Genomic DNA, 283,359 nt, shown 5'->3' with positions numbered 1-283,359 from the left:
ATGAAAATCATCCAAAATATGAGTATGATTATCCATTTGAAAGATGTTTTTCCCCACCCCGGTATTTTAGAATAGAAGAGTGACGGATTCTCAGAAGATACTGCCCAGGATTTCACTTTTATGTAATTATACTACATGCATAATTCTGGACACTGTATCAAATTGAGGATTTAAAAAAAAAAAAAATCTCTCTTTACCTGCATAAAAAAAGTTTGGCAAGCCTTATTGTGTTTTGTGCTGGTTTGATGCCAAGGGCTTGCAGTTTTACATTGCTGGCTGGTTATTGAGGTAATGGAGAGACTCTTCTGCTTGTGGTGGCAGCTGCATTGCCTGGAATCTAAGAAATGTTAGGATAAAGGCTCTGTTTGCCAACTTCCATGTACTCATTCTTTCTCCTCCTTTATGCTTTGCAGATGACAGAAGGAAGAACCCTCTTTATCAATTCCTACTTGTGTTTTGTATAGTGTGGTGGGTTAGGAAGTTCCCGCCCTCATCCAACTCCACTATTGAAATTTACCAGACTAGGTCAGATGACTTGGAAGTAAGATAAAGCTGTATTTACAGCAATCCAAATTTTACAAGCCTATATACATAATATATTTACAAGTATTTACAATTATATACGAAGTAGAAATAATACAGAAATCCAAACTCCCTCTCAAAGAAAACTACCCAGAAGGGGCGCAAATCCTCTCTCTGTCCATCTTCATAGGCAGAAACTAAAACAACCAGCAAAGCTTATGTTGTTATTTGTTGGTAGGGAGATTAGAGCGGAGTGAAGGAGAAGTGAATAGGGAAACATCCCAGGACAGAGTGGGACAGATTGTTTACTTTTTGGCTTTTTATTCCTTTTAGCAAACCAATGATTGAATCTGTAAATAAACTAAACTAATTTTTGTGCATAGTTTGGGGGTGAGGTTCCAGAAAAATAAAATCATTCTATTTTTATAATTCCTGACTCAGCCATGTTAATTCCCTGACTCCACAACAAGACTTCATCATTCTTTTTTTCACAACCAATGATCTAATTTCTCTCATTTAAAATATTCCAGTTAGCCTGAAACCATCACAATCCACCCCTCTATGTCATTCATTGTTTTGCATAAAATTATCTGTCTAATCTAAAGCAATATTTGCAATGATGAATAGTAAAGTCTGTATTTTCAGTTAATTCTTCATTCCAGCTGTCTCAGATGTAGATTATTCAAAAGCTCAGAAAACAGAAAACAGTTTGTCTCTTCACAGATGAGGCAAAACCAGGGACTCCCAGGTGACTTGGGGTTCGTGCTTGTGTTCTGAAGATTCTTCATAGATTTCTTCATTTGGATGCCACATTGTATTTGAAACAGAAACTTCTAACAGTTTGTATTGTACACACTGAATTTAAACTCTGTCAGATAAAGTTAGATTTCTCCGTGGAATACACTGGGTTTCATGATTCTCTTGCATTACCCAGCGTGTATGACCAGGACCTTCGGCAGACACCACCCCTCGGGCAGGTTTCCCTTTGTCCAAAGGAGAAAATACCCAAACAGTTTTCTCTAACAGATTCTTTACATGTACAACAGGAACTTTATCATCGTCTACTGTTTGTACCAAATCTGATTGTGCAGGTCCTGCTCTGTTTGCAGAACCTCTACTGTTCACTAACCAGGTTTATTGTGCTAAAATTTTGTCTCATTTTTTTCAAAGTTCTAACCCTCATGGCTTTTATGGTGGTATTCAGAAAACTGTTGCAGCGTTCAATCTTCCCTGAAGCTGGAGCATAGTTGGGTATGTGGTAGATCCACTCAATACCATGCTCTTTGGCCCAGTTTTTCACAAGGTTGTTCTTGAAGTTCTTGAAATGACTTACATTGTCTGATTCAATTATCTCTGGAGTTCTGTCTCTGCATGATTTGTCTCTATAAACCAAGAATGGTGTTATGTGCGGTAGCATGTAGTACTTGACAGGTTTCTAACCATCTGTTGCTTGCCTCTACCATAGTTAAAACATATTGTTTGCCAGGACGAGAATGAGGTAGACTGATGTAATCAATCTGCCACACTTCACCATACTTGTACTTCAACCATCACTCACCATTCCAGCAAGGGTTTGATTCACTTAGCTGGCTTAATAGCAGCAAAAATGTCACAGGCATGTATGACTAGTCTGATAGCATCCATGGACAAGTCAAGTGACCTATCATGTGCCCATCGGTATGTTGCATCTCTGCCTTGATGTCCAGATGAATCATGGGCACACCGAGCTAAGAACAGTTCACCTCGATGTTTCCAATCAAGGTCAAGATCAGAGTTGGTATCAACATGAGGAATTTCAGCAGCTAGATATGCTGAATGGTTGTGTTAGTGTTTCTCAGTAGCTTTGCTCTTAGGCATGTGTGCACCTACATGTCACACTTTCACTGCAATTTTCTCAAGAGGAGCATGAATGTCTTGCCACAAATCAGTGCACCAAATAGGCTTTCCTTTCCTCTGTCAGCTGTTCTTTTCCCAGTCCTTTAGCCAACCCTACAAAGCATTGGCTACCATCCATGAATTGGTGTAGCGGTAAAGAATAGGCCAATTTTCACATTCAGCTAGGTCAGGAGCAAGTTGGACAGCTTTTACCTCAGCGAATTGACTGGATTCACCTTCTCCATCTCTCATTTCAGTAACTCTTCTGATAGGACTCCGGACTGCTGACTTCCATCTTCACTTGTTCCCAACAAGATGTCAGGAACTGTCTGTGAACAAAGTATAGTTCTTTTGAGGATCAGAGAGATTACCATAAGGAGGAACTTTCTCAGCACAGGTTACTTTCTCCTCTGGAGGTTTTGTACAGGTTGTGCCTTCTGTGCCAATTGGTGATACCTCCACTAGACCATATTGCTCAAGATTTCCCATTCATGCTTGTTGGGTTATTAAGGCCATCCACTTAGTCGAGGTTGTGACCATCTGCCCATTGCACTCCCAGAAATTGGATTTCTCTGGCAAGTGCATTTTCTATGTCTCTCTTTGTGGCAAAAAACTGCCTTCAGCAGAATGGCAATTATTTTGTTACCTTTCTTGAAGACTTTGTCAGCAGTTTTGCCCCATACAATGATGTCATTGATGAATTGCAGATGTTCTGGAGCTTTACGTTTTTCCAATGCATTGTGGATCACTGAGTGACCTCAAACTAGCACAGATGGTAATGAAATAAATAGTTTTGTAAGCTCCGAGAAATTATCAAATACTATTATGAACTCTGAAGAGAAAGGGTTTAGGGAGACATATTCACCAACAGCAACGCATCTGAAAATGTATTCCAAATGCAAAAGAAAAAGTGAAGCATCTTAAGTTTTAATGAATTTTACTTACAGTGATAAAAGGACACAGCATGTGGGAGGAGGATCTGCAGAGATTGGAAAGACACAGCACAGCCTTGTCTTGAATTACATTTAAAAAATCCTGTGTGAGGCTGTTGTGCTGCCAGTAAAAGAGCTAAAGATTTGAGAAGGTGTGACTGGTTTTGTAAAAATATAAGGCTGAATTATTGTGTAGTGGTAAAGAAATAAGTGCTTGGTTTCAATGTTTTTCCATGGATTTGCACTTTTTCCCTTGCCCTTTATTTTTTTTTCTGTTCTCTTTAACTTAGCCCTATTCTTTCTTTGCTTGAGTTTCATCATGATTTAGGTTTTATTTTTTCAATTGTCCTGTTTTCATCTTTTATGTGTTCTTCTAGTCTCATATTATCCTTCTACTCTATGTTTTGTCCTTGTTTTTCCCATTTTATTTTTAATTTGTTTCTTTGTTGTTCACATTCCCATCTGTTTCTTTCTGTGTGATCAAAGAACAGTTTTGTGATTCAAAACTTACTCTGTATATGGTAAACTCACGATGAGAGAGGAAGATTTATTGTACAAATGAACTTTAAGTATACATAAAAATTCATACATAGGAACATGGTAAACTTACAGGGCCAGATCCTAGTCCTGCCTTTGTTTGGTATGAGTAAACAGAGAAGACTGGAGGAATGCTGTGGACTATATTCTGCACCTATATAGACTATATATATCCTATGGATTAAAATCTGCCTTTATAGTATTTTTTCCTGTTCTCCTAGGAGAATAGCTCCCAAATCTGTGTGAGGGCAAAACAGTTTGAACAGCTCAAGATATAATCAGCAGACTACCCTTAGTATGTGGTTAAAATGAATGGGGTTCAGCAGATGCCTGCTGTGAGTCCACCTCTGCTCACTGTTCCTCATATGCCCCAGATGACAGTATTTGGAATATGATTGTTAAATTAAATTAGATGAATGTGAAAGGGGTATCTGCTGACATTTGTTGTGATCCTGATAAACTGGGGAACTATTCTTAAAGTTGTGAAATCTTGTGGGGAGGATGTATAAGATTGTATAGGTAAAACTCATATATGTAAGAGAATCTGGGCATTTTACAGTGTTCATGTGAAAAAACTCTATCATAGCAGGATGAAGAATTAACATTGTAACATAATAATTCTGCTGCATATTTATCAAAGAATCAGAATTGTCAGGGCTAGATGAGACCTCAAGGATCATTTTGTTCCAACCCTCCTGCCATGTGGGCAAGGACACCTCACACATCCAGTCTGGCCTTAAAGACCTCAAAGTAGATGACTAAGGGGAAACAGCAGTTCTCTAGTACACAAACTGCTACAGCATAAGGAAAGGAATATTTTTTTAATTTTCCTGCCATCTTAGCACTTCTAATGTTAAGGACACTGAAGGGGTGGGCTAGTTTTCCACAGGAGACTTTAACTGAAGATCTTTAAGAAAAACACATAAAATCTTCTGCTAGAAATTATGCACATGTTGTTAATCACCCCTTGGGAGGGAAGTTGACTTATAGACTCTTTGAGTTCCTTTCCAATTCTATTCTTCAGTGACTTTTTGGAATTACAAAAATACCATGTCAGCTCAATAAGAAATACTAACCTGTAAATATTCCTGCAGGACACAAAACCTCCTGGTTTCACAGCCTTTGCCAGTCTTATTAAAGGTTTTGTCATTTCATGGAATTTAATTTGTCAGTTCATAAGACAGGTACTTCCACTGTATTTGCTGCTACTTCACCATCTTTTTCACTTTTCCAGTTCAGTACAGCTGGAAGCCTGGTGGCCAAGAGAGCCTGCCCTGTATCAGGAACAGTGTGGCCGGCAGGACAAGGGAGGTTATTCTTCCACTGTTCTCAACACTGCTCAGGCCACACCTTGAGTACTGTGTCCAGTTCTGGGCTCCTCAATTCAAGAGAGATGTTGAGATGCTGGAACGTGTCCAGAGAAGGGCAACAAAGCTGATGAGTGGCCTGGAACACAAACCCTATGAGGAGAGGCTGAGGGAGCTGGGGTTGTTTAGCCTGGAGAAGAGGAGGCTCAAGGGGGACCTCATTGCTGTCTACAACTGCCTGAAGGGAGCTTGTAGCCAGGTGGGGGTTAGTCTATTCTCCAGGCAACCAGCAATAGAACAAGGGGACATAGTCTCAAGTAGTGCCAGGGTGGGTATAGGCTGGATGTTAGGAGGAAGTTCTTGCCAGAGAGAGTGATTGGCATTGGAATGGGCTGCCCAGGGAGGTAGTAGAGTCACTGTCCCTGGAGGTGTTCAAGAAGAGACTGGATGAGGCACTTAGTGCCATGGTCTAGTTGACTGGATAGGGCTGGGTGATAGGTTGGCCTGGATGATCTTGGAAGTGTCTTCCAACCTGGTTGATTCTATGATTCTGTTACTGTAAATGTTCTCCCCAACAGAGCACTAAGAAGTGATTTAATGACAGAGGTATCAGTACTATTAGATGTTCCAGAAACCTGTGCAGCTTTTAAAGATAAGGCTAATGAAAAAGTGGAGAAATGAAGGATGAGTAAAGGAGAAACATATACTAACATAAAGAAATACAGTGAAAAAAGCTTAACAGCAACAGAATGCTTATTGGTGATGAGAAATAGAAACTAGCAAGAGAAATTACTTCAGAGTGGGTTTTTTTTCTTCATTGTAGACTTGTAATTGATATAAAAAATTTGACTCTCTGATTCTGGTTATTGTTTTTAGTGGAGACTGCTTAAATCCATCATCTCTACCTCTATCAAGAAAGGGAATCCACACTATATTAAATGTGCTGTTCATTTGCAGTCTTTGCTAAGTAAATCTTAGATAAGCTGAATTTTACACCTGTGGTTTGCTGGTTTCTTCTCAGTTGTGGTTGGTCATCTGCAGCTTTTTGGTTATAAGTTCCTTGAAGCAGAACCTTGTGTTCCTACCTTTAATGCTGCCCTGTGGAAGAATTTCTCACCAGTCGAGGACATAAAGTCATAAACATGGGTAACTGGCGCTGAGAACGTCCTTGGTTCCCAGCGGGGCCAGGAAACCGAGATGTAAACAACTGAGCACCCCACACACAGCTGCAGTGGGCAGAGACTAGATAACCTAGGGGGCTGGAGTGGGTGGTCTGGAGGGTTGACCCTTGGAATGTTGTGATAAGTTAACCTATGTGCACATTACATGTAACCTTTCAATTATCACCTGTAACCAATCTTAAGCTGAGCACGCCTCTCGCTAGAATGCATATAAGTCACTGTATCACGGAAATAAAGTGGATTTGACCATCTAACCATATTGGTGAACAAAGAGTCATCTTCCCATAGCGCTCCACCGAACGTGATTCCCAACATTTGGCGCCCGAACAGAGGAGTCAGGACACAAGCCGGCCGCAGGTGAGACTGCGTTGGGGGCCGGAGGGTTGGCCCAGAGAAGAGGGGGCCGATTATCTTGTGGGACGTTCTCCGTATCGGAGGAAGTCAGCGTCATTCGGTGCCGCTGGGCCGGGTAGCGCTGCCCCGAGGTGGCAGTAGTCTGGACGTTCATTTCCGGAGTGAACAGCCCGTGTGTATATAGGCCGTCATGGAAACTGAGGCGGCGTTAAGCGTTCTGGCGTGTATTCTTTCTAAGAGAGGGCTTCCGTCAGATATAAAGAAGCTCCGTGAGCTGTTGGCCTGGGCGCAGTCGCGGGGCTTTGTGAGTGACCCTACCCTGGTTTTTAGACCGGACGCGTGGCAGGAGGTTGGAGACGCGTTGTGGGAAGCAGTTATTAATGATGGGAAAGATTCTAAGGCGGCCCGCCAGCTAGGTTCCATCTGGCGCGATGTGCTCCGCACGTTGCTGGAGATGAAGGCCGAAAGGACCGCGGCGCAGGCAGTTTCTCAGCTTCTAGCCGCGCCGGCAGTGACAGACGGTTCTGATGCATGCGCAACGTCGGCTTCCCCCTCCGCCCCCGCCCCGAATGCCCCGTCGCCGTCGGCGGCCGAGAAAGAGAGCTCCGTGGCCCGGTTCTTCGGTCTTAGCAGGGCGGCTCCGGTTAAGGGCATGACTGGGAAGGTTGCCAGCTCTGTGGCGGAGTTGAAGAAGAGTGTTCAGGACAGTTCGGGAAGTCAGCCATGTCCCCCGCCCCGCGAACCGCCTCCGCCCCCGCCCCCCCGCCCCGCTCCGGCCGCGCCCACTACACCGGCCGCGCCCACTACACCGGCCGCGCTGGATGCACAGGCGGTTGGCACCTCCGAGCCTGCTGGTGGCGCTGCGGCCGCAGGGCCGTGTTCCCGCGGTTCGGCGTGCGTCAGCGGCCATCAGTCCCCCGCTGCTTCCGCTGATGACACCGAGCGGACGCTGGATCAGGTGGTTAAGTTCTTGGAAAAGTGGACCCCGGATCGCGCTAAACAACTGGCAGGGCCGATACGTCCGGCGACTTTACCTGCCCCGTCATCCGGCCGTTCGTTAGCTGAGCACCTCCGAGAGATGCCAGAGCCAGATGAGGAGACCCGGAAGACGGCATCTCAGCATAATATGAAATGGTCCGGTGTAATTAAGAACGCTATTCTTGAGGGGGAGTGGCACCCGGCACAGTCCACCGCCTTTCCCGTAATAACTGGGGCGGATGGTAACGCGCACTGGGATGCCTGGGAGTGGAAGCCCCTGGAGCGCGTGCAGAGGGCTGTTAAGGAATATGGGGTGCGATCGGAACCCGCTAGGCAGATGCTGGATTGGTTGTTTTCCGCTGACCGTTGCATGCCTGTGGACTGCCGCAATCTCGCCAGTCTTATTCTGACACCCTCCCAGTTTCTCCTATGGGAGAGGGAGTGGTCCCGGCAGGCGACCAGGGAGGCCGCTCGACATCAGAAGGCCGGTGATCCCTTGAACGGGATTACACCCGACATCTTGACCGGTCAGGGCAGTTATCAAGCCACAGAGGTGCAGCTTCGTTTTCCGCAAGCGCTTCACGATCTGTCTGCCCGGCTCGCGTTGCAGGCCTTTTATTCTGCCCCTGGGTTAACACCTGGTCCCTCCTATGCGGGAATCCGACAGGGGACGAATGAAGAATATAGCCACTTTGTCGATCGGCTGTGGGCTGCACTGACACATGAGGGCGAGCTGGATGATAGTACTAAGGCAGGGCTGATGAGGTGCATGGCGTTTGAAAATGCCAACCCTAAGACCCGAGGTATTTTAGCCACCTTGCCTGCAGGGGCGGCTGTGGAAGACATGCTGGAACGGGTGGCCCGTGCGCAGAGCCGAGAGCAATACGCGCTCGTTGCGGACGCCGTGCAGGCATCTAATCAGGCTACGGCGGGAGAATTGGCTCATGCGGTGGGGCAGGCAGTGGAGACTGCGCTTGATAAGAGAGTTTTTCTTCTTTCCACCAAGCAACGGAAGCGCGGCGCGACCGCGGTCGGCTGCTACCGCTGCGGCCAGCCGGGTCACGTCCGGCGGCGCTGTTCCGTCTCGGTGTGGTGTGATCACTGCCAGTCCCCTGGCCATGCCACGGCGGTCTGCCATTCGGGAAACTCCAAGGCCAACGCGAACGGCCGCGTGAAGACACAAGTAGCCGTGGCGCAGGACGGGGCGCTGGGTATCTCGACACCCATTACCCAGCCACCAGCGGCAGCCTTGGGGTCGACCTGGCAACAGCAGTAAGCGTCACCTTGCAGGATACACGAGTCACGAAAATCCCTACCACGGCTTCGGGTCCCCTTTCTACCTTGCAGGGTTCTTTGGGTGGGCTTCTCCTCGGGCGGTCATCGGCTGGTCTCAAAGGTCTTCTCGTGATACCGGGACTCATCGATGCCGACTATACGGGGCCGATAGCTATCATGGCGTACACGATTGCCCCGCCCTTGTTTGTCCCGGCTGGCAGTAAAATCGCGCAGCTTGCTGCATTCCCTCTGCCGCAGCCGCCGGCCCCCCCTCCCCGGACGCCGAGGGTGGGAGGGTTTGGCTCTACCGGACCGGCGATTTGTTTCACTAGGATTCTGACACAGAGGCCCATGATCACTCTGGAAGTATCCGCCCACGGGGAGACGGTGACCCTCCCAGCTATGGTCGACACGGGTGCCGATGTTACCATCGTTAATCGGGCCCGGTGGCCTCCGGCCTGGCCGCTCACCGATCCGCTGTCCGGCGTGGTCGGTGTGGGCGGTAGCACGACTGCTCAGCAGAGTAGGGACCCTGTGTGTCTGCGCTGGGAAGACTGCACCGTACACCAGCGAGTGTATGTCATGCCCTTGCCTGACAGCTTGCAAGCGCTTCTTGGCCGTGATGTTCTGGGCCAGGTTGGTGCTGTGATTACCACCTCCACTCATGACGAGCATTTTCGTTGTGGGCCGCTGCCTGCAAGCCGCCACCCATACCCCTCAGATGGCTCTCAGACACACCTGTATGGATAGAGCAGTGGCCTATGACTGCGGAGCGGCTTGAACATGCTAGAGCACTTGTTCAGGAACAGTTGGAGGCAGGACATATTCGACCTTCTGTTAGCCCTTGGAACACTCCTATTTTTGTCATCCCGAAGAAGTCTGGGAAATGGAGACTGCTCCAGGATCTTCGAGCAGTGAATGACCAGATGCAACCTATGGGGGCGCTTCAGCCAGGCCTACCATCGCCTAGTATGCTCCCGAGGGACTGGCATCTGTTGATAATTGATTTGAAGGACTGTTTTTTCACCATTCCCCTTGCTGAACAAGATTGCCAGCGATTTGCCTTTACGATACCATCTGTGAACAAGGCTGAACCTGCGAGCCGTTATGAGTGGACAGTTCTGCCGCAGGGCATGAAGAATTCACCTACTCTTTGCCAACTGTTCGTTGCGAGGGCTTTGCAACCCCTCCGAAAGCATTGGGCATGTACAATTATCTATCGTTACATGGACGACATTCTTTTTTGTCGTTCACGGCCGTTTGGGCCTGCAGATTTGGCACTGATTGAGTCAGTCTGCAAGAGGAATGGTCTGATTGTCGCCCCAGAAAAGGTTCAGCAGCAGAGCCCTTGGCATTACTTAGGTTGGCAGATTACTGAGGCCACAATCAGACCTCAAAAGATTGCCTTACATACGGATTTCAAGACACTGACAGATATTCAGAAGTTCATGGGTGATATCCAGTGGGTTCGAAGGGTAGTGGGGATAACTAATGAGGACTTAGAACCGCTGTTGCCCCTGTTGCAGGGTACGGATGCGCACAAGCGCGTCTCCTTAACAGCCCAACAGCAGCTGGCGGTCCAGTCTATTGTCAATAAATTTCTGACTGGCGTATCCACCCGTCGCCTTGCGGACCAGCCGCTAATGCTTCTCTGCGTTAATAGACAGCAGTATCCTTTTGCACTCATTGCTCAGTGGCAAAAAGAAAAGAGGGAAATAGCTAGAGATAGTGAGAATACCAGTGCCACTGACAATGAGTGGAAAATCATAGAATGGGTATTCTTGCCCACTCATCCAAGGAACACCATACAGACCCGCTCAGAGATACTTGCCGAACTAATCAGAAGAGGTAGGCTTAGAATCATTGAAATCGATGGGAAGGAACCAGCTACAATCTACGTACCATTTACCGGTGATCATTTAGATTGGTGCCTTCACAACTCTGCACCATTGCAAGATGCTTTGTTGGGGTTTACAGGGAAGGTAAGCAATGTTTATCCAGCCGGAAAGACCTGGCAGGTAGTTAGAGATCTACAGTGGTATAGAATCCCAAAAGTAAGCCCCATACCTGTACCCGGACAGACTGTATATACAGATGCAGGAAGGAAAAGGAAGAGAGCAGTATGCACATGGTATCATAATGGTCGATGGCATCACCATCTTATGCTAGGAACTAAAGACGACTCTTTGCAGACCCTAGAATTAACAGCAGTAGTGTGGGCCTTTAAGAACTGGGCCCAGGAGCCTTTGAATGTGGTTACTGACTCTCTCTATGTTGCAGGTGTCGTCGCCAGAATTGAAGATTCATTGCTAAAGAGACCGAAAAGAGAAAGACTAGCACTATTGTTCCTAGAACTCAGACATCGCCTCTCTCAGCGAGAGCATGAGTATTGTGTAATTCATATTAGGAGCCACCAATTAGATTCCGGATTGGGTGAGGGGAATGATAGAGCTGACAAACTTGTAAGCACCAGTCAGCTAGTTCCCCCAGTGAATACATTCGAACAGGCACGTCTTTCGCATGAAATGTTTCATCAAAATGCCAGAGCACTAGCTAGGCAATTCAAACTTTCAGTGGCAGAAGCTAAAGGTATAGTTAGGCTCTGCCCGCAATGTAGCCATCACGGGCCGGGTCTTGGCCTTGGGGTTAACCCAAGAGGCTTAAAGGCATTGGAGATTTGGCAGATGGATGTCACACAGGTAGCACAGTTTGGGAGACTAAAGTACGTTCATGTTAGTATTGATACCTTTTCAAAGGTGATATGGGCTACTGCCCTGACAGGAGAGACAGCAAGACACGTTTGCAAACACCTCACTGCTGCCTTTGCAGTTTTAGGAGTCCCAGAGCAGATAAAGACAGATAACGGGCCGGCCTATACCAGCGACAGGTTCCGGCACTTCCTCCAGCAATGGGGAGTAAAGCATACCACAGGGATTCCAAATTCTCCTACGGGCCAAGCTATAATAGAAAGAGCACATCATACATTGAAGGATTATTTAGCCAAACATGCAGACATCACTGACCCCCAAGAGAGATTGAGTAAAGTGTTGTTTGTATTAAATTTTCTGTGTCTGACAGGTGATCGTCAGGAGCCTCCCATTGTGTTACATCACGCTACCCTAAAGAATCGTGCCATCACGTCAATACCTGGCCTCTTGGTGAAATATCGTAACCCGAAAACAGGGAACTGGGAAGGACCCTCTCCGGTCTTGTTTAACGGTAGAGGTTATCTTTGTGTTTCCACAGAGAAGGGGCCACTTTGGGTGCCAAGTCGTCTCACAAGAGCAGCTGTCGAGGGCCAGCAAAATGAAGCTGAAGCTGATCCCGCTGATCCTGACGTACCTGCTCCTGAAGACAACGAGGACAGGGACAGCCATCCCCGAGATTGATCCAAGAAAGAACTTGTGGGTCACATGGGCTAATGAGACAGGCACCAAAGAATTCTGTGTAGCTATGGCCTCAGCAACAGATCCTTTTAGAACTTGCTTAATAGGTTTGCCAGGGTTTAGTGAGAATGCTTTTAAAAATTATAGTACTAACAATTGCGCTGGAATTACTAATGCTTCTGAGTGTGCTGCAAAGCTAATTGAGGGTTTAAATGTACTTTTGCCTTGGGATCCCCAAGAATTAGAGTTATTAGGATCACAGAGTATAGGGAAAACCTCCCAGGGGTGGAACCAGACATGTTTTGTGTTTGCAGACACATACCAGGATCTCGACCGTTCTACACATCCAACTAAGGCCATGAGGCGGCCTGAAATGAAATTCGGAGGTAAGGGTGAATGGACAGATGTATCACCAGGGAAGCCCTATGGTAGCTTCCTTAGCAATGAGGGTGGACACTGCGGTTCAAATGACACTGACAAGGCCCATGTTAGACCCTTAGGTGCTTTTGGAGTAAACAATTGGCGTTATGGTGTTAAGGCATCAAGAAAGGGCCAAGGTCATCTGTTGTGGAACAACAAAACCGCTAAGGCACTTCCCACTGGTGTGTTCCTTATTTGTGGTGATAGAGCCTGGCAAGGCATACCAAAGAACGTTTATGGAGGTCCATGTTATCTGGGTAAACTGACGATGTTTGCCCCTCATCTTAGTCAGCTCAGGGACCTAGCCAGACACCGGTCTAAGCGATCTTTAAAATTGAGTCCTAATTGCAATGACAACGTTCAATTGTTATCTACAGCTGCTCGGGTTGCCTTAGCTGTGTTTCTACCAGGAGGAGCAGCTGGAAAAGCATTAGTACAACTAGAGAGACTCGCATGTTGGTCAGCAAAACAAGCCAATGTCACCACAAAGGTTTTAGGACAACTATTGGTTGATCAAAATAGCCTTCGTCATGCCCTATTGCAAAATCGAGCAGCCGTTGATTTTCTTTTGTTAGCCCAAGGACATGGCTGCCAGGACTTCGAAGGGATGTGTTGTCTGAATTTATCAGATCATGGTGAGTCCATTCACAAGAGTATAACCTGGTTGAAAGGCCATATTGATAAGATCAAAAAGGAAACATCGATTTTTGATGACTGGTTGCAGAACCTGTTTGGGGAAATCCCTGGATGGCTAAGTAGTTTATTAGGAGAAGGCTTACGACTATTTGTTATTCTCATAATAGTTTTGCTATGCGCTTGTATTGTCTTTGCTTGCGTTAAGAAGAGCTTAACTAAGGTAGTTAGCCAGGTGTGGGTTGCTCAAGAAGAAAAAGAGGGAATTGTGGAAGAATTTCTCACCAGTCGAGGACATAAAGTCATAAACATGGGTAACTGGCGCTGAGAACGTCCTTGGTTCCCAGCGGGGCCAGGAAACCGAGATGTAAACAACTGAGCACCCCACACACAGCTGCAGTGGGCAGAGACTAGATAACCTAGGGGGCTGGAGTGGGTGGTCTGGAGGGTTGACCCTTGGAATGTTGTGATAAGTTAACCTATGTGCACATTACATGTAACCTTTCAATTATCACCTGTAACCAATCTTAAGCTGAGCACGCCTCTCGCTAGAATGCATATAAGTCACTGTATCACGGAAATAAAGTGGATTTGACCATCTAACCATATTGGTGAACAAAGAGTCATCTTCCCATAGCGCTCCACCGAACGTGATTCCCAACACTGCCCGTGGTCTTTCTACAATCCACACAGCCTATGTTCTTGATGTGATGAGAAGTAAGTAGTTGTTTTTATCCAGTGGTTGAAGCAGTGCTCTGCAAGCCTCAGCGTAGCCCTTGTTACAGCAGGACAAGCACATGATGTATATAGTGGCAGTATCTATGTCAGAAGAATACTACAGCATGTCTGTGTGTAATGTAGAATCACTACTCCACAGAAGCTTCTTTAAAAATCAGCTCATATCTAATCTGAGTATCATAAGTGATTGTACCCATAAAAATCTGCCTTGTAGATATATACTAACATTTCATGTTCAATGCAGAAAATGATATTGTACTAAAATGAGAGAGATTTTTTTTTACTTCACCTATCAGGATGGATGTTAAACTTTTTTCCTTGAGTCTTCATAAAACAATGCTTCCATAAGGATAGTCTATGATTGTTTTAACTTAGATAACTTGTGAATTGAAAGTAGTAGATGCACGAAAGTGTCCTTTACAATTATGTGTATCTAGAGTAGCTGTGTAAGATCAGATCTGTATTGTATCCGGTTTTGGACTCCCCACTCCAATAAAGACAGGGAACTATGGGCGAGGGTCCAATGGAGGGCTGAAAAGATGATGAGGGGGGGCTGGAGCCTCTCCTGTATGAGGGAAGGCTAAAAGACCTGGATCTGTTTAGGCTGGAGAAGACTGAGAGGGGGTTGTACTGATCCTTAAAAATATTGAAAAGATGAGGGTCAAGAGTATGCAACAGACTCTTTTCAGTGCTTCCCAGGAACATAACGATGGGCACAAACTAGAACACAGGAAGTTCCACCTAAACATAAGGAAAAACCTCTTTACATTTAGAGTGAAAGAACACTGAAACAGGCTGCCCAGAGAGGTGTGTAGTTTCCTTCCCTGAAAACTTTCAAAACCCCATAAGACACGTTCCTAAGCAAACCTGATTGATGAGGTGGGTTAGAGTAGATGATCCTCAAAGGTCCCTTCCAACCCCTGCTATTCTGTGATCCTGTTTTTTTTCTATGAAGGATAGATGCACTAAGTCACTCCCCACCTCCCACTTGTTATTTTAAGAAAAAGGTGAAGTGCACATTCCCTCAATCTGTAACTTGTGGTAAATGATACATAAAAACATAACTATAGAAAATTTAGCTATTTGTATTAACTTAAAAAAATAACTATTTGAACTTCCATTTACAAAACCACAAGTTTGATTTTGGTGCTGGATATTCTGGAAGAATATGACAGGAAGCTTTTAGGTTTCCTCAGCAATACATATGAGAGATTTGCTTTGGAACCACCAGGTCACATCACAGTCAAGAAAGTAGTTAAATGGAATATTATAAAAAAATTGGTTAATAGACTTTATTTCTTCATTACTATAAATAAATTAACCAAAATTTTATATGTTCAATCTATGCAGCTAATGAAATACCTGCAAAACTTTCCACAGTGTCTTGGTTCTAGTTTAAATTTCCCAGAGACTCAAAATACAACTAACAGAACCAATACAATTATAGGACACCTTCCCCTCCCCCAGCTTTTGGAAAGAAAGGAATTAGATGTAGAGAGGAAAAGGTAAAACACACCCAAATAAATAGTCTGACTTACATTTGGAAGTTAAAAGAAAAGAAACCACTTTAACAATAAAGAGAATGTATGCAAGGTAGGGGAGTTACAAAGAGGTATAGGGAAGGGAAAGAACAAGATAATATATATAAATATATATATACATAGGCAACCAGCAACGGAACAAGGGGACACAGTCTCAATTGTGCCAGGGAAGGTCTAGGCTGGATGTTAGGAAGTTCTTCCCAGAGAGAGTGATTTCCCATTGGAATGGGCTGCCCCGGGAGGTGGTGGAGTCACCATCCCTGGAGGTGTTCAAGAGAAGTCTGGTTGAGGCATTTAGTGCCATGGCCTAGTTGACTGGATAGAGCTGGGTGATAGGTTGGACTGGATGGTCTTGGAGGTCTCTTCCAACCTGGTTGATTCTATGATTCTATGATACATACAACCATATTGATGGCAATGAATGGAGGCAGAATCAGGATTTGTTTTGCCCACCATGTGGAAGGATGGCCACATGGTAAAAAAAATCCAAACATGGGAGCAGCAGCAATGACGTGATGGTAACAGGCAAGCAGATGAAAGAAAGAAACAGGAAGTTCCTCTGTTTTTATAGGGGGGCTAGAAAGGAAGTGGGAGTGAGCTAACTATTGCACCTGGGTCCAGGTTCAGACTCACCCATGGGGAGGTGTCAGGAGGACCTAGGGTCAGATTCAAGACCACCTTCCCCCCGCTTCCCCCCCCAGGAGGGTTAACCCTATACACAGAGTCTATGGCAGAAATGAAGTGTTAGAGCAGCACAGCATGTCCATGAAGTCGATCTGATTTGCCATGACCTTTTGGAACATACATTCCAATAAAGGTATCAGATTAAAAAAAACCCAACAAACCAACCAACTTTGGTTCATCTTTTCAGTGTAATTTTCAAACAGGAAATTCAGAAAAAAGATTTATGTATAAAATCAGTGATCAATGAGCACTCTCAGAACCTTCAAGTGTTTGTGATTTTCTCAATGATTTATTCTAAAAATCAACAGCTGATAAGAATTAGATTCAAATTTATTAAAAAACAACAGTTTTCAGTGACTGTATCAGTTGGGCCAGGAAGGATCTCCATTTTCCTGGATGTACAGCTTTACCATAGCTGCATCCTAATTCTGAATGTGAATTTAGCAGGATGGGGGTGTTAAATGCTCTGTGTCCTATGGCCTGTATTATTCTATATGCAACTAACTATAATGTGTTTACATTATGGCCAGAGGATTCTCAAGCTTTTGTAAATACAGTTCAGATTTATTTTTAACAGGAATTTGTAAACTGATTTGCCTTTAAGTCTTGAAATGAGATCCGTATTTCCTCCTAATGCAGCTTAACTGGCTACAGTAAACACAGATGAATGCAGCCTATTTTTTTTTTCCTCACAGAATCATAGAGTGATAGGGGCTGGAAGGGACCTCAGAAGATCATCTAGTCAAACCCCCTCTTCCAGAGCAGGACCACCTAGAGTAGGCCACTAAGGTGAATTTTGCATGTTTCCAGAGAACAGTCCACAACCTCTTTGGGCAGTCTGTTCCAGTGCTTTGTTGCCCTCACAGTGATTTTTTTTTTTCTTTATGCTCATATGGAGCCTCCTATGCTCTGCCTTGAACCTGTTATCTCTTGTTTCATAACTAGGCATCACTGAGATGAGCCTGACTCCATCCTGACACTCACCCTTTATATATTTGTAGACATTAACGATGTCACCTCTCAGTTTCCTCTATGTTCCATTACTGTTGCTGAATATATTGAATAGTACTGGTCCCAGTACTCACATTTGAGAAACTCTACTAGATACATGCCACCAACTAGGCTCTGTTTCAGACTTCTGGATTTAGTTTAATTGAAGGCCACTGTTGCTCATCCATAAGCTGATTATTGTTAATAGACATAATTTTATAAAACTTAGTTTTAACCTCGTATCTGAAAAAAGACATTAGAAAATTAAAATATTCATAGAATCATAGAATCAACCAGGTTGGAAGAGACCTCCAAGGTCATCCAATCCAACCTAGCACCCAGCCCTAGCCAATCAACTAGACCATGGCACTAAGTGCCTCAGCCAGTCTTCTCTTGAACACTTCCAGGGATGGTGACTCCACCACCTCCCTGGGCAGCCCATTCCAATGCCAATCTCTCTCTGCCAAGAACTTCCTCCTAACATCCAGCCTATACCTTCCCCCGGCACAACTTGAGACTGTGTCCCCTTGTTCTACTTGCTGGTTGTCTGGAGAATAGACTAACCCCCACCTGGCTACAGTCTCCCTTCAGGTAGTTGTAGATAGCAGTGAGGTCTCCCCTGAGCCTCCTCTTCTCCAGGCAAAACAACCCCAGCTCCCTCAGCATCTTCTCATAGGGTTTGTGTTCCAGGCCCCTCACCAGCTTTGTTGCCCTTCTCTGGACATGTTCCAGCATCTCAACATCTCTCTTGAATTAAGGAGCACAGAACTGGACACAGTGCTCAAGGTGTGGCCTGACCAGTGTTGAGTACAGGGGCAGAATAACCTCCCTTGTCCTACTGGCCACACTGTTCCTGATGCAGGCCAGGATGCCATTGGCTCTCTTGGCCACCTGGGCACACTGCTGGATCATCTTCAGCCTTCTATCTGCCTGTACCCTCCAGGTCCCTTTCTGCCTGCCTGCTCTCCAGCCACTCTGTCCCCAGCCTGTGGTGCTGGTTGGGGTTGTGGTCAAAGTGCAGAACCCTGCACTTGGCCTTGTTAAATCTCATCCCATTGGCCTCTGCCCATCCATCCAGCTTGTCTAGGTCCCTCTGCAGGGCTCTCCTACCTTCCAACAGATCAACACCTGCTCCTAGCTTGGTGTCATCTGCAAACCTACTGATGCTGGACTCAATCCCCTCATCCAGATCATCAATAAAGACATTGAACAGGACTGGGCCCAGCACTGATCCTTGAGGCACACCACTAGTGACAGCTGCCAACTGGATGTGGCTCCATTCACCACCGCTCTCTGGGCCCAGCCTTACAGCCAGTTCTTGACCCATATCAGAGTGAGTCTGTCAAAGCTACAAGCTGCCAGCTTGGTCAGGAGCTTCTTGTGGCAGACAGTGTCAAAGGCTTTGCTGAAGTCCAGGTAGACTACATCCACAGCCTGCCCCACATTCACCAGGCAGGTAACCTGATCATGAAAGGAGATCAGGTTGGTGAGGCAGGACCTGCCCTTCCTAAACCCATGCTGGCTGGGCCTGATCCCTTGGCCATCCTGTAGGTTCAATCCTGAGTTCAAACCTGAAATATTACTGTGTCTGCAGAATGTAGGAAAGCTCATAGTGAAAAACAGTAGCATCTCACTGTATGCTACTTTCTGAATTCTTGAGACAATTATGTGGTTAATAGTATACAAATTATGTGGCACATCAATTATATAAATGGTATATGTATTAGTATGAATTAATTTATCCTTGAAATAGCTACTTACTAAACAGTTATGGCTAATATGAAGAAAACTACATTCAGTAACATTCTGTTTTGTGGATGCTGGGACATTCAAATTGAAGAATCACCACCATGAAGATTTTTTTTTCCTTTACTATGGTTATTAACACTACTGTAACACTCCAATCCTCATACTTAAAGCCATTCTGTGGTTATCACCGTGAAGATGCATAGCTATTCCTCCTGTGAGTAAAATATATTGGTCAACATATTAAGTTTCAATAAGCTATTTTCTCTGAGGAGCAGCAGAGTCAACCACAGGTACATGGCTATGGAGTTGTCTTTGCTATGCTGTAGTAAGATGGTATCTGCTGTATTCTCTGCTCCTGAGGGGACTCTGGGGATCATAAGACAATTTTAATTAGATTGTTGCTATACACAAGAGATGTTAAAAACTGGAATGTTACAGTAAAATGTTAAGGTTGTTAAAGTTACATTTACTGTGAAGCTGACTGCAATCCCTGATCTTAAATTTTAAAGAAAGTTGTCTTTAAACTGCATAAAAGTTTCTGTTGCTGACCACAGGTGAATTTGGTTTAAACATGTAACTGGAAGAAGAGATAACAAAACTGCTCAGGAAATGCATCTGGCTGATGATGGAGTTAAGAAACAAGCTATAACCTGTTTATTTGATGTACACAGTTATATCATCTATTCTCAAGTTCTGTCTAAATTCTTCTCCATCTTCATACAGAATTTAGTACAAACATCTGAATCCTTTTACATTGTGGCAATATGGAACAAACCCAAAAAGGTAATTTTGAATTTTCAAAGCTCACATGTAAAATCTTAGATATCCTTTACATTTGAGAACTGATTCCCTTCATGAGAACAAACTCCTCTAGTTCATTCCCCTGCAGACTCACCTCTTGTAGTCCAGCCAAGCTTTCTTCCCTAAGGACATCAGTAAGTAGAACTGTATTCACTGCTCTTGAAGGAATGTCTCAAGTTTATGATCTTATGGCAGGTCTTGTTCACTTCTGCTGTCACTATCTGCAAGTCACTTATATTTGATATAGTAAGAGGAAATACTGGCCTGGAATCCCCCCTGAAGGGTGTGCATTTTGGATTTGTTGGCATTGTAAACTTCTCATATACATGGATGTAGAGTGGGAGCTAGGTGGCTTTAGGTGCTTTGTGATGGCACCCAAAATGACCTGTTCCATGACCTTGCCTGGCACTGAGGTCAGGCTGACAGGTCTGTAGTTTTCTGGCTCCTCCTTACAACCCGTCTTGTGAATGGGTATCACACTGGCAGCTTCCAGTCTTTGGGGACCTCTCCAGTGAGCCAGGACTGTTGATAAATGATGGAGAGTGGCTTGGCCAGCTCATCTGCCAGCTCTCTCAGCTCCCTAGGATGGATCCCATCTGGTCCCATGGACTTGTGAGGATCCAAGTGGCTCAGCAGGTCTCTTACTTCTTCCTCATGGATTAGAGGGGGACTATCGTGGCCCGTGGCTCCATCTGCCACTTCAGGAGTCCATCTGTCCTGGAGAAAACCTGTCCCACTATTGAAGATTGAGGCAAAGAAGGTGTTAAGCACCTCTGTCTTTTCCTTATCTTTTGTCACTATATTCCCTTCTCTATCTAATAAGGACTGGAGGTTGTCCTTTGTGGGAGAATTCTCCCACTAGCAGGACGTGAGCTGGTAAACATGAGAACCTGTGCTGGGAAATGTCCTTGGGCCTGTCTCTGGCTCAGGAAACCAAGCTGTAAACAATGAGCACCCCACACACAGCTGCAGGGAGCTGAGCCTGCCAGCCCCCAGGCATGGACACCACAGATTGTTTTGATACTGGGCAACCTATCTGTACCTTACACATAACTCTGAGCCAATCTGGACCGTCCACTTGTGCCAACCCCAACTAATCATGCATGCCTCTCCTAAGTAGTATATCAGCAATTGTACTGCCTTAATAAAGTGTACTGCACTGCTAGCAGCTGAGTCGACTCATCAGTACCCCGATATACCTCCACCAGCTTCCTGTGACCGCAGTCCTTGCCCCTTCCCTTGCCATTAATATATTTATAGAAACAATTTTTATTTTCCTTACCAGCCGTGGCCATCTTAAGTTCTAAATGGGCTTTTGCCTCTCTAGTTTTTTTCCTACAAGACCTAGCAACATCCTTGAACTTTTCCTGGGAAACCTCCCCATTTTTCCAAAGGCGATATACTCTTTTTTTAATCTTTAATTCCTTTAGCAGCTCCTTGCTCCTTACCTCAAATCTTTCAACAAGAATGAGTGTTATTTAGCCAAATGTTTACAGAAGAAAATGCTCAAAGGAAATTCCATTATTTTCTGTTATGATTTTATGTATAACCTTTGAGTAAGCTGAGTATACGCAGCAGAGAATTTTAATGTGGTCAGTTTTTTTGCTGTCTTTCTTGTGTATCCACTGGTACTGCTCAGAATCCCAGAGGGAACAACTACTGGAATCATTTTAAATGGAGTTTCACGGGGTCCATCTCTCAATGGAAAGTCTATTGTGTGACTATCCAGTTCTACTTCTGTATGAAAATGCTGGTTACCTTAGACATGTATGATGTTTTACACAGCCTCTGGTGTTATAAATCTTGTGTCATGTGAAGTACAATGCTTGCTTCTCAGCAAGAAACATTTTTAATATTATTACAATTTTCTGCAAATATAAAAACTAGGAGAAAAAGGTAGGGTCTTAACATAGATGATCGGTTTTGGATTGTGGACAAGAAAAGTAAAAGCTGCTGCCACAAATAAATTTATAATTGTAGAATATTTGTTGCAATTACAATCTTATTAATCTTGTTATTCTAAAAGCAATGTCTCTTCGGCTGTGAGTCTGGCTCTTACTGCATTGTTCTGAATCATTCAGTAATTAGATTTATTTCTTTTCCCTATCCAGTATTTGTCTCTTAACTTCCAGATATCCTCAGGTAGCGGGAATATAATTTGGACTTCATCTAAATGCAGAACCAGGGCACAGTACAGTAGGAGATTCAATAAAAAACCCAAAGACTGAACAAAAACAAAGTCTACCAACTTGACATTAAATAAATATTTTCCTAATATAAGTTATGCTAAGTGGTGTTGTGTTTACTGTTATTATTGATGATTTTGAAGCTTTATTTCCATGAAATACAGTCTGATTGACTGCTGAATTATGAGAGTACTCTGGATTACAATTTGATGTTTTCTCCTTTTTCCCTCCCTCAGTTTTCAAATTTGCTCGTTTCCTGATATCCCTATGTGTCTGCAGTTTGATAACTACTCTTGCCATCCTGCAAAAAAATAGAAATCACAGACATTGAGCCTGTTTTTTAAAACTCTCTTACTTGTCTTCTACTAAAGTTTGCACATGCAAATACTATTTTTGCATATTCAAATTAAGTTTAGCTATTTGTAGCCACAATCTCTCAGTCTTATTTGCATGCAAAATGTACATGTTCAATCTGGAAGATATTTGAAAAGATAGCTCCAAGCAATTTCAACTCTCTTTTCCAGTGAATAAAAATTTAATCCTAAATCAAAAATTGGTATCTTATTGCTCATGCATTTGCAACCTTACAATTCCATTTGGGAATGGAGAGAGGTTAATAGAGAGCGTTGGTCAATTGTCTAGTGGTGGGCCAAGATCTAACCCTTGACAGTACATTTAAGAGAACTCTCGCATGTGAGAATGTGACCATTCATTCCTCTCAGACATTTCTTTCATTCATGGCAATCTTTCAATAAGGCAGTTTAGTGGAAATTTGAATAACGCAAATAAAGCTGTACAATACACAAACTCAAAATATCAGGACATTAGTCTGTGGGAACTTTACTACAAGTACAGCTGCGAAAAGGCAGGAAAGATGTGTGACAGATTCCAAGTACCCAAACCTGTAAGTCCACAGATTTGCTACTTTGTGAATATAGTAATATTCCTCAAAGACAAGCTGCTTCACAGATCATTCTCAGTTGATCATTTTGGGCTGATTGTTCCTGCAGGCATGTAGAGATAGATTTCTGAAAGGACATGAAAATAGAGGAGACAGAAAAAACTCTTAAGGAGGCCAAACCCTGTTTTGACATTCTAGTCTCCATGTATTGATAAACTCCCCCTTTTACCCCCACAAAGAGTCTGTGACAAAATTATTTTTGCAGAATAAGTCTACTAATACATATACATGTAATCACTGTCACCACAGAATCACAGAGAATCACAGAACCACTATGATTGGAAAGACCTTCAAGACCGTCAAGTCCAATCGTTACCTAAATCTACCAGGGCTGTTACATCATATCCTTAAGCACCACGTCTAGACAGCTTTTAAATACACTCAGGGATGGTGATTCAACCACCCTCCCATGCAGCCTGTTCTATTCTTAGATAACAGTTTCGTTAGAGAAGTTTTTCCCAATGTCTAGTATAAACTTTCCCTGGCATAACTTCATGCCATTTCTTCTTGTCCTGTCAGTTGTGACTTGTGAGAAGCGACTGACATTCACCTCGCTATAACCTCTCTTCAGGTAGTTGTAAAAAGGAAGAAGTCTCCCCTCAGCCTCCTTTTCTTTAGAGTAAACAACTCCAGTTCTCTCAGCTGCTCCTCATAAGACTTGTTCTCAAGACTCTTCACCAGCTTTGCTCCCTTCTCTGGACATGCTCCAGCATGTTGATGTTTTTCCTATGCTGTGGCACCCAAAAATGAATACAGCACTCAAGCTGCATTTTCACAGGTGCTGAATACAGTGCGACAATCACTCTCTACGTCCTGCTTGCATATATTCCTGATGCAGACCATAATGTCATGTGCAGTCTTGGCCACCCGAGCACACTCACGTCCATCTGTCTACAACCTGCACTCTGAGGTCTTTTTCTACAGGGCAGATTTCTAGCCATTCAGTTCCAGGCCTGTAGAATTGCATGAGGTTGTTGTGATCCAAGTGCAGGACCTAGCAATTGGCCTTGGTGAAGCTTATGTGATAGGCCTCAGCTCATAGATCCAGTCTGTCCAGGTCTCTCTGAAGAGCCTTCCTACTCTACAGCAGATTAACACTCCCACCTAGTTTGGTGTCTGCAAATTTACTGGGGGTGCTCTCAATCTCTTCATCAGGATCATTGGTAAAGACATTTAACAGGAGTGGCCCTATCTCTGGGTCCTGGGGAACACTGCTTGTGACCAGCTGTAACTGTCTATCTCTTTTTCATTCTTAGTGTCTCATAAATATTTCCCAAATACCTGGAAAGAGCAAAGATTATATCGCTCCATCTCCCTCAAGCATTGGTGGCCTACTGTTTGTTGTATTGGGTTTTCCAGGGTTACAAAAGTTGAAATTATTTTAAAATTACTCCAATACCAAAAAGTAGGCTGCAAAAGCATGTTGACATTTGAAGAGCCCCTCTAACTTCAATATACCTAAGACTTAAATGCGAGATATGTATTTTAAATCCTGATATACTCAGGTGGATCTGCAAAACCCCACCTAAAATTTTGTGGTTTACAGCCCTTTAGGGTTTTTTAGGTTCTTCTTAGTGATGCTGATATAAAGGTGTTTCTTTAAGAATGCTATTTACTTACAAGAAAGGATGGATGATAATCTAAACCATTTTTAAATTACTGCAAGACTATCTCAGAGTCTTCTCCGTAAGACACTTTTGCCATCTATTCATGAACCTTGATGGCTGAAATATATTCTTCTTCTTATCATACTGACAAACTGTGCCCCTGTCCCAAGTTTGAAATGAAGAACAAAAAGCTAAAAAAAAAAATGTATTTTGCTTACAGACAGTTTAAGACAGTGAGTAAACTCCTTTTAATAGTTCACAAATAATCTCTTCTGTCAGATACAAAATCCTCAGAAAGTGAGGCATTATTCTTTATCCTCTACATCTTTGCACGTAAATAAGCAGCTTATTACATGTTCTAATACTGCCTATCTTGCATTTTGTTCAAATTTTCCTACACTCAAAAGACTGTGAGTAAATTGCTGTATTTTATTCATAATATGTGTCTCACCTTGTGAACTTGCAGTGATGGCTTTTATTCAGAATACTTATTGCTTCATAAACAGGAAATGAAGAATATGGTGTATAATTTTTAAACCAACTGTACAAAGGCACAGAGAAGCCACTCAGTAGTAGATGCAGTAGCAAGTTTTAATGTCTCACAGAAAAGGATAGGGAAGTGCACCTGTTATATACACCGTTTTGATCCTATGAATGGTATGAAAAGTGAAGATAATTGAAACCATTTTCATGGCTCTAAATTACATAAGCCAGAAAAAGAGTCATATGCTCCTGAGAATGGTGCTGAAAGGCACAAAAAGGTCTCTCTCAAAGCATTCACATTAGCTTACAGCATTCTGTTTGTAATTTTGCCAAAGGAATTTATGTCTGTAAATGTTTGAGAAATTCTATTGGGAGCAGATGGCTTTGTTTTGGGAAAGGATGAGGGAAATGAGGTCAAAGCCACAGAACAAAACCTAGAAACACTATTAGCCTTTCCTAATGGACAGATGAAGATAATGCAACAATGATGTAATTTCTGATGAAAGTAGATGTGTCAAAGTTCAGTGAGGAAAAAAGTTCCTAATTTTCCTTTTAGTCTTTTCCTTTACTAAAAGGTGATGCCTTTTTATCTGTGTAGAGCTGTGTGATTTGTCTTATTTTTTCTCTCTTTGAGAAGATAATGAAAATATGTAATCTTTATTCTATTGGATGTACTCCTAGCACAGGCATTTTTAGATGGATAATAAAAGTAGTTGAATGGATGTCTTCCTCGCCATTTTTTATTGATCCTTCTGAAGCAGGCATATTGGATGCAGGAAACAGTTACCCTATTCACAGCCTGTCCAAAGCAAATATGGCATTGCATACCACTTTACATGGCTCATGAGAACAGTGGGCTGAAGCTCTCTAATGGACTCCCTGATACATGCATACAGTGCAAGCCAAGCTATTCTCCCTCTTTGAATCCCTTCTCACCACATGGTATTTAACCTCCTTTTCCACAGACTGAAAATTAAAAACCAATTACTCTTTTATCATTGTCATGCTATTCAACTCACTAATGACTTTCTCATGTTAGAATAATAGATCATCACAATCAGTTTGAACAAAATGTGTGCTATTCCCAGTCTGTGGTTTAGCAGGAGCTTTTAAACTTTGAAAAGCTTCTTGGCACCACATGCTCGCGTGCACCATATGCCTTAGACTTGGCATGTACGTAGATCCCTGCTGCAATCACTGTGCAGTGTGTGAATGGTATATCTGAAGGAACAGATAGGAGGTGTAGGATGATAAGATGTGGATTAGAGGGCCAAGGTCTTAAAAATGTGTGCAATTGACATGTAAGAATCTCTAGCAGAAAGCAGTAGCAGTTCAGATGAAGATAACTTCTGGCCTCAACTCATCCACCTGAAAAAAACCGACATAATTCCACAATCATAGTCTTTGCCATCCATGTAGTCTGGATTATTTATCAAAATTATAGGATATAATTTTAAAAAAGGATTTTAAAATGTTTATTAAATATACCAAAGTTACCCTATAATTGATTGTTTAAATGATCAGTAATTTAAATGATTATTTTTATTCCATTTTAAAACATTTTACTTTAAGAAGTTTTTAATGTGGCAGAAGCCGTTGAAGAAAGCACAGTTAAAAATACATCAATAAATGCGGTGCCTACTATGGAAGAAAGGACTTGTCACATTTCCCAGAAAATAAATGCTCATGACAACCCAGAATGGTGAGAAAGGAGGTTTTGCACATGTTCCCCATGGCTCTCAGCAAGGACTGCATCAACTCTGACCCTGATTGAATTTGGTAAACAGCTTCAAGGCTAATAGAGTACTTAAAAACTGCACCTCCGATAAACTGGTAATGCCAAACACCAATTTCTTAATGAATGCTCAGCATATTTAGATCGAGTCATTTTGCCTTTGCTTCTATTGTTATGGGCATTTATTTGAAACAACTACTGCACTTTATTTTGTGTTCAGCCACTGAAAAGAAAAATGTATTTATTTTCTTGCTTTTTAAAAAGGTTTCTAAAAACTTGAGAAATAAACCCTCAGATATTCTGTAACTGCCTTTTGTTGGTGGCTTTATTAAACCATTTTTCCTTATTTTCGCTTAAGTATTATTGAAGAATATTTTAATTCATTAAATGAGTACCATGTACAAGTTTGTTTAAAAAACAAAATTAGAAATACATTTACCAAATTAGAAATGCAAACCAAACTGCTGTTTTCCAGTACAAAAATAATTTCTACTGACATAGTAATGGTTATTTAGATTACCTCAGTGATTGTTAGAGGATACTTAGCTGATGTTAATTGTCATAGCAGATCTTCATGGGACTGCTTTTGATCAGCTCTTAACTCCAATGTTTTCCTTAAGACTATCTAAAAGAGAAGTATCTCCAGAGTTTTCATGAGGTATTTACTTTGATATACTGTGGTTTTAAAATGCTCAATACTATAATTATACCCTCTCCCTATATATAGCAACGTAACAAAAAAACTATTAAGCACATGGATATATACTACTGCATTAATTAAATATTAAGAGTGATTTTGGCTGTGTTTAGTTCTATGTTGTTCCTACAATAACTTACAGAATGTAGGGAAAATAGCCTCATCAAGTTGTTGTTGCTTTTAGAAAGCTGTAATTATATTTTTTTCCCTGAAGAATAAAGAATATATATTTTCCAGATGGATTCATGAAGAATCATGATTGAAAAGGGTTCAAGGTATCAACATGCTCAGATGGTCAAGTTAGGCATTTAGTAAGGCAGCTGAAATTCAAAATCAAATTCCTTCTATCCAGAAGAAAATGATATGCAGGAGAATGGGATTCACACTAGTCACATGGTAACTGGGGGAAGCAGCCGCTAAGGGCTGTGAAAGGCATACGCAAGACTAACATTTGCCTCTTTTTCACCTTCCATGGCAGTTTGTGGGATCCCAGGTCTCCCTTAACAAAACCATAGGGACTGTTGTCCCAGAATATCGTAATCTTTTCATTCTATTCCATCTTCTGGTACCATAGCTTAAAAGGCAGCACTTGACTGATTCCCTTCCCTTCTCCTCCCTGCCTTTCCCCCCTTTCACTCTTCTCCAGGGACAGCACACATTCCTTATCTCATGGTTTGTGGGGGAGATGGCTATAAGCTGGCAGGGAATTGATCTGCAACATGTGGCCTACTGAGGCCTTGTAAGCCCCAGCTGGGGAGAGCAGTTTTGGCCTACCCTCAGGCCGCCTGCGGGTAAGAGGGGTGGAGGATTCTAGAAGGCCAGTTTGGGCTTAATGAGTTTTGTACTTATTCTACATGATTTCCTTTTGTGTATATGCTCTTGTAAATAGAATTTATCTTTAAACTTCCAATCAGGGAGCAGTATTCTCATTCTTACCCTTCTGCCCTCCAGTCTGGGGAGCTCGTGGCCTCAAACTGGGACACCTTCTCACATACACTCCCAACTAAAGAGCCTAACTTGCAGAATAGACGTCTGTGAAGTGGGAAATTAGAGGCTCCGTCTTCTACACTTCATAATGGATTTAAATTCCAATGGAATCACAGAATCACTTAGGTTGGAAAAGACTTTAAGATCATAGATTCCAACCATAATATGTTATCTTTCTTTCATGTGACAGTAAAGAGTTGCTGCCCACTCTTGTGCCTGCATAAGGACATAGTACTTTGGGCATTTGCTGTGGACAAGGGAAGCTTTGGTTCTAGGAAGGTATGCTGGAAATGTTTTACAGGAAGCAGTGTGGCCATGACATGTAGAAAATGATTACCATGGTCACTGATAAGTGCATGTATCAGTACACATAAAAGATGCTGCTTTTCTAAGGGGATTTAGATGTCCAGGACCTTTGGAGAGTATAGACCTAATTCATTCTATGTCTCTACAGGGTTAATCCTCCAGGGGGAGTGACCTTGAACCTGACCCTATGTGGCCTTGACACCTCCCCAGGGGTGGCTCTGACACTGCCAGGTGATGGTTAGCCCACCCACCCTTCCTGCCTAAAGATCCATAAAAGCAGAGGGACTTCTTGTTTCTCTCTCTCTCTGCGCTCCCTGCCTCCCTGCTTACCAGCATCACCATCACGCTCCTGGTTCTCATTGTTTTACCACATGACCATCACCATCAAAATCAGGTTGTATTTACACATTCTGTATTTGCTTTCCCTTCCCTATACCTTTGTAACTTCTCTACCTCAGATACCTTTTTAATTTATTGTTAGACTTTTCTTTTTAACTTCCAAATCAGAGTGAGATTATTAATTTGGGTGTGCTTACCTTTTCCTCTCTACATCTAATTCCTTTCTTTTGGGAAAGAAGGGGGAAGAGGGAAGGGCACTCTATCAATTGTTATTTGGTTCTATCAAATATATTTGAGTCTCTGAGAATTTAAATTGGAACCGAGACAATGTCACAGTTCCTTCCTGGGAATAAAGGAGAAATATTTGTAAGGCTCCAGCTAACCAGTTTCCAATTCTTCAGCAGTTACTTAGAGCCTCTTCTGGCAGGGCATGAACAGTTCACAGTGTCATCTGACAGTGCTCCTTGCCATATGTATGATTTCCTATTGCCAAGTAGTACTGCGGGGTTGCTGGCTTCAGACCATGCGAGGATTCCTGCACTGAAAGAGGAGTAGAACACAGTGGTTTCAGGTCCAGTATGGCTGTTGCAATAGTACAGAAAAAAGGGCAAGTGAGAGACTGGATATGCTAGTAATGGTAGATTAAAAGCAAAGGGCAGGTGAACAACTTTCATAGCTGAATCATGACTCCTTAAGTGTTTGAAAGACTTTATTTTCTAGGATTTGACATTTTATCCTTCAAGTTAGTTCCTGTGTAGTGGTTGGACTCACTGCTTTGGATTTCAAGAAGAAGCAGAAATTAATCACAGTTGTTGTTTCATTTGAAGATTTTCTTAAAGACACAACAATATTCCCTGTGTTTGAAATGATCTGTTACACTGCTTTTGAAGTCTGCCTGTTGTTAATATATAAAAAGCGATGAAATAAGTTTTTAAAGTTTATTTACCATGTATGATAATTGCACTATTTTTTTCTAATATAATGATGAATTATGCTTACAGTCTATGAGTGAGTCATCTCAAAAATCTCTACCAACACTTTTTAGTAGAAAATACTTGTATGATTTCTATGATCACATCACCGATCAATGATGGTGCTGACAATGGAAAGGTATCTTGACTCCAATTTGAGCAGTTACTACTGGATTACTTTACCTGCAGTTGTTCAAAATCTGAGATGTGAAATAACTGATCTTTCTTGTCAGTCAAAAACCAGAAAACTGTTTAATGAATCACAGTGTGGTCTGTATTTTGCTGCCTGAAGCAACTTGCTATCTGCACTACTTTAAGATTTAGACATTCTCTCCTTTTTCCTTCTGAGGGTACTTTGCTATGTATTATGTGCAGACTAGTGGGGATCTTCCAGAAATCTTAAAAGTGGATCACAGACAAATAATGAAAAACCTTTAAATTTCCTGTAAAGCAGTATGCATGCTAAACCATATATATATATATATTTGTACAGTCAACAACAAATTGAGTTAGTATCTAGACAACTCACATATATATAATTTGCCTGTGCCTTGATTTAAATTATGACAGTGGTTGTTTAGTTGTTGTTACCCAAATACACATTAACCTCTTGGATTAACACTGTGCAATACTTCGATTTAGATATCATCTTGTGCTTATAAAAGTGCTTTTCAGCTGAGAAACTCTAAGTGCTTTGCTGCCACTATACGCTGCTTGAAGTGAAAGTTCTGCAGAACTTGTTTTTAAAGATTAAAAATAATGAGGATTCGACCTGTAAATTGCTCTTTAAAATAAGCACTTTAGGAGTAATAGAAAAGGAAAGAGAAGAGTATCTCAATTCCTGCTATTGTTGTCATTACACTATATTCCTATCTCAAGAAGAATCAATGAAAAATAGCACTACAGCCTGGTAATTTAATGGCATTATGTACTTTTTTGTACTTTAGGATTTTAGTCACAGTCTAATGGACAAACAAGTTTGGGAGTATTAGCTCCTAGTGAATATAGTACAAAAGTATCAGACGATTTTGTAGGTCATGCTATTTCTGCACTATATACATTGTAAAAATCTGTCACCACACAGGCAGTTATTAACTTTAGTGCTCATTTAACTCACAAGTATTAAAATGATAAAAAAACCCAGGATCGATCTCAGTTAGATGGAGCCAGATAGGACTAAAACCTGCCAGTATCATTAATTTACCACAAACGTTTTCTGCTTCATAAAATACATAAGGAAGTGAACTTATTCTTTCTCCCCTGAAGTCTAATTCAAATTGGTTTAGAAGGAGCTTAAGTTCTGACAGCTGAAATGAATACATTAGCTAGCTAGAGCCATCTGCAAGGCAAACACATTCTTATCTCATGCTTTAATTGGATGGTGTCTTTCAGGCACAATTGGATGATATGCTGTGTCTGGTAGTGAATTCTAGAATCTTGTACATCCCCAAGGATTTATAATCTGCATGGATTAAGGATAGGCATTTGTGAATTTTAGTTATTCAAGATTCATTTTGATTGTGAGTCTAAATAATATTTCTTGGGTATGAACTTAATGATATGAAAAGGTAATAACCCCCAAACCAGAGATTATTTTAGGGAGTTTAGGATTGCATAGGATTGTTAAAAGTATTTTATTTCACTTTTCATTGAATGGGATGGTCATGTAAATTTTTATGTTGATACCTAAATTCTTTATTTAATACAGGTAATAAAATATAATGAGGCTACATGAGACTTCCCTTATACTCAGACTGGATTTTATTATCCAGTTCAGAAATTGGAGGACATTGCATGATTAGGGGTTTAAATAATTAATTCTTAATTCAAGTATCAAATATCAAATGACTTAACATGATTTTTCATTGGCAGCATTTACCTTTTCTGCTTCATCATCTTTTTTGAGCATAAAAGATCACATGTGATGCGTATCTTAAATCATTGCCTGATTACATTTGAATGCCTTACCAGAAACACAGAAATGTTTCAACTGAATGTAAAGATGTTTGATGAAAAATGAAATATATTAGTATTAAGTTAAAATTAAATCTAGTGAAAAGCAGTACATGATTATGGCAGTTTTATCACCCTAAAACCAAATTGCAAATTTAAATAAGCTGTCACTAATACTGTATACAGTGGTCTGTGTCCCTTGTATAACATCAATCTAGAAATCGCAGGAACAGTTTTGTTTTGCTTGCAAATTGTCTTGGGTTCAAATGCAGGTTCCCAGAGACTCTTATAAATTTGGTAGACCCAATGACAATTTATAGAATTTATAGAGTTTATAGAGTGCCCTCCCCTCCTCCCCCTCCTTTCCCCAAAAGACAGGGAGAGAGATAAGAGGTAGGGACACCCCCAATAAAATCAATCTCGACTCGATTTGGAAGTAAAAAAGGAAAAGTTTAACAATAACTTAGAAAAAAGGGATTGGAGGTAGGGGAGTTTACAAAGGATAAGGAAGGGAAAACAGCAAAATACAAAACAGGGATGGATACAACCCGAGTAGTGTGATGGTGTCTCTGCCTCGTGGCTGGTATGCAGTATCAGTGTGTGTGTGCGGTCATGAACGCAGGTAGGGAGAAAGAGGGCGAAAAGAGGAAGAGACAGGAGAACTCCTGTCTTTTATACCACAGGAAGTGGGGGGAGTGGGCTAACCATCACCTGGAGTGTAGCCCACCCCTGAGGAGGGGCCAAGACCCCTAGGGTCAGGTTCAGGGTCACTCCCCCAGGAGTGTTAACCCTATACATTCCACCCCTTGGTTAGACCACTTCCACCTTCTTAAGAACAGTCTTCTTCTCCAAAGATGGGAAAAAGTGTCCACGCGTTAAGAGTTCGTGAAGTCCTTCTTGGTCCCCGGCTGTATCTCAAGGCGATGTGCTCCTCTGGCCCGGTGCAGGTTGGTGAGGTGTGAGCAGGACAGGAACGGAAGAAAAAAAGTCAGTGAAGCAGGAACAGTTCTTGTTGGAACTCAGGAAAGTCTTTTCCCTCTGTGAAGAAAACATCAGGAACAGTCTCTTCATGTCTGGCATCAGGGGAACAGGTGTGGATGAGATGGCTGTAGACATCCTCTGGAGGGAAATCAGGAACAGTCTCTCACTGCAGGGCATCAGTGACGAATCAGATGCAGGGTTCTGGTTGGACGCCGTGGTGTGATGCGATGCTGTAGGACTCTGGATAGCTGCTGCTGTCATGTAGGTTCTGTTGGACGCCGTGTAGTGGTGAGGGTATAACTACAAAAACAACTTGTAACCCCTTATGAACTATGATACAAGTATTGCACAACTATGATACAACTATTATACAACTATAATACAAGATAACCTGAAAGTATCTGGAACACATGGAATCAACTCTGAGATTTCAAAACCTTTTCAGCTAAAGAGAGGTTTCTCTGAGGGACACACTCGATAACACCAGTTTCCATCATCACCCAGTATGTGTGACCAGGACCCTCTGCAGATACCACCCCTTTGATAGGTTTTCCCCCACCAGAGGCAGGAGCCACCCACACGGTCTTTCCCAGTAGATTCCTTTCACAGACTACAGGAACTCCATCTCCCTCAACTATGGGCAGTAGGGCAGACTGAGCAGGACCAGCTCTGTTAACTGATCCCCTGCTGTTCACCAGCCAAGTGGCTTCTGCAAGGTGCTTCTCCCAGTTTCTGAGAGTTCCACCTCCCATAGCCTTCAGGGTGGTTTTCAGCAGGCCATTGTGTCGCTCAATCTTTCCTGCAGCCTGTGGGTAGTATGGGATGTGATAAACCCATTCTATCCCATGCTCTTTTGCCCAGTTGCTTACAAGGTGGTTCTTGAAATGGGTCCCATTGTCTGACTCAATTCTCTCTGGGGTACCGTGTCTCCACAGGATGTGGCTCTGCAGGCCCAGAATGGTGTTACGGGCAGTAGCATGAGGTACTGGGTAGGTTTCCAGCCACCCCGTGCTTCCCTCCACCATGGTTAACACATACTGCTTGCCACTGCGAGACCGAGGCAGAGTGATGTAATCAATCTGCCAGGCCTCCCCATATCTGTACTTTGACCACCTTCCCCCGTACCACAAAGGCTTCATGCGCTTGGCTTGCTTTATGGTGGCACAGATGTCACATTCATGGATAACCTGAGTTATGGCCTCCATGGATATGTCCACGGATCTGTCTCGGGCCCATTGGTATGTGGCATCTCTTCCTTGGTGACCAGAAGAGTCATGTGCCCACCGAGCTAAGAACAGTTCACCTTTGTGCTTCCAGTCCAGGTCAATCTGGCAGATGTGGGCAGCCAGGTCAGCTTGGTGGTTATGCTGCTATTCTTCAGTGGCTCTGCTCTTTGGGATGTGAGCACTGATGTGGCGGATTTTAACTGGCAGTTTGTCCAGGCGTGCAGAAATGTCTTGCCAGAGATCAGCAGCCCAAATAGGCTTCCCTTTTCTCTGCCAATCATTTCTCTTCCACTCCTTCAGCCACCCCCATAAGGCATTTGCTACCATCCATGAGTCGGTGTAGATGTATAGCATTGGCCACTGCTCTCGTTCTGCAATGTCCAGGGCCAGCTGGATGGCTTTCACCTCAGCATACTGGCTGGATTCACCCTCTCCATCTCTTGCCTCTGCAACCCTGCGTGTGGGGTTCCAGACGGCAGCCTTCCATCTTCGCTTGCTGCCTACCAGACGGCAGGATCCATCTGTGAAGAGAGCATATGCCTTTTCCTCCTCAGGGAGGTCACTGTATGGGGGGGCTTCCTCGGCACGGGTCACTGCCTTCTCTTCTGCTGGCTTTCCAAAGTCAGTGCCCTCTGGCCAGTTGGTGATGACCTCTACAATGCCTGGACGCTCGAGAGTCCCCATCCTAGCCCTCTGAGTTATCAGAGCCATCCACTTACTCCAAGTGGCATCTGTGGCATGGTGCGGAGTTGAACCCTTCCCTTTAAACATCCAAGTCAGGACCGGAAGCCTTGGAGCTAAAAGGAGTGGTGACTCCGTCCCAATCACCTCAGAGGCAGCTCTGACTCCCTCATAGGCAGCTAGGATTTCTTTCTCTGTGGGGGTATACTTGGTCTCTGAGCCTTTGTACGCCTTGCTCCAGAACCCGAGTGGGCGGCCTCTTGTCTCATCAGGAGCTTTCTGCCATAGGCTCCAGCTAGGACCATTCTCACCGGCTGCTGTGTAGAGAATGTTCTTAATCTCTGGGCCGGTTCGAACTGGTCCCAAGGCCATGGCATGGACCACCTCTCGTTTGATCTGGTCAAATGCCACCTGCTGCTCAGGTCCCCACCCAAAGTTATTCCTCTTTCTTGTAACGTCAAAGAGGGGTTTCACAATTTGACTGTACCCGGGAATGTGCATCTTCCAAAAGCCCACAAACCCCAGGAAGGATTGTGTCTCCTTCCGGTTAGTGGGTTCCACCATAGTGGCCACTTTATTCACCACATCCATAGGGATGTGGCGTCGGCCATCCTGCCATCGAACTCCCAGGAACTGGATCTCTCTGGCAGGCCCTTTCACTTTGCTTCTCTTAATGGCAAAACCTGCATCCAACAGGATATTAATGATCTTCTCACCCTTCTGGAAGACCTCCTCTGCTGTCTCACCCCATACAATGATGTCATCGATGTACTGCAGATGTTCCGGAGCTCCACCCTTCTCCAGTGCAGTCTGGATGATGCTGTGGCAGATTGTAGGGCTGTGCTTCCACCCTTGAGGCAGTCTGTTCCAGTGGTACTGGACTCCTCTCCAGGTGAAGGCAAACTGCGGCCTACATTCTTCTGCAATGGGGATGGAGAAGAAAGCATTAGCAATGTCAATTGTGGCATACCATTTGGCCTCCTTCGTTTCCAGTTCATACTGCAGCTCCAACATATCAGGCACGGCTGCGCTGATTGGAGGAGTCACTTCGTTCAGGCCTCGGAAATCCACCGTGAGTCTCCACTCCCCTGTCTCCTTTCGCACTGGCCATATCGGGCTGTTGAAGGGCGAGTGGCTCTTGCTGATGACAAGCTGCTGCTCCAGGCGGCGAATCAGCTGCTGTATGGGTAGCAGGGAGTCTCTGTTGGTGCGGTATTGCCTGCGATGAACTACACGAGAAGCAATAGGTAACTTGACATCTTCCACCTTGTGGGTACCAACCACGGAAGGGTCATCTGACAAGCCAGGCATGATAGACAGCTGCTCTTTGTCTGCAGTCTCTACAGCTGCTATGCCAAAAGCCCACTTGTTCCCCTTCGGATCTTTAAAGTATCCTTCCCGGAGAAAGTCGATCCCCAGGATGCAAGGTGCATCAGGGCCAGTTACTATGGAGTGCTTCTCCCACACATTCCCGGTGAGGCTTATCTCAGCCTGCAGCACAGTCAACTCCCGAGACCCCCCTGTGACTCCTGCAATTGTAACAGTTTCTGTCCCCCTGTGGCTGGAGGGGATCAGAGTGCATTGGGCACCGGTGTCTACCAACGCTCTGTACTTCTCGGCTTCAGAAGTGCCAGGCCATTTCACAAACACGTCCCAATATACTCTGTTATCCCTGGCCTCCGCCTGGCTGGAGACAGGGCACCTCTAATTCTGAGCAGTGTGACTGCATGAGGCACATGGACCTGAGTTACTGGCTTCACCACCCCTTGAGCGAGAGCGCTGCCTGCAGGACACTGGGGCAACCCCTCTTCTGGAGGAGTTATTCCCTGTGTTTGTCCCCTGCAGTTCCCTTACCCTGGCCCATAGAGCTGAGGTGGGCTGGCCATGCCATCTATCCATGTTTTCCCCATGGTCACACAGTGTTCTCCAGAGTGACCCCCTGTGTGTACCCTGTCTGCTCTGGGCTGGTCTCCTGCGGGGAGGAGGAGGAGCACGGCGGCGTGTGTTCCTTATAGCTGAGACTTGCACCCATTCTGAAGGTGAAGAGCAGTCATCCTCTGCCTTCTGCATTTCAGAGAAAGAGGCTTTCAGCTCGTTCATTTCTTGGGTGAGGGTCTCTACAGTGGCAATTAAGGTTTTCCTCGACAAACTGTCTTCAAACTGTCTTAGGTCATTCACAAACTCCCTGATTGTGGGAAGGTTGTTGGGGTCTCTGCCCAGCAGCAGTGCTCCCAATGTGGGGGCATATGTAGAGGGGGCACACTGGGTCAGTTTCTTTAAGAGGGCTGGCTTCATGCGGACATCATCAGGGTCCGAGGGCCTCTGGTCGGCTCCATAAATTATCTCTTGAACCGCCATTTGCCTCAGGTATGAGATCCCCTGTTCCATATCTGTCCATCTAAGGGGATGGAAAATCATGTCATCCTTAGTCGGGTACCTGTACCTCACAGCTATCAGAAGCCTGGCCCAAAGTGAGTGGGTACCATCGAGCCTTCCCAGTTCCTTATCCACACCTCCATCCCTCGACAAGGATCCCAGTTGCTTTGCCTCCCTGTGATCTAGGTCCACTGTTTCTGCTCCTGCATCCCAGCATTTCAAAAGCCAGGCTAAAAGGGACTGTCCGTTTGCCCTTGCATACTCCTGCCTTATGTGCCTGATTTCCTTTCTGGGCGTGGAGCTGATAAGGATCACTCCATTATCAGGTCCATTTCCAGCTGGTTGCTGTTGCTGGGGGGTGCTGGTTCCCGAAGAGGTCCCTTGCCCCGGATCGGTATCTGCGGGAGGATTTGGGTTTGATCTGGCTGGCCGCGTGGTGATGGGGGCAAGATGGATGGGGCTGGGCTGAGGGGGCAGGGTCCGGGGGGCTGCCCTGGGCGGGACCGGAGGCGGAGTTTGGGGCGGAGCCGCACTAGGGGCGGTCTGCCCGGTCTGCCCTGTCGCCCATCCCCCGCAGCTGCAGCTGGGGCAGTGAGGACTACCCCTCCCCCTAAGCACCCTAATGGCGGCGCCCACTCGATATTTCCACGTGTCCCAGTTCACCGCTATCTTATTAATTCCCAAACCCACATTTACACACAGTGAAATAACAGCTATCCAGTACCATTTTTCCCCCAAAATATCTGGAGCTTCTGTGCTCCAATGCATATACTCAGATTGATTCCATGTTCCAGAAACATTTCTAAACACAGTGATATTACTAACAGAATTCAGGAAATAGGCATAGACTCGGGCAGGCAAATGCTTAGAATATTCCCAGAGCATATCAGTGACAATCCAGAAGACATGGTAACTTATAAACTTTAACAGCCAGCCCCACAACAGCCATGCAAAAGCGTTAATGATTAAGACTTTCAGAATATCCATTTTTTAACTTCCAAATCTTCTCTGAAAGAATTCTTTCTACCTAGCCCCACGTTGAGACGCCAAATAAATTGTCTTGGGTTCAAATGCAGGTTCCCAGAGACTCTTATAAATTTGGTAGACCCAATGACAATTTATAGAATTTATAGAGTTTATAGAGTGCCCTCCCCTCCTCCCCCTCCTTTCCCCAAAAGACAGGGAGAGAGATAAGAGGTAGGGACACCCCAATAAATCAATCTCACTCGATTTGGAAGTTAAAAAGGAAAAGTTTAACAATAACTTAGAAAAAGGGATTGGAGGTAGGGGAGTTTACAAAGGATAAGGAAGGGAAAACAGCAAAATACAAAACAGGGGTGGATACAACCCGAGTAGTGTGATGGTGTCTCTGCCTCGTGGCTGGTATGCAGTATCAGTGTGTGTGTGCGGTCATGAACGCAGGTAGGGAGAAAGAGGGCGAAAAGAGGAAGAGACAGGAGAACTCCTGTCTTTTATACCACAGGAAGTGGGGGGAGTGGGCTAACCATCACCTGGAGTGTGGCCCACCCCTGAGGAGGGGCCAAGACCCCTAGGGTCAGGTTCAGGGTCACTCCCCCAGGAGTGTTAACCCTATACACAAATTAGTATTGAGATGTTGAGGCCACGAAGATGAAGTAGTGTTTCCAAATTTCATGAAGTAAAACAGGAGTAAAAAGTGTGCCTAAGGGTCAGCATTGTTGCTGATTGCTAGTGCAAGAGAAGAATCCAGTTAAAAGATGCTCTATTACTGAGGTATAGAATGTTTTTCAAACTAGAAACTGCTTAGTTAAGTACACACAGGATACAGACTGGTGCTACAATATTAAAGGAAGTGCTAACATATATTAGAAATTTCAAACAATCCTGTGGGGCTGTAGTAACATTTTTCACATAACATGAGCAATCCTGAATGAAGGAGCACGCTTTCCCACCCAAGGATTAATGTGTAGGGGCATTATGCCCTTGAGAGCCCTTAGGAAACCAACACAGGCAGGCTGAGCCAGGATCTTGTGGGCTTTGATCTTCACAGACACGCTGAGTAAATAGGTGCATAACCCAGTCTCTGTTCCTGTTCTTGTTTCCTGTCAGCCTCGAACAAAGCTGAAGGTAAAATCAGCTGTTTCCTAGGCAGCGGTCAGTAAAGTAGCTTTGTGCTATTAACGCAGACCCTCCTCTTTCTAGGCCAGGCTGAAAGCTAAGGTGTACCTGCCACTGCCACGCATAACCACCATCCAGTAGCTCTCTGGCAGTTGCTGCTTTGCTATCCTTTGATTCTCTGCTACTTTATACCTCCATAGTTGGTTTCTTGCAAAAAACAATCGTGCTCTGGCTTACAGAATTCTTTATAGATGACTTCTATACACAGGTCACTTTGAAAAGATCTTGGGCTTTTGTTTATGTGTAGTGCAATGAAGTATATTTGTGCACTTCTTTGGCAGGGTAAATGTTCCCCATCTGTTTAGGTCTGGGACAATTTTAATTAAAAACTGCAAAATAAATTAGGTCACAGATTATTACTTGGGTATAAGTTTAGAGTTTCAGGGTAATATGTCATGCCTTAGCATATCAACTGATTGAAACAGAAAAGCATACCAAAAAATAACAGCATATCATCTTGTCTCCTTTGGGCAGAGTTCAGCGGTCACAGGCCAAGTAAGTGACTTAAAAATATTAACCTGGAAATGTTCAGGAATGTTCTAATGAAAGAGCAAAGGGAAAACCAGTGACCTCAAAGTGCCAGTCAAGGCTCCGGACATGAACATATATTGTCCTGTGCAGCATTCAAAGGGCAAGGAAAGCCATTTGATCTCCTATACAACCTTGTCCCATTGAGATTCTTTCACTGGGAAGTGTGCCCTGACCTTTTGTACTGGAGTGTTAAACTGCTGACTTTTCCAGAAGCATTCCTCAGATCAAATTTGTCAGTTTGCACAGCACATTTTCTCCAGTGTCTCGGAGATGAAGATTGTTATGTAATGCACAATTACACATGCCTTCAGTCTTCTTTAAGGAACACTTTTTCTCTTCTCTTCTCTTCTCTTCTCTTCTCTTCTCTTCTCTTCTCTTCTCTTCTCTTCTCTTCTCTTCTCTTCTCTTCTCTTCTCTTCTCTTCTCTTCTCTTCTCTTCTCTTCTCTTCTCTTCTCTTCTCTTCTCTTCTCTTCTCTTCTCTTCTCTCTTCTCTTCTCTTCTCTTCTCTTCTCTTCTCTTCTCTTCTCTTCTCTTCTCTTCTCTTCTCTTCTCTTCTCTTCTCTTCTCTTCTCTTCTCTTCTCTTCTCTTCTCTTCTCTTCTCTTCTCTTCTCTTCTCTTCTCTAGAAAACACTTTGTAAGAATATAATCAAACAAGAAGTGAAAGGAAATGAAAGTTACATTTTACTGTTACTTTTCCACACTAGAAACTACTTTCAAAGAGGACTACATTTTAATGCCTTTCCTGAAATGTAGTAATATTTCAGCCAAAGAGAATATTTTATGTTAAATCTATTATTATTATTATTGTTAACTAGTATGTATTTTCCAGGATTACATCATAGCCGCAAAGGAATCCAGGAAATATGTCTAATACACTGGAGATTAAGTTTACTTTTAGTCATAGGGTAATACAATGTAAGGAAATTAAAAAAAAAATGAATTTGCTTGTGACACAAATTCTGAAAACTCATTTAAGAAATTCCATCAGAATATCTTTAGAGCAATGGAAATCATTTGTGAAAAAAAAAAGTTATATATATATGAGAAAATAGATTCTTAAAATGATGGCTGCCATTGATTCTGCTGAGATCTGTATCATTGCTGAAGTCTCCTATAAATAAGTGTTTTGAAGGTTTATCAGGCTTTGGCTCCCAACATAAGAAATCTTAATGAACCTGTTGTGGAGAAAAGTGATCTTCAGTTCCTTCCTTTGGAAGGAAGACCTCTTGTTGAGAATGATAAACTGAGCCATCTGAAATGAAGGGGTGCTTTTGAAAAAGTGGATAGAAAACTTTACCTATAAAAAAATCGGATTTCAGAAATGCTATTATTTACATTAAAAGATAAATACTTTGTAAAAGTTTAAATAATAAGTTCTGAATGGCTGTTTCTGATAGTAAAACAACTCACACTACAATATTATAACTGGATTTCTTGTGATTCTTTCTTGTGTAAAATTCCTCTCTGAATTTTACCATTAGAGGATTGCAACAACCACAGACGTCAATAAGTAGGAGGAAAACTAACTTACCCTATGATTCTATGATTCTACCCCTTAAAAGTTTGATTTGGTACCCAAAGAGAGATTTGGTTTATTGACTCAAGTCACTAGTGAAGGAAAAAATCCTAATGAATTGTTCCAGCCAGAGAATTACAAATGTGTATAGCAGATAACATAAAGAGACATAATTGTGGGACCAAATTCAGTCTACAAAGCACTGGCTTGTGTTATTAAAAGAAACCATTATGTTCTTCTCAGAACTTTCTGGTTCATTTGCCAATTACTGAAAGATACACTTTTTCTAATCCTCAACCCTGTGAGCCTTGTGTGATGACTTCACAAAATCACTCACTTGAGAGATGCTTCAGTCCCTTACTCATCTTAGTGGGCCTTTACTGGGCTTGCTATAGAAGTACCTCTGCTGTACAGGGCAGAGTGTAACTGGGCACAATGCTCCAGGTGTGGCATCACCAGTGCTGAGTGAGGCGATGGATCATCTCTCTTGATGCACTGGTTACAAGTCACGCAGCCCAGGATACCGTTAACTTTCCTGATGCCAAGACTGCATTGTTGGCTTATGTTCAAGTTGGTGTACAGCAGGAGTTCCATTTTCTTTTACGCAGAGCTGCTTTCCAGCTGTGTGACTGTCAGCATGTATTTTGGCATAAATCTGTTCCCAGGGTCAAGAGTTTGCACTTCTTGTTGAACCACATGGTGTCTCTTTCGGTCCATTTCTCTGGCCTCTCAAGGTCCCACTGGATGACCACACAACCCTCTTGTGTAACAGCCACTCCTAGTTTTGTGTCATCAGTAAACTTGCTGAGGCTACACTCTGCCCCATCAAGGTCATTAATGATGGAGATATGAAGAGGATAGAAATCCTGAGGTACATCACTAGTTACCTGCCTCCAGGTGTACTGAGCCGCAGATAAGAACTCTCTAAGCCTGGATGATTAGCCAGTTTTAAATCCACCCCACAGTCTGCTATTGCTGTCTTTGCATTTCCTGCTAAATAAAGGATATTTCTAAGGTGGGAATGTGGTCTTGCTCATCATTTGGCTTTGAGCAATTCACAGCATATCTTGTCTCCTTTCTCTCAGCGTTTGCCTGGCTGCGGGTATGAACACTGGCAGGATGCTGTCAATGTCCTGCCTCTGTATTTTCAGTCTGTATTGTACAGATCAAGGATTTCCCAGGGAAGCCTGCACATCCTATAGTTATGAAGTGCTCATGACTGCCATGGACACAAAGATACTGAAAACACATCCACAAAACCATCAAGATAGTTACTTGTCACAGAATAGCTGCAATAGCTACTTTTCCTCTGGGAGGTTCATGATATTAGCATTATTTTTCTCTAAAAATGACAAAATAAACATATGCTCTGCTTCTTCATCAACCTTTTCCATCTCAGTAATTGTGGTAGTGCTGTAGCTGACATGCAGTAAATATTTCAGGTGCATGCTAGTACTAATAAAGGCTTAGGCCTTGCCTTCTGTGGGCAGAGACATCTGTGAAACAATCTATTGTGCATCACAGCAGCTGCTCTCTGTGTAGCAGTTGCTTAGCCACTTTTAAAACATTTTGTGAGAGAAGCAAGATGACCTCCAGTCCTTATTAGATAGAGAGGGGAATATAGTGACAAAGGATGAGGAAAAGACAGAGGTGCTTAACACCATCTTTGCCTCAGTCTTCAATAGTGGAACAGGTTGTCTCCAGGACAGCTGGACTCCTGAAGTGGTGGATGGAGTCAGGGACCAGTACAGTCCCCCTCTAATCCATGAGGAAGCAGTAAGGCACCTGCTGCGTCATCTGGATCCTCACAAGTCCATGGGACCGGATGGGATCCATCCTAGGGCTCTGAGAGAGCTGGCAGATGAGCTGGCCAAGCCACATCCAGCAATAGAACAAGGGGACACAGTCTCATGTTGTGCCGGGGTAAGTATAAGCTGGATGTTAGAAGTTCTTCACAGAGAGAGTGATTGGCATTGGAATGGGCTGCCCAGGGAGGTGGTGGAGGCACCGTCCCTGGAGGTCTTCAAGAAAAGACTGGATGAGGCACTTAGTGCCATGGTCTAGTTGATTGGACAGGGCTGGCTGCTAGGTTGGACTGGATGACCTTGGAGGTCTCTTCCAACCTGACTGATTCTATGATTCTATGATTCTATGGGTGTAAGAGCTACTCACTACAAGGGAAGAAACACAAACAATTTTGAGTGTGTATTAAGTCCCTTTTCCTGTCAGAGCCAAGACTAGTCACAGAATCATAGACCATGGCACTAAGTGCCTCATCCAGGCTTTTCTTGAACACCTCCAGGGACAGCGACTCCACCACCTCCCTGGGCAGCCCATTCCAATGCCAATCACTCTCTCTGGCAAGAACTTCCTCCTAACATCCAGCCTAGACCTCCCTTGGCACAACTTGAGATTGTGTCCCCTTGTTCTGTTGCTGGTTGCCTGGGAGAAGAGACCAACCCCCACCTGGCTACAACCTCCCTTCAGGTAGTTGTAGACAGTAATAAGATCACCCCTGAGCCTCCTCTTCTCCAGGCTAAACAGACCCAGCTCCCTCAGCCTCTCCTCATAGGGTTTGTGTTCCAGGCCCCTCACCAGCTTTGTTGCCCTTCTCTGGACATGTTCCAGCACCTCAACATCTCTCTTGAATTGAGGGGTCCAGAACTGGACACAGGACTCAAGGTGTGGCCTGACCAGTGCTGAGTACAGGGGCAGAATAACCTCCCTTGTCCTACTGGCCACACTGTTCCTGATGCAGGCCAGGATGCCATTGGCTCTCTTAGCCACCTGGGCACACTGCTGGCTCATCTTCAGCCTTCTATCTGCCTGTACCCTCCAGGTCCCTTTCCTCCTGGCTGCTCTCCAGCCACTCAGTCCCCAGCCTGTAGTGCTGCTTGGGGTTGCTGTGGCCAAAGTGCAGAACCCTGCACTTGGCCTTGTTAAATCTCATCCCATTGGCCTCTGCCCACCCATGCAGCCTGTCAAATCCCTCAGCAAGGCTCTCCTACCCTCGAGCAGATCAACACCTGCTTGGTGTCACCTGCAAACTTACTGATAATGCACTCAATCCCCTCATCCAGATCATCAATATCTGTGTCCTGGATTTCTTCTGCCTTGAACAGTTAATTGGTTTGGACCAATAGCACCAATACTGAGTATGTCTCATTATCAGGATGTATTAAGATCTGCACCTTGCCCCAAGATGATTTCTGACGAAAGCTGACCATTTTCAAATTAAAGGCTGCTAATATTGAAGAAGTTAATTGAAGCAGTAAATAAATTCAACAAACCCAAGATACACCCCAAGCAGAAACAGAATACACAGAGTAAAAGACAACATATTGATTGAGAAAAATACTAAAATTTAATTCCAGCAAGCAAAATCTATTGAAATGACTGCAAAATATTACAAACAACTCAAATTTTATTGCAAACATTTTAAGACATTTGTAGATAAGAAAGACAAGCTTGCAGGCCAGGATCAGTTAAACCAGAAAACTCATCTAAAAAGATCTGCTTTTGCTGTCACGGTTTTTGAAATAATTTTAAAGGCAGACTTCAGAGAAAACCAAATTTGTGCCTTTGAGTTCTTGTTGTATTTTTACAGGAGTATGTATGTTCAAAAGGCAATAAAGCACCACAGAAAAGTACCTCCCCTCTATTCCTTTTACGTGTTTTCCCATGGAGGATGTATCTTGAAGTTGCAATTGTCTTCGTTACTTACATGTCTAATCTTTTCAAAATAACTGTCCCTTAAAATGAATAACAACCAGTGTGAGTCAAAATAACAGCCCAAGAAACAGTTTATTGTTTAGGTCTCAAAGACAGTTGGAATTACAGAGTCAGCAATGCCATACAGAATTGTTACTCCTGCCAAACTCAGGAAAATAGTCACCCTCTGTCAGCAGTTCTTGCTGTAAACATACCAAAGGGGCCAGTATTACATTGGATTTCTTACACTCCTTTGTTGCCATTTTCAGAACAAAACCATGGTAACATGCTATTAAAAATGACATAATTTCTTATATTATTAGTTAGTTACTTATGTTTCTTATGCCTTAACATATTTTGGAATATTTACTAAGGATATTACATTATCAGATATCCTATTTGAATTATTTTAATTTACATTATTGCTGGAATTCCAGACTATGCCAGCCAGATTAATGTAATTTTTCAAGGCATCTTTTTATTGTATTATTTTTTGAGAGCAAAAGGTGTATGCAATTTTGGCTTAATACGTGAATCAGTCCCTCTCTTTACTAAAAGCAGTGAATTAATAAGATTACAGAGACAAACAAAAATTGCATCTAGAATCCCAGTCCGGGAATGGACGAGAAAAATGTTTTAGAATATTGATATTTGAGCATACAGACTTACACATCTGCCTGTAGCAGAATGTGAGCCTATGACCTAACCCTCCTAGCTTTTAAAACACTTCCATCAATATAAAGAAGAAAATTCACCAACTAATTTACTACAGCCTTGCAGCTTTTAAAATGTTATGCCTAGTGCCACTAGTAATAGAGCCAATCACCTTAGGGTACAGACAAAGTAACTAGATATACTGGAATTACAGAAAATACATTTGTCTCATAACCATGACTATGTGGTGATAGTGAATTTCAATAACTGTATCTACTTACATTTTTATATATTAGAAAAAGGAGACAAGAGTAATTAATTTCTATCAATATACAGAATCATGGAATTGTTTTGGTTGGAAAAGACTTCTAAGATTGAGTCCAGCTGCTGACCTAACACCACCATGGACATTAAACCATGTCCCAGAGGGCCATGTTGCCATGTTTTTTTAATTCCTCCAGAGCTGGTTACTCTACCACCTCCCTGGGCAGCCTGTTGCAGTGCCTGACCACTCTTTCAGTGTAGATTTTTTTCCTAATATCCAGTCTAAACATCCACTGGTGCAACTTTAAGCTATTTCCACTTGTCTGTGGAAGTGACATGATCTGTTACTTGATACAAACAAGAAACACCCACCTTACAATAATGTCCTTCAAGGACAGCAATAAGGTCTCCTCTCAGCCTCCTCCAGACCACACAACCCCAGTTCAGCCACTTGTTCTCCAGAACCTTCACCAGCTTTATTACCCTTCTCCAGAAATGCTCCAGCAACCCTATGCATTTGTTGTAGTGAGTTGCCCAAAACTGAATGCAGTTATTTGAGTTGCAGCCTCACCAGTGCCAGGTACAGGAGCATAATCACTTCCCTGCTCCTGATGGCCCCTCTATTCCTGATACAGGCCAGAATGCAACTGGCCTTCTTGGTCTGCCTGAGCACCCTACTGGGTCATGTTCAGATGACTGTCAATCTGCACTTCCAGGTCCTTTTCTGATGGCAGCTTTCCAACTACTCTTCCCCAAGCCTAAGTATTGCATAGGGTTAGTTTGACCCAAGTGCAGGACCCAGCACTTGGCCCTGTTAAACCTCATACAACTGATGTCAGCCCATGAATTCAGCCTGTCCAGATCCCTCTTTAGATCCTTTCTACCCTTGAACAGATCAACACTCCTGCCCAGGTTGGTGTCATCTGCAAACTTACTTTGGGAACACTCAATCCCCTCATGCAATCATTGACAAAGGTATTAACCAGGACTAGCCCCAGTACTGAGCCCTGGGCAGCCCATTTGTGACTTGCTGATGGATTTAACTCCTTTCATCACCTCTTTTGGCTCAGTCATCTAGACATTTTTTATGCAGCAAAGCATTCACCTGTACAAGCTGTGTGGCCAGTTACTTCAGGAAGATGCTGTGGGAGACACTGTCAAAGGTTTTACTACAGTCCAGGTACACAACAATCACAGCCTTTCCTCTACCCACTAAGTGGGTCATTTGGTCTTAGGAGATCAGGTTCATCAAGCAGGATGTGCCCTTCAGGAACCCATCTTGGCTGGGCTTGATCATCTGATGCCATGCACACACTGCATAACAGCACTCAGGATGATCTCTTCCATGGCCTTCTCTGGCACAGAGGTTAGACTGACTGAGGACTGCTTTCTGGCCCTTCTTTTAGATGAATGTCATGTTTGCCAATCTCTGGTCTGCTGAGACCTCCCTGGTTAGCCAGGACTGATGGTAGATGATGGAAAGTGGTGTGGTGAGCACCATCAGTTCTCTCAGTGCCCTTGGGTGTATGCCATCCATCCTCATAGTATGTCTAAGTGGTGCACAGGACAGTAATCATCTCCTTTTGGATTATGAGACTTTCACTCTGCTCCCCATCTCTATTTTCTATCTCAGGAGAATGAGTATCCCATGAACAACTGGTCTTACTACTAAAGACTGAAGCAAAGAAGACATTGAGCACTTCAGCATCTTCCTTATCCTTTACCACTGTGTTCCCTCCCTTATCCTGCAAAGGACAGAGATTCTTCTCATCCTGCATTTGCAGAAGTATTCCCAGTTCTACTTAAGAGCTGAAACCAGTTAATTTACATTTGGGCTTTGGTCCTTCTAATTTTCTGCCTGCATAGCCTGCTGACAGCTTTGTAGTCCTCCTGAGTGACCTGCCCCTTCTTCCAATAACCATAAGCTCTCGTTTTCTCTCTAAGCTGCCACCAAAGCTCTGCATAGGCTTCCTGGGCAATGTGGTCTCCCAAGGGACTCCATCCATCAGTCTCTGAAGCAAGCTAAAGTCCACCCACTGGGTGTCCAAGCAGTTCTGCTGACACACCTCTTTATTTCAGCAACTGAGAACTCTATCATTTTGTGATTGCTGTGCCCAAGACAGCCCTGAGCTGCTACATTACTCACAAGTCCTCTGTTCACAAACTGCAGTTCTAGCAGGGTGTCTTCCCTACTTGGCTCCTGCACCAGTTATGTCAGGAAGTTTTCTTCCACACACTAGGGAGCTCTGGGACTGCTCCCTCTCTGATGTGTTATATTCCAGCAGACTTGTAATTTTACGAGTATATTTTCAAAGAGATTCTTTTATGCAGACTGCAAGGAAACTAAATACAAGTAGATGATTTACTCCTGGTTTCAGATCAGGTGGAAGTTTTTGGCCTCGTAACTTTATAGCGTATTGAAGAATGATCATGCTGGTCCTGCTCAGTAAAGAAGCGTAAGTGCACACTTAATAAAATCCCCAATTCACTCCATTCAATCATGTTTGGCAGATGGCACCTTCCACAACACATTTCTCCTTGTTCTCTGCTAGAACAGGGGAGTACACCACCTACTGAAAAAGCACAGGTCTCCCACACAAATCCTGGTATTGGAGGAACTACATACATAAACTCACATGCTTTCCTAGATGAAACCGCAGTGTACTTTGCAGGGTCATGCCCTTAGAAGAAGCAAACACTTCTTTGTACCTTCCTGATAAGTAAACTCCTGAACTACCTTCTACCACTCATTCTTCAGTTCTGCAAGAGTTTCTTATATCCCCTTTATAATGTAAAGGATGCTCTTCCATTTGAAAATACTGTGTAAAGCAGCAAATGTGGAATGATTGATGATCTGCCTGCAGTCTGAGAACACAACTCAGCCATCTTCATATGAAATAACTATAAAGTGCTTTAGAATTGTTCCACATGCAAGGTGCAAATAAATACTGTATCCTTTCATATAATCTCCCTGGATACATAGTCCTGACGAGCCCACACTTGAGGGTATTCTCAAATTGCTACAGCAATGGAAGAGTGATACTGATTTCTTAGATTGGAGAATGTTTCTCTATTATTTATTTGGGTTACTGCCTCATGGCATCACAGCCAGCAGGCGTGCTGCTTGTCCTCTATTAGCTGTCTTTCTGGATCCAAACACTTGTCTGTCTGGATGGGTGAAAACAGAGCTAATCTGAAAATCTGCATACCAATGGGTTCCTTTGATGTGCAAAACCTGGAGTCGTTAGTTTCCGATTGCCATTTACTGAAAAGATGAACTGTTAGCAAGCTGTTCAGTATCATTTCTCCTTTTGCTTAAACAGGCTCAAAATTTCAGGCACTGAATAGAGCATATCTCCCCAGCAGAATGTTCCCAGGTCTATCAATTGTCAACATCTTCCAAATATTTGGATTACACTATTGAATTAGCTCTGATGAGTGTCTATATAATACATCATGCAGCACTGCAGTGCTAATAATGTCCCGTTCCCAAAAGAGCTGACCATAAATGGGAAGTACTAATAAGTAAGCAAAGTGTGTCAACAGTCAACCCCCAGTATTACTCTATGGATCATATTCTGTTGTAGTACACAGAATTCCCCTAAAAACAAGCAGTAATCTTCATTTCTACAGAATAATTATTTTATACACTAGGGTAAATCCTATTCCCATCAAAATCAAGGCAAAACTCCCACTGGAAGAAAATATAATCTGAATTTCACATTGTATTTGGAAGCAAACTCAAGTTCTTCATTACATAGAGTAGAAGTATCAAACAGCCTCACAGCCTACTCAATTACCACAGTCTATTACCATTCCAAATTGCAGAAACAGACATTTTGTCTTCTTCAAGTTGTTTCTATTCACATTATTGTGGATCACATGAGTGCTGTTCTCTGTAACTCTGAGTATAGACTAAAAAGGAAAAAAGAAATAACAAAGAAAACAGAATACAATAAATCCTATTACCCAGTTGACTGAATAAATGTAGATTATCACCATGTCCATATCAAAAAGCCATCCACGGCTGTCATCCTCAAAGTCTATATAGTCCATCCTGTGAGCAGCATGTGGGAAATGCCTTCGTGTTACAGTATTTGAGCGTCTTTGAAAATCTGCTGAAAAACAGACCAGACAGAAGACCAACCAGACAGTTAAAAAACCTCAGAGATAACGCTTCTCCCCCACCCCGTAATTTACAGGACAAATGGAAGCAGGAAATCTCACACCTCACTGTTAGATTTCCTCATGTTGTTAGACAAGAACTCTCTGTGGACTTGACCTGAAAGATGAAAAAAGTAACTGTCTTCTATGCCTGGGAAATAATAAGTTTGTTTGTTTGGACTTGACACTCTCTACTAGTCAATTAGCAACCTGCTTATGTTATCCAGACTTGCAAACAACTGTCTTGTGGTGCCTTTTTCCACTGAATTTTATTCAGATATGTAAAAGGGGAAGGCTCTATATACTGTAATTAACCTCTTGAATAATTAAAATCTGACTTCCCTAAGTCTATCCATCTGAATTTTTCTGTACCTGAGACATACCTGTATGTAGGCACATAGCTCACCAGAAGAAATACACGTGAATTCCTTTTCTCGTAATTAATACTTCTTTTCAAAACAGGATGTTAGGGGCTGGAAGGGACCTCTGGAGATCTTCAGGTCTGACTCCCTGCCAGAGCAGGAACATATAATCTAGCACAGGTCACACGGGGATGCATCCAGATGGCTCTTCAAAGTCTCCAGAGAAGGAGACTCCACAATCTCTCTGTGGAGCCTGTTCCAGTGCTCTGTGATCCTCACAGTAGAGAAGTTCTTCCTCATGTTGAGGTGTAACTTCCTGTGCTGTAGTTCATATCCATTGCCCCTTGTCCAATCACAGGGCACAAGTGAACAGAAGCTGTGCCTTCCTTTTTGACACCCAGCCCTCATATATTTATATACATTTATTAGATCCCCTCTCAGTGTTCTCTCCAGACTAAAAAGCCCCAGGTCTCTCAGCCTTTCCTCACAAAGCAGTGCTCCAATCCCTTAATCATACTTGTAGCTCTCCACTGGACTCTCTCAAGCAGGTCCCTGTCCTGCTTGAACTGAGGAGCCCAGAACTGGATGCAATATTCCAGGTCTCACCAGGGAAGAGTAGAAGGGAAGGAGAATCTCCCTCAATCTTCTGGACACACTTTATGCACCCCAGGATCATAATGGTCTTCTTGCCCCCAAGGGCACATTGCTGTCCCATGAAGAACTTGTTGTCCACCAGGACTCCCAGGTCTTTCTCCACAGGGCTTCGGTCTAGCAGATCACCTCCTAGCCAGTACTGGTGCAGTTTATTATTCCTTGACAGGTGTAGGACTCTGCGCTTATCCTTGTTGAACCTCCTCAGGTTCCTTCAATCTGTCCAAATCTTGCTGAATGGCCACACAGCCTTCAGGTGTGTCAGCCAAGCCTCTCATTAGCAAACTTGCTGAGCAGACACTCTGTGCCCTCATCAATATCACTGATGAAGATATTGAACTGGACTGCACCCAGCACTGATCCCTGGTGGATTCCACTGGTTACAGCTCTCCAGCTGGACTTGACACCATTGATCACCACTCTTTGCACTTATCATGTAACCAGTTCCTAATCCATCTCACTGTATGTTCTTCTGTCCTACACGTCCTGAGCTTGCTCACAAGGATGTTATGTGTAATAATGTCAAAAGCCTTGCTAAGGTCAAGGTAGACTACATCCACTGGTCTCCCTACATCTACCAATTCAGCACTACAGAATGCTATCAGATTACTCAAGCATGATTTCCCCTTGGTAAACCCAAGCTGACTACTCCTGGTAAGCTGCTTCTCCTCCAAGTGCCTGGAGATGACATCCACAATGAGCTGCTCCATTGTTTTTCCAGGGATGGAGGTGAGGCTGACTGGTCTATAGTTTCCTGGAACCTCTTTCTTGCCCCTTTGTCCTCCACAACACCCTTTAGAAAGACCAGAGTGACACCGTCTTTCCTCCAGTCCTCAGGCACCTCTCCTGTTTGTCACAATTTGGCAAAAATGATGGATAGTGGCAGAATGACAACATCAGCTACTTCTCTCAATATTGTTGAGTGCATCTCATCAGGGCCCATGGACGTTATGGGTGAGAATCAGGATTAAGGACAGCAAGGGCGAGATTGTGATGGGAGTATGCTATAGACCAGTGAATCAGGCTGAAGAGGTAGATACAGTTTTTTATAAGCAGTTGAGTGAGGTCTCACAATTGCTACCCTTTGTTCTTGTGGAAGACTTCAACTTCCCAGATATCTGCTGGAAATACAATACAGCAGTGAGAGAACAGTCCTGGAGATTCCTGGAGTGTGTGGAAGATAACTTCCTGACACAATTGGTGAGAGAGCCAACCAGGGAAAGTGCCCCCCTAGATCTGCTTCTTTTGAACAGAATTCAGACAATGTCTGGGGCTCAGTAATCATGAGGTGATTCAGTTCCCTATCCTTGGGGAACCAAGGAGAGAGGTTAGTGAAACTGTCACATTGGACTTCTGGAGGGCAAACTTTGGCCTGTTTAGGAGGCTGATGGACAAAGTCCCTTGGAAAGCTGTTTTGAAGAATTTAGGAGTTCATGAGGGTTGGACTTACTTCAAGAGGGAAGTCTTAAAGGCACAGGAGCAGGCTGTGCCTGTGTGTCAAAAGACAAATCAGCAGGGAAGGGCTCCAGCCTCGCTAAATAGGGACCTTTGGCTGGACCTCAAGAACGAAAGGAGAGTCTACAGCTTTTGGAAGATGGGGCATGTCTCTCATGAGCATTAAAATGATGTAACAAAACTACGTATGGAGAAAGTTAGGAGGGCTGAAGCGCAAATAGAGCTTAACCTAGATACAGCTGTTAAAGATAATTTAAAAAGTTTCTATAAATTCATTAACAGCAAAAGAAGGAACTAGAAAAAAGTCTTCATCCCAAACTGAATGCAGAGGGAAACCTAGTTACTAAGTATTATACATCCAGGTGCAATGCTGCTTAGAAATGTGCACAACAGAAATGCCTAAGTACATATGTCTGCTAGGATCACTGCAAGGTACCGAACTGCACAAATACACAGATGCTGATTTAAAAACAGAACAGACTTTTAGGGCATGCATGAGTATTCATGAAAGACAAAGCATCACATTTTAAAATTATATAAATGGGTACCCACAGGTGTTTATGCACTTGTTAGTGTCTTGCCCAAATAAGGGAAAACAAGCCCTGGTTTCACCTAATGTGGTCAGTTTTGGTGAAGCGCCATTCTGATTGGTGAATCTTTGTGGCTAAAGGAGCCATTACACTCAGGCAAATAACATAAATGGAGCTAAGTTAAAAGCAGTGTGCTCTGCTCTGCCAGCATGCTCTGTTGTGCTCTACCTGCTACATAACAGCAAGCCCTGATATTTTGGGCTTGCACCACCTGGAAACTTGCTGTGCCTCAAGTTTACCAGGTGAAGGCATTAAGTGCCTCACAATGTGGTGAGATGTTCCACCAACATCATGCTTTCTGCCCATCTGCAAGGCATCCTGCCTGCACCTGTGCAAACCTCTGTGCCAATCCTGGAGTCCAAGAGAAATCAGGATCAGGTCAGAGATTGTCTGCCTCCTTCCCCTCATCCTGGTAGAGCCTGGCTATTAAGGCACCAACAGAACTACTTTCAAGTGTTTGGGTACTGTCTGGAAACCATAATTCAGTCCTGGGGACCTGGAGATAGTATTTTGTGAGTAAATATTCAAAAGTCTCTCAAGTCTCTTTGGTGGACAAGCAGTATATTGACCACAAGATTCTCTTTTCCAATTTCTAGTAGTTGAATCAATGTTCATATATTATTGCTAGTTATTTCATAAGTGTTCTAGATTCCCTGCTTTCACTCTCTGTAATACTTTTCATGACCATGCAAAGAGCCAATTATTAAAAATTATGGCTTGTGGTGAGATTCCTGAATATCAAAATTAATAAACTATATATTAGTTTTGGAATAAATCCCACTCATACAATTACATATTGCTAATCAGAAACACTTTGACTTCAAATCACATAGGTAAACAAGTCCTCCTGTACTTGTTTGATGACTGCTTTATTCAGAAGTTTGACTAGATTCTTGAGACAGAAAAACTCTTCCTTTGGAAAAATCACTTATTGTTAGATGTCACTGCATTTCTTTTCAATGTTCATGACAACTTGGATCAGTTTGACACATACAAATACTAAGTTTCTAGAGCTGTATATATCAAAATATCTCTAGAATTATGTATCTTATTTTGGAAACTCTACAGAAATCTTCATGCTAGTCAAGTGAGTGATGACATTTTATGATGGTTTTCAGTGTATCATTTTCCAAATGATACAAGATTTGTCCCACAGCTAAATATGCTGTATTAGCTCTAAGGTAAAAAAATGTCAGGAATTTACTTTTAAAGACTTTTATATTATAATGCCACAAAATTTTATCTAAATTAATGAACTATGCATCTACTTAAAGATGCTGAAAATCTGTTTAAAGTATGATATGGACTTCCTTGATCTTTGTCATTCTTTAGATCATGTTAATTTAAAATGATGTGTGTTAGTTAGCGCCTAGCTGGGATACTTCAGTGAGAGGAATTTTATTATAAGCTGTGGAAAGGAAACAATGGCAATGTCAACTTCACACATAGGCTTGCTGAAATGCATAAAAACAAGAACACAAGCATAGATAACAGAGCTGCTCTCTGACTCTGGCTGCCTCCCTTCCCTCCCTAACTTGCTGTCTGTCTGACTAATCCTTCTGCTTCCTAACCCACCTGGTTGATCCTCCAAACTCACCTTGAATGTAAGGGAAAGTCTGGGATAAGGTAAAGGGGTGGGAAAGGGGTGGAAGGGTGGTTGGGAGCTCCTCCTGGGGGCTCTGGTTTTTGGGAGGGATGTTGTGCTTCTGTGTTGCCTTTTTAACTTGTGTATTTCTGTATATTTACATATATATATATATATATATATACATAGTAAATACCTGCTTGTATATTGTGCTAAGCTGTAAATATAAAGCTTCATTCTTTAATTTCCAGCTCAGCTGAGTCTAGTCTGGATGCTTTTCTTAAGTGTGGGGGGGTGGGTAACACCCAAACCACCTCATTATGTTAATATAAACCACTATCTAATTCCTGGAAGAAAAACATCAGTAACTCAGTAACAGAAATCTGAAAAATGTTAGCTGACTTTAGAAATCTTTCTGCTAAAATGCAATTTGCCTGTAAAATCCTCATTAAAACTTGTATTTTTCTTAATTTCTTTTCCTTAAAATGTTATTGTTCAATAGGCACCTACATTTATATTGTTATGTTCTACTTTTTTAATTTAATTTCCAAATGGCATTAAATTTATCACTAAAGCTGTACCATTCACTTTGCTTTTTACACATGAATTTTCATAGAATCACAGAATGGTCCAGGCTGGAAGGGACCTCCTTAAGTCATCTAGTCCAACATCCCTGCAGCAAGCAGGGGCATCCTCAACTAGATCAGGTTGCTCAGAGCCCTGTTGAGCCTCAACTCGAGTATCTTCAGGGATGGGGCCCCAACCACATCCCTGGGTAACCCGTTCCAGTGTTCCATCACCCTCATAGTAAAGAACTTGTTCCTAACATCCAATCTAAATCTGCTCTTCTCTGGTTTGAAGCCTCATCCTATCACCACAGGCCTTTAACAGTCTCTCTCCAGCCTTCTTGTAGGCCCTCTTCCGGTACTGGAAGGCTGCTATTAGGTCTCCCCGGAGCCTCCTCTTCTCCAGGCTGAACAACCCCAGCTCTGTCAGCCTGTCTTTGTGGCAGAGGTGCTCCAACTCCTGATCACCTTTGTGGCCCTCCTCTGGACTCACTCACTCCATCAGGTCCATGTCCTTCCTATTTTGAGGGCTCCAGACCTGGATGCATTTAGGTGATAGCTCACCAGAGCAGAGCAGTGTCAGAATCACCTCTCTGGATCTGCTGGCCACTCATCTTCTGATGCAGCCCAGGATGCAATTGGCCTTCCAGGCTGCAAGCACACACTCTCTACTCATGTCCAACTTCTTGTCCTTCAGCATCCCTAGCTCTTTCCCACAGGGTTGCTTTCTATCGTCTCATCCCCCTGTCTGTATTGGTAGTGAGGATTGTTCTGGCCCATATGCAGAACCTGGCACTTGCTCTTGTGAACTTTGTGAGATTTACCTGGGCCCACCTGTCCAGCTTGACCAGGTCCCTCTAGATGACAGGTCCTGGAGTACCAACCAAACCTGCTGATGGTGCTCTTGATCTCATTGTCTAAATCACTGATAAAAATACTAAACAGCACAGGTCCCAGTACAGACCCCTGAGGGACACCACTTGTCACTGCTCTCCATTTCAACTTTGAGCCATTGAGCATCACCCTCTGGATATCACCATCCAACCAACCTAAGTGTATATCCATCTGACCTAATATACTTTCTGGAGAGTCTTAGTTAAGAGTGCTACTTATACATCATTTCCATTTATTTCTGTATTGAAACTAAATACACACAAAGTGTTATATGCTGGTCGTGCATTAACAGGATAATCAGGGAATTATACAGTTGTAGCTACATCAGTTTTGACCCTGTAGCCCTCGCCTTCAAGAGGATCTGGATGAATATTACCCTTGATTTGTATGCCTGCGCAACTCATCTTAAGCAAACCTGCACTAGGTTTATCACAGATGGCACTTTCAGTATAAGAAAATGTCTATTTTCTAACTGCTTTTCCTTTAGAAAACCACAGAAAGATTGTTGCTAAAAGTATTTGTGTTGCTAAAGGGGTGTGTGTGTGTGTGTATATATACAAAAGAAACTGCTTAGAATACACCACATTTATAGTAAGTATATGTAAAGTATATGTAATCTGTAGCTTCCCTGAGTGTGAGCAAATCTATCAAAAATTGACAGCCAGCTCTGTGGAATAGATTCCATTTCCATTGCTGAAATAGTATCTTTTTTTTTGTTTGTTTGTTTGTTTAACCATTTGTAAATTGGTTAAGATTCAGCTGAAAATCTCCAAAAAAGTACAACACTTATGTAAACTGAATTCTAAGGTTTAAGAAAGGCTAACTGTGCTAGTTTGAAGCAAGCTAGAATGTTTTGGTAAAAGAACTAGATAACAGGCAGTGAAATGAAAACAATTGATGTCAACTTCTCTCACAGTCTCGCTGAGAACTCAGGGAAGAAGAAAGACTTTTTCTCCATTTTGTTTCTCACTCTGGCTTTTGCCTTAGACCTGGTCACATCTCATTAACCCTGCTCCTACTAACCTTGCTCCCTAACCTCTTAGCTGCACCTCTCTTCTTCCTGAGAACTGGGGTAAGGTTAAGAGGGCCGGGGGGAGGTGTTGGGGTGGTTTGAGAGCCCCTCCTGGGGACTCAGGTTTCTGGGAGGGGAGCTGTGCTTTTGTATTGTTTATCCTTTGTATATTTCTGTATATAATTGTATATAACTGTATATATTGTAAATAGCTGCTTGTAAATTCTGCTAGCTGTAAATAAATTGCTTCATCTATATTCCCAGGGTCCGTCTGAGTTAGCTGGGGCAAATACAAAGTGTGGGGGGGCGGGGTAACCCCCAAACCATCACATTTTTTTAATTGGCACCCAACGTGGGGCTAGATATTTTGGAGTGATTGGAAAATTAGCTCTGGGAATTAAGATGAAGCTAATAAAGCAGCTATTGTACTTGGTGGGGATTGCTGTGTGGCCTGTTTTCTGGTTTTTTGTGTACAATTGGATCAAAGATCAAATTGGTTATTTCTTGCTTCATGTAGTTTTTAAGAAGGCTAAAGTTAAGCTTTCAAACATGTTCTGGAGCTGGGGTGATTTGATTCTTGGTTATGCTGGTTTTAATATCTCTGAGAATATTACCAAGGACATTACAGGAGCTCTGGTCAATAATGTGACAATCAATGGAAATTCTGCTTTAAATATGGCTCTAATGAGAGTTATTCAGCCTAAGACAGGAATTCCAACTGTTTGCTTAGGGACATGCTCGTGTAAAACTGTTTTTCTTCTCACAGTTTTTAATATTTGCCTCATGATTTTAATATTCATATTAATTTTGGCATTATTGGTGAAAAATTCAAAACCAGTTTCTGTAAGAACTAGGAAAAATTCTGTGTCTCAGAAGCAGTCTCTTTCACAGCAAAACAAGGGAACGCAGTTATCGGCTTCCCCCTTGCCAGCCTCTGCCCCTCCTTCTCCAAGTGCTGGGAACACGGCCAGCGTTCCCGCCGGTAACATAAACAATAATGATAACGGGCAGAGTTCGGCAGGAGCCCCAGGAGCACAGGCAGGTACCCAAAATCAGAATGTTCCTAGCAACAATCAAAACACGTCAGGGTTGGCAGGCATCCCAGGAGGACAGGCAAATAATCCCACTAATAATAATACTACCAATGCTAGTAACGCTAGCCCAGTCAGTCCAAATCCTAATGACACCAGCTCAGCCAATTCAAACCCCCAGCCAGCAGACCAGAACCAAAATCCTCCTGTTAAAAGCAAGGCAGATTTGAACTCACAAGCTCCAAGTCAGACTCCTAATGATTCAAACCCTCCAGGTCAGACCCCTAATGATTCAAATCCTCCAGCAGACACATCCAAGTCTGTTGCTGTTCAGGCCTTTCTGGCACCTGCTAAGGCAAAAGCTAAGACAAAGAGTGGTTCGCAGGAGGATGTAAGAGAGGGGACCTCTGGTGATCAGCAAGGAGAGGAGGAGGAGGAGGTAGTTAGTCTGCGAGACCTTGTAGATGTGCTGAGACAACAATACTCAAGTGAGAAGAGTGCTGTGAAGTTAGCTGCCAGGAGAGAGGATGGTTCCAATGAGTTTAGGAGTGCTATGAGGAAGGTTCTGTTAGGCCCAGTACCACCAGATCAACAACAGGAAGAGGAGGTGGAAGATGACATCCAAGGCTCCAAGGATCCACTCAGAGAGGTCAGGGAAGTTAGAAAGGAATACACAAGGGAATCAGGTGAGCCAATCTTAAGCTGGCTAGTGAGATGCCGTGGCATTGGTGCTAATGCTCTGCAGGTAGGAGACAAGTCTGCCAAGCAGCTGGGACCACTCACTAAGGAGAGTGGAGTGGACAAACACCTAGCAAGTCCTCTTGGTAGGGTTAGCTTGTGGACACACCTTTTGTTGGCTGTGGCTGTGAGATATCCTTCCCGAGATGATTTGCCATGGGCTGCCAAGAAGTGGAACACCATTGAGCAGGGAATTAAGCTTCTGAAGGAGTTTGCTGTGAAGGAAGTGCTTTATGGAGATCATGGCACTCATGAGCCTGATGATATTCCTTTGGGAACAGGTCTCATGAAGAAGCTGATTAAGCTTGCTCCTTCATCCTATGCTAACATCTTGGCCAGTAAATTCCTAGCAAGGAGTGATAATGGAAGGTCTTTCACTGTTGGTGAATTCACTGACCAGCTCAGGCAAATAGAGGACAGCTTGTCACACTCTGGCCTAGTCTCTGCCATAAAAACTCTAGGTACAGAGATTAGAGATGGCATCAAAGAGAGCATGAAAGAACTGAAGGAGGATCTTAAAACCTCAATTTCCAATCTGGTAAAGGATACCATTCCTGCATCATTTGAATGGGTGCATGTTTCTGCAATCAGGAACAGACGCCCACCTCCTGCAAGGCAATTCCAGCCTAGGAGGAGACAAATTCCACCCAGACAACAGCAATCACGTGCGTCACTGTGGATACTTCTGCGTGACACATACGGGGAGAACATGAACAAATGGGATGGTAAACCTACTTCAGCTCTTTCAAAGAGGGTCAGGGATCTGCAGAGTGGCAGAAACAGAGGCAATAATGCCAGAAAAGTAGCTGTCACTTCTTCAGCTCCCGAGAGCAACTGCAATTGTTCCAACAGTTGCAATTCCTCTCACAACAACACCAATCATTGTGTACACCCTACATGCCATGTTCAGCATTAGGGGTGCCCTGCCTCCAGCCAGGAGGAGGAAAGGGATAGTGGAGAGTTACCGAAACGAAAGATGGCGAAGGAGAATCCAGTCAGTTTGCTGAGGTAAAAGCTGTTCAACTTGCTCTTGATGTGGCTGAACGTGAGAATTGGCCTATCCTTTACCTCTACACCAACTCGTGGATGGTAGCCAATGCTCTATGGGGTTGGCTAAAGGACTGGAAGAAGAATGGTTGGCAGAGGAAAGGAAAGCCTATTTGGTGTGCTGATCTATGGCAGGACATTGATGCACAGCTGGAGAAAACTCCAGTGAAGGTGCGGCACGTAGATGCACACATGCCTAAGAGCAGAGCCACTGAGGAACATCAACATAACCAGAAGGCAGACCAAGCTGCTAAGATTGCTCAAGTTGATACCAACTCTGAACTTGACATTGACCTTGATTGGAAACACCGAGGTGAGCTGTTCTTAGCTCGGTGGGCCCATGACTCATCTGGACATCAAGGCAGAGATGGAACATATCGATGGGCTCGCGATAGGTCAATTGACTTGTCCATGGACGCTATCACCCAAGTCATCTATGACTGTGACATTTGTGCTGCTATTAAGCAGGCTAAGCGAATCAAACCCTTATGGTATGGTGAGAGATGGTCAAAGTACAAGTATGGTGAAGCCTGGCAGATTGACTACATCACTCTACCTCGATCTCGTTCTGGCAAGCAGTATGTGCTGACGATGGTAGAAGCCAGCACTGGATGGTTGGAAACCTATCCAGTTCCACATGCTACTGCACGTAACACCATTCTTGGTTTGGAGAGACAGATCTTGTGGAGACATGGAACTCCAGAGAGAATTGAGTCAGACAATGGTACTCATTTCAAGAACAATCTTGTGAAAAATTGGGCCAAAGAGCATGGTATTGAATGGATCTATCACATACCCTACTATGCACCAGCTTCAGGGAAGATTGAACGCTACAATGGTTTGCTGAAAACCACCCTAAAAGCCATGGGGGGTGGAACTCTAAAAAACTGGGACAAACATTTAGCACAAGCTACTTGGTTGGTAAATAGTAGACTTTCAGTAAACAGAGCAGGACCTGCACAATCAGATTTGGTCCAAACAGTAGATGGTGATAAAGTTCCTGTTGTACGTGAGAAGAATCTGTTAGGGAAAACTGTTTGGGTATTTTCTCCTTCGGGCGAAGGGAAACCTGTCCGAGGGGTGGTTTCTGCTGAAGGTCCTGGTCATACATACTGGGTAATGCAGGAGAATGGTGAAATTCAGTGTATTCCACAGAGAAATCTAACCTTAGCTGAGAGAGTTTAAATTCAAGCTGTTAGGAGTTTTCTGTTGTAGGTAACATCGGCGCCCAACACTGAGAGAATCTACGATAGAATCTACAGTACGTGAGCACGAACCCAATATCATCTGGGAGTCCCTGTTCTGAGCTTTTGAATCACCTACATCTGGTTGAAGTGTGAACTGAACTTGCATATATTGTTTTAGTGTAAATATTGGTTTAGATTAGATTGGATAATTCTCAGCGATACTCTGAGCGAAGTAGACAGGGGTGGATTGTGCTAGTTTGAAGCAAGCTAGAATGTTTTGGTAAAAGAACTAGATAACAGGCAGTGAAATGAAAACAATTGATGTCAACTTCTCTCACAGTCTCGCTGAGAACTCTGGGAAGAAGAAAGACTTTTTCTCCATTTTGTTTCTCACTCTTGCTTTTGCCTTAGACCTGGTCACATCTCATTAACCCTGCTCCTACTAACCTTGCTCCCTAACCTCTTGGCTGCACCTCTCTTCTTCCTGAGAACTGGGGTAAGGTTAAGAGGGCCGGGGGGAGGTGTTGGGGTGGTTTGAGAGCCCCTCCTGGGGACTCAGGTTTCAGGGAGGGGAGCTGTGCTTTTGTATTGTTTATCCTTTGTATATTTCTGTATATAATTGTATATAACTGTATATATTGTAAATAGCTGCTTGTAAATTCTGCTAGCTGTAAATAAATTGCTTCATCTATATTCCCAGGGTCCGTCTGAGTTAGCTGGGGCAAATACAAAGTGTGGGGGGGCGGGGTAACCCCCAAACCATCACACTAACAAAAACAAGAGCTGTTTCTTTCCTGAAGTATATTACAAAATAAACTTGCATACAGCTCTGAAATGAAGGACCAGATTTAGAAACTCTGCATGATCATACACAAAGGTAACTGCAGACTCTATGATCCATACTGTGAGTATTGCCTTTAATAAATTCCAACATAAAAATACCTTCAAATGTCTGCCTCTCCAGCAAGAGTGGAAATAAGCCAAGTCTCTGCATCTGATTCCAGCCATCTGCAGATAAAAACTGAGAGCTGTCGAGTTCCTCAAAAACTGTATGGCAACATGGAGTAGGGGTATAAATTATGGAACAGGAGAGTGGAGAGAGCTTTAAATAACTTCTAACGTATTCGCTCATTTTTAAAAAGGAACTCTATCTTTCTGATGAATACAGTCCTTAAATAATTTCTACACAGGCATGTATTTGTTAAAACATGTATTTTACTTAACTTTTTTTTTTGTGTGTGTGCATGCCTGTGTTGCTGCACTCTGAACAAGAACCTTCACTTGAATGGCATGAATATGCATGCATAGTGCCAGTGTGTTCTAGCAGACTGTTAGTGGAAACTTGCTACTAGATAACAGGAACAATGTTGTGTGTGAATCACACTTTTATATCCACCAAAGTGTGCAAATTGAAAAGGATTTTCACTAGAGCATGAACAGGCACATCTGTTGCATGTGTCCCTGCCAAAGATTTGCAGCCTCCTGTTGAGGTACTAGCAATACTCAAAGTAAGACTTAGAGCAGTTAAAAACATTATTCCAATTATATAAACTTCCAGATCTCGTTTTACTATTGTTAAAGAATATAACACATGCAATGTGAAATAATACTCTAAAAACGTGCCCAAATGAATAATATGCAAACCATAATAACCATTTACAAGTGCTCATGTAAAATCAATTTACCTAAGATATTTACTGAGGTAGTTTTAATGCAGTTTCTTCTGTTTATGAGCTGCAGCAGATAGAGCTATTGAAACATTGTATAAAAAAAGGCAAGTACAGACTAACAGATTCCCTTGTGTGCCCTTGTGGTAACCACCAGCTTAGGAACCCAGTCCCTCAGAACCTGTGCTCAGAACAATGTGTTAAAATGGCATTGACCATATTTCCTTTCCTTGTGTGTGTCTGTGTACACTTGTGAACCAGATTCATATTGCCTCCACTTAGTGTGCTTTGTATTCCTTTGTGGTGTAGCCTTAGAGCAGATAAATTTATTTCCTTTCAGGTCAAACTAAAGAAGATGAGCACTGGGAGCTCTGATGTGTAATATGCAGTAACATACTTCGATCATTACTGGGCATTCAATCCTTGGGAATGGCAGTAAGTTGTCCCTGTTCCCTGAAAAGTAATTGTGGATATCTGGCCCTTAGTGCCAATTGTTTTGTCCTACCAACTATAACCAAAATAATAGTTAATGCAAGAATACCTCTGAGAGACAGCAAACAATCTTTCCCAAAATACAGTGATGTCATTCATAATTTTACAGACCTCTTATATCTATCCTCTGTGATACTGTCTACAAACAAGAAAGTTGTAAACTTCCTGTACATGGAAAAGCTTCCACACTTCACATCATGTTGTCTGCACTATGCTTCACTTAGTTTGATCCTTCTTTGAGATGAATTAATCTGAAATTACATGTGAAATTGGTGATTGGCATATCAGCACAACTCTGGAAAATGACATAACGTTTTCCATTTGTTACAATCTTAGCAATTCCTACTTATTCACTGACTGTGGCTGTGCAGTGAATGTTTTCAGAATGCTAATCACAGTATTAACAAGATCTCTTTTCTTAAGTGGCAATAGCTCATTTACGGCTTGTCACAGTGAATCTTACTTATTTTGGAGACTGCATAGCTTATACGGGCAATTGCTCCAAGTCCTCACAGTGAAAGCTTTTCTTGTTCTTGCAGTCTGAGCCTCTCATATCCATTATTGCTAACCCTCATGTCATTCACCACTGTGAACATCTGGTCTGTCCTGGTGGTGTCCTTATAGATATGGTAAGACTGCCTGAAGATTTTCCCCAAAGCCTACCCTTGTCCAGACTCAATACATCAGCTCCTTCAGTCCCTCCTCACAGGTCAGGTGCTCCAAGACTCTAAGCATCCTGATGTTGCTCTGCTAAACATGTTCCAATTTGCTGCTGTCTTTACTGTACAGGCTGGGAGTGAAGTTGCAGTATTTTAGATGTGGTTTTCTGAATATCAGGGTATAAAATTTTCCCTTAAATACTGCTGTTTATATGTCATGCCCCTGTTCATAATGCTCAGGGTGTTGTTGGCATTTTTTGCTGCCAGGGCACAATGCCAGCTCATGCACAGCTTGCTTTCCATCAAGATGCCCAGGTCGTTTCCACAGAGCTGCTCCCCAGGCTGCCAGTACTCAACCTGTCTCATTGCCAGGGGCTCTTTCTTCCCAGGTGCAAGACTCAGCATTTGTCCTTGTTTAATTCCACAAGGTTCCTTTCAGCACATTTCTCCTGCCTGCTTAGGTGTCTCTGAACGGCAGCCCTGTTGCTGAGTCTATCAGCCTGGCCTCCGATTTGTTGTCCTCCGCACACCTGACGAGAATGCATTCTGCTGCCCCCTTCAGACTTTTGATCAACACAACTGTCATTTGTCAGGGTCGTATTTACTATCGACAGGGAACTGAATAGTTTAATTTTATTAATAATTTTTAAAGGCAGATAATCTCAGTACAAAATGCATAATTACCTTAGGCTATTTGTAGAAAAAGCACAGAGCAAAATGGCAGCAAGCAGAAGGAACCCAAAAGCCTAAGCCAGAAAACTATTCCCCCATCTCTCCTTGTCCTGCCACCATCACAGCGGAAGAGCCCACACTCCAAAATCTGGAACACAAAAGCAGCAGCCAGAACAGGAAGGTTCCCCTCTTATAATCTGAATTTCAAGCCCCACAGCACTTTGTTCCAGCCAGCACTTTCATTTTGAAACTGATGTGAGACAAGATGGCATGAATAACCTTTGACACTCAGGTATTTCAGCTCCACAGATCTATTGCCTCAAAAGCATAACCCCCCCTTTTTTTTTCTAGCAAGCCCTCAAATTCCAAAGTACTGTTGCCTTAAGATGTATAACTAAACCTTCCATCTTTCCTGTGTTTAGAACTTCTACCACCACCTTTCAATGCCTTTCTCTCTGCAAAGTCCAATCATCTTCCCAAGTCTCTATTGCTATCTTTCTAGCTTCTTCTCACTTACTTTTGACTCCCTTTGCATATTCCTCTGCTCTTAGCCTTCTGATTTCACTCATGGGCTCTCACAGCAATTTATATCCATGTGTGACTAAACTTACATGAAGACCTAAATATCTCTCCTTTGCTTTTCCAACCCCAAAGTCCAAGTCCTGATTCCTGCTAGCAGATGGGCTTTAGAAACTGTGGTGGAGGGGCAGTAGCCACAAAACTGAGGCCACTCTATGCCTTTACATGCCTGGACATGTTTTTCTGCCAGGATCCATGGCAGTAAACAAGTTGTGTAACACACACACACCCAGTCCGTGTACCCCTGGGGTCCGCCCAGGTAATCCCCTAATTGGGAGGGCTCCAGGCAAACAGCTACTGCCTATTAAGGTAAGGTTTGGCTTACTGCCAACCTGATTGGTCACTTTAGATGGCCAAATGAGCCACAAATCTCGGCTCAGAGTCTATAAAGAGAGGTGCAAAGGAGCACCACATGTTCAGACAGTTCAGAAGTTCAGAGCATTCAGAGCGTTCAGAGGCTCAAGCTCAGCTCTCTGATCCATATAGCAGTACCTTGTTGCCCTGACCTGCTTGCATGGCCTAGACACAGGATCAGGCCTTACTCTCTTGCAAACATTACTGAGGCTCAGCCCTCTTGCATTGATCTCAAGGTGCAGTTAAGCTGTCTGCGAACCCTCTGAGAAGCAGAGAGCATGCACGCCTGCATTTCATACATATATGGGGAGCCAAGAGCCCCCTGCCTAAGCCTAGAGCAGCCATACATACTGGCTTGCTGTCCTGCATTTATCTATGGAGCTCAAGTCTCCCTGCAGCCCAGCACACTGCTTGCCAGCTGTCCTGTAAGCCTGGAAAATTCTAGGCCCAGCAGACCTTTCAGACTGCTAACCTACAAACACAGCCTGCTAGCTGTGAGACAACTGTGCTAGAAGCTGAATGGATGACAAATCCTTCTCCTGCATCTGGAAACCCTGCCAGCTGACCATCCTGGACACCGGCATCCAGAAGAAGCAGCAGCACCAAGGCAGAGATCACATCAGGAGAGAAGGTCAGAGAAATCCTGTTTACCCCAGAGACTGGGAACACCTTATCATTCTCCTGCAAGCCGGGACAGATTCCAGCCTCACCAAGACCCGAATCCTGGGCACACACTGTGACACAATCCCGGGAGGGTGATTAATGATTAATACTTAAGAACAACACATTGAAGCAAGCTTTAATTCCTTTGTAATATAAGTTACCTCTGTCTGAAGAGCACACACAGTTTCAGCCCTTGCTGGGCAGACAGTATAGTTGTTAAGAGGCACTAAGCCTAAGGGAATCTTTCTCTCTGTCTATAGTTGTTGATAATTTGATATTTCCATTTAATAATCAAATCCCTGTAAATATATCCCACTGTTTTCATAATCTTGCACACACGAACTTGATTACATAGTGGTTGGGGGTGGAACAAATTTGTAAATATTAATTTTAATAAAAAATTTATAAAAAATTAATACCACCTCAAATTAACAGCGGAGGAATAGAGAAATCACCTCCACCACAGAAACCTTGATGTAAAAGGTATTTAAAATGAACATAATCCTTATCTGAAACCTCTTTCACATTCACTGTGATTTCTGTTTTACTCCTTATAGGACTTTTGTAAGGCTTTTGGTTTAAATGTCAAAATCTGTGGCAGTCTCAAGAGAAGTAAACTTTGTGTAAGCAGCTATTTGTATATGCATAAAAAGTGATTTACTGAATTCACTGTTCATACAATACAGAGTTTTATTTGTGAACAAATCAGCAGCATGCAGACACATGCAGACAATTTAGCAGGGAATACACAGTAACTGCTCTTCAGGATGTCAGAGAATGTTGTCTACAAAGGGACTACAAAAGCAATGGATTACTGTGAAAATCTGAAAAGGCCATGTCCTTAAGCCTTTCATGAGGGAAATAAGATTTGATTTCATAAAAGGCACTCCATTTTACAAAGCAGAATGGTTATGAATCACTGTTCTCCATGGTTACAACCAGTGCTTTGTTTTGGGACCTTCATGGGCATTTGATGTAAGAAAAAGAATACCATGCCGCAGACAAAACTATGCAGAGATTCCAAATGTGGTAGTGCCACATATACACTTCATCTGTTGAAGTGAAAAAGAATGTAAAACCCACAGTCCTACAGAATCAGCAGCCAGGCAAAGAATGCTTCTTGCATTGGCACTTGCTTCTAAGAATCACCTCTGTCCTCTCAAAGCTTTATAAATCCTACATGGAACTGAGAAAAGAATATGCACAAACGAACCAGAAATCACTTAGCAATTAAAAGAAGATAAAAAACCCCAGCACCCAAAATAATTCATATAAATTCTTGGAGCAGTTAACAGTTCTTACAAACATGGTTGATTCTATGATTCTTGTCCTATCACAGGGAGCAAGTGAGCAGAGCCTGTGCCCCAGCTCCTGGCCAGCCTTCAGGTACTTATAAACATTTATCAAGTCCCCTCTCAGTCTTCTCTTCTCCAGACTAAAAAGCCCCAGGTCCCTCAGCCTCTCCTCATGGGGCATGTGCTCCAGTCCCCTAATCATCCTCAAAAAAAAAAAAAAAAAAGGCACTTAGTGCCATGGTCTAGTTGATTGGTTAGGGCTGGGTGATAGGTTGGACTGGATGATCTTGGAGGTCTCTTCCAACCTGGTTGATTCTATGATTCTATGATACTGCTCTAATTATTATCTTCAAGATTATAAATATGATTGCTTCTTTTTTACCCCCTTTTGTAGATATTTTCTGACTTTTTCTATTAAGATCTGTAATCAAAATAAGCCCAGGATTTAAGGTTAAACACTACACATCCATACAAAAAAGCCATATTTGAATTCAGTATTTCTTTGGACAGGCGATTATTCACTGCAATTAACCTGTCTCTAGCCTTCAGGACAGTGGAGAGGCAGTTTCTCATTTCACATTATTTCCCTCTGTGAAATATGGTAAATTTAACTCAATCAAAATTACAACAACAATAAAAAAACATTTGACAAATAGATCTGTGTGGTAGAGGGCCTGTAGGCCTGAACAGAGGCTTCTTTATGCCCATGCATGCCTGGACATGTTTTTCTGCCAGGACCCCTGGTTTCAAACAAGTTGTGTAAGCCACACACACCCAGCTCGTGTCTCCCTGGGGCAATTCCATGTGATCCCCATATTTGGAAGAGTCCAGGCAAGTAGCCTTCTGCCTATTATGGTAAGGTTTGGCTGACTGCCAACCTGATTGGTCACTCTGGTGGCCAAAGAGGCCATTAATCTCGGCCCACAGTCCACAAAGAGGGGTGCACAGGAGAACCATGTGCTCAGCTCTCTGACCCTGCCTGCAGCGCAGCTCAGCTCTCTGACCCACCTGCAAGGATCAGACACAGCTCTGACCTTCACCTGAAGCGCTCAGCCGCTCATACCCACACGCTCAGATGCCATTGCATAGCTCCGACGCTCTCTGAGGCTCAGACCTCAAGCTGATATTATTTGCAGCTAATCTGCCTGTGTACCTTAGATGCAGAGCTCATTTAAGCCTGCACATACATATACAAGGAGCTGATAGCCTCCCAAACCAGCTGTGCATATCTGCAAGCTGTCTTGCTTTATCTACGGAGCTCAGACTCCCAGCAGCCGAGCACACTTTGCATGCCCACTGCTTATTGCCTGGAGAGAACCAGGAGGCAGATTTCTGGATTGTCTGCACCCACACACACACCGCCTGAACCCGTGAAGGAATTGTGTCAGAGCCAGCACGGACATTCTTCTCCTGTTCCTGTAACCCTGCCAAGCTGTTAATCCCTGGACACGGCATCCAGAAGAAGACAGCAGCATTGAGGCAGAGATCATCCCTCGCCAGAGAACAAAGGTTAGAGAAAACCTATTGCCCCAGAGACCGGGAAGATTCACCTATCTCCCCTCAAGCCGGGAAGATTCCAGTGTCCAAGTCCACAGGCAGAGCCCCTGAAGTCTGGACATTGGGCACAAGCTGTGACACAGCCCCGGGCGGGTGATTAATAATTAATAACAACACTTATAAGTAAAGCTTTAATACCTCTGTAATATAAGTTACCTCTGCCTTAGAGCAGAAGGAGTTTCAGCCCCTCTGCTGGGCTAAGAGCATAAGGTCCCAAGTGGCATTAAGCCAAAGGGGAAATTCCTCTCTCTGTGTATAGTTTGAAATGTTTTGCTAGTTAAATAACCAAATACCTGTATGTATTCTGTCCTAAATTGTTTTCATAACTTTGCACAGAACCAAATTTTAATATACAGTGGTTGGGGGTGGCAAGAGTTCATAAATATTAATTTTAATAAATTACATTTTTATATCAAAATTATATCGCCTCAAATTAATTTCTCACCTCCGCCACGTAGGCGTAGGTACAGAAATCCCTCGCCGCAACAATCTGACAGTTTTAATCTGGATAGGAAATGAAGACGAATGGTTTTTCTTTCTATTCAAATACAGCTCATTAGATTTCAGCAAAGATTATTTATAACTGAAGTTTTTGTGCATGTTCCTATTATCAACTTGAATTGTAAAGAATAAATATAGCACCTCTGCCACAAATTAACAATGACTTATTGAATATTAAGTAAATAACTAAAGAAAAAATATGTGAAGGCAGCTGCCTCTTGCTATGGACTATTAGTCCAGCTTTTATTGATTTAAACACAAACCATAAAGCTAGCCAGTATACCTTATCAAATAATCAGACTGTGGGAAAAGAAAACAAGATACAGCTTTAGAAATGAATGACCAAATCCATGTAGCCACATTAAATGCATACACACCAATTTACATTACTTTGCATAATGTTTTTACTACCTTAATAAATATGAAATTGTACAGGGTTAACCCTCCAGGGGGAGTAACCTTGAACCTGACCCTATGTGGCCTTGACACTTCCCCAGGGGTGGGTCTGAGCACTACCAGATGATGGTTAGCCCACTCCCCCTTCCTGTCTAATGGTCTATAAAAGCAGACGGGACTGCCTGTTCCCTCTCTCTGCGCTCCCTGCCTCCCTGCTTACCAGCATCACCATCACGCTCCTGGTTGTCTTTGTTTTACCACGTGGCCATCGCCCACAAGGTGGACAAAGCCATCGCCACCAAAATCTGGTTGTACTTACACATTTTGTATTTATTTTCCCTTCCCTACAGCTTTGTAACTTCCCTACCTTAGATACCTTTTTAAGTTATTGTTAAACTTTTCTCCTTTTTAACATCCAAATCAGAGTGAGACTATTTATTTGGGCGTGCTTACCTTTTCCTCTCTCTACATCTAATTCCTTTCTTTTGGGAAAGAAGGGAGAAGAGGGAAGGGCACTCTATCAATTGTTACTTGGTTCTATCAAATTTATTTGAGTCACTGGGAATTTAAATTAGAACTGAGACAGAAATCTATTTGCCAATTTTATGAGAAATATTAATTGACCAATGTGCCCAGTCCGTCTCATAAAATCAAAGTACAAACAGAACAATTTTGTGTTTTCTGTCTTGGGCTGTTTATATCCCTGGAAGTAAAAGAACTGTGGTGGTGAATGGTGCCACATCCAGTTGGCAGCCAGTCACTAGTGGTGTTCCCCAGGGATCAGTGCTGGGCCCAGTCCTGTTCAATATCTTTATTGATGATCTGGACGAGGGGATTGAGTCCAGCATCAGTGAGTTTGCAGATGACACCAAGCTAGGAGCAGGTGTTGATCTGTTGGAAGGTAGGAGAGCCCTGCAGAGGGACCTGGACAGGATGGATGGGTGGGAAGAGGCCAATGGGATGAGATTTAACAAGGCCAAGTGCAGGGTTCTGCACTTTGGCCACAGCAACCCCAAGCAGTGCTATAGGCTGGGGACTGAGTGGCTGGAGAGCAGCCAGGAGGAAAGGGACCTGGGGGTACTGATAGACAGTAAGCTGAAGATGAGCCAGCAGTGTGCCCAGGTGGCCAAGAGAGCCAATGGCATCCTGGCCTGCATCAGGAACAGTGCGGCCAGTAGGACAAGGGAGGTTATTCTTGCCCTGTACTCAGCACTGGTCAGGCCACACCTTGAGTACTGTGTCCAGTTCTGGGCCACTCAATTCAAGAGAGATGTTGAGGTGCTGGAACATGTCCAGAGAAGGGCAACAAAGCTGGTGAGGGGCCTGGAGCACAAATCCTATGAGGAGAGGTTGAGGGAGCTGGGGTTGTTTAGCCTGGAGTAGAGGAGGCTCAGGGGTGATCTTATTACTGTCTACAACTACCTGAAGGGGCATTGTAGCCAGGTGGGGGGTGGTCTCTTCTCCCAGGCAACCAGCAATAGAACAAGGGGACACAGTCTCAAGTTGTGCCAAGGTAGGTATAGGCTGGATGTTAGGAGGAAGTTCTTCACTGAGAGAGTGATTTGCCATTGGAATGGGCTGCCCAGGGAGGTGGTGGAGTCACTGTCCCTGGGGGTCTTCAAGAAAAGACTGGCTGAGGCACTTAGTGCCATGGTCTAGTTGACTGGATAGGGCAGGGTGCTAGGTTGGACTGGATGATCTTGGAGGTCTCTTCCAACCTGGTTGATTCTATGATTCTGTGAAAGCAGAATGATCTCAGAAAAATATACCCTGTCCAAACATCTGTAATTATTCTACAATTATCAATACTCATAAATACAGGCTAATTGGTTAGTGCTAGGATGCATACGAAACCTCAAGTTTCATTCTTCCCTAGAACACTGTCCTAAGTAGTTACCTCCTTTCAGGCTACATTTGTTGAGAGTCCTACCACACAAAATAGATAGAGGCCAAAGCTAATGATATTTTCATGTAGGCTTACTATTATAACTCAGTGTGTCTAAGTATAAAATAGCATGGAAAAGGACCTCATAATGATAGAATCACAGAATGGTTTAGGTTGGAAGTGACCTCAAAGATTATCCAGTTCCAATCCCTGCCTATGGCAGGGACATCCTCAGTAAAACAGGTTGCTCAAGGCCTCATCCAGCCTGGCCTTGAACACCTCCAGGGAGGCAGCATCCACAAGCTCCCTGGACAACCTGTTCCAGTGTCTCCCCACCCTCACTGTAAAGAATCCTTTCCTAACATCTAGTTTGAATCTCCTTTCTTTTTTCTCCCTCATTAGTTTAAACCCATTACCCCTCGTCCTGTCATTACAAGACCTTGTAAATAGTCCCTCCCCATCCTTCCTGTGGGCCCCCTTCAAATGCCACTTGTCCTGGTCTCCAGGTGGACATTGTGCCTTGATCATCACTCTGCATGCAACCACCCAGCCAATTCCTTATCCAGCAGTGCTCCAACCATGAAGTCTGTGTTTTTCCAGTTTGGTGACCAGGATGTCATGTGGAAGAGAGTCAAATGCCTTACTCAAGTCCAGGTAGATGATGTCAGTTGCCCTTCCCTTGTCTACTGTTGCTGTGACTTCATCATAAAAAGCCACTAAATTTGTCAGGCATGATTTGCCCTTGGTGAAGCCATTGCTGGTTACCACCAATCACCTCTGCTTTGTTTTCCATTTGCCTCAGCAGAGCTTTCAGCAGGACTATGGATGAAAAAGACCTCTAAGATCATCAAGTCCAGCCATTATGTAACTCTACCACACCATATACTTGAGCACTATATCTAGATGTCTTTTAATCTAGATATCTTTACAGGGACATTGATTCAACCACCTCCCTGTGCAGCCTGTTTCAGCTTTTGATAAGCTTTTCAGTACAGAAGTTTTTCCTAGAGCCTGATATAAACTTCCTTTGGTATAACATGATGATTTGTGAGAAGAGACCAACACCCACCTCTCTATAATCTCCCTTCAAGTAGTTGTAGACAGGCAGACAGTCTTCCTCTCAGGCCCCCATTTCTTCAGACTAAACAACCCTAGTTCCCTCATCTGCTCCTCATAACTTATTCTCAAGACCCTTCACCAGCTTTGCTGCCCTTCTCTGGACATACTTCAGCATTTCACAGTATCACAGTATCACCAAGGTTGGAAGAGACCTCACAGAACATCAAGTCCAACCCTCTACCGCAATTCTCAAGGCTAGACCATGGCACCAAGTGCCACGTCCAATCCTGCCTTGAACAGCTCCAGGGACAGCGACTCCACCACCTCCCCGGGCAGCCCATTCCAGTGTCCAATGACTCTCTCAGTGAAGAACTTTCTCCTCACCTCCAGCCTAAATCTCCCCTGGCGCAGCCTGAGGCTGTATCCTCTCGTTCTGGTGCTGGCCACCTGAGAGAAGAGAGCAACCTCCTCCTGGCCACAACCACCCCTCAGGTAGTTGTAGACAGCAATAAGATCACCCCTGAGCCTTCTCTTCTCCAGGCTAAACAATCCCAGCTCCCTCAGCCTCTCCTCGTAGGGCTGTGCTCAAGGCCTCTCACCAGCCTCGTCGCCCTTCTCTGGACATGCTCAGGCATCAAAATGTCCCTCCTAAACTGGGGGGCCCAGAACTGAACACAGTACTCAAGGCGTGGTCTAACCAGTGCAGAGTACAGGGGCAGAATGACCTCCCTGCTCCTGCTGGCCACACCATTCCTGATGCAGGCCAGGATGCCACTGGCTCTCTTGGCCACCTGGGCACACTGCTGGCTCATGTTCAGGCGGGTATCGATCAGCACCTCCAGATCCCTCTCTGTTTGGCTGCTCTCCAGCCACTCTGACCCCAGCTTGTATCTCTGCATGGGGTTGTTGTGGCCAAGGTGCAGCACCCTGCACTTGGAGCTATTTCCATGTGTCTCTTGTCCTGCAGTGCCCAAAACTTAACACAGTACTCAAGGTGTGGCCTCACCAGTGCTGAATACATTTGGACAACCACCTCTCTCTAATCCTGCTGGACACACTATTCCTGATGCAAGTCAGGGTGTTGTTGGCTTTCTTGGCCACCTGGGCACACCACTGGTTCATGTTCATCTATCTGGCAACCTCCACACCCAGGCCCCTTTCTGCTGAGCAGCTTTCCAGCCACTCAGCCTCAAGCGTAGAGTTGCAGGGGGCTGTTGCGGACCAACTGCAAAACCTGCAGTTGGCTTTGGTGAAGTTCATGTGATTAATCCAGCCTGTCTCTAGGTCCCCCTGAAGAGGCTTCCTACCTTCTTACTTTCCAACAGATGAACACTCCCACCTAAGTTGGGGTCATCTGCAAACTTACTGAGGAGGCTCTGAACCTCCTCATCACTATCATTAATAAAGATATTAAACTGGAGGGACTCCAGCACTGATCCTTGGGGAGCACCACTTGTGACTGGCTCCCAACTGGATTTACTCCATTCTCCAGCAGACTGTACACCTGTCCAGGCCTAGAAAAGTCCATTTTGTCATTAGGATGTTGAAGGAAACAGTATCAAAGGCTTTACTGAAGTCCAGGTAAATAACCTTAGCCTTTCCCTGATCTACCAAGCTGGTCACCTTATCATAGCATGAACTGGGCCTGGTTGTCTGATCATACTGTAAATGTGGCACTCAAGGTGATTTGTTCCATGACCCCTGAGGCTCCTCTTCTCCATGCTACACATGCTAAACTGTTGGCCTTCAGGCCAGGGTAGAAATACAAACCAATTAGGCTGTAAAAGACACAGAGTGTTACACTGAATAGATCTCCCAGCATGTCTATGTTCAGTTTTGGGCTCCCCAGTTGAAGAGGGACAGGGATCTGCTGGAGAGGGTCCAGCAGAGGGCTGCAAGGATGATGAGGGGACTGGAGGGTATGGCTGATGAGGAGAGGCTGAGGGACCTGGGGCTGCTTAGTCTGGAGAAGAGAAGACTGAGAGGGGATTTGATAAATGTTTATAAGTATCTGAAGGCTGCCAGGAGGGGGGGACAGGCTCTGCTCACTGCTCCCTGGGATCGGACAAGGACAAGGTGTAAGCTGCAGCAAAAGAGGTTCTGCCTCAATACAAGGGGGAACTTGACTGTAAGTGTCACAGAGCACTGGAATAGGTTTCCCAGAGAGGTTGTGGAGTCTCCTTCTCTGGAGCATTTCAAGGCCTGTCTGGGTGTGTTTCTCTGTGATCTGTGTTAGACAGCATTGTCCTGCTCTGGCAGGGGAGTTGGACTCGATGATCTCCTTGGGTCCCTTTCAATCCCTAATATCCTGTGATTCTGTGATTCTGTGATTCTTCCCTGACACCAAGGTCAGACTGATGTGTCTGTAGTTCTCTGGATCCTCCTTCCATCCCTTCTTGTTGATGGTCATCACATGTGCAAATCTCCAGTCTGTGGGGCATCCCAGTTATCCAGGCCTGCTGATAAATCATGAAGAGTGGCTTGGTAAGCCCATCTGCCAACTCCTTCAGCACTCTTGGGTATAATCCATCTGGGCCTATGGACTTGTGTATGTCTAGGTGGTCACTCACCATTTTCTCCTGGGTTATGCAGGCTGTCCTCTGTTCTCCAACCCTGTTCCAGCTCAGAGGGCTGGCTACCCTGCAAACAACTAGTTCTGCTATTAAAGACTGAGGCAAAGAATGCATTAATCTCCCCAGCCTTTTCCTCATCCATAGTTACTGTTTTCCCCCCTTGATCCAATAAAGGATGAAGATTCTCCCTAGTCCTCCTTCTGTTCTAAATGTATTTATAAAAGTATAGCTTGATCAAGTTCTAGTTCAGCATGGTCCTTCTAATTTTCTCTCTTCATAGCTTTGACATGTTTTTGGAGTCCTCCTGAGATGTCCATCCTCAGCTATCTGTCCCCTGTTCCAAAGGCCATAAACTCTCCCTTTGCTCCAGCCAAAGTTCTCCATTCAGCCAGGCATCCACAGCTCTATCTACAAAAACCACTGGCTTACTTGCAAATCTACCTGTTTGGCAACAAGCCACCTTTAATTCTGTCAGGGGAACTAGCCATCATCTTTGAACAAACTCATATTCAACTTTAGATAATCTTGACCCCCCAGAATTCCTACCTCTCATCTGAGCAAATAAAAGAAATATCAATTCCCCCCAAAGAATGAAAAATGCAAAGCACAAGACTGCATCTTGATAAATCTGGCAAAGTTTTTCTGAACTGAAGGTTTTCTGACACTGATGGTACTTAACCACTTATTAAGAAGCTGATCAAGGTTTTATGTGAAGAGATGTCTGAAAGTCTTCAAACACCCTCAACAGACAATTAAAAATATTTTTTCACATAGAGAATTTGCTCAAAACACTATCAAAATTTAAGCTATTTTTTAAACACAGAAAATGTTAAAAAAATTCTTGATTTCATACTTTACAAAAATGTTGGTGTAATGATAGTTCCTTTTCTGACACCTTTTCAGACAACCATCTTTATCCACTCAGATAAGATATGCACCAAAAGTCTCCTGGCTTTGCTTCTTGCTCATTTCTTCTTTCTTCTACCAGACAACCAGCAATAGAACAAGGGGACACAGTCTCAAGTTGTGCCAGGGGAGGTATAGGCTGGATGTTAGGAGGAAGTTCTACACAGAGAGAGTGATTGGCATTGGAATGGGCTGCCCAGGGAGGTGGTGGAGGCACCGTCCCTGGAGGTGTTCAAGAAAAGCCTGGATGAGGCACTTAGTGCCATGGTCTAGTTGACTGGCTGGGGCTGGATGATAGAGTGGACTGGATGATCTTGGAGGTCTCTTCCAACCTGGTTGATTCTATGATTCTATGAGAAGGTATGCTTAACCTGGTTCTGACCTAATAAAAGTATGATCACCTTTTCCTACTTATTATTGTTACCCATCACCTTGCTTGTTCATAAAACTTCTGCTTACGTCTTTGCTTTTAGGGGCCTCTGAAACTCTATGTTGCCCCCAAAAGTTGTCTCAACTTCCTATAATTATGCTATGCAAGTACAATATTCCTCCAGAAATTGTAGCGGTTTTCTACCTAGTAAGTGCTTTAGGATGAAACTGAACTCATGTTTGGTTTTTGAAACATGAGTTGGAATGGCATAGATCTATCTGTGTCACTGGTATAGATGTATGAAACAGAGATCAGAGGCATGTTAGGCATCAGAAACAATGTCCATGCTCATCCTAATTGTTCTCTACTAACTCACTGATAGTAATGAAGCTATCTGATTTTTCTACAACCTATTATTCTAAGCAAAAATGTCTTTGTTATTCTTGCAGTAAATTTCTACAGTAGGTTTCTATATGGCATCAAGTCAAAGGACTGAACACCAGCCACACTTAACTTTCAAGGTTAGATGTGTTTACATCATCAGAGTTGAGGCTCTTCAGGGGCTACCTCAACACAAACTGCTCTCCTACGCAGTGCCTTTCAGTACTAAACAGATTAGGGGCATATGCTCAGGAAGTATGTCTGACATAACCTTTACTAAATGTAATCAGTTCACAGCTAATTAGAATATAACCAGTTTTACTGGTCATTGCTTAGTGACTATTATCTATCCTTTTGCCGTTTTTGGCATAGCTGGCAAGAATCATTCTCCATTGCCACTTAAATGCACAGAAAGGTGTCTGCTAATTCCTCTCAATGATAAAGACAGAGGCATTTGTGCTTCCTCTTGTTCACAGAGACATATTGTAACTTGACCTAGTCTCCAGCAGAATCTTACACCAAATATAACAAAGAGAGACCAAGAGATATTTTGTGCTCTAAATAGATTCTGTGGTGAAAGAGTTCAGCACTGTGCTCAGGTGGCCAAGAAGGCCAATGGCATCCTGGGCCAGGAATGGTGTGGGTAGCACAACCAGGGAGGTCATTCTGCCCCTGTACTCAGCACTGGTTAGGCCACACCTTGAGTACTGTGTCCAGATCTGGCCCCCTCAAGTTAAGAAAGATGTGGAGGTGCTTGAATATGTCCAGAGAAGAGCAACAAGGCTGGTGAGGGGCTGGAGCACAGCCCTCTGAGGAGTGCCTGAGGGAGCTGGTTGTGTTCAGCCTGGAGTAGAGGAGCTCAGGGGAGACCTCATTGCTGTCTACAACTACCTGAAAGGAGGTTGTAGCCAGGTGGGGGTTGGTCTCTTCTTCCAGTCAACCAGTGACAGAACAAGAGGACACAGTCTCAAACTGTGCCAGGGCAGGTTTAGGCTGGATGTCAGGAAGAAGTTGTTCACAAAAGAGTGATTTGCCATTTGAATGGGCTGTCCAGGGAGGCTGTGGACTCACCTTCCGAGAAGGTGTTTAAAAGGAGACTGGATAAAGCATTTAGTGCCATGGTTTAGTTAATTAGAAGTTGTTAGGTGATAGGTTGGACTTGATGACCTCAGAGGTCTTTACCAACCTGGCTAATTCTGTGATTCTGTGAAGACTACCATTTCAAAAAGCTAATAACTCAAAGTTTGTATAGGATGGTTGAACTAGTATTATGTATTGTTCTCAACTGTCTTTAGAGGGCAAATAACAAATATTTATGTAATATTTTTCAATAAGTACATTAAACCCTTTTATGATGCCCTTTAATGAAGTTAAAATTGTAATGTAAGAAACCACTGTCATCAAATCTCCTAAGAACAGACATACTAAATGTCAACTAAAGGTTGTCCTATTCTATCATATTTCTCTGACAAGACCAAACAATGATGGGTTTGTGAATGCCAAAGAAAGAACGGGCAAGCATACTGCAGTATGTTCTTGGTATTCTCCCTTAGCTCCCAGGGACCTGTAGTTTGGGGATCTCCATAGAAACCTACAGTGGCCAGTATGAACACTTGGTTCCCTAAGCAGAACTAAAGATGTCAATATGGCATCTGTTTAGGGACACATCAAGAAATAGATGAAGAAAGGCTTCTGTCTGGTTTTCTTCTGTCATGGCCATTCTATCATAAGCCTTGGTGTTGCTTAAGTATAGCTATCCATACTTCTAGTACAGTTGTCCTATAGTATCATGGTTAAATGGAAACAAGCAATCCTGTTGACACATGCACATTAGCTAGAACCTCATTTCCTTTGATGCATTCATGAACCAACAGAGATGATGGAGCAGCCAGTTACACTGAGAGGTACCTCACTTTTGTACGCAGGCCCACTCTGGATGTGGTCTTCAGGACTGCAAAAAGGCTACAAAATATCTTTCCCAATAATACTCTAACTGTGCAGGAGTCTCTGAAAAACAGCCTCTGCAAAACAGCTTAACAAGGCACACTGGCACTTATACAATGCTTTGTACTAACAAATATTGGCATAACAGCAGGGACAGAAATTGGTGGAACTAACAGGGCTGAAACTTAGGACATGCCTGTAGCACTGACTTTGTACTTCAAGTTCTCCTTTGATTTTATTTTGCTTTTCTTTCAGATTCACTTCTGCTTGGTGAGGTGCAGACAGCTAGTCAGAAAGCTGCAGGCAACCAGACTTTCAAGCAGCAGTGCTTGGATTCTGTTTTCTCTCTTAGTGTACTACAGGCAAAACAGATGCTCAAAGACAACACTTCCCAGTAATGTATGCCTCCTTGAGGCAGAAAACTCACTTATTGTGAACACCATAGATTGTAAATGAATCTTCTGAAAAATGCATGTATGCAAATTATTTTTCCCCCCACAAGCTGTAATGGAGAATCTGATAGATCTTGGCTAAAAACCAAAAGCCATCTGCTGTAGAAGTGCTGCATGGCTCCACAACTTCAGTACTGAGTATGACAAAGGAACAAACTTAAAACAAAGAAATGAGGAAGTAAGGAAAAGAACCGAAGGAGAAAGTGCAATAAGGAAGGATGGAATAGTAGCACTCAGGAAAAATAGCTCCATATAAGGATTATTCTGAGAGAGTTCTTATATTTCACCATCATTCCCTACAGCTAAAACCAGTGCTGCACCTATTTTCAGTAACATCTCCCTTGTTTCTTTTTTATTAGACCATGACACCAAAAACTCAAAAACCAGTATCTGTTTTAAACAGAGAAGTATGAGCTTAAAACCCAGTCGAGGTAATTTTATAGCAGTAATTTTTCATAGCTGCTAACATTCTTCCTTTGTTGCCTATGTAACTGAAATAATGATAAAAAGAATCCTCAATCAATGAAGTACATTTATTTAAAAGAGTTGTAGCACCTCATTTTTAAATACAGATAATTATTACTTTTTAATATGTGGGAAATTGAGCACCCTTTTCCCTAGAGAATGATTACATAAAAGGACATGGCAGATGTGACCTCCTGAGGCAGTGGGAATTTCCACTAGTATTACCAGGCAGTGAAAACACTTTATCTTGCAATCATTGCTAGTGAAGAAGTCAATAGTTTTTTATTAAGTCACCAAAGACATTAGGTCAGTAAAGAACCATTACAGATTCCATTATATGCCACATTGGGATAATGTTTTCTAGATTAAGTATAAAAAAAAAAAAAAAAAATTAAAAAAATCAACAAAAAAAAACAAAACCAAAACAAACAAAAAAAAAAAACCAAACCAATAACTCAAAACTGGAATGAATTAATGTTTCAAATTAGGCTTTTCCACTTTCAATATAATAATTATGTTTTAAATAAAAACATTAGCATAAAAACAGTTGGAGAGAATTTCCTATTTTTCTAGGGATAATTATATCCTAAAATACTCACCAAGGGCTGCACTTCAGAGGTTTCATAACCTCCCACTCTCATTCTGTACCACCTAGCTATGTACTTCTTCAAGTACACTTACAACATTCTCCATATGCAGCCAGCCAGCACCCTTTCACAAGGACACCACCATTACCTTGTGTGGTGGAGGGGCCGCAGGCCTGAAAATAGAGGTCTCTCTATGCCTCTACATGCCTGGACATGTTTTTCTGCCAGGGATCCTGGTAGTAAACAGGTTGTGTAACACACACAGTCAGTCCATGTATCCCTGGGGTCCGTCCAGGTGATCCCCATATTTGGGAGGGTCCAGGTAAACTGCTCCTGCCTATTAAGGTAAAGTTTGGGCTTACTGCCAACCTGATTGGTCACTTTGGATGGCCAAAGGGCCACGAATCTCAGCCCACAGTCTATAAAGAGGGGTGCAAAGGAGCACCACGTGTTCAGAGTGTTCAGACTTAGCTGTTCAGATTCAGCTCTCTGACCCTGCCTGCAGCGCAGCTCAGCTCTCTGATCCACATAGCAGCATCCTGCTGCCCTGACTTGCTTGCAAAAGCCCAGACATGGAGTCTGGCCCTCACTTGCATGCTTTCTGAAGCTCAGACCTCATGTATTGATTTCAGTCCACAGTTAACCTGTCTGCGTACCTTTAGAAGCAGAGCATATTCAAGCTTGCACCTGATACATATATGGGGAGCCGATAGCCCCCTAAGCCTAGAGCCAGCCGTGCATACCGGCCAACTATCTAGCATTTATCTATGGAGCACAGGCTCCTAGCTTCAGCCTGCTAAGAAGGACCAGGATGGCAGACCTTCTAGATTGTCTGCAAACCCACAAACACAGCCTGCTAGCTGTGAAAGGGCCGTGCCAGTAGCTGCATGGACAACATTCTTCTCCCATTCCTGGAATCCTGCCAGCTGATCATCCCTGGACATGCAGCATCCAGAAAACCAGCAGTGTCAAGGCAGAGACCACCTCACACCAGGAGAACAAAAGGTTAGAGAAAACCTGTTTACCCCAGAGACTGGGAACATTTATCATTTCCTCGCAAGCTGGGAAGATTCCAGCCCCACAGAGGTCCGGACACTGGGCATAGGCTGTGACACGACCCTGGGAGGGTGATTATTAATAAGAGCAACACTTCTAAGTAAAGCTTTGATTCCTCCATAATATAAGTTGCCTCTGCCTTAGAGTAGACACAGTTTCAGCCCCTGCTGGGCAAACAGCATAGTTCTTAAGCGGCATTAAACCTGAGGGAAATCTCTGTCTATAGTTGATAATTTGACAGTTAATAATCAGATCCCTGTACATATATCATATCCTAATTGTTTTAATAACCTTGCACAAAAGAACTAATCAGTGGTTGGGAGTAGCAAGAGTTTGTAAATATTAATTTTAATAAATATATTTTTATAAAAAATTAATACCACCTCAAGTTAATTTCTCACCTCCCCCTAATAAGGGAGGCATAGAGAAATCCCCTCTGTAACACCTTGACTACTCTTTAACAATCCAGGGGGAGTAACCCTGAACCTGACCCTAGGTGGTCTTGATTCCGCCCCAGAGGTGGGTCTGAACACCACCAGGTGATGGTTAGCTCACTCCCCTTCCTGCCTAAAGATCCATAAAAGCAGGGGGACTTTCTGTTTCTCTCTCTCTCTGTGCTCCCTGCCTCAGTCCTAGCACCATTACCATCCCATTCCTGTTTTCTCCTTGTTTTACCATGTTTTACCAGTCAGACGAAGCCATCACCATCAAAATCAGGTTGTAATTACAAATTTTGTATTTGCTTTCCCTTCTCTATACCCTTTGTAACTTCCCTACCTCAGATACCTTTTAAAGTTTTTGTTGAACTTTTCTTTTTAACTTCCAAATTGAGTGAGATTTATTTATTTGGGTGTGCTTACCTTTTCTCTCCCTACATCTAATTCCTTTCTTTTGGAGAAGAAAGGGGAAGAGGGAAGGGCACTTTACAAAAATTGTTATTGGTTCTATCAAATCTATTTGAGTCGCTGGAAAATTAAATTAGAACTTAGTCATCTGACCTCTTCAACATATTTCTATCTGGCATTTATGCAAAAAAACTTTAGAAACGACCCTTTTAGGCTCAGTGCTGTCTCAATCTGTTTTTCTGTTTGTTTGTTCATTTTGTTTTAATTTCTGCACTTGTCTACACCAAAGTAGTGGTATGTAAAGGCTACACTTGAGATGCTATTAAACTATAAATACATGATAACAGGATCCAGTTAAGCACACTAACTATTTAATTATCCTACGCAAACTGCATTGATTACATATTTTAAAATCTGTTTAAGGAAATCATTGTCTGAGATGTTACTTCTCTTCACAGTACCACAGTATCATCAGGGTTGGAAGAGACCTCACAGATCATCAAGTCCAACTCTTTACCACAGAGCTCAAGGCTAGACCATGGCACCAAGTGCCATGTCCAATCTTGCCTTGAGCAGCCCCAGGGACGGCGACTCCACCACCTCCCCGGGCAGCCCATTCCAGTATCCAATGACTCTCTCAGTGAAGAACTTTCTCCTCACCTCCAGCCTAAATTTCCCCTGGTGCAGCCTGAGGCTGTGTCCTCTCGTTCTGGTGCTGGCCACCTGAGAGAAGAGAGCAACCTCCTCCTGGCCACAACCACCCCTCAGGTAGTTGTAGACAGCAATAAGGTCACCCCTGAGCCTCCTCTTCTCCAGGCTAAACAATCCCAGCTCCCTCAGCCTCTCCTCATAGGGCTGTGCTCAAGGCCTCTCACCAGCCTCGTCGCCCTTCTCTGGACACACCCAAGCATCTCAATGTCCCTTCTAAACTGGGGGGCCCAGAACTGGACACAGTACTCAAGGTGTGGTCTAACCAGTGCAGAGTACAGGGGCAGAATGACCTCCCTGCTCCTGCTGGCCACACCATTCCTGATGCAGGCCAGGATGCCACTGGCTCTCTTGGCCACCTGGGCACACTGCTGGCTCATGTTCAGGTGGGTATCAATCAGCACCCCCAGATCCCTCTCTGTCTAGCTGCTCTCCAGTCACTCTGACCCCAGCCTGTATCTCTGCATGGAGTTGTTGTGGCCAAAGTGCAGCACCCTGCACTTGGAGCTATTGAACGCCATCCCATTGGACTCTGCCCATCTGTCCATGTGGTCAAGGTCCCGCTGCAGAGCCCTTCTGCCCTCCAACTCAGTCACATCTGCCCTCAGCTTAGTGTCATCTGCAAACTTGCTGATGACTGACTCCATGCCCTCATCCAGATCATCTATGAAGATGTTAAAGAGGATGGGGCCCAGCACTGATCCCTGAGGGACACCACTAGTGACAGCTGCCAGCTGGATGTGGCACCATTCACCACCACTCTCTGGGTCCGGCCCTCCAGCCAGTTCCTAACCCAGCACAGAGTGTTGCCATCCAAGCCATGGGCTGACAGCTTAGCCAGCAGTTTGCTGTGGGGGACAGTGTCAAAGGCCTTGCTGAAGTCCAGATAGACCACATCCACAGGCCTCCCCACATCCACCAAGCGGGTCACCTGATCATAGAAGGAGATCAGGTTAGAAAGGCAGGATCTGCCTTTCCTAAACCCATGCTGGCTGGACCTGAGCCCTTTGCCATCCCTCAGGTGCACTCTTATCACCCCCAAGATAACCTGCTCCATCAGTTTCCCTGGCACTGAGGTCAGGCTGACAGGTCTGTAGTTCCCAGGTTCCTCCATCCGACCCTTCTTGTGGATGGGGACCACGTTGGCCATTTTCCAGTCTCCTGGGACCTCTTTGGTGAGCCAGGACTGCTGGAAAATGCGTTTTTAAAGTTACCAATACTCAATACAATAACTAATATAACAACCCATACAGATTGTCTTGAGAGCAGCCCTGATGAGAAGGACTTGGGGGTGCTGGTGGATGAGAAGTTCAACATGCGCTGCCAGTGTACACTTGCAGCCCAGAAAGCCAACAGATTCCGTGGTGCATCAGAAGTGTGGCCAGCACGTTGAGAGAAGTGATTCTCTTTCTCTACATGACTCTCCTGAGACCTGATGTGGAGTATTGTGCCCAGTTCTGGAGCCCCTATTACAGGAAAGACATGCTGGAATGTGTCCAGAGAAGGACCATGAGGATGATCAGAGAGCTGGAGCTCCTCTCCTGTGGGGACAGGCTGAGAGTGCTGTAGTTGTTCAGTTTGGAGAAGTCTCCAAGGAGACCTTATTGTGGCTTTCCAGTATCTGAAGGGGTCCTAAAAGAAAGCTAGTGAGGGACTTCTTAGGAGGGTCAGTAGTGATAGGGCATGGGGAAATGGATCCAAGCTAGAGGAGAGTAGATTTAGATTGGACATTAGGAAGAAGTTGTTCACCGTAAGGGTGGTGAGACATTGGAACAGGTCAAAGAGGTGGTGGAAGCTCCATCCCTGGAGGTTTTTAAGGCCAGGCTGGATGTGGCTCTGGGCAACCTGATCTAGTAGAAAATGCCCCTGTCCATAGCAGGGAGCTTGGAAGTAGATGATCCCTGAGGTCCTTTCCAACCCTGACAATTCTGTGATTCTGTATCCTTGACTAAGTAGAGGATATCATGTACAGAACAGGCCATATGCAATATTTACGAGTCAAATGGGAATTCTGTCTAAGGACAAAATACTGCAGAGTATCATTTTTTTTATCAGCTTGAAAGCATAGAAGTGCTACAGTGCTGAGATTTCTCACTTTTTGTGTAAAACCTCTGAAGCTATGGATGTTTGGGGTTTAGGTAGAAGATAATTTTACATTCCTTGTGGGAATTTTCATATGAAAGAAGACTTATATATTGATTATAAAATCTGTTTGGCTCAATGCATCAGCTCAGGGAAAAGATGGTAAGGAAAAAGAAGAGACACTTGATTTTATCTAGCAGTGATGCAATGTTCAGAAAGTCTAAATTAGTTCAAACTGCTAAATCTCCTATATAATCTAGGCCTCTCTATGACCATCTTTAGCTCTCTGTATTGCAGTCTTCTAGTATTAGAAGAAGTGTGGTTAGTAGGTCAACAGAAGTTGTCCTCCCCCTCTGCTCTGCCCTAGTGAGAGCTTCTTTGAAGTACTGTGCCCAGGTTGGGCCCCTCAGTTCAAGAAGGACAGAACTGTTTGAAAGAGCTCATCACAGAGACATGAAGATGATTAAGGGAGTGGAACACCTCCCTTATGAGAAGTGCTGAGGGAGCTGGGGCTTTTTAGTTTGGAGGAGGCTGAGGAGTGACCTCAGTGTTTATAAACACATGAAGGTCAGAATCAGGCTCTTCTCAGTAATGTCCAGTGATAGGACAAGGGGCAGTGGATGATGGCTGGAGCATAGCAGGTTCCATGTGAACACAAGGAAAAACTTTTTCACTGTGAGGGTGACAGAACACTGGAACTAGCCACCCAGAGAGTTTGTGGAGTCTCCTTCTCTGGAGACATTTAAAATCTGCCTGCATGTGGTACTGTGTGAACTATTCTAGGTGATTTGGCTCTGGTATGGCGGTTGGTCTAGATGATGTCGTAGAAGGCCAAAATAAGCCAAAAACAGGCCTAAACATGTCCTGGGTAGCCCATAGATGTTTTGTGCTCTCCCTCTCTTCTGCTGTAAGGGGAGGCAACCACAGGAAAGGAAGACAAATGGGCCTGGTGCCTCCATGTCTCTCCAAACTTGTTTACAGGGTACCCACACGTGTTCATACACTTGTGTTCTGCCCTAAAGAGGTAAAAATAAGCCCTGACTTCACCTAGTATGGCTAACTGCCATTCTGATTCGCTGCTCTGTGACCAAAGAGCCATTAGACTTGGGCTGTATTGATAAAAAGAGATAGCAGTAAAGACAATGTACTTCTACCTAATGTGCTCTCTGCTTCTGGCAGTGCTACTGCCTTACTGCATGCTGCCATGCTTTGCTAAGCTATAAGCTAGCTCTACTGCATCATAACAAGCCCTGATGCTTTGGGTTTGTTTACCTGGAAACCTGCTGTGTTTTAAATTTACCAGGGAATAGGCTTTAAATGCCTTCACATGATAGGCTCACTTAGCCAGTGTGACATTGTGCCTGACTGCACATCTGCAAGACATCCTGCCTACACCTGCAATCCTCCATGCCAAGTCTAGAGACAACAGGAACCAGGATCGGGTCAGAGATTGTCCGCCTCTCCCAGCGCCCCTATCAAGAGCCTGGGAAGATAAGAAGCCTCTCAATGGCTGACAAGACAGTGACAAAACTCCCTGCAAGTGTTTGGGTACTGTCTGGGAACTGTAGTTAGTCCCAGGAATTCAGAGATTAATATTTTGTGAGCAAATACTCGAAAGCCTCTTTAACAAAGCTCTGTAAATTCTCTAATTCCAAGTGCCTTCTGCCATAAGCAGAAGGGAGCTTCTTGAGTCCATCTGGTGGACAGGTGGTATAATTGACTGCAAGAACCTCCTTCCAGTTCAACTGAGTTTAAGGCTTGTTGTAGTATTGCTAGTTATTTCTCAAATAATCTAGACTCTGTTCTCATATGTATAATGTTTTCATGACTGTGTGTGCTAGTTTGAGCCTGGCTGGGATATTTTGGTGAGAGGAATTGGATTATAGGCTGTGGAAAGGAAACCATGCTGACATCTACTTCACTCATAGGCTTGCTGAGATGTATAAAACAAGAACACAAACATAAATAACAGAGTTTGCTCTCTGGGTTGGGGCTGCCTCCCTTCTCTCTCTAACCTGCTGTCTGTGTGACTAATCCTTCTGCTTCCTAACCCACCTGGCTGATCCTCCAAACTCAACTTGAATGTAAGGGAAAATCTGGGATAAGGTAGAGTGGTGAGAATAAGGTGGAAAGGTGGTTGGGAGCCACTCCTCAGGACTCTGGTTTCTGGGAGAGCTGTTGTGTTTCTGTATTGCCCTTTTAACTTGTATATTTCTGTATATAGCTGTATATTTTGTAAATATTTGCTTGTATATTGTGCTAGCTGTAAATATAAAGCTTCATTATTTAATCTCCACCTTGGATGAGTCTAATCTGTGTGATTTTTCTTAAGTGTGTGTGTGGGACAGGTAACACCCAAAGCATCACTCTGTTGCACAGAAAATTACTGGGCGGGTGGTGAGAGTCCTGAATATCAAAATTAATGAACAATATTAATTTTGGAAAAAACCCATCTCTCATCATTAATACCCTCCAGCACAGATGATCTTTTGAGGTCTCTTCTGACTCCCAACATACTGTGATTCTGGGTAATTATGAGGTCTGATTTTATCAGATCTAGCAGCTCTAGTGAGGAGTTTACCATGCAAAAGTTGCCATTTTATGTCTGGGGTATAAAGATAATATTGTGGAAAATGTTTTGTCTAATGGAAAACTGGAATCACAAAGTTTGGACAGCTTCTAGATTTCCAGTGATCACTTAACTCACTGCATATGAACTACCCAAAGGAGCATATCTATTTCTGACAGGGCCATGAAATTTCTTCTTTGACAATTCTGTATTTTCTTATTAAAAAAGGTAATAATTCTTACTTTCAAATTTGCACATTTTTGTCACCTTCTAAGCACTATAATCATATCCCTTTTCACTCCAGTCACTCCATTCATGCATCAACTTTGCTCTTTCCATTCTTTATATTTTGCCTTCTGCAAGTCTAACATCTCATTATGTTGTTACCTTCCTAATGAAACAAAAATTGATCCAAGTAGCCTCTTTCCCTCTACTGCTCTCAGTGACACCAGCATTTGTTTTCGTGAGGGCATTTATTATGGTGTCAGAATCCATTTGCTGAAAGTACGATCGTCCTTCTACACCTATAAAGTCCTTGGGAGACTCCTGAGGAAGGGAATATAAGGAAAATTAAGAAAACCGAATAAGAAGCTTGAGATGCTGCCAAGCACAATTTATATTTAAACCCCCAAAAGCAGCCCAAGAGAAAAATATGATTATAATAGTATAATAACTTCTGTTTTGGCAAATCCTACCATAGTTTTTATTCAAGTAAAAAGTCAGAAGAGAGACACATGGCAATAACATTTGTGTTTTAGAAGGCAACAACAAAGTGCCAGACAGTTATGTGGTTTGGGTTTCCTATTAACTAGATATAACTGTGTTCCCATTTGGTGTGGAACTTTAAGGCTATGTTTTGGAGGCATGTAAATCCAGCATTCTGAACTACCTTTGTGAAATGACATGCCTGATTTTCCAGGTGTTTTCCAGGCATGTCTCTCCTGATATTCCTTTTATTGGGTTCCTTAAAAAAATAATACTATTATTATTATTAATAATTCTGTTTTATACAAAGCTCAGCATGGCAGGCTTTTCTTATTTATGACTCATGACACTATGTAACATACATGAACTATGTCACATACATAAAGTAATGCATTGCAATAAACCAATAAACTCAGCATCAACACCCACACTACATTAACTGCTGTTAGAGGAAAGAAGCACTCATATTTGTTTCTTCTGCTAAGAGCTTGCTTTCTCAGTCATATAAAAGATGATCTACCAGTCTTCAGACTTCTCCAGCCTGATCTTTTTTGATAGCTGGAGTGTTTCCTGTTATTCAAACTATAAAATCATGACCTTGTGTGACACAGGTTTACAAGTGGATGACCAAAATTTATCAGATTTGACCTGCAGAAAGGTCTAGTTAGAGTCACAGAATGAATATAAGAATGACACCCTACTTTATTTTATTCCATACTTTTAGAACACTCTATACTATTCTTTCAAACAGGAAAAACCTCATCTGCTAGGAAGACTCAGAACTGCGGAAAGTAGTTATGTTAAGTAAAAGTAGATGAAGCCCAGTGAAAAAGAGGCCATTAGACTGAAAACAAGGAAATGTGGGTAAAGACTGAATCCTACCTTTCAGAGTTTTAACTTAAATGCTTTTCAGTTAAGAACCATTTGATAACCATGAAAATGAGTGTTACGGCAGCAAGAAAGAATAACCACAAAATAAAGACACTCCCCCCCATTTCTTATTCCATTTCTGAGGTACAAAACAAGCAGTAAAGAATAATGTATATAATATTATTCCAATTCTTTTATTTGACTTCTTTCACAGTAGACTGATTATGATTTTTTTTGAGAGGTCCTTATTGACCAAACTCAGAACAAGTGTCTTTTTCCCAGAGTAATGCTCCTTATTCCACCATACAGACACTTTTTTTTTTTCCAAACAAGACACTGCACAGAATTATCCAGATAATGTGTACAAATTTAAAGGTGGTGATGGTTTGGGTGTTCCCCACCCCCTCACACTTTGGAAATCACCCAGACTAGACTCATTCGGCTCTGGAAATTTTAATGAAGCTATTTATTTACAGCTAGCACAATATATAAGCAGATATTTACAGAATATACATTTATATACAGAAATATACAAGGTAAAAGGTAATACAGAAACACAACTCCCCTCCCAGAAACCTGAGTCCTCAGGAGGGGCTCACAACTGCCTTTCCACTTTCTCCCACCCCTCTCAACCTTACCCCAGTCCCAAGGAAGAATGGAGGCTTGGCCAGGGGGTTGGAAACAAAGCAGATTAATCAGAGAGACAGCAGCGAGGCTAGAGAGAGAATCATAGAATCATAGAATCAACCAGGTTGGAAGAGACCTCCAAGATCATCCAGTCCAACCTAGCACCCTGCCCTATCCAGTCAACTAGACCATGGCACTAAGTGCCTCATCCAGTCTTTGCTTGAAGACCCCCAGGGACGGTGCCTCCACCACCTCCCTGGGCAGCCCATTCCAATGCCAATCACTCTCTCTGGCAAGAACTTCCTGCTAACATCCAGCCTAGACCTACCTTGGCACAACTTGAGACTGTGTCCCCTTGTTCTATTGCTGGTTGCCTGGGAGAAGAGACCACCTCCCACCTGGCTACAATGTCCTTTCAGGTAGTTGTAGACAGCAATGAGGTCAGCCCTGAGCCTCCTCTTCTCCAGGCTAAACAACCCCAGCTCCCTCAGCCTCTCCTCATAGGGTTTGTGTTCCAGGCCCCTCACCAGCTTTGTCACCCTTCTCTGGACACGTTCCAGCACCTCAACATCTCTCTTGAATTGAGTGGCCCAGAACTGGACACAGTACTCAAGGTGTGGCCTGACCAGTGCTGAATACAGGGGAAGAATAACCTCCCTTGTCCCACTGGCCACACTGTTCCTGATGCAGGCCAGGATGCCATTGGCTCTCTTGGCCACCTGGGTACACTGCTGGCTCATCTTCAGCTTACTGTCTATCAGTACCCCTAGGTCTCTTTCTTCCTGGCTGCTTTGCAGCCACTCTGTCCCCAGCTTGTAACACTGCTTGGGGTTGTTGTGGCCAAAGTGTAGAACCCTGCACTTGGCCTTGTTAAATCTCATCCCATTGGCCTCTGCCCACCTATCCAGTCTGGCTATGTCCCTCTGCAGGGCTCTCCTACCCTCCACCAGCGCCACATCTGCTCCTAGCTTGGTGTCATCTGCAAACTTACTGATGCTGGACTCAATCCCTTCATCCAGATCATCAATAAAGATGTTGAACAGGACTGGGCCCAGCACTGATTCCTGGGGCACACCACTAGTGACTGGCTGCCAACTGGATGTGGCACCATTCACCACCACACTCTGGGCTCTGCTCCCAAGTAAAACTACCTGAAGAGTGGTTGTGGCCAGGAGGAGGTTGCTCTCTTCTCTCAGGTGGCCAGCACCAGAACAAGAGGACACAGCCTCAGGCTGTGCCAGGGAAAATTTAGGCTGGAGGTGAGGAGAAAGTTCTTCACTGAGAGAGTCATTGGACACTGGAATGGGCTGCCCGGGGAGGTGGTGGAGTCGCCATCCTTGGGGCTGTTCAAGGCAAATTGGACGTGGCACTTGGTGCCATGGTCTAGCCTTGAGCTCTGTGGTAAAGGGTTGGACTTGATGATCTGTGAGGTCTCTTCCAACCCTGATGATACTGTGATACTGTGATCTATGTTTGGATTCTCACTCTTATACACCTCAGCAAGCCTATGAGTGAAGTAGACATCAGCACTGTTTCTCTTTCACAGCCTGTGATCTAATCCTTCTCACCAGCACATTCTAGCTAGCTTCAAATTAGGACAAAGGTTTAAATAAAATGACAAAGACATAGATAATCTTTTAACAACTTGCAGTTTATCTTTAGATTCAGAGTGGTGTGTTTGAGTGCCTCAAGAGAATTTAACTCAGCTCTACTTTAATAATCCTCTGTCTCTGATTTTCTATGGCATGTATCAGCTAGAGACACGCTCAAATACTAGATGCAGGACTGAGTAAAGCTTAGGGAAAAATTAAAATAACTTACCTTCAAACACTCTGAAGGATTTCTTGCAGCTTGGTAGAGGCCATTTTGCAGAATTTGATTTTTGAAAATTTTCTTTTAACTTCAAATATTCCATAGGGAAAATAGATTTGGTAGAGTTGTTCAGTTCTAAAATAATTAATGGGAAAGAATATGCACATCAGTGTTGTCAATAGAGCAGTAATTTGAATACATTTATACTACAAACTCAAAGCTCCTTAATTGCTGCATGTCTTTTTATAACAACTCTTAAATTGTTCAAAATCATATAAACCCCAGGATTTCAAGATATAAAAAGGACAAGTGTTAAACACAATGTTTTGATTCTGTTTTCCGGGGGGGGGGGGGGGGGGGGGGGGGGGAGGGAACACACATCTAAGAAAGTCTGGTAATATAAGAAATTCTGGGAATATAAAGTACATAGTAGACATGATATTTGACTTAAAAAAAACATGATGACCTCTATGAATGAAACTGACATCCATCAAACTGACTGTAGTCTTAATTTTTAGTTGACACTGCTTTTGTTTAACACTATTACTCAGTAGTAAGTAAAGCAAGAAGAGGGAAAGAGACTAATTTTTTTTGGAGTTTCTTTTAAATGTTGTGATTAACAGGAATTAAGAACACTTTTTCGTAATGATTACTAGCAAATTCCAAGACCTGACATACACTGATCTCAATAAATGACCAGTCTCTTGGGACATAACTTAGGTAAATAGGGTAAGTAAGGTAAGAAGCAGTAGTTAACAGGGAAAAAATTCAACCCTTTGCATCCCCTTTTGGCCTTTCAAACCACCATGGTTCAAAAAAACCCACCAATAATAGCAGCTGCTGCCATAACTCCTTCTGTAGAATAAAAGCCCCATCACAGTTCTTTAAAAAGGCTTATGCATTGTTACTTTACCTGGTTTATTGTACATACTTTTCCAATAATATTTTATGAAAGGATCTTTTTCTCTGTCAAATGTGAGAAAGCTAAGGTTTTTGGAAACAGATTCCAGAAAGAAGGAAAAAAAAAACCAACAAACCAAGATGTCCTTTGCAGCAGATTTTTCTGTATTAAGAGGAAGGTATGAGTAAATCTGAACAAAACCTACCAAACAAAAAAGTATGATGGTCTTACTCCCAAAAGTATCCTGTAATTTACCATGTCCAAACACAGGTGGAATAAGGCTGCACAACACATACAGAGTACAGAAATTTCCAGATCCTTTTATCTCATTATGTGAGAACAGTGCTACTGCACTCATAAACCTGTGTCACTGAAGGGAAAGAGGCCATTTTCTTTCTTAAATGTAAAAGGTAAAAGCTGTGCATTTTCCACCACACTATTTGGATTTTTATGTAAGAGCTCTATGTGCTACTGAGTGTATTTGGACTAAATACTACTTGGATTTATAAAAATATTCTCTGATGAGATGACTCTTGCCTCTCACAACATCAACAGGTATTTTAGTTTCTTTCTATAAGTTGTAAAATTCAGCTCAGTTCTTTGTACTTTACTGTCCATATCTAAATGCTGAAACCTCTGGTGAGGGATCTAATTCCTCCTAAAAAGGCAGTGGTTAAAACTCTTACTGGCTTTTAGAAGATTGATTGGCTTCTAATGAAAGGTTTTTTTTCTGGTTGGGCAGGTTACTTGTCTTTTTGTATGTGACTCTTTCCCTGCCATGAACCTACACCTCCCATGCGTGACCACTCCAATGCATTTGGGTTCCTTTAAAGCACTGGATTTATTGTACATGAGTGCCCGATCTCTCCCTCCTTGGAATGACTTAACATAAGTGGAACTTCATAAGAACGGAAGTGTAGAACTCAATCTCTCTTCTCCCTGTGTCTCTGTGCACCCTATTATCTGACCAAATGTCTGTTTATCCTGATGGGAGACAGGCTTCTAAAAAAGCCTTTAAGAAAACAGAAATGCACAACAAAATCCATTAGAGTAAGCCAGTTAGACTGGAACTTGCTACAAGTGAATTAATGGAAAAGGGTCGCTTGATCAAGCCAACTGGCCAATGAAAGTATCCTTATGGGTCACATCCAGCTTTGTGTCTGGATTTTTTTTTTTTTTTACTTTACTTGGTGGATAACTGACCCATTAGGTTTCTTTTTTTTTTTTTTTTTTTTTTTTTGACATGTTATATGCATCCCTCTGTTGCAGCTATGTTCACTTTAAAACACTGTACAAGCTAAAATGTTAATTTCTGAATATATCCTTAAATGTTTTCTTCCTTGCAGAACAAAATGTAGTGATCCAAAAGGAAAACCAGAGAAACTGCCAGTGAAGGAAATCAGATATCTCAGCTGTAGTATGAGAGAAATATGTAAAGAAGCTAATAACTTACTTTTCTACCTGCACAAACATGTATCAGCAATGATCTTAGCATAGTTTTCAAAAGACTTAAAAGATTTCTGGAGTAAGAGAATAGCTAATACCACTTACGGTGGTTTGGCACCACCCATCTTCTTTATCGTGTTGATTTTACTAATTTCTCTAAGTCTACCATATCATCATCAATACTTCTTGGCTGATTTAAAAGCTGTGTAATATGTTATGTACTGGGAAATGACAAAGTATTGTTCTTAATATACATATAGTTAAACTAAGTAGAATCATAGATTGCATTAAGTTGAAAAGGACTCTTGAGAGTCATCTTGTCCAATGCAGTGAGAAGGGACATCTCCAATTAGATCAGGTTGTTCAGTGTCCCATCGAGTTTGACTTGAAATATCTCCAGAGATGGGGCCTCCACCACATCTCTGGGCAACCTTCCTCCTGTATTTCACTACCCTCATGTGCTAGTTTGAAGCAAGCTAGAATGTTTTGGTAAAAGAACTAGATAATGGGCAGTGAAATGAAAACAATTGTGTCTCTTCGCTCACAGTCACGCTGAGAGTTCTGGGAAGAAGAAGTAAACATTCTCCATTTTTGAATTTGAAGCCTTTGCCTTCAGACCTAGTCACATCTCATTAACCCTGCTCCCACTAACCGTGCTCCCTAACCTCTTGGCTGCACCTCTCTTCTTCCTGAGAACTGGGGTAAGGTTGAGAGGGGCCAGGGGAGGTGTTGGGGTGGTTTGAGAGCCCCTCCTGGGGACTCAGGTTTCTGGGAGGGGAGTTGTGCTTTTGTATTGTTTATCCTTTGTATATTTCTGTATATAACTGTATATATTGGGAATAGCTGCTTGTATATTTGCTGCTGTAAAATAAATAGCTTCATTTATATTCCCAGAAGCCGTCTCAGTTAGCTGGGGCAAATTCAAAAGTGTGGGGGGGGGCAGGTAAGAGCCCAAACCATCACACCTCATTGTTAAGAACTTCCTCTTAAATGGCCCACTTTCTATTGCTATGTGACCTTACAGTCCACTCTCCAGCCTTCCTGTATGCTCCTTCACTTGCCACTACAAGGTCTCCCCAGAGCCTTATTTTTTCCCAGTTGAAATTTAGTGTTATCTATTTTCACATGTATTCCAAAGTTAAGCATATATTGATATGCACCAAAGAGCGACAGGCAGCTGCTAGAAGACTATATGGAATTCTCTCATCTAAAGTTAGTTACATTAGATGTATCTTGTATACTGCTGTGGCTATGTACAGTAGACACTCTATTTACACATTTAAGACACTGTACTTACGCTTTGGCAAACAATTTGTTTTCCTCAAAAAACTACATACCTTTTTAGCATTTTCACAGAATAGGTTAGGTTGAAAGGCTTGTTGAGGTCAACCTGTCCAATGCACTCCATTCAAACAGGGTCAACTACAGCACATTGGCCAGGAGCACATCTGATCTGGAGACTCCACTGCCTTTCTTGAAGCCTGTTTGACCAACCTTGCAAGAAGCCAGTGTTTTCTTGTCTTCGGATGGCATTTCATGCGTTTCAATTTGTGTCCACTGCCTCTTGTCCCGTCCATGGAAACCAGGAACGGGGGACGAGCTCCCTCCTTCACTCCCAGGAGTCTTTTTACATTGGTGCCCAGTGCCAGGACAATAAGTAATGGGCACAAATTTGAACATAAGAATTTCCATCTAAACATGACAAGGAACTTCTTTACTCTGAAGGTGGCAGAGCACTGGAACAGGCTGCTCAGACAGAAGGTGAAGTCTCCATCTCTGGAGTCATTCAAAACCTGCCTGGACACCTTCCTGTGCAACCTGCTCTAGCAGAGGAGTTTGACTAGATGCTCTCCGGAGGTCTCTTTAAACCTCTATCATTCTGTGATTCTGTGATTCCCTCCCATCAGGCATTTTTACATGTTGTATATTAAGTACTCAAAGGCTACCAATAATTCTGATAATATTTCACTTAAATGACAGTATTTTAAACATGTTGAAAATTTTTGTAAATAGATTTTATCTCTTATTTTTAATCTCTAAAATAGCTTTAAAAATAGTCCTAAATCAAACAAAAAATATTCTCCATTGGTAAAATGCACTTCCTCTGGACATTAAAACCAAAGGAGCAAAAAACATTAAGCAAATTAAATGAGAACAGCTTGAAACTTCTGTACACCGGCTTCACAGGGAGCCAACAGTGCTTAGGCTGTAGCTTTCCATCCATTTCCCCTGTCGCAATGCTGACATGGTCAATACCCATCCCTTGCCACCAGCAGCTCCCCAGTGAACCATCCTGGGGCCATTAGCTTGAGAAATACATCCTTCACACCCAAATGACTTCTTATTCTGCCTAGCCAGTTCCTCAAACTGGTCTGCCATCAAATTAGACAAAGTTGTGCCTGTGTAGAGGAAAAGTTTGTGCTGGAAATAGAAGCCGGGCAGCTCTGCTTATCAACATGAAATCATATTTTAATCCACAACCATAACCTATTGTTGTGACAGCACTCTCACAGTTTAAAGAGGAGTGTTGCAAGATCTCTGGAGGATGCAAAAACAAGCAAAGACTCCTGCACAGCTGAGTCACTTTGTTTACTTTGTGGCCTATGTGTGAACAGTTTTAAGAGCTGTCTACAGATGCCACAGTGTAATTTTATTTATGGTGCTTGAATTTATCTGTTTAAGATCCAGGCATAAGAGACTGACTCATGCTTTTCCAGGTATCATATCTACAGCACTACTCATCCTCTTCTATCTCAGTAACCACTTGACATCAAACACTGCTTACCCACCATGTTTTCCAATTGCTGAAAGTCAGAAACACTAGAGACCGGGGTGCAAAAGACCAGGAGGGGGAATTTAAAAAGAAGTTTAGGGGAAGCCGATATTATGTCTGGAGATTTTGGTTATTCAGGGAGAGGAAAAGAAAGAAATGCAAAATATCAACAACTTTCCAAACCTGCATTCTTGCCACTAAAACAAGCCTGCAGCCACTGTATTTTTTTTCTTCTTCTCTTTCCTTTCTTTTCTTCTCCTCTCTTTATCTTCCTTACTCTCTTTCTCACGCTCTTCCTCTTTTTCTCTCTTTCCCAGCTAAATATCTATTCAGGCCATACATACAGGAAGGAATGTACATTTTTCTGGTGAAAAAAATCATTTTTATACCTGTTTGGAAAAAGACTCTAGCAATTGTAGTGCGACACAGTGGACATGGAGTGCTGGCTGGATTGTCTTTGGCGAGCATCCTTAGGCAAGGTTCACAAAAGATGTGATGGCATGGATAGCACATGTAAGGATTGAAATAAAGATCCAGGCACACTGCACAGAGGTAGCTCTCTTTATCTCCTCTGAGTTCATGCTCATCATCTGTATGCAGGTTATCATTTGCAGTCTGCAAAGAGAAAAGGAAAACATCTTTTCACAGCTCAGCTGATAACTATTTTGGATAAACCAACCAGCAGAAAGGTGACTTTAAATAATGCGTAAGAAATTGGTACACAGTGGTGTATATTCTGAATTTTTAATACAGCTTATTTTAGAAGAGATGATGAAACTCATTTATATGACAAGCACTCTGTGGGAAAGGAGAACAAAATGCATGAGAGACAGTAAAAAGAAAGAAGAAAGAAAATAAAAAATACTGAGTAAAACTGTACTACGATCATATTTCTTTTTAAAAAATGAATTGTAACAGTTTACTTGCAACTTTATTACCAAAATGCCTGGTTACCTTTCCAAGGAAGTCAAAACAAAAATAATTAAAAATAACCTGTGGATTGTTTTTCCTTTTGAAACGTAATTTGTGATGGGAATGTTTCAGCAAGAATAATGAGACACAGTTTGAAACAACTTTATTATTATTATTGTAATGCAGAGTCTAAATCTTAGGCTAGTCAGTCTAATGTCTTTGACAACCACATGTGTTTTTGCCAGCGCACATACTTTGAGCTTCTTTGCACTGATACATTTCCAGAGGGACTCAGACGTACTTCCTAAAGAGTATACATGCCATAAGTGTGACAACCTGGATCTATTGCCAGATTCCTGCTTTGCTCTTGTGAGATGACTCCAATTGTTCCTATAATCTGAAAACAATTTTTTTTCTTAAAGAAAAAAAAAATGTTTTTCCTCTACCCATACTCTCTTTTCACATATATCAGAATACAAAATAGTCCAATATTCAACAGACCTACCAGGAAATAATCAAGACAGAGGAGAGTGTTAGACACTTCACAAGTGTCAAAACTCTTCTCTGATGCCCCTTATGTTAGACTCCAAATCCTTGCTTATGATCGCAGCTTAAGAGCATTAATTCTAAGTGACCTTGCAGTGATTTCCTGAAGCTTTCATTAGTTGTACATGCTCAGGTCATATTTGTACTTGCTTAGCTGTGTCTCTGTAACTATGTTTTTGATAGTCCTGCAACATCTAATCCTGCAATGAGAACTACTCCAACCTAGCCATGCAGACTTGGTGGATTTAAACTAATGGTTGGACTCAATGACCTTAAAGCTCTTTTCCAACATAAACATTTCTGTAACTCTATGTAAGGATGAAGTCATAATTAAAACCTAGCACAAACCCAAAAGATGTGGGAGAAGTAAGCTCTTGCTGATTTGTTTTGATAAACACTGATCAGAAAGGAAATACTAAGTGTATAGAGGAACTGCCCATGTTATTGGCTGCAACTTAAACATCTTGCATGAGCCAATAAACCAGATGACAGAGCTAGAGCAAAAATGGCTGAGGACCCAAAAGTAATGATTATTCTGAGATTGGTTTGTAATCATGGTAAGATACACATTGAGGAGAATGTGAGAGCCAGTTGCAATTAGAAAGGAAATCAAAATTACTCTAATGTTCAAATTAGACTCTAGGTTAAGAGGGTTTTTTCCTAGTGCATCAGAGGAAGAGTTGGTTTTTTTTTCAACAGCTTTGTGCCCCTTCTCAAAAGAGCTATCTAGAGACACCGCATCATTTAGTACTACTGAAAACTAAAATCAGAGAAACTTCCTTACGCAAGAAGCAAAAGCATTATGTTTCATTTGTAACTAAGTAGTGCCTCTCTGCTCTAACTTGAGCCACAGCTTTGGCATTTGAGAGCATTACAAGCATAAACCAGAATGTTGTTCTTACTGAACTATACTACACAGAAAATTGAGGAAGGCCACTTAGACATTAGAAGAGGAGGCTCAGGGGTGACCTTATTGCTGTCTACAACTACCTGAGGGGTAGTTGTGGCCAGGAGGAGGTTGCTCTCTTCTCTCAGGTGGCCAGCGCCAGAACGAGAGGACACAGCCTCAGGCTGCACCAGGGGAAATTTAGGCTGGAGGTGAGGAGAAAGTTCTTCACTGAGTCATTGGACACTGGAATGGGCTGCCCGGGGAGGTGGTGGAGTCGCCGTCCCTGGGGCACTTCAAGGCAAGGTTGGACGTGGCACTTGGTGCCATGGTCTAGCCTTGAGCTCTGTGGTAAAGGGTTGGACTTGATGATCTGTGAGGTCTCTTCCAACCCTGATGATACTGTGATACTGTGATAATAACTGGAGTAGATTGCCAAATAATAACAGAAAAACCTTGCAAGCAAAACTATTATTCCTAGAAAATGAACAAAAGTTAAAAGCCTTCAAAAGTTTCCATTTTCCAAAGTCACTTGGGAACTGCTAGTCCTGACTGTATCACCAGATGGTTACCTCCAGTATTTTACAGTTTTGATAGAAGAAGGATGTTAAAACAAGATACAAAAAGAGAAGAGTCTATATATATGCTACCAGTAAAAGGAAAATCAGAGTGAAATCAATGTGTGTGACCAGAAGAGTGGTAACACTAAATAAAGAGCATATATAACCTTTGACCAAGACGCCATCCACCTGGACGTGTTCCTGCGCAGGCTACCCTAGAGGATCCTGCCTTGGCAGGGAGGTTGGACTAAATGATCTCTGGAGGCCCCTTCCAACCCCTGAAGTTCTGTGATTCTGTGACTTGGTGAGTGTCTTTGCACAAATCACTGGTGATCTGATAGCCAGAAGTCAAAATGGATGCAGAATTAGTTTAGAGGAAAGATACCAGAGATTAAACCAGTGAGCAAGTAACCTGAGGATGAGATGCTCACAGAATGCTAATGATGTCTGTTAGTTATGAACCCTAATATGTGAGCTGGACACATACTGTTTCCTTTTGTTCAGATGCTGGAAGTTCAGAGTAAGGACCAAAGGTTCTGACAAGCTTGTGCATAGCCAATAAATCTTTGAGAACTGCACTGAGTTCTCTACTCTTCTCCAAGGTTAAAAGAGATGCTGTTGTGCACCCTGAAACATGTCTTTTCCTATAGTGGCCTGGAAAAGTCAGTTTGAAGATACTGTTCAAGTACAAAGGAGATAGGAAAGGAGACTTTTTTTTGGTTCCAGATGGAAACATTTGGGATAACTGGGAACTAGAACCTGAGCAACGGATATGCATGGACACGGGGTCCTGCTTACAAACACTGTCTGGAGCAGCTGCACTGGAAACTACTCTTTATGACTAGTAAGCAAGAAGACAAGTGTTCAGAACCAAAGAAATTTCACATTTAATTTAACCCATGTGATGCTGTCATAGAATCATAGAATCAACCAGGTTGGAAGAGACCTCCAAGATCATCCAGTCCAACCTAGCACCCAGCCCTATCCAGTCAACTAGACCATGGCACTAAGTGCCTCAGCCAGTCTTTTCTTGAACACCTCCAGGGACGGTGACTCCACTACCTCCCTGGGCAGCCCATTCCAATGCCAATCACTCTCTCTGTGAAGAACTTCCTCCTAACATCCAGCCTATACTTACCCCGGCACAACTTGAGACTGTGTCCCCTTGTTCTGTTGCTGGTTGCCTGGGAGAAGAGGCCACCCCCCACCTGTCTGCAACCTCCCTTCAGGTAGTTCTTGACAGCAATGAGGTCACCCCTGAGCTTCCTCTTCTCCAGGTTAAACAACCCCAGCTCCCTCAGCCTCTCCTCATAGGGTTTGTGTTCCAGGCCCCTCACCAGCTTTGTTGCCCTTCTCTGGACATGCTCCAGCACCTCAACATCTCTCTTGAATTGAGGGGCCCAGAACTAGACACAGTACTCAAGGTGTGGTCTGACCAGTGCTGAGTACAGGGGCAGAATAACCTCCCTTGTCCTACTGGCCACACTGTTCCTGATGCAGGCCAGGATGCCACTGGCTCTCTTAGCCACCTGGGCACACTGCTGGCTCATCTTCAGCCTACTATCCACCAGTACTCCCAGGTTCCTTTCCTCCTGGCTGCTCTCCAGCCACTCTGTCCCCAGCCTGTAGTGCTGCTTGGGGTTGTTGTGGCCAAAGTGTAGAACCCTGCACTTGGCCTTGTTAAATCTCATCCCATTGGCCTCTGCCCACCCATCCAGCCTGTCCAGGTCCCTCTGCAGGGCTCTCCTACCTTCCAACAGATCCACACCTGCTCCTAGCTTGGTGTCATCTGCAAACTTACTGATGCTGGACTCAATCCCCTCATCCAGGTCATCAATAAAGATATTGAACAGGGCTGGGCCCAGCACTGATCCCTGGGGACCACTAGTGACAGCTGCCAACTGGATGTGGCACCATTCACCACCACTCTCTGGGCTCTGCCATCCAGCCAGTTCTTGATTCTGTCCCCTTGATGAGGCCACTCATATCATCATTGGAGCAGAGCCCTCGCCAATGAAATTCATCAGGACATGAGAAACCAGCCAGAGGTTTGTAAGGCTAAAAAAATCTTCAGGTATTGAATACCAGGACTTCATCACAACCACAGGTTAAATATGCATACAGAAAATATCTGGGAGGGTGTAGCTTGTGCTAGCTCAAAAGGAATTTCTGGTCTTGATTCTCACACAGACTGGTCTGAAAGGCTCTCCTGGAGTTTTTTCTGTATAAGTTGTTAATATGATCATCTCTAGAATAACATACCTAAATTTGAACACCTGCAGTTTAAAACTGACACCAAAACCCAGAAAGGGTACAACAACAACAAAAATACATACAAAAGATGAAAATATGTCCTACAAGAAAAGGTAAAGAAATCAAATGGATTTGATATTTTAAAATCTATCATACAAGGTTACACTATTGTGACACATCTTAAAGATGCAATCAATATTTCAAGAATAAGCCACAAATTTTAAGTGAGAACAGTAATAATTTGAATGCATTGTCCACTTGATAAACTGTTCACCACTGGTAAACTATACATGAAGTTCTTTTTTTTTTAATATCTAATCCAAATGGCCTTTAATTAACACTTGAGTGCAAAGCCTACGGGAGGCTGTTTATCAGTGTATAATCATTACAGCACAGCTGCAGACAGAAGCTAACTAAGAGACCCTACTGGCACTGAAATGGCCAGATTAATTCAGCACTCTATGATGCAAACAGATCATACTCATACATGGGCACTTTGGTGGAGTCAGCCTGCATTCTTCTTCTCTAGAGAAGCAGTTATCTTCACAAAATACCAAGGGTGATCTGACAGCATCTGACTTCATAGACATAAAACTATTACAAAGAAATAATAAAATCCTTTACTTACTCAGAATGATGTACATACACCATGTGTATACTTATTCAAGATGTGTATACATTTACTCTGACAGTTTGAGGAACAATATTGTTTTTACACACTCTGTTAACTACCAAATAAACTGATGAGTGTTTTTAAATGTCTGGTTAGAGTTGCATTGAGAATTACAGAGCTGTAATTACCACAGTATCCTGTTAATAACAAACATTATCTACTATCAGTTAAACACATTGTTAATATGATTTAACAATTTGAGGACACAACTGAAGTACCTTAAGAAAAATGAACTATAAAATTTCTTGATATATGGCAAGTTAATCAATTTGTCTCAATGAAGTATTTGTGTTTCAGTAGATCTTTAATCTTATTTATGTCAGGACATAAAGGCTTATTGGAAAAAGAAAACTCAGAAAAACAGATAAAGGAGAAAATAACCATCTGTTTTCTTTTAATTCCTGCAGACACTTCACAGAACTAGAATAATGATTATTTTACTGTACTACTGATTCATAATGTTTAAATCAGGTTGAAGCGGGCCACACAGAATAACCTCTGTGTTGAAGCTGTACATGGATATTATGCACAATGCCCCTTTCTTTTTAAGCATCTTATATATTATTTGGTTTATTGCTGGGATGGATTTGAAATTATGTAAGCATTCTTTTAAATGTAATTTGGTTAATCTACACAGTTCCTTCTGGAGTAGCTGACCCTCTAACCTTTTGCAATACACATCTCAACTGGCAGCTCTAGGTATTAGTAGCCTCTCAGAAATTTTGCTCACGAGAATCAAATTTATTATTTAAGGAAGATCTGTAGACTCAGCTTTTATGGAGATCTTTTAAAGATCATGGTAATTATTTCATTATCAAAAGGTATTAATCCTACTAAAATAATTTAACTATGAAAATGAATTTAGAAACAGTCCACTGGCATAACTATTACTCAAATCACTTGAACCACAATCACCTTAATGCACAACTATTTATAGCAGCTCCTAAACTAGTACAAGAAATTAGTGCCATGTTACCAGCCTGTCTTAATTTTAATTTTTGCATTTAATAAAACACACATATTATTTACTAAGGCTTTTAAGAGAATGATGTGAGAATTGTAGGTAAGTTAGCAAATGCAGCTTCATGCCACAGATAAATATACAGAGTAGAACATCCAGGCACAGCTATCAGTGTCTCTACACCTAAAACTAAAGCAAATATTGATAATGATTCATCTTTACTGTAACCAGCATTTCAAACAAAGAGGGTGGAAATTAATTTCATTTCTGCAGAGGCCTGCAGAATCACAAAATGATCTGGGTTGGAAGTGACCTCCAAAAGCTTTCCTTCTAACACCTCATCCCCAAGTCTACATTGATAGTAAGCTTTGTTCTGGGCCAGGAACTTCTATGAATCTCCCAGAGACTTGATGCAACGCCTAAATAACAGATAAAAAGTTGTGTTGGCCTATCTGATGTGAATTTCATGCTGAGTAAATGTTTCTTCTTTCCCAGCAGAAGATGTAGAGGAAAGAGAGCATTGTTCTTCCTTTTGGTATGACATGTCTCTTTCACATTTTGGAAACTGAAATGATGTAGAATTGGCAGTAATAATTGCTAAGCATAGTGCTGATCTTTACATACATACTTGGACTGGAAGGTTAAATTACAGTCCTGAAGAAGTAAACAAGCTGCAAGCACAAAGACTGCCTTTTTGCAGTTAGATCAAAGCAGTTGCTGTCTACATGTGAAGAGTCCTCTCTAATGACAATACAACTGGTCTCTAACACAACCTAGTAGTTCTTCTGGTACATGGCAAAAAGACAAAGAGTCCTGTCAATTTACATGCCTAATGAGCTAGAGAATGAATAAAATATTTCTGCTGAGATATTGATATAACATCTGTAGATATAGTGTAATTAAAAGATCTTGACAAAGAGATATGCAGCACTGAAATAAGATAATTATATGCATTTGGTTTTCCATTCTAGTTCTCAGCTTCATGTGAATGTATACACAATTACTCTGTTAGGGAAAATACTCATTACAAAAGAATGTGAGAAGAATGGCTGGAACAGTGCTGCTATATTTCACTGTATTTGCATAAATACAGCCATAGCATACCAATGTGTCCAAAATTCTTGTTGCTCAGCATAAACCTAAGGCAAATTACAGTGATATGTAACACAATCTCTGAGTTAACAGAGAGTAAACGAAAGACTCATTTTGTGCAGAACACCTCCGCTCATCATTAAAACAGGTCTCCTCCCCAGCATCATATAGCAGAAAGTGGAGTAGATGACATGGAAAGAGTGCTGCTCAGAGGTGGAGTCAGTCCTGTTCTGAAAGGCATCTACAAACTCTTTACAACTCAGAGTATCTCCAATTCATGAACACAGCTTTAGAAAGATTTTGTTTCCTATCAAAGCCTCCCTGATCCTGGGATTTATCAGCACTAAATTACAGTTCTCTCTGTTCAGGCTACAGGAACTGCTTAGACTTGTCTGCCAAGAGTTATCAAAAGATGAAGACAGTGAGAGTTACACAATGTTTCTGACTGCTAGATACAGTTTTAAAATAACTTAATATCACATTGGACAGAAGATGAGTTTGCTAAACTTTAATCACAGGCTTCTTCAGAAATGCCTTCAAATAAAGTTTACATAAATTCGTTAGTAGCGTTATATAAACATGTCCTTCCTTTCACTTAGTTCTGGAGGGTGCATGGTCACTCAAAGTTTATTAATGCAATAATAGCACAGATTTCCAAGATGGGGTAGGGCAGAATTGAGAAAGATCTTGCTTTTTATTCATCAAATAGGTAAGAGCAATCACAATTATGACACAACAGAGGTATTTAATACAGCTAAATTAACTGCACCTCTATCTATAGTCACCCAGATGCACATTACAGTATGCCAAACTTCGACTCTTCAGATGGGTACTGCTGAACGTGACATTCTTTCATCTGGGCTGAGAGGCCACAGTGTCTTTGTCCCCAGCATGGGACATGCCTACCTCTTACCCCAGAATCAAAACACAAACAGGCCATCCTAGTTTTATGAATCTGATGTATGCTGTTTCTATGCAACTGAGGCAAAGTGTGTGACATATTGCAGTACAAAAAGGATTCACCTAGTGAGATAGAATTGCTGTAAAATGTTACACTGAAATCAGTAACCTAAAACTAAATTTATACAATTAAGTAATTGTCCTAGTTTTCAAAAGTTTGCTGTTCTGGATGGAGCAACTGGACAAGTACTGTGCTCAGAACAATCAGGCCACCTATTTAAAGTATCTTGGATGAGTTTCTTAAACTCAGTTTAATTACTGATTACGCAAATAGATTTCATCTCTAAGCAGTGTTTAAGGTACAACATTCACTTGTAATGAAGGAAAATAAAGAAAGGGTTTCAAAAAGGAAACTTATGAGAAAGGTAATCAGATTTCATTACTGTCATTAAATGTTTCTTATAGCTCTCAAAATGACTACTGAATAATTCTAACTTCACCAGAAACAAATCTTTGAATTCACTTCTTAAACAGTTCCAGAATGACTTGAAAAAATCATATACAAATTTCCTTAAAATGCAAACAAGTAAATCACTTAGGTACAAAATCCCTATGGTTTTACTTAAAAAACCAAACCAAACAAAACAAGAAAATTATGGCAGATTTTGCACTACTATAAATCTGTTAGACTTCCCATTCTGTCTGATTTCCTACAGAACTTCTATTGCCTTTCTGGAGATTTTCTCTGTTGTAAATGACACTCTGAAAATTAAAAAAAAAAATATTTAAGATTAGGAGCCTAGGACTCTTTAAAAAGCAAGATCCTTTTCTCCATTTTGATTACATCGTTACTTTGGCTCAGTAAAACTTGCAGTTTGCATTCCATCCACAGCAGACATCGTAAGGCAAAAATAAAACAATAAACCAAAGCCTTAAAGTACTAATAGGAAAAAAAAACACAAACCCGAATCTCTTTTCATTCTTCTTTTCATGCAGCTTTAGGAGACTGACAGTAAAATTGGATGCTGCATCAATTAAGAAAAAAAATCTAGGCGGATCTGGATGTGTCCAACTGTTCCATGTACTGCTTTTCTAACAAATAAAATCTAGATGCCCAATGTGATTAACCAACTTCTTTTCAACTCTTAGTCTTGAGGATATTTTGAGAAAAATTATCAGAAAGCTTATTCATTAATTATGGTTGTGTGGTGGCAGCTGTCAGCACTACATTCCTTCCTTGGTACTTTATTCAGTCATATCCAAAGTCACCCAAATGGTGCAGAAGCTTGTTTTCCCCAACTTAACTGTAAGATGCTGCAGTCTGAAAGTGCTGAACATGGATGGCTTCAAGGTGTCAGCTTTCAGCATATTGATACTTAAGCTGCTACTACCCAAACTTTTTCTGCCTGATAAACAGAGTAAAAATTCCTGTTTTTTTTTTCTCAATACAAGCAGAAAATCTTCAATGCCTGTTACTGTATTTCATACAATACCATATATATTTCCTTTCATATTGAGCAAACTGCATTCCCTGAGTAAGTATTGCAACATTTGGACTACCTTATGCCAGATGCGAATATTCTGTGTTGAATAAGCAGCATACCGCTTCCCACTTAATTTTATTCAAAAGTTATATATGAAGGTGGCAAAGCCATTTTCAGTTCCCTGATGGCAACAATTCTCATGAGCCTTCCTACAAAAGCCTGCAGAGGTCTAAATAATGACCTCTGAGAATTTAGATCTTTTCTCTCTCCTTTAGTTTAATACCTCAGTTTTTACTTCCAGTGAAGGTCTCTCACAAATTTTCTCAGAAGCCATTAAAATCCAACTCCCCCCCTCCCTCCCCGAATGAGATTAAATCACTTCCTTTGCAATTTCTTGTTTAACATATAAACCTCAGGAAGGGCCTAGATGGTCCACAAATTGAAGTGTTCTGAATTTTTAAGCCACAGACTTGACGACAAGATCTTTTGACAAATCCTGTCCCCTTCTCTTGTACAAGAATCTGTTTGCCTGTTGTAACGGGCTAGGTATGACACATGGCATCTTTTAAACTTGTATAAAGTCGATATGGTTTCTTTATGCCACACATTACTCTGACAGTTATGTCCTAAGTTTACGTTTAAAGAACGTGTTGCTATGAGACTGAACTTTAGAATTAAAAAATTCAGAAGAATAGCAATGCTAGAACATTTTCTGTTCTACTTGTACTACTGATGAATTTTTTACGCCCAAGGAAACAAGCACTCGGGGACGTTTCCACAGGAATTTAATTCATAGTTTCCTTTGCTTTTTGTGTAAAGGCAATATAGCTCTGCAGATGACAGAGACTGGCAGAAAATGTTTTGCAAAGAATGAGCTGGATGAGGAAATATCAAAACCTGTCTTCAGCTCAGCATTTTAGGGTACTCTGACACAGGTGATGTTGAGGAGGTAAAATTAGATTTTTTTTTCTTGCAATATCTTGGGCAACAGTCTTCCATGGGAAGGTTCACTGCCTGCTACTAAGATGTGGTCCACTGCTTGTATTATTAGTGTCACTCTTGACAAGATCCACTGCTACAAACTGATGTTGACTGAACTTAATCAGTGCTCCATGATACAGTGGGCATTGGACAAGTGGGACCTTCCTCAGAACAGGATGCTGCATTTCTCTTTTGAGGGGATGTGAGATGTAAAGAAAAGTCAGTGGAAGGAGCACCTTGGAGCACTGCTGATGCAAGGCTCAGGAAAGGAAAAAAAGAAGACTTTTTTGGGGGTGCAAGGGTGAGACTGGTCTTCTTGCTCTAATGAAACTAATCCACACTCTGACTAGCTGTGTAGAATGGTGGAAACAAATAATTCTTTATTTCTGAGAAAATGTGCCTAGCAGTAAGTTATGAATTTGCTGCTGTTAGTGTTCTCCCATTCAGGTGTATTGTGTGTCTTACAGTATTTACATTCATACTGCACACTTTACAGGGATAACCCTCCAGGGAGAGTGACCTTGAACCTGATCCTAGGTGGTCTTGACCCCTCCCCAGGGGTGGGTCTGAACACTACCAAGTGATGGTTAGCCCACTCCCCTTTCTGTCTAAAGCTTGTGGCCTCAAACTGGGACACCTTCTCACATACACTCCCAACTAAAGAGCCTAACTTGCAGATTAGACGTCTGTGAAGTGGGAAATTAGAGGCTCCGTCTTCTACACTTCATAATGGATTTAAATTCCAATGGAATCACAGAATCACTTAGGTTGGAAAAGACTTTAAGATCATAGATTCCAACCATAATATGTTATCTTTCTTTCATGTGACAGTAAAGAGTTGCTGCCCACTCTTGTGCCTGCATAAGGACATAGTACTTTGGGCATTTGCTGTGGACAAGGGAAGCTTTGGTTCTAGGAAGGTATGCTGGAAATGTTTTACAGGAAGCAGTGTGGCCATGACATGTAGAAAATGATTACCATGGTCACTGATAAGTGCATGTATCAGTACACATAAAAGATGCTGCTTTTCTAAGGGGATTTAGATGTCCAGGACCTTTGGAGAGTATAGGCCTAATTCATTCTATGTCTCTACAGGGTTAATCCTCCAGGGGGAGTGACCTTGAACCTGACCCTATGTGGCCTTGACACCTCCCCAGGGGTGGCTCTGAACACTGCCAGGTGATGGTTAGCCCACCCACCCTTCCTGCCTAAAGATCCATAAAAGCAGAGGGACTTCTTGTTTCTCTCTCTCTCTGCGCTCCCTGCCTCCCTGCTTACCAGCATCACCATCACGCTCCTGGTTCTCGTTGTTTTACCACATGATCATCACCCACGAGGCAGACAAAGCCATCACCATCAAAATCAGGTTGTAATTACACATTTTGTATTTGTTTTCCCTTCCCTATACCTTTGTAACTTCCCTACCTCAGATACCTTTTTCATTTATTGTAAAACTTTTCTCCTTTTTAACTTCCAAATCAGAGTGAGATTATTAATTTGGGTGTGCTTACCTTTTCCTCTCTCTACATCTAATTCCTTTCTTTTGGGAAAGAAGGGGGAAGAGGGAAGGGCAATCTAAAAAACTGTTATTGGTTCTATCAAATATATTTGAATCTCTGGGAATTTAAATTAGAACCAAGACACACACTAACCTGGACTTTTCATTATTAGCAAAACATAAAATAGTAATGTATTTATTAATGATGGGATCTAAACAGAAAGATTCCTTTGTTCTTATTTTCAACTACAAATTAGTCTTTTGATAAAACAATGTATCTGTAAGAAGAAAATGTGTTTCAAACCTTGTGAATTGATTACACTCTAACAGAAACTTTATTGCAGTTTTTTAATCCTGTAATCTCCAGAAACTGAAGCTACTACAATACATTCTGTTGTAAGTGAAAAATTCCAAATTTGTGGTAATTCTATGTGGCAAATATATTTTGTCTATGTTTATCTCCAAATAGATTTTTTTTCCTGTCCATTTTGTTTACATGTACAAATAATTAAAATAATAAAGCTTCCTTAGAAAAAGAACAAAAATACTTCAGTACACATCAGTGAGTAATAAAAGATTACCTGTGAAAGCTTTAGAAAAACCTCAACGGGCACATCCAGTCCCAAAATTCTGACAATCTCTATAGCTAATTAAATGGACACAGAGGTCCACATCATCCTTTATTGGAGCTATAATTCAGCACAGTTAGGTCAGTCTTCTCAAAGGTCCTCTAAGAGGCTGTCCAGGGGATCCCGTTCACATAGTGACCTTCCTCATAGTTACAGAACATTATGGTCAACTACAACATACACATAACACAATTTTATAATTAAGAATAAAGAAAACAACAGATTGTCAAACACAGCTGTAGTGTCTGGATATCTGAAACACCTAAAAAAGATTAAGAAGGAAAAGCTCAAACACAGTTTCACCACTTCAAGAAAATACAGCTTATACAGAATGATAATAAATAGGATTTGAGAACAACCCTCATACTTCTGGCTGCAACACTGACCACAGAAAGGCAGAGAATTAAAGCATAGAATTTTGAAGTTCAATTTAACAAGTTAGCTAATATCTGGAGAATTCAGTAGTCACACAGATCAGCAGCCTCATAAAGATTAATTTAAAAAAATACATACTTGGACTAATGGAATAAGCTTTACATTGTTATGGGGGTTTTTTTGGTTATTGTATTTTCTGGGAATAGACTGCTTCAACAAACAGTACTTCTTAAGAGTCAATTTAAAAACTCATATACAGATGTTAGGACAACAATTTATAGGAAGAATTAACTTCAAAGCATTGTTACACAGAAACATTGAGTACTGTGTCCAGTTCTGGGCTCCTCAATTCAAATGAGATGTGGAGATACTGGAATGCATCCAGAGAAGGGCAACGAAGCTGGTGAGAGGCCTGGAACACAAACCCTAGGAGAGGCTGAGGGAGCTAGGATTGTTCAGCCTGGAGAAGAGAAGGCTCAGGGCTGACCTCATTGCTGTCTGCAACTACCTGAAGGGAGGTTGTAGCCAGGTGGGGGTTGGTCTCCTCTGCCAGACAACCAGCAACAGAACAAGGGGAAACAGCCTCAAGTTGTGCCAGGGGAAGTACAGGCTGGATGTCAGGAGGAAGTTGTTGGCAGAGTGAGTGATTAGCATTGGAATGGGTTGCCCAGGGAGGTGGTGGAGTCACCATCCCTGGAGGTGTTCAAGAAAAGACTGGACGAGGCACTTAGTGCCATGGTCTAGTTGACTGGATAGGGCTGGGTGCTAGGTTGGACTGGATGATCTTGGAGGTCTCTTCCAATCTGGTTGATTCTATGATTCTATGATTTTCACAGTTTAGAAGCAGAGGTAATGCCCACTGGGATTCTTCATTAATTCCAGAAGCTTGATAGGCCCTGTCTTTCAAGACTCAAAAGCACGTGAAAGAAGTAAGTTAATAGGGCAGTTAATAGCCATTTATCATCCACAGACAAAGCACCTCAAAAATTTCAGTTCTGACAGTCTAGAACTCTTGGCAAAACTGACACTAACAAGGTAGAAGAGTCTGGAAATTTGTAGAAATGTAAACACACCTGGAACATACAGCTTACCATGTTTCCAAGTGAAGAACAGTTCAAAATATAGTCAAGGAATGTAACACTGGATTCTTTCACACGCATTGCTCTAAATGATGAAAAATTTAAGTGCTAATTATTTTCATGGCAGTGTACTATATTCTAGTTTGATATCAGAATCTATATTTCCTTTTTGAAAGATTCAGTGGATTTCTAACACTGACCACTACTATTAACATGTTGAATAGGGTTGTTTTTTTTTTTGCTTTCACTATCCATGCTGACAGTAAGAAAACATTAAATCCTACTTTGCATTTATTTAAACTGTGGGAGGAAACAAGAAATCAACATAGAATTACTAAACATCGGCAGGGGACATGTTTCACAGAAGAGCATCCTATAAAATCTAGGGCACCCAACTGAGGTCTTAGAAACTTGCCAATGTAAGCTATTAATTTTAATTTCTGTAATATGGCCAGCATCCTATGTCCTAGTTTAGTCTTTCCTAATGAGGAAACTCAACAGCAAAGACAAAAGACCTAATACAGCGAGACACACAAAGTGAACTAATGCCATTAGTTTGATTGTGATGGGTTGGTTGCTTCCTTAATTTAAGTTTGTAGCTGATAAACTCTGATCATTTTTAGATGCATTATTTGTGTCAGTTCTTCAGGCAAAAGCAGGGCATGTTTAGAGCAACAAAGCTCACTTCTATATTGTTCAAAGACCTGCCTATTCACAAAGAATAAAACATGTTAGGCTACATACTTTTAATTATATAGCTTTCACAGGGCATCCAGTGCGAGGGTTAGAGTTTATTTTGGGTGTTAAAGGAGGTAAGAAGCCCTCGAGATTTGACATAAAGCCTTTGTGAAGGGTATAGCCAGTACAAATAGTTTGCATGCACATGGCAAATTCAAAACCTCCAGCACCCAAGGTTTTGTTACTAAAGAGAAGTTCTTAGTCCTTATCCTGCAGATAAACCTTCAAAAGTAATAAAATGTAACTGGTGGAGACAACCTGAAAGGAAAAGTCAGTGATGCGAGCTCTGCCCTTTTTAAGCCTGAGTGCAGTCTTAGCTCTGAAGTCCATCACTGTCAGCTTTAGTAATTTATCCAGGGATCATTAGTGGTTACATAGGATAGGAAACAGCAATGACACAGACTCAGTTGGGAACTGGAGATGCTGCTGGGAAGAAAACACAGAGAAAAGCATGAGGGTGTGCCAAGAAACAACTACTAAGGAGACAAACAAGAAAAATTCTTCATAGCAGCCTATATGTGGCTGTGTTCTTGATCTGTGGCCAAAACAGTGCTGGTAACATGCTGGTGTTTTAGCTGAACAGTTCTTATGTAGCACCAATACTTCCACTGTGAGCAGACTGGAATGGGGTTGAAGTTGTGAGGGCACATAGTCAAGACAGATGACCTACACCACAATACATCTTCAGAGCCGTGAGGAGGAAGGTAGGATGTTTGTGATGATGACATTTCTCTGTGCAAGCAACTAGTACATGTGCTGAGGTCCAGCTTCTCAAGAAGCTGCTGGACATCTGCCTGTTGAGAGGTAGGACAGGATACATTCCTTTTTTCACCTTGCTTTCACACACAGATTTTACTTTCCCTGTTAAACTGTCACTATCTCAATCTTTGAGCCTCCTTGCTTTCCTTCTATTTTCCCCTTGCCCAAAGGAGAGAAGAATGAGTTAGAGGCTGGATGTGTGCCTAGCTGCTGGCCAGTGTGAGCCCAACACAGCCTGAAAGGTACAGAGCAGATACTACTAAATAAGCATTTAATTATTCTTTCAAATACTGTTATCTTCTCAGGAATAAAAAGGCATAGAGATCACAAAATATTTTTCTTTAACAAAAAATATATATATATATCAAACAAAACCCAAGTCACCTGTTGCATAACTGTGGAGAATAACTATATAAAGTTAAAGAATACAAAAAAGCATTATAAATTGTCCTTTGTGTACTAAAGTATCTATACAAGTTTTAGTAGTTCTTCAGGCTGCAATCACAGCACATTCACACTGTTCCTTACATTACTGTATGTGAACTTTAAGTTTCAACAGCTATTTCTTAAATGCCAGAAAAGACTGTTCCATATTAAGCACTTTAAAAAAGACATTGTAAGAAGGTCAAACCAATATTAAGGTGTAATAAAATTCAGTTAGATCTTACCCTCCTAATTTTTATACAGACATCATTATAAGTCTCTTTAAACAATGTTCTTAACTCAGCATCTCAAGCATAATCATTCACTTTAAAAAAAAAAAAAAAAGAGAAGAAAATGTGAAAAAAAATGCACAATATTCACACAGTTGCAGCAGAGAAATACAGAGTTAAACTGCACTTCCATGTCCAGGGAAACACAGGCTGACATTACACACTAGACATACTAGACTACTGACATAATGTAAGTGGCAAAAAGCAGCATCATTAACTCCCAAGTATAAAGAATACCTCATTCTTTCCAAGTGGAAATATGATCTGCCATGACTAAAATGTCCCAGAATTATACAAAACAGGGCCAAAAGGCACTCTGGAACACTGAGCCCAGTGTTCTAAAATCATAAGTAAAGGCTCCCTTCTCCACAGCCACAGATCCTAAACTCCAATCCAACATCCAGTCACAAGTTTTAGACTTCTACCAAAAGGCAAACACAAAGCCAACAACCTAGCAAACAAAGAGACAGGAAATTAATGATAGATAATATTGGGAAGGGAATTATGAATTTGTCCAGAGGTCTGTACTACAGTCTTGATTTCTCCAGTTAAATCTGTGAAAAATTCCTTCCTAGGGCTAAATCTAGTCATTAGGTTACTCCTGTGAATGTAAAGCTGACTCATCTACCTGGAATATGAGAAATTATTCTGCCCATCTCATCTCTAGCAGTAGTAGATTTCCAATGCTTGGTGGCTTGCTTTCTAAGTGCCTATGCTTAGCACAGAAACTCAAATCCAATAGTAATAATAACAATAAAATCCTGTGTCTGCCATGCCAGCAGTAATAACTTTTCTTTGAAAAGGAAGGACCTTAGACTTTGCCCTCAATACAGGGATTCTTCAGAATATGACCTTGATCTTATTTCTCACAAAAAGTGACATTTTATTTTTTGTATTTGTCATGGAGGGGTATTCTGCCTCCTATGCTGGATTTGGCGGAGGGGAGAAACTAACTGGGGTGAGATAATTATATATATATATATATATTTATATTTATATTTATATTTATTAAACTCAACATTATGGACTTCCGCCACCCCCAACCACTGTATATTAATATGTCCTACATGGTTATGAAAACATTCTAGGATAAAATATGTACAGAGACTTATTAATTAACTAGCAAACATTCAAACTATAAACGAAGAGGAGTTTTCCCCCGTGGCAAATACCGTTTGGGGTCTATATGCTATTTGCCCAGGAGAGCGGGCTGAAACTGATTCTGCTCTATGGCAGAGGCAACTTATATTACAGAGGTATTAAAGCATTTACTCACAATTCTTATTAATCAATAATCACCCTCCGGAGCTATGCCACAGCCTATGCCAGTGTCCAAACTTCTGGGGAACTCTGCCTGTGGACTTTGAGGCTGGAATCCTCCCAGCTTGAGGGGAAAGGATGAATCTTACCAGCTTCTGGGGAAAGGGTGGTCTCTGACCTTGTTCTCCTGGCGAAGATGCAATCTCTGCCTTTGTGCTGCTGGCTCCTTCTGGATGCTTCTGTCCAGGGACTCTAGCTGGCAGGATCTCAGGTATAGGAAGAGACTATTGTGCTGTCTCTGGCATGGTTCTTCACGGCTAGCAGGCCATGTGTGCAGACAATTCAGAGTCTGCTTCCTGGTTATCTCAGCGGCAGTGGCGCTTACCAGGCAATGATAGGCAGCGGGCATGCAGGTTGTGCATGGCTGCTGGGAGTCTGAGCTCCATAGGTAAATGCAGGCAATACAGGATCTTCTCCTGATAACACAGTGGCGTGCAGATGTGCACAGCTGGCTGGAGACTATAGGCTCCTTATATATATATATATTATAGGCAGGCTTAAATGGGCTTCTGCATCTAAGGTATGCAGGCAGATGAGCCATGAGTGAGGCTCAGAGCATGAGGGTCTGAGCCTCTGAGCATTGGAGCTATGCAATGGAGTCCGAGCGTGGGAGTCTGAGTGGCTGAGCTATCAAGGTAGCATCTGAGCGGCTAAGCACCTGAGCTGCAAGTGAGGGTCCAAGCACGTTGTTTACCTGTGCACCCTTATTTATTGAATGTGGGCCGAGATTAATGGCCTCTTGGCCACTAGAATGACCAATCAGGTTGGCAGTCAGCCAAACCTTACCATAACAGGCAAAAGCTACCTGCCTGGACTTACCCAAATATGGGGATCACATGGGCTTACCCCAGGGAGACACGAGCTGGGTGTGTGGGGGCTTACACAACCTGTTTACAACCAGGGGTCCTGGCAGAAAAACATGCCCAGGCAGGGCAAGGTGTAAATAAGCCTCTTGCTGGGCCTACGGGCCATCCACAACAGTATTTACAAGAAAAGCATATACTCTGACAATGTGAATGATACATTTTTCCAAGTGTGTTTTTCAAAAGGACAATCATCCATGAGTTTAAAAGGTACACACACTAACCTGAAACACACGCTAGTGTCTCCTTTACAGAACAAGAACCACCATTCAGATCTTCACTTTCATTAAATGAGGCTACAGGTCAAGATTCTAAGCTTTGTAATCCCTCAAATATTGATTTCACAAAATGTCTATCTGTGCACATTATAACTGCCACATGGCAATCTAATATAGTTCCTTGCAATAAAGCTAGAGCTCTTTCCAGAATCCAGTGTCTAACATGACTGCTAAAACAATTATAATCAAACTTACTCAATTTAAAAATTGGATCAATTTTAACAAGGCATCAAGATATTCTGGCCCAAAGTCCAGGGGAAGTCTTCAGAGAACACAATCATTACCTCTACCTCCACTAAAAGTGTTTGACTGTACCTATTTTCACCTCAGTTTTCAATACAGCAAGACAAATGTATTAATCCAACAGAAATCATGTTTTTAGACAGCTACTGTAAAGTGTGAATCCATTTTACTCACCTTGACCATGTTTATTTGCCAATTAGTTAAAAGTTCAAACAAAAATACTTATTCCAAAGTGATTTGCAACAGTTAGGCACAAATAAATCAAGTCCTAAAATTTGAAAGCTATTTTTTGGGCTACAGCCTCTTACTAGTTGAGGGCTGGAGGATGATCTTGGATGCCTCTTCCAACCTGGTTGATTCTATGATAAGTACTTCTTGTTTTTACAAAAGACTGTTTTCACAGGACTGTCCTTTTGTCAAATATGTATTTTTAAGTTCAATGTGATGCTTTGGTTTTAAGCATACTAATTTATGCACATTCTACATCAAATATTCATTAATATATTAAAAATGCAGATAAGAGCTCTGTGAAAGCATACATCACCTTTCATAAGAGAATCAATTAGAAACCATTTTACCTGCCAAACGTAACTATATTAGTAGTTCAGACTGCTCTGTCACAATCAATGCAGCAGCTTTTAACCCACCTGAGAAAGATACTTCAAAAGATTATCTTTCAACTCAGAGATGAGTTGTGGTTTGCACCAGGAACTTCTGCATTTATGTATAAAATAAAATCCTTTAATTAAGTCATGTAAGACAAGAAGTCAGGTCAAACATATCATTGCTTCATTAAATTTAAGCTTTTGGGTTTTTTTAACATTGGGAATATCACATGAAAAATCACTGCCTGATGCCATTCTGATACAGAATAATCTTGGATGCTCTGTGGGCAGCTATCTGGGACATTTCTGGGATGTCTCTTTGGGTTTTGCTTAACTGCCATCAATGAAAAGACAACTGGATCTTTGTAGAGTCATTTGTATCTAGCAGATGTCATTGGACAGATCCAGAATCACATGAAACCTGATCTTGAAACTCACAGTGCTCTAGTTAGACAAATAAGCAGTCTAGACACTTTCATACTGTGTGAAGAAATAAGCATAGGACATCAGAGACACTTCTGTGCAACGTTAGCTCAAATTTTTTTTTCACGATGAACTCAAAAAAGGGAATGCATGGTGAAAAATCACCTTTGTGACCCTGAGTAGAATCAGGTTTATTTATACAGAAGGCCTTGGATGGCCCCACATCATACTCTTTTTTGACAGTGAAAACCATGGAACCAAGTTGTATGTAACCCCCTCTGTGGACTCATACTAATCATACTCTGATACTTGAAAACGCAACAAAGGAAGTTGAGAACACCTGCAGTATTTAACTTGGTCCATAAGGCAGGCTTATAGAACAGAAGTTCAACACTAGCCTGGCCAGATCCACAATGATTATATGCGCAACAATCTAAGTGCCTTTTCAGCATGGCTGGAGAATTCATTTTACTTGGGATTTCTAACATTCCCATTCGTTGAAGTGAAACTCTGCCTGGACAATGTGACATGCTTAGTTTTGCAACCGACCAAATTTAAATTTGAAATAGCCTTCCTGACCTGTTTTATCCTGCAGCTCTTTAACTATCAGTGACTCCAGTCTCACCACTACACGCAGTGTCACCATAACATGTCAGCATTAAGTTATTCTGATTCTTTTCTTCACCTGACCTTCACCGTTCTAGTTGGCTGCTTTCTTCCACTAAATTATTACTGAGAGTAAACTACATGTTCTCCGGGCTGCGATTATTAAGTTCACCTACAGTGAAAACCATGTGAAAACCATCTAACACTTTTAAAGTTCTCTGAAACAAACAAAGATCCTAGGATGCTCTGACACTTGAAGCTTTTGTTGAAAATGCTACAAATCACTTCCACAAAAAAGTGACACACTAAGCATAATGCTGCTTATAAACCAAATGGTTTAGCATGAATTCAGCAGTATTTAAAGCAAAAGGTATAGCAATTTTTGTGGGAAACATCTACAGTTCTTAAGCTCTCAGACACTATCATCATGTATCTAGTGCTACCACACACTGATACATTCTACATCTAACTTCATTTTTGTCCTTCCAGAATGTGATGTATTTTTTCCAATCTGTGACTAGCCTAAGCAAGTTCATGTAACTCAATAAGTAACATAACTTGTGGGCTAGAAATCATCTGTGATGATGGCTATTGTTTAGATACAGAACAGCTTTTTCCAAAATAGTACTACCAGAAAAAAGAACACAAAGTATTTTTTTGCAGGTTTGGAAGGAATGCCTAATGCAACATGATGAAGCTAAGCTACATCAAGTTCCTCTTATGGAGAAAATGAAATCAAGTAAAAGAATTATCTTAATACACTGGCAAGCCTTTTACTTCCAATCATGTCGCTGTCAGTATCTACGTCTTTGGCATTACTGTAATTTGGCATTTCTGCTAGATCAATATTCTACAGCAACTCTGTAGTGCTAAAAGAGATTTGCTTATACCTTTTGCTAATTTATTAATGGGCTTGCTGCAGTGGATCATGTTTTGGAAACCTTTTATTCTTAATAAAACAAACAACTCTCATTATTTGATAGAATACAAGAGCACAACATGCCACGATTGTTATAATTGTTATTAATGAAACAAAGCAATAGCTAAAGCTATGCTATTATTTCCAGAACATATTCTCTTTTTCAAAGTCTATTTTTTTCTTTTTCAGAATTTGTAACAGAGCATCTCTTATGGAGATCAAACTGAAAATGCCACCAACTTAAGTTCTCTAAAAATGGATGGACATTTCTTCTGCTATCAAATGATAAAAATATAATAACTTCTGTAATTTCAGATTAGCTTTAAAAGTATTTGGGGAGAGCATTTAACTCTAAATATGTCTATGATGTACCATGGCCACTCAGACTATACATTTAGCACAAAAGTAAGGAGACAAACAAACACTGAGTGAAAAAATCTATCTTTTCTAGAATCAACTGAGGACTAAGTTCAACCTCAGGGTTGAACATCTTCAGACTTCAGTTATCCAATGTTATCAGCACATACATCACATAAGCACTATTACTAAGTAGGCCCCTACTCAGTGTTCTTGCAATATTGGGTGGGAATGAAAATGTGTCCCATCACCAGATATGTAGTTTGCACTGTAATTTCACTATTTTTTACCAAGCCCATTTTAAACCAAAGATTATGCTCAATGCCTAAGAAGCACTCTGTAAAATGATCGCCCTCAATTATATTTCATTGCAGAAGTGGAATAGACAGCTACAACTAGACTCTCAAATTATATCATTCAGAATTAAACAAATAAATATTTGTATTACTAGCTTTTACAAACACCCTCACATAAATGGTTCTGCATTGTTACTGAAGCTGACCTTACCTAAATAAGAATCAGTACATATTTCTTTCCATGGTTGTGGTTCTCTCCATCTCAGCTCCTGAAAATACTTTGATGATTCATCTATCACCTAGGAGAACATTTATTTTGAGAGTTCTTAAATTTTTTTAACAGCATTTCAGATCTCAAAAAAGTAATTATCAAAAAAACCCCACCCTAAATCCAGTTACTTCTTTAGCAGTGTAAAAATGCTAAAGATCCAAATTACAAAATCTCTGTCTATGCTATAACTGAGGTATGAGTGGTCCTATTAAATTAGCGTGGCTCATGATTTATGCATGGATAATTAATATATTAAATATGTACAGCTACAAAAGTTCCATAGTGGATACAAAAGTCCAACTTAAAAAATTATTAAGACAAAAGATGGATCAGTTTTTATATTTACATGACAGAGTCAGGGTGTCAACACACTGTGGTTATGCATTAACCCTCAGTTTAATTCCATCTGCAGCATCAGTTCTGGGTACAGTCCAATGCACTTCCACTGAAAATATACAGTTACAGCCATCATAAAAAAAAATTAATCAGATGAAGATTTACTGATAGAAGAAGTATGATTGCAAACAAACAAAACTCTAATACTGGCATACCTCCTTGCAGGATTGTTAGAACATGAAACTAATGAACAGCTAGCAAAAACAGTAAGTATAAAGCCATGCTTTCATGTTATAGCTCAGCTAACCTACCAGCTAACATTTCTTTACTACCACCAGCAGAGTTTCCATCTATATTCACAGTATCACAGTATCATCAGGGTTGGAAGAGATCTCACAGATCATCAAGTCCAACCCTTTACCGCAGAGCTCAAGGCTAGACCATGGCACCAAGTGCCACGTCCAATCCTGCCTTGAACAGCCCCAGGGACAGCGACTCCACCACCTCCCCGGGCAGCCCATTCCAGCGTCCAATGACTCTCTCAGTGAAGAACTTTCTCCTCACCTCCAGCCTAAGTTTCCCCTGGCGCAGCCTGAGGCTGTGTCCTCTCGTTCTGGCGCTGGCCACCTGAGAGAAGAGAGCAACCTCCTCCTGGCCACAACCACCCCTCAGGTAGTTGTAGACAGCAATAAGATCTACAACCTTATTGCTGGGTACAGCAACTTACCGAAAACAGCATGAGCTGATGTAGCAGAGCAACAGAAAACTATTTAGATTTCCTCTCTGAGTCAGCATACCGTACAGTGATAGTTGGGGCCAGAAAGGGGATTTCTTTTCACCCACTGTAACATGAAACCACTACCTACATTGCCTAGACACACGATCATTTAAACCAAAAAGACAGACACTGCTATATTTTGTCACTGCCATGTCGCTATGACTATGTTGGCATTTTGAGTAAGAATTGTGCAAATTGCATGGAAAGTCATTCATGTAACATTGTTGCAGCAGCATACCACTGACACACCTCCCTTGCTGCTCATGCTTTATAAAAGCAAAATGTTTCTAATTTAGTGACAAATTCCCTATTTCAATCAACCACTCTGATAGGCCAGCATTCTTCAGACAGCCTATACAAAGTTGTAAGGATCCTGCAGAGAGGCACAAGATTTGGAATTGTATCACGCTTCTTGTTCCGTCCGTGTGCTAGTTTGAAGCAGGGTAGAATGTTTTGGTGAGAAGAACTAGATCATAGGCTGTGAAAAGAAAACAATGGCAATGTCTACTTCCCTCAGAGTCTAGCAAAGGCGTTTGGGAAGGAGAAAGGAAAACATTAGATAACACTCTCGCCATTTTCACACACTCTGCCTTGGGCTGCTGACTGAGCAGCACCTAACACACCTTCCACTCACCTTTGCTTCTTAACCTTTTGGTCGAACCTCTGTTCTTCCTTAAGACTGGGGTAAGGTAGAGAGGGGCAGGGGGAAGGTGAGGGGTGATTGAGAGCCCCTCCTGGGGACTCAGGTTTCTGGGAGGGGAGTTGTGTTTCTGTATTACCTTTTACCTTGTATATTTCTGTATATAACTGTATATACTGTAAATATCTGCTTGTATATTGTGCTAGCTGTAAATAAATAGCTTCATTTATATTCCCAGAGCCGACTGAGACTAGTCTGGTGTGGTGGAGGGGCAGCAGCCCCAAAGCAGAGGCCTCTGTATGCCTCTACATGCCTGGACATGTTTTTCTGCCAGGATCCATGGCAGTAAACAGGTTGTGTAACACACACACGCCCAGTCCATGTACCCCTGGGGTCCGCCCAGGTAATCCCCTATTGGGAGGGTCCAGGCAAACAGCTACTGCCTATTACGGTAAGGTTTGGGCTTACTGCCAGCCTGATTAGTCACTTTAGATGGCCAAATGAGCCATAAATCTAGGCTCACCAAGACCCGAATACTGGGCACACGCTGTGGCACAATTCCGGGAGGGTGATTAATGATTATTAATACTTGAGAGCAACACATTTCAGCAAGCTTTAATTCCTTTGTAAAATAAGTTACCTCTGTCTTAAGAGCAGACACAGTTTCAGCCCTTGCTGGGCAAACAGTATAGTTGTTAAGAGGCATTAAGCCTAAGGGAATCTTTCTCTCTGTCTATAGTTGTTGATAATTTGATATTTCCATTTAACAATCCAATCCCTGTAAATATATCCCAAGCTGTTTTCATAAACTTGCACAAAGAACTTGATTACTTAGTGGTTGGGGATGGAACAAATTTGTAAATATTAATTTTAATAAATAATTTTATAAAAAATTAACACTGCCTCAAATTAATTTCTCACCTCCCCCTAATAGGGAAGGAATAGAGAAAACCCCTCCACAATATCTGGGTAATTTCTAAAGTGTGGGGGGCGGGGAACACCCAAACCATCACATATTTTTATTTGGCTCCCCCAACGTGGGGCAAATTCATTTGAGTGACTGTTAATTAACGCTGGGAATCAGAATGAAGCTAATGAAGCAGCTATTTTACTTGGTGGGGGCTATTGTGTGGCCTGTTTTCTGTTTTCTTGTGTACAATTGGATCAAAGCCCAAATTGTTTCTTTCTTAATGTAGCTTTTAAAGAGGTGAAAGCTAAACTCACAAGCATTTTCTGGGCCTGGGGCAATCTCATTCTTGGGTATGCTGATTTTAATGTCACTGAAAATTGTACCAGTAACATTACAGGGGTATTTACTAATAATATTTCAAGGCAATCAAAATACTGCTTTATCTACTGCCCTGATGAGAGTTATCTTACCCAGAACTGAGATGCCAGAGTCTTGTTCAGAATTTTATTCATGTCAAACTGTGGCATTCCTGGTGGGTGTGATTTTAGCTCTTGTAATTTTGATTTTCATATTAATTCTGGCATTTTGTGTGAAAAATTCGAGTGCAATGCCTGTAAGAACTAGGAAGGTCTCTGTGTCCAAAACAAAAGGGACAGTGTCACAAAAACAAAGTGATCCAAACCAAAACTAAGATAACTCAGGGGGACAACAAAGAACACCTAAACCATCACAGTCTGGTAGCAAAAGTCTAAGCCTGGTTAGTAATCCTGTAAAACAGCAGGTACCCGAACACCTTCCAGAATAACATCCCACAAAAAAACAGATTTTGCACCAGTAGGCTCTAAAAGCTGGCACTGCTAAGAAGTTTGCACTTTAATACAAACATTTTCATGAAACAGAATCTGAATAAAGTACTAGCTTTTTCTGACTAAATGTGATACTCAACACAAAAATTTCATGAACACACACACACACACACAAAATCGAAGTTATTGCTCTACACTAAATCAGGGGGCATTTCCTCAGAGCAATTCCTGAGATCATAAGAATATACAGAGGATACTCTTGGATAAACCATGGAAATTGATGTAATTTATGTTTTACTACTATGTTGTAACTTACCTCTTCCTTAAAAGCAGGAACACAGTCAAGCAAATAAAAGGCACTTTCCATTCTGTGTTCCATATTCACTTATAAGTTTCTAGATTCTTTCTCCAGCATTCTAATGTAAATGCAAGTTGACTCTTTGTCCCTATTTCTTGCTGCTCTTGTCCCTCTTGCTGCAGAGGTTTCAATACCTATAGCACTAAAATGGTACACATTCTGTACAGCATCCACATGGCTGGGAAACTACTGACAAAGATTTTTCACATGATTGTTTTCTTTCAGTGTGTCAAAAATCTCATTTTCTGCCTCTTTTAATGAAGAATTACTTGAACTCCACCTGCAACAAATTATGATAAACATCATGCAAAAATACAGCCCAAACACATGTAGCCACATATATGAAAAATGACAGAAGACTGATGGAAGGCAAGTAGGAAAAACTTGTCTTAAAGTACAAATAAGAAATTGAAAAGCAGATGATGAGAAAATGCACATCTAAGACTTAAATAAAGCAACTGGAGTGGACAAAAGCCTTTTGATATGGTACTATGTGTAGCGCATGAAAGGCAAAAGAGGCAAATAGTTTCCAAGAGCAGAGAGAAAACAAGGTAGAGAAATTTAAGACAGATAAACACTTACTTCACATCTCATCTAACCAGATCACTTATTTGTTGAGATTCAAATTGCTGAACAAAATCTGTGCTAGAAACAAGAAAAAAGAAATTTCTCTTTGTACTCAAAGGTGATGAAATAGTGTTACAGATAAATGGAAACAAGTAATTGATGTAACATGCTTCTAGAGATGAAGTTCAATAAGAATCTTCTACAACTAGGACTAAAGACAGGTTTAACAGAAGTTCAATCTAAAGAATGCACAGAACTGAGAGAATGGCTCAGCACTCTGGCTGAGTAACAACTTCATAGTGTGGCTGTCCATTAAAATGTGAGATTATATTTTATTAATAGTGGATCAAGTCAATCCCAGGAGATCCTCATCAGATTCTGTCTCCACTGCAGTGGGTCACATACCACTTTTCAAGACAAGTCTCCAAAATTCAGTACTGCTCACACACTTTTAAAAAAATAGGTTCAGCACACCAGTCAATGCCACATTTAGAACAATGTCACTTTTAGAACAGAAGAAAACCAAAAGACAGACATCCACACAGTGGTTAATACAGTTCTAAATATGGATATATTCCACAGATTATGCAATTTCAATCCAGAAAAAATAATCTAGTAGTAATTCTAATGCATTATTTATATCCTCCTGTAAGAGCTTACTTTTAAAAACCAGATTGGCATATAGTGCTTTCCTGCAGAGAGAAACAACATATTGCCACAGCAACTCCAAAAAATGCTGCTCTCCTTCTCAGTTTAGTAGTTCCCTGTAGAAAATATTTGATCATCCAAAAGAAATCTGTTTCTGTTCAGCTTTTTCCCTAACAATGCATAAAACCAAAAATCCGTTTGCTAGTATATAAAAATCACTATTCCTTTTTACTGCAACACAATTAACATTCACATTTCAGTCTGGATTTTGGACTCATCCCAAGGGCAGTATTGTTTAACAACTCAAGCTACACAACAGTCATTATGCAGCCAAGAGGAAATACCAGGTCTCCCTTTATCTAATCTTCAAATAAGCTCTTTATGGATCTTTTCATCCAATCTTGCCTGTTTTTATATCAAGAGAGATTGAGCACTGAACCCACTTATCAGGTTGCAACATGCAAATAATAAAACTATATAAAATTGCCAATATACAATACTATAGTTTTCTCTTTGCTGTTCTAGAATTCTACTTTTCCAGTGTTGTCAATGAAACAAACAAGCTGTTCTTGTAATCACAGGAAGTCTGTCAACTCTGCTGCTAATGGGCAAGAATATTCTTAATTGTACCTGCTTCTGTAAGATGCAACATTAAGTCTCTGTGACCTTAAAACATATGACAAATTAAGTGTATTTCACATGTATCACATTTGAGGAATATAGGCAAATCAATATGATTGAAGAACAGCACGTCCTATGTAGCTCCTGGATGTGCCAGCGCTGGCAAGTCTGCTGCAATGGGGTTTCATGTCTACAGATTTTTGGTTTATGACTGGAATTTCTTACTTTTGCTAAGTTAATATGCAGCCTTTCCCGCGTTAGAGCCCTTAAGAGTTTTCTACGTTTACATACTTCCCTCAAATTATATAATGTCCTAGGTTAACACAGCCTACTCTCACAAGCAAGCCCCATCACACACAGATGGGAAGTAACAAAAAAAACTTTCGGTTGAGATAAGGAGTTTAATGAGGTCATATGTTGTACAGTTACCTCAGGACAAGCAGAAGCAGCAGCAGAAGCCAGCAATAAAACACTGCCCACACCCAAGCGCACAGCAATCAGCACAGTGGAAAAAACCAAAACTTCAAACCTGGAAACTAGAAACAGCAAAAAGCAACTGAATAGAAAGCTCTCATGTTACAATCTGAACTTCAAGCCCCATAATACTTTGCTCCAAGCAGCACTTTCATTTTGCAGCTGGCACAACATCAGTATGATATTGAATAGATATCAGCAGATTTGACTCAGCCCATGGCACTAAATATGAGCAGTTATCCAAACACCATAAACTGTGGCTTAAAAAAATGGAGTGTAAAAAATACTGAGAAAACGCATAAAGGAAAAATATAAGTTTGCATCCATATGAATGACACCTATTTTTTACCTTTTTTCCAGAATCTCAGGTGTAATGTTTGATTCTAATTATGTACACTGTTTTTTTTCTCTCCCACAACAAATCATCTGCTATACCTAGTTGGAAAATGGTCAGAATACTCCATCTACTCTGCCCTGCTCAGAGACCCTACTGAATTTAACACCCCACAGTTTCTTTCACTATTTAATACTTTTGCATCTTTCACCATGTCTGCAGTTAATCCCTTTGTCATGTTTTCCTGAATATTCTTTGCTCTGTTTTTTATGAATTAAATGGCTTTCTATGACCTAATCTGTAGATCACTGTCGTGGAGGGCCTGTAGGCCCAAAAATAGGCTTGCCCTGCCTGGACACATTTTTCTGCCCAAACCAGGGGTAAACATATTAAATGGACAAAAGGGGCACAACAGACCTGGTGCCACAAAGTCTGGCCTGCCAGGACCCCTGGTCGTAAACATGTTGTGTAAGCCCCCCCACACCCAGCTCGTGCTTCCCTGGTGTAGGCCCATGTGATTCCCACATCTGGGGTAAGTCCAGACAAGTGGCTTTTGCCTATTATGGTAAGGTTTGGCTGACTGCCAACCTGATTGGTCATTCTAGTGGCCAAGAGGGCCATTAATCTTGGGCCACATTCAATAAATAGGGTTACACAGGTAAACAATGTGCTCAGACCCTCATGCTCTGACCCACTTGCAGCGCAGACTCCCCCTGCATAGCCCAGACTCCGTACATCGATTGCCTTCCTGCGTACCTTACTTACAGAGCTCACTTAAGCCTGCCTATATATATATGTGGAGCCTATAGTGTCCTAGCCAGCTGTGCACATTTGCATGCCACTGTGTTACCAGGACTAGACCCTGCATTGCCTGCCTTTACCTATGGAGCACAGACTCCCGAGCAGCCGTGCACACCTTGCATGCCCGCTGCCTTATTACTGCCTGGTAAGCGCCACTGCTGCTGAGTTAGCCAGGAGCAGACTCTGAATTGTCTGCACACGATTGGCCTGTCTGGCCAGCGTTACATCACGCTGAGACAGCACGACATCCTTCTCCTGCACCTGAGACCCTGCCTAAGAATCTCTGGATAGAGCATCCAGAAGAAGCCAGCAGCACAAAGGCAGAGATTGCATCCTTCGCCAGGAGAATCAGGTCAGAGACAGTCATTTCCCCAGAAACTTGGAAGATTCATCCTTTCCCCTGAAGCCAGAGGATTCCAGCCTCAAAGTCCATGGGCAAGCTCCCCTGAAGTTGGGACACTAGGCATAGGCTGTTATGTAGCCCCAGAGGGTGATGGATAATTAATAAGAATTGGGAGTAAATGCTTTAATACCTCTGTAATATCTTTTGTCTCTGCCATAGAGCAAAATTAGTTTTCAGCCCATTCTGCTGGGCAAATAGCATATAGACCCCAAATGGCATTAAGCCGTGGGGAAAAATACTCTCTGTTTATAGTTTGAATGTTTGCTAGTTGATTAATAAGTTACTGTAGATATTTTATCCTAGAATGTTTTCATAACCGTGTAGGACATTTTAATATTAAATATACACTGGCTGGGGGTAGCAAGAGTTCAGAATATTGAGTTTAATAAATACATATTTTTATAGAATATTATCTCGCCCCAATTAATTTCTCCCCTACGCCAAAATCGGCGTAGGTGGCAGAATACCCCTCTGCAACAATTACTTTACACTAAAATGAGTAACTACACAGCTGGAGTTTTGTTTTTCCAGTCAAGTGCATTGCAGAATTGCAGTGTGGTTCTACTCTACTCTTCTTGAAACATACTAACTTCACTCTGCAAATTGAACCTGGGATATTCTAAATCCATTTATTTGGATCTTGTAATTTTACTTTAAAAAAAAGGTTCATGGAGCTGGGTTTTCCCTATTTTTTTTTTGACCAGACATTATTTCTTCATTCTCTCTACAGCTTTTACCAAATCATTAGTTCCTTTAGCTAAGATCACATTTTAGTTCTCAAGCTGCCAGCTAATTATTTGCAGTTGCTTCAGAATATGTACTAGCAGTACACTTCAGCGAAACAGCCTAAATCACAATTGAAACTCAAAATGGCTTTTAAATGCTGTTGAACAAAGTATATGTGAAATGGATAATGGTATTAGAAGTTATGAGAAGCATAAAATTATTTGTTTCTTTAAGTAGGCACTCATAATGTCAGATATTTATTTGACTCTACATAGCTCTACAAAATTATTTAATAAAAGTCCAAGGTGTCTTTGTGCATAGAGGGAATGAGATACAAAATATGAAAATAAGATCACTTAAAATTTTTCAACTTCCTAAGTTACAGAAGATTAAATTAACCTTTTGCCTTTTGTCACACCATTGGACTGCTTTTGTAAAGATTATGGGAAGGAAGTCTTACTTGGTGAAGACAAATGATTGATGGCATTCTCAAAACTCTGAGGTCATTACTGAATCAGAATGTTTCTTTCTTAATGTTCACTATATCCAAATGTTTTCTTGCTGATCCTCTAAATGCCAGTCTTAAGAAACGACCTAACAAATCTCCTAATGCTCAAAAAAAAAAAAAAAAAAAAAAAAATTTTAGTCAGAAACTTGATTGCAGATTACTTATAACTGGAATTGATAGATTTCTACTATCTTCACAAAAAGCAGATACAAATTCAGAGCAAATTTTACAAAAGCAAACAAAACAGCCCCACATCTCCCACAACTCTGAACTCCATTAAACATGAAGAATATTTTTAGCTATGTCATCTATAAAGGAAACCTTTCCCCTCTGATATGTAATCATTTTAATTTAAATGTTGGTATTATGCTTTAGGGATATACATAATATCAGTGAAAGCACTGTACCAAATAAAATCTTGTCAATAGCTAACTTTAAAAATTATATACACTGTCACAGCTTTACAGCTGTGTGTTAGATCATAACACAGGAAACTTTCATTTTGTTTAACTTACTGGTGTGAGTTTGCATTTAGGATGTGAAAAAGACATTCATAAGCCTAAAAGATTGACAGCTTCTTCACCTCTAAGGGTTGACATGATCCCTCTGTACATTTGATTCTGAAATGCAGCCACCACACAACATCTCTCCAGTATTTTGCAGTACTACGTACATAATAATTAATTTTGTTACTTTGCTATTTATTTTTTTCTATTTCATACTAGAATCATTAATTGCTTATCAACTTCTGAAACAGTTTATTTGTATGAAATCTAGTCTGTTCTATTCTAGTTTTGTGGTGTCTTTTTGATATGTAGAGTAACTTCTTCTCAGTGACTGCCTGTAGTTTCACCAGAAAGAGATAAAAAATAGTAAAAAAAGAAAAATGTTGGGTTATTTTTTTCCAGATAGAATGATTTTCTCCCAAGTGCAGACATGTGTGAAAAATGCTTAGAAGTTGTATACTACAGAATTTAAAGAGAGGTGAAAAAGAGTGGAGAGAATGAAAAACATTCACGGATATGTAAACCACTATGATGCATGAGTAAACAGTTCTATTAAAAAAGGTGAGGAGTTTTAATTCTCCCAGATGTTAGGAAATTCTTTTTTCCTGAAGAAAAAAATATTTAATTTGAAGAACAAAGCTCTATACTCTACTTACATGTCCACACAAGCAGCAATTGACATACTTTAGCTTGTAAGTATTCAGAAAGTTTAGTACCATGAAAAGCAATTAGAAATATAAAACTTTCTCAAATTCTTAGTCACTGAGTCTGTAACAATTTGTGTAAGTGGAGGATTACAAGCCTAGGGCACAAAATTCTACAATGTTTATAACAAGATATTCTTTTATTAAGTAAAATCTCATCTGCAGCTCTCTTCCCTAATGTGTATTTGATGTGCTCCTTCTCGTAGTACACAGTAAATCTCATAAATATGCAAGTACTGTTGTATTCTTGTTCATACCACTGTTGAACTTTATCTACCACAAGTATCATATATAACCGCAATTTAGTCTGCTCTTCACTCTATTTATGTAAACAGAATCCATGCTGAAATTAAGAGTTGCACCTAACTGCACACCATTTCAATCTACCTCCACAAAGAGGTCATTGTCTTTCTTAGCTACAGGACAGCAAGTCTCATAAATTTTTATGATCTAAGCTGTCCCAGGGCTTCTAGAAAACTTAAAATGTTTCTAATACTTACAATTAACTAAAAAATACAAACATCCCACTACTATACGGTATTTCCACAGCTAGAGGCTGTTCTTAATTTTTTTCTTTGAATAGCAATCAATATAACCTTGGAACTGCAGCCATAAGTAGGCATATATACAGAATATAAAACAGAATGATGAAACAAGTAGAGCTTAGCATGGAGTTATGCCTGTCAACTCTTATTCTGAGGTAATACAGATGCAGCTGAAGAGCACTGTCCTTGTGACACAGAAATGCAGGCCTAAGATAAAGTAGTAATATATAGTAGAAGGAAGGTGATAAATTGTGAAGATGTGCCCTTGAAGATAAAGAACAGGAAGTTTCAAGCAACTAAGAGTTTCATGTTATGAGCTCTTACACCTTGTTGAGCATGTGTGTATGCTGTGTTCAAGTAGCAAAAACTGAGAAGATCATGACAAGACCATCAAATGACCACGAGAAGACCACTAAAAGCCCCGGAGGATAGAAAAGCACCTGTGAAGAAGACATTTGTATATATTAATAGGAAGTCTAAAAGACTGATGAATATGTTAGTGACTTCTTGGAAAGACAAAGAACATGTATTAATGTATGTTTCATAATGCTGTAACCAGACCCTCCTTGGCACACACATGCTTTGTGAAGAGATTCACATATGCGCCCAGTGCTGAATAAAGAATGCCTTGTTCCCTAAAACCATCAAGCTGGTCTTGGGGAGATTAATATTTTAGGTAACACATCAATGCTCCATATATTATTTTCTAACCCCCCCCACTCTTTCTGGCGGATAATCTGTGCTGGTTTGAGGCTAATTGGAATATTATAAGGAGAGAAATTAGATCATTTGTTATAAAATAATAATAATGTTAAAGTCTATATAATTTATTGATTTGCTAAGAGGGATTAAAAAAAAAAAAAGCCAAAGTGTAAGTCATTTGTCCCTCTTTTGCCTTCTTTGCTCCTAAGCGTTGAATCTATTTGCTTCTCCTTTGCTCCACTGTACTCTTCCACTAATAGATAAGAAGTAAGCTTTGCTCTTTTGTTTGTCTGTCTGGGAGAGAGGGTGGCTTTGAGCCTCTTCTGGGCAATTTCTTTATCTGTGAGGGAATCTGGATTTCTGTATCATTTCTAAAGTGTATATAATTGTAAATATTTGTATATATATGCTTGTAAATTTTGTTTTGCTGTAAATACAGCTTTATCTTACTTCTAAGCCATCTGAGCTGGTCTGGTAAATTTCACTAGTAGGGAGGGAGCTTCTTAACTCATCAGACAGTCAACAATAAAATATATAACTCACACAATTTGGCTCAATTTTGATTAGTTTCTTTCCTGTGTTACTTTTATCCAGAATGATAACAATGTCTGCTAGGATGGATCAGTGATGGATCAGTGATGGATCTGTGACACAGCACATAGCCCAGATGTTGACTCTTAGGGTTGCAGTACAACAGTGCTATTTGACAGAATAATAGAATCATTAAAGTTGGAAAACACCATTAAGATCATCAAGTCCAGTTGCAACCCAACTACCATGACCACTAAACTATATCCTGAAGTGCCACATCTACACACTGCTTGAGTAACTCTGGGGATGGTGACTCCACCATCTTCCTGAGTAGCCTTTTCCAATGCTTCACCACTCATTCAGTATTTTTCCTAACAGTCAATCTAAACCTCCCATAGAACAACTTAAGCTCTCTTGCCCTATCACTAGTTACTTCTAAGAGACTAACGCTGACCTCACTAAAACCTCCTTTCATGTAGTTCCAGAGAGCACTGAGGTCTCCCGCTAGCCTTCTCTTCTCCAGACTAAACAAACTCAGTTCCCTCAGCTGCTCCTTGTGTGACCTGCCCTCCAAACTTCTTATTGGTCTCATTGCTATTCCTTGGACATCCTCCAGAACCTCAATGTCTTTTTTATACTGTGGTGCCCAAAACCAAACACAGTACTCATGCTGTGGCCTCACCAGGGCTCAGTCATTTCCCTATGCCTGCTGGATATGGTATTTTTGATACTGGTCAGGATGCTGTTGGCCTTTTTGGCCACTTGAGCACACTGTTGGCTCCTGTCCAGCAGCAACCCCAGATTCTTTTCCACTCTGCTGCTTTCCAGCCACTCCTCCCCAGGCACTGCTTGAGGTTGTTGTGACTAAAGTGCAGGATCTGGCACTTGATCTTGTTGAACCCCATTCCCATGGCCTTGGCCCATTGATTCAGCTTGTCCAGATCTCACAGCAGTGCCTTCCTACCCTTAAGCAGGTCAACACTCCTACTCAACTCAAAGTTGATGAGGGTGCACTCGATCCCCTTATCCCAGTCACTGATAAAGATATTAAACAGATATTATTTCAAGTAGAGGTGGCTGCATTTGGAGATGTTGTGTGTCTCTCTTCAGAAAAAAAAATGTATATTACCAAGGATGCTGGAAAGGCACAAAAAGTAGGTGAAAAATATTCTTACTTATTAGCATTTTAACCACTAAAGGTGGCCTAACACATGAAGTAGTAGATGATTCCACCTTTTGCAAGGTGGGTACTTAACGCACAACAGCTCACAGCCTTCTACTATGCTAAAATTATTCTAGAGTATCTGAGTTTTCTGGAAGTATTTGGTAGACAAGCAGCTTGTTCATATGTATTTCATTTAAATGAAGGAATATATTCACACCACAGTCAGATATTCTGGCCTCCAATAATCTACAGTGTGACAATGTATCTACACTATTCTCATCTGTATATTCTATCTCATACTATATACAGACACACTGAGACAATATTGATCATATTTTATTTATCCAAGATTTCCCTGAGTAACTTTGCTTGCAAGTCTGTTTATTCCACTGGTTATTATTAACTTTGAATTGTATAAAAACACATCAAGCAGTAGAGAGGTCAGGTCAGACAACACACAATGAATCTCTAATCACAAATAACAGCATGAAAAGACTGCAGCTAACAGTAACAAATCTCTAGCATTGGGCTTTAAAGGCTTACAATAGGAGCTCCAAAGGCAGCTCAGAAACCAGTGGGTTTCGTGTGCTATTTCTCTCAGACAGAACTTGGACAGAAAGTATAAGTGCAATTTAGCAGAAGTGAGTTATGAAGTTTGTTGTGAATCCATCATTCTTAATACTTTCTTTTTAATTCATATTATAATCAGTGACAGAACAGATCTCCTAATTACATAAGTCACCAAGTAGTAACAAGTTACAAAAAACCCAGAAGTGAAGCTAAAAGCAACTTTGGCTCAGAAGCTCCTCATGCCCAAAACATCTCCCTTCCTTGTATCAGCTAGCTAAAAAAAGACACTGCTTCTCAACTGAAACCATGTGGTCCTGTCATACCATACTGCCACTACTACAACAGCCACAACTTTGTAGGGAACTTGTGAGGTTTCAAGGCCGAGGCTGGCTATGCCTGCTCTGGCTGAACTTCCCTTGCCATTTCTGCTGCTTGGTTTTATTTGGTCTTAGGTCTAATAGCAGTTTCTTTAACAGACCAGATGTCTGTGGTTGATTTGTTTTATTTCCATGGTGTTTGTATGGTACAACCACAGACAGCAGTTATTTCATGTAGAATGGTGTAGGTACAACTGTTAAGATAATGATGTACCATGAAGCATTAAAGGTCTGATAGAGGGAGCAGAGGCCTTGAGAAATGGACACCCAGATGCAACACAGGCATGGGATCACACAACATGGAACAATGAGATGGCACTGGAGACCACAACAGCTACAAGCAACTTCACAGAGATCCACTGAAATGCAGACATGGTCCTGGACAGAACTGGTTTTATGGGTATACAGAGTAAAAAAACTGTCTCTTACATATATAAAAGGCACCATGTAAGTTACATACTTGGGGGTACGTGGTTGGAAGGCTGCTGCTTGGAGAGGGACCTGGGCATACTGGCTGACAGTTGAATGACTATGAGCCAGCTCGTGAGCCTGAGTGGCCAAGAAGGGCAATGGCATCCTGACTTCTATTTGGAACATTGTGGCCAGCAGGAATGGGGAGGTGATTATCCCCCTGCATTCAGCAGTGGTTAGGCCACAATTGAAGTACTGCATTTAGTTCTGAACAGAGAATGGTTATAAGCTGTGTCAGGGGAGGCTTAAACTGGCTATAAGGAAATTTCTTCACCAAAAGGATTCTCAAAGAGTGAAATGGTCTGCCCAGGCCAGTAGTGTTGTCACCATCCCTGGGGGAGTTCAAGCGCCATGTGGACCTGGTGTTCAGGGACATAGAATCATAGAATCAACCAGGTTGGAAGAGACCTCCAAGATCATCCAGTCCAACCTAGCACCCAGCCCTATACAGTCAACTAGACCACGGCACTAAGTGCCTCATCCAGGCTTTTCTTAAACACCTCCAGGGACGGTGCCTCCACCACCTCCCTGGGCAGCCCATTCCAATGGCAAATTATTCTCTTTGGCAAGAACTTCCTCCTAACATCCAGCCTATACTTCCCCTGGCCCAACTTCAGACTGTGTCCCCTTGTCCTGTTGCTGGTTGTCTGGGAGAAGAGACCTGCCCCCACCTGCCTACAACCTCCCTCCAGATAGTTGCAGACAGCAATGTGGTCCCCTCCAAGCCTCCTCTTCTCCATGCTAAACAACCCCAGCTCCCTCAGCCTCTCCTCATAGGGTTTGTGCTGGGTCAAGGATTGCACTGGATGATATTTGAGGTCTCTTCCAAACAGATACTTTGTGAAGGTAAACTGGATGTAGCTGAAACTACACATTAGTGACGAAAGAGCAAATGTATAAAAAGCGTGTTACCAAACATCAAGTGTGAACTTTGTAATTGCATATTAACACCGAATTACTTCAGTCTTCTTTATCTCTGAGGTTATTGTGCTGTAAATGTAGTTCATTCAGTTAAGTACAGAACTTAAAAATTGCTATGTTAAGAATTATGCAGAGCAGAAATAGTTTTGAACACTGAAATCAGTGTTTCCACCTATCCCAAGTTGGAGAGGTTTATATTAATATTTTATTTTAAATTCTCTCACAGTCATTCAACAAAGTAAAGGAGTTGATGTGGTGTTGTGGAGGAACTGCAGGCCCAAAAGCAGGCTTACTTATGCCTTGACTTGCCTGGACATGTTTTTCTGCCAGGACCCCTGGTTGTAAACATGTTGCGTAAGCCCCCATACGCCCAGCTCGTGACTCCCTGGGGTAAACCCATGTGATCCCCATATTTGGGAAAGTCCAGGCAAGAGTCTTCTGCCCATCATGGTAAGATTTGGCTGACTGCCAACCTGATTGGTCATTCTAGTGGCCAAAGAGGCCATTAATCTCAGACCACATTCAATAAACAGGGGTGCACAGGTAAACAATGTGCTTGGACCCCATTGCAGCGCTCAGTTCAGCTCTGACTCACCTGCATGGCTCAGACACATGCTCTGACCCTCACTTGCAGCGCTCACCGCTCAGACCCCCACGCTCGGATGCCATTGCATAGCTCCAATGCTCAGAGGCTCAGACCTCATGCTCTGACCCTCATTTGCAGCTTACCTGCTTGCGTACCTATAGCCACCTAAGACAGCTGTGCACATCTGCACGCTATTGCTATCAGGACCAGATCCTGTATTGCATTTACCTACAGAGCTCAGACTCCCAGCAGCCACACACACTTTGCATGCCTGCTGCCTATCATTGCCTGGTAAAAGCCACTGCCGCTGAGATAACCAGGAAGCAGTCCCTGGGTTGTCTGCACACACACACAGCCTGCTAGCCGTGAATAACTGTGTCAGAGACAGCAAGATATTCTCCTGCTCCTCAAATCACACACAGTATCACACACAGTATCACACAGTATCACCAAGGTTGGAAGAGACCTCACAGATCATCAAGTCCAACCCTTTACCACAGTGCCCAAGGCTAGACCATGGCACCAAGTGCCACATCCAACCTTGCCTTGAACTGCCCCAGGGACGACGACTCCACCACCTCCCCAGGCAGCCCATTCCAGTGCCTAATGACTCTCTCAGTGAAGAACTTTCTCCTCACCTCGAGCCGAAATTTCCCCTGGCGCAGCCTGAGGCTGTGTCCTCTTGTTCTGGAGCTGGCCACCTGAGAGAAGAGAGCAACCTCCTCCTGGCCACAACCACCCCTCAGGTAGTTGTAGACAGCAATAAGGTCACCCCTGAGCCTCCTCTTCTCCAGGCTAAACAACCCCAGCTCCCTAAGCCTCTCCTCGTAGGGCTTGTGCTCAAGGCCTCTCACCAGCCTCGTCGCCCTTCTCTGGACACGCTCAAGCATCTCAGTGTCCTTCCTAAACTGGGGGGCCCAGAACTGAACGCAGTACTCGAGGTGTGGTCTGACCAGTGCAGAGTACAGGGGCAGAATGACCTCCCTGCTCCTGCTGACCACACCACTCCCGATACAAGCCAGGATGCCACTGGCTCTCTTGGCCACCTGGGCACACTGCTGGCTCATGTTCAGGCGGGTATCAATCAGTACCCCCAGATCCCTCTCTGTCTGGCTGCTCTCCAGCCACTCCGACCCCAGCCTGTATCTCTGCATGGGGTTGTTGTGGCCAAAGTGCAGCACCCTGCACTTTGAGCTATTGAACCCCATCCCATTGGCCTCTGCCCATCTGTGCAGCTGAGTATTCCTGGACACAGCATCCAGAAGAAGCCAGCAGCACCGCAGGCAGAGATTGCCTCTTCGCCACGAGAAAAGGTTAGAGAAAACCTATTTCCCCAGAAGCTGGGAAAATTTATCCTATCCCCACAAACTGGGAAGATTCCAGCCTCAGAGTCCACAGGCAGAGACCCTGGAGAATTGGACAGTAGACACAGGCTGTGATGCAGCCCCAGAAGGTGATTAATAATTAATAAGAATTGTGAGTAAAAGCTTTAAAACCTCTGTAATATAAGTTGCCTCTGCCATAGAGAAGAGTTCCAGCCCACTCTGCTGGGCAAATAACATAAAGATCCCAAACGGCATTAAGCTACGGAGAAAACTCCTCTCTCTATTTATGGTTTGAATGTTTGCTTGTTAATTAACAAATTTCCTGTACCTATATTATCCTAAATTGTTTTCATAACCATGCACCAAACTTTAATATTAATATGCAGTGGTTGGGGGTGGCGAGATTTTAGAATATTGAATTTAATAAATATATATTTTTATATAAAATTATCTCACCCCAATTAATTTCTCTCCTCCGCCAAATAGGCGTAGGTACTGAGAATCCCCCTCTGCAATATGTGGATGTGTACTGCACAAAGTAAAAATGGTCTTCGACTATTGCAACTCTCAATCTCAACTGTAGTAACTCACTGGTGTGTCATGGAGGGTCTGCAGGCCTGAAAGCAGGCTTATTTATGCCTGCGCTGCCTGGACATGTCTCTCTGCCTGTACCAGGGGTAAACGACAACAAAGGCACACCTGATTGTGTAAGTCCCCACATGCCCAGCTTGGGCCTGCCTGGTGCTGGGCCCACGTGATTCCCGTACCTGGAGTCCAGGCCTGTGGGTTTTACCTAGTGTGGTAGGGTTGGGTTGACTGCCAACCTGATTGGTTTATTTGAGTGGCCAATGAGACCATCAACTCTTGGCCCACATTTGATAAATAGGGGTGCACAGGCTCACGTGCAAGGCTTTCCCCACATTACTTGCATCTCCACCACGTGCTTGCTTGCCTGCCTGCGTGCCTACTTCCTTGCAGCATTATGCCTGCCTTTGTATGAGTGCCTGGTGTGCACACTGCCGTGGGTTGCCAGGAGCAGACCCACTTATTTGTGTTTGATTGGCCTGAGGAGCAAGCATTGGACCCATGCTCAGACTGAACAGAATCCTGCCTCTGCAGCTGGAGATCCTGCCTGTGTATCCCTGGAGAGAACAGCCAGCAGAATCCAGCAGCAGTAAGGCCAGAGTCTGCCATTCCCCTGACACCGGAGGATTCCAGCCTAAAGGTCCACAGGCAGAGACCCTGAAGAATTGGACACTTGCAATAGGCTGACGCAGCCCCGGAGGGTGATTAATAATTGATAAGAATTGTGAGTAGATGCCTCTGTAATTTCTATTGCCTCTGCCATAAAGCAGAGAGCAGTTTTCAGCTCAGCTTTGCTGGGCAAGCAGTACAAGACCTCAGGCAGCATTGAGCCACTGGGAAACTCTCTCTCTCTCTGTTAATAGTTGTTTGAATGTTTGCTAGTTATTAATAAGTTCTGTAGATATATATCATTTATATCCTAGAATGTCTCCATAACGGTGTAAAGAACCCTGTAATATTAAAGTTCAGTGGTTGGGTGTGGCAAGAGTTGAAATATTGGAAGTTAATAAATATATATATTTTTATAAATATCCTCTCGCATTAATTTCTTCCCTCTGCCAAACAGGCATAGGTACTGGGAATCCACATCCATGACATGGTGTCAACTATTATTTCATACTAAATCCACTGTTTTTTTCATACAGATGTCAGAGCATGTGATTAAAACTGTCCCTTTCCCCCTGTGTTTCCTTTCTCCTTTAAGCAGCTTCTCCAGGGCTTCATATTTCCCTAAGAGGTCATATTTGAGACCTTGTAGTTACTGCTTGCCTCCTCTATCTGTTATTTAATTTGAATTCCTTCTCTTCTCGATTTACATTGGTACCAATGCTAAACAATACTTTTAATCCTCCAACAGCCAGTTGAGGAACTGATAAGCAGTCTGAGTTTGATAAGCCTTGTTAAAAGTATCATCACAGAAAGAGTAACTGGAACACAGGTATACAAACACATGATTAAAGGCCTGAAGGACTACAGCTTGAATATAAACATGATGGTGCAAGAAAAATAATTACAACCAGAGTACACACAAAGAAGAGGCATGCATAAATTAAGTGAACTAAGGTCACAATTCAGATCTTCGAAGCCTAGTGCTTTCACTGCAAGACTGTCAGTTGCTAGAGAACAGTAGTACAGACTTGAAAGCTCAAAGCTGCAGGGCAAGGAAACTGCACCTGACAGTGTTGCAGGTTAAGAGAAATCAGGAGCTAAATGGTGTAACTATAAAGAAAGTCCTCCAGAGACTGGAGAGTCCCAGGAGAATAGGCAGCCTGCCCCAGGGGGAGGCTCAGGATACTGTAATCTGTTATTCTATTCTATTTTCCTGTATCTCCTTATATAAGGGAGTTCACAGCAAATTTTCTCTCTCCAAGAGCGTGTGATGGGCTCTTATCTCTTGGTCTGTGGGAGAAAGCGGCACTGTCCAGGCCTTGCCTGGCAAACTAATTTCTAGGTGCGCCACTGGGTCCATTAAGGCCTGTGGGGGAGCATCTGGTGCTTGGTAGGCCTGTCTTGAGCCAGGGGTCAGTTTGGCCTGCTCCTGGGACTGCTGAGTAGGGGGAGGTTTTGGAAGGCTCTGGAAGGTTTTTGCCTGGTAGGCCCAGGTGGAGAACTGGGCCCAGGTTTTGTATATATTCCTTCTCCCTGAATATCTTTTGTACCTCTGCATATATTTTAAATGGCATATTCATATTTAGCCTCTAACTCTGTGCAAGTGGTTTATCTTCCTTTCTTGGGGGTGAAGTGCTTTCCTGTCCTTTTCTCCTGGGCAGCTTGCGGCTCAAAACTAGGACAGACAGTGTGGATAAACAATGCAGTATCTCAATTGCCTGTATCCTGAGTTTAGGTTAACACTAAGAGCAGGAAAACAAATGCACTTAATGGAAACTGACCATTGCCCTTTGTCAAATAAAACACATTTTAAAAAAGATACCAAAGCACTGATGATGTGTCAAATTATAAAATGAAGCAACAAGGTCAGTAATATTTTTTTTTCCAAAGGATCAGGATCATTTCCAAGAGGATACTGGAGTTTTGAAACCAGATACACAGCCTTCTCCTGTGTAAAATGATTGTAAGAAATGAAATAAAACTGTAGGAGAGACAAATGGTATTTCTGCACAAGATCTTTGAGAAAGTTACTACAACAATGGTTGTAGTTAGCAAACAACCCAAAAACATAGTAAGATATACACAAATGGAATTTATAACAGAAAAATCTTCATCTTAGCCACAGCAATAATTTTAAGAACTATTATTGTCAATTCCTAGACTTAAGTAATTATTATTATTATATCCTAATAATACATCAGAAACCTAAAAATCCCCCATGAACATAAATGTGCATGCATTTTGTGCACACAGACACACTATGCCAGTATCCTCCTCACAGGTATGAAGAGCTTTGCCTTGTGGAGCAAAGAGAGGAAGTTTGGGTCCCTCTGCTGTTAGCAGGCAGCACCTGTGCCAGAGTGTGCAACAAACTGCAGACCTCTGGCGCTAAGTGCAAGTGAACAGTTCACAAAAGAGCTCCTATTTGCAACCCAAGGTTTATATATTTCAGTTTAACAGTACAGCACATTCTGCCACAGCACAACCTTGATGGGCACATGTGGCCTTGCTGTAGGACAGAAAAACTGTGTAAAAAAGTTATCATGTGACCAAAAAAAAAAAAAAAATTAAAGAGCCTATGCATTTACAAAGGCATTCCAAAGTGTTAAGACTCTCATAGACTACTCTTCAGAGAACGTTTAATTAAAGGTAAAAATGAGATGCACAGTATCTTCAGCAGAGAGAACTTACGGGAGACTGACCTCACATTAGGGTTCTGTTGCACTTAGGAAAGCACTTCAATATTTCTCCTTGTCATTTACTAAACATCTTTCACTTCATCCATGCAAGGGGTCTACACTTCTTTTCTCTTGAAGTTTTATTATCTGATTGTTTAAGCATACGCAGTAAGTGCACCAGAAAACATGGTTTAAAAGTACCACAGATTCGCTTCTTCAGTGATCAGTTCCACTGTAACAAAATGTACATTTCTACAAGGTAAGGTGTGGGAACACTGAATAAAAAGAACAGCAAGTGGAGTTTGCAAGAAAAGAGTGGATGCCTAGACTGACATGCAACAGTAGTGCAGCCATGAAAAGAAGGATATGTAAGAAGAACAGCCCTTTTTGTGAGATGTCAGACTGTACAGAAAGTATGATTTTCAAGATCCACATTTTCCTGGGAATATACCATGGTGATGGAAAACACAACCACAATAGCCTCATGTACTGCTTGACAGAACTTGAGAAGTAGGCCTGTTAAAATATCTCATGTCACAATCACAGACTTGCACCGTGGTTAAAGAAATCATTACGCAATCAAAATATCTGGAAAGGATAGGTGCCTGGAGACTGTAGGAGGGCAAATGTCACTCCAATCTTCAAAAAGAGTAAGAAAGAGGACCCAGGTAACTATAGACTGGACAGCCTCACTCTACCTCCAGAAAGGCAGTAGAGCATCTTCTTGGCTGCAGCTGTCCTTAGGCATATCAAGGATAAGAAGATCATTCATTAGCAGCAGTCAACATAGTTTTACCAAGGGGAAGTTATGTTTGACCAGCCTGACAGCCTTTTATCATCTCAAGATCTATTCCTGGTCTTCTCCCCTGCTCCTCACCAAAACTGCATGACCATCTACGGTCCTGTGCAAGTTTGAAACTAGTGTGTTTTGGTGAAAAGAACTAGATTACAGGCTGTGAAAGAGAAACAATGGTGATGTCTACTTCACTCATAGGCTTACTGAGATGTTTAAGAACAAGAATCCAAACATAGATAAGGGAGACGCTCTCTGTCTGGGCTGTATTACCTTTTAACTTGCATATTTCTGCATATAACTGTATATAATGTAAATATCTGCTAAGCTGATATTGTGCTAAACTGTAAATACGAAGCTTCATTTAATTTCCAGAGCCAGCTGAGTCTAGTCTGGGTGATTTCCAAAGTGTACAGGGGTGGGTAACACCCAAACCATTACATCTTTTTTTTGGCACTCCAAATTGGGGCAAATTAAATTTGATTGATTGTTAATTAACTCTGGAAATCAGAATAAAGATAATTAAGCTATTTTACTCAGTGATGGCTGTTGTGTGGCCCATTTTCTATTTCTTCGTCTACCACTGGGTAAGAGTTAAAATTGGTTACCTTTTGTTTAATCTAATTTGGAAAAAAATTGAGGCAATGTTTTTTGATTCTGGAGACTACATTCTTGGATTTAACATTACAGGGCTTTTTACCAGCAACAATTCAGGAAATGATACATCTACGGCTTTATCAACAGCTTTAATGAGAGTAATTTTACCTAAGACCCAGTTACCTAAGCCTTGCTCTGAATTTTATTCGCGTGAGACTGTGGCATTTCTGTTGTATGTAATTTTAGGTTTTATATTTTTGAATTTTATAACAATTTTGACATTATGTAAGAGAAATTTGCATGTGGTGTCTTTAAGAAGCCAAAAGAAAAGGCCAGTGTCCCAGATAAGCAGCAGTCCAAATGTAAGCAATCCTAGCTCAGAGGGAGAGCAAGGGGGGGGGGGGGTGTGTGTGTACCACTGCACCTCCTCCTATAGATTCTAAGCATACTGCTAAAGTCTCAGTTGCTGACAAAAACATGGCAGGTGGCCAAGGATCAGAGACAACTGCTCAGGTCCCAGATGTTCCTCTGGCTAATTTGACTCCTTAGGCAGCAGAAACCACAAACTCTAAGCCAGATTCAAACTCACAGGCCACAGGTCAGACCACCAATGATTCAGACCCACTAGAGAGCTTGTCAAAGTTCATTTCAGCTGAAATTATTTTGGCCCCAGCCAAAGCCTGGGAGAAGATGAAACATTTGATAAGGGGTGATCCAAATGAGGACTTAGGGGAGGGTAACTCTGGTGCACAAGAGGAGGAAGAGGAGAAGTACAGTCTTTGAGATTTGGCCAACAAACTTAGATCTCATTACTCTGACGAGAGGAGCATTGTGAAACTGGCTACCAAGAAAGGAGATGGTTCTGAGGAGTTTAAGAGTGCTCTTAGGAAAGTTCTGTTTCTAGGCCAGGGACATCCAGAACAACAAGAGGAAGAGAAGGATGACATCCAGGATTCCAATGATCCCCTCAAAGAGGTCAGAAAAGTTAGAAAGGAATACTCAAGGGAATCAGGAGAGCCAATCCTAAGCTGGCTGGTGACATGCCGTACCATTGGTGCCAATGCCCTGCAGGTAGGAAACAAGTCTGCCAAGCAGCTACGGCTACTCACAAAGAGGAGTTGTCAAATACCTTGTATATTTCTGTATATAACTATGTATACTGTAAATATCTGCTTGTATATTGTGCTAGCTGCAAATAAATAACTTCATTCATATTTCCAGAGCTGGCTGAGTTTAGTCTGGGTTATTTCTAAAGTGTGTGTGGGGGGTGGGGAACACCCAAACCATCACATAAACGAAGTCTCCACCATGGCAGTTCCCAAAATAAGAAGGACACTCTATCTTTCTTGGGTGTAGTGGGATTTTGGAGACTACTCATTCCTGGATTCAGTCAAATTGTCAAACCTCTGCAAGATATGACTTGAAGAGAAATAATTTTGAGTGGAGACCTGAACAACAAGCAGCTTTTGATCAGATTAATGAGAATTAGTTCATGAAGTGGGCTTGAGACCTGCGCAATCTGGTCTGGACATTAAAAACATTCTGTACACGGCTGTGAGTGACAATGGTCCAATTGGAGTCTTTGGCAGAGAGCTCCAAATGAGACATGTGGTCGTCCACTTGGTTTCTGGGGTCATACTTACAGAGGTTCAAAGGCAAATTATACCCCAACAGAGAAAGATACTAGCAGCCTATGAAGGAGTGAAAGCAGCTTCTGAAGTGATTGGAACTGAGTCACAGTTGCTTTTAGCTCCCAGATTGCCAGTTCTAAACTGGATGTTCAAGGGCAAAGGTTCATCACCACGTCATACCACAGATGCAACCTAATCTAAGTGGATGACTTTGATAATCCAATGAGCACAAACGGGTAATCTTGATTGCCCTGGTCTGGTGGAGGTGATCACCAACTGGCTGGAAGACACAGACTGTACCAAACCTCCAGAGGAGAAAATAACTCGTGCTGAGGAAGCTCCTCCCTATGGTGATCTCTCTGATCAGGAAAAGAACTATGCTTTGTTCACAGATGGTTCCTGTCGTCTTGTTGGGAATAAGCGAATATGGAAGTCGGGAGTCTGGAGTCCTACCAGGAGAGTTACCAAAGCAAAAGATGGTCAAGGAGAATCCAGTCAGTTCGCTGAGGTAAAAGCCGTCCAACTTGCTCTTGATGTGGCTTCTAAGATTTCTCAAGTTGATACCAACTCTGATCTTGACCTTGATTGGAATCACCGAGGTGAACTGCTCTTTGCTCGGTGGGCACATGACTCATCTGGACATCAAGGCAGAGATGCAACATACCAATGGGCATGCGATAGGTCAAATGACTTGTCCATGGATGCTATCACCCAAGTCATGCCTGACTACGACATTTGTGCAGCTATTAAGCAAGCTAAGCGGATCAAGCCCAGTGAATCAAGCCCTTATGGTATGGTGAGAGATAGTCAAAGTACAAGTATGGTGAAGCCTGGCAGATTGACTACATCACTTTACCTCAATCTCGTTCTGGCAAGCAGTATGTGCTAATGATGGTAGAGGCCAGCGCTGGATGGCTGGAAACCTATCCAGTTCCACATGCAACTGCACGTAACACCATTCTTGGCTTGGAAAGACAAATCATGTGGAGACATGGAACTCCAGAGAGAATCAAGTCAGACAATAGAACTCATTTCAAGAACTATCTTGTGAAAAACTGGGACAAAGAGCATGGAACTGAATGGATCTACCACATACCCTACTATGTGCCAGCTTCAGGGAAGATTGAGCGCTACAACGGTTTGCTGAAAACCACCCTAAAAGCCATGGGGGGTGGAACTCTGAAAAACTGGGACAAGCATTTAGCACAAGCTACCTGGTTGGTAGACTTTCAGTAAATAGAGCAGGACCTGCACAATCAGACTTGGTCCAAACAATTGACGGTGATAAAGTTCCTGTTGTATGTGAGAAGAATCTGTTATGGAAAACTGGTTGGGTATTTGCACCTTCGGGCAAAAGGAAACCTGTCCAAGGGGTGGTGTCTGTTGAAGGTCCTGGTCATACCTACTGGGTAATGCAGGAGAATGGTGAAATCCAGTGTATTCCACAGAGAAATCTAACTTTAGCTGAGAGAGTTTAAATTCCCAGTGTATAATACAAGCTGTTAGGAATTTTCTGTTCTAGGTACCATCGGTGTCCAACAATGAAAGAATCTATGTGAGAATCTACAGTACAAGAGCATGATTCAGCAATACTCTGAGTGAAATAGACAGGGGTGGATTGTGCTACTTTGAAGCTACCTAGAGTGTTTTGGTGAGAAGAATTAGATTATAGGCTGTGAAAGAGAAACAATGGTGACGTCTACTTCACCCATAGGCTTGCTGAGATGTGTAAACACAAGAATCCAAACATAGATAAGGGAGATTCCCTCTGTCTTGTCTGTGGGCTGCATTTTTCCTCTCTTTAAACTAACCTGCCATCTCTCCAATTAATCCACCTGCTTTCTAATCCCCCTGTCTGACCCTCCATTCTTCCTCGGGCACAAGGCAACGTCTGGGGTTAAGGTAGTGAGGCGTGGGAGAAGGTGAAAGGCTGGATGAGAGCCCCTCCTGGGGACTAATGTTTCTGGGAGGGGTGCTGTGTTTCTGTATTACCTTTCAACTTGTATATTTCTGTATATAATTGTATATATTTTGTAAATATCTGCTCATATATTGTGCTAAGCTGTAAATATAAAGCTTCATTCAATTTCCAGACCCAGCTGAGTCTAGTCTGGATGATTTCCAAAATGTGGGGGGCGGGTAACACCCAAACCACCACAGGTGTTTAACTGTGTTCTGCTTTCAATGGTTTGAAGAAGGAAATCATGGTTAATTGATAAGAATATGGAAAACTTACACTAGATTTACAGACAAAATATCTACCTACTAAAGACTAACATAACAACAATAAATTCCTTACTCCAACATTTTTTTATTATGCATAATAAATGCAAACATATTGTAAAAAAACAAAATAATTAATTACAAATTAACACAAAATATCATTGCTTGAAAGTCAGGAAATCCTAAAATGCTGATTTCTCATTCAGAAGTCGTAAATGTTTTGTTTCCCCTTACCACACTGATTATTGTATTTTGCAAACCGATTATTGTATCACAAAACAACAACAAGGCCAACAGCAACTAGTTTTATATATATATATATATTCAGCAAGGTTTGACTGTACACAGAAAAAAGTAATTAGTCTCAATTTGAAAACTTAATGTAAGAGAAAGTCATAAATCCTTGTTTGCAGGATGTCTGACTCTAGACAGTTCCACATTAAATTAGTATTAAAATACAGCATTAAAAATCCAGTCAGAATGACTTATAAAAGCAACCAAACGTTAAGAAATGCAAAATTTGTTTTAAACACCTACTTGCTTCTGTAGCCACCGTTCTCCCCTTCTTTGTTTTCTCCTCAAGCTTTTCAACTTGTTTCTTTCTCTCTTATTCAGTTTTTGGTTGAAGGAAACACTTGTAGGATGCACAAGACCAAGGGGTGTGATATATTGTTCCTCTTCTACAGCACTTTTAGGTGAAGAAGGGTTCATCACAAAAGGTCGCCCACCATTAATGGCATTTTCAGAAGACTGTCCAGTATCTTCAAAATCACACTCATTTTCTGTTTCTTTATGTAGTAATGTTGTAAAGGAAGTAACTTGAAACCTTTTTTGTAGTTTGTCAGCACTGGAAGTATATAGGTCCTGAAAAGAACTACCATCTGTCTGACTGAACACTAACTGCAAGCTACCTTGTGTGTGAACAGGTGAATTTTCATTTTTACCATAGTAGATCGTTCCCACACTGCAAGTTTCATATAACACAGGTGATAAAACTAGTCTCTCCCTTATAGTTAAATCCAAACTACGCGCTCTTCTGTGAAAAGTTTTTACCGTGCATGCATCATTCACTGGGTAAGAAGCAGAACTATTTCTTTTTTGATTTAATACCTTTGAGGGAAGTGTTTTACTTTTCATCTCAAATCTGGGATCTCTTACTTCTAGACACAGTGCTTCTGTTAATCTTCTAGCACCATTATTACTTCTGGCCATGTACAAAAGCCCTTGATTTTTGATTTTCAAACTTGAAGTTATGACTTCTTGGCAGGTATCTTTGCTAAAACCAGACTGACTTTTAAGAAGAGATTGTTTTCCTTTGCCAGTTTAATGGAGAAAGCTGGCTGACAGTCAGTCTGACTTCTGCAGAAATGTATACTTACTAACTGTCCACAGGAACATTTTCTGTTGCAAAGTTAAAGCTCCCTTAGCAGGCCTCACAGAATGAACAGTGAAGTTTTCCAATTGTCCACCGTGCCTATTACCAAGAAAAAAAAAAAGAATCAACATCTAAAAACAAACAAGCAAAAGATTAAGAAATCATTGCTAGAGTTACTTTTCATCTTTAATAAGATTATTTACTTTTTCTTTTTTAAACACAAAGTGACTTCACAGCAAAAGTAAATCCCTCATAAATAATGTTCTAGTCAAAATTCTGCTTGGTGCAGTCATAACTAATTCTAAGAAATCCAGGACATGCATTTCAAAACGTAGGGGCTCTGAAGTATGTTTCAATTTTGTCCACAAAATAATGCTGCAGTACCAATGAAAACATTAGATTCTTTAAAGCAGTGAAAACAATTTACCATGTTAATCTGGAATTGGCAAGCATGGTTTCTTAGCTGAGCCTTCTGAGTGAGGATACATTTCTTGCATACTAAGTGGATTGGAGGGAGATTTCTTACAAAGAGAAAACAGCTTTTTACTTTGCTTACCTCATGAAAACTTGAAATGGTACCTGTATTGTAGTGTATGTAGTATTACAACGTAATCCGTGTGCAGATACCACAACAAAGCCTTAATAAGCTAAGAAGGCAATTATTTTCACTGTTGTCATTCTGTGAATTCAGTTTCAATCCTAAAACACTTTCTAAAGAATACAGGTATCAAAAAACCTGTAAACTCCCTACATATTTGCCCAGCTACTGCTGTTTTCAGTAAATATCTCAATCTGTCAGCAGAAACATTTTTGAAGATTAGAGATATGCAAGTGTTCACAGAACAAAGTCCAGATGAGAAACAACATTATGAACTCCAGTCACACATCACTCATTAAGGGTGCCTAAAGCAGGATTAAGCCATGAATACAGAAGCTGTCCAAGATTTCTAGTAAAAAACACTACTTTCATCTGCAAATGTAGTTTGGGCAGATGGTTCCATCAGTTGTGCTTGTCTCTTGGAAATCATTAGATAGTTTCAGTAAAAACTATCCTGTAGTTTCAGTAAATAAACTTGTCCAGAAAATAAAAGCATTGTTTTTCTTACACAGTGCTACACAAAGTTCTGGAAACATCCTGCTCTGTGACTTAAAACCTCGACATTACACAAAGTAACAAAGATGTGCCTTTCATTGCACCTATGAAATTCCATGTAAATCTAGAAATGTTTTCCACTTAGAGAAAAAAGAGTCTCAGTTCACACATGCTCAAAGGTTTTCAATCACTGAAAGTTCCTTAAACACTCAGTCTCAGTTTATATGGCTGACCAATATGTGCATATGCCACTCCCAAATAAGAATTACACTTGGTTCAGTTTCCCACGCTCTGTTTTCTTCCCACTACTTCTTGCATAGGCTAAGCACTAAAATTCATGGAAAAGCACTTTCTAGTGCGTCTTTCTGGCACTCAGACACTATGGAATAATAACTTGTATCTCTAAATATTAGAGAGGAGGACTGACGCAGAAAGGTTACAGAAGAAGGCTAGCAGCCTGGCAAAAATGGGAGTGCAAGATATGGTAGTGAAGAAAAAAGACATCTCTATATCCTATGTGCACAGGAGATGAGGTACAGTACAAGGGCGCCCAGGACTGATTTAGCATGAGTTTGGCAACAGGCTGTGGAAGCACTGACTCAGTAAAAAAAGTAACAGCCTACTAGTGGAGGAGGTGGTAGGGGGAAAATCAGCAAAATCTGTAAAGAAGCTTAGGGTACATAGATTTAATAATGGATTGCATTAAGAGGGAAAACCAGGAAGGGTTAGTTAAAGAAGCTAAAACAAGTGATGAGTGATAAGGAAAATAAAATGCAGGTCAAGAAAGTCCACTAGCAGCACTAGCTAGGTATTTGTAATTATTGAAGTTTATCTATAGTCTAATGTATGCATGATACCCAATGAGATTGGTTAAGAACAGGGACAGATGGCAAAAAAGAACTGTCTGGGAAGCAGTGGGCTTTTACAGTCTGCAAATAGACTTCGTGCTTATGTAAAACGATTTAGCCTTTGAATTAGGAGTCATACGGGAGAAAATAACACATGATCACAAAATTATTCAGTCCAGGAGGATCTGAGGATATGTCTCAGCTGTTTAAAAACGCTATACATTTATCCATAAACACACAGGATCTTTCTGGACAAGTCAGAAGTGCATGATGCAAGAGTTCCCAGGACATTAAAAGACAAAATAACCACTAAGATATCAAAGGTGTTCACAGATAATTGCATCTTTTGCTTCTGCCACCAGAGGAGCACTGCTCCTCTGCAATGTTCAGCAAATATATTAAGCCTTTTCTTAATAGTCGATGAGGTTTGCATTTCTCAGGTCCTGACCATCTGGCCTGAGATTTCAAATGCAGAAGGCTGGCCATCTATAGTTAAAGGTGAAAAGAATAACATTACTAGAAATATTGAATCAAATTTTACTGAAATAATAGAATACACAAAGTACTCTATAAAAAAATGCATTGTTATGATAAAGCATTTAAAATTAGGCAGTTCTGCCATTGAGAAATATCTCATAAATTCTAAATTTCATGTCACTCCCCCTCCCAAGATAATGCTTCTGAAAGAGATACACTATTCTAGCACACAGTAATTTCAGAAAGAGTTTAACTAATGTTTAAAAAAATAAAGCAAAAAACAATGAAAGAAAATTATATAAATATTCTTAATTTTAGAGTGTTTAGTTTTACAGTCATGAAAGTTTATTTGTGTATCATTTTCAGGGTAAATTTGCTTAGATCAGAAGCTGCCTGTGACTGTAAAACTTAGACACTGAAGCCTAAGTTGAAAGGAAGGCAGATAGCATTTGCCTCTCAAAATCAAAGGCTCATCAGAAAAAACCAAAAGCAAAAGAAAAGGACTGTTTCTGTTAATTTTATCTATGCAAAAACAGTAACTCCTAGAGCTAAAATAACTCAAAGGAAGTACTCCACTGAAGCAAACAGTACAACAGAAAAGTCATGACATGGTTTGTAATGTCGGAACGGGCAGCTGAAACTCAAAAGCAGTGATGCTGGCTTGTCATCAGATTTGCAGCCTACCTATTCATATGACGTAAGAGCACATTAAATATGAAAGCCACTGTGTTAAAAATCCAAAACCTCTATTATAACTTTAAGCATTGACAGAATATGCTGAGCTGCCCATGTCAGTTACTTGTACAAACATAAATACATCCATCTATAAATGGATAGGAAGAGAAGTTATCTCTTGTAGGCTTTGTGTATACATGAAAAAAATACTTAAGGAAAAAAAAACAAAACACTGTAAAAAGTAATCACAGAAGTTACTGAAGGAAATCACTCAGGCAGAAAGTCTGAAGAAAAACAGCCTTGAAACTTGTTCCATTTACTTATTTCACATGTTGGATTGTAGAGATGCAAGCAAGAAAAGGTCTACCTTTTCAATGACACTTTTTAACCCACTCTGGAATGGCTTTTAAGTTCACATGTCATATGTTTCAAGACTCCAGACGTTCAACCAAAGGTTGTGATTCTGTTAAAAGAAGAATTACTACATTGATATTTAACACCCATATGATGGTGGTTTTTTTTTAATATAGTCAGAAGTAATCTTCCAAAATGCAATAAATATTTTATTAAGAAAAGATAAACTTCAAACATGTTGGTCCATTATTCAAGCTGAAAATCAGGTAGATATTATGAATAATACTCCATTTCCAAATCCAAGGACATTGGACATTCTACCGTTGAGATGAAATCCTTTGGAGGTGGTTTTGTTTAGAAGAACAGAAATTATGCAATTTGTGATCTTCCATGTGTATTTGGAAATGGATTTCAGAAACTTTGTTAAGTAGCAGAATTTTCCAGTAAATACAGGAAAATTTAACTTCAAGTTTATATGGAGACTGTGGCCAGAACTGCACAACTACACCACAAATAGTTTTAAATTAATTTTCGAGTGCTTGTTAGGAAAATTAGCAGAGAAATCAGGGACTCTCAGCAATTTCTGTGTTTTTAATGCAGTGATGTGTGCTAGTTCGACCAACGGAAAACAAAATCTAAAAAACTAGCACTTCACTAACAGATACAACAAGTAAATAAAATTATCTTTCAGCACAGAAATTCCATAAATCTAATTAAATATTTTAATGTTTTATAATGTCAGTAATTAAAAAAAATCTAAAAATACAATTAAATTCTGACAAGTGTTAAAGTCTTAAAATCAGTTGTTAAAATTTATAACTATGGAAAATCACAGACTTCTATATTACAAAACACAGGAGAATAAATGTTTTATTATGCTAAAAATTTGAAGTAGGACTATACTCAGAAGATAGAAACTTTTAGAAGTCCTCCAAGTAGTAACAGCAGACAGATCCATCTGCCATGTCTATGCTATCATCTTGCTTCTTTCTGTGGATAGCACCTGTACTTGGATATGCTGTCTCTGTAACTTCACCATTTGGTTTTAAGATTTGTTCTAAGAATTTCCTCCTTTACTAGTATTTCTGGTATGTCTTTGACTGAAGGTCCAAAACTCACCAGGGAAAGACAACCAACTGAAGTAAAAATCAGTCATCTCATCTCTGTCTCCCTATGATTAGGGAAGCAGTACTGCACTGCAGGATTTCATCGGCTACCTAGTTATAGAGTCTTGTGCACAATGGTGATTGGTCTCACCTAGCAATTAAAATTTCTACCGTAGGGTGCAAAGACACCTTCTTTCCACTACCTTTTTTTTCCCCATATGCATACATGTGATGCCATTAACAAAAAGGATCCTGACATAAAGTCAGAGAAGATTCTTTTTTCAGTATGCCTCTGGAGGCTTGCTTCCTTGAATTATTTTTTTGGTGAGAGAACCAGTACTACTGGTGCAAAAGAGCTTTCCACAAAACTGAATCTTCCTTATAAAACAGAGACCTAAATTAAGACTACCACAATGACAATTTTTTTTTTCTCTTCGTGTCTTGACATGTTTCTGATGTCTCTCTGGTTTTCTCTGAACTGTTTCCAAAGCTTTCCCTTTTCGCCATGCCTTCTCCAAGACTCCTCCAACTCTTCGTTCTACCTCTTTCTATCTTTACCCTTGTGTGTCAGCTATGAAAAAACAACCAAACAAAAAAAAGTGTACATCTATACACTCAACTCAAGCATTATGCAAGGGTATGCTTACTTGTAGTGAAGTGCACAGCATGCCCTGACAAGGAAGCCAGTACATAAAACTTAAACCCAGTAATAAAAGAATCTCTTCTTCCACAATCGAGCCGTATGATTGTGCAATTATTTCAACAACTTAAGTTTTATGTATCTTTCCCTAATTAATGGAACTCTGAGACTCTCAGTATAGTTTATCTGAAGAGTTTAGCTTATTGAGCCACAAAGACTTTTACACTTTCCACATTTTCCCTGTTTCTATCCTTTCCTGCCTTATTTTCTGAATTAAAGGCTATGACACTGTCCTGGAAGGCTAACAGGCCTATTAGATGTCCTGGCTTGCCCCACCCTTCTGCTGATGAGGGAAGCAAGGGCAGGAGGAAAACAAAGGCTTGGGCCATTATGTCCCCTCCCAAAATGATAAATAGGTATCCACAGGTGTTTAAGCACTTGATGGTGTCTTGCCCAAATAAAGGTGAGCAAGCCCTGGTTTCATCTAATATGGTCAGTTTTGCAAATGCCATTTGATTGGTGAATCTCTGTGGCCAAAGGTGTCTTACACTCAGGCAAATAATATAAATTGAGCTGATCTGCAAGCAGTTTGCTGCCTCTGGCCTGCTGCCTCCACCTAACTGCTCTTAGGTTGGTTCTGCTCTACCTTGTGCTTCAGATCAGCTTAGCCCTGACATTTTGGACTTGAATTACCTGGAGGCTTAAGTGCCTCAAGTATCCCAAGAGAAGGCATTTAAGTGCCTCATGACATGGCAAGAAGCACCACCAACATTGTGCTCTCTACACATCTGCAAGAGATCCTGCCTGCACCTCTGCAAACCTCCATGCCAAGAGGAACCAAGACCAGGTCAGAGATCGTCTGCCTCTTTCCCAGTGTCTTGGGAAGATCTAGAAGCCTTTCAACGTCTGAGAAGTTCCAACACTGCCACAAAGGAGCCAGGAACTATCTTGAAATTTCTGCTCCACTGCAGTGAGTGGAACAGACTTTACCTAGGGCTCCAGGCTTCCTATTCATAAGTGAGGTAAAGATATTTTGTGGCTAAACTTTTCAAAGTTTTTTGATTCTCCTACATGAATGAATAGCCCAAAAGCATCCTTGTGAAGATTTTCCCAACTGAATTAGAACCGAAATTGAACTAATTTGTATATAGTTGTGGGTGGGGCTTTCGGGAAATAAAAATAACTACGTACTTTTTAATTCCTGCCTCAATAATTGCCCCAATTAAATCAGACACATACACACACACACACAGGTTATTCATAAAATCACAGAATCAACCAGCCTGGAAGAGACTTCCAAGATCATCCAGTCCTACCTGTCCCACAGCCCTATCCAATCAACTAGATATCATCCGATTCACTATTTTACATTTATATTGGTGGTCTTCTTTCAGTAGATTTACTAGTCTTTCTATATATGTAAAGAGCCTGAAATACAGTTTGACAAGGAAGAACAGAAATAGCTGTTGCATAGGTTAGACTCTCAGCTCAACTGTACATTCAGCTTTTAATAAACAGATCACAGAATCATAGAATCATAGAATCAACCAGGTTGGAAGAGACCTCCAAGATCATCCAGTCCAACCTATCACCCAGCCCTATCCAGTCAACTAGACCATGACACTAAGTGCCTCATCCAGTCTTTTCTTGAAGACCCCCAGGGATGGTGCCTCCACCACCTCCCTGGGCAGCCCATTCCAATGGGAAATCACTCTCTCTGGGAAGATCCATTCCAAGCTTAGAAACTGAAATTAAAACAAACGCGATATAGTTTCTGGCAATGCCACAATAAATTAATTTTTTTTTTTGCGAAGATTACATGAACTTATTTTAATGTAAACTATGATGGCCAAGCAAAAGATCAGGGAAGAGACACTTTCAGAAAAGGCAGAATTTACCCTGGAAATCTATCTTGTTCATGACAAAAATGTAATCATTCAAATGCCCTAACTTAAGTCTCTCAAATGTCTCTTAACATCACTGTATCAATGCCGCTACTTTCTGTACCACTTGTATTTCAAAAGTCTAAAAATGCTGGACCTCTCTATGAAAGATTTCTTTTATTAAAGAAAAAAAAGCAAAATCAGGCTCTGAAAGTAGTGTGTATCACTTTGCAATGACAAACACAACATAGATTTCACAGGACATGGAAAGAATGATTACCAGTTATGAAGTTGTTTGCATCACTTAAATGCTCTAAAGCAGTTCTAATTGTTCTTCATAACTTTATAACACATCTACAGAATTAATTTAATTTTACAACAGCTCAGTGAGAATCTCAAATTTAAGACCAACAAGGAAAGCCTGTGACTTTATGCACAAGGCCAACTCAGTCGTGCTTTGCAGGTACAGCTATAACCCCATCCTAAAACACCATCCCTAAATCCCACCCCTAAAACACCATCTTGAAAAGTACTACAGTAACACACAACTAACACACTTTATATGGTGTATATGTGTATTAAAATGGTACATACTCAGGTCTTTGTAAACATTCTGTGACACTTCTGTTAGCTATCTGTTGAACAGCTACTTCATTTGAAGCTGGTGATACAGGGTATAAAACAAATGATAATTAATAAATGCATCAGCTATATTTAAAAAGGCTCAAGTCATGCAAACAAAGGCTGTCTAACGATGCTGGTCACAAGCAGTGTTCTGAAAGACTCTGTGCTGGGGCCATTTCTGTTCAGTGTATTTATTAATGACTTTAATAAGGAGATGGAGAGCACTCTCACCAAGTTGGCAGACAACTACAAGTTAGGCTGGAATGCTGATCTGCTGGAGGGTAGAAACTCTTCACAGGGACCTGCACGTGCTGGATCAGTGGGCTGAGGCCAATCATATGAGCTTCAACAAGGCCAGGTCTATCACTTGAGTCCCAACAATCCCATGCAATGCTACAGGTATGGGGCTGAGTGGCTGGAAAGCTGCTTGGCAGAAAGGGATAAAGGGATCCAGGGATGCTGATCAACAGCTGGCTGAACACGAGCCACCAGTGTGCCTGGATGTCCAAGAAGGCCAGCTGCATCTTGGGTCGTACCAGAACAGTGTGGCCTGTAGGACTAAAGAGGTGATTGTCCCACAGTACTTAGCACTGGCGAGGCTGCAGATTGAGCACTGTGATCAGTTTTGGGCACCACAGTATGAGAGGCATGTTGGAGCTGGAGCATATCCTGAGAAAGGCAACAAAGCTGGTGTGAGGTCCTGTGAAAAAGTCTTATGAGAAGCAGATGAGAAATGGGGTTGTTTAATCTGGAGAAGAGGAGACTGAGGGGAGACCTACAGTTACCTGAAAGGAGATAAACAGTAAGACCGGTTGCCTTCAGGACAACTGGACTCCTGAGCGGGTAGATGGGGTCTGTAACAGTATGGGCGGGGTTTAATTCAAAATTAGTATTGTTTACTATTTTTGATATCCAGGATTTTGCCACAGTACTTAAATTTTAATAGTAGGTTCTTTGCACGGTCACGAAAAACATTACACAGATGAAAAATAAAGAGGCTATCCAGAACATGTAAGATATAACTAGCAATATAAAAACATGAACTAATTAAAACTGGGATCAGAATCTTGCAGTTGATATATCACTTGCCCACTAGAGGGACTTGAGGGACTAGAGGGAGTTTTCTGCTTAAGGCAGAATGCACTTGGATTCAGTTAGAGGATTTAAGTATTTACTCACAAAATACCATCTCTGGATTCCGAAGGGTGAACTATAGTTTCCAGACAGTATCCAAACACTTGAAGGGAGTTCTATTGGTGTCTTGTTGGCTGTTTCCAAGCTCTAACAGGATGCTGGGAAGGAGGCAGACGATCTCTGACTTGATCCTGGTTCCTCTTGGATTAATCTGTATCCTTTCCAGGGTTCCCAGTCCCAGCAGAAGACTCAGAGATGTGCAGACAGACACAACATCACACTGGCTAATTCCTGCCTATTGCATGAAAGCACTTAACGCTTATTCCTGACAAACTAAAGTAATTCCCCATATGCAAGCCCAAGGCATCAAGGCTTCTTATTATGTAACAGGCAGAACATGGCAGGTACAATGGCAGATAGCAGTGAGGCAGATGTATATTGTATTTACCTGCTCATCTCTTTTTATCAATTTGGCCCAATGCTACTGGCTCTTTGGCCACAGATTAGCCAATTAGAATGTCTATTTGCCAAATCTCACCATGTTAGAACCATAGATTCAGAGAATCAACCAGGTTGGAAGAGACCTCCAAGATCACCCAGTCCAACCTAGCACCCAACCCTATCTGATTCCACTTGGCACCATAACGTACATATATATATTCCACATTGCTACTGGTAAATTAAGGAGAAAGATGAACCAGTGCAATGAAATAAGCATTAACACAGTGACAACAGCATGGCCAATCACCTCAGGGACCACCCATTTATTGAGTTTTGAGCAGCAGGATCGAGCATTAATGTAGTCACATTCCAAATCTGAGAGAGTAATTATAAAGTAGACGGAGAGGAAGATGAGGGCGCAGCAGTCGATCAGCGAGAAGATGAAGACCACCGACTCCATCCCACCGCGGCCGCTGCCTGCTCTCCTGGCTGCCGTATGCGGTGGCCAAGAGAGCCAGTGTCATCCTGGCCTGCACCAGGAATGGTGTGGCCAGCAGAAGCAAGGAGGTCATTCTGCCCCTGTATTCTGCACTGGTTAGACCACACCTTGAGTACTGTGTTCAGTTCTGGGCCCCCCAGTTTAGGAGGGACATTGAGATGCTTGAGCATGTCCAGAGAAGGGCAACAAGGCTGGTGAGAGGCCTTGAGCACAGGCCCTACAAGGAGAGGTTGAGGGAGCTGGGATTGTTTAGCCTGGAGAAGAGGAGGCTCAGGGGTGACCTTATTGCTGTCTACAACTACCTGAGGGGTGGTTGTGGCCAGGAGGAGGTTGCTCTCTTCTCTCAGGTGGCCAGCACCGGAATGAGAGGACACAGCCTCAAGCTGTGCCAGGGGAAATTTAGGCTTGAGGTGAGGAGAAAGTTCTTCACTGAGAGAGTCATTGGACACTGGAATGGGCTGCCTGGGGAGGTGGTGGAGTCGCCGTCCCTGGGGTTGTTCAAGGCAATATTGGACATGGTACTTGGTGCCATGGTCTAGCCTTGAGAATTGTGGTAAAGGGTTGGACTTGATGATCTATGAGGTCTCTTCCAACCTTGTTGATACTGTGATACTGTGGGATTAACTAGACCATGGCACTAAGTGCCTCATCCAGGCTTTTGCCGTACACCTCCAGGGATGGTGACTCCACCACCTCCCTGGGCAGCTCATTCCAATGGCAAATCACTCTCTCTGTGAAGAACTTCCTCCTAACATCCTATACCTCCCCTGGCACAATCTGAGACTGTCCCCTTGTTCTGTTGCTGGTTGCCTGGGAGAAGTGACCAACCCCCACCTGGCCACAGCCTCCCTTCAGGTAGACAGCAATGATGTCTGTCCTGAGCCTCCTCTTCTCCAGGCTAAACAAGCCCAGCTCCCTCAACCTCTCCTCATAGGGCCTGTGCTGCAGGACCCTCACCAGCTTTATTGCCCTTCTCTGGACTGTTCCAGTACCTCAACATCTCTCTTGAATTGAAGGGCCCAGAACTGGACATGGTACTCAGAGTGTGGCCTGACCGGTGCTGAGTAGAGGGGACAAATAACCTCCCTTGTCGTACTGGCCACACTATTCCTGATACAGGCCAGGATGCCATTGGCTCTCCTAGCCAGATGGACACACTGCCGGCTCATGTTCAGCCTACTGTCTACCAATACCCTGAGGTCCCTTTCTGTCTGGCTGCTCTCCAGCCACTCTGTCCTCAGACTGTAGCACCGCTTGTGGTTGTTGTGGCCTGTGATGTTTTGAGAGTTACCTGTCCCCCTGCTCTTATGAAATCACACAGACTACACTCAGCTGGCAGGAAGTTAAGGAATGAAGCTTTATATTTACAGCTTAGCACAATATACAAGCAGATATTTACAATATTTACAGCTATATACAGAAATATGCAAGTTAAAAGTAATACCGAAACACAACATCCCTCCCAGAAATCAGAGTCCCCAGGAGGGGCTCCCAATCACCCTTCATCCTTCTTTCCACTCCTCTACCTTATCCCAGAATATGCCTTATGTGCAAGGTGAGCTGCAAGGATCAGCAAGGGAGGTTAGAAAACAGAAGTAGCCCAGGGAGAAGGGCACAGGCACCCACTGCGACAGAGACACACACCCCAACTCCCTTATCTATGTTTTGTGTTCTTGTTTTCATACATCTCAGCAAACCTATGAGTGAAGTAAACATCACCACTGTTTCCTTTTTACAGCCCATAATTTTTCTCATTAAAATAATCCAATTAGCCTCAAACTAGCACACGGTCAAAGTATAGAACCCTGCACTTAGCCTTGTTGAATCTCATCCCATTGGCCTCTGCCCACCCATCCAGCCTCTGCAGGGCCCTCCTACCTTCCAACAGATTGACTCCTGCTCCTAACTTGGTATCATCTGCAAACATATTGATGACAGACTCATTTCCCTCGTCCGCATCATCAATGAAGATACTGAACAGGTGAGCTAGGGCTTACTTCTACCCTTTTAGGGCAGAACACAAACAAGTGTATAAAACATGTCAGGTGTCCTGAGTTAGGGTGGATCACTCCCCCACTAAACTCAGTACAACACTTTTTTTTTTTTTTTGAAAGTCAGGAAACATGAAATTGTATTTCTTACAGATTAAACTAAATATAACAGTCCAAGGAGAACAAACTACTACAGAAATATAATAACCTTAAGGAAGATGGCAAAAGCAGCAGCAGCCAAAACAGCAGTGGGGGAAGATAGCACCAGGTGCAGCAGAAGCAGCAGAAGCAGCAAGAGAAAAGTACAAGCTATGCTTCTAGACGTAAAGCTCTTGATACTCCAATGAGTAAACTTATCCAGTGTTGCCATTACATGGCCTATCCCTACAATGTTCAACTCTCAACTCAGAGCTTCCACTTTTAAGTTTCTCTGTTCCAATTTTTCTTTGTCTGAGCTAAAGATCTAGCTCAAACAGCCACATAAGGTCACCCTGTTAAAAACTTGGAAGGAGAGAAGGAGACTTTATGGCACCAAGCCTTTATTTTCCTTTCCCATGGTTGCTTCCCCCCATCAGCAGGAGAGAAGTGGAACAGGGGAACATGTCTATATAAGCCAGGACACATTTAGGCCTATTCTGGCCTTTCGCAACAGGTCAGGGAGCAGTGTAGCTCCCCTGTAATTCAGAGGGAAGCAGTGAGAGACCTGCTGAGTCTCCTCAATCCTCACAAGTCAATGGGACCAGACGGGATCCATCCTAGGGTAATGACACGGCTGGCTGATCAGCTCGACAAGCCACTCTCTATCATTTATCAACAGCCCTGGCTCACTGCAGAGATCCCAGATGACTGGAAGCTGGCCAACTTTTCCCATCAACAAGAAGGGCCAGAAAAAGGAAATGGGAAATTACAAGACTGTCAGCCTGACCTCAGTGCCAGGCAAGATTACAGAACAGATCAACTTGTGTGCGATCACACAGCACCTACAGGATGACCAATCTAATCTCCTTTTATGACCAGGTGACCCACCTGGTGGATGTGGGGAAGGCCATGGAAGTAGCCTACCTGGACTTCAGCAAAGCCTCTGACACTGCCTTCGCTAGCAAACTGCTGGCAAAGCTGGTAGCACACAGCTTAGATGGAGGCATTATGTGCTGGGTCAAGAACTGGCTGGATGGCCAGGCCCAGAGAGTGGTGGTGAATGGTGCCACATCCAGTTGGCAGCTGTCACTAGTGGTGTGCCCCAGGGATCAGTGCTGGGCCCAGTCCTGTGTAGCATCTTTACTGATGATCCGGAAAAGGGGATTAAGTCCACCATTAGATTACAACAAGCTGGGTGCAAGTTTCGACCCAGTGGAGGGTAGGAGGGCTATGCAGAGGGACCTTGCCAGGCTGGATAGATGGGCAGAGTCTAATGGCATGAGTTTTAACAAGTCTAAGTGCCAGGTTCTACAGTGGTGTCAACAACCCCATGCATTACAGGCTGGGGACAGAGTGGCTGGAGAGTGGCCAGGCAGGGGTATTAGTCAACACCCAGATGAACATGAGCAAGCAGTATGCCCAGGTAGCCAAGAAAGCAAATGGCTTCCTGGCCTGTATCAGGAATAGTGTGGCCAGCAGGACCAGGGAAGTCACTCTGCCCCTGTTCTCAGCAGTGGTTAGGCCATACCTTGACTACTGGAGTCACTGGTGGAGTCTCTGGAAGTTTTTTTAAAAAGCTGGATGTGGCACTTAGTGCCATGGTTTAGATCATTCGATCTTGAAGGTCTTTCCCAACCTTGTTAATCCTGTGATTCTGTGGGTGCTGGTCTCCTCTTACAAGTCACAACTCATAGAACAAGAAATGGCATCAAGTTATACTTGGGAGGTTAAGGCTACACACTGGGAAAAAAAAATCTATACTGTAAGTACTCTCTAAGGCTGGAACAGCTTGCCCAGGGAAGTGGTTGAATTGCCATCCGTCGATGTATTTAAAAGCTGTCTGGATATGGTCCTCAAGGATATGGTGTAGTAGTGGCCCTGGTATTGTCAGATAATGGTTGGATTTGATGATCTTAGAGGTCTTTTCTATCCATAGTGACTCTGTGATCACTAGCATTTGAAGTAATGTAAATATTCCTTCCACCTGAGAAAGATCTAGCAAGCAAGCAGTATTTTACTCTTAAATAAATCCTTTTAGTATTTGTACACTTGAAAAAGTTTTTTTTTCCTATTTCTGCATTTACCTTTTAACTTAATAATGTACTTTCATAAGAGAAATCATACAACCAGAGAATCAGATTTGTGTTGGGAAGGGCCTTAAAGATCATCTAGTTCCAGCCTCACTACAATGGACAGGAAGCCCTCCACAAAACCAGGCTACTCAAAGCCCCATCCAGTTGAGCCTTGAACGACTCCACAAAGAGGCTTCTCGAACTTCTTGGGCAACCTGCTCCAGTGTCTCACCACCCTCACAGGGAAGGATTTCTTCCTAATATCTAACCTAAATCTATCCTCTCTGAGTTTAAAACCATTACTCCTTGTCCTGTCACTGCAATCTCTGATAAAGAATCGCTTCATACTGTTCTTTTAAAGGCCACTTTAAAGTACTGGAAGACTGCTGTAAGGTGTTCCTGGAGCCTCCTCTTCTCTAGGCTAACAACCCCAACTCTCTCAGCTCATCCTCACAGTAGAGATGCTCCAGATCATTCTTGTGGCAGTGTTCTCGACCCTCTCCAAAACATCCATGTCCTTCTTATCCTAGGAGCCCAGAGCTTGGACACAGTTCTCCAGGTGGGATCTCAAGACAGCATATTAGGAGAGAATCACCTCCCTTAACCTGCTGGTCATGCTTGTTTTGATGTAGCCTAGGATGTGATTGGCTTTATAGGCTGCAAGTGGACATTGCTGCTCAGTTTTTCATCCACCAATACTCCCAAGTCCTTCTCCTCAGAGCTGCTCGCAATCACTTCATCCCCCAGCTTGTCATTGTGTTAGAGATTACCTCAAGCCAGGTGCAGGATCCTGAATTTAGCCTTGCTGTATTTCAAGAAGTTCAAACCTCTGTAGCCTGTCAAGATCCTTCTGGATGGCATTCCTTTCCTCTAGCATATTAAGTGCATCACACAGCTTGGTGTTGTCAGCAAACTTGCATAGTGGGCACTCGATCTCAGTGTCCCTATCCCTGACAAAGATGCTAAACTGCACTAGTCACAGTACCAACCTCTGAAGAAGGTCATTGTTCACTGGTCTCCACCTGGATGTTGAGCAACTGACTGCAACATTTAGAGTGTGATCATCCAATCAATTTCTTATTTGCTGAGTGGTCCAGCCATGAAATCCACATCTCTCCAATTCAGAGAGAAGAATGCCATCTGAGAAAGTGTCAAATGACTTGAACGAGTCTGGGGAGGTGACAACATTTACTCTTCCCTTATCCACTGATGCTGTAAATCCTTTGTACATGGTCACCAAATTTGTCAGTGCAATTTGTCCTTAGTGAAGCCATGCTGGCTGTCAACAATCACTTGTGTATTTTCCATGTGTTCTAGCACAGTTGCCAGGAAGATCTGCTCCATGATCTTTCTGGGGCCAGAGCTGACATTGACCAGCCTGTAGTTTCCTGAGTCTTCCTTTTCCCGTTTTTAAAACTGGAGGTTACATTTACCCTTTTCCAGTCAGTGTGAATTTCACCAGACTTCTGAAATATGACGAGAGTGGCTTAGCAACTTTATCTGCTAGTTCACTCAGAAGCCTGACACACCTTATCAGGTCACATAGACTTGTGCACCTTTAGGTTCCTTAGCTGCTCTTAAACCTGATCTTCTTCTACACTAGACAATTCTTCATTCTCCCGCTCCTTGCCTTTGTCAACTATGACTTAGGTGGTGTAGCTGGAGAACTTGATAGCAAAGACTGAAGCAAGAAAAGCTGTTGAATACATGCCTTCTCCATGAATATCTAATATATATACAATAATCCATGAGTACAGCTTGCATTCTGTGTGATTAACAGTGCTGACAGTGAACCACACAACAAAAAAACACCAACAAAACACTAACAAACCAAACACGTCAAAAGGACAAATGCTTTTTATAAAATTTTATTACAGTGAGCTGAAAAGTTCTTATGGTCTAGGAGAATTTTAAAAGGAGATTCCTGTAGGTATACTAAAAGTCTTCATGTTTGAGCCTTTTACAGTTCTTACAGAGGTCAGAAGAAATGCTACGAATGTACACCAAGACATTGAAACTCTTTCTATACTTGTCATGCTAGAAAACAGCAAATGAGACATTTCTGATTTGTTAAACAAGCATTTGTTTTCAATTTAACATGCCATAATTTCATCTGAAACTCAAAAGCAAGCATAAAAACATAGGATTTTGAAGGGGTTTTATAATTGAATGAAGTTTAATCATAAGGTTCTGAATATATTTAAATAAGTTTTTGTCTTGGTTTGCATATGAAGCTATTAAATGGCATCCTGTTCTCACCTTGCCTTGTCTTTTAGCACAAAACACCAATAGAAAAAGATTTTAATTTGGCACTCATATAGTAGATTCTGTAATTCTTTAGTGGGTCTTTTCAGCTTTGCACTGGGCCAGGTTTGCTGTGGCTGTACTGCTTTCAGATCAGGTGCTTCACATGAGCTCATGTTTGTCTCTGGAATACTATGTAGACATATCAGTCTTAAAAATCCTATACTTCTTCATGGCTCTTTGTTTTACGTTCTTCAAGTGTTTTACTGTGTCTGGAGGACAGAGACTGAAAATACACATCCCTGAGCATTTAGGCAAACCACCCAGGACTGCTTGCACAACACCTCCTGAGCAGCTGTTGTCTCGGGGAAGAAAAGGTGATTTTATCTTTATTGATTTGCATGTACAAGAGAGACAAGATTTAGGCTCTCACATACTGTGATTCAGTCACAGAAAAGCCAGGAGCAGAAGCTGCTAAGCCTTCCATCCAGTGTCCTTTCTTGGAAACCATCTGTCTAACTTTTTCTTACAGACCTTTGATGGGTATTTCACAGCATTCTGAAACTAAATTTTCTTATCTTCTATTATCTTAACTTTCGCTTTAACACCTCACCCGAATTTCTTGCAGTTTTGCTTATTCACTTAAAATATAGAGAACAAAACTGCTCCTTGTCATCTACACGAGAATATTTCACAACTTTAAATATTTATAATTTATTAGCTGCCTTTCAAATTTGCCTTGGGGCTAAATCAGTTCTTTCCCTCTTCCCTTGCATATCATCTTTTCTTGATCTCCAACTGTCACTGCTATTTGTGAACTCTTCTAAACAGGGGCTTTTGAACTCGTGCACAGTAGTGTTCAACTGTATGCAGAACTCAAAATAAAGTTTGGCCAGCACTTAGTAAACTTCTTAGGTTATATAAATGGGGAGTATCTTAGTGGCATGGAAACTAACACAAAATTCACTAGATCCACCTGAAAATGTTGTTTCTTACACTTACAAAGGCAGGAAACACTGGAAGAATAACTAACAACTCTCATTCAGCAAGATTTTTTTTTGCATAAATTCAGGATAAGTTATTTAAGATTCCTACTCATCTGTAAGTTAAGAGGAAACAGGAAGTGTAGTGTATTTCTCCCCTACCACCCTTCTGTCTGGAACACCTATGAGCAGCAACACAAAAAGCTAGTGGAACTATTCACAAGGAAAACAATAAAAAAAGGAAGAATTAAGCAGCCCACAGAATAGCCAGAAAAACGGTACACAGCCCATCAGCTTGTGTTTTTTAAACAGGACATTTTGCCTTCTGGCATCCCCACACTAGTAGGAATTCCCCTTTGGATATTCATATCTAAGTTTCTTACACAATTCAAACTGTATAACGTACAATGGCCATTTCCTCCTCAAAAAAATGTTATAAATCATTAAGTAATCCCCCCTATTTTTTTTTTCAAATATTCCAAGTAAAGAACTAAACACAGAGCCTTATATTCCTTAAATTTCTGAAATGCTGTTTTAGAATTTGTTTTCAACTGGTCTGCCCCTCACCCTGAAATGCATAAAAATGAGTAAGTACAGCAGGACAAGTGGTTCTCAGTGCCTTTTTTTGTTCAAAAGTTGTCTGCGATCTCTTTGGAACACTGCAGCCATGAAAATTACAATAATTAGTTTGCAGTGAGAAACTAGGTCACAGAAACTTCAACATTAGTTACAGGGAGTCTTGAAAAAAATAATAGACGAGTGGCAACTTTGAAGAAAGATGACACAGATGAGCTCTCCTAGCCAACAAATGCCTATACCAGAAAATCCAGCTCCCATAAAGGGAGAAACAGACACTTGGCCAAAGAAACAACCACGGAAGGAATTCAGGTACACATAAAAAATTACTGATAGCTTCCAACCTCCTAATATTTCCACCTAGAGACACACTTTAAAAGCATACTTAACCAGCATTTCTCAATAAACTAGCATTTAGATGGGAAGACAACAAAGAAAGTTTAAATAACTGCCTCCAGGTTTGACAGAGAAGCATGAAGAGAGATGACATCTGTTATGGTACCAGCTCCTGACTGACAAGGAACTGTTTCACCAGTCCAGCTGTTGTGTGATAAGCGTGTACATCATGGATCACTGGCTGATGAGAAAGGATGCCTAAGAGATACTTTTGCCCTCATAGCAAGAGTAGCCCATATAATTAAAAGGCAGTTAACATAAAAACGGGAAGGAATGTCACTTGCAACGCATTACTTGCTAAAAAAACCTAATGCATGCTGCTAAAGTCACCAGGTCTACCGCGCATAGCAATGTGGAGTGTAAATCGCTTTGACAGGGAACGGACCAAACAGATGAACGGCAAACTGCAGACGGACGCACAGCCTGCCGCAGCCCTGTCTGCTTACGCTCACGCACCTACAAACTGCCGTGCAAAGCAAAGGACTAAACAAGCAGGAACACGGTGCCCATGTCCCAGCGTGAGCTGAGCTCCGGACCGCAAGTCGCCGGGAAGCACAGTGGTAGTAGCCACAGCCGCTGCCCTCGGCTGTCCCTACTAGTACCCGTAAATGTCCTGCACCCGCCCAGGTCCTGCTGCTTTGGCAGGCGGGCACTGACCGCACCTCCGGCTGGATGGAGGGGTGGCGGTGGCGGCGGCCTGGCAGCCCCGCCCTGCCTCTCATGTCGGAAGGCTCCCGATGCCTTACGGGCGCGGACAGCCGGCAGTGGCACCTCAAGAAGTCGGGGTTGTCAACACAGGGCTTCGGCACGCCCTGAGGCAAGCTCCAGGCTCGCCCCGGGACGGGCAGCTCTGCCGCGCCCCCAGCTCCAGACAGGTGTCTGCTAACAGCTCGCCCCCAAAGCCCCGCTGCCCGGCGCCTTCCCAGATGGAGTCAACGGGTGGCAGCGGCGCTGTCCTCCGCCCGCCCTCCTGCATCCCGACTACGTTCAGCTTACCGGGCCGCACTGTGCGAGGCTGAGAAGGAGGCGACGCCAGTGGGGCGGGCGGAGAAGGGGTTGCGCAGCAGCAGCTGCTCTCGAGAACGGGAAGAGGCAGGAGACAAACGGCGGCGTAAATCGCTCTGCTAGCGCAGTGGCTGCCCGGTCGTGCAAGTCACCGTGGGGCAATCCAGTCTTTTCACCCAGCTACTATGGCCCTCGTTCCCGCGGCAAGTCTGGCTCATAGTCCTCTGTGAGGCCACTTCTGATGCGGCCAGGCAAGGGGCTAGTAGCCGCGCCAGACTGGGCCGTGCCGAAGCCTGGGTTGGAACGTCCTCTCGCCTCCTGACTGGCAGAGATGGAGCCGGGGTGGGGTCAGCCGCGGCGGCAAGATGTGTCGACGGTGAGGAGTTGTATTACAGCCAACAAAGTCAAAACTTTGATAAACAAAAACAATTGGGGACAAAAATACATCTTCCTGCACTCCGAGGAACGAGCCCAGCCCCAGAGTTTGCAGTCGAAGAGCAGTGCTATGGACATCAGAGAAACCGATAAGTACTAGTAAACATACTGGGCAGGGTGCTGTTAGTATTCCCTGGCTCTTTTCACAGGCAGCGAGAACGAAGAGGGAGCTTTAAATAAAATACGCGGGGGAATATGAAGCAGAGTTATGAACCATTGCGAGGAACCGATGCAAATCATGCTGCATGGGACAAAAGGCAGACGCTGCTCTGAACACTGTGGGCAACAGAAAGCTTGATCAGGGAGCTTATGTGCTTGTAGCTGCCAGTCTGATAGGAGTAGTTTATCTTCTTCAGACACTTGGAAAGGATGAGTTAGAGCGATGTGAATGTAAGAACGGCAGCAAGATTGCCAATAAATAAAAATTCAGTCTGCCAAACTTTTGTCCTGTGGAGGTGACATGAGACACTGAAACCTCCACTTCACTGTTTCTTCTACAATTACGGTGTGTAATTTCTGTATTTTTCCCTACATTTCAAAGAACCCCGACAAGGTTTTGCTATCAGGGAGCTAGTCGGGGTGATGTAGGACTCACTATAAGATATTGGTTCTCATGCATGCAAAAATGCATTAGTATATTTTTTTTTTTAAAGGCTCATGTATCTGAAACTTTGGGTAATTTGTGCTCTTCACTATGAAGGGAGGTTGGAGTGAGTGCTAGTTTGAAGCTAGCTAGAATGTTTTGGTGAGAAGAACTAGATTACAGGCTGTGAAAGGAAAACAATGGTGATGTCCACTTCCCTCACAGTCTTGCTGAACAAGAAATGAGAACATTAGATAACACTCTCGCCATTTTCACTCTCACTTGGGCTGCTGGCTGAGCAACATCTTACTCCCTAACCTCACCTTCCATTTGGCCTAACCCACTTTGCTTCTTAACCTCTTGGCCGAACCTCTATTCCTCTTTAGGACTGGGGTGTGGTGGAGGGGCTGCAGCCCAAAATAGAGGCCTCCCTATGCCTCTACATGCCTGGACATGTTTTTCTGCCAGGACCCATGGTAGTAGACAGGTTGTGTAACACACACACACCCAGTCCGTGTATCCCTGGGGTCCGCCCAGGTGATCCCCATATTTGGGAGGGTCCAGGCAAACAGCTCCTGTCTATTAACATAAGGTTTGGCTTACTGCCAACCTGATTGGTCACTTTGGATGGCCAAAAGGGCACGAATCTCGGCTCACAGTCTATAAAGAGGGGTGCAAAGGAGCGCCACGTGTTCAGAATGTTCAGAGGTTCAGAGTATTCAGACTTAGCTGTTCAGACTCAGCTCTCTGATCCACATTGCAGCTCTGACCTGCACCTGAAGCGCTCAGTCGCTCACACCCACATGCTCGGAAGCCAGAGCAGTGCTCCGATGGTCACTGAGGCTTTAGACCTCTTACTTTGATCTCAAGGCGCAGTTAACCTGTCTGCGTACCTTTAGAAGCAGAGCACGTTCCAGCCTGCACCTGATACATACAGGGAGCCGATAGCCCCCTAAGCCTAGAGCTAGTTGTGCATACTGGCCAACTATCTCGATCTATCTACGGAGCTCAGTGTCCCAGAAGTCTGGCACACACTGCATGCCCGCTGCTATAGCCTGGAGAACCAGGAGACCAGACCTCTGAATTGTCTGCAAACCCACAAACATAGCCTGCTAGCTGTGAAAGAGCCAGAAGCTGCACGGACTAATCCTTCTTCTGTTCCTGGAATCCTGCCAGCTGACCATCTCTGGACACGCAGCATCCAGAAAACCAGCAGCATCGAGGCAGAGACCACACCAGGAGAAAAGGTTAGAAAAAACCTGTTTTACCCAGAGACTGGAAACACTTATCATTTCCTCACAAGCCGGGAAGATTCCAGCCTCACAGAGATCCGGACACTGAGCACAGGCTGTGATACAGCCCCGGGAGGGTGACTAATAATCAAGGGCAACACATCTAAGTAAGCTTTGATTCCTTTGTAATATAAGTGCCTCTGCCTTAGAGCAGACACATTTTCAACCCCTGCTGGGCAGACATCATAGTTCTTAAACAGGCATTAAGCCTGAGGGAAATCTCTGTCTATAGTTGATGATATTTAACAACTGTTAGCCAAATCCCTGTACATATATATATCATATCCTAACTGTTTTCATAACTTTGCACTATAACTTATTACACAGTGGTTGGGGGTAGCAAGAGTTTGTAAATATTAATTTAAAGAAATATTTTAAATAAAAATTAATACTGCCTCACATTAATTTCTCACCTCCCCCTAATAAGGGAGGAATAGAGAAACTCCCTCCGCCACATGGGGTAAGGTTAAGAGGGGCAGGGGGAAGGTGTAGGGGTGGTTGAGGGCCCCTCCTGGGGACTCAGGTTTCTGGGAGGGAAGATGTGTTTCTCTATTACCTTTTACCTTGTGTATTTCTGTATATAACTGTATATACTGTAAATATCTGCTTGTATATTGTGCTGCTGTAAATAAATGGCTTCATTCATATTTCCAGAGCCGACTGAGTCTAGTCTGGGTGATTTCTAAAGTGTGGGGGGGACAGGGAACACCCAAACCATCACAGTGAGACTGGTGTTGCCCCTTCTCCTTGGTAACTAACAACAGGACAAGAGGAAATGGCCTCAAGCTGCAAGAGGAGGTTTGCATTGCGTGTTTGGGTGTTAGGAAGACTTTCTTTTCGGCAGGAATGGTCAGACAGTGGCACAAGCTGCCCAGGGAGGTGCTGGAGTTACCATCCCAGGAGCTGGTCAAGAAACAAGTAAATGTGGCAGTGTGAGACATGTTCTAGTGATCACAGAGGTGTTGGGTGGAAGGTTGGACTTGATGATCTTGGAGGTCCTTTTCAGCCTTAACAATTCCATGGTTCTTCTTTATTTCCAACGGCTGCCTTGCAATAGTACGATTATTTATCTGTTGGGGTTGTTTTTTTGTGTGGAAGAGAGTATAGTTTTAATCAGCTCTTGCTATTTAGAGTCCTATGTATGTGAAAAGTTTTCACACAGTATGATACAAATAATTTAATGACAATATAACTTAGAAAGCCTTGTGCTTTTCAGTAATGACAGCTAACTAGATTACTTTATACTCATCATGTGTGTTTAAAGCCTGTAACCAGATGGTGACATTGAAAAAAAAAGAGAGGAAAGAAACAAACCAACAAATTACCCTATGCCGTGATGAATCATTTTACTATCTTAGCATTTCCCACTCCATGGTTAGAAAAACTATTGTTTTTATTTTAAGGAGAAATCTTTTTAGTGGTTATTGCATTTTGTAAGATGTTTTGCTAATAGCTACTTCTGCTTGCCTAATGCAGACCCAGTAAAGAAAGTCTACAAAGAGAAGTTCGCAAGTAGGATGCTCATTACATTACATTCTGTTTGCTCTGCCATGATTGTACAGCGATTTTATGTAGGAGAGACAGAATTTAAAATAATTTCTAGTGTGGTACACTATACTCAGATTTAAACTGAAAGGAATTATTTAGAAAAAGCACTATTTGTTACTCATAGAGTTGCAGGTTATAAGACATTTTCTAGCAAATTTCATTGGTAAAGGCCTGCAGAAACCAGTGAAATAAAAAAATGAGTGGAGGAAATAAAATACAGGTTAAAATGACTCTGTGCCAATTTAAGGCTTTACTTTCTGGTGTTAACAAATTTTTAAACTTTTAAAATTTTGTCATCCTATTTAGTTCTGCTTAAGTAAGATGAAAGGCTGGACTATTTGAATTTAATGGTATCCCACGCTAAAGGAGAAAGAGCAGTGAAGGTTGCACTGTGGGAAAGCAACAAAAAGTATGTTATAGCTCATGTTACAGCAACAGCACATAGAATGAGGAAAAATAAAACCTTGGTACTGGTTGTGAGATTTATTTTGAGAAATTTGTTCAGCATATTTGATGTAATGAATGAAGTGGAGCTATGCCCTTATCCATTTTTATTGTCTTATAGGAAATGTTTTGTCTGTCAAAGGATAAGAACAGGGCAGCTGGCCTAAGAAAGATTAAGAGTGAGTTAAAGTGATTACTAAGAAGGTTACTAGTTATAATTATGCTGTGGCTTTGGGATATACGACAACTTCCTGCAGAAGTTAATTCCAGGGAAGAATATGTATGAAATGCTTTTTTACTACACTTGAGGCTATGGTGAGCAGTCCAAGGGTCAGTGCTATTTATTACTCACTGTCCTGAAAGAAGGCTACCAAAGACTGTATCCAGTGCATCAGTAAACACTGAAATCATAGTGCAGCAATGTAGTGATGTGTGTATAAACAGTACCACACGCTGTTTTCATGTCCATGGCATATGTGCCTAGGCATATCAAGGACAGTGGGGTCATTAGGAGTGGCCAACGTGGTTTTACCAAGGGAAGGTCATGTTTGACCAACCTAATAGCCTTTTAGGAGGAAATAACCAGGTGGATTGATGATGGTAGAGCAGTGGATGTGGTTTATGTTGGTTTCAGTAAAGCATTTGACACTGTCTCCCACAGCACCCTTCTGGCTAAGCTGAGGCAGTGTGGTTTGGATGATCAGGTTGTGAGGTGGATTTGGAACTAGTTGAAGGAAAGAAGTCAAGAGTTGTGGTCAATGGGATGGAGTCTAGCTGGAGGTCTGTAACTAGTGGAGTCCCACAAGGGTCAGTACTGGGACCAGTTCTGTTCAATATATTCATCAATGACCTGGATGAGGGCACAGAGTGCACTGTCAGCAAGTTTGTGGATGACACCAAGCTGGATGGAGTGGCTGACACATCAGAGAATTGTGCTGCCATTCAGTGAGGCTTGGACAGGCCAGAGGGGTAGGCAGGAAGTAATGAAATTCAACAGGGGCAAGTGTAGAGTCTTGCACCTGAGAAAGAACAACTCCATGGATCAGTATAGGTTGGGGAATGACCTGTTGGAAGACAGCAACGAGGAAAAGGACCTGAGAGGCCTGGTTGATGGGAGGTTGACCGTGAGCCAGCAGTGTGCTCTTGTGGCAAGGAAGGCCAATGCCATTCTGGGGTGTATTAGAAGGGGTGTGGTTAGTAGGTCGAGGGAGGTTCTCCTTCCCCTCTGCTTTTCTCTGGTGAGGCCTCATCTGGAGTATTGTGTCCAGTTCTGCCCCCGCCCAGTTCAAGAAGGACAGGTCACTGCTTGAGAGTCCAGTGCAGAGCTACAAAAATTATTAAGAAAGTTGAACATCTCCTTACAAGGAGAGACTGAGGGAGCACGGTTGTAGTCCGATAGCCACAGCAGAGATGCATTGTTTTTCTTGCCAGTAGTGCTGATGAAGCTGGAAAAAGTAACTCTTAGCTGCCTAGAAAAATGGGTGACCTGACTTTAACTCCTGCAGAGGAGTGAAATAAAAGAAATTATGTTTTCTCCAATAGCACTAGTTGTTCCCATCTGCTGAGAACATCTCCAAGACCTGCTTATTTATTATTTCATTATCTGTACCAGAGGAAAGTGTCATAGAAAATGGCCAGATAGGGAACATTAGGTGAAATTAATGAAGAGATGGAAGCTGTTGGCTAGAATTTTCAGGACTTGATGCTAAGCACAGGAGGAAATTTATGATGCCACTACCTGTTTTTCTTCTAAGCAGTGTGCATACTTGAGCATCATTGTAGTAGAAGAAGATCAATGGGCAGCACTGACCTCATTCACCTTTCACTGTAGTTTTCCTTCCTGAAAAAGCTTCAGTAACACAAGATGTTACAATAACCCCAGAATGTGACACTTCCTCTGCATAGAAACTATAATATTTTGAACTTTAAGTCCTTTCAAAAACACACACTGATTTTCAATTTCAAACTGAAAAGCTTTTCCTGTTATGAAATAAATTTTAAGAAAATTGCATTTCTTCCCCCATTCTTGTGAAGATAATGATTTGTCTTTGCAGTTACATTTCCAAATCTGATTTGCAATGCTCATCATACTCCTATAATAAATCTAAAGCCTGTAGAGAATGTCCATCATTTAACAAAATGCTTGCTTTCCTTTTTTCTTCCTTTTGAAAAACAATCAAATCAGCCTAAAATTTCAGTGTATGGTCATATGCTGTATTACAGCTAGGGAATACATTTTTGAAGTTACTTAGAACTAGATCTAATGAAGTAATTTGTAATACAGTTTTCCTAGCTTGTGGTCACTTGTTCTGTGAAATGGAATCCAGAATTATGTTAAATGCAGGGATCCTCTGTGCTTCAGAATCCTGCTGACAAGGAATCCTGCTATCCAAGGTAGGAGAACAGAAAATGTAAAGAAGGCACATTCTGCAAATGGGTTAAGGTCAGTGAAGTTTATTAGATGTATTCTGTTTAACACCTAAGGTCACTTCTCCCCAGAGCTTGCTTATTCATCATACATTTCCTGTAACTTGGGAGTATGTATTTGTCTCATGGCTAAAGATAAAAATATGTTTTCTTTTTCTCCATGGTGGCACACCTTCAAAGAATTTGTGGTCTGTGGGACTGTAAAGGATGGAAGAGAACATGCCTGTGTCCAAAGTGTTGTAGAACTCATACGGGAAAGAATTTCAGGGATCTTCAAGGACCAACTGAAGCAGTTTATACCAAACAGACATTTAAAAATAACAACCCTTTGAAGAGGGTTTTGTACTGGTGTACTGTTTGGGCAAATAATGATGTTACAGATAAGTCAGTCATTGTAAATTTTCATCAGGGCTTTTGATTATGTTGATTCAGTGTAGATTAAATAGAAAAACAAACAATAGCATGTCTTCAGGTAAAGTGCTTGACTTGAAGAGTATGAGCTTAGATAAGTTAAATAACTCAGACAATCTTAACTGCTCAGGAATTTGAATAGAGAGGATATCTGAAATTGAATAATTTATTTCAAATATCAAGAATTTGTAACAGAGCAAGGAGAAGACATTTGGAAATAATGCCAGACCTAAAAGGAACATTAATTTAAAGAAGGATTTTAGAAATACATGAACACCTACAAGGAACAGAAAAGAACAGAAAGGAGTGAAAAGAACCCTGATCATAAATAAAGCTATTTCTTAGAATGTAGAGCAGGAATAAAATCTGCTTAAACCAAACTGCATTAGAACTAGCAGAGAATACTAAGAAAAAACTTTACAACCTTGGCTATTACAGAAGCGGAAAATGAATGAGATGCAAGTGCATAATATGTAAGGTTATGCACCTGGAGATGACTCCTTACCTCTCAGCTGAGGAATCATCAAATGATGACAATAAAGATGAGCAGTATTGAAGTATACTAATTGATCACAGAGTGTCTGTGCTATAGCTCTGAAACTTTCAGACAAATTGTGAACGGTGGGTGTATTTCCTGTACATACAGGGGAAAAGCAGTATCAGCACTCTGGTAGTTATTTGTCTGAAATAATGCAGTGTTGTAATAATTCATTTTTCAATAAATAAAAGAGGTCTAGACTAGACAAAAAGAAGCAATACTAGGATGATCAAAATTGATAGAGCCTGCCATATTAGAAGACAGGAAGAGCTTTGCTTACTCAGTTCACCAGGAAGCACTGTAATTGTTTTTTCTACATTGGTCATCACTGAGAAAAAAAAGATGATAGTCCTATGTAGTCTGGGAGGTGTATTAAAAAAGACTATAGGTAAGAATTCACCAGCAATAAATTTAGGAAGGAAGTTGAAAAGTTGTAGGTGTTACACCAGGGAGATTACTGGAAGAGCTTACTAGGACAAGTGTAGGAAGAAGAAAGTATAGCAGAGAACACCAGGTAACTGGGAAGTACAGCTGTAAGACAGGAAGCTTACAGCAGCTGTTAGTGGGACTTGGTGGTCTGAAGTCCTGTCTTACTACACTCTTGGGTAGTTTTGGTGGTTTTGGTTGTTTTTTTTTGTTGCCTTTTGTGGTGGTTTAGGCTGTAACCCGTCCCCCCATACTTTTGGAAATGCCCCAACTAACTCAGACGGACTCTGGGAATATAAGTGAAGCTATTTATATACAGCTAGCAGAATATACAAGCAGATATCTACAATATATACAGTTATATACAGAAATATACAAAGGATAAGTAATACAGAAGCACAACTCCCCTCCCAGAAACCTGAGTCCCCAGGAGGGGCTCTCAAACCACCCCAACACCTCCCCCTGCCACTCTCAACCTTACCCCAAATCCTGAGAAAGAATAGAGGTGCAGCCAAGAGGTTAAGAAGGAAGGTTAGTGGCAGCAAGGTTAATGAGATGTTGCTCAGTGTGAAGGCAAAAGCAAAGTGAGACAAAATGGGAGAATGTTATCTAATGTTTACTTCTTGTTCCCATAGTTCTCAGTGGGACTGTGAGAGAAGAGACACAACCATGTTTTCCTGTCATAGCCAATTATCTACTTTCTCTCACCAAAACATTCTAGCCTGCTTCAAACTAGTACACCTTTGCTTTGCTGTTTGAATTGGGTTTTGTTTTGTTTGTGTTTTTGGTTTGTTTTTTTTTTTTTGTTTGGTTGGAGTTTTTTGTTTGCATGGGTTGGTTTGTTTTTTTTTTTTTTTAGTTTGGTTGATAGTTTTGCTTTGCTTTTTAATCTTGCATTTTCTGGGAGAAGGAGCCTATTCTTGGTAATTTTCTACCTGCTGACTCTGTCTCTTTTTGCTTATTTCTGATTTTCCTATCACATGAGAGGCACTGCCTTGTCAGTGCTTCCTATATATATAAATAAATAAACTTTCCTAAGAAGTGTAAAAATATGTTTTATGTTCTTAACAAAGCATATAAAGGGCTTTGGTTGGTTGGTTTTGTGGGGTTTATTTTCATTGCTGCTTTTTCATTCTGAGTAACTGCATAGTAATTTTTGTTTGGTGAAACTTTAGATTTCATAAGACTCCAGCATCATCTGCTGTTTTAACATTGTATAAGTATTTTTTTATTCCAATGTTACATAGTGTATGAGAGTAGCCTGAAATAAATTCAATTTCTAGAATTATCAGTTTCAGTTGTTCAGTAGGTTTTGGTAGAAAGCAGTGAAATTTCTTTCACACAGGCTAAGATAAAAATAAATTAATTATGATGTTAAACTGAAAATTATTTTTAGTGCATAGGATCATTAAAGCAGTTTATTTTTAAAAATGCTTTTCTTTTTTTTTTATATAGATATTTATGTATGCCTGATAACCGTGTCTTTTACAAATAGTGAATAGAGAGGAATTAGAATAAGCAGTTCTGTTGAAGAAAATGTAATGTTTTTCTTTTTAGAAGACACTTCCATTCTTCTTGAGTGCAGATCAAAATACTAATTTCATGAGAGTTACATGGACATACACTGTGAACAAGATATTTTCCCATAAGTAATGGTTCACACAGATTTTTGCAGTTGTATTGTTTTTTAATTTTATTAATGACATTCCAAACTCTTCTTTTAGCTGTCAAATTTCTGGAATTTGTCAATTAAAAAATAGTATATAATAATTCAACGGACAATAAATTAAGATCTAGATTGTTTAAGAGTTATCTTGCTTACATACAAGTTCTAGATTAAGTTATATAATTGAAATGTTGAATCATGGAAAACTTAATTGTCTTACACTCAGAGGACAATATTCTTATTCAGATATCGGTTTCATCTGGGGACATAAATAATTTTGAGGTAATTTCTAGCTTTGCTTTTTGAAAAATTAAGTTAATTATTTATATTTCACAGTTTCTGTCTTGAGAATTGTGGTGTGACTAATGCTGTTGTGGTATTTGCAGCTTGATGGCATAACAAAAGTCAAGCAGAGGTCTTTGAAGCTTTGATTTTCCTAACATGATACTGTGTTCAAATACTCTTTTGCTGCAGTCAAAAAAGAACTTCCTATACTCATATTCTGTTATGCATAATATTTTTACTATTACTAAACTATGATGCCCATGAATTTTCCTGCCAGACATCACAGAGGTCCACAATTCTTTTCTTATCATGCAGTCATCTAAAATGTCTAACTGTAGCATAATAAGATGCTGCAGTAAACAATGTTATCATTTTTTTGTCTGTTACTGAATTTGTACAAATTGAGTGTTACCTCACTGCTTCTGCCCCAGAAGCCTTTCTGTAATGCTTACAGGTGAACTATGCTAGCAAAGGAACCTTTTAAAGTGACCATTTCAGTTGCTGAAACTAAATACTGATGGGCTGAAAAGAAACTTCCTGCTTTGGCAAAGTGATTCAGGGTAGCTGTGTACTTTGCAGAGTCATTGAAGAGTGAGATTCCTTAAAGAGTGTTTCACTGTTCCAGCACTCAGAAGGATTAGAGCTACATGGGTGAGAACACACATCCATACAATCATGACACTAAACTCTCTGTAGGGAGAAGCACTGACAGAGTGCAGCTGTGAGGCAGCTACAGACTGACAGAGTAGTTGCTTTTATGGGTCTTGATGTGATGTACTCATTTTCACTTTAGGCTTAAGCCACAGTAGACTTAAAGACAAAGCTATGTGCCCACAGTTTCTGAGCAAGACACTAAGCTTAAACATTTAGCAAATTTTGTAGTGTGAACATTGCAAACTGCAGACACTGTTAAGGGCCACTTTGCTGTGGGAGGTTGGCATTCTGAGTCTTTTAATGATTTTGGTATAAGATTTGGTTGAGATACTTGTAATGGAGAGGTAATTAATGTGAGAAGATATTTTCCAAAATCAATATTGTTGATTAATTTTGATATTAAAAATTTTCACCATCCCCAACAACTAATTTTTAATAATAATTTGGTCTTTGCATGGTCATGGAAACTTACAGAGGAATAACTACATCTAGAAAGAACTTGCAAAAATATGACCATTAATTGAACTGGAAGAGAAGGTTCTTGTTGTCAAATACTGCTTGCCCACTAGATGGACTCAGGGAGCTCCTTTCTACTTATGACATGTGCTAGTTTGAGGCAGACTAGAATGTTTTGGTGAGAGAAAGCAGATAATTGGCTGTGAAAGGAAAACATTGGTGATGTCTCCTTCCCTCACAGTCTCACTGAGAGGTATGGGAACAAGAAAGTAAACATTAGATAACACTTTTTGCCATCTTCTCACTCTGCTTCTGGCTTCAAACTGAGCCACAGCTCCCTAACCTCACTGCCACTAACCTTGCTTCTTAACCTCTTGGCTGAACCTCTCTTCTTTCTTTGGACTGGGGTAAGGTTGAGAGGGGCAGGGGAAAAGTGCAGGGGTGGTTGAGAGCCCCTCCTGGGGACTCAGGTTTCTGGGAGGGGAGTTGTGCTTCTGTATTACTTATCCTTTATATGTTTTTGTATATAACTTTATATATTGTAAATAGCTGCTTGTATATTGAGCTAGTTGTAAATAAATAGCTTCACTTATATTCCCAGAGTCCGTCTGAGTTAGCTGGGGCATTTCCAAAAGTGTGGCGGGGTGGGTAACAGCCAAACCACCACATGGCAGAAGGCTATAGTGAATTACAAGAAGCTTTAAGTATTTACTCACAAATATCAATCCCCTGACTCACGCGGCTAGCTACAGCTTCAAACAGTACTCACATACTTTCAGGGAATTCTGCTACTGTCTTGTCAACCACTGAGACTTCTGAGTCTTCCCAGGCTTCACAGAGTGCTGAGAAAGGAGGCAGACAATCTCTGACCTCTCTTGGCTTCTTTGGATGATCTGTATATCTCCAGGACTTTTAGTCTTAGCAGGAGAATTTCAGGTGTAGGCAGGATGGTTTGCAGTGTGCAGTCTCAGCACATCATCACACAGGCTATGCAGGCTGATCACGTGAAGGCATTTAGAGCCTGTTCCTGGTAAACTTGAGGCAGTGTAGTTTCCAGGTAAACAAACTCAAAGCACCAGAATTTGTTACTTTGTGGCAGAGATAGCTTATAACTTAGCATAATGGTGCAGAAGACAATTACAGAATCACTGCCCTAAACAGAGAGCAATAGGAAGAGGCAACAGCAGGCACGAATACAACAGCAGAGCACATTGTGTTACCAGCTCAACTCTTTTATCAATACAGCCTGAGACTAGTGGACCTTTTGACACAGAATGGCAGTTAGCCAAGCTTGATCATACTGCTTTACCCAAATTTGGGGAAAACACAGGCCTCACACAACGCAGGCACAAGCTAAGTGTGTGTACCTTGTTTACCACAGGAGCAACACAAGTCTGGACAAGACACAGTCTTTAGATCAGTGGCTCCAAGTTCTTTGTCCTCTTTCCTGTGATTGCTTGTCCCCAGAATAGAAGGAGGGATAGCAGAAGAACACGTCTGGGCAAGCCAGTACATGTATAAACTTATTTTGGCCTATAATGCCTGACATGAGAAAACTACACATATGTGTTCAGTGTCACTTAAAATGCTTGTGTACTTACAATCCTGGCAGATAAGACATGGCCCTCTGGAGTTTAGTACCTGAGGGTGTCTCAAGTGGCTGTAGGAGCTTATTTACTAGCAGCCAAATGGAGTCCTAATGTGCCATTGCAGTGCATCTGAAATGCCTATAGAGTAGGTGTACTTAACTCCATAAGTATTTCAGGATTTAAGGATGATGTGTAGGAAAAGAAAGTTGGAGAAACCATTTAAGACCATCCATTTCCTGTAGTGAACAACTCTCTGCAAGTCTTTGAAAGTGAAATCTGTGCTTCTGCCATATCCAGGGCAATTTTTGTGCAAATTGCACCTTTGCTTTTGAGCTTCCTGACAAGGCTTCTTAGGCAGCAAAGGTAACTGATGGTCTCTTCTTATCTGTCATGCTTCAGCTATGTCATGTCTAGACAACTTCCACTTGCGGTTAAGCATTCAAGCCATAGAAGAATGGGTAGTTTATAAGTTCAAGGAATATGGAACTTGGTGTATTTTTCATCTTCTCCATGTATTTTATGGTGTTTGTTGCCTAGCCTTAAGCATGAAATGAAAAATATGGTAACATCATGTAGTGCACTGCACTCTGACAGCCATTTATCAGTAGTTCTAGTCAGCCACTAGGTAAGTAGTGCAGGAGCTGGAAATAGAGCCAGTATTTTAGATTTTCCTTAGTACAAAGAGTATGCCTTCAAGAAAGCCCACTTTATGCCTCACTTTTTGAAAATGGAAAAAATTCTGAAATAGTTATTTTGAGATTTCCTATACTAGTTGCTGAGACTTGGCTTATCCTTACACATTTCAAGGAAATACTTCATGGCTATTGCAGTACCTCAGAATTCTCTGCCTCTCTTTCACTGGTGTGAAAAAAAAAAAAAAAGTTGTGATGATTTTGACCATCATGGTGAGAATGTTCCATATTCCTGCAGAGTATAGCTGCAGGCAGGGCCTGCAGTCTTAAGAAAAAAAATAGAAATTTAACTATCTCCATTCCTATAGTGTGCTTCATCAAAATTTCTGTGAGGGATTGGCTTGAGGCTTATCCTGAAGGTCTAGGGATTTTTTTGGAGATGGTTGTTCAACACCCTTCAGATCTGCTGGCTGCTGGCTGCCAGGATGAGCAGGTGGTTGTGGAGCCAGCGTCCAGGACTTACATGGCTGGCTTCCAGCCTTAGGTCTAGGCAGGACTTTTCTGGGAGGGGTCAAGAGATCCTTGAGCCCCTGCTGCTCTACCTGAACTGGGTGCTGTAGATGACCTGCTGGTGAGAGGGGAATTAGCTGTGGCCCAGAGCATTGTTATAGTTAGTCTGTGCTGCTAGATGTGGTCTAGATGAGGGGACCTTGGTCCAGGACCTATAGACCTTTCTGAAAAATTCATGGTGATATTTGTATGCCAGCTCATCAACAGCACTGGAGACCAGTGCAGACAGACCTTTCACAAGCTGGACCTCCAGGACTCCTGTGCTGCTGAGGAGGAGAGCTGTATGGCTACTGCTGGCCCTGCTCTCTCCTTGTCAAGAAATCTTACCTTGAGAGAGCATAAGGACCCACATGAGGAGATGGGGAAGGCCGTGGCAGATCCCACTATTGCTGGCTAGGGAAGGGATGGGTTACCTGGGTGGCCTCAGTGTCATCCGGAGAGGAGGGGGTAGTAGCTCTTGGGCCTCTTCAGCCCACAAGAGACTATGCCTGTGGCCACACCAGGGTCCCCAGGAAGCCAGTGAAACCAAGGCTAGGCTAGCAGCTGGGGCATGTGCCAGCCCCACACAGATGTGGAGGCACTTGTTAGAAATCTAATTTTAAAAGAACATAATACTACGAAAACTGTAGGAGAAGTCTTAGTCTTGCAATACAAGCAGCACAGCCAGTATTGCTCTGCATACCACCCATGATGCTTTCTCCTCCTTCTCCTGCTAGCCTGCATACCTTACCCTCACATATCTGCTACAAGAGCTCAGTGAGGCCTGTCTGGAGGAAGGGATACATCCTTGCAGCCCTTTGCCAAGGTTGGGAGGTCTCCAGGTCCATCCCGTATGCTGCTGCTCATTAGCCCAAGTCTGACCTCCTCCCCGTGTTACTCTCTGCTCTGATGTCTTAAGTCTCTGTGTTCCTGCCAGTCTTTGCTGCTTGCTTCTTAGAGTTGTACCCACTGCACAGAAACACATCTTTGTGCTGGTCTCTGTGTAAAACCATTGTTGTTCCTTACTAGGGTGAGTAGGACCAGGAAAGGCACTATGGCTATCTGGCCAGCAGAGAAAGTCCTGTGGCAGCTCAGCTCTGTGAAGGCCCAGTGCCAAGCTGGCCAGGGCACATCCTGGGAGGCCTTGTGCACTCCACTGCAGAGCCTGTGGCCTGCTGCTGGTACTGGCTGTGTGCTGTTCTTGGGTTATTGGGCTGAAGAGTTGAGCATGTGGGCATGTGAATGGTCAGCAGGGTAGTGCTCAAGTCCTGAGAGAAGCCATGACACAATTCCAGAAGGCAGGATTGCCTTGAACCAGACCCTTCCTCAGAGATACTTTGGCTTTAACAGAGGTATTCTTTACTGGAAACATCTTCCTGTTTTGATCCAGGTGTGTTACAAGAAGTCTGTGGAATTCAATCTTAGGGCAGGCTAAAGACAACAGAAAGGGCTTCTTCAAATATCTTGCAGGCAGAACCAACACTAGAGGCAATATAGGCCCACTGCTGAATGGGATGGGTGCCTTGGTGATGGAGGATGCAGATAAGGCAGAGGTGCTGAATGCTGTCTTTGTCTCCATCTATACTCAGGAGCCCACGCACCTGAGGCCACAGAGGAAGATAAGGTTAAGGAAGAGGCTTCCTTGTTTGATGTGGACTGGGTTGGTGAGGACTGGGTTAGGGAACAGTTAAGTAAACCAAACATCCATAAGTCCATGGATCCTAATGGCATGGACCCACGAGTGCTGAAGGACCTGGTGGAGGACATTGCCAGGCCACTCTCCATCTTTTTGGTAAGTCTGTGGTGGACAGGAGAGGTGCCTGGGGATTGGAGGAGGACAAACATCTCTCCAATATTCAAAGAGGGTGAGAAAGAGGACCCAGGTAACTATAAACCAGTCAGCCTCACCACCATCCCCAGAAAGACAATGGAGCAGCTTATGCTCAGCGCTGTGCTTCACCGTATCAAGGACAAGAAGGTCACTGGGAGCAGTCAGCATGGTTTTACCAAGGGGAAGTCATGTTTGTCCAACCTGATAGCCTTCTATAAAGAGGTAACCAGGTGGATAGATGATGGGAGAGCAGTGGATGTGCATTACCTTAATTTCAGTACAGCATTTGACACTGTCTCCCACAGCATCCTCACAGCTAAACAGAGGAGGTGTGGTCTGGGTGATCAAGTAGTGAGGTGGCTTGGGAACTGGTTAAAGGAATGAAGTCAGAGAGTCGTGGTCAATGGGACAGAGTCTAACTAGAGGCCTGTAATTAGTGAAGTCCCTCAGGGGTCAGTACTGTGAACAGTATTATTCAATGTATGCATTAATCAGCTGGATGAGGGCATAGAGTGCACTGTCAGCGAGTTTGCTGACACACCTGAGAGTTGTGTTGCCATTCAGAGAGACTTAGGCTGGAGAGTTGTGCAGGGAGAAATTTAATGAGGTTCAACAGGGGCAAGTGTAGAGTCATACACCTGGGAAAGAACAACTCTATGTATCAGCATAGGTTGGGGACTGACCTGCTGGAGAGCAGTGAAGGGGAGAAGGACTTGGGAGTCCTGCTGGATGGAAGGATGGACATGAGCCTGCAGTGTGCTCTTGTGGCAAGGAAGGCCAAAGCCATTCTGGGGTGAATTAGAAAGGGTGTAGTTAGTAGGTCGATGGAGGTTCTCCTTCCCCTCTACTCTGCCCTGGTGAGGCCTCATCTGCAGTATTGTGTCCAGTTCTGGGCTTCCCCAGCTCAAGAAGGACAGGTCACTGCTTGAGAGAGTCCAGTGTAGAGCCACAAAAATGATTAAGGGAGTTGAACATCTTCCTTATGAGGAGAGACTGAGGGAGCTGGGGCTCTGTAGCTTGGAGAGAGAGGAGGAGGCTAAGGGGTGACCTCGTTATTGTTTATACATATGTTAAGGGGTGAGTGCCAGGAGGATGGAGCCAGCCTCTTCTCGGCAATGCCCAGTGACAGGACAAGGGGCAGTGGGTGAAAGATACAGAAGAAAAATGAGAGGGGAAATAAAAAAAGGAGGAGGAGGGGCAGGAAAAAGACACAAGAAAAGAATCCCTGCAACTTCTGTGTGTGGTAGGAAGGGATATTTTCATATCCTTAGGAGGGAAAAAAGTTCTTATATGTTTTGTAGGCAGAAAAGGAACAGTATTTTGAAGTTCAAAATATGAAAACTGCTGCAGAGAGATGAGGTTTGGTACAGAGCTAACATTTGAACACTCTTAACTACCCTAAAATTACTCTATTTCTCAAGCCTTGTTAACAGAGAGATGCTCATTATTTAAAGAAAAGTAGCCTAAGCTTTTACTTTTTTTTTTTTTTTCATTTGTCTCTGATGAAAAAATAAAAGGATTTAAACTCAGAGTCTTGATTACAACAATTCTGTATTAGGAGTGTGTCCAATAGATTAAGGGAGGTTCTTCTCCCCCTCTACTCTGCCCTGGTGAGACCTCATCTTGAATGCTGTGTTCAGTTTTGGGCTCCCTAGTTGAAGAGGGACAGTGATCTGCTGGAAAGGGTCCAGTGGAGGGCTACAAGGATGATTAGGGGACAGGAGGGCATGGCTTATCAGGAGAGGCTGAGGGACCTGGGGCTTTTTGGTCTGGAGAAAAGAAAGAGGGGATTTGATAAATGTTTATAAGTATCTGAAGGCTGGCCAGGATGGGGGGACAGGCTCTGCTCATTTGCTCCCTGTGATGTGAAAAGGAGCAATGGGTGTAAGTTGCAGAAAAAGAGGTTCTGCCTCAACACAAGGGGGAACTTCTTTACTCTAAGAGTCACAGAGCACTGGAACAGGCTCTCCAGGGAGGTCATGGAGTCTCCTTCTCTGGAGACTTTCAAGGCCTGTCTGGATGTGTTCCTCTGTGATCTGTGTTAGTATTGTCCTGCTCCAGCAGGGGGGTTGGACTCGATGATCTCTTTGGGTCCCTTCCAACCCCTAACGTCCTATGATCCTGTGATGATCCTATGTATTTCTAAAAGATAGTTTTCTCTTCACAGTAATCACCGAAAGACCATACTGAATTCTACCACGGGAGAAAAATCCATCAGGTAGACAGAGGGGAAGGGTGAGGTGCTCAACAACTTCTCTGCCTCAGTCTTCACTGGCAGCCTCTGTTCTTACAGCTTTTGAGTGAGTGAACCACAAGTCAGGGACCAGAGGAGTAAACTCCTTCCCATTGTAAGAGAAGAGCAGGTAGATTCCTGATCACCTGAGGGATCTGAACATATGTAAGTCTGTGGGACCTGACAAAGTATATCCCAGAATCTTGAGGGAATGTGCTAATTCAGTTGCTGAGTCATTGTCTATGATATATGAAAAGTCATAGTAGTAGATGAATTCCCTCGTGACTGAAAAAACAGCAACATTTCACTCATTTTTAAAGAGTAGAAAGGAGGACCCTAGAAACTATCAACCTGTCAGTCTCACCTCTGTGCCTGGCAAGATCATACAACAAATCCTCCTAGAAGCTATGTGGAAGACAGGAAGGTGATTCCACACAGGATGGCTTCATCAAGGGTATGTACTGCATGACCAATCTAGAAGTCTTCTGTGATAGAGTGACTACATTAATGGACAAGGGAATTGCTATGGATGTCATTTCTCTGTGTTGCGGAGGGCAGTAATAATTCGTGGCCGAGAAGAAAATTTATCAAAAATAGATATTTTTTATTTTTACAAAACCCGCCCCCACAACTATATATACAAAGATTAATTTCGTTTGATAAACAGGTTAAGTTGCATGAGAACTCTACGAGGATACCATTAATAATCTGACTATATATATTTGGAAGTCAGTTTTTGGAAAAGGAATCTGCTATTAATTAATAGCGGTTTCTTACTAAATTAAGCTAAGCCAAATAACTCACTCAGGCTGGCTCGTGCAGTCGGTCTTCCTCCTCCAGCGGCTACAGGAGTCGTTAAGGGTCGTTAAGGGTCGTTAGGCAGACAAAGGTGTGCCTAACACCAAGGCAAGTCCTTTGGTCTCTCTGCAGTCCAGGCACAGGAGAGTGAGCGAACTCGTCCAGGCACAGGCAAAATCCAAAAGCGGGAACCCCAAAGGCGGGAAGACCCCCAATATTTATACCCTTCGCTAGACAAAGGGCAGAGTTACCACACTTTAGGCGCGAAAGCGCACGGCCAATCCCAGCCTGGCTCCAGCGCGGGAACTCACGGGGCAGTCGCCGCCCCCTTCTCGGCTGCAGGGCAGGCGAGGGGGGGGGGAAACCAGGCGGCTTTTCCCCTTTCCCCCCGAAGTCCGGGCAGGAGAGGAAATTAGGGGTACAGGACTCCAGGACATCCCACCCCGGTGGTAATGAGCATCTTTGTCTAGAACTTGAGTGAGAAGTGATCCCCCTTCAATTTAGGAACCTATTAATATATATATATGGCTTAGCCTTTTCCAACATTAACAATAGGTAATATATTAATCGCCCCAACAATATTTAACAATACTTAACAAGGCTTAACAATAGCCCAAACAGTATTAAATAAAGCTACACAGTCAGTTTGAAGATTGCTCTGTTCCTGGTAGAGCAACCAAGTTCATGGCAGAGCCTTAGATGCTCTGAGTCCATGGCTGGAGGTCACAGTCCGTGGGTCCTGATGCCATCATCCACTGGCCACCCCGGTGATATGACTCCGTCTCTCGTGTAGCTGGTTCTCCTTTTCCCAGGTGCTGGTCAGGTGGTCAGGAACTGGTCCTCTGCCTCGACCTTAACCTGTAAGGAGACAAAATCTGCCTCGGCCTATAAAGGCCAGGCTTGACAATTAATAATTGGGGACGATCCACCGTGCACTGATCCGGTGGCCTTTTCCATTTGCATCTAGGGCTTCCCAGGCATATAAGCCTCTGGGTTTACCCAGTGTCATTGGCACCACCCCTATAGAGGGTAGCCTGACAAGCACAGGTTGGCCCACTTGCATCTGGGACAAGGATTTATCCTTAATTCCCCCTGGCACAAGGTCACTGTCCACTACAGGCTCAGCTGGGCAGAAGGCCTTAACCTTGGGGCTTCCATAGCTTCCCCAACGATTATTGACTGTAAAGACTGCTTGGGCCAAACGCGAGTCCCAGCCACCCTTAGACACATTTGCATGTCTTTTTATCAGGCCATTTGCCCTCTCGACAATGCCATTTGCCTGGGGGTAATATGGGGTATGAAACACCCATTTCACCCCTTCACTACGTGCCCAGTCTTGCACTGAGGTTGCAGTGAAGTGCGATCCATTGTCGCTCTGGATGCACTCAGGCATTGGCAAGATGCCGAACCAGTGTTTGAGAGTCTCAACGGTTTGAGCTCCCGAGGCTGCACTGGTGGCAGTGGCCATGGTTAGACCAGAGACCACTTCTACGCCAACCAGTATGTATTTTTTTCCATGCGATGGTTTGAGGGGTCCCACATAATCCACCTGCCAGGTGTTCCAGAGACTTTTGTCCTGGCGGATATGCTGGGCTGGTGCAAGGTTTGGGTGGTTGGCCTTCAGCCTTATCTGGCATTGTGGACAGGCTGAAACAATGGTCTCACATGTTGAGAGTGAGACTGGCCATCCCCGAGACCTGCACTCATAGTAGAGATCAGCTTTGCCTGAATGTCCCCTTTTAAGGTGCAACCATTCAGCTAATCTCTCCCAATCCTTTTCCCCACTGCCCACTACATGGATACGTGCCAGGTAGTCAGCCTGCTGATTCCATTTTGCAGCAGGGGTTTCCTTCTTAGAGTGCCCTTTGACCCACCCCACCTTGATGGGTCTCGACCGGCCTATCTCCAGCAGTCTCTGCCAATCTCCAGCTCTCCAGACCTTGGTGCTGCCAATCTCCCATTGATTTGCCTCCCATTGGCAAATCCACTCCGTAGCTCCCTTAAAGGTGGCATAGGAGTCTGTGTAGATGGCTTTGGCACCATTTTCTACAGCTAACATGAGGGCCCGCAGTTCACCCACTTGAGCACTGCCTTCACCCTCCTCAGTAACAGTCCTGCCTGTACTGATTTCTAAAGCTGCTGCTTTGTAGTGCCACTGTGAGCCCACTCTCTGGGAAGAGGCATCGGTGAACCACACTCCCTCAGTGTCAGAGTCTGTGGTTATCTCTGGAGCTACATCTATTGGAGATGGCTTATAGGGCTGTCCCAGTAAAGTTGTATCTGGATTTACTGGTTGTTGGAGTTTGGACACCTTGGCCGGGCCCTCTCTTAGAGGCATGAGCTGGGCAATTCCCTCTAAGTAGGCATACCACTTCCTTACAGTGGATTTTTGGGCTATCCCCTCTGGTGGAGGGGATCCCTTGAGAATTGGTTTAAGCAGGAGGAAAGGTCCTTGCACCACAATATCCTGTGTGGTGCGAAGCTTCTCTGCCTCCTTAACAGCCCTTGTAAGGGAAAGGAACTCCTTTTCCCATTCAGAATACCTCCTCTCAGTGTCCTTGAACGCTGTAGAGGAAAACAACAGGGCTCTAGTGGGGCCTTTAGGTCCCTTCTGATAGATTCCACAATAGGAAGCGTGTTCAGAGAAGCCCCATTCTGCCCTTAAGGGATCCTGTGGGTGTAGTGGGCCCAGTTTCTGGTAGGCCTTTAACTCGTCCTTAAGGGTTTTAAGGCTCTCACCGTGTTTTGCTGTCCAATCCCAGGCCTTGTGCTTTTTCAGCAGATCATACAGTGGCCTGGCAATCACCGAGAAGCCGGGAATATGCTTCCTCCAATATCCAAGGGTTCCCAATAACTTCTGCAGTTCCTTTTTGTTCCCGGGGATTTGGCCCTTTTCAATTTCCTCCAGGGTGTCAGCAGGCACTGCCACTGCTCCTGCTATCCACCAGGCCCCAAGGAATTTGATTTCCTGTCCTGGGCCTTGGCACTTGGCAGAGGGGATGTCTAACCCATTCTGGGTCAGCAGTTCCCAGATGGCTTTTGCTACGGAGCCCACCTGGTCTTTGTTGTCCCCACCCACTAATATGTCATCTATATATTGATAAATGACAACGCCTTCTGGGACCTTGATAGTGTCCAGAAGCACTGCCAGTGCATTGTGGGCAATGGTAGGAGAGTGCTTGTACCCCTGGGGTAAACGGTTAAAGGTGTACTGAATCCCCTGCCAGGTAAAAGCAAACTGAGGCTTATCCTCCTCTCTCAGGGGAATCATGAAAAACATATCCCGGATGTCCAGGGCAGCCATCCACGAGTGGGATGCAGCCTGAATGGCTGTGACCACTGAGGTTAGGCTAGGCACTGCTGCTGCGAGGGGAGGAGTATTAGCATTCAGCTTCCTATAATCTATTGTTAGTCTCCAGCGCCCATCCGGTTTTTTTAACGGGCCAGACCGGGGAATTATATGGAGAGTGAGTCCTACAGATTATCTGTCTCCTCTCCAAGTCGGCAATCACCTCAGAGATGCCTTGCCTGGCTGTTGCAGGTAAGGGATATTGAGATGCATAGGTGATGCCAGCTTGAGGTAACGCTGGAGCCAACTGCAAGGTGTTTACATGGGCTGTTCTCACCTTCCTTGACTCCACCCCGTAGGCACCGAAGCTCCAAAGAGAGCCGTTTGGAAGATGCCACCTCTTGCCAGCCAGCACATCAAAACCCAATATATTCCCCGGGTAGGGGCTTAAGGCAACTTCCACCAAGGTGCTGCGTTTGTCCCCTGGGAGCCACACCCTTGTTTTAGCTAGGTAGCAGCTATCAGGTGCCCCTGTAACACCTTGTATTCTTATCCTTTTACGGGATGGATATATCCCCAGGCTCTTTGCCAATTCTAAGTTTAAAACACTAATTTGAGCACCTGTGTCAATTAGGAATTTTACGGCCGTTCTACCGGGTCCAGTCGGGATTAGGATAAAGGGCTCATCGTTGTCAGACCATTGACAGATGTTTACAAAGCGGTGACAGAGGCCTGACGCAGTCACCGCCTCATTTAGTTTTTTGACTCCTGCCGGGAAGGCAAGGAAGAGTTAACCTTCCTACCCGGAGAAGCAGCTGAAACAGTCGCGGGGGGGCTGCCGCGTCTGGGCGTGCCGCTCCCGGAGCCACCGCTGGGCGAGCCGCTGTCGCTGGCCCTGGGTTTCTCACGGCTGCCTCTGGATTTTGCAGCCGATTTCTGAAGGCACCGCACTAGATCCTTCAGCTGCCAGTCTGCCAGCTGCCTTAAAACAGTCTTTGGTACCCCTAAAGTCAGGGCTTGTCTATACCAGCTGTTCTTTTCTCTGGGTCTCCAGTCACTCTGTTGGTCTCTGCCCCTTCCCCTCGGGGAGAAGCCTGCAAGACCCGTCCCCCTGGGGGGGCAGTCCTGCACTGGCCGGACCTGCCTGCGCAGAGTCCTGGGATTTTCTGGGGGAGAAGCACGAGACTGTCTCTCCCCAGCCCCTTTTCCTTCAGGAGACCCAAACCCAAACTGCAGCCCGTGGGCATTCAAGTCAGTTAACAGTTCAGCCCAAGTCATTACGTGCTCTTTAGCACCATCGTTCTCTGCATTTTCTCCAAGCACACGTTCAATTTTCTCAACATTCTTCATTAGTTGGATTTGCAGAGTTGCTGGCAAACCCTTCATAATAGGGTGCAGTCTCTCCGGGTCCACAGGGGCATAAAACGGGCAATCGTAATGTCCCTTATCATAGATAGCCTGGACACAGGCAAGTCTGCGGAGAGCAGTGATGAGCTCAGAGGAGCTGGTGACCTTTAGTTCCGTCGGCTCCCCCCGGTAGGCTGGACGGACACTGCTTGCCCAGTATGCTATCCGAGCGGTGAGGCTGTGTGTCCCCTCGGGTTCACGTGTCAGGAACACATCGTCCCCCCAGTCTCCAGCAGCTTCCTGCGAGTCTAGAAGGACCCGGTCCCCACCGGCTCGGGACACTCGATACACATAGTCAGCGACTGAGTCCCCAGGATCTCTCGCATATTTGACTTGTAAGTCACTGAGCTGTGCATCTGTGAACTGTTTTTTGATCACGGTGGTCCCTGCAGCGCCTTTCCTGCCCTTCACGGACTCAATTCTTATCACAGGCAGCACGTGCCTCTGCACCGCGGCGCCCTCCTCACCGGAGCTCTCTTCTCCGCTAGCTACGGGAGAGTCCGGTCGGGACCTGCGCTTTCTGCGTGGCTTTGAGGCTTTCTGCCGCGCAGAGGCATGTGCAGAGGAATTCTCTGAGTCTCTGGCAGAGTCTTTTGTGCCTGGTTTCGGGGAACTTCTCTCCCCCGAAGAGCCCCTCGGGGCATTCTCTGCCTTTCTCCCCGATTCCCGCGAATCACTCCATTCAAATTCAGACACGGAGACCGAAGAGGTGGTGTCTGCAGGCGTTACAAGCCTTTCTTTCATCCGGGCAGTCAGTGCCGCGGTCAGGCTCTTTGTCTGCGCCAGCATGCTTTCCCAGATACTTTGGCATTTAGCTTTTTCGGCTAATAAATCCTTTTCCAAGGCCTGAATTCTTTTTTCATAATTTTCAAATTCGGCCAGAGTCTGGGTCACGACTGACCCCAGAACAACAGAGAAATGCTCCGTTGGAGACTCAGAAATCACAGGGTCTGAGCGCTCAGCTAATTTCTCCAGGATTTTCTCCGGATTTTTACAATTTTTCTGAGCCCAAATTAAATCAAGCCCTGTGATTAGGCATCCCTTTTCTTGTAGAAATTCTATGATTGAACTACCCTGCATACACTGCGCCATAATGTTGCGGAGGGCAGTAATAATTCGTGGCCGAGAAGAAAATTTATCAAAAATAGATATTTTTTATTTTTACAAAACCCGCCCCCACAACTATATATACAAAGATTAATTTCGTTTGATAAACAGGTTAAGTTGCATGAGAACTCTACGAGGATACCATTAATAATCTGACTATATATATTTGGAAGTCAGTTTTTGGAAAAGGAATCTGCTATTAATTAATAGCGGTTTCTTACTAAATTAAGCTAAGCCAAATAACTCACTCAGGCTGGCTCGTGCAGTCGGTCTTCCTCCTCCAGCGGCTACAGGAGTCGTTAAGGGTCGTTAGGCAGACAAAGGTGTGCCTAACACCAAGGCAAGTCCTTTGGTCTCTCTGCAGTCCAGGCACAGGAGAGTGAGCGAACTCGTCCAGGCACAGGCAAAATCCAAAAGCGGGAACCCCAAAGGCGGGAAGACCCCCAATATTTATACCCTTCGCTAGACAAAGGGCAGAGTTACCACACTTTAGGCGTGAAAGCGCACGGCCAATCCCAGCCTGGCTCCAGCGCGGGAACTCACGGGGCAGTCGCCGCCCCCTTCTCGGCTGCAGGGCAGGCGAGGGGGGGGGGAAACCAGGCGGCTTTTCCCCTTTCCCCCCGAAGTCCGGGCAGGAGAGGAAATTAGGGGTACAGGACTCCAGGACACTCTGGTCTTCTGTAAGACCTTTAACAGTCCCCCACAATATTTTTCTCTGTAAATTGGAGAGATGGGGATTTGGATGGACTGTTCGGTAGGTAAGGTATTGATTGGATGGTTATATCCAGAGGGTAGTTGTCAGTAGCTCTCCAGGTGGAGAACAGTGATGAGTGCTGTCCCTCAGGGGCCCATATTTGGACTAGTGCTGTTTAATATTCTCATCAATTACACTGACAGTAGGATTGAGTGCACCCTTAGCAAGTATGCAGATGGTACCAAGCTAAGTGGTAGCTGACATGCATGATGGATGGGATGCCATTCAGAGGTTCATGGAAAAGCTTGGGCAGCAGGCCTGTGTGAACCTCATAAGGTTCTTGCACTTAGGTTGTGGCAATCCCCAGGCTCATTAGGCGGGCTTTAAACTAGATATGAAGGGGGTGGTGAGGCAATTACTCCCTCTGAGAAGGAGAGAGTGGGAAGGAAACTAGGGACAATTGAGGAATTGAGAGCCCAGCTGAAGTGCATCTACACCAATGCATGCAGCTTGGGTAACAAGCAGGAGGAACTGGAAGTCCTGGTCCACCAGGGTGACTATGATAGAGTTGCCATTTCAGAAACTTGGTGGGATGACAGGCATGACTGGGCTGCTATACTGGGGGGATATAACCTCTTCAGGAGAGATAGGCAAGGGAGAAGAGGAGGTGGGGTGGCCCTGTATATTAGGGAGTCACTCCTTGCCACAGAGCTTGAGGTGAGGGATGAAGGGGTTGAGAGTTTGTGGGTTAAAACCAGAGGGAGGACAAACAAATCTGACATCCTGGTTGGAGTCTGTTATAGACCACCCAACCAGGATGAGGAAACAGATGAGATATTTTACAAACAGTTGGAGTCTGTCTCAAGATCGTCAGATCCTGTCCTTGTGGGTGACTTAACCTGCCAGATATCTGCTGGGAACTTAATTCAGCAGGGAGGAGGCAGTCCAGGAGATTTCTAGAGTGCATGGAGGACAGCTTCATGACCCAGCTGTTAAGTGAGCCTACTAGGGGTCAAGCTCAGCTTGACCTGCTGCTCTCCAACAGAGAAGGGCTGGTAGGAGATGTGACAGTGGGAGGCTGCCTGGGGTGTAGTGGTCACGAGATAGTGGAGTTTTCAACATGCAGGGAGATAGGGAGGCACTACAACAAAACTCTCACCTTGGACTTTCGGAGGACAAACTTCAATTTGCTTAAGAAACTTATTTCCAAAGTCCCCTGGGCAGCAGTCCTTGAGAACAAAGGGGTCCAGGATGGTTGGACCTACTTTAAACAGGAGCAGTTCCCATGTGCTGAAAGATGAGCTGGCGGGGAAGGCGACCAGCCTGGATGAGTAAACAGCTCCTGAAGGAATTGGGGGAAAAAAAGAAGGTGTATCACCTTTGGAAGGAGGGGAAGGCTTCTCCTGACGTGTTTAAGGAGGTAGCCAGATTATGCAGGAGAAAAATTAGAGAGGCTAAGGCCCAGCTAGAACTTAGGCTGCCACTTCCATGAAAGATAACAAAACCACTTTTATAAATGTATCAACGCTAAAAGGAAGGGCAAGAAGAGCCTCCACTGCTTACTGGACCAGGAGGGGAACACTGTAACTAATGACGAAGAAAAGGCTGAGGCCCTGAATGCCTTCTTCGCCTCAGTTTTCAACAGTAAGGAGGGAGGAGTTCAGGGCAAGTGGCCTCTTGAACTGGGGGATGGGGTCGGGGAGTGATGTGTTCCCCTGGAAATTCATGAAGAATTAGTTCAGGACCTGATGAGCCATCTGGACACCCACAAGTCCATGGGACCAGATGGGATCCATCCCAGGGTGCTGAGAGAGGTGGCAGCTGAGCTGGCCAAGCCACTCTCCATCATTTTCCAGCAGTCCTGGCTCACCGGAGAGGTTCCAGGAGACTGGAAAATGGCCAACGTGGTCCCCATCCACAAGAAGGGTTGGATGGAGGAACCTGGGAACTACAGACCTGTCAGCCTGACCTCAGTGCCAGGGAAACTGATGGAGCAGGTTATCTTGGGGGTGATAAGAGCGCACCTGAGGGATGGCAAAGGGCTCAGGTCCAGCCAACATGTTTTTAGGAAGGGCAAATCCTGCCTTTCCAACCTGATCTCCTTCTATGATCAGGTGACCCGCTTGGTGGATGTGGGGAGGCCTGTGGATGTGGTCTATCTGGACTTCAGCAAGGCCTTTGACACTGTCCCCCACAGCAAACTGCTGGCTAAGCTGTCAGCCCATGGCTTGGATGGCAACACTCTGTGCTGGGTTAGGAACTGGCTGGAGGGCCGAGCCCAGAGAGTGGTGGTGAATGGTGCCACATCCAGCTGGTGGATGTCACTAGCAGTGTCCCTCAGGGATCAGTGCTGGGCCCCATCCTCTTTAACATCTTCATAGATGGTCTGGATGAGGGCATGGAGTCAGTCATCAGCAAGTTTGCAGATGACACCAAGCTGGGGGCAGATGTGGCTGGGTTGGAGGGCAGAAGGGCTCTGCAGCGGGACCTTGACCACATGGACAGATGGGCTGAGTCCAATGGGATGGCGTTCAATAGCTCCAAGTGCCAGGTGCTGCACTTTGGCCACAACAACCCCATGCAGAGATACAGGCTGGGGTCAGAGTGGCTGGAGAGCAGCCAAACAGAGAGGGATCTGGGGGTGCTGATTGATACCCGCCTGAACATGAGCCAGCAGTGTGCCCAGGTGGCCAAGAGAGCCAGTGGCATCCTGGCCTGCATCAGGAATGGTGTGGCCAGCAGGAGCAGGGAGGTCATTCTGCCCCTGTACTCTGCACTGGTTAGACCACACCTTGAGTCCTGTGTTCAGTTCTGGGCCCCCCAGTTTAGGAGGGACATTGAGATGCTTGAGCGTGTCCAGAGAAGGGCGATGAGGCTGGTGAGAGGCCTTGAGCACAGCCCTATGAGGAGAGGCTGAGGGAGCTGGGATTGTTTAGCCTGGAGAAGAGGAGGCTCAGGGGTGACCTTATTGCTGTCTACAACTACCTGAAGGGTGGTTATGTCCAGGAGGAGGTTGCTCTCTTCTCTCAGGTGGCTAGCGCCAGAACGAGAGGACACAGCCTCAGGCTGCACCAGGGGAGATTTAGGCTCGAGGTGAGGAGAAAGTTCTTCACTGAGAGAGTCATTGGACACTGGAATGGGCTGCCCGGGGAGGTGGTGGAGTCGCCGTCCCTGGGGCTGTTCAAGGCAGGATTGAACGTGGCACTTAGTGCCATGGTCTAGCCTTGAGCTCTGTGGTAAAAGGTTGGACTTGATCTGTGAGGTCTCTTCCAACCCTGATAATACTGTGATACTGTGATACTGTGAAAAATGGAGGTTTGAGAGCCCCCCTGAGGGGAATGACTTGGGAATACTGGTGATGAAAAGCTAGACATAGTCCAACAATGTGCGCTTGCAGCAGAGGAAGCCAACTGGGCTGCCTCGAAAGAAGTGTAGCTGGCAAGTTGAAGGTTTCCACTCTGATGAGAGCCCATTTAGAGTACTGCTGTGGAGTCCTCAGCACAGGAAAGACATGGGCTTTCTGGACTGGGTCCAGAGGAGGGCCATGAAAATGATCAAAAGGCTGGAACACCCCTCCTATGCGGAGAGGCTGAGAGAGTTGATCTTGTTCATCCTGGAGAACAAGAGGCTCTAGGGAGACCTTATTGCAGTCTGTCAAAACCTAGAGGGAGCTAAGAAAGATGGGAACAAACTTTTTTGTCGTGACTTTTGTGATAGGATGAGAGGGTAGATTTAGACTAGATATAAGGCAGAATACTTTTACTGTAGGGATGGTAAAACACTGGAGAAAGTTCCCCAGGGAGATGAGAGAAGCCCTGGAAATGTTCAGAGTCAGGTTGGTCAGGATTTGGAGCAACCTGATCTAGTTACTGATGATCCTGATCACCACATGGGGGTTGGGCTAGATGTCCTTTAAAGATCTCTTCCAACCCAAACCATTCTATGAGTCTATGTTTCTGTGATTTTATGGTTTTAGATAGGTTAAATGCCTCCAAAAATATTTGAGTTCATAAACGCCAGGTACCAGTGAAAGGCAGGAAACTGAGTTTTTTCTCATTAAGAATTTGAATTTATTAAAATCATGAAGCTTAAAAGAAGATGTGTTCATACACACGTAAGCATATTTTCTTCCTTTCAGTTGTTCCCTAGTTTTACCCTCTTAATAAAGTTGAATTGTCTTATTTTAACTAAACTAAAAATGATACGATAATTTCTTTTGCCACAGTAGATGCCAGTCAGTCAAGCCAAGATACCATGTAACATAAAATTTTCATAACATAATTTTTACAGTCAATATGACCTGTAAACTTTTTATGATGTAATAATAGCACATGCAGCTCTGACTTCCCACATCTACTTGGGTGGACAACCGACTATTCAAACTGAAAATCCTTAGGGCAAATGTGGTGATTTTTGTTGGGTTGGTTTGTTTGTTTGTTGGTTTGGTTTTTTTGTATCTTCAAGGATGAGCATGACAGAGACTGGATCTGTGACTGGAACTCTTAAATTGTGCTATGGTTTAACAACACCAGTGAAAACACACAGCTAGTATGTAACCATAACTTTATATTAAATTACAGTCTTCAGGCAATGCTTTGTCCTTTGGTCATGATAACCACTGTGGCAAATTCTTGCTGCAACACCTCTTTTTCCCTGCTGCGGGAGTCTAAGATCTGTGATTAGGTATACCTCAGTTTTTTGTTTTGATGTGCTTTTTTATTGCCACTTGGTTAGATTGTTATTATCAATGCTATATAAACACCAATATTTGTGTATTTTTATGTTGACAGTGTTATACTTTACGCAAGGTAGGCTGCGGTTCCTCATGGAAGGTGTAACACATAAAAATCATTGTGAATTAATATGCAGTGTAAAAAATAAGGATTATAAGAAGCTGTTATAATAACAAATAGTAAAATCCTATACTTCCACACACACACAAAAAAAAAAAAAAGTCAAAACTCCATGTGCTAGTTTGAGCCTAGCTTGAATGTTTTGGTGAGAAGAACTAGATTGCAGGCTGTGAAAGGAAAACAATGGTGATATCTACTTCACTCATAGGCTTACTGAGAGTTACAAGAAGAAGAATCAAAACATAGATAAGGCACTCAGCTTCTCCTGCAGGGGATCTCTGAGCTGCATCTCTCTAACCTCACCCTTCATTTCTCTGCCATTTTTCTGATTAATCCACTTTGCTTCCTAACCCCCTGGCTGAGCCTCCATTCTTCCTTGGGACTGGGGTAAGGTTGAGAGGGGCAGGGGAAAGGCGTAGGGGTGGTTGGGAGCCCCTCCTGGGGACTCAGGTTTCTGGGAGGGCTGCTGTGTTTCTGTATTACCTTTTACCTTGTATATTTCTGTATATAACTGCAGATACTGTAAATATCTGCTTGTATATTGTGCTAAGCTGTAAACAATAAGCTTCATTCATATTTCCAGAGCAGGCTGAGTCTAGTCTGGGTGATTTCCAAAGTGTGGGGGAGTAGGGAACACCCAAACCATCACACCCCATTAAATTCTTACTGTTTGTAAGATGAGGTGAATTGGTGAGATGTTAGTGCTTTGTGAGCAAATGTAGTTGGCTACACTGGTCTTTATTCAATGGGGCTATAGAAATCCATGTGGTAAGGACATTTTGCTGTCCTTTAAAGATGCATTCTTAGAAGTATGATTCTGCATTTATAGAATGGAGAAAGAAAACATTTAAATATTGTTTTTTAAAAGGAATTAATTTAAAACATTGGGAAATGTATGTCTTTAAAGTATCTAAAGAGATGGCTAAAATAATCTAAATAGGAAGGCCTTTGTGCTCTGTATGTTCTCACAGCCAGGCAACATGTTAATGAGAAGGTAAGCAATGAGTCAAAGAAATCACATTTCCTACCTGGACTGTGATCTGTGTCAGGTTGGCAGTGAGAGCCTGTGGTGGAGGGGCAGCAGCCCCAAAACTGAGGCTTCACCATGCCTCTACATGCCCAGACATGTTTTTCTGCCAGGACCCACGAGGCAGCAAACAAATTGTGTAACACACACACGCCCAGCCCGTGTGCCCCTGGGGTCCGCCCAGGTAATCTCCTATTGGGAGGTCCAGGCATGTCTCCACTGCCTACTGGGGCAAGGTTTGGCTTACGTCCAGCCTGATTGGTCATTTTAGATATCCAACGAGCCACGAATCTCAGCCCAGAGCCTATAAAGAGGGGTGCACAGAAGCACTACGTGTTCAGTCTGTTCAGACAGTCCAGACTGTTTACCAGTTCAGAAGCTTAGAGCATCTAGACTCAGCTCTGATCCACAGCAGCACCTTGCTGCCCTGACCTGCTTGCATTGGCCTAGACAAAGGATCAGGCCTGACTCACCTGCAAGCATTACTGAGGCCCAGACCTCATGCACTGATCTCAAGGCACAGTCAAGCTACCTGCGAGCCCTTTGAGAAGCAGAGCACATTCATGCCTGCACTTCATACATATATGGGGAGCCGAGACCCCCTGCCTAAGGCCTAGAGCTATCTTGATTCATCTATGGAGTTAAATCTCCATGCAGCACGGCATAGACCCTGCTTGCCTGGCATAAATACTACTTGCCAGCTCTCCTGTAACTCTGGAAAGACCCAGAGCCAGCAGACCCCTTTCCCGATGGTCTGCAAACCTGCAAACGCAGCTTGCTAGCTACCAGACCGTGTCAGAGGTTACATGGGCAAATCCTTCTGCTGCACCTGGAATCCTGCCAGCTGACCATCCCTGGACACACAGCTTCCAGAAGAAGCAGCTCCGAGGCAGAGATCACCCCAGGAGAGAAGGTTAGAGAAACTCTATTTACCCCAGAGACTGGGAAGGCTGGGAAAACCTTTATCATTCCTGCAAGCTGGGACAGACTCCAGCTACAAGACCCCAGTACTGGGCACATGCTGAGACAGATTCCCGGGAGGGTGATTAATGATTAATACTCAAGAGCATCACACCTAAGTAAGCTTTAAACCTTTGTAATATAAGTTATCTCTACCTAAAGAGCACACACAGTTACAGCCCTTGCTGGGCAAACACTAGAGTGGTTAAGAGGCATTAAGCCCAAGAAATCTTTCTCTCTGTCAATAATTGTTAATAATTTGATATTTCCACTTAATAATCAATGCCTGTAAATATATATATATCCCAAGCTATTTTCATAAACTTGCAATGAACCAGATTTCATAATGGTTAGGGGTGGTGTAAATTTGTAAATATTAATTTTAATAAATAATTCTATAAAAAAATCAAAACAGCCTCAAATTAATTTCTCACCTCCCCCTAACAGGGGAAGAATAGAGAAATCCCCTCTACAACAGAGCCTACTTGGGCTAGTGCTTGAAAAGCTCCAGGAGAACAGCTGGAGAGTATTGTGCCTTCCTCTTAGCCACACACTTGCCCTGCACTTTTCTGTTCCTGGTCAGTCAGTTGTGCCAGCAGCATAATCTGTCGCTGCTATGGATGCTTCTGAATAATCCTGGGGTACAGGCATTTCCTGAAGCAACCCACTGGTGGTGCTGCATTGAAGTGTCACATCACTAATCAAAAAGAGCTAAAGGTAGTATTTCTGTGTCTCGAGAGGAACCAGTAGATGCCATTAGCAGACTCATGGCCACTATTGTGAAAAATTGTACGTCTGCTTTGGCATCTTCTTAACATAACACTTTTAAAATAAAGCAGGAATGTCAGGAAAATTGTATTTTCAGATATTCATGAGGTTGGATTGTCAGCGATCATCAGGAGCTCATCTAAATGGATGGTCCTGCTCGGTTAGAATCCTACACTGCACAGGATGCATGTGTTTCACACAGTGCCTTGTAGAAAGCAGATACATGGGGACAGCCACAGAATCCAGCTTTTGGTATCCGCTTTGTCTTTTCCTTTTCCCTCTTTCCTTTTCCCCTTTCCTTTTTTTCCTTTTCCTTTTCCCCTTTCCTTTCCCTTTCTTTTCCCTTTCCTTCATTTTTCTTTCTCTTTCCCTTTCCCTCCTTTCTCTGTCCCTTTCCCTTTCTCTTGCCCTCCTTTCCATTTCCCTCCTTTCCCTTTCCCTCCTTTCCCTCTCCCTCCTTTCCCTCTCCCTCCTTTCCTTCCTTTCCCCTTTTTTTCCCCGTTCCCTTCTCCTTCCCCTTTCCCTTCCCCGTTCCTATTTTCTCTTACTATCTACTATTTCCGACTTTTCTTCAAACTGCATTTACTTATGCACATTTTGGTACTTGCTTAGCCTTTGTACTTTTTTCTGTAGTAAGAGTTTTAAAGCATGTTCTTTATACCTTTTGCAATTTTTTTGGATCTCTTGCCAAGATACTAATATTCTTGTATTCTGGTTTTTGCTTATCATTTTCTCATTTATATCCTCCCCTCTCCCCAGTCTGGCACTGCTGTTCTTTCATTTATCTGCTAAGTATCTCTTCTTTCCTTTAAACCTCACTATCTCTCTTATTTTTCTAAGCTGGACAGAATCATGCAGAGAATAGCTCCTGCTCACTATAAAAATATACTTTATGTAAAGCAAAGTACTGACTGTGCTCCCAGACAGTGGGCCATCAAATAGGAAAAAAATCTGCTAAATCCCGGGTTGAAAGTGCAGATTGTAAACGCAAGAGGCTTAAACGACCAGCAGAGGGAGAGATTTCCATGGTTAAACTCCCTCGGTTAGGAATATCCTGATTCCAGCCCCAGTGCCAGCAGAAGTGCAAGCATAAAGCTTGTGAGGTGTGTAACAGAAAAAGATGGCTAGAGCAAAACATGTAAACTACTTAAACAAAAAGCACTATCTTGAAATGGCTGCAATTCTTATTTAACTAATGAAATAATCGAGGAATTTGAGAGGTAAGAATACAGAAAATAATGGTTAATTGACTAGAAATGTGAGATATTAATGAGGACATAATTTTAATTAATGGTTGTGATATTTATCTTCAAGATTGCTACGACTCAAGTATGGATGAAATGCGATTAGGTCTTTAATAAGGAAATACAATTAATTACTAAAACATGTAGTTTTAAAATATCAGTTCATTGTAAACTGAAATGATATGTCTTGCTGAAATGCTTATCAGTTAATAAATTTTCACTACTAACTGTGAAATGAGGTAGAACTCATCATGGCTTTGGTCTTTATGAGCTGTCTTAAGGCTATCTAGTAGTAACATTCAAAGGGAGAATGCTTATCATAATGAGTTGCAAAATATTAACAATAATTTCACAGTAGCTGTAGCTGAGGGAGGGAGGTCTATTATGTGTCATATAATACCGAGGCAGGATGCTTCCCTTAAAAATCTCATCTCAATCTGGGAACCACCAATGAGCAAGATACTACAAATACTGTCATCTGACAAAACAGAAGCATTAAATCAAGTGATGGACACCTGTGACTTACTTAACAGCCTGTTGCAGCCTGAATATAGACTCTGAACAAGCAGTTTGATAACATCAGCTAAATTTGTATTCTCAGAAAGGGAGATGATAATTAGGTAATGTTTTAATCTCAATTTATTTTCTTATCTAGGTTACACATAATTTAGATATTAACAGAAAATTAAAATTTCAAAAGATAAAGCAGATTAAAATTGTTAGCTGTGAAAAACAATAAAACTGAAGTATTAAGAGAGGTGAAAGTCTGTAGGAATTGGCACTCTCATAAGAACACAAAGATTAGTATGAAGATTTCTGTGTTATCTCATTGAGTCTGATCAACAGGTAACATCCATAAGAGCAAATTTACATGTTGACAAAAGTATGACTGGTGGGTGACCCACTAGCTATTTCTGGCTCTAGCCACTGTGGTTATTTTGATATAGAATTAAGAAAGCCTGTTCTTGTGAACTGCTTATACAGATACAGGGTTTGAAAGACATGATGTCACAATATCACATCAAATACATGATGGAGCATTTTTGTCAGACTGAGTGTCCAGAAGTGCTTAGCCAAGTGTTATTTTGAGGATTTTTTTTTTTTTAATTTGAGACAGTTCCTTCTATTTGGTGGGAACAGGTTTCTAAGGAGACTTAATAGCTTATTTTAGGGTGACTGATATGATTAGGAAAAAAAGAGTGTTTCAAAAAGGTGATCTTCTTTAAAAAGAGACATCATCAGACTTCAGTCAGCATCCCAGTAACATGATAGAAGGGTCTTAAGTATTTGCAAGAGCAAGACTTTATTCAGACATGTTACTATACTCATTTACCTTATATCTACCCACAGCATTATCTTCAGCAGCAGCAGGAATTTGCATTAATTTTTTGGTACCAAAAAACGTCCTCTACATGCACCACTCCAAGGTTATTTAACTTCCAGATAACTGTCCAATGAAATCTGATTGGGTTTTTTTGTTTGTTTGTTTGTTTTTTAATGCATGATACATTGATGGCACTGTAATCATGTATGTTAACTGCTGGCTAAGCTGTCAGCCCATGGCTTGGATGGCAACACTCTGTGCTGGGTTAGGAACTGGCTGGAGGGCCGAGCCCAGAGAGTAGTGGTGAATGGTGCCACATCCAGCTGGCAGCTGTCACTAGTGGTGTCCCTCAGGGATCTGTGCTGGGCCCCATCCTCTTTAACATCTTCATAGATGATCTGGATGAGGGCATGGAGTCAGTCATCAGCAAGTTTGCAGATGACACCAAGCTGGGGGCAGATGTGACTGGGTTGGAGGGCAGAAGGGCTCTGCAGCGGGACCTTGACCGCCTGGACAGATGGGCAGAGTCCAATGGGATGGCGTTCAATAGCTCCAAGTGCAGGGTGCTGCACTTTGGCCACAACAACCCCATGCAGAGATACAGGCTGGGGTCAGAGTGGCTGGAGAGCAGCCAGACAGAGAGGGATCTGGGGGTGCTGATTGATACCTGCCTGAACATGAGCCAGCAGTGTGCCCAGGTGGCCAAGAGAGCCAGTGGCATCCTGGCCTGCATCAGGAATGGTGTGGCCAGCAGGAGCAGGGAGGTCATTCTGCCCCTGTACTCTGCACTGGTTAGACCACACCTTGAGTCCTGTGTTCAGTTCTGGGCCCCCCAGTTTAGGAAGGACATTGAGATGCTTGAGCGTGTCCAGAGAAGGGTGACAAGGCTGGTGAGAGGCCTTGAGCACAAGCCCTATGAGGAGAGGCTGAGGGAGCTGGGATTGTTTAGCCTGGAGGAGGCTCAGGGGTGACCTTATTGCTGTCTACAACTACCTGAGGGGAGGTTGTAGCCAGGAGGAGGTTGCTCTCTTCTCTCAGGTGGCCAGCACCAGAACGAGAGAACACAGCCTCAAGCTATGCCAGGGGAAATTTAGGCTTGAGGTGAGGAGAAAGTTCTTCACTGAGAGAGTCATTGGACACTGGAATGGGCTGCCCAGGCAGGTGGTGGAGTCGCTGTCCCTGGAGCTGTTCAAGGTAAGATTGGACATGGCACTTGGTGCCATGGTCTAGCCTTGAGCTCTATGGTAAGGGGTTGGACTTGATGATCTATGAGGTCTCTTCCACCTTGATGATACTGTGATACTGTATAGGGTTAACACTCCAGAGGGAGTAAACCCTGAACCTGACTCTAGGTGATGGTTAGCCCACTCCCCCTTCCTGTCGTATAAAAGCAGGGGGACTTCCTGTTTCTCACTCTCTGCATCTCCCTGCCTCGATCATAGCACCATTACCAGCTGTATTACCACATGGCCATCACCCACGAGACAGACAAAGCCACCATCACAAACTCAGGTTGTATTTATACCTTTTGTATTTTGCTTTCCCTTCCCTACATCCTTTGTAACTTCCCTACCTCACATACCTCTTTTAAGTTATTGTTAAACTTTTCTTTTTAACTTCCAAATTGAGTGAGATTCATTTATTTGGGTGTGCTTATCTTTCCTTTCTCTCCACTTCTAATTCCTTTCTCTGGGAAAGGAGGGGGAAGAGGGAAGGGCACTCTAGAAATTGTTATTGGTTCTGTCAAATTTATATGAGTCTCTGGAAATTTAAATTAGAACCGAGACAACTCCCAGCATTGTCTCACCATCAAAGTGTCTTCAAAATATCACGGAATCACACAATGTTAGGAGCTGGAGGGACCTTGGAAGATTATCTAGATCGACGACCCTGCAGGGTAAGATCACTTATACTAGATCACGCAGGAATGCATCCTGTTGGATTTTGAGTATCTCCAGAGAGGGAGACTCCAGAACCCCCTGGGCAGCCTGTTGCAGTGTTCTGTTGCCCTCGTAGTGAAAACATTTTTCCTCGTGTTTCCATGGAATTTCCTATGCCTCAACTTCGACCCATTACCCCTTGTCCTATCATTGGGCATCACCAAGAAGATCCTGGCTACATCTTCTTGGCACTCACTATTTACATATTTATAATCATTAGTGAGGCCACCCCTCAGCCTCCTCCTCTCCAAACTAGAGAGCCCCAGCTCGCTCAATCTTTCCTTGTAAGGAAGATGTTCCACTTCCTTAAGCATTTTTGTGGCTCTATGCTGGACTCTCTCAAACAGTTCCCTGTCTTTCTTGAATTGAGGGGCCCAGAACTGGACATAATGTTCCAGATGTGGCCTCACCAGGAGGTGATCTTACTAGTCACTCTCCTTCTAATACACCCCAGGATAACATTGGCCTTAGCTACAAGAGCACATTTCTGGCTTACGGTCAACCTTCCATCTATCAGATCTCCAGGTCCTTTTCCCCTTCACTACTCTCCAGCAGGTCAGTCCCTGACCTATACTGATGCATGGGGCTGTTCTTTCCCAGGTGCAAGACTCTACACTTGCCCTATCCTCTAAAAGACACACTTCACCTGGTATTATTTGTATTCTGATTATATTCTTTCTAGGGAAAATGGTGCACGATGGAAGAGACTGTTAATGTAAATTGCCTAAAAATCTTATATTCAGGTTTTGTATGTTTTCAGGAGGATGTCAGATCTGCAATAACAGAACAATCAAAATGACTGGCACATTGTTTTTTATCTGATTTTTGCAGGAATTAATAACTTACCACTTGGATGCTTTTGGCAGGCTTTAAAAGACATTGGTACCTACTGAAAGAGGAAACACAGTATTTATAATTAGATTTTTCCCAAGAGCAGTTATTAGTAGTACAAATAGGTATTTTCTTTTGACATAAGTTTCATTTCCCTATTATTCCCTCCCTTAAGACCCTTCTTTGTTCTGGTGTACATTGTTCTAGACATTTGGCTAAAGATCTTCTGTGCATTCATTGTTACTGTTTCTGTAGTCACTATTTTATAGCTGCCAGCTTACTACCAGTAATATTTACCTTGAAAAGAACTTGTAGTAGTTTAAAAGGATAAAGGTGGATGTTATTGCTTATTTTGTATATTGACTTGTTTGTCATTTTACAAACTTTATATATCACCCTGGAGCCCATTTTGAGTTGGAATGTCATGTGGTATCAATGTATTTGCCAAAGTATAGTAATGGTGTGGTTTCTCAAAGCTCTAAGGTAGCAACATTTGAGAAAGTGAGGTCCAATATTTCTTTAATGTAACAAATGTTTTAATATATGCTCAATAAGTATTTGCACAAATAACAGGTAAATAAAAATCTTACATCTACTGCAAAGATATGATAAAGGTTGGCACCCATGTTGCTCCTCTACAGAAAGTCATTTGTCCCCTCTCCTACATCAGACAGGACTGATGGTATATTCTCTAAGTTGTACTGGGATGCTGAAGATTGTCTGGCTCCTTTCCCCAGAAGCCTAGGAAGAATCAAGTCTCAGCAGCCAACAAGACAGAGTTCCCTGAAAGCGTCTGGGTACTGTCTGGTACTGTTTGCGAGTGAATACTTGAAAGTCTCTTGTAATTCTGCCATAAGCAGAAAGAGCTCCTTAAGTCCATCTAGTGGGCAAGCGGTATATTGACCGCAAGCAGCGTTTGACTGCAGGAATCTTCTCTTCCAGTTCAGTTAACAATTATGTGTTTTGCTAGTTATTATCTGTAGAATGTTTCCAGTGTGAATAACCAGTTATTATTGTTAAAATTAGTGGTCAAGGGGGTGGCAAGAATTCAGAATATCAAAATTAATAAATTATATTAATTTTGGAAAAAATACCATCTCACATTAATTAGTTTCCACTTTATAACAATCATGAATAGTGAACATGGATTCACCAAGGAGAAGTCTTGTTTGAACATTCTGATAGCCTTTTACGATGGTATAACTAGATGGATAGATGAGGGGAGAGCAGTGGAAGTGGTCTACCTTGACTTCAGCAAGGCTTTTGGCACTGTCTCCCATGTCATCCTCACAGCCAAGCTTAGGAAGTGCAGATTGGATGATTGGATGGTGAGATGGATTGGGAACTGGTCTCGGAGTGTTGTGGTCAGTAAGCAGAGTCTAGTTAGAGGTTTGTAGATAGTAGTGTCCCTCAGGGATTGGTACTGGGTCCCATCCTATTCAGTATATTCTTCAGTGATCTAGATGAAGGAATAGAGTGTAGCTTCTGCAAGCTTCCTGATGATATGAAACTGGGAGGGATCATTGATATGCCAGAAAGCTCTGCTGCCATCCAATGTGACCTAGACAGGCTGGAGAGCTGATTAGGAAGAAATCTAATAAAACTCAATAAGAACAAGTGTAAAATCCTGCATCTGGGAAAGAACAACTCCATGTATCAGTACAGTTTGGGGGGCTGGTCTGTTGAAGAGCAGCTCTGGGGAAAAGTCCCTGGGAGTTCTGGTGGGCAGCAGGATGACCCCGAGTTAGCAATGTGCCCTAGTGGCCAAGGAGGTGAATGGCATTCTGAAGTGCATCAAGCAGCATTTGGCAAGCAGGTTGAGGATGATTATCTTCCCCTTGTACTTGGCCTGGTGAGGCCGCATCTGGAATACTTTGTCCAGTTCTAGTCTCCCTGGTTCAAGAAGAATAGGGACATTCTTGAAAGGGTACAGAAGACAGCTACAAAGATGACTAGGGGTCTAGAACACCACCCTTATGAGGAAAATCTGAGAGAATTTGGTCTTTTTAGTCTGGAAAATAGAAGACTCAGAGGGCATTTCATGAATACTTATAAATATTTAAAGGGTAATGTGAAGGGAATGGGACCAATCTTTTTTCCAGTGGTACCCAGTGACAGGACAAGGGGTAATGGGCACAAACTTGAACACAGGAAGTTCCATCTAAACATGAAAAATAACTTCTTTAATTTAAGAGCTGGAGAGAGGTAGTGGAGTCTGCATCTCTGGAAGCATTCAAAACTGGCTTGCATGTATTCCTGTACAATTTTCTTTAGGTGAACCTGTCTTGGTAAGGGAGTTGGACTCAATGATTTCCAAAGATCCCTTCCAAGTCCTACCATTGTGAGATTCTGTGATTGCTGAGTACGAGCAGGCATGTGTACTCCAAGGATTTGTCAAACATTATTGTACTGTGAAATTTATTTTCCATTCCTGTTGTAATTTGTTTAAATTTTACCTTTGTTTATAAGATGCCTTCACAGGAGATAACTGAACTTAAGGTGAGGCCTTGAGTTTCTGGCTGATGCTATCAGAATTTACCCTGTGGCAAGGCAAGTGCTTTAGGTGCTATACTTCAAAAATACAAGAAACATGAAGAATAACCATTCTTCCTTCTCCTCTTGGTATCTAGTTTGCATCTTTATTTTAAATGCAAACTGTAACTGTGCTTGTGTGAAGCTAGCTAGAATGTTTTGGTGAGAAGAATTAGATTACAGGCTGTGAAAGGAAAATAATGGTGATGTCTACTTCACTCACAGGCTTGCTGAGATGTACAAGAACAAGAACACACGTATAGGTAAGAGAGTCTCTCTGGACTTTGGGTTGAACTTCTCTGTCTAACCTAGCCTGCCATCGGTGTGACTAATCCATTTGCTTCCTAACCCCCCTGGCCAACCCTCCAAACTACCTTGAGCATAAGGCAAAGTCTTGGGTAAGGTACAGGGGCAGGAGGAAGGTGGAAGGGCAGTTGAGAGCCCCTCCTGGGGACTCAGGTTTCTGGGAGAGCTGTTGTGTTTCTGTATTGCTTTTTAACTTGTATATTTCTGTATATGTTGTAAACATCTGCTTGTATATTGTGCTAAGTTGTAAATATAAAGCTTCATTCAATTTCCAGAGCCGCTGAGTCTAGTCTGGGTGATTCTCTTAAGTGGGGGGGTGGGGGGCAGGTAACACCCAACCATCACAGTAATGTGTCAGTAATGTATGCCTTGAGTGGGGATTTACTAACTTACTCTCTCTGCCAGGTTTCATGTGTAAAGTACACACATCTTCGAATTGGCTGTGGATACTCTCTGCAGCATGTCTGCCTTAACTTTAGCATTTATATCACACCAAACAACAGAATAGAACCATGGAATCATAGAAGCATTAAGGTTGGAAAAGATGGTTGAGTCCACTGTAACCCAGATACCATGACCATTATACTATATCCTGAAGTACCACACAATGCTGGACAATTTTGGGAATGGTGACTCCACCACCTCCTTGGGCAGCCTGTTCCAATGCCTCACACTCATTCAGTAAAGAAAATTTTCCTATTATCCAATCTAAACTTTCCCTGACACAACTTAGGCTTGTTTCCTCTTGTCTCAATGCTGGTTACTTTGGAGAAGAGACCAATGCTGGTTTCACTACAACCTTCTTTTATGTAGTTCTAGAGAGCAATAAGATCTTCCCTTAGCCTTCTCTTTTCCAGACAAAGCACCCTCAGCTGCTCCTCATGTGACATGGCCTCCAAACCCCACACCAGCCTTGTTGCTTTTCTCTGGACACTCTCAAGGTACTCAATATCTTTCTTACGCTGTGGCATTCAGAACTGAACACAATACTCAAGCTATAGCCTCGCCAGGACTGAGTACAGGGGCAGGATCACTTCCCTACTCCTGTTGGACACACTGGTTTTGATACAGGCCAGGATGCCATCAACCTTCTTTGCCACCTGGGCAAACTGCTGGCTCAGATCTTGATAACAGCTCTTAATTATCAACTGCCTTAGGTGGTCACAGATTTTTCCCTGATAAGAAAAAGAACATAATGTGATATCAGTAATACGCAGTGAACCTCCTTCATTCCAGCATGCTGATGAGGGGAGAAACCCAGAAGAGAACCTTGAAAAAGGTGAATTACACTATTCCTTAAACAAACTAAAGCAAATGCAAACCAGGAAAGATAATGGCTTTATGTATCACCTAGGGCCTTTTACAGCTGAAAAGAGGTAGCACCATAACCACAGTTATTGAAGGGCTGGATGCTGTCAATCTCTTTCTTGATTTTAAAGGTATGCAGGACAACACTGAACAATAGGGCGTCAAACCACCTTCTCAGACTTCTACATCGATTAGTCACTTTCAGTAAGAGATTCTAGTTCACTTTCTTATTCTGCAGCCTTGTGGCAAGCCTATAGTTGTTCAGGGAAACAAAGATACATTTGACTTCATCTTTGGCTGAATGTTTTTACCTTTTGACTGCTCATCTCTGATCTGCTGAAGTCAACTACCTGAAATGAAGAAAGAAAGAGATAAGAGTATGGAATAAAAAAAAGGAATAATAGTGCAGCAGCTTGGAATTAAGAGCCATGGAGGGGACACCTGTCTAGCAGTCCACCCAAGAAGGCTTCAATGAGTTTCCAGCTGCCTTATAGATTTGAATATGTAGCTAAATGTTAATATTAATGCTAATTTATCATCAATGTTCTTAAAAGCTTATGGTGGCCTTTAACCCCTTGTTTGGAGAATTAAAATCCCAAGGTACAACATATCAAAGCCTGGATAACTACTTCAATTTCATAATTTCTCTCATCTGGTACCATCTTTACATTAAGAATAAGTGCATTGCTTATTGCTCTTTTGGAATCTTGGATTCATTATACCAAGCTCTAATCCTTCTTGCATTCAAATAGAGTTGTATCAGTAATCAAAACAGAAGGATGGTAAAATAGAAGCAGCACATATGGTAATAAATTCCATGAAAAGAGCACAGACTGTAGCATAAATCTACCATCTGCTCAGATTTACAGACTCTCCTTTTGCTTACCAGATGACAAACAGATAGATTACCCACCCTGTCAACCTCTGCTGAAAGGGATTTTTCCACTGTATAGTAATAAAATTAAAAATTAGCTAGGCTGAAATTTGCCTTATACCTAAGTTTGCCCAGGTGAAACCTCTCAGTGTACAGAAGTCATCTAAGGTGTCCTAGAAAACAAACCCTTCTTCTGCAAACAGAGATGTTACTGAAGAGTCATTGTAAGAGCTAGTGGTTTCTCAAAGCATGGTGCAAGAGAGAGAAAAATGTTTTTGTTAATAAGGAAAATCAGCTGTAATGCAAGCTCACATTTTCAATTTAAAAAGACAACTGAGTGGGAGCACAGCACTATCTTCTTTAGCTAATACTTCACCTTGCCTTGGCTGTTTTTTGAAACTGTGATATCTGCACAGTGGGGCCCTTTGATCCAGGTATTATCCAGAAACCTAATTTAGTTGCTTCTACAGAAAAAAAAGATTTACCTCTGTGCAAAAAGAGGTCAACTCAGTGCTCTTTACTTGCCAAAGTTAAAAATTCTTACATTTGAGCTGGAGTTTCATGCAGCAAAGCAAGGCTGGAAGGGAGCTATTTTCCACATCTTCAGAAGTGGCAGAAATTTGCTTTCCTTTCACTGAAGTCTGCTCCATGCCAATGCATTTGCTGACAGGACTACTGGAAGTACATGGAAGAATCTTAGTTTCTGTAGAAGGAATCTGAATCAGTATCTCCAAAGCTTAACTTTGTTTCTGTCCACTGCTAAATGTGATCAATTAACTAGAAGACAGGTGTCCCCAGTGTTACATATGTATAATGGAATAAGTTCTATACTGCCTTGAATTTTGGAATTGGTGCTCTTAGTGAGGCATTAACACCCTCATGCTTTGCTGTCTTCTTTAAATGCCCTTTCAGATTGATTTGTCACTTCTGAATGTTACATAATTGACACCATTGGTATTTCAAATGTCTGCACTTGACTCTAAGGTTAAGACCTCAGACATAAATTATGTACTTTAGCTGTTTTCTCTGAAATCATGTTCCACATCATGGATCCACATTCTTATTTGGCTCACATATATTTCAATCACAGAGTCACAGCTGCAGGCAGAGGAAGTAGAATCTGAAAGGCCCAATCTGCGAAACTGCTAAGCACACAAAATGTAAGCAATAGAAAAGTTTGAAGCTCAGAAAATGCAGGAAAATTTCTTCACCTTCACTAAGGAAACATAAAAACCAGCAAAACTAAATAAATTGAAATGAGAGAGACAGAAATTTTAGGCACTGGGTAGAATTTTAAGGGATAGTACGGCTAGGATAGGTAGAAGGTTTGCTGGGTGAAAAACTGGCTGGATCTCTGGGCCCAAACAGTGGTGGCAAACTGACTTAAATCCAGTTGTCAGCTGGTCACAAAAGGTGTTCCCCAGGGCTTGGTGTTGAGATGAACTTTCTTTGATATAGTTATCAATGATTTGGGTAAGGAAATTGAGTGCACCTTCAGTAAATTTACAGATGACACTAATCTGGGAGGTAGTGTTGATCTGCTTGGTGGTAAGAAGGCTCTATAGAGGGATCTGGACAGAACCATAGAATCATAGAATGAACCAGGTTGGAAGAGACCTCCAAGATCATCCAATCCAACCTAGCATCCAGCCCTGTCCAATCAACTAGACCATGGCACTAAGTGCCTCATCCAGTCTTTGCTTGAACACCTCCAGGGACAGTGACTCCACCACCTCCCTGGGCAGCCCATTCCAATGCCAATCACTCTCTCTGTTAAGAATTTCCTCCTAACATCCAGCCTATACCTGCCTTGGCACAACTTGAGACTATGTCCCCTTCTTCTATTGTTTGCTGCCTGGGAGAAGAGGCCAACCCCCACCTGGCTACAGCCTCCCTTTGGGTAGTTGTAGACAGCAATGAGGTTCCCCCTAAGCCTCCTCTTCTCCAGGCTAAACAACCCCAGCTCCCTCAGCCTCTCCTCATAGGGTTTATGTTCCAGGCCCCTCACCAGTTTTGTTGCCCTTCTCTGGACACGTTCCAGCACCTCAACATCTCTCTTGAATTGAGGGGCCCAGAAGTGGACACAGGACTCAAGGTGTGGTCTGACCAGTGCTGAGTACAGGGGAAGAATAACCTCCCTTGTCGTACTGGCCACACTGTTCCTGATGCAGGCCAGGATGCCATTGGCTCTCTTGGCCACCTGGGCACACTGCTGGCTCATCTTCAGCTACTATCCAGCAGTACCCCCAGGTCCCTTTCCTCCTGGCTGCTCTCCAGCCATTCTGTCCCCAGCCTGGAGTGCTGCTTGGGGTTGTTGTGGCCAAAGTGCAGAACCCTGCACTTGGCCTTGTTAAATCTCATCCCATTGGCCTCTTCCCACCCATCCAGCCTGTCCAGGTCCCTCTGCAGGGCTCTCCTACCTTCCAACAGATCCACACCTGCTCCTAGCTTGGTGTCATCTGCAAACTTACTGATGCTGGACTCAATCCCCTCGCCCAGATCATTGGTAAAGATATTGAACAGGACTGGGCCCAGTACTGATCCTTGGGGAACACCACTAGTGACAGCTGCCAACTGGATGTGGCACCATTCACCACCACTCTCTGGGCTCTGCCATCCAGCCAGTTCTTGATCCAGCACAGAGTGAATCTGTCCAAACCATGAGCTGCCAGCTTGGCTAGGAGCTTCTTGTGGCAGACAGTGTCAAAGGCTTTGCTGAAGTCCAGGTAGACTACATCCACAGCCTGCCCCACATTCACCAGGCAGGTAACCTGATCATAAAAGGAGATCAGGTTGGTGAGGCAGGACCTGCCCTTCCTAAACCCATGCTGGCTGGGCCTGATCCCTTGGCCATCCTGTAGGTGCTATGTGATGGCACTCAAGATGACCTGTTCCATGACCTTGCCTGGCACTGAGGTCAGGCTCACAGGTCTGTAGTTTTCTGGCTCCTCCTTATGACCCTTCTTGTGGATGGGTATCACATTGGCAGCTTCCAGTCTTTGGGGACCTGTCCAGTGAGCCAGGACTGCTGATAAATGATGGAGAGTGGCTTGGCCAGCTCAGCTGCCAGCTCTCTCAGAACTCTAGGATGGATCCCATCTGGTCCCATGGACTTGTGAGGATCCAAGTGTCTCAGCAGGTCCCTTACTTCTTCCTCATGGATTAGAGAGGGACTCTACTGGTCCCTGCCTCCATCTGCCACTTCAGGAGTCCAGCTGTCCTGGAGACAACCTGTCCCACTATTGAAGACTGAGGCAAAGAAGGTGTTAAAGCACCTCTGCCTTTTCCTCATCCATTGTCACTATGTTCCCCTCTCTATCTAACAAGGACTGGAGGTTGTCCTTGGCCCTTCTCTTGCCATTCATATATTTAAAGAAACACTTTTTATTTTCCTTCACAGCTGTGGCCAGCCTGAGCTCCAAGTGGGCTTTTGCCTCTCTAATTTTTCCTCTACAAGACCTAGCAACTTCCTTGAACTTCTCCTGGGACACCTCCCCACTCTTCCAAAGGTGATACACTCTCTTTTTTGTCTTTAATTCCTTCAGCAGCTCCCTGCCCATCCAGCCTGGCTGCCTCCCTCGTTGGCTCATCTTCCGGCTCAGTGGCACTGCCTGCTCCTGTGCCTTCAGGAGTTCTTTCTTGAAGCAGGTCCAACCTTCCTGGACCCCTTTGTTTCTAAGGGCTATTTCCCAAGGAACTTTCTGAATTAGTTCCTTAAATAGGCTGAAGTCTGCCCTTTGGAAGTCCAGTGTGGAGGTTCTTTTAATGCCCCTCCTGGTTTCTCCATGGATTGAAAACTCTCTAATTTCATGGTCACTGGACCCCAGGCAGCCTCCAACCACCACATCCCCTGCCAGCCCCTCTCTATTTGTGAGCAGCAGGTCAAGCAGGGCTGCCCCCTGGTAGGCTCACGTAACAGCTGGGATAGGAAGTTGTCTTCCACACATTCTAGAAACCTTCTAGACTGCTTCTTCTCTGCAGTGTTTAAGTCCCAGCAGATGTCTGGTAGGTTAAAGTCGCTTACCAGAACCAGGGCAGGTGATCTTGAGGCAGCCTCCAGTTGCTTAAAGAGTAATAAATCAACCTCTTCTTCCTGGTTGGGTGGTCTATAACAGACTCCAACCAGGATATCAGTCTTGTTGGCCTTCCCCTTAATTCTCACCCATAATGACTCAACTTGATCATCTTTGATTTCTACCCCCATGACATCCAGAGCATTCCTAATATGCAGAGCCACTCCCCCACCTCTTCTCCCTTGCCTGTCTCTCCTGAAGAGTCTGTAGCCATTGATTACAGCACTCCAATCATGTGAGCCATCCCACCACGTTTCAGTGATGGTGACAATATCATAGTTTTCCTCCAGCACCAGAGCTTCCAGCTCCTCTTGTTTGTTACCCATACTGCGTGCATTAATGTACATGCACTTCAGCTGGGCTGCTGCTTTTACCCCTAGCTCTAGCCTACTGTCCTCAGTTTCCTTTGATTTATCTCTAGTGGTGTCATGTTTAACCCACTGCCCCTTCCACTCTAGTTTAAAGTCCTCTCAACAAGCCCAGCCAGCTCATGTGCCAGGGTCCTTCTCCCCTTCTGTGTCAGTTGTACCCCATCTGTTGCTTGCAGACCTGTGGCAAGATGAAGTTCCCCAATATCAAAGAATCCGAAGTTATGTCGGAGGCACCAACCTCTGAGCCACTTGTTCATCAAATATGCTTCCCTATTCCTCTCTGTATTCCAGCCTGTGACTAAGGGTATAGATGAGAAGACTATCTGTGCCCCTGCTCCCTCAACTGCTTTTCCCAGTGCCTTGAAGTCCCTTTTGATAGCTTTTAGCCCTCTGTTATTAATCTCATCATTCCCTGCCTGTATAACTAATAAGGGATAGTAATCAGAGGGCTGCACTACAGTAGGCATCCTCCTGGTAACATCCCTGACCCAGGCTCCAGGGAGGCAGCAGACCTCCCTGTGGAAGGGGTCTGGCCGGCATATGGAGCCCTCTGTTCCCTGCAGAAGGGAATCACCAATAACAATTACCCTCCTCTTTTTCTTCTGGGTACTTGCTCTGATGTGAGGGGGCAACTGATTTGTCTCAGTTGCCCTCCCAGCTGATAATGCTTCTGCCTGCTCCAGGATCACCTCATCCTCAACCTCTAGTGCCCTATATCTGTTGTGTAGGGGCAGTTGAGGATGTGAGGATGGCTGGAAGGGTTTACCCTTGCCTCTTCAGGCAGGCACCTGCATCCATTCTCCTTGGTTGCTCCATTCGTCTCCCTCTGGCAAGGGGGACTGCAGAGCATGGTGCTCTCTTTTACATTCCCTTTCAGCCTTCAGGCCTTCCACCTCTCCCTTGAGTTCAGCCACCAGGTTAAGCAGACAATCAATCTGCTCACACCTAATGCAGCCAATGCCTGTGTCTCCCTCGACTTCGAGTGCCAGGCTCCAGCACTCCTCACATCCAGTCGTCTGCACACCTGCATTCCGACAGGTGGGCTCTGTTTGGGTGCCCACAATTTTATAAGTATTGTGCAGCTTGGACCTAGTTTGCACCAAGTCTGGCTTTCTTGAAGATCTGATGGTAGTTAAGTTAGTATGGATTGGTTTTTTTTTTTTGATTGATGGGCCAAAGCCAACTGTATGAGACTCAATAGGGCCAAGTACCAGGTCCTGCAATGGAGTTACAACAATCCATGCAGTGCTACAGGCTGGGGGAAGACTGGGTCAAAAGCTAACAGGCAGAGAAAGACCTGGGGGTAGTGAACAACAGCCAACTGAACATGAACCAGCAGTGTGCTCAGATGGCCAAGGAGACCAAGAGTATCCCAGCCTATATGAGGACTAGTGTGACCAGTAGAAATAGTGAAGTGACTGGCTTCCTGTACTTAACACTTCGGAGGGCACACCTCGAGTACTGTGTCCAGTGCTGGACCCCTTATGACAAGAAGGGCATTGACTTCCTGAAGTGTGTCAGGAGAAGGGCAACAAAGCTGATGAAAGGTCTGGAGAACAGGTGGCTGAGGACACTGGGGTTGTTTAGTCTGAAGAAGAGGAGGTTGGGGGCAGACCTCATTGCTCTCTACAACTACCTAAAATAGGGTCTTAGTAAAGTTCTCGCCAGTATCAAGTGACAGAACAAGAGGAAAGTTGCACTTCAGGAGATTTAGATTGGATATTAGAAGAAACTTCATCACTGAAAGGGTAATCAAGCATTGGAATAGGCTGCTCAGGGAGATGGTGGTTGAAATACTGTCCCATCACCAAAGGTCTTTAGGAGATCCATAGATGTGGTGCTAACAGACTTAGTTTAGCAACAGACTCAGTAGAGTTTGGCAATAGTTGGACTTGATGATCTTTAATGTCTTTTCCAGCCAAAACAATTCTATGGTTCATGGTTGGAAACACATAGATAGAAAATTATTGGAAATGCACAGAGAGACAATTAATTTGGTCAAACTGGATTTTAATATAATTTTACATTTATATTTCCTAGAGTGTTTTCACATTGGTTGAGAAGTTTTATACACTTCCAAACTGAAAGCATCTTAAGTAAAGCAATATTTGGTTGTTCTTCTGCCTCCTTTAAGATTTCTTCCCAAAAGCTAATTTGTTCTATTTTTAACTTGTTTGAAAATTCTCGGGCTTGTATGAAAATATAGGCTACTCTAGAAGGTGGATGGGAGCAAAAGTTTTCCATTCTGAATACATTCTTTTTACCCCTAAGATACTTTTATTTAAATACAGCTTTAGCAGTAATGCCCCAAATACATTAAACTATGAGGTAAGAAGTAAGGGCGTCAATTGTAAAGGCGTACTTAAGTCAGTTTGTCTTCTCTAATATCAGCCATTTAATTTTGACATAATTTCTTTGAGAGTTCAGGATGCTTAAGATAAGGCTTTTTTCCCTCTTCTTTCTTCTGTGGATTTTTGAGGAAACTGGAGAACTTTGCTGCATCAGAGTCTGGCAGGCTCTCTTGGACTCTCAGCAAGTGTGAATAGGAACGTTGGAAAAAAAACTTCTTGATACTCTTTACCATGTAGCTATTACTATTGCTGCAATTCCATTTTTCTTGCAGTGCAATGACAGGAAGGAGATGCAGCCATTACCCTTCCCATACACAGGCATTTGCCTCACCATCTAGACTTTACCAATGCTTAACCAAGCAAACTTACCTTGAGCAGTTCTAAGGGGCAAAAGAACCTCATTGTTAATTAGCAGTTGTCTTTTTGAAACCTACTAGTAAATCAAACACTGCGAAGGAACACTTCTGAGAACTGAAATTCAGTCATACATGCTGTGAAGTTTCTGGTGTGGTTCCTAGTATATTCTTGGCCCATATGAGCTTTCACTGCTTCAAACCACTTCAAAACCTAGTTTGTGGAATGCTACAGATAATTTCTGCTAGGCTGTTTGTATATGACCATGCTGCTTCAGAAACTAAGATAATTTTGGTGTGTAAATGTGAGTTGTTCTCTTCTGATTGGCATCAGTGACTGGTACACAGGCATACATCAGTGAAATTAAAGCATATCAAGTGACACAAGAGAGACTACATAAGTTTGTTCACTGGCATAATGAAGACCTAGTGACAATCTCACCTTGTAAATTTCACTTGATCTTCCTTTCAGTGTAGCTATCCAGAGTGACCTTGGCTCCTTGACATCTGGCTGAATATCCTAAGACCAGCTGATACAGAAATCTGCTTACCTCTTTGCCTCAGATTTTAACTAGCAATGATGATGCTCACTGTAACACAGTCGTTGCCTACTAATACGAGGAAGGCGTTGCCAGCTCTAAGTCACAGATTTACTGGTGTGAAAGAATTGATCCTGCTTCTTAAAATGCATCTGTGAGTGCATTTTCTCACTCACAAACTAGGCAATAAAAGGCATGCTAAAAGTGCAAATGCACACTAAAAATCACAGACTATATTATTGCAGAAAACTTTATTAGGCATTAGAAGAGTAGAGAAATCCCAGAAACATAAACCAGATAAAGTATAAGCTATAATTCTGAATGTCACTCTAGAACAGGTGCCTGCTCTTTTTGTGCTCATTCAGTTTAGGCCAACTAGTACAGATGCTAAATGTGCAGACTACTCTGACATCATGTACTCTGAGAAGACAATTTAGCTTTACTTGAAAACAATCATGAATACAATGATTTAGTGAGTGAAAATTATTAACTAGTGCTCTGAAGGGTAACTTCCTACTTGTTTAAATATAAGATGTCAAAGAAGGCAAGAAATTTGATTGTTAATCACACTTGTCTAACCTGAGTTAGATTCTGCAGAAGTCTAAGTAGCTGAACATTTAATGTTCTCAGTAGTGATGGAAATGGAATTCCCTCCTTAAAAACACTTGAAATCTATTTTGCCTCAAGTCCTAAGAGGTACTGAAACACTGAAGTCTTGAATTTCATATCATAACTACTAGTTGTTAAGGCATCTTTATCCATTACCCTGATGTCTTCCTATATTCTGGAACAGCCTCCTTCCTGATAACACAATACTCTGCTTGTCATATACTGTGTCTGTGGTACTTCAGACTGTAGCTGAAGTAATCAAATAGCTAAATAATGAAGGTAAAAAATCAAGAATAGATGAAGATTTATTGCTGCAAATGTGGGAAGATCTGGAAGTATTTATGAGCAGTATTTCTTACTGTTGGATGGAAAACAATTGTAAAGACCTCAATAACATCAGGGATATCTGTTTGAAGACTTTGAAGTACTCTTTCCTTCTTATAAAGATAATTAATATAAGGTATACAGGAATCTTGACTGGAGATTGCCTCATAAGAGAGTGCCTGTCCACTGACAATATTTGTGTTGGCTTTTAAGACACTTATTATTTTTAAAACTACACATATTTCATTCACACATAACTAAAGTCATGCTAAAAATGCACAGGGATAACTTCCCAAAACAAATGTGCTACTTAATTAAAGCATGTGACATTATCTCCCACGGCATCCTCCTGGATGCTTATACTGCTGATGGCTTGGATATACAGACAGTGCACTTGGTGAAAAACTGGCTCAGTGGCCAGGACAAAGAGTGGAGAATGGAGTTAAATCCACATAGTACTAGTCGTGGTGCTCCACAGAGCCCAATTTTGGGTCTAGTCTTGTTTAATGTATTTGTCACTTGTCTGGATGAGAGAAATAAGTGCATCCTAAGTAGGTATGTGGACCTGGACAAGCTGGAGAGGAGGGCCCAGGTGAACCTCATGAGGTTTATCAAGTGCAAGTGCAGAGTCCTGCACATGGTCCGGATCAATCCTCATTATCAGTACAGAATGGGGGACAAAGGTGAGCAGACAGTATGCACTTGCAGCCCAAAAGGCAAACCACACCATGGACTGCATCAAAATGTGTGGTCAGCAGATCCAGAGAGCTGATTCTGCCACTCTACTCTGGTGAGACCTCACCTGGAGTGTCCAGGCCTGGAGCCTTCAATACAGGAGGAACATAGACCTGATGAAACAAGCCCAGAGGAGAGCCACGAAAATGATTAGGGGATTGGAGTACCTCTGCCACAGAGACAGACTGAGGGAGCTGGAGTTGTTCAGCCTGGAAAAGAGGATGCTCCAGGGAGACCTAATTGCAGCCTTCCACTATCAGAAAAGAGCCTTCAAGAAGGCTGGAGAGAGACTGCTTACAAAGGCCTGTGGTGATAGGATGAGTCTCTCTGCAGCCTGGCATATACTGCTTGCCAGCTGTCCTGTAAGTCTGGAGAATCCAGGCTCAGCAGACCTTCCAGACTGTCTGCTAACCTACAAACACAGCTTGCTAGCTGTGAGAGAACTGTGCTGGAAGCTGCATGGACAAACCCTTCTCCTGCACCTGGAAACCCTGCCAGCTGATCATCCCTGGACACAAACGGCATGCAGAAGAACCAACAGCACCGAGGCAGAGACCACTTCACATCAGGAGAGAAGGTCAGAGAAATCCTGTTTACCCCAGAGACTGGGAACACTTATCATTTCTCTGCAAGCCAGGACAGATTCCAGTCTCACCAAGACCTGAATACTGGGCACACGCTGTGGCACATTCCCGGGAGGGTGATTAATGATTAATACTTAAGAGCAACACATTTCAGCAAGCTTTAATTCCTTTGTAAAATAAGTTACTTCTGTCTTAAGAGCAGACACAGTTTCAGCCCTTGCTGGGCAAACAGTATAGCTGTTAAGAGGCATTAAGCTTAAGGGAATCTTTCTCTCTGTCTATAGTTGTTGATAATTTGATATTTCCATTTAATAATCCAATCCCTGTAAATATATCCCAGCTATTTTCATAACCTTGCACAAAGAACTTGATTACATAGTGGTAGGGGGTGGTACAGATTTGTAAATATTAATTTTAATAAATAATTTTATAAAAAATACCACCTCAAATTAATTTCTCACCTCCCCTTAATAAGGAAGGAATAAGGGAAATCCCTCCATGACAACTAGATGACTGACAGAGGTCCCTCCAACCCAGACCTTTCTACAATTCTATGATTCTATAACACCAAACTGGGTGATAGAGTTGATCTGCTCAGAGCTAGAAAGGCTCTACAGAGAATCATAGAGTCAAAGAATCAGCCAGGTTGGAAGAGACCTCCAAGATCATCCAGTCCAACCTAGCACGCAGCCCTATCCAGTCAACTAGACCATGGCACCGAGTGCCTCATCCAGTCTTTGCTTGAACACCTCCAGGGACAGTGACTCCACCACCTCCCTGGGCAGCCCATTCCAATGGCAAATCACTCTCTCTGTGAAGAACTTCCTCCTAACATCCAGCCTAGACCTCCCCCAGCACAACCTGAGATTGTGTCCTCTTGTTCTATTGCTGGTTGCCTGGGAGAAGAGGCCACCCCCCACCTGGCTACAGCCTTCCTTCGGGTAGTTGTAGACAGCAATGAGGTCACCCCTGAGCCTCCTCTTCTCCAGGCTAAACAACCCCAGCTCCCTCAGCCTCTCCTCATAGGATTTGTGTTCCAGGCCCCTCACCAGCTTTGCTGCCCTTCTCTGGACACGTTCCAGCACCTCAACATCTCTCTTGAATTGAGGGGCCCAGAAGTGGACACAGGACTCAAGGTGTGGCCTGACCAGTGCTGAGTACAGGGGAAGAATAACCTCCCTGGTCCTACTGGCCACACTGTTCCTGATGCAGGCCAGGATGCCATTGGCTCTCTTGGCCACCTGGGCACACTGCTGGCTCATCTTCAGCTTACTATCCAGCAGTACCCCCAGGTCCCTTTCCTCCTGGCTGCTCTCCAGCCACTCAGTCCCCAGCCTGGAGTGCTGCTTGGGGTTGCTGTGGCCAAAGTGCAGAACCCTGCACTTGGCCTTGTTAAATCTCATCCCATTGGCCTCTGCCCACCCATCCAGCCTGTCCAGGTCCCTCTGCAGGGCTCTCCTACCTTCCAACAGATCCACACCTGCTCCTAGCTTGGTGTCATCTGCAAACTTACTGATGCTGGACTCAATCCCCTTGCCCAGATCATTGGTAAAGATATTGAACAGGACTGGGCCCAGTACTGATCCTTGGGGCACATCACTAGTGCTAGCTGCCAACTGGATGTGGCACCATTCACCACCACACTCTGGGCCTGGCCTTCCAGCCAGTTCTTGACCGTATCAGAATGAATCTGTCCAAGCAACGAGCTGCCAGCTTTGCCAGGAGCTTCTCGTGGCAGACAGTATCAAAGGCTTTGCTGAAGTCCAGATAGACACACCCACAGCCTGCCCCACATTCTGCAGGTGACCAAGATTGAAGAGTGTTATGAATAAGGAAGTAATAAAGTGATAAATGAAAATATAATTTATTTACTAATTTGGCCCCAAGTCCCATGTAACCATGTACAATAGTTGTAAAGGCCATAAAGGTTTGGTATTCAGTTGAGAAATTCTTCACAGTAGGAATGGTTACAAATAGTTTGAGGACAGTATTTGGAAAGGTATAAATCCAGAAGCAGTGAATACTCCCCACTAACGAAAGGAAGTTCCCAGAGAGTTTAGGGACATATCAGTTACTCACAATACTGTGTGCTGATTGTGGGAATTCCTCTTTTGTCTCTTTTTATTGGAAAATTGTCCTGAACTGCTGTTGCTTATAATCCATGGGGGGGGCGGGGAGGGAACGACAAAGACACAAGAGAGAATGCTTTGTGATCTGCAGCTCACCTGTTTCATAAAAAACAGCTTTTTTTTTTGTCAGATTCTCACCAGAGAGTATGCTCAAAAGTTAAACAAAAGGCCAATGTATAGGGTTAACACTCCAGGGGCAGTAACCCTGAACCTGACCATAGGAGTCTTGACCCCTTTCCAGGGGTTGGTCACACCACCATCACCTGATGGTTAGCCCACTCCCCTCCTTCCTGTCCTATAGAATGAGGGGGACTTCCTGTTCCTTTCTCTCTCTCTTGCCCTGCACCCCACTCTCTGCACCTCTCTCCACTCCCTGCATACCAGCATGCCACATGGCAGACACAAGGCAAAGCCACCATCACAAACTCGGGATGTATTTATACATTTTGTATTTTGCTGGTTTTTTCCCTTCCCTATACCTTTTGTAAACTTCCCTACCTCAGATATTCGTGTGTGCTAACCTCTCTCTCCCCCTGTATCTAATCCCTCTCTTTGGGAAAGGAGGGGGAAGAGGGAAGGGCATTGTATAAATTGTTATTGGTTCTATCAAATTTATTAAAGTCTCTGGGAATTTTCATTAGAACCGAGACAGGCCAGGAACAGATCACCATCAGTTATCTGCCTAAACATAACCAGACTTGCCCCAGCATGGCATCTGTGCCTGGCACATGGCTTGAGGGAAGGGCCTGTGTGAATCCACCGATCCACAGGCCTGGGATGGGGAGATATCTCTCCCCTCTCTCCCTGCATTCCAGCTTCTCTGTTTCCCCCACCCTGTCTTCATTGCTGGGGGAAGGGATTTTAGGTGTACTGCCACAGGGAGGGACTTTTGTAAGTCATTGTCCAACACCACTACTCAGCAAGGCTCACCTAGAGCTGTTTGCCTCCAGACAGCTTTTGAATGGAATCATAAAATCAGCCACTGAGTTTGGCCTTCAGAGCTGGACTGTTCACGTGGCAGTTCAGCAGAGAAGCAGAACTTCGCGTATAAGGCGAACCAGGTTCCACATGGCCAGTGGGATCACCTGCCCACACTGGTGCCTGCAGCTCTTGGGAGAGAGGCAGGCAAGGTACAGGTAGAGTCACAACCTCAGTGGGGCATTTAAATACCGAAGGGATCTGTGATTCCTGTGCACCCATCGAGGTGGAGAAAGTGAGCCACGGTGAGTCAACTGGGCATGTCCTGGGAGTCTGCACATTTAGCCGCTTGTGCAGGTTCAGCTATGGTTGCAACATGGCTAAAAGCTGCTGCTAAAAGGAACGTGGTGACCCAGACAGAGGTCACACACACACAAGTAAGTATCCAGGCCTCCAGCTGCTGGGAGTGCTGGACCTTTGCAATTGCAATGAATGACAGCAGAGATAACACCTGTATTTGGTGTGAGCAGATAAGTGACTTCCTCAGCCTTGTGGCAATCCTGAAAGAGGAAGCTGAAAGGCTCTTATGGAGTGTGAGAGGGAGTTGAATTGGTGGAATCAGACTCTGCCTTCTCTGAAACAGTCCCAACAGCTACACAGAAATTAGGACACTGAGGGCTCCTTATCCCCTTGCTGTCTTGCTGTATGGGACAACTTAGAAGGTAAGAATCAGTGGAGACTAATTCCTGACAGGTGTGGCATGTGTAGCACCCCAGTAGCTGATGAACCTTTCCAGGTGCCCCTGCAAAATAGATCTGCTGCTTTGGATGAACATGACTTTAACAAAAGCAATGCTCTGCAGGGGAAACCAAACAACAACCACTATGATAGCTTGCCTACTTTGCATGATTCACAGAGGCTGGGACAGAGCAAGCTTAATATCAAAACATCTGCAGTTAAGAATAAAAGACGTACTTGTTACTGGGGACTTGCTTCTGAAGGATGGAGAAGGTCATGTATGCAGACCTAATCCACTCCTTAGGGAAGTATGTTAAGGACATACTGAGAAAACTTGCTACTCTGAACTGTCCATCTGACTACTACCAGTTAATGATTTTCCAGGCAGGCAATGATGAAATCTCAACAAGAAACCAGAGAGAAATAAAGAAGGACTTCAGGACCCTGGGAAGAATGGTGAAAGGATCAAGAGCACAAGTAGTATTTGCCTCTATACCACCATTAGCTGTGTTTGATGAGGGCATGAACAGGAAAAGCCAGCAGATTAATGCCTGGCTACAGGACTGGTGTGATCCGTAGGATATTGGGTTCCTCAGTAATGAGCTGCTTTACAAGACCACAGGCCTGGTGGATAGGAAATGCTTGTCTCAAAGAGGAAAGAGAATCTTGGGGCAAGAACTAGCAGGGCTGGTTGAAATATCTTTAAAGTAGTGATTTGGTTTGGGTAGCAGGAATTATAAAAATAGAATTATTTTTATATTCCTGAAAACCCTGCACCCAAACTATACACAGAACTAGTTAAGGTTTATTTACCAGCTCTAATTTTATTGGGAAAATCTTCAAAAGATGTTTATGGGCAAATTTAGAGATTCAGGAAAGTCAGAAAATGGAAAAGGCTAAGTTACAACATTGCTTTACCCTGCTTACAAATTAGGCCAAGCAGAGAATTAAGGGAACAGCAGACTTTACTCACAGAGATGAGTTAGGAAATTGGTAATGATTCCTTACTGGATTTCTCTGCTGACAGCAGCCTTCTGAAACTTCAAGCAATATCCAGTCATGTGGATCCAAATGGCACAAGTCCAACCAGACACAGCTTCCATGAAGCAAAGATTTGTGGAGGGGTACTGCCTCAGCAGTACAGGGGAGAACCCAAACTTCTAGCATCTTCCCCAGCTTGGGATAGCAAGCAGGAAGTCAGGCTGTGGTGTGGGCTGAGAGAAGCCGGGTCTGGGTGCCACCAGAAGTTCTCTCAAATGGACTGAAGGTCTTGCCAGGCTTGCAGACTTGCACAGAATGCTGCAGAAGTGGGGGACTGTGCAAAAGCAGGGATGGTGCAAAAACTGGAGCCATGCAAAAGTGAGAGCTGTCAAAAAAATGGGAATGGTCCACAAGTGGGAACTCTCAAAGCAGAAACTCTATAAAGGCGAGAACTCCGTGCTTTTCTCCTCACTCTATTTGTGATTTTCCTATACAAAGTGTCCATTTGCCATTTATACTGAGTGCAAATAACCCAGCCAACCACCAGCCTATTCCAGCACAGACTTCTACAGGAGTCAGCACACATGTGGAAAAGGTGCCTTTTCCTCTTCCCCCTTCAAGCCCATGGTGGAGGGCAGAAAGCAGTTTTTTCTTCTCTGCATTCTAACCTCCAGAGATGGAGGAGGTGGGGGGGAAAGAAGTAATTTGGAGTGCCCCACAACAAGTAGCTATGAAGGGGAATGGGGATGGAATGGGACTGTATAGAGAGAATACTAATATGCATGGAGTGAGTAATGAATGGGGAAACTGGATGCCATACCAGCCAGCAAGGTAGCTTCATTGGCCAACCAGAGTAGTGTTATGTGTGCATCAGCTGTTTCTCCTAATGAGAATCAAAAAAGCAGACACCTGAAGTACATGTATACTAATACACATGGTCTGGGAAACAAGCAGGAGGAATCAGAGCTCCATACCCAGTCACAAAGGGCTGTCAAGCATTTGAACAGGCTGCCCAGAAAAGTGGTGATCATCATCCCTTGAGGTATTTAAAAGCTGTGCAGATGTGGCTCTTAGGGACATGGTTCAGTGATAGACTTGGTGTTAAGTGCTAAGTTTATGGTTGGACCTGATGATCTTAAATATCCTTTCCAACCTAAATTATTCTATGACTGCATGATTCCTAGATTCATAGAACACCAGGTTAGAAAGGGCCTCAAGGACTTTTCAGGGTAAGAACATACTTTAAATGAGATGGACCAGCACCCTGTCAAATTGGCTTTGAAACTGTATAATGTAGGGGAATCCTGTTTGCTTTCTTTGCCACTGTAGCACACTGTTCACTCATGTTGAGCCTTTTGTCCACTAAGACCCCCAGGTCCCTCTCCATAGTGCTGCTTTCAAGCCAGGCAGCTCCCAGTTTGAGCTGCATTCCTTGGTTATGTGTTCCCAGGTGCAAGACCCTACACTTGGCCTCATTAAGCTTCATATAGCTCCTTCTTGCCCATGCAGGCAGCCTGGAAAGATCTTTCTGGAAGGAGGCTCTGCCTTCTGGGGTATTAGCTTCCCCACTTATTTTTGCGTCATCAGCATGTTTCATCAGAGTGCTCTCAATTCCGATATCTAAATCACTAATGAAGATATTGAGTCCAGTATTGAACCCTGGGGGACCCCACTAATGACAGGCTGCCAGTTTGAGAAAGAGCTATTTATTACCACACTTTGGATACAGCCTGTCAGCCAGTTCCCCACCCACTGCACAGAGCACTTGTCTAGATAATAGCATGGCAGTTTCTCAAGAAGACTGTAGGAGATCATATAGAAAGCCTTGGAGAGATCCAGATAGAGGCTGAGGGACCTGGGGCTTTTTGGTCTGGTGAAGAGAAGACTTAGAGGGGATTGAGTAAATGTTTATCAATATCTGAGGGCTGGGTGTCAAGAGGGAGGGAACAAGCTCTTCTAAGTTGCAACCTGTAATAGGACAAGGGGCAATGAATATAAACTATAGTAAAGGAAGCTCCACCTCAACATGGGGACGAACGTCTTTGATGTAAGGTCACAGAGCACTGGAACAGGCTCCCCAGAGAGGTTGTGGAGTCTCCTTCTTTGGAGACTTTCAAGATCCATCTGGGTGCATTCCTGTGTCACCAGTACTAGATTATGGCTGTGCTCTGGCAGACTTGATCTCCAGAGGTCCCTTCCAACCCCTAACATCCTGTGACCCTGTGAACATCCACCACTCACCCTGCATCAGCTGATCATGTTGCCTTGTCATGGAAGGCAATAAAGTTTGTCAGCACAACTTACCCCTGGTAAATCCATGTTGGCTTTTCCTATTACGGTCTTCAGTTTACTTGTAACAGTCCTCAGGAGGATTTGTTCCATAACTTTACCAAGAAAAAGTTCAGTGAAGAATTTTGTTTTCTAATAATCAATCTAAACCTCCCCTGGAACAAACTGAGGTAATTTCCTTCTTGTCCTATCATTTGTTACTTAGGAGGTGAGACTGACATCCAGCTCATTACAACCTCCTTTCAGGTAGTTGTAGAGAACAAGAAGGTCTCCCTCAGCCTTCTCTTCTCTATGCTAAGTAACCTAAATTGCCTCAGCCACGTCTCCAAAACTTGTGATCTGTAGACTTTATACCTCTAGAGCTTCCTCACTCTTCTTTGGATGAACTTCGGTACCTCAATGCCTCTCTTGTAGCTAAAGACCCAAAACTGAACACAGTATTTGAATTGTGGGCTCAGTATCTTCAGGGGTACAAACTCCACCCTTCTGGGCAATCTCTACAAGTCTCAGTCATTATCACAGTAAAAAATATTTCCTGCTGCCCAGAGAGAGCCTCCTGTTTCTGTTTGTGCCCGTTGCCTCATATCCCGTCATTGTGAAGAGCCTGGCGCTCTCCCTTAAGAGATTTATGTATTGATAAGATCCCTTCTGAACCTTCTCTGCTCCCACATGATTTTTTCCATTGTCATTGTAAGCAATCATGCACTTAGAATAATCAGGGCATGTAATAAAAATGAGTATTTTTCACCTTTGCTGTTCTCTAAAAAATGTTTTCTTATGATAGATTTAGTGTGAAGAGTGCAAGATATTTATGTGTTGGATTTTTGGCAGCATTGATTAATCTGCTTTCTATTGATTTCAGCTATCCTTCTCTTTTCAAAAAAAAAAAATGAAAAAAAAGACAACATTTGCACATCTAAAATTAAAACAACTGATCTGTGATTATTTTAACTGTCTGTGGACTTTTGCTTGCAAGAATGTGATTGAATTCAGAATAGTAAAAATAAACAAAAATCTGATTTAAAATGCTCTTGAGTCCTCAAATATATATTAAGAGAGACCTGCACAGTATCATAATTCAACAAGACCTCCACTGACTGGAGTAATATTTTGAGTTAGACAGTCTGTGAATGGCAATTCAAGTGTGTAGGAAATTGCATATTTTTTCAGTCTGCTTTGCAGGGTCACATTTCCATATAAAAAATCTGATAAAAATCTGATATCTATCTATCTATCTATCTATCTATCTATCTACATGCCTACCTACCTACCAACCTAACTACCTTTTACAAAGTAGCTACGTGGTTTAAGCATATCGGTTGCTATTTCACCAGTCCTATGCCTGAGCCACACTTCATTAACAACTACTTAAAAAAAACTAAAATTGAGATGAGTCTTTGTACCTAAGACAGGGTCATGCTACAGGAGCCAGAGTAAGTGCTGTGGTAGGCCTGAATAGGCCAAATAGGCTTACACATGTACTGGCTTGCCCAGATATGTTCTTCTGCTCTCCCCCTCTCTGATGTGGGGAGAAGCAACCACGGGAAAGAGGACAAGGGACCTGGAGCCAATAAGTCAAAGGACTTTGGCTTGCTCAGATTTGTTTTGCTCCTATTCACATCTTGTGGTGAACAAGGTACATACACTTTGCTTGTGCCTGCCTTGTGCAAGGCCTACGTTTTTCCCAAATTTGGGTAAGGTAAGCCTATGGCTTCACATAATATGGTCAAGCTTGCATAACTGCCATTCTGATTGGCTATTCTGTGTCCAAAGGCCCATTAGTCTCAGGCTGTATTGATAAAAAGAGACAAGCAGGTAACACGATGTTTTCTGCCACTGTATTTGTGCTTTCCTGCTTGCTACTGCTTGCTGCTTGCTACTGCTTGCTGCCATTGCCCTCTCTACCTCTGGCAATGATTCTGCTATTGTCTTCTGCACCATTGTGCTGTGCTAAGCCAACTCTGCCACAAAGTAACAAACTATGAGGCTTTTAGTTTGTTTTCCTGGAAACTACACTGCCTTGAGTTTACCAGGAACAGGCTCTAAATGCCTCCATGTGACTGGCCTGCATAGCCAGCATGATGTTGTGCTGACACTGCACATCGCAAGACATTTTGCCTACACCTGAAAGTCTGCTGCCAAGATGAGAAGTCCCAGAGGTAGACAGATCATCCAGAGAAATCAGGATAAGGTCAGAGATTGTCTGCCTCCTTTCGCCAGCACCCTGTGAAACCTGAAAAGAATCAGAGGCCCCAGCAGCTGACAAGACACCGACAGAACACTCCAAAAGCATTCTGGGTACTATCTGAAGCTGTAGCTAGCCCCACAAGTTGGGAGATTAATATTTGTGAGTAAATACTTAAAGCCTCTTGTAATTCACTAATTGCCTTCTGCCATAAGCAGAAAGAATCTCCTTGAGTACATCTAGTGGACAAATGGTATAATTAACCACAAGCAGTATATTGACTGCAAGAACCTTCTCTTCCAGTTCAATTAATGTTTACATTTTTGCTAGTTACCTCTTAAAACGTCCTAGATCCTGTATTATTCCTCTGTATAATGTTTCCATGACCATTGCAAGAGAACCTGATTATTACTTAAATTAGTTGTCGGGGGGCAAGACTTCTAAATACCAAAATTAATAAACAATATTCATTTCGAAAAATATCATCTTGCAATCAATTGATTGCCCTTCCATTACAGTGAGCTATACAGGTTGCCTGTAAAAGCGTGGACCCTTTCAGCCAAATCATTTAAATAACATTTCATATTCATGTCTATATGCTTGAAAATGCATTTCAGTTTTCATTTTGTGCCTGTTTCTTCAAACCATTTAGTCACCACTCCTTACCTTGAATTGCAGCAACCATGATTTTTCCAGTTTGAAAAGTCTCTAATTTTGTTGCTGTGTGCTGAACAGGAGGCAAACTGTGTTGCCTCCTGTTGCGTATATATGTAAAATGTTGCAGGAGGGTAAGTCAAAGCAGCTCATACAGAACAGTTCAAAGGCCAAACAAAAATACATCCTATCTATATTAATTGCTGTTTAGCTAGATTAAGTTGAGTCAGTAAGTTTGCTGCACCATTCAGCTAATTTAAGTGTCTCTGCGATAAAGGCCTTTTTATAACTTGGTGAGCAGTAGGGGAAAATTTGTAAATGCTCATCTTCAGAGGCTCAGAAAACAGGAGATCAGTAAAAACAACTTTTACTTTGGCTTTAGAAATGCAATCTTATCTAAGCTACCTGGCAGCAGGATGCAAGAGTAAAATATCATCCAGTGAAAAATCTTGTCCTTGTTATTTCACAAGTGTGTACCTAAAGATTACATTGTTGTGTTTAAATTTCATAGATAAAACTAACATATCCCTGTGCTAATATTTTAGGCTGCACTCTGATAAAACATATTAATCACAATTTGTATTGACATTTGTGGATTACTAGTTAGAGTCCGTGCAATTAATCCAAACCACCTGTTGCAAACTGGTTTAGAATTGTGATTGTCTTTGATAGAACACAGAGGGTAGTTTTATATAGGTTATATAGGTACTGCTACATACAGGTAAAATTGAGATTTTTTAAAAAAACCCTATTAATATGTTTAGAACAGCATTTGAAAAATCTAGCACAAACATATTGTATTTTGAATATATTGATACTGATAACATATTGAGGTGCTGAAGCAGGTCCAGAGAAGGCAATGAGACTGGTGAAGGGAAGAGGCTGAGAGAGCTGGGGTTGTTTAGCTCTGGGAAGAGGAAGCTCCAACATGACTGTATCACACTCTACAACTACGTGAAAGGAAGTTGTAGTAAGGTGAAGGTTGGGCTCTTCTCACAGGTAACTTGTAACAAGATGAGAGGGCTGGATGTTAGGAAGCACTTCCTCACAGAAAAGGTAATTAGATACTAGAATGGACTGCCCAGGGAGATGGTGGAGTTGCCACTCCTGAATTGGATGTGGCACTTAGTGACACGGTCTAGTCAGTGTGATGGTGCTAGGTCACAGGATGGACTTGACGATCTCAGAGGTCTATTCCAGCATCAGTAATTCTGTGGTTCTGTGAATGTATTAGCTAGTCAAGAAAAACTTGAAAGAATTTGTTTAATTCACAGTCCATTTGACAAATTCAGTTACACGGTAATTTGTCAGTAAAAAATGACAGATTTAAGAAATTTTAGCCAGCACTCTAATAAAGATGCGCAATCACTGATCACTGTGTTCTGAGGTGATTGTTTCATGTTTGCTTTAATCTGACCTAGACGTTCTATTCTCTACCTACAGCCATTTGTTCCCAGTGCCTTTCTTATGCAGATCTTCATGCTGAGGTGAGCTGGGTCTGGGAAGTGATCCAGCTGGAAAGAGCAAAATAAACAAATAGCTTAAGAGGTCAATTTGTAGCTGGATCAGTTCCCTATTCTGATTCATCAAGTGACCAAAGGAGGGCTCATGTGTGCTGTGAATGCACTGATGAGAGTTACGTGGATAACGAAATCACCTCCTGCAGCGGCAGCCTGCGTTTGTGTTGGGATTAAAGTAATATGAAACCAAATTCTAAATGTACTCATTAATGGTCTTAGCCAGCAATGACGGATGTCTGTTTTCACTGATAATTTTTTATAAGTGATCCTAGTTACATCATAGAGCACTTTCATGGTTGTTCAGTAGATCTAAAATTATAATGTCTTCAGCACATCCGTCTGCTTTACATCCAGTTATAGCAAAGTTTTCACAGAAGAACAACTGCATTACAGTTTTTGAGCTTGAAAGGCATTCCAAAAACCAAAGTACAAGAATAAACAAATTCTGAAAATTCTGTATATGGCTATACACAGTACTTTTTAAAGATCTGGTTTGTCATAGACAATTACAAATATTAAGAGTAGCAGCACTAAACAATCTTTATTTTTCTGCTTTCAAGATTTCCTTGAGAACAAATGCTAATAGTCATTTGAAGGATGCCCTCTTCCTTACCTTCAGGAGAATTAATTAGAATTTCAACATCATGATATTTGAAGCATTGTACTATTCTGCATAAAGGGTAGTACAACAGGTGAAAGTAGGAATTCTTTGCATTTATTATGAATTCGAGGCCAGATCTACATAATAATTATTAACAATTTTCCACAGTAACTTTACTTATTTGAAAGTAAAAAACAAACAAACAAAAAAAAGGTATCAAAATCTGTGCTTGTTTGAAGCTAGCTAGAATGTTTTGGTGAGAAGGACAAGATTACAGGCTGTGAAAGAAGAACAATGGTGATGTCTACTTCACTCATAGGCTTGCTGAGATGAATAAGAATCAAAACATAGATAACACACTCAGCACTTCTGCTGGGGAACTGGCTGAGCTGCATCTCTAACCTCACGCATCTCTGCCATTTCTTTGACTAATCCACTTTGCTTCCTAGCCCCCTGGACGAACCTCCATTCTTCCTTGGGACTGGGGTAAGGTTGAGAGGGGTAGGGGGAAGGTGAAGGGACAGTTGGGAACCCCTCCTGGGGACTCAGGTTTCTGGGAGGGATGTTGTGTTTCTGTATTACCTTTTTACCTTGTATATTTCTGTATATAAGTGTGTATACTGTAAATATCTGCTTGTATATTGTGCTAAGCTGTAAATTCATTCAATTTCCAGAGCCAGCTGTGTCTAGTCTGGATGATTTCTAAAGTGTAGGGAGATGGGGAACACCCAAACCACCACAAAATCCAGTGTTTGAAAAGTAACCATTCCCTTCCTTCCACTGTCGGGAAAATCTGAAATACAGAAAATGAAGTTATTCAAACTTACATACTCATTCAAAGCTTGCTGATGGAATTTGTATTCTACTGAGTATCAGCCACTGCATCACCCTCAAGACCCTATTTTACTCTATTAGGCAACTTTGGATGGTTACAGAAAAGAGAATTTACACCTTTCTGGTCATCATGGTAAATCTGTGCTTTAATCAGGCACCGTTTACTTCACACTTAATTGACAATTATTTCACTGTAGTCATTTGGTCCTTGCTCCCAATTATATAAGTCTAGACCCAGCTTTGAGTGGGTGTAACTACTGCAATTGTATCAGATCCTACGCTTAAAGGCAGTCTCTGCCCACTCACTGTGCTAATATGATCTAGGTGGAAAGTGGGTTGTTGATTATCAGCTTTCATGAGAAAATGTGTCAGATTTTATTTCTCCTCAGAAGGAGAGACTACCTTATATCCTTTATACATAAAGTTAAACAAACAACATTTAATTTTTTTTTAACTGCTGCATGCAGAAGCTCAGTGGTAGAGTCATCGAAGGCAATGCTTAAGGCTTAGCAATGGATTTGCTGTTTCACTGATACTTGAATCTTTCTTAGTATTTTGAGACCTACTTAACAAGAAGCAGAAGCAGCCCAAATCTTTAGTGTGTAGCCTGAGACAGGCCACTAGAGCCTGTAAACCACATGAGTATTGTATAACGTGGTAAAAGCTAAATTGTCCATGAAACAAAGAGATACTATCATTGGCTAGTTGTCGTGGAGGGGATTTCTCTATTCCTCCCCTGTTAGGGGGAGGTGAGAAATTAATTTGAGGCGGTTTTGATTTTTTATAAAATTATTTATTAAATTAATATTTACAAACTTGTACCACCCCCAACCACTATTAAATCCAGGTTCTTATGCAAGGTTGTGAAATTAGCTTGGGATATATTTACAGGGATTGATTATTAAATGGAAATATCAAATTATGAACAGATACAGACAGAGAGAAATATTTTCTTAGGCTTAATGCCTCTTAACAACTCTAGTCTTTGTCCAGCAAGGGCTGAAACTGTGTGTGCTCTTCAGATAGAGATAACTTATATTACAAAAGAATCAAAGCTTACTTATGTGTGATGCTCTTGAGTATTAATCATTAATCACCCTCCCGGGATTCTGTCTCAGCATGTGCCCCGTACTTGAGGTCTTTGCAGCTGGAGTCTGTCCTGGCTTGCAGGGATGATAAGGGATCCCAGTCTCTAGGGTAACAGTATTTCTCTAACCTTTTCTCCTGGGGTGATCTCTGCCTCAATGCTGCTTCTTCTTCTGGAAGCTGTGTGTCCAGGGATGGTCAGCTGGCAGGATTCCAGGTGCAGGAGAAGGATTTGCCCATGTAGCTTCTGACATGGTCTCACAGCTAGCAGGCTGCGTTTGCAGGTTTGCAGACAGTCTGAGGGTCTGCTGGGCTCTGGGTCTTTCCAGACTTCCAGAACAGCTGGCAAGCAGGGTCTATGCCGTGCTGCATGGAGACGAGCTCCATAGATAAATCAAGATAGCTCTAGGCTTAGGCAGGGAGTTCTTGGCTCCCCATATATGTATGGTGCAGGTGTGCATGCGCTCTGCTTCTCAAAGGATTCGCAGGTAGCTTGACTGCGTCTTGAGATCAATGCATGAGGTCTGAGCCTCTGTAATGCTTGTAAGTGAGTAAGGCCTGATCCTGTGTCTAGGCCATGTGAGCAGGTCAGGGCAGCAAGGTGCTGCTGTGGATCAGAGGTGAGTCTAAATGCTCTAAGCTTCTGAATGGTTTGAACCTCTGGACCATCTGACCATGTGGTGCTGCTGTGCACCCCTCTTAATGGGCTCTGGGCTGAGATTCGTGGCTCATTGGACATCTAAAATGACCAATCAGGTTGGCTGTAAGCCAAACCTTGCTCCAATAGGCAGTAGAGACATGCCTGGACCTCCCAATAGAAGATTATCTGGGTGGACCCCAGGGGCACACGGGCTGGGCGTGTGTGTGATACACAATCTGTTTACTGCCTCGTGGGTCCTGGCAGAAGAACATGTCCGGGCATGTAGAGGCATAGAGAAGCCTCAGTTTTGGGGCTGCTGCCCCTCCACCACACTAGTCACTTCCCAGCTTCCTTTACCCATTCTCCACCATTTTCTAGAAGTAGGTCTGTGTTGCTGTTCAAGTTCAGAGCTTCCCAGAGACCCGAAGCCCACAGAACAAATTTAAATATAGGTGTCATGGAGAGTAGCAGAAGCCCTCAGCAGGCCTCCCTGTTGTGAAAGTTATAGTGTCTCACATTAATGCCAATAGCCTCGCAAAACCAAAACAATCCTTCAGACTCATGAGAAAGTCTCTCCCTAGTCGAGATAAAAGGTAAACATTGGCCACTGTTTTCTTAACTGTCGGCCTTGCTTCCCAGGCATGCTGAACACCTGGTGTGGGCCGAACTTGGGGTGGTCTTAGAAATTGTTTTGGTAAAAATTCTCCAATTGTATGGATTGATGATAACTTTGTGCCAATCTGTAAGAATAACGTAAAATAGCCTGGACTGGTGGGATACACCTCTTTGAAAACATTATAAAATGGTGTGCTTTCCTGGATCGGGAGCTCTTGCTCTCTGCTCGCTCACCCTCGCTCTCGGCTCTACCCTGCTCGCTGCCTGCTTCGTTCCTGCCTCAGCCTGCTCGACGAAGGGGCCGCAGAGGCCTGAAGCCCGTTTAGGCCCAATCCTGACAAACAAAGGGACACCGCCCAAAACTTCGAACTTTAGCTGAATTGAACTGCGGAACAGTGAGTAAATCAAAGAAAAGACTCTTCTACCTAAAGACTGAATAACTTTAAAGACTCAAAAGAACTCTAAAGAAATCACAGACTCTCTTTATTTGCCATTTTCTGAAAGGTTATTCTACAACCTCAGATCAAAAGAATTCACATGGGGAATTTAGTTCGGGAGGGGGATCTCTGTGTCTGAGCAATAAATCACTTGAACTATACGAGTGAGCCCCGCGTATTTTCCCACAACCTCACGAACTACCTTCCGTGACAATAGGATGTGTCCCCTGTTTTTGAAAAGAAAGAACTAGGTAAGGAGAGTGAGAAAGGGTAAAAACACCCACAGAAAAAAATGCTCTAGCACTGATTTTGGAAGTTAAAAAATAAACAACCCAACAACAATATATAAAAGGTATTTAAAGTAAGGGAGTTTACAGAGGTATGAAACACAGGTACAAAAACATATACAAAAACAGATGGATGACAATGGATTGTCCTGGATGGAGGTGGATTTCAGGAGGCAGCTGGTCAGCCATGTGGTTGGCTGGCCATGTGGCTAAGCTGGAGCAGCTGGAGCAGCAATGATGCTGCTCCTTAGGCAAGGCAGAGAGACAGAGAACAGGAAGTTCACCTGCTCTTACAGTGCTGCAGACAGGAAGTGGAAGTGGGCTAATCACTGCGTCTAGAGGGACCTCCAACCAGGAGGGGTCAGGAGCACCTGGGGAGGTTCAGGTTCCAGACCACCCTGCCAAGAAAGGCCAGAGGGACCTGTGGACAGGATTCCAGAGTCAGGATTCCCTCCTGGGTTGGGAGGGGAATCCTGCATCAGGATTCTCCTCCCCACCCAGGAGGGGTTAACTCTTCACATTCCACCCCTGGTTAGGTGATTTCTACTTTCTTGAAAGCAGCTTCTTCATCAAAAAATAGAAAAGTGTCTCTATGCATACGATGAGTATTAGACTTCTTGTTGTATGGCCTTTTTGGTCCCAGCTGTATCCCAAGGTGGTATGTTTCTCCAGTGTGGGTTGGTGCAGGTGATGTGCGAGCTGGGTAGGAACATAAAGAAAGAATCAGGAAACCAGGAACCAGTCTTTTCTCTGGAGGGAAATCAGGAACAATCTTTTGCTGTAAGGCATCAGGACAAAACAGGCATAGGTGAGATGTTGTAGACTTCCTCTAGATTGATGCTTTGATGATGATGTGGTGTGGATCCTGCTGGACGTCTTGTGATGTACCTAGAAAAGAAACTTTTAACAACTTATAGCTATTATACGATAACTGTATTACATGAAGCTATATTACCAAGTCTGTGATTGGACTTTTTTGGCCAGAGTGAGGTTTCACTGGGGAACACACTGAATCATAGAATCGTAGAATGTCAGGGGCTGCAAGGGACCTCGAAAGATCATATGGTCCATCCCAGCTGCCAGAGCAGGACCACCTACAGCAGATCACACTGGAATGCATCCAGATGATTCTTGAATATCCCCAGAGAGGGAGACTCCACAGCTTCACTGAGGAGCTGGTTCCAGTGCTCTGTCATCCTCACAGTGAAAAAATTCTTCCTCAGGTTCACATGGAACTTCCTATGCCTCAACTTCCACCCATTGCCCCTTATCCTGTCACTGGGCATCACCGAGAAGAGGCTGGCTCCATCCTCCTGGCACTCACCCCTTAATGTATGTATACACAATAATGACGTCATCCCTTAGCCTCCTCCTCCCTCTCCAAGCTACAGAGCCCCAGCTCCCTCAGTCTCTCCTCATAAGGAAGATGTTCAACTCCCTTAATCATTTTTGAGGCTCTACACTGGACTCTCTCAAGCAGTGACCTGTCCTTCTTGAGCTGGAGGGGCCCAGAACTGGACACAATACTGCAGATGAGGCCTCACCAGGGCAGAGTAGAGGGGAAGGAGAACCTCCATCGACCTACTAACTACACCCTTTCTAATTCACCCCAGAATGGCTTTGGCCTTCCTTGCCACAAGAACACACTGCTGGCTCATGTCCATCCTTCCATCCAGCAGGACTCCCAAGTCTTCTCCCCTTCACTGCTCTCCAGCAGGTCAGTCCCCAACCTATGCTGATACATAGAGTTGTTCTTTCCCAGGTGTATGACTCTACACTTGCCCCTGTTGAACCTCATTAAATTTCTCCCTGCACAACTCTCCAGCCTAAGTCTCTCTGAATGGCAACACAACTCTCAGGTGTGTCAGCCACTCCACTCAGCTGGGTGCCGTCAGCAAACTCGCTGACAGTGCACTCTATGCCCTCATCCAGCTGATTAATGCATACATTGAATAATACTGTTCACAGTACTGACCCCTGAGGGACTTCACTAATTACAGGCCTCTAGTTAGACTCTGTCCCATTGACCACGACTCTCTGACTTCATTCCTTTAACCAGTTCCCAAGCCACCTCACTACTTGATCACCCAGACCACACCTCCTCTGTTTAGCTGTGAGGATGCTGTGGGAGACAGTGTCAAATGCTGTACTGAAATTAAGGTAATGCACATCCACTGCTCTCCCATCATCTATCCACCTGGTTACGTCTTTATAGAAGGCTATCAGGTTGGACAAACATGACTTCCCCTTGGTAAAACCATGCTGACTGCTCCCAGTGACCTTCTTGTCCTTGATACAGTGAAGCACAGCGTTGAGCATAAGCTGCTCCATTATCTTTCTGGGGATGGTGGTGAGGCTGACTGGTTTATAGTTACCTGGGTCCTCTTTCTCACCCTCTTTGAATATTGGAGAGATGTTTGCCCTCCTCCAATCCCCAGGCATCTCTCCTGTCCACCACAGACTTACCAAAAAGATGGAGAGTGGCCTGGCAATGTCCTCCACCAGGTCCTTCAGCACTCGTGGGTCCATGCCATTAGGATCCATGGACTTATGGATGTTTGGTTTCCTTAACTGTTCCCTAACCCAGTCCTCACCAACCCAGTCCACATCAAACAAGGAAGCCTCCTCCTTAACCTTATCTTCCTCTGTGGCCTCAGGTGCGTGGGCTCCTGAGTATAGATGGAGACAAAGACAGCATTCAGCACCTCTGCCTTATCTGCATCCTCCATCACCAAGGCACCCATCCCATTCAGCAGTGGGCCTATATTGCCTCTAGTGTTGGTTCTGCCTGCAAGATATTTGAAGAAGCCCTTTCTGTTGTCTTTAGCCTGCCTTGCAAGATTGAATTTGAAGGAGGCCTTAGCTTTCCTAGTACCCTCCCTACATCCTCTGGCAATCATCTCGGACTCTTCCCAGGTGGCCAGTCCCTCCTTCCATGATCTGTGGACTTTCTTCTTCCACTTGATTTTGTTCAGCAGCCCCCTACTTAGCCATGCAGGTCTCCTGACTCCCCTTCTTGATTTCCTACTCACTGGAATTTTGACCTTGGAAGAAGTATTCCTTGAATATTAATGAATTACCATGGACCCCCTTTGCCTTGTAGTGCTCTGTTCCATTCTATTTCCCCTAGTAATTGCTTGAGAGGCCAAAGGTGGTGCTACTGAAATCCAGAGTTGTAATCCTGCTAGATGTTCTGTTCCTATCACTCAAGATCTTGAAATCCACCATCTCGTGATTGCTGCAGCCAAGGCTTCCCTCAACCTTCAGTGCTTCAACCAGACCCTCCTTGTTGATGAGTATGAGGTCCAGCAGTGCTCCTCTCCTAGTTGGCTCCTCCACCATTTGCATCAAGAACTTATCATCGATGTACTGGAGGAACCTCCTGGACTGTGGCTGACTAGCTGAGTGGGCCTTCTAGCAAATGTCTGAGTAATTAAAATCCCCCATGTAAACCAGGGCCTGTGATTGAGAGGCAGCTGCCAGCTGTCTGTAGAAGGCCTCATCAACTCCCTCATCCTGACCAGGTGGCCTGTAATAAACACCCACAACTGTATCAGCTCTGCTACCCTGCCACTTGATTCATGCCCACAAACTCTCTACTTGCTCCTCATCCTCCCCTGGGCAGAACTCAACTCAATACATTTTAGTTGCTTCTTCACATAGAGAGCAACTCCACCACCTCACTCTGTTGACCTGTCTTTCCTAAAGAGGACATAGCCATCTGTGATCATGTTCCAGTCATGTGAGCCATCCCACCGGGTCTCCATAATTGCCATCAGATCATAACCCCCTGAGGGCACCTGTGCTTCTAACTCCTCCTGTTTATTCCCCATGCTATGTGCACTGGTGTACAGGCATTTCAGGGATCAACCTGAGCATGATGATTTTACCCTTACAGAGTAGGAGACTCTATGAGACTCTGACTATTGCTGTGTTCCTGTCATATTGCTGGGTAATGGGCTGAAGGCCTCTGTTAGCACCCCCTTCCATCCAGCCGTGGTGTGCCATCCCCCAGTTTGTCACAATGAGGCCTGATTATTACACCCTTGTTGTCCTCTCTGGAGCATCTGGTTTCATCTCCACTCCCCTTCAAACCTAGTTTAAAGCCCTCTCAAAAAGCCCTGCCAACTTACGAGTTAGGATTCTTTCACCCTTTAGAGATAGGTGGGACACATCTGGGTCTGTCAGGCTAGGTGCAGTGAGAGCTGCCCCATGATCAAAGAACCCAAAATTCTGCTGGTGGCACCAGCTCTTGATCCATTTATTGATAACATTGGTCCTCCTGTTCCTTTCAGTATTCATCCCTTCCACTGGAGGAACTGACAAGAACACCACCTGCGCTCCTGCCCCAACAATTATATGACCTAGAGCCTTGAATTCCTTTTTAATTACCTTAGTACCTTTCTTGTCAACCTCAACACTGCCAGCGTGGATAACCAGCAGTGGCTAATAGTCAGTAGCCTGAATTAGCTTAGGTAGCGTCCTTTTGATGTCTTGTATGTGGGCCCCAGGGAGGCAGCAAACCTCAGCTGACACACATGACCCTCTGTTCCCCTTAGAAGGGTCTCACCTAGTACTACTACTACCCTCCTTTTCTTTTCAGTACCAGAGGTTGTGATCTTCCTGATAGACCAAGTGTGATTGAGAGACTCTGCAGATGGATTGCCTTCCTCAGTCTTCTCTTTCTGCCCTTCTGGATCCAGGGCCTCATACATGTTCTGAAGTGGCACCTAGAATGGTGGTGGGCTATGGGAGGAAATTTTATTACCTCTGCAAGAAGACACCATTTCCATTCCCCCTCATCTAACACATCTCTTCTTTTTACCTGTTGATAGCATGAAGTTTATCTGGATCTAACTGATGGATTGGTGTAACTCTGCCAGTCTCTTTCCCTTTCACTTCACTGAATGTTTCCTCATCTATCTACCTTGAGGAACAGGTAGATAGACTAGCAGGGAAGTGAAAGGGAAAGAGATGTTACCAGTTTCAAGCATGACCCAGTAGGTATGACCGGGACCCTTGGCGGAGACCACCCCTTTGATATGTTTGCCCTTATCAAAAGCAGAAGCAACTCACAGAGTTTTCCCCAATAGATTCTTTTCACAGACCACAGGAACCCCATCTCCCTCAACTATAAGCAATAGGGGTGATTAAGCAGGACCAGTTTGATTGAGTCATCCCCTGCTATTCACTAACCAGGTGGCTTCTGCTGGGTGTTTTTCCCAGGTCTTGAAGGTCCCCCCCCAAAAGCTTTTAAGGTGGTTTTCAGCAAGCCATTGTGATGCTCAATCTTTCCTGCAGCTTGTGCATAGTATGGGATATAGTAAACCCATTTGATCCCATGTTCATTTGTGCAGTTGCTTATGAGGTTGTTCTTGAAATGGGTGCCATTATGTGACTCAGTTCTCTCTGGGGTAGTATGTCTCCACAGGATGTGTCTTTCCAGACCCAGGATGATGCTGTGGGCAGTAGCATGAGGTACTGGGGAGGTTTCCAGCCACCCAGTGCTTGCCTCTACCATAGTTAACACATACTGTTTGCCATTGCAAGACGGAAGCAAAGTGATGTAATCAATCTGCCAGGCTTCTCTGTACTCATATTTGGACAACCATCTTCCATACCACAAAGGTTTCATGAGCTTAGTGTGTTTTATAGCAGCACAGATGTCGCAGTCATGGATAACCCATGTTATAACCTCCATGGGTATATCCACTGACCTGTCACAAACCCATTGCTAGGTGGCATCTCTTCCCTGATGACGAGAAGTGTCATGAGCCCCCAAGCTAAGAACAGTTCACCTTTGTGTTTCCAGTCCAAATCTATTTGGGAGATTTTAGCAGCCAAATTGTCTTGATGGTTGTGGTGTTGTTCTTCCGTGGCTCTGCTTTGTGGAATGTGTGCACTGATGTGTTGGATTTTAGCTGGCAGTTAGGTAGAAAGAGTGAGAAAGGGTAAAAACACCCACAGAAAAAAATCTAGCACTGATTTTGGAAGTTAAAAAGAAACAACTTTAACAATAAATAAAGTGGTTTTAAGTTAAGGGAGTTTACAGAGGTATAAAGGATGGAACACAGATACAAAATACATACAAAACCAGATGGATGACAACTAATTGTCCTGCATGGAGGTGGACTGCAGGAGGCAGCTGGTCAGCCACATGATTGGCTGACCACGCAGCTCAGCTGGAGCCATTGTAGCAGCAAGGGTGCTGCTCCTTAGGCGAGGCAGAGAGAGAGAAAACAGGAAGTTCACCTGCTCTTACAGTGCTGCAGACAGGAAGTGGGAGTAGGCTAACCATTGCACCTGGAGGAACCAGGAGCACCTGGGGGTCTCAGTTCCAGACTATGCGTACCAGGAAGGGCCACAGAGACCTGCGTCTGGGACTCCTGACCACCCCCTCCCAGGAGGGGTTAATCCTTAACAGTTGCTTCTATTTTCCACAGAATTATGGAGTATGACACAGATGCTTCAGCCTTGCTGGGTACGTTTGATACAGTTGTCCAGTCATGCACCAGTTCTCAAGAAATCACTTGCATAGCCAGCATATGTGCTGGTTTGAGGCTAGCTGGAGTGTTTCTATGAGACAAATTAAAATCCTTGTCTGTGAGAAGAAAATAACAATGATGCCTATATCACTAATTTTTCTGCTGAGAGACACAGGTAGTCAACATATAGATAAGGCACTGACTTCTCACTTCCTTCATCTTCTCTCTTGGTCTTTATGTCTGGTTGCATCTTGGTTTAACTCCTTTGCATGAGAACCTATGTAATCCAGTCTAACCTTTTCCTTTCATCTCCTTGTCATCTTTTGACATCTCACTTCAGATCTCTCCAGATTTATCATGTGAGCTGTACAGAGATTGATCTGGTTATTTCTGAGGCGGGGGAAAGAAGAAGGGGGAAGGGGGTGCAGTTGGCTCAGGAGCCTTCTGGGCAGTCTGTCTACAGGAGGGATTTCTATTTGTGTTTCTTTATTGCTTTTAACTTGTATGTAACTGTAAATATCTGTGTATATTGTGTACATACATGTTTGTAAATTATGCTAAGCTGTAAATACAGCTTCCTTAACTTGCAGCCAGCTGAGTCTAGTCTGGTGAATCTGGTGGGGGGGTGGGTAATTCCTAAACCACCACAGCACAAAATCTCCTAGAAGGATTATATGTCCTTTCCCTGTCTTATTTCCATCTTCCCATGGAGGTGGAATTGTTTAAAAATCGCATCCTTGTGCTGCAATTGCATTACAGTTGTTTTTCACTGGCCATAAACTGTAACCACTATGAAAATTTGTCAGTTAACAAGTAGAGCTTTGGTGCTGTGGTGGGTTGACCTTGGCATCCAAGTGCCCACCAAAGCCACTCCATCACTTTCCTCCTCAGCTGGATGGGGTAGAGAATATATAATGTGGATTGAGTTAAGGACAGAGAGACATCACTCACCAGTTACTGCTGCAGGCAAAACAAACTCAATTTGGAGAAATCAAGTCTGAGTAGGACAACAAGAAATAAAATCTTAAAGACATCATTCCCTTCTTGCCAGGCTCATCTTTACTCCAAGTTTCTCTACTTCCTCCACCAGCAGCAGAGCATGTGGACAGGTTCTGGGGGTTGAGATCAATTCATCACATTTTCTCCAGCAGTCTTCTTTCATCAGAGAAAAAGACCCCTCACATTCTCTCCCTTCTTCAGCATGGGGTTTCTTCCATGGGAAGCAGTCCTCCATGAACTTCTCCAATGTAAATCTTTGCCATAGACTGAAGTTTTTCATGAACTATTTCCACAACAGCCCCTTCTGTGAGGTGTAGTCCTTCAGGAATAGAATGCTCCAGTTTAGACCCGGATAGGATCACAAGTTCTACCAACATACCTGCTCCACTGTGGGCTTCTCTCTCCATAGGTCTACACATCCTGCCAGGAACCTGCTACTATGCAGGGACACAGTCTGCATTACCATGGTCTTCACTACAGCCTGCACTTGAGACTCTGCTCCAGCTGCTGGAGCACCTCCTGCTCCTTTGTCTTCACTGACCATGGTGTCTGCACAGCTATTTCTATCATGTATTATTAATCCTCAATCTGGCTGCAGCTGTGCATTTTCTTTCCTCTCTTCTTTATGGTGTTACCACAGAGGTGCTAGCACTGTTGCCAATGAGCTCAGCTTTAGTCAGTGCTTGGTGCATATTTGAGCCAGTTGACATTGGCTATGGTAGATATATGGGGAGCTTCTAGCAGCTTCTTTCAGAAGCCACGCCTTTATCCTGCCACTACAGCACTTGCCTTGCCGTGCAAACTGAATACACATGCTTCCAGTAAAAGTTAATATCTCTTTGAAGTTTTTTTGTAAAACATTTTTTTCAGATTCGTTTTTTTTGCAAGGTAGGTTTGGCTTTGGAAGGTACCACTTTTGATATGTTTTCTCTTAAAACAGGTAAAGATATTGAGTCATAGGTGGTCAGTGGGATGTTTTTGGATGAAAAGGTGAAAATGAGTTATTTAAATATGTCATGCTAAGCCAGAAGGACCAGAAATAGGCCTACATGTAGACTGGCTTGCCCAGACATGTTTTTCTCCTGTGGTAAACAAGGTACACACACTTAGGTTGTGCCTGCCTTGTGCAAGGCCTATGCTTTTCCCAAATTTGGGTAAAGCAAGCCTATGGCTTTGCCTAATATGGTCAGATTTGGCTAAGTGCCATTCTGACTGGCTGCTATTCTATGTCCAAAGGGCAATTAATCTCGGTCAGCACTGATAAGAGATATGCAGGTAAACAACATGCTCTGCCACACTCTGCTGTGCTCTGACATTTTATTTGTGCCTGCAGCTATTGCTTACTGCCTTATTGTTTGTCTAGAAACTCCACTGTTGCGAGTTTACCAGCAACAGACTCTAAATGCCTCCATGCAATTTGCCTGCATAGCCAGCATGACATCCTACCTGCACCTGAACATCTCCTGATAAGACTAGATGTCCTGGAGATACACAGATCATCCAGAGCAGCCAGGAGACAAGGTCAGAGATTGTCTGTCTCCTTTCCCCAGAAGCCTGGGGAAAATCAAGTCTCAGCAGATGACAAGACAGAGTTCCTTGAAAGTATCTGGGTACTGTCTGGGACTGTGGCTAGTCTTTTGAGTCAGGTATGTGATGGTTTGGTTGTTACTCCCCCCCCCCACACTTTGTAAATCACCCAGACTAGACTCAAGAGCTCTGGTATTTCAATGAAGCTTTAAATTTACAGCTTAGCACAATATACAAGCAGATATTTACAACAGATACAGTTATATACAGAAATATACAAGTTAAAAGGTAATACAGAAACACAACACCCTTCCCAGAAACTTGAGTCCCCAGGAGGGCTCTCAGCTGCACTTCCACCTTTCTCCTGTCCCTCTCCCTTACCCCAAACCTTGCCATATGCCCAAGGAAGACTGGAGGGTCGGCCAGGGGAGTTAGGAAGCAGGTGGATTAATCACAGAGATGGCAGGTTAAAGAGCGATGCATCCCAGAGCCCAGAGAGTGACTCTGTTATCTATGCTTGTGTTCTTGTTCTTATACATCTCAGCAAGCCTATGAGTGGACATCACCATTGTTTTCTTCTCACAGCCTATAATCTAATTCTTCTCACCAAAACATTCTAGCTAGCTTCAAACTAACACAGGGTAATAATAAATGTGTACGCAGACACTTAAAAGCCTCTTTGTAATTCTCCATTGCCTTCTGCCATAAGCGGAAAAGAATTCCTTGAGTCCATCTAGTGGGCAAGCAGTGTATTGACCGCAGGAAACTTCCAGTTCCATTAATGTTCATATATTTTGCTAGTTATTATCTGTAGAATGTTTCCATGACAGTGGTCGGAGGTGGTGAGAGTTCTGAATATCAAAATTAATAAACATTATTAATTTTGGAAAAAATACCATCTCACAGTAATTAATTTCCCCTTCATAACAAAATGGAATAGTAATTCAAAATTTCCAACAGTTTGTCCATGGAAAATATGTTAGTGTTGTTATCCTTAGAATATTATGTGATTTCTTCTGAAGTATACTGGGTCTCTGAGTTTCAACATTTTCACAGAAGCACAGAACATTAGGGGTTGGGGGTGACATGGAAAGATCATCTAGTCCAACCTCCCTGCCAGAGTAGGATCACCTATACCAGATCACACAGGACACAGGAACACATCCAGATGGGTTTTGAATATCTCCAGAGACAAAGACTCCACAACCACCCTGTACAGCATGTCCCGTTGTCTTGGTTCTAATTTAAATTCCCAGAGACTCAAATATAGTTGATAGAACCAATAACAATTTATAGAATGCCCTTCCCTCTTCTCCCTTCTGGTGTGAAGGCAGGAAATTAATGTGGCCGAGTCAGGAATTTTATAGAAAAATAGAGCTATTTTATTTTACCGAAAACCTGCCCCCAAAACTATATACAGAAATTAATTTAGTTTTAATTAGCAGATTCAGTCAGATTGAGAAGATCTACAAGGATACCATAGGTAATTTGACTATTTTGGAAGTCAGAAGCTGGAAAAGGCTGAGCTATTAAATATAGCATTCCCCACTATTAATCAGGCTGAGCCATTAATGTTTACTCACAGGTGTGTCAGGCTGGCTGAAAGGAAGGCAGTCCAGGTGCTTGTCCCCTGCTCTCTTTCAGAAGCCATCCAAGGATCGTTAAGGACTATTGAGCCTGCATAAAGGGTACTAATGGTGGAAACCATGCAGTGCAGAGACGGTCCTGTCCTTCAGGAGCTTGTCCTTCGGAGCGCCAAGGAACTCTTTTCTTGCAGAATTCATCCAGGCGGGGAGGGGGGGAGAACTCTAAGGCAAGTCCCCCAATATTTATACTCCTCCTACACAAAGAGTCGCGTTACCGCGTCCTAGGTGTGAAGACCACAGCCAGTCCCCATCCAAATTCCAGCACGGGCACTGCACGGGTTACCCCTTGTGCTGGAAGGGCCCCTTGCTCCCCCCATTCACGCCTGCAGGGGAGGGCGGGAGGGCCGCGACGACGACGCAGGTCTTTTTGCGCTTTTCCTCTCCCATTCAAACCACAGAGGGAGAGGACTTTTGGGGTATACAGGACTCCAGGACACCTTCTTTCCCAAATGAAAAAGAATTAGGTGGAGAGAGAGGAAAGGTATGCAGACCCAAATAAATAATCTCACTGTAATTTGGAAGTTAAAAGAAGAAAAGATTAACAGTAAATAAAAGGTGTATGAGGTAGGGAAGTTACAAAGGTATAGGGAAGGGAAAACACGATACAAAACATATAAATATACAACCAGATTTGATGGCAAGGGGTTTTGTCTGCCTTGTGATGATGACAGCCAAGTGGTGAAACAATAAGCAACAGGAATGGCGGTGCAAGCAGGCAGAGAGAGCAGGCAGTCTCCCCTGCTTTTATAGATCTTTAAACAAGAACGGGGAATGTGCTAACCATGAATCACCTGGTGGTGTTCAGACCCACCCCTGGGTAGGGGTCAAGACCACCTGGAGTCAGGCTCAGGACCACTACTCCAAGAAGTGTTAACCCTGTACACCCATCTAGCTATTAAGAAAAGGACACTCTTAATACCCCTCAATCTGCTATCAAGTCCTAAACTGAGAACCTACATGTGAAACCTGAGGTATAAGAAAAAGAATAAAATACTGCAATGATATTTTCATAACCAGGTGTCATGGAAGATAATGAACTTTCTGCTAGCATTTGACATGCATTCAACTATCTAGGTGCTTTCAAACTACTTTTTTAAAAATAAGTTTATATTAAATTAACTTATCCTAATGTCAGATTCTATTAGCTTTTAACAGCATTTAACAGAATTTGATGCAGAAATGATTGCAACATAGAGAGGTTTAGTAATAATACATGAGCATACAATCATTTGAATAAAGGCATTTTGGAGGGATATCTTTCTTAAGTGCAAATCATAACTTGTCTAAGTAATTTCTGCAATCTGATTTTCGAAATCTTTCTTGATTTCTTTGCTTTTGCATTACATAGGAATTTCGTAGGAAGCTTGTGATTATTCTAAGCAATTTTTGGCATTATAAGTTGTTAACAGATGTCTGAATATTGAAAAGCTCTTTTTATTACAACACAGAAGAACTTGTTGGATCTAGGAGACTGTGAAACTTGAGTTAGGCATAATGCCAAGGTCAGGCTTTGTTCCTCTTCTCCTTAATCCAAGCCAGAAAAAAAAAAATATATTAAAAAAAAAAAAAAAGGCATTGTGGATTCTGTAATTGCTAACTGTCTAGACAGTCACATTATAGCTACACAGTAAACTCTCTTCATACAGAACTGTCCTACAGTACATTTGTTACGGGGTTTTATGAGCAAGAAAATTGACCTGTACCTTTGAGAGAATAAGTTAATTTAGATTTGCCAAATTGTAGTTATCTAAGAGGTGACTGTATTTTAAAGGTAACAAAATTGTAGTAAATGTTTAAAACAGAAACACTGGGGGGAAATTTCCACAGTCTTAGTAACAAAACAGAGGAAAATCAAAAGATCTGTTTTCAAAGGGCAATTCGATCTTGCTCTGTAATTTACCAGTGAACAGCATAGGAAAGACTGGATAAAATAGAAATTAAGAAAATATCAGCCATGAATTTCAAATAAAGGAAAAATACACAGAATCACATCTTAATGCATATGAGAATTCTGTGATGATGTGAAAGTTTACTCATCTGAGATCTAAAGAGAATAAAATTTGGTTCTATGGATATAGATAAAAGAATGAAAACACACAACAATATTCATTGTTAGGACTATAAGCAAGTCTTGTTTGAGCAGAAAGTAATTATTTTCATTTCTGAGCACTGTGTACAGAGAAAATGCAACTGGCTATTTTTTTATGCCCTTTTTAGATTTTATTCTCTCTTTTTATCTCTGCTTAACTGTCCAAGTTTCAAATAAGTTTACTGAGCTTTCCTCATGCTCTGTAAGGCTTTGGGAGAATATTTCCTGTATGTTATTTCACTGACATCTCAGTCCCTCTTCATGTCAGACCCTTGCCCTCTTGTGTACTGGTGCCATAAAAATTTACTTATTAGCATTTGCTGATGTTAGAGAATTTGCCTAATTCAGTGGAAAACACTCAGAGGGAGATCTCCTGACTGAAGGAAAAACAGACCCCGTAGTTCCCATGGGAAGAGTAGATGAAAGATGTTAGTATGCACACACTAACTTGCATCTCATATCACAGATAATGCTGTAAATTTTTATTCCTAGAAAGCTATGTCACAAATGTACTTGTGAGTGAGAAAACTGACAAGCAGACTTGAGCTTTCAAAATGAGTTACATTTCTTGAGCTACAAAAATACGAAGTTGACTATATGACTGCTGTCACAATCAAGGCCACAAGGAGAAGACTGAAAAAGCTTCACAGTTGGGGGGTGGGAGAAAGAGGGCAAGCATATTCCCATAGATTAAACAATTTAGTTTGAATTGGTTTGATTAAAAATTAAATTAGTACCTGCAATGACATAAGACTTTTTCCAAAAGGGCCATGTCACACATGTGTGCTGGTCAGAACCCACGCTAAGGAGAAGGCACACAAGATCACATCTCTAGGTGTTACTTTTCGTCCACCTAAACCACTCGTACATACTGTTTGGTAACAGTAGGAAAGATATTTGTTCAATAGGAGTGAGTATGACCTGTAAGATTCATAGTCAGACTGATTCATAAAGTTATGCTGAGATATATCTTTCCTTCTCAATTTACCTGTCCGATGATAGTGACCAGGGTGAGGATTTCTCCTACAGACCAATGCTGTTGCCAGCTCTCTGTACTGTCATTTGGATTGTCTAGGATCCATAAGAATAGGCCATGCAAAAATGCTGATAACGTGAGTGGAGACATGTAAGTGAATGAGTCCTGCCAAAGATCTGGGCTCAATGCTTCTGAAAGTACTGTAGCCTGCCTGTGGCACCACTGTGAGTTTTGGGTTCCTCCCTACAGAAACAGAATGGCTGCCCAGTTTGGAAAGACAAAATCTTATGTGGTACAGATCTGCAGACAAAGGAGGAGGAGCAGTGTAAGGGGTTTCACCTCTGTTGTTAATGAAATTGATTTCTAGCAAGGCTGGGAAAAGATAGAAAGATAATTTCATTTTTGTGGTCTGTGTCTGGCTGTGTGTTTACTGTGTCTCCGGCTGTATAAAGTCTGACAATTTTGAGAGGCTGTTACCTGCCTTATTCTCTCTCATATCCTGTTGAATCAAAAAATACAGAAAAACAATCACAGAATCACAGAACCTTAGAGGATGGAAGGGGCCTCCAGAGATCATCTAGTCCAACCTCCCCACCAAGCAGGGTCACCTAGGGCAGTTCACACAGGAATGCATCCAGGTGGGTTTTGAAAGTCTCCAGAGACGGAAACTCCACAACCTCTCTGGGCAGCCTGTCCCAGTGCTCCATCACCCTCACTGTAAAGAAGGTGATGGAGCCTCCTCATGTTGAAGTGAAACTTTCTTGTCATGGAAGATATATGCCCTGGCTTGCCCAGGCATGAATCCCATTGTCCCCTTTTTTCTGCTGGGGTCGGGGGGAAGCAGAGTACAGGGAGATTTGCCCAGACTTGTACTTCCCAAATAAGGGAAAGCAAGCTCGTGACTTCACCTAATACAGTCACATTTGGCAAAGTTCCATTCTGATTGGTCAACTGTCGTGGATGGGGTATTCTGCGACCTACACTGATTAGGCGGAGGGGAGAAATTAATTAATGTGAGAGAATATTTATAAAAATATATATATTTATTAAACTTCCAATATTCCAACTCTCGCCACACCCAACCACTGAACTTTTAATATTAAAAGGATTCTTACACAGTTATGAAGACATTATGGGAATATATATATATATTATGACTTATTAATAACTAGCAAACATTTCAAACTATATACAGAGTTTTCCCTGCGGCTTAATGCCGCTTGGGGTCTTATACTATTTACTCAGCAAAGCTGAGCTGAAAGCTCCTCTCTGTTTTATGGCAGAGGTAATAGAAATTACAGAGGCATCTACTCACAATTCTTATCAATTATTAATCACCCTCCGGGGCTGTATCTGTCTGTGCCTAGTGTCCAATTCTTCAGGGTCTCTGTCTGTGGACTTTGAGGCTGAAATCCTACGTTTTCAGGGCAAATGGCAGACTCTGGCCTTACTGCTGCTGGATCCTGCTGGCTGCCATCCAGCAAGCCGAAGGCAGGATCTCTAGGTGCAGAGGCAGGATTCCGTGCAGTCTGAGCATGGGTCTAATGCTGACTAAAGGTGTAGGCATACAGCTGCAAGGAAGTACGCAGGCAGGCAAGCAAGCGTCGGAGCCACAAGTAATGTGGGGAAGGCTGCACGTGAGCCTGTGTACCTCTATTTATTAAATGTGAGACGAGAGTTAATGATCTCATTGGCCACTCGAATGATGAATCAGGTTGGCAGTCAGCCAAACTTTACCATACTAGGTAAAACCCACAGGCCTGGACTCCAAATATGGGAATCATGCGGGCCCAGCGCCAGGCAGGCACGAGCTGGGCGTGTGGGGACTTGCACAATCAGGTGTCCTGGGCAACTGACTTAATGGCCCTGGTCTGTTGTGCCCCTTTGTGCTTGTTTACCCCTGGTGCAGGCAGAGAGGCATGTCCAGGCAGAGCAGGCATAAATAAGGCTGCTTTCAGGCCTACAGGCCCTCCACAACATCAATCTCTGTGGTCAAAGGAGTCATCACATTCAGGCAATCAAGAAATAGGCTTTTGCCACATGGCTTTTGGCTTTCGCTTTCATTTTGCTTTGCCTTCAAAGACTTTTAAGACACCAACAGAACTCCCTTCTGGCTTTTTTGGTACTGTCTAATCCTATTTGGTGAGGAAGTACTAAAACTGACTCTGTAAGAAATTCTGTAACTAGATTCTATTGTACCTTCTGCCTTAGTAGCAGAACGGAGCCTCTCCATATGACTAGGGGACAAATGGTATAATTGAAACTAAGAACCTCTTTCCAGTTTTATGGTCATATTTGCTAGGTGTTTCTTAGTGTTCTAGTTTGCATGTTCCCTGCATGTACAAGTATCCAAACTGTGCATTTTGAACATTGTAAATAAGTTTGCTAGTGAGATTTAATGTTAATTTTTTTTTTCATAGTTATTTCCAATCTTCACATGGATATCAAAATTAATATAGATTATTAATTTTGCATTAATTCATAACACTTCTATGTTCAAGTCTGTAGCCATTGCTCCTTGTCTTATCACTGTGGACCACCAAAAAGAGATTGGCTCCATCTGCTTGACACTCACCCCTCAGATATTTATAGACATTGATCAGATCTCCTCTCAGTCTTTTCTCTAGACTAAACAGCCCCAGGTTTCTCAGTCTCTCTCTTCATATGGGAGATGCTCAAGTCCCCCAGTTATCCTCATGGCTCTCTGCTGGGCTTTTTCCAACAGGTCCCTGTCTCTCTTGAGCTGGGGAGCCCAAAATTTGACACAGTATTCCATGTGTGGTCTCACCAGGGCAGAGTAGAGGGAGAGAAGAAACTCAGTATCCTGCTTGACACAGTTCTCCTGATGCACCCCAGAATGGCATTTGCTCTTTTGGCCACAAGGGTACATTGCTGGCCCATGCAGAACTTGCCGTTCACCAGGACTCCACAGTCTTTCTCCACCAACCTGCTTTCCAGCAGGGCAGCCCCCAGCCTGTACTGGTGCCTGTCATTATTATTCCCCAGATGCAGGACCCTGCACTTGTCCTTATTGAATTTCATGTAGTTTGCCTGTGTCAAGCTTTCCAGCCTGTCCAGATCTCATTGGATGGCAGCACAGCCTGACAGGTGTCAACCATCCTCCCAATTTTGTATCATCATCAGACTTGCTGAGGGTACACTCAATGCCCTCATCCAAGTCATAGACAAAGATATTGAACAAAACTGGATCCAGTACTGATCCCTGGGGAGCACCACTGGCTACAGGGCTCCAGCTTGATTTTGTGACACTGATGACAACTCTCTGAACTCTGTTGTTGAGACAGTTTTTGATCCACCTCACAGATCAACCATCAATGATTCTTTGCTTTTGTATTAAGTAGATATATTTACCTTAAGTTTCAATCTTGACTAATTGCTGTATTATTTTGGTGATTTCAGGCCAATATAGGTGGTTCCAGTAGAAAATGATTTGTTGCTGAACAGTTTCCATTGCAGGGACTATTGCAGAGTGGCTGAATAAATCTGCTTTAAAGATACACACTTCCTCCCATGTGTTGCGTGGCATGCAGCTTGTTGTGGTTTTTAAAGACAGCTGTCAGAAATTAAGCTCTCAAGTGAAATTGGAGAAAAAATACAGAATTATATTTAGAGAGAAATACAGAGACAGACATTACAAAGCAATTACCACATCCCTGGCAAACCCCCTTGAATTTTCCCCCAACTCAAAAAATAAATCTAATACTCCCCAGTGCTCCAATCCTCCCCCATCCCCCCAATGCCTCTGCCATTCAAGAGGCCTAAACAAGCGTCTAGAGGCCCCAAAACAGGCCTACTGCTTACACGTTCTTCCTGATAAGGTGGCTCCCACCAGACACAGGGCAGGAGGAGGAGGAAAGGAGAACAAACTGACCTTGTTGTGAGTTTATAAAGAGATAGCAGAATTGTGGGATTGAGTAACAATCTTCTAGTCCCCAGAAGATTTTTTTAACCCTATAATTCTCAACCTAGGATATTCCACCTCTTATTCAATCCCATAATTCCTGCTCCTCACACTACTCATCTAACTAGAAACAGACTCTCTATATAGTGAACAGTGCCACCCAAATCCTGCATTTTTCAGGTGCTTTTCTTCAAACCCATCTGTCGCTCAGATAAACTATCTGAAAGAAACTCAATAACAACTTGTACATACTTTAAACTCAAACTCTCTCAGTCCAAATCAAAAATCTTTTGTAGAACACGCTTGATCTTGCCATCTTCCTGCATTGCCCAACATACATGTCCTGGACTTCTCCCATCAGGAAATAACCACCCCTTGGACAGGTTCTGTTCCCACCCAAAGGGAGAAAACATCCATACAATTTTCCCCAATAAGTTCTTTTTCACAAACAAACGAACTCTATTTCCATCTGCATTGTGCTCAGCAGCACTCAACATCAAATAATGGACAGTCCCAGTCCATTCTCACTCAAATCTTTGCAGTCCATGCATCCAAGCAGCCGCCCACTGCAAAGTCTCAATTACTCATTGCAGATTCTCTGAGAGTCCCTCTCGGCACAATCTGGCTCAGTCCACAGTCGTCTCAAATGCCGTGGCTCCACCCCTGGGGCACTCAAATGGGACAACTAAGTCCAGTTCACTTCCATTCTTCAAGCTGTTGCTCCACTTTGCTTCTCACTTATGCAGAGGTGAAGATCCCTTCGTCACAGATGAGTTCCATCTCTCTTGTCACAGATGAGTTCCAGTATCTACAAGAGTCCCATGCTTCTACCTGTTTCTTGTACCAGGCCATCCTCCACCCCTCAGAGCTCCATTCTGCATTTCTTCCACTCTAGCTACACATTCAGAAGTGAACCAGCCACACCACCAGTCCATGTCCTTATCTTCCTTCCCCAACCTAAACAGAATTGTTTTGAATTTTATTTAGCCTTTCCCAGCACCTCTCCCTCCACCTTCTCAACAGACAACTGAAAAGGAGAGGGATCTGGCGGTGGATGAGGAGGTGGCAAAATACGGAAGAAAACTACTAGGAGATGAGTTCCATTCACAGGAACCACTACCAGACCAGGACCTTCCATCCTTACCTTTGTGCTACCGGCCGGAGGAGGCGCTACCGTCAGGGCACCCCTGCGGCTTGCCCTGGCGCTTGAACTCAACTCCAGGGCTGCTGCTTCTGCCACTGCTGGAAACTCAGCGGGGATACGCGGGGACACACTGCCTTTTGCCAGTAGTCCTGGCTGGCTACCCTGTGCCAAAACAGCAGGAGTGCGCGGGAAGCGGGGCAACCCCCCTACCCCTCCCACGCTCGGTACCGCCAGTTCCTCCACAGTAAAGTCAAGGCTGACTCGCAGCGGGGAAAGGGAACCCCCATCGCCGCTCTCCTCAGGTTCCTTGGCAGGATACGCTCCAAATGCAGGCTCGCCGTTTGCAGCCACAGCCTGCCCGTACACGCTGCCTGTGCTGGGACAAAAGGGGTACCGAGGCACAGCCGTTTCTTCTGGAGTCACCAGCTCATCCCCTGAATAGGGAGTGGCTGCGCCCAGCAAGATGATCGCCGCCACAGCCATCAGCCCGCCAAGGAGGATGGCGCTGCTTCCGCATGGCGCCATCTTTGAAACACTGCACTCAGTAGGTCTGAGGTGACGACCAGGGGCGGCTGCTAGCATGGCCAGAACCGCCTGTGTTTCCACTGCCCGCGGATTCCCATCTGGAGGGGGAAATACGCAGGGGTTTGCCAGCTCCGCGCTACCCCGCCCCTCCAGCTCGCCCCGTGCAGTGCCTCTTGGCACCCTGCTGTGGGTCAGCTCAAGCCGTGGCCGCTGCAGGGGCGGAGGACTCGTACAACCACCTCAGACCTTCCGAGTCGCTTCTGGCCGCTTCATTCTATCCCCTCCACCGCCCAAGAGGGGAGCGGCTCACTTCTCCAAACCTTCCAGTTCTCCATGCCAACTTCACTAAGAGGCACCATTTTCCTAAGCTTTAATTCTGTATTTTCTCCAATTCAATCTATGCAAACCAGCAACCATCTCCTTCCCCGTATGGGCCATCAAGTAATTCTGTCGTAGTTTTTAAAGACAGCCGACAGAAGTTAAGCTCTCAAGTGAAATTGGAGAAAAAATACAGAATTATATTTAGAGAGAAATACAGAGATAGACATTACAAAGCAGTTACCACATCCCTGGCAAACCCCCTTGAATTTTCCCCCAATTAAAAAAATAAATCTAATACTCCCCAGTGCTCCAGTCCTCCTCTCCCCATAATACCTCTGCCATTCAGGAGGCCTAAGCAAGCCTCTGGAGCCCCAAAACAGGCCCACTGCTTACACGTTCTCCCTGAGAAGGTGGCTCCCATCAGACACAGGGCAGGAGGAGGAGGAAAGGAGAACAAACTGACCTTGTTGTGAGTTTATAAAGAGATGGCAGAATTATGGGATTGAGTAACACTCTTCTAGTCCCTAGAAGATTTTTTGACCCTGTAATTCTCAACTTGAGACACGGTTGTATGTTATTTTTGTAAACAGTAAATACTGCAAGGAGATTTCTAAAAGATCAGATGCCTCTAAAAGATGTTCCTGACATCCTGTAAGTGTTGCATAGCAGCAGTGATTCACAGCCACTAGGCAGACAGAGATTACAAACTCTGGGTGTCATTTTATTTTCTATTAATATTTGAGAAATGGTAAAATAGAATCTTCTTAATTGTTGTTGCATTTTATGTGAGGATTAGATCCTTAGAAGAGTAATCCTCTGTAATTCTGCATGATGGACTATGTATTGAAGCAAAAGGAACATAAAATACTGTCATCTGATCTTGGCAACATTGTGGCGTTTACAGTGCATTATTGTAAAGTGGAGTATTTTATAGGTAGTAAAAGAGGGAATCACCCACAGAAACAGAAACAGACTCTGTATAGTTGTCTTGGGTTCAAAGGCAGGTTCCCAGAGACTCTTATAAATTTGGTAGACCCAATGACAATTTATAGAATTTATAGAGTGCCCTCCCCTCTTCCCCCTCCTTTCCCCAAAAGACAGGGAGAGAGATAAAGGTAGGGACACCCAAATAAATCAATCTCACTCGATTTGGAAGTTAAAAAGGAAAAGTTTAACAATAACTTAGAAAAAAGGGATTGGAGGTAGGGGAGTTTACAAAGGATAAGGAAGGGAAAACAGCAAAATACAAACAGGGACGGATACAACCCGAGTAGTGTGATGGTGTCTCTGCCTCGTGGCTGCCACGTGGTGTGCTGGTATGCAGTATCAGTGTGTGTGTGATCATGAACGCAGGAAGGGAGAAAGAGCAAGAGAGTGAGGAGCAGGAAGTGCTCCTCTTTTATACCGCAGGAAGTGGGGGGAGTGGGCTAACCATCACCTGGAGTGTGGCCCACCCCTGAGGAGGGGCCAAGACCCCTAGGGTCAGGTTCAGGGTCACTCCCCCAGGAGTGTTAACCCTATACATTCCACCCCTTGGTTAGACCACTTCCACCTTCCTAAGAACAGTCTTCTTCTCCAAAGATGGGAAAAAGGTGTCCATGGGTTAAGAGTTCTTAAAGTCCTTCTTGGTCCCCGGCTGTATCTCAAGGCGATGTGCTCCTCTGGTCCGGTGCAGGTTGCTGAGATGTGAGCAGGGCAGGAACGGAAGAAAAGTCAGTGAAGCAGGAACAGTTCTTGTTGGAACTCAGGAAAGTTTTGTTTTTTTTTTCCCTCTGTGAAGAAAAAAAAAAAAAACATCAGGAACAGTCTCTCTTGGTGTCTGGCATCAGGGGAACAGGTGTGGATGAGATGGCTGTAGACATCCTCTGGAGGGAAATCAGGAACAGTCTCTCACTGCAGGGCATCAGTGACGAATCAGATGCAGGGTTCTGGTTGGACGCCGTGGTGTGACATGATGCTGTGGGACTCTGGATAGCTGCTGCTGTGATGTAGGTTCTGTTGGACGCCGTGTAGTGGTGAGGGTATAACTACAAAAAAACAACTTGTAACCCCTTATGAACTATAATACAAGTATTGCACAACTATGATACAAGTATTGCACAACTATGATACAACTATTATACAACTATAATACAAGATAGCCTGAAAGTATCTGGAACACATGGAATCAACTCTGAGATTTCAAAACCTTTTCAGCTAAAGAGAGGTTTCTCTGAGGGACACACTCGATAACACCAGTTTCCATCATCACCCAGTATGTGTGACCAGGACCCTCTGCAGATACCACCCCTTTGATAGGTTTTCCCCCACCAGAGGCAGGAGCAACCCACACTGTCTTTCCCAGTAGATTCCTTTCACAGACTACAGGAACTCCATCTCCCTCAACTATGGGCAGTAGGGCAGAATGAGCAGGACCAGCTCTGTTAACTGATCCCCTGCTGTTCACCAGCCAAGTGGCTTCTGCAAGGTGCTTCTCCCAGTTTCTGAGAGTTCCACCTCCCATAGCCTTCAGGGTGGTTTTCAGCAGACCATTGTGTCGCTCAATCTTTCCTGCAGCCTGTGGGTAGTATGGGATGTGATAAACCCATTCTATCCCATGCTCTTTTGCCCAGTTGCTTACAAGATGGTTCTTGAAATGGGTCCCATTGTCTGACTCAATTCTCTCTGGGGTACCGTGTCTCCACAGGATGTGGCTCTGCAGGCCCAGAATGGTGTTACGGGCAGTAGCATGAGGTACTGGGTAGGTTTCCAGCCACCCCGTGCTTCCCTCCACCATGGTTAACACATACTGCTTGCCACTACGAGACCGAGGCAGAGTGATGTAATCGATCTGCCAGGCCTCCCCATACCTGTACTTTGACCACCGTCCCCCGTACCACAAAGGCTTCATGCGCTTAGCTTGCTTTATGGTGGCACAGATGTCACATTCATGGATAACCTGAGTTATGGCCTCCATGGATATGTCCACGGATCTGTCTCGGGCCCATTGGTATGTGGCATCTCTTCCTTGGTGACCAGAAGAGTCATGTGCCCACCGAGCTAAGAACAGTTCACCTTTGTGCTTCCAGTCCAGGTCAATCTGGCAGATGTGGGCAGCCAGGTCAGCTTGGTGGTTATGCTGCTATTCTTCAGTGGCTCTGCTCTTTGGGATGTGAGCACTGATGTGTCGGATCTTAACTGGTAGTTTGTCCAGGCGTGCAGAAATGTCTTGCCAGAGATCGGCAGCCCAAATAGGCTTCCCTTTTCTCTGCCAATCATTTCTCTTCCATTCCTTCAGCCACCCCCATAAGGCATTTGCTACCATCCATGAGTCGGTGTAGATGTATAGCATTGGCTACTGCTCTCGTTCGGCAATGTCCAGGGCCAGCTGGATGGCTTTCACCTCAGCATACTGGCTGGATTCACCTTCTCCGTCCCTTGCCTCTGCAACCCTGCGTGTGGGGTTCCAGACGGCAGCCTTACATCTTCGCTTGCTGCCTACCAGGCGGCAGGATCCATCTGTGAATAGAGCATATGCCTTTTCCTCCTCAGGGAGGTCACTGTATGGGGGGGCTTCCTCGGCACGGGTCACTGCCTTCTCTTCTGCTGGCTTTCCAAAGTCAGTGCCCTCTGGCCAGTTGGTGATGACCTCTACAATGCCTGGACACTCGAGAGTCCCCATCCTAGCCCTCTGAGTTATCAGAGCCATCCACTTACTCCAAGTGGCATCTGTGGCATGGTGCGGAGTTGAACCCTTCCCTTTAAACATCCAAGTCAAGACTGGAAGCCTTGGAGCTAAAAGGAGTGGTGACTCCGTCCCAATCACCTCAGAGGCAGCTCTGACTCCCTCACAGGCAGCTAGGATTTCTTTCTCTGTGGGGGTATACTTGGTCTCTGAGCCTTTGTACGCCTTGCTCCAGAACCCGAGTGGGCGGCCTCTTGTCTCATCAGGAGCTTTCTGCCATAGGCTCCAGCTAGGACCATTCTCACCGGCTGCTGTATAGAGAATGTTCTTAATCTCTGGGCCGGTTCGAACTGGTCCCAAGGCCATGGCATGGACCACCTCTCGTTTGATCTGGTCAAATGCCACCTGCTGCTCAGGTCCCCACCCAAAGTTATTCCTCTTTCTTGTAACGTCAAAGAGGGGTTTCACAATTTGACTGTACCCGGGAATGTGCATCTTCCAAAAGCCCACAAACCCCAGGAAGGATTGTGTCTCCTTCCGGTTAGTGGGTTCCACCATAGTGGCCACTTTATTCACCACATCCATAGGGATGTGGCGTCGGCCATCCTGCCATCGAACTCCCAGGAACTGGATCTCTCTGGCAGGCCCTTTCACTTTGCTTCTCTTAATGGCAAAACCAGCATCCAACAGGATATTAATGATCTTCTCACCCTTCTGGAAGACCTCCTCTGCTGTCTCACCCCATACAATGATGTCATCGATGTACTGCAGATGTTCCGGAGCTCCACCCTTCTCCAGTGCAGTCTGGATGATGCTATGGCAGATTGTAGGGCTGTGCTTCCACCCTTGAGGCAGTCTGTTCCAGTGGTACTGGACTCCCCTCCAGGTGAAGGCAAACTGTGGCCTACATTCTTCTGCAATGGGGATGGAGAAGAAAGCATTAGCAATGTCAATTGTGGCATACCATTTGGCCTCCTTCGTTTCCAGTTCATACTGCAGCTCCAACATATCAGGCACGGCTGCGCTGATTGGAGGAGTCACTTCGTTCAGGCCTCGGAAATCCACCGTGAGTCTCCACTCCCCCGTCTCCTTTCGCACTGGCCATATCGGGCTGTTGAAGGGCGAGTGGCTCTTGCTGATGACAAGCTGCTGCTCCAGGCGGCGAATCAGCTGCTGTATGGGTAGCAGGGAGTCTCTGTTGGTGCGGTATTGCCTGCGATGAACTACACGAGAAGCAATAGGTAACTTAACATCTTCCACCTTGTGGGTACCAACCACGGAAGGGTCATCTGACAAGCCAGGCATGATAGACAGCTGCTCTTTGTCTGCAGTCTCTACAGCTGCTATGCCAAAAGCCCACTTGTTCCCCTTCGGATCTTTAAAGTACCCTTCCCGGAGAAAGTCGATCCCCAGGATGCAAGGTGCATCAGGGCCAGTTACTATGGAGTGCTTCTCCCACACATTCCCGGTGAGGCTTATCTCAGCCTGCAGCACAGTCAACTCCTGAGACCCCCCTGTGACTCCTGCAATTGTAACAGTTTCTGTCCCCCTGTGGCTGGAGGGGATCAGAGTGCATTGGGCACCGGTGTCTACCAACGCTCTGTACTTCTCGGCTTCAGAAGTGCCAGGCCATTTCACAAACACGTCCCAATATACTCTGTTATCCCTGGCCTCCGCCTGGCTGGAGACAGGGCACCTCTAATGCTGAGCAGTGTGACTGCATGAGGCACATGGACCTGAGTTACTGGCTTCACCACCCCTTGAGCGAGAGGGCTGCCTGCGGGACACTGGGGCAACCCCTCTTCTGGAGGAGTTATTCCCTGTGTTTGTCCCCTGCAGTTCCCTTACCCTGGCCGATAGAGCTGAGGTGGGCTGGCCATGCCATCTGTCCATGTTTTCCCCATGGTCACACAGTGTTCTCCAGAGTGACCCCCTGTGTGTACCCTGTCTGCTCTGGGCTGGTCTCCTGCGGGGAGGAGGAGGAGCACGGCGGCGTGTTCCTTACAGCTGAGACTTGCACCCATTCTGAAGGTGAAGAGCAGTCATCCTCTGCCTTCTGCATTTCAGAGAAAGAGGCTTTTAGCTCGTTCATTTCTTGGGTGAGGGTCTCTACAGTGGCAATTAAGGTTTTCCTCGACAAACTGTCTTCAAACTGTCTTAGGTCATTCACAAACTCCCTGATTGTGGGAAGGTTGTTGGGGTCTCTGTCCAGCAGCAGTGCTCCCAATGTGGGGGCATATGTAGAAGGGGCACACTGAGTCAGTTTCTTTAAGAGGGCTGGCTTCATGCGGACATCATCAGGGTCCGAGGGCATCTGGTCGGCTCCATAAATTATCTCTTGAACCGCCATTTGCCTCAGGTATGACATCCCCTGTTCCATATCTCTCCATTTAAGGGGATGGAAAATCATGTCATCCTTAGTTGGGTACCTGTACCTCACAGCTATCAGAAGCCTGGCCCAAAGTGAGTGGGTACCATCGAGCCTTCCCAGCTCCTTATCCACACCTCCATCCCTCGACAAGGATCCCAGCTGCTTTGCCTCTCTCTGATCTAGGTCCACGGTTTCTGCTCCTGCATCCCAGCATTTCAAAAGCCAGGCTAAAAGGGACTGTCCGTTTGCCCTTGCATACTCCTGCCTTATGTGCCTGATTTCCTTTCTGGGCGTGGAGCTGATAAGGATCACTCCATTATCAGGTCCATTTCCAGCTGGTTGCTGTTGCTGGGGGGTGCTGGTTCCCGAAGAGGTCCCTTGCCCTGGATCGGTGTCTGCGGGAGGGTTTGCGTTTGATCTTGCTGGCCGCGTGGTAATTGGCGCCAGGTGAAGGGGGCTGGGCTGAGGGGGCAGGGTCCGGGGGGCTGCCCTGGGCGGGACCGGAGGCGGAGTTCGGGGCGGAGCCGCGCTAGGGGCGGTGCCTGCGCTGGGGGCGGCCGGAATGGCCTGACCTGTCGCCCAACCCCCGCAGCTGCAGCTCGGGCAGTGAGGGCCACCCCTCCCCCTAAGCATCCTAATGGCGGCGCCCACCCGATACTTCCACGTGTCCCAGTTCACAGCTACCTTGTTCATTCCTAAACCCACATTTACACACAGTGAAATAACAGCTATCCAGTACCATTTCTCCCCCAAAATATCTGGAGCTTCTGTGCTCCAATGCATATACTCAGATTGATTCCATGTTCCAGAAACATTTCTAAACACAGTGATATTACTAACAGAATTCAGGAAATAGGCATAGACTTGGGCAGGCAAATGCTTAGAATATTCCCAGAGCATATCAATGACAATCCAGAAGACATGGTAACTTATAAACTTTAACAGCCAGCCCCACAACAGCCATGCAAAAGCGTTAATGATTAAGACTCTCAGAATATCCATTTTTTAACTTCCAAATCTTCTCTGAAAGAATTCTTTCTACCTAGCCCCACGTTGAGACGCCAAATAAATTGTCTTGGGTTCAAAGGCAGGTTCCCAGAGACTCTTATAAATTTGGTAGACCCAATGACAATTTATAGAATTTATAGAGTGCCCTCCCCTCTTCCCCCTCCTTTCCCCAAAAGACAGGGAGAGAGATAAAGGTAGGGACACCCAAATAAATCAATCTCACTCGATTTGGAAGTTAAAAAGGAAAAGTTTAACAATAACTTAGAAAAAAGGGATTGGAGGTAGGGGAGTTTACAAAGGATAAGGAAGGGAAAACAGCAAAATACAAACAGGGATGGATACAACCCGAGTAGTGTGATGGTGTCTCTGCCTCGTGGCTGCCACGTGTTGTGCTGGTATGCAGTATCAGTGTGTGTGTGATCATGAACGCAGGAAGGGAGAAAGAGCAAGAGAGTGAGGAGCAGGAAGTGCTCCTCTTTTATACCGCAGGAAGTGGGGGGAGTGGGCTAACCATCACCTGGAGTGTGGCCCACCCCTGAGGAGGGGCCAAGACCCCTAGGGTCAGGTTCAGGGTCACTCCCCCAGGAGTGTTAACCCTATACAATAGTAGAGAGTTACACGCGTCAGATGGTTAAGGTTATATATTAGCCTTTGTAATATTTGAGCATGAGTCTGTACGTTCTTCATTGTTACACTGGACCTGTGTGATATATGTAGCATAAAGACAAAATGTAAAGGTGTAAAAATTGCTTTCATCCTTTCAGTTAACGTTAGCAGAAACCAGAAGTCCTTAGAGAGAGATAAGTAGTGCTTTAAGCTTTCACCAACTGGCCTGTCTTTGAGGCGAGGTAAAACTTGGATGCTCATGATATTTAAATGAGTCTTTCAGAAGATATACAAATATAAACAAACAAACAAAGTAGAGTTTCATTTATTTGATTTTTCTTTTCAGCAAATTTCAGTGCTAACCAAAATCCTAATTTGATGGTTCTGTATAACTGAAATGTGCAGTAGTCCTGAGAAGTCGCCACAGTTGAATTTCTTTGGGTATTATGTGTGTGCTGTCAGAGTAAAACCAGAAGGCTTCCTGCCCTGGATGTGCTGTGTAGCTCCTTCATAGCATTGCTAGTTCTGAATCAGACTCACTTGATCAGTCATGATCCTGCTCAGTTTTTACTCAGTTTACCTAACTAAACTTCATTTTACACCAATGCAAGCAGAGACACACAAATACTGTTTGTGTTAGACACTACATCAGAGGATTTTACCTATCAATTATGTGATTGCACACATAGTTACTGCATTATGTAATAAGTAATTTGTAGTAGCAGATTACAGATCTATCACCTTTTGGCTGAAATCACTTGAGATAGGGGATAATACAATTTTCTTTTAAGTTATTTTCTTCTAAGACACATAGAATGATAGAATAAATCAGAGGACTATATAATGTTTTGAGTTGGAAGCGACTATTAAAGGTCATCTAGTCCAACTCCTCTGCAATGAACAGGGACATTGATAACTAAATCAGATTGCTCCAAGATTCATCCAAGAAGAATCCCTCATTACAAGAAGGATATTGGAGCATGTCAAGAGAAGGTTAACAGAGGTCTAGAGAACAAGTCTTACGAGGAGCAGCTGAGGGTTGTTTAACCTGGAGAGAAGGAGGCTGGGGGGAGACTTCATTGCTCTAACTTCTGAAAGGAGGTTAGAACGAGGTGGATGTCAGTCTCTTCTACTTAGTATCAGATGATACAATGAGAGAAAATTGCTTGAAATGGTGTCAGGGGACGCTTGGGTTGGAACACTTTCTTTACTGAAAGAGTGGTGAAGCACTGAAATAGCTTGCCCAGAGAGATCGTGGAGTCACCATTCCTGCAGGTGTTCAACAAGTGTTTAAGAAGTGTTTGAATATGGTACTTTGGGACATAGTTTGCTGGCCGTAGTGATGTTAGGTTGACAGTTGGAGTTAATAATCTTAGAGGTCTTTTCCAACTGGAAAAATTCTGTGATTCTATGATTTAGTACCACTTGATTAATGATTTTTTCTTTACAAGAGTAATACAAAGGAAAACAAAGGATGTTTATATGCTGCATGACTACAGATGACAAAATACAGTGAAACTCAGTTTGTTTTGTTGAAGAAATCGTGTGCACCCCTTGAATTACTAGAGATTATCACATTGAATCTGGAAAGGATAAGGTAAATATGGCACATACCTTGAAAAGGGGCAGGGAAAGACTTGGACTACTACCGATGTGTCAATTTGGGGGTTATTGTTTGGGTTGGATGTGATGATCTCTGGGGGTCCCTTCCAGCCCTCGTTCTATGATTCTGTGATTTTGTGATTTAATATCATGTTGGTTAAATGGATAGAAAATTGGGATAAAAGATTAAAGTATCTGATGTAGATCTGTCCCCTTCTTGTCGAGTAACTAGTCTAATCAATGAGAGAGAAACAGGTTATGGTATACTGGTTTCAGTAAGACTTTCATTTCTATCCTGCCTGGCACTCTCATTTGCAAACTAAGAAAATAAGGTCCAGGAGAAATAAATAGTCATCCAGTGAAGAAACACAATATAATTCTTAATCTGGGAGGTCATTTCAGCACTACTGTGTAAGTCCATCTAGGACATGCTTCTGGTAAAAAAAAAAATCATTAATGGTCTGAACACTGAAATAAAGAACACAATGAGAAAGTCTGCAGATTTTGCTGGAATACACAGTGACTTTTAAATATTTAAAACTCTGCTAGTTTGAAGCTAGCTAGAATGTGTTGGTGAAAAGAACTAGATTACAGGCTGTGAAAGGGAAACAATGGTGATGTCTACTTCACTCATAGGCTTACTGAGATGTATAAGAACAAGAATCCAAACACAGATAAGGAAGTCGCTCTTTGTCCAGGCTCTAGGCATTTTCTCTCTAACCTCACCTTCCATCTCTCTGATTAATTCACTTGCTTCCTAACCTCCCCTGGCCAACCATTCTTCCTTGGGGCACAAGCCAACATCTGGGGTAAGGTTGAGGGATGGGAGAAGGTGGAATGGTGGTTGAGAGCCCCTCCTGGGGACTCAGGTTTCTGGGAGGGGAGTTGTGTTTCTGTATTGCCTTTTACCTTGTATATTTCTGTCTATAACTGTATATACTGTAAATATCTGCTTGTATATTTTGCTAAGCTGTAAATAAATAGCTTCATTCAAATTTCTAGTCTGGGTGTTTCCAAAGTGTGTGTGGGGTGGGTAACACCCAAACCATAACAAAAACTCGTACCATTCTCAAAAAGGTATACTGCTAATTATAGCAAGAAGATACATAGACACACCATTAGGCTATCTACATTAGCAACACCAGTTTGTACACATGGAAAATAATCAGAATAAAAACCCAAGATATTCCTGGTATGTATTTTTGCTTTGTGCTTTTTTTCTGTGTGGAAGAGGGCTGCTGAAATGGTCCCAGCTGTGTTTGGTATAGCAGACTGTTTACTCATTCGGTGCTCCTCCAGTGGAGCTGCATTAGTTTTTTGGAAATCCATAGGTAGAGACTCAGACACGTTGGACCATTTGCTGTTTGCTGTGAGATGGTGGCGTACAGTCTGCAGTGGTGTTTCATGAGGTGTGACTCCAGAGCTTTTCATTATAGTAAATGGGGGTGGAGAGGGGGATTCCTTTTATATTTCTGTCTGTTTTGCTGTGGGATTTTTGGTTGAAGGGATGAGATACTGGTGGAATGTTAAGTATTTTACTTATGGTAAGCTATTAGATTCATAGAATCCTTAGTCTGCTCTTTCTTAGATGACTATGTAGGGAATGTTTTGAGATCAGGAAAACTGTGGGGCTGGAAATTTCCAAATCTGTGTGACACTCCTTTTACAGGAGTAAGGTGAACAACAGTTATTAGAAAAAAAGTTACAGAATTCTTTACCACAAAATACAAAGAATGTGTTATTTAAATTAGTGCTTGCTTACACAATTTCTTTTTTTACACAATTTCCTTTCTTACACAATTTGAAGAACGGTTCCAGGTTATTACACCCAATCTGTACGTGAGGAGGTAAAGAGGTGAATGTTGGAAGTATACACATATCTGTAAAGGAGAACAGATGGTAGATGACCATCCAGCAGCCCTAAACTTGGGGAGCTTTTTCACCTTTTCTGGAGATCTGAAGTGAGACGTCGGAAAAAGATGGCAAGGAGGTTAGAGGAAAAAAGGAGTTAGGTGGATTGGAGAGTTAAAGGCAGAATCAGCCACAGAGAGCAGACCACCAGAAAGAAGGCACACCCAGAAGTGACATCTGAGCAGTGTGTGTGTGAGGAGTGTCTTATCTATATTTTGACTAGTTGCATTACTCAGCAGAAGAATGGTGATACAGGTTTGTGGTGGTTTGGGTGTTATCCGCCCCCCCCCACTTTTAGAAACACCCCAGCTAACTCATCCGGACTCTGGGAGTATGAATGAATCTATTTATTTACAGCAGCACAATATACAAGCAGATATTTACAGTATATACAGTTATATACAGAAATATACAAAGTAAAAGTAATGCAGAAGCACAACTCCCCTCCCAGAAACCTGAGTCCCCAGGAGGGGCTCTCAACCACCCCTGCACCTTCCCCCTGCCCCTCTCAACCTTACCCCAAATCCTAGGAAGAAAAAGAGGTTCAGCCAAGAGGTTAAGGAGCAAGGTTAGTGGCAGTGAGGTTAGGGAGATGTAGCTCAGTCTGAAGCCAAAAGCAGAGTGAGAAGATGGCGAAAAGTGTTATCTAATGTTTACTTTCTTGTTCCCATACCTCTCAGCGAGACTGTGAGGGGAGACATCACCAATGTTTTCCTTTCATAGCCAATTATCTACTTTCTCTCACCAAAACATTCTAGCCTGCTTCAAACTAGCACAAGGTTACTGATGTTTTTGTTTTTTTTTCTTCCCACAGCTAAGGATTTAATTTCTCTGAGTAAAATATTTCAGTTAGTCTCAAACCAGCACAGGAAGAGATAGGGTGATACTTCTGTCATGGTGCAAACTCAGCCCAGAAAAAAACGTAAATGAAATTCACTCAAGCTGCAGTAAATCTCTGATGGATCAATGCTTTCATGTCATGTGATGTTAGTAATTTTGGTCTGGTACTGGGAGCCCTAAAATCAAACTCAGGGTGTCATAGAGCTATGGACTGATGGCATAGCTGGAATTATTTTCCCAACTATAACCCAAAATTTCCTTCTGTTTTGCTTGTATGTTGTATTCTTATTTCTAAATTGCCTTACTTTTGGCAGTACCAGAATGCATGAGCCATGGGAAGGAAGTTCCCCTTATTCTTTTTCAGCCTTGAGTCAGTGTCACAGTTTGTGCTGAGACTTCACTAAGCTGTGCACAGTAGGCTGTGATGTCTTATGGCATGAGGTAGGAACAAGTAATCAGAGACAGAGGTCTCCAGTAGGGTTAGGGCCAGGGTGTAGGGTTAGGGTTAGGGTTTAGATTTGGCACTTTGGAAGTATGCACAGAATACCACCCACAATAATATCATCTGGATAAAGCAAAAGAAGCTTCATCTGGAAAAAAGGCTAAAGCCTGCCATAAAACAAAAGAAGTTTTGTCTGTCAAAAAAAGGGCAGTGTAACATACTACTGAAACTGACAGCAACAAAACTCTCATCTTTGTCCTGAGCCTATGAATTCTTGAATTGTCACAAACGACAGCTACTCTGCAGATGACCTAAAAGCTTCTGCTCTGTGTGGAATCAGCATAATTGAATTACTGGACATCACTCTTGGTTGATGACTTTATTTGTTTACTTATTTATTTGGTTTGTTTGTTTGTTTGTTTTAATGAAAGAAGCTCTGTGTATTAACTTTGTATTTCTCACACCCAGTTGATGTGAATATCATTTATAGGTGATGATAACATTACAGAGTGGAAAAGGCTTTATTTTCCTTTAAAAGAAAAAGTGATTTTTTAATGCATATTTTCAAAATAAGTGAGTACTTAGTGTTCAAACAATGAATCAGGAAGCAGCTGAATGCTTATGAAAGGATGTAGAAATGCCTCCAAAATGGCTCATGAATGTGACTCTTAAATGGAAAAAGGTAGTGAAAAAATACCACAAACTTTTAAAGAATACTTTTTCCCAGACTGGGAGAGATGATCACTCTGACAGTAACTAGAATCCTTCATTTATTTTAATTCTTATGGCTAAAAAATCAAATTAAAAAAAAAGGAAATGTAATTACTATAAATGAGAACTAAATATAAGGTGTAAAATGTTGGAACAAACTATCAAAGTCCTTTTTTTTTTCGATGTTAATGACCAAATGCTTTCAAATCAAAACTGGATAATAAATTGTTTGGCTATGTATTGGTGTAGTAGGCCTGTGCCATGTAGAAGACAAAGCCAAATGATCAGAATTTGCTTCAGGACTTGTTTTTTAATCAGTCTGTGGAAAAATTCCTGCTTTACTACTGCCAAACCTGCAGCTAGTGATCCTGCACAATCAGCTGTTGCACATTTTTTCCTTTTATGAATATTAATTTTATCAATTCCATGCCAAAGACTAGTGACTGCAGCCTCCTTCAGTGCCACAAAGAAAATCTAGATGTGGAAGCAAAGTAGATAGAAAAAAGTAGAATAATATGACATTTGTATCTGTTCAGAAAGCAGTGCTTCCTCTTCTGGAGTCTGGGCAGTTTATCACAGAAGATAATCTTACGTGTGCATTTGTAACTTCAGATCTGCTTATATGTGTCTGTGAGAGAGAGTAGACATCAGATTGTAAGTGAAGCAACACACCTGAGTTCTGCAACTGTGTCTACCCCTGGCGTTTACAGCTTCCAAAACTGCTAAGCAGTATCCCGAATATGTCCTTGAACCAGAGTATCTTTTTTTTTTTGTACTGTGTGACCTTTGCTGGGAATGCCTTTGGGTCCAGTTATTTGCCACTTCCAGTCAATTCTTATGTCTTCTTTGGGACCATTACTAGAAGACATGCTCCACACAGCTAACATCTTCTGGGTGCTAAGAGAGTTTGTTAGCATATTTCTGGGCCTTTTCACACAGTTTGCTTCAGTGCCCAAGAACATTCCTACTTAATGGATTAGAACAGTGTGAGCTACCTGCCTTGGTACTTACTGCATGTGGTTGCAGAATTGAGTGTGGTCAATGCCAGTGTTCCCCAATCTCTTTTTAAATTATTAATAAAAAATAACAAATGAGCCTGTGATTAAACATAACTAAATTACATTGTTTTCATTAGGGAAACAGAAAGAGGTGGGAGACTTGCATGGATGAGCCAGGGGCTTATGGAACAACTCCAATGTAAGAAGCAATTTTACAGTATCTGGAAAAAGGGACTGGCCACCTGGGAGTAGTATAGGAACCATACCAGATGCAACAATGAAAGCTGAGGCACTCTTAGAATTCAATCTGGCCAAGCATGTGAAAGACAACAAGAGCTTCTTCAAGTACATCAGTAGGAAGAATAAGGCTAGGGGGGTGTGGGCCTGCTGCTGAATGAGATTGGTCACCTAGTGACAGAGGATACAGAGAATGTGGAGTTATTGAATTACTTTGTTTCAGTCTTTATTGCTAAGACCAACCCTCTGGAGTCCCAAAAAGAGGAAGTCTGGAGGAACAAAGACACTCTGTTAGTCAAGGAGGGCTGGGTTAAGGACTATCCAGGCAATCTGACGCAGGAGGTAGTTGGAGGCCTATAGCTAGTGGTATTCCCCAGGTGTCAGTTCTGGATCCATTCTTGTTCAACATATTCATAGAATCATAGAATCAGCCAGGTTGGAAGAGACCTCCAAGATCATCCAGGCCAACCTATCCCCCAGCCCTATCCAGTCATCTAGACCATGTCACTAAATGCCTCATCCAGTCTTTTCTTGAACACCTCCAGGGATGGCGACTCCACCACCTCCCTGGGCAGCCCATTCCAATGGCAAATCACTCTCTCTGGCAAGAACTTCCTTCTAACATCCAACCTATACCTCCCTTGGCACAACTTGAGACTGTGTCACCTTGTTCTGTTGCTGGTTGCCTGGAAGAAGACACCAACCCCCACCTGGCTACAGCCTCCCTTCAGGCAGTTGTAGAGAGCAATGAGGTCACCCCTGAGCCTCCTCTTCTCCAGGCTAAACAACCCCAGCTCCCTCAGCCTCTCCTCATAGGGTTTGTGTTCCAGGCCTCTCACCGGCTTCGTCGCCCTTCTCTGGACACGTTCCAGAACCTCAACATCTCTCTTGAATTGAGGGGCCCAGAACTGGACACAGTTCATCAATGACCTGGATGAAGAAACTGAGCGGACTGCATCTCCAGAAGGCTGTGCTTCCATTCAGAGAGACCTGGGCAGGATGGAGAGTTGGATTGTGGTAAACCTCATGAAGTTCAACAAGGGCATGTATAGAGTCCTGTGTCTGGGGAGAAATAACATCGTGCACCAGCACAGGTTGGGGTTGACCTGCTGGAAAGCAGGCGGTGGAGAAGGACTTAGGAATCCTGGAGGACAACAAGTTAACCATAAGCCAGTGGTGTGCTCTTGTGGCCAAGAAGACCAGTATCATCTTGATGTGCATTAAGAAGAGTGTGACCAACAAATTGTCCTCCCACACCGCTTTGCTCTGGTGACACCACACTAGGAGTCCTGTGTCCTGTTCTGTACTCCCCAGTCTAAGACAGACAGAAAACTACTGGAGAGAGTCCAGTGAAAATGTTATAAAGCTGCTGAGGGGACTGGAGCCTCTGAGCCTGAGACCCAGAGTTCTTTCTCTTGGAGGAGACTGAGTGGGGATCTTATTGATGCATATATATATATATATATATATATATATATATATATATATCTAAATGGTGGGTGCCGCTGTGCTGGTACCCAGTGATAAGAGAAAGGGAATGAGCACAAACTAGAACACAGGAAGTTCCACCTAAACATAACAAAAAACTTACTTACTTTGAGGGTGATGGAACACTCTTTGGAACAGGCTACCCAGAGAAGTTATGTGGTCTCTTTCTCTCTCTCTCTCAAAATCCACTTGGATGCATTCCTGTGCAACGTGCTCTAGGTATATCTGCTTTAGAAAGGATGGATTAGATGATCCCCAGAGATCCACTCAATCCCCTACCACTCTATGATTTTCAGATATACTCAGTGTTAGCCTCTTTCCCCTCATTGTGAAATTGCCGGTCCATAAATGTACAACTTCTACAAAAATGTGTATTTTACTTTCTATCAAGGTGACCCCATATCTCAGTGATAAATAGTGGATGTGCATAGCTAAAACTTTATCAGATGCATTTCTGTCCAATTTCTGACAATTTATCAGAGACACATTGGCTTGATGAGGAAAAATGATCCTGGAGAGCACACATACATATGAGCTTGCTGTCCCCTAGTTTGTCCACGTAGCCATAATCTACAGTGTTTGACCTCTGTGTTTGTGGGAATGAGATACATACTAAGTGTGAATAGGAAGAGTTTCTGGAGAAGCTAAATTGATAAATGGCCTTGGTTTGTCTGGTATTTTCCTCACAGCCCCCAGTACTTACAAATACACCATATGACCACTATAATATTGGTAGAGTCATTCCATAATTCTTCTTTAAAGGACAGATTGTTCTTTAAGCTACCACTTTCTTTGATGGTGGATTATATTCATTACAGCCAATAATTTTTTATTGCACTTCTTTCAACTCCAGCTATAAAAAGCATATAACATAAAACCTTGAGAGGGTATTAAAAGTTGAGCTACCAATAATTTAGTGACATCTTCCTCACCAACTTCATTCTGTTACGCTACAAAGACTTCTTTGCATAAGAGAGCGAGGACATAATAATAGCTTGCATTTGTTCACTCACATTCTGTTCGTATGAGGAACATTTGGAAGATTCCCAGCTAAACAATGACTTTTAGCAGCCCTGGCCATCCAGGACACTGACTTATAGTTCAGTGGATAAGTTTTTTCATTCTATGATGTGACAACTGTTCTTTGTATACTGTCTTTGTACAACTGACCTCCTGACATCTGTAATTGGTTGGTGAGTTCCCTCTCTAAATATTTATTAAGCCATATCCCCCTGGTCCCACATACATTACTTTCAAATACATTTGTTACTTTATCACCATATCGGTCTGTCCCCCCCAAGCCCAAAACAAGTGAAAGTGCCCTGGTGAATATGATATATACTGAGCTAATTTGATGTTCAGAACTATCACAACATAATTCATAGGAATTACAGTGGTTGTATCACTTCTGCTAAAACTGAGGCAGTGTGTGAAATTTTCCATGTGAATTTCAAGCCCCTACAGTGTTTTTAGGTGCACACGATGGTATTGGCAGCATTTCTGGCAGTTATTTATATCTTGCTGCAGCCTGGAGAGCAGCTAAGATCTGGTTTAATCTTGGGATTGTTAACCTGAACTGCAATGATAATTAAAAACCAGCAAGCTCTATAGGAAGCTTACAAAATGCTATTTGCCAGGCTCAAGACTGAGTGATTTCATCCTGGAACGTATTACATACCCTAAAGTTTCTTATGTTTTCCTACTAACTGGTTACTAAACACAGGAAAGGAAAATGCAGAGACACCTGTCTGGAGTATCATCACATGCTGGTTCATTCTGACAGCTGCTTGTACACATATATTTAAAGGGCATTCTCACCTACCCATGGTTTAAGACTGTGTGCTCTAGTAATTCTCTCTTGTGTTTGTACCACTATTTAATGTGTTGATCTGATTTAGAGATTCGACAGATTTATCTGCTTCTCTGAGGCAGATACACCAGTGAAATGAGTAAAGAGTACTGACCTGTGTCCTAAAGCAAACATGCAGCTATCTGACTTCATTCAGCATCACTGAGAAGTGTAAATGCTCGGTAGCTTCACCATTTTTCAAGTATTTTCCTGAATCAGGAGTTATATCCAAGCATAAAACCAATCCGACTATGGTCCCTAGAATTACCAGAAGTTAAAGGATGTGCCTTCTGCTGTAATTGTGGGCTTTAAACTCTTCACAAAAAGACTTGATAAAAGCAGATCATTTAGCAGTCCACTTTAATCTTCACATTGCCCATTTTAGATAAGAATTGGTAGAGATTTGTTGTTTTTTTTTCTCTTTTACATAGCTATTAGGTTGCTACTGCATGAAATTCTCAAAATTCTTATTTCCTTCATGCAGAAGAGTTATATTTAAATGTTAGTGAGACTGGCAGTTTCTGACTTCCACAGTTAAGTACATTTTATTTTAATTTCAGAAGCCTTTTATCCTCCAGCTGTTACCCAGTGCATTCCACCAGCCCTGTTTCTGATCAGCAAATAGAATATATTTTACCTTTCTGAAGATGTTCATTGATCTAACCTACAGTGTTCATGTTTGAAATCTTGTCTGGTTCTGACTAGGAGAGCTCCTCACATCTGCATTTGGAGTATCATTTTCATTGAGCAGAAGTGGATGCAGACTTCAAACTTTGGTAGATGCAGATGCACAATTTTCATATTCTTATTTCTGATATTTTTTTCCTTTTCATGCTCTCAAGTCTTTTTTTTGTTCCCTTTTTTTGACTTTGTGTCGAGTGTTCAATACAGTAACATGTTGGCAAATGATGTGATATTTTTGCAGAAAAAGATAAAAAGATCAATGTTGTGGTCCTGAGTTGCATTAAGACATTTAGTCTTACCTATAGAAACTATGACAGTAGAGCTGGCAGGGCTTGCTACATTATTATTATTGTGCATTTAAAACTGCTGAATGGTTCCTGCCAGTTAAACCATCAATGCAGAAAAACATTGTCATTGATAATGACCTTTAAATCACATGATTATGGTCTTTGCTTAGATGAAGAAACAGCAATGACAGAATTTTAATCTAGGATAGTGGTACTCGCAGTGGGGTGTATGCACCCCAGGAGAAGCACAAGGCAATCTGATGTGTTGTAGGAAGAAAGTATTTTTCTACCAATAGTTTTAAATGTCTTTATTTTGTGTTTATCTCATCTTTCTTAATTTCCATTTTAATGTGTACTTTATAATGTGCATAGTATGTTAGTACAGTAGTACATGCATGTAATGAATAAATAAATAAATAAATGTATGTACATTGGAGGTGCATAGTTGTGAAGGTTTAGATATGACTGCTCTAAGAATCTTTGATGAATGGCAGAGCAGTATACAGATGATCCTACAGATGATTTTGCTTTTACTTATTTAAATTTTAAACCAAAGTGGTTCTAAATGTATTATTTCTGATTTCTTCCAATATTGGACCATTGTCCTGCCATTTATCATTGAGATTGGGGGTTTAATGCAAGTGCAAACAGTAATTTAGTTGAAGCAGTCTGCAGCTGCTGAAGCATGTAGAATTATCTCAGATTTCTGCAGTATGCTGTGAGCTCTCTTGTAAACCTCTTTATGTTAGAACTTGTTAGGGTTAAAATTTAAGTAACTTTGATTTCTATAATAGTCTAATTCAGGTCTTCAATAAACTCTCCTAGACATCAAAACTATGTTGGAGGGAAAAATATTGATGCCAAGAATATTTTTTCCAGGACAGATGTGTAAATGTAGGGTTAATATCTGAAGGAAGGGCAGTAATGTTTAAATTAATTTACTTTTCCTCAGTAAAGACCTGAAAGAGAGAAATATTGTATTTAACAAATGGACCATCAAGATATATCCTTAAGATCTTGAACAAGTGGTTTAAGTCCTCTGAGCTGTCTGATTTACAGAAGAGACTTGAACTTAGGTCTTTTCCATGCTCAACAGCATCCTTCCTGTGAGGTTATTTGCTATGCTGAAGTAAGGCAACTTTGAATCTCGTGCACACACACAGATTGCATCAGGCTGGACGGGACCCTCAAATGTCATCTTGTCCAAACCCCTTGCAGTGAGCAGGGACACCTCCAACTAGATCAGGCTGCCCAAGGTTACATCAAGTCTGATCTTGACTGTTTCAGGAGAAACATCCCTGGGCAAACTGTTCCAGACTTTTAACACTCTCATTGTAAATATCTTCCTTGTGTCTAACCTAAATCTACCCTGCTCCAGTTTAGAACCATTGCCCCTTGTCCTATAGCTATGAGCCCTTCTAAGCAGTCCTTCCTCAGTGATTTGGTTTGAGTATTAATTGGCCAACGCAGGAATTATAAAAATAGAATTATTTTTATTTTCCTGAAAACACCACCCCCAAACTACGTACAGAACTAGTTAGGGTTTATTTACAGTCTCTAATTCGATCAGGAAAATCTTCAAAGGGCAAGTTCAGTGATTTAGGAAAGTCAGAAAATGAGAAAGCTTTATACACAGCTTTACCCCACTATCAATCAGACTGAGTAGAGAGTTGAGGGAACAGCAGACTTTACTCATGGAGGTGAGGTAGGAAATTTGGCTATGGTCCCTTGCTGGGTTTCTTGGCTTGGCAGCCTTCTGAAATGGCAAGCATATCTAATTGTGCAGATCCGAGTGGCAAAAGTCCTAGGAGAGTGGAAAGATCCACTGAAGTAAAAAATGTCTCAGACACAGCTTCGGAGAGTGGAGTGATTGTGGAAGAAGCGCTGCGTCAGCATCACAGGAAAAGCCAAACTGCTAGCATATTCCCCAGCTGAGGGTAGTGAGCAGGAAGTCAGGCTATGTTGTGGTCCAGGAGAAGCCAGGTCTGGGTGCTGCTGGTGGTTCTCGCTAGGGAGAACCTAAAGATTTGCCAAGCTTGCAGGATTGCACAGAATTGTTCAGAAGTGGGGGACAATCCAAAGGCAGGGGCAGTCCAAAATGGGAACTCTTCACGTGGGAACTCTGTAAAGGCCAGAACTCCATGTTTTTTTCCTCACTCTATTTATGATTTTCCTAGATAAAGTGTTCACTTGGCATTTATATTGGGCACAAAGAATCCAGCCAACCACCAGCCAGTTCCTGTGCGGGTTTCCAGAGGAGTCAGTACACATGGGGTAAAGGCGCCTTTTGCTGTTCCCCCTTCAAGACTGCAGGGAGGGGAGGAAAACAGTTTTTTGCACCACCTTCTTTCCACATTCAAACCTCCTAGAGATGGAGGGTGGGGGAAGAAGAAGGAATATGGAGTGCCCCACAACACTCAGCCTTCCTGTAGATCCCCTTCAGATATTGAAATGGCGCCACTGTTCACCAGGCCAAACAGACCCAATTCTTTTAGTCTGTCTTCACAGGAGAGGAGCTCCAGCCCTCTGACCATATTTGTGGTCATCCTCTGGACCTGCTCCAGCAGATCCATGTTTCTCTAATGTTGGGTGCCACAGAGCTGGGCACAGTGCTCCAGGTGGGATGTGACCAGAGCAGAGCAGAGTAGAGTAGTGTAGAGTAGCGTAAAGTAGCAGAATCACATCTCTTGACCTGCTATCCGTGCTTCTCTTGGTGCAGCCATTTACCTTCAGGACTGCAAATGCACATTGTTGGCTCATGTCCAATTTCTTGTCCATCATGTTGCTTTTAAGATGGCCAAGAACTTCAACCATTGTCTCCTGAATATTTGTGAGGCAGTTGTCTTGTCCATTGATGTCAGTGGGACATACTTGTGCAAACAGACATGTATGTTTGCAGAACATTGTATATATGTTTAAAGTACTTTGCAAAACTTGCACCCCTGACTCTCTCTGCCTGAAACAAATTCAAGAACAGAAGAAAATAATTTGTTGTTTGAATGAATTCCAAAAGTCCAATCCTGAGTGATTTTTTTCTTGCCATAGCCTATGTTTGCATGTAGTTCTAAAGAAAAATGGTACTATGAAGTCATCCATATAGGCTTGGTAAACCTGTAGCCTTTTTGATTACAGAACTTACATTAAAATTAGTGGGGCTCTTCCTGAGACACAAACTGCTTTAACTTCTGACTGTCTTTATCCCGTGTCCATTCTGTGAATGTTGTTTTAGGAAGAGTATGAACATCATCATCATCATCATCATCATTGGGATAATAAAAAATGTTTCCATAAATTCATTAACAATGAAAGCAGGACTGGGGAAAATCTTCAACCTTTTTTGGATGCAAAGGGAAATGTAGTGACTAGGGATAAGAAGAAGGCTGAGGTGCTCAATGCCTACTTTTCCTCAGTCTTTCCTCAGCAGTTCCCTGGACACCAGGGAGTCAGAATGACATGATGTCTGCCTGCACACCATCTGTCCTAGAAGGAGTCAAGACCAGGTCAGAAGCTGTGCTAAGGCCCCAGTTTCCTGAGAGAAGAGCCCTGGAAAACCTCAGAATACTCCAATGGCTTTAAAACCACTGACAGCAACCCCTCCCTGTGTTCTGGGTACTGAATGCAGCACCAGAAATCCAGAGATACAATTTTGTGGGCAAATATTCTAAAAAGCCTCTTTGTAATTAAAGTTATGGTTTTGTAACTAAATTCTACTGTGCCTTCTGCCTTAGCAGAAAGGAGCCCCTCGGGTCTCCCTAGAGGACATGCAGCATATTGGCCACAAGATTTTCTTTCCAACTGTTTGAATTGCTTAATTTTTGCTAATTTTCTTAATTGTTCTAAATTGCCTGTTTTCCTTGTGTATAAATGTCCCAACTCTGCATTAGACCAAGTTTTCTGGTGAGTTTTAATATTAATAAACACTTTTCATAGTTATTAATAATTTTGCCTGGATATAAAAATTAATATCCAATAATTAATTTTGTATCAATCAGAACACTATTGGATGAGAAAAAGGCTCTACAAATCATCTACTTAGACTTTTAAAAAGCCTTTGACACTGTTCCCCACAGAATTCTCATGGACAAAATGGCTACTCATGGCTTGGATGAGCACAGGCTCTGCTGAATAAAGCACTGGCTGGATGAAGGAGCCCGGAGAGTGGTGGTCAATGGAGCTAAGCTCAGCTGGCAGCTGATCACAAGTGGTGTCCCCTAGAGTTCAGTGCTGAGGACACTTCTATTTTATTATTTATATCTATCTTTATTGATGATGAAGACATAGAGTGTGTCATAATTAAGTTCGCAGGTGACACCAAGTTAGGTGGCAATGTTGATCATCATAAGAGTAGGGAAGCTCTACAGAGGGACTTAGATAGACTGGATCCATAGGCCAGTGTTAACATCATGAATTTGAACAAGGCCAAATGTTAAGTGCTGCACTTGGGTCACAACAACCCCAAGCAATGCCACAGGCTCAGGTAAGTGTGGCTGGAAAACTGTCTACCAGAAAGGGACCTGGTGGTTGCAATACACAAGCAGCTGAATATGCGCCACCAGTGTGTCCAGGTGGCCAATAAAACCAGTGGCATCCTGGCTTGTATTAGAAAAGCTGTAGCCAGCAGGAGTAGGGAGGTGATTGTCCCCTTGTACTCTGATCTGGTGAGGCCACATCTCAAGTATTGTGTCCAGTTTTAGGAATCTCATTACAAGAGGGATTTTGAGGTGCTGGAGTGCAGAGGAGGGCAACAAAGCTGATGAAGAGCCTAGAGAACAGATCTTATGAGGAGTGACTGAGGGAGCTGGGGCTGTTTAGTTTGAACAAGAGGAGGCTGAGGGGAGACCTCATCACTGTCTACAGCTGCCTGAAATGATGTTGTAGAAAGGCTGCTGCTGATCTCTTCTCACAGATAAATAGTGATAGAGTAATAGCGAATAACCTCAAGCTGCAACTGGGTAGATTTAGATTGGACATTAGGAATTTCTTTTTTCACAGTAAGTGCATATAATTAAATGATTCAACTTGTTGCCAAATGTGAAATCAGGACCAACAGTGAAATAAGCTTTCTTTTTGAACGTGACATTTTCATGACCTTAATTATATTATGGTAAAAATGTATAGAAAGAGATATGAATAGATTCTCCCATATATTTATCATAAACTGTGTGGGACATTAGGATTTTTTTTTTCATGGGACGAGTGGTCAGGCATTGGAATGGGCTGCTGAGGGATGTGGTTGAGTCACCAACCCTGGTCGTGTTTAAAGGCCATTTGAATATGATTCATGGGATATGGTTTAGAGGTGAACTTTGTAGAGTAGAGATAAAAGTTGGACTTGGTGATCCCAAGGGTCTTTTCCAACCTGAACCTTTAGGTTGTGGGATCTCCTTCTATGGAGACTTTCAAGGCCTGTCTGGATGTGTTCCTCTGTGATCCGTGTTAGATAGTGTTGTCCTGCTCTGGCAGGGGGATTGGACTTGATGATCTCCTTGGGTCCCTTCCAACCCCTAACATCCTGTGATCCTGTGACATGCTTTACTAGATGAGAAAGTTTCAACTATTATTGTGGTACAGAGTAACCAAGAAACCATTTCCTTTCAACAACAAAAATTTTAGCCCACTGTCTTTCCACTGTTCAACTACCTTGAAACCAAGGAATAATAAAATGCTATTTATAGCAACCAAGATCTTTAACCTACACTAGGTGACAAAGTGCAATGGAAACTAGTGTTATATTTTTGTCTGTGCTCATATGGCAGAAGATATTCCATTTTGACTGTTACAGACTTCTTTGAATCTTATCAAAACTTACTGTGTTCTCAAGTTTTGTTATAATTTGTGGCCATTGATAATCATATTTTGATTTAACTATCCAGATTTATGGCAGCTGGGAAAACAAGCCCACATCTCTTAATTTACTGACATTTACTCTAACTGATGTCTTCTTAATCCAAGAACTTTTTTTAGACTTCTAAATTTAAATGCCAGTTATTAATTTCTATCTGCACTCGTGATTAATAATATGGACAATGCTATTACATATTGAAAAGGCTTGAAATATATTTATCTATCTAAATGCCAGAAAGATGGATGCAAGAGGAACTGAATATTATACAGAGTAGGAGTTTGCTCCAAAATATATATGCATTGAGTAAGGTATTTCAAGGAGAGAGAAGGAGTGTTTATAGAACTGGTTGCTTATAATGCTCTTCTGAATAGCAAGTCTAGAAGCAATAACTAAATTAGTTTCTCAGGTAAAAAAATCACACTTGCTGAAATGAATCCTCTCATGAAAATACCAGGCTCTCTTCTCAAGGGGACAATGCTACAAAAGACGTGAAAGGTCAGTTTTGGAAGAAGCTTAGAAAAGCTTCCCTGTGACATAAATAGTAATTGTGTTCAGACAGAAACTTAATAGAAAGATATACAAGAGGTAGATAAAATGCGAATGTAAAAGATATTTCAGGCTTTTCTTAACACACAAATAGAAGGCGTGATAATAACAAAGTAAAAACCCGTTTATAATCCTTTACACAGCATATAATTAAACGATTCAACTTGTTGCTAAATGTGAAATCAGGGTCAAAAGCAAAATAAGCTTTCTTTTTGAATGTGACATTTTCATGACCTTAATTATACTATGGTAAAAATGTATATGAAGAGATATGAATAGTTTCTCTCGTATATTAATCATTAACTGTGTGGGACTGCAAAAGCTTTCAGTAATTCCTCCAACAAGTATACTGTGTATGCCTGGTAGGGGTGTAGACTTTCCTCTGAAATGCTGGTTTTGGGCCACTGACAGATAAAGATGCAGCATTTGTCTTGATGTACATAGCTTTCTCCAGCTGCAGGTTTCATTTAGTGTACATCGACTTCAGAATAAAAGGGATGAAGCCTCTGTGTTGTCCTGACAAGGCCTCTTGGACTTCAGTAATTTCAATCCAAACAACTTGAGTTTTTGTAGTTCAATAGAAAACACAACAAAAGAAAACAACCCACCAAATCCCCTTTAAAAAGCACTGCAGTACTGTGTGTTGAACCTACAAGACCTAGAAGGTCATACTTCTAGTGACAGAAGGCATTTCTTTCTTTTTGAACCTTAGGTACTTACCTACCACTTGATAAATGACCACATAATAAAAGTCCCCACAAAGAGGGATGAAATCACAGTTTAAAATATTTATCCTTAACTGAACATCTGGATTTTGATCTGTGTAAAGGATAGCTGAAATAATTGTGTTGGATTTGGTTTGGTTGGTTGTTTTTTTTTTTGTTTATTCTAATTTTGTTTTGTTTATTCTAATTAGTTTTGTTTTGTTTTCAATGTGATCCTCTGACTCATGATTTAAAGCCAGACAGATTATTAACTTGAATGATATTTCAGACACAGAGTCATAAATACCACCTTCCTCAGATCTTTCTCTCTCATTGTCTTCTAATAATGAAGTACAAGCCAGTTTATCCCTGTGATAGCAATGTTACTCTGACATCAAGATAAATAAAACCAGATATGTGCATTTATGCAGAAAACTATTTACTCCCCTTTCAATTTGAAAAGACTTAGCCAGCATAATTACCTACCAAAGTGCTACAGAAACAGAAATGGAGAACAAGCAAAATGCAGTTGAATTCAAGGGCAATATTATAACATTGATTTCTTAAAATGGAGAGTGTGATGCTGAAGAGGACTGACACAAAGTTATACTCAAAGTATATGTATAGCTGCAGTGTTAATTGTCATGGAATTGTCTTTAGAAAAACCCAATAACTTTGGTTAGTAAATAAACTGTGTTGTTTCTTGCTTAATGTAGTCAGAGCTTGGATGAGTGGTAAAGTGTTTCAGAAGTATTCAGACAGGGAAGAAGAAAGAGGGTTTTGCCATATTCCTTTTTTTCTTCTAAAGGATATGGAAAATAACAGGTAACAACTGGTCATATAATCTCCCCTCTGCCTTCTCTCAGAGGTGTATTTCTATGCTTGTTTGCAGTAATGTTTAAGTACATGTTGCATCACCGTACAGGTGAAAGAAAGCTTATCTAGCCTTTCATGGAAATGTAAAATTTGTCTTAGCAAGAAAAACTGTGAAGGCCTTTGTGGAACACACAATGCACTGGATACATAAAACACATTGTGCCTTCTCTATAGGAACAGTCATAGAGACAAAAATGTTGAAGAGAATGGAGAGGAAGTGTCTGGCGTGTTAGAATTTTCTGAATACCTTGTTCTTAGACATTGTTTTGTAGTGGTAAAGGTGCTACAACACTAAGCTCTTGGATATGAGTAATTGGAGACAGCATCTAATAAAAGTAGTAAGGGCTAACTTTGCAGTTAAGTTCATTACTGCACCATG

The 283,359-nt window shown here is 42.9% G+C and overlaps 2 protein-coding genes across 3 annotated transcripts; both read right to left on the bottom strand.

Annotated features, from left to right (window-relative positions):
• Positions 1-40,000: 40,000 nt before the first annotated feature.
• On the bottom strand, positions 40,001-167,630 carry RNF180 (ring finger protein 180). 2 transcript variants are annotated; one of them, XM_064139963.1, is made up of 5 exons: positions 167,555-167,630; positions 147,547-148,483; positions 97,750-97,975; positions 92,250-92,375; positions 40,001-40,712 (listed from the first exon to the last, which is right to left on the bottom strand). In XM_064139963.1, the coding sequence occupies exons 2-5, from the start codon at positions 148,219-148,221 to the stop codon at positions 40,300-40,302; spliced, it is 1,440 nt and encodes a 479-aa protein (XP_063996033.1). In that variant the 5' UTR covers positions 148,222-148,483; positions 167,555-167,630; the 3' UTR covers positions 40,001-40,299. The 2 variants fall into 2 exon arrangements, with proteins under 2 accessions (XP_063996033.1, XP_063996034.1); XM_064139964.1 differs by lacking the exon at positions 40,001-40,712 and adding an exon at positions 50,036-50,342.
• Positions 157,838-158,137, bottom strand: LOC135192936 (protein cornichon homolog 4-like). Its single transcript, XM_064176326.1, has one exon. It carries the CDS (start codon positions 158,117-158,119, stop codon positions 157,838-157,840), a length of 282 nt encoding a protein of 93 aa, XP_064032396.1. The 5' UTR covers positions 158,120-158,137.
• Positions 167,631-283,359: the final 115,729 nt, after the last annotated feature.

Source organism: Pogoniulus pusillus, chromosome Z (assembly GCF_015220805.1).
Source record: "Pogoniulus pusillus isolate bPogPus1 chromosome Z, bPogPus1.pri, whole genome shotgun sequence".
Lineage (NCBI taxonomy): Eukaryota > Metazoa > Chordata > Aves > Piciformes > Lybiidae > Pogoniulus > Pogoniulus pusillus.
The sequence above is the reverse complement of the archived record's forward strand: the minus strand, read 5'-3'. Positions and strand labels throughout refer to the sequence as shown.

Excerpts from the sequence above, each read along its gene's own strand:
- LOC135192936 (XM_064176326.1), bottom strand. The coding sequence starts at position 158,119 with ATGGAGTCGGTGGTCTTCATCTTCTCGCTGATCGACTGCTGCGCCCTC.
- RNF180 (XM_064139963.1), bottom strand. The coding sequence starts at position 148,221 with ATGGCCAGAAGTAATAATGGTGCTAGAAGATTAACAGAAGCACTGTGT. Across the intron at positions 97,976-147,546 it reads AACGGTGGCTACAGAAGCAA|ACTGCAAATGATAACCTGCA; the intron begins GTAGGTGTTTAA and ends TTCTCTTTGCAG. Across the intron at positions 92,376-97,749 it reads TAGAGTCTTTTTCCAAACAG|AACTGAACAACTCTACCAAA; the intron begins GTATAAAAATGA and ends TAATTATTTTAG.